Here is a 288,358-nt window from a genome sequence, read left to right as displayed (position 1 = left end):
GCCAAGAACTCTTTTTGCTTCTTAGCAGCACACGCTGATTTGAGGTCAAGCCAATGATTTTTGTCCCAGAGCTTTTTAGCTTTGGTTTGTACTTTTCTATAGACATCCCTGGCCTTCCTCACTCCTACTCTATTTTGGCTCTTTAGCTCGAGACTAAGTTTCTGGCGTGCTCTTCTACAAGTTTGATCATACCACCCCTGTTTTATGGGTGATTTTGCCACCTTTTTTTGGCCTGCTGGTTTTAGGAAAAAGCCCTGAATTTTGGAAAAAAACTCAGAGTGCGCCTCCTCCATAAATCTGGAGAAGTTGGGATCGGTACAATGTTCTTTCATAATGTTAATCTCAAAGACAACTAATTTCTTTAGGTCTTCTAACATTTCTGGCTTCTCTATCAATCTGCCCCACCTTACGTGGCGTTGGTTGTTTGTAGAGATAATATCCAAAGTAACAGCTCCCCTTTCCGGGCTTGGAGCTGGCACTCCCTGGTTGAATTGTATGATCAAGCATAGTGGATTATGGTCACTCTCTAATCTCGATGTGATGCTCATATCTACCAGCCTGTGCCAATCCCTCACGTCTACTAGGATATAATCTATTCGACTTTTTGCCCTTCCATTATCAAATGTGTGAACACCCCGTCGGTCAGACGGGGTGCGCCCATTAGCTGCTCTTAGGCCCCTTGCTAGGCACAAGCTCTTGATTTGAATTGCTACCTCAGACCATCTCTTGACCAATGGTATGTCCAGCTGTGGGATTCCCCATTTATTATCCTCTTCTAAGGACATTTCACCGTCCTCCGAGCCCAAAGGTTCGAAGGTCGTATTCATGTCTCCACCCACCAAGATAGAAAGATGAGATGGAAGGAGCTCAAAATCATTATCAAGTGCTGTTATTACCTCAGAGGTTTTTCCCCATGCCACTCCCCTAGCATATATGTTATAAATGGCCATCTCATGGCCATTAGCCCAGGTGATCTTAATTGATAGTATGTCACTATTATTGAGGGATCTTACCTGGATATTACAATGCAAGGATTGACGCACCCAGATAATCAATCCCCCTGATGGCCGCCCTTTGGGGTTATTTTTTGCTGGGACATAAAAATTTAGGAATCCATGCCGATAAACCGGGTTCACTGCCCAGGTTTCCTGGAACATGATTATATCATGGTGCCCTATGAACTTGCACCATTCTGGGGAGATCATTTTGTTAGAGATTCCAGCAAGGTTCCATGATAGGAGGTTTAGACTACTGTTATCTAGTATAGCTGTATCCTGGCACGATACTACATTTTGCCTACTGGGTACTAGCCCAGAATTAGATGATGAACTACGTGTCCTATAACTACTGGGATTATTAGAAGTAGGATCGGGGATGCCCTTGACACTACTTGGCTTTGTGCTTGTGAGGCCGGGCGAGTTGTAATCAACTACAGCTTCTGTCCCACAAAGTCAATCGCACTCATTGAGATCTGAAAGTGCTAAGTATCTATTTTCAAGGGACACACCCCAACTGTTTTTTGAACCAATCGTGTTTCCCTTTTTTCCCCACAGTATTCCATTTGGTTCTTAGGATAGTAGGATTCGAGATGTTACCTCGTCTGGCATAAAAGAAGTCTAATGTGAAAGGGATAATCTCAGCGGTTCGGCGTTGGGGAGGAAATATGTTCGACAGAATGTTTGGCAGAACTTCCGGATCTGTGAAGTGCAACACCACACAGTCCCCCCTAAATTTTTTATGGCCACCCCCGATCCATTCCACTCTCCTTGCCTTCACTATCTCTTCTGCCAACTGATGCATACCCCCGGGTGAGAATGACATATTATGAGATAACCAGTGCAGGGCCTTGCTTATTAGGGAGGGTGTATTTTCTTTTTGCCCAGGTTTCAAATGGGGGACGTTAGCCAAGACCAGCACTAAGGGGGAGGGCCTCCACAATTAGCTCTACTGGGCCCTTCTCTGTCCTGGAATCTCCAATCTTTTCCCTTGGGCCTATTCCTGGGGGTACCCCATTGACTAAATCCTGACCTCCTCCCCCCAGGTGACTAGTCATAGTTGGGAGGGAAGCTACATTCTCAGTTGTCCCCGAGCAGGGAACTGTTGGAGTCTTTTTGGTCTCTACTATAGATACTACTTGATTAGGGATATTTGCCACCTCTTCTAATGTCTTCTGTAAGAGCCCCCCTAATCTATGCACCTCCTCTGTAAGATGGTCAATTTTTGCCAGGAGAGGTTTTGTAATGGTCTTAATCTTGGTATCTAGTATATTTACTAATTTCTTAAGCTGGTCATCATCCAGGAGTGTTATTCTCCCCTTTTCATCATCTACATCCCTTTTGGGGAGTGGGGTATCTAGACTTTTTTTACTTGAGCGTAACCCACCCCGTTTGGGTTGGTCCTTGACCCCCCCTCTAGTGCCTCTAGGTGCTGGGACCGGCACCGGGGGCTCATCCTCTAAAAACACTAGCTCTTCTTCATGTGTACTCTCTGTGTCCGACTCTGCTAAGGCCACTATTAACTGTGTTAATGGATTGTTATCGTGCTGATCCTGCAAGAACACCTCGTTATCTGGCTCAGGTACATGCATGTTTTCTGCCATAGACAATGAAGGGCTCAAGCCCAATGAAGATCTTCTATCATTGTTAATTTTGGCAACCACCTGACCTAGATAGTTGTCGAGGGTGTTTACTGCTAGGGTTTTTTTTTACCTCGACATGCTACGCAACCGCAGTAGGTAACCGTTTCCCCAAAGAGACACAATAGATAATGAACAAAAGCGAAGGTAGAACAATGTGTGTGCTAGTGTTAGATAGCAGTACTCAAAGGGTTCCACAATAATAACTAATAGAAGGCAACTCACAGCTAGTATTTAGGGCAGCGTTCTTGGCCCAGTCCAGTCTCTACCAGTCTCGGACTGTCGCAGACTATCGCAGACTGTCCCGCCCTTGTCCCGGGCTTCTCCCGGGCTGCTCCCGCGTTGCGGGGTATAACAGTTCCTAATAACGGAAGGAGGTGGACAGGGGGCGGGGCAAACAGGGAGAGCGTCCAGGTGCAGGTAATGATCACACAGGGACTCCTGGGAAATGGAGTCCCTGTCCTGGCGCTCGCAGCCCTGCTGCTCTACTCCGTGATGATTTCCCCTGCGAGGTGGGCGATGCGGGACCTCCGCAGCGGGTACCGCGAGGTTCAGAGGTTCTGAGAATACAGGAAGGCAGCAGCCAAATGAGACTCTCCACAGCGTCCTTCTGTACGAAAGGTAGGGCTTCTCACAACAATGCAGGAGGCAGCAAGCACTTTTCCCTCGGCGGTCAGGGGGTGGGGCAAACAGGGAGAGCGTCCAGGTGCAGGTAATGATCACACAGGGACTCCTGGGAAATGGAGTCCCTGTCCTGGCGCTCGCAGCCCTGCTGCTCTACTCCGTGATGATTTCCCCTGCGAGGTGGGCGATGCGGGACCCGCGCAGCGGGTACTGCGAGGTGGGCGATGCGGGACCCGCGCAGCGGGTACCGCGAGGTTCAGAGGTTCTGAGGATACAGGAAGGCAGCAGCCAAATGAGACTCTCCACAGCATCCTTCTGTGCGAAAGGTAGGGCTTCTCACAGCAATGCAGGAGGCAGCAAGCACTTTTCACTCGGCGGTCAGGGGGCGGGGCAAACAGGGAGAGCGTCCAGGTGCAGGTAATGATCACACAGGGACTCCTGGGAAATGGAATCCCTGTCCTGGCGCTCGCAGCCCTGCTGCTCTACTCCGTGATGATTTCCCCTGCGAGGTGGGCGATGCGGGACCCGCGCAGCGGGTACCGTGAGGTTCAGAGGTTCTGAGGATACAGGAAGGCAGCAGCCAAATGAGACTCTCCACAGCGTCCTTCTGTGCGAAAGGTAGGGCTTCTCACCTACAGCATACATAAAAGGGGGAAAACACCTCCCAGGATTGTTTTTGTGCAGGAAGGTTCCCCTTGGAACATATGGTACCTTTTACATAATCAAAAGGGAAACTGGTGTTTGCCTAGAGTATAGTAATCCACGAATAAGTTCACTCGCACTCCACCTTGATTCATAGTTTCAACCAGGAATTGTGCCATTCTTCTGTGATAGAAGGTGATGCAAGACCAGAGAGGTATCTGTTTCCTACAAAAGTACAAGGGATCATTGTCCAGTGGGCAGGCTTTTATTCCCATTTGAAGCACAGCCCCTTGCCCTCAAAAGTTGGAAAGGTACAATAATCACAGCAAAACGAGAACATCGGAGGACCAGATGTAATGTCTCCCACTTCAAGGCTCTGTATGGCTGCTTCTGCGCTTGGTGGCAGGAGGAGCTCTTGTGGCTCTGTATCGTAGGGGCTAGGTGTTACAAGTTATGTGTCGTAACAGTACCTGGGCAGGAAGGGGCACCTTCCTGTACATAAGCAATCATTGGCCTTTTGCTGTTTTCATGCGTGCTGTGCAATGCAGCACACATGAAAACAGCAAAAACAAGGAGAAATTAAACATTTCTCCTTGTTGCGCCAGGGTAAGACAAGGTTTTCCCCGGTCTTAAATCTGGCGCTGCCTCCTATTTACGCCTCTCTTGTAAATAGGGGGCAGCCTCAGAATCAATGGGTGTTGCGGAGAAATGCCCACAGCAACACCCATTGCGCTCCTCTTTCACGCTAAGCATAGCGTGAAAGGGGGCCTTATTTACAAGGCATCGTTAAGTCACAATAAGTGGCTTAACGCTGCCTTGTAAATTAGGAAAAACCCCTATCGCCAAAGGAATGTCCTAAAAAGTGACATTCCCGTGGAGATAGAGGTTTGTAAATATGCCCCAAAGGGTCTCATTTACAAGGCCCCTGTGCCTCCGGAACATCATTTTTAGTGATGGTCCAGCAGCACAAACTGCAGGGCCATATCTACAAGGCCACGTAAAGCCACCCTGTGTGGCTTTTTATGGTCTTGTTGATACAGACGGAGGCAACGCAGCGCACGTTCTGTTGCATCACTCTGCAAAAGGGAGGTGTACCATGGGTGTTCCCATGTAACAACCATGGTATTTGACACATTCCCAGATTAACGAGATTTGATAAACCTGGGACTGCATCAAAAGCCTACACCTCCCCAGGGTGCCGTAGGGGGGAGGGGCACAAACATTATTTCTCCTTGTTTTTTCCTCTTTCTATGTATGCTGGAGAATGCACCATTGCGCAAGCGTGCCTGCTTTGGCACATGGCAGCCACTAGTGCGCCAGCACAGGGAGAAGGGACAGGAATGCACCGTATCTCATAGATACGGCGTATTCATGCCCTTTTTTTGACGTAGGACAATACAGCAGAAAGGCTTGCAGAGCTGCCCTACATCAAAAGATTGAAGATGGGGCCCTAAGTCCCAGAAAAGTGAGTTTTCAGATTAGGCAGCTTTCCAAGGAATCAATCCATAGTTCATCTCAGTCCTCCCAGAGAATAAAGCGCTGAGTACATTTGTGTCTCAGGTGGAATTGAGTCCAGCCGGTGTCTTCAGGGTAACCTTGGGACAAACAATACTTGATAGGTATCCAAGGATCCAAATGACCTCAAATCAGTGCCCCATAGAGAGTCAAGAACTTGGAACCCTCTAACCCGAGTAACCAGACAAACACTGGAGAGTGCACTGTTGTGACGCCAGCCAATAAATCAAAGACACTCCCCTTCTCAGGCAGACAAAACGGACGCTAATGAGCCTCTTTGTTCCAGCATTTATAATAAGGAGGCACTCACAAAGCTGTCTTCTGCTCTGGTAGACTGTCAACAGCATGTGTCTAGATGAGAACAGGAAGGCCCAGAGGGCTGGGTGGCTGGGCAGCCATTCCTTCCCACTAAGCCTGCTGCTCCATGTAGGCTGGACTCCACCTGCCTAGTCAGGGCTGCAGTCAGAAAATAGACAAGTCCAGACACCGCGTGAGCCAGCAGTTTACTCCACTTCTTGGGATTATCTGATATAAAGTTGTGAACTTGCACCATGTCTCAAGGAGGCCTTTCAGCTTCACATTTTACTCAACAGCAGTAAGATTACTAGGACATATAACTCCATACTGAGAAAAAGTGAAACTAGAAGTCTCAGCTTGCTTCGTGCTGTTGGCTGGATAATATGTACTGGCTGGATGTCTCTCTTAAAACACGGGCCAGTTGGCAGGTATGTAATGTTAATAAATATGGTGGAAAAGTTAACTTTGCTATCTAAAATGGAATGCTTGAGATCTTACACTTGCATCAAATGGAGCCACGACAGGTCATGTTCATCAGCAAGTACAGTACTAGTTCACAGAAACAAACCACCCAACATCTACTGTACAGGCATGGAATAACTAGGAGATCTGCCACATCCCACTGTCAAACGGAGGAGTCTAATCTAGTCTACCACTTCAGGTCCCAATTAGCTACAAACCATGACTGCTTCTTGACATGTCACAGAGACAATCACATATGGAATAATATTGACAAAATTCCGTCCCAGCTGCTCTTATTACTATCTCTGCTCCAACCCATTCCTGGTGAGGACAATACACTTTAAAATAAACAGTTAAGGATAGACAACCCAGTGCAGTAACCAGGTCAAAGGCCTGTGATCATAAGAAACACCATGGAGAGTCCTGCACAGCTATTCAAAGCTGCCAGCTTACTGAAAGCCATAAATTGAGTGCCTGTCTTTCACACTTCTTCAGTTTATTTATTTATTTTAGAGGTTTTATATCGCGCTGGCTAGACCCGAAGGTATCAGAGCGCTTTACATGAGCATCAGATCATAGTTACAGGTTACATTGTTACAAAGGTTACACAGTTATTAGAGCATGGCAACATAGTTACTTGTAAGGTCGAGCTAAACAATAAGCACAAATACGTAAGGGGAAAAGCAAGCAAGGGAAAAGATTCAGTGGAGGGGGAAGGAGCTGGGGAAGTAGACAGGTAATGAAGGCAGGAAAGAGGAGGGAAGGGTGAAGGACACCCCATGGAAAGAGGCGGGGAAGGTCGACTGGGACACAAACCGGTAGACGAGTCAAAGCAACATCCAAAGTCCAGTAAGCTGTATCCCAGGGGAAGTGGTATCACTTCCCTATCTCAGTTGCGGGAGGCTCCCTTTACGCAGTGGACTCTCTCAGAGGGGTCTCTGAGAATCCAAGGCCTACATACTGGATCCTTCCCCAAAAAGGGGAAAGGGAGTGCTTTGGCAAGGGGTGCCATACCAAACCTCAGCTGTGAGTGGCGCCCTTGGTGCAGTGGACTCTCTGAGCGGGTTTGCTGAGACTCCAGAGTATAAATATTGGATCTTTCCCCAACAAGGGGAGAAGGAGTGCTTAGTCAAAGGGCACAAAGGACAGGGGACTGGGCAGACTAGCAGGCAAGGTGAGAGATTCAGGGGAGAGTGGATAGGACCTAGGAGCTAGGGAGGTAGACAAAGAGAGAAAGAGTACTAAATGTGAACAAATTTAATTAATGAGTTATTGTATAGCGCTGGCTAGACCCGAAGGAATCATGGCGCTTTACATGAGGAACAATAAAGTTCAATTTACATCAGTTAAAAGTTACCTAAGTATCAAGAAAAGCATTTAAAGAACATAGGGGACAGGGTGAATGGAACAGGGAAGGATAAGGGGATAGGGTAAAGAGGTGGGAAGAAGATAGGACTTAGAGACGAGGGGAAAATCTGCCCAAGGTCCGGCTGGGTAGGTGACGGCAGGGGGGGGGAGTACACAACCCATCTCCTCTTTAGCTATATGGTAGCTCCGCCGGGCATAAGCCAAATCGTTAGGTCTCCACAGTCTGGGGTAAGTTCTGCAGATTCAAATCCTGATGTGTAGGCAGGTTAAGGAATAGGTTCAAGGTCTGGTCAATGTCCAATTGTTGTCCCAGGGAAGTAAAAACGTGTAGGGGACCACTATGGAAGCCATCATTGGGTCAGGCAGGGGACTGTACTGTACACTGGTACACTGGTGGCCATCCTAAGGTCAGGCATCTGGCAGTTAAAGTCAATATCCAGGACAGCAGCTGCCAGAGAATAACAAATCCAGCGTGCACACATCATCACACGCATAGACATGCACAAGCACACACAAATGTGAGCAAACACTCTCATATGCGCACTGACGCACACACACAAGCCCATAGACAGAAAACATCCAAGAACACAAGCATACATAAAATCCCATGCTCTAGTACAAAAACATCCAAATACATGCACACGCAAACACCATCACATGCACAGACATGTAAAAAGGTCAGGCTACCAACCAGAATAAAAGATCCTTAAGTATTGCCCGGCGTTGTCGCCTCTTAAACCCACAAGATATTAACCAATGAAGAGGCAGGCGCTGGAGACTGGAAGGCAGGAAACAAAGGTTTATTCTCTCCGGAGGAGAACACATCAGTTCAGACAGCAAGTATCGTCACGAGGTGCTCTACCCGCATCTCTGAGGCCTGGCCTCTTATACACAGTTTATGAATTTTATTGCAGGTAACACATTCTTGTAATGCTTTGAAGTATGAAAGGACATCCTCGGAATCTCCCCTTCAGGCCCGTTCCCACACGCATTTACAGTTGAAGTCCCCACCCCGGTCACAATAGGTGATGATTATCGCGCAGCTGGACATTCCGCCGATTCATGGAATGTGTGGGGTTGATCGGATATCATAGGGTGGGGGCTTTGACAATTCGAGGGTCCTTTAATTGGGGGAAGCTTCCTACTGTACGGGGGGGGGCAATAAACAGTATCCGCAGAGCTAGGTGGCGGCCTGGGAACGAGGAAGACAAACGGGCACACAGGAAAGGGGTTTGTATCAAAGGGCCTGGGACCAGGAAAGGAATGAAGGGAGGTGTCGCGCTGGGAACAGGATGGGGTTCTGAGGCAGAGCTGCGCTGAAGAGGGGTTTATGACCCAAGGCATGCGAGAGCGGGGGGTTTGTGAGGGCGAAGGGCTGTGCTGGGGGCCAGCGGCGTGCAGAGGGTGGTTCTGATCGAGGCACCTAAAATGGCGGGTGCGCACGACAAAAAGTGTGGCATCAGGGGAAAAGGCAAGATGGCGCAGATAATGTTTACCGAACCGTACTAATTTTCCACAGTCCTCCCTTTAACATATCTAGCCAACTTGCCTACTCAATGTCAATCTTCATCAAATTCCTAACCTCGACATCATATAATGCTCCCATGCGTTCGTTTCCAAAGTCCACAGTCTTAGGGCAAATACAGTTTGCACATAATGAACACAGGGGTGGCAGACATTGAATTCCTAAGCATAGACCGCATATTACAACTACAGGAATCAGGATAATGGTGAACAGTCTCCAGCCCCAGTTCTTAACAGTGTTCCAGAACCAACCACCAAGCGACCATTCTTCCTGATCCTGGTGGACTTCTGAAGAGAGTCTGTGAAGATGTTCGATGGCTTTGTACACTGAGGGTGAGTTGTCCGGTATGTATGTACAGCAGCTGGACCCAATAATGCGGCATGCTCCACCACGGTCTGCAAGAACCACATCCAGGACAAGGCGGTTCTGGAGGGCCACCAAGCGGACCGCTTGAAGTTCGGCGGTGTTGTTAGCAAAGATACCAGCTGTGATGTTCATTGTTGTCTTGAGTCAGATGTCGGATGGCACGGCTGTTTGCCATCGGGCCCCAGAGAGGAACAAGTCCCTTCATAGCATCGAGGAACTGCGCTCCTGTTGAGTCGGCTTGCTCAATGTCCTTGGCTCGTTTTTGTCTATGATGATTCGCTGGGGCCACATAAGTCGGAGGAAGGATGAAGGAGATGAAACAAGTGCCCCCCCAGCCTTTGGGGAGCCAGGTGTAGGCCTTTGTGCCGCAGACGAAATACATGTTTGGGGACGACACAAAGGAAGGTGGATCCGTGGAGTCCAAAGTTCTGGTAAAACGGCAAGCACTGCGGCCTACCAGCTGTGTCCCATGTCCTTCTATGCACATGTGGCCTGTGACGTTGATGACTGACAGGGCCACAGTCAGAGTGGCAGCCGTTTGTTTCCGCAGGTAGGAGAAGGTGGGTCTGGTTGGATTGTTGACCACCTGCATTTCAATTCGTTCTTTAGCAGGGATGTCCATGTGGATCGAGTCGTTGGAGGTCTGCGGGCAGAAGTGTGCCTTTGTTTTGTTTCGCCAGACCCCGTGGAAGAAATGCGTTATGGTTTTGATGGAGGTGGCATTGTCCTTATAGCTTTCTTGCAGGAGGATCAGCCAAGCAAGGCAGGAGCCATGAACTGAGAAGGGTGAAGGGATGAATGGTATCGAGTGTCCAGTGGCGTGGGGCAGCAACCCACAGATCCAACAGTTGGTGGCATTGGTGGCGAGATTGTGCTGGTGAAGGAGTTGTACGAAAGAGTTATTCCAAAACTCCTTCCGCCTCTCTCTGAGTTGAGGAGAGAGCGAAATCAGATAATGTTCCTTCATGGTGGTAGGCTGGGCAGTGGTCAGGAATGTTTCGTGAGCAGGTGCATTTTCTTCCACAATCCAGAGTGTGGTCATGAGGAGAAAGCAGAAAAGGATTGCGATGAAGAGTGCAATTGTCTTTGAGCTGTGGAGTCTGTCTGTTCTTGGGTTTCTGTAGTGGGTATTTCCTGTTGCCTCCATCATCTTCTTATTTGGCGCTTCCATCATCTTCTTATCTGGCGCTTCCATCATCTTCATCTTCAAGGTGCTCGGTAGTGGGCAGAACCACAGACTTAGTTTAGCTTCTCTCCAGGTAACGCTTGGTTGCTTTGGGTCACCGTTCTGAGATTTAACTTAGTTCGTGGTCTACTTAGCCGAAGCTCCCTCCTTTCGACGCAGGAAATACCCTTCTCTGGATGGCACAGTGGGATCAGAGAATTTTGAAAGTTCAAGTGCTCCGGTATCAGGATAGCAGGTTAGCGACGGTCGGTCTTTGTTCAGGAGCTCTTCTTGGTTGTCGATGTTTTCCGTCGTGGCCAGGGTCGAGGAGACCTTCTTACAGTGGTGTGCGTGCAGCCAAAGCCGTTTCCCCTCCACACGAAGAGCCGTCCGGGTGGTGATCAACACTTGCCAGGGGCCCGTCCACCGGGGTTCCAGACTCTTCGACCGCTGAAAGTTCCGGATCAGCACGAAATCTCCAGGTTGGATGGCGTGACCCGGACCCCTGGAAGCATCGGGGATGGCCTGCTGCACCTGCTGATGAATGACAGACAGAGTTTCAGTCAATTTATACAGATAATCAGACATTAGGACGTCCGGGACGTCATGAATGGAAGTTGGTTTCGGTGCAGACCAGACACTCATGGGTCGACCGAAAACAACTTCATAAGGTGTTAAGTGATGTCTGGTGGGGGTGGAACGCATCGATAGCAATGCCAGTGGGAGGGCGTCGGGCCATTTCAGACCCGTGGTAGCCACTATCTTGGCCAGTTTAAGCTTTAGTGTGGCATTGTGTCGCTCAACAAGTCCAGCAGACTGGGGGTGGAAGACTGCGTGAAATTTCTGCTTGATGCCCAACCCCTTTAAGATGAACTGAATGACTTCGGCTATGAAGTGGGGGCCATTATTGCTCCATAAAATACGACAAAGGCCGTAACGGGGGAAAAACTCCTTTAACTGTACTTTTGCAGTGGCCATAGCAGTGTTGTCACGGGTTGGGTATGCTTCCACCCATTTGCTAAAAGCGCACACCACGACAAGTACATATTTCAGGCCTTGGCACCTGTCTAGCTGGATGTAGTCCATCTGCAGGACTTCAAATGGGTGATTTGGGACCCCAAATCCCCCCCCCGGGGTACTACAGTTCCTTTCCCGGGGTTGTGTTGCAGGCATATCAAGCATTGTTGGACCAGACGTTTGGCGGAATCTGTGATTTTATCATTGTGCCAAACTCTGGAGACAAGTTCAATCATGGGGGCTGATCCTATGTGGGCAGGGGAGTGTGCCATAGCCAGTATGGGAATCAGGTACGAGTCAGGTAGCAACCATTTGTTTGTGTCTCTTGTCCGCCAGCAGCCTTCGTCATCTTTTAATCCCACCCGTGTCCATTCAGTCAGCTCGTGTTGTGTGCTAGCCGTTTGAATGTCTCTAATAGTGTCCCTAGCGTCAGTCCATTTTTCTGCTTGTGACCTGGTCACGTACATGTGTGTTGTCGTCCTATTTTCAGCTGTCGTTCGAGCCGTGATGTCGGCTAGCGCATTTCCCTGCCCAATGATGTCTGTCACCTTTTTGTGTGCCTGGCATTTGACGACTGCAAGCTTTTTGGGGAGAAGGACAGCTTCGATCAAGGCGGAGACTAGATCCCCGTGCAAAATGGGGGTGCCGTGTGAGGTCAAGAATCCCCTTTCCCTCCAAAGGAGCCCAAAATGGTGAACCACCCCGAAGGCATACTGGCTGTCGGTGTAAATGTTCGCTGTGGTTCCTGCTGCCAGAATGCAGGCTCGTGTCAGGGCAATCAGTTCCGCTGCCTGGGCAGATCGTTGCGTGATGCGGGCTGTCTCGACTACAGTTCGAGCCGTGGTGACTGCATAGGCAGCGGAAGTGGTGCCATCGGGGAGTTTGATGCAAGAACCGTCCACCCACAGCTCCCCGTCAGGGTCAGGGAAAGCCGTGTCTCTGAGGTCAACCCTGCTTCTAGTCTGTTCGTCCGTAAGAGTCACGCAGTCATGTACAGGGTGCACATTGGGATCGTTCTCTGGTAGGGGTAACAGAGTTGCCGGGTTCAGTGTGGTGCATCGTTTCAGGGCGATATGGGGTGCAAGCAAAGTCAGTTCGTATCCAGTCAGTCGTGCACTCGTCAGGTGTTGCGTCTTGGTTTGGTTCAGGAGGGTGTCAACTGCATGGGGTACCAGTACCGTGAGGGAATTCGAGAGTACGATCCCCTCACTCTGTCGGATAGAGATTGCAGCAGCAGCTACAGCTCAAAGGCAGGCAGGCAAGGCTCTGGCTACAGGGTCAAGAGTGGCAGAGAAGTAAGCGCACGGTCGTTGCTTTGGGCCAATGGCCTGGGTCAGGACAGATAAAGCGCACCCCTCCCTTTCGTGAGTGTAAAGGGAGAAGGGCTTTGTGTAATCAGGGGTACCTAGGACAGGGGCCGAACAAAGGGCATCTCGTAGTTCCGTGAAGGAGGTTTGACACTCAGGGGTCCAAGGGAGTGGGAAGGGGACATCTTTACCTAACAGAGAAAGCAGCGGTTTCACAACGAGGCTAAAGTTTGGTAACCACTGTCGGCAGAAGGAGGTGAGGCCTAGTAGGGAGCGAACCTGTTTCTGGGTCTTAGGGACAGGAGTTTCGAGAATGGTTTGGATTCGATCAGGAGTGAGTTTCCTTCCTTCTTTGGACAAAAGGTGGCCTAGGTAAGTGACCTGGGGTTGGCAGAATTGCAACTTCTTCTTGGAGACCTTGTGGCCATTTTCCGCAAGGAAGTGCAGGAGTTGAATGGTGGCTGTAACTGCTAATGGAGTGGTGTCGGCTGCCAAAAGGATGTCATCGACGTATTGCACTAACACCACTCCATCGGGTAACTGGACTTGATCCAGTTGTCTCTTGAGGGCCTGGCTGTAGATGCTAGGGCTTTCGGTGTAGCCCTGGGGTGCTCGGCAGAACCTATATGAGCGGGCCTTTAGGGTGAAGCCGAACAGATATCGGCTGTCTGGGTGGATGGGGATGGAAAAGAATGCGTTTTTGAGGTCAATGACAGTGAAGGTGGTGGCAGTAGAAGGAATCAACGTCAGGATGGTGGTGATGTCTGAGACCACAGGGTACTGGGGTACCACCACTTTGTTGATCTCTCGAAGGTCAATGATAAAACGGTATGCTTTCTCATCTCCCTCTCCCTGTTTCTTGATGATGGGCAAGATAGGGCTGTTGCAAACGTTGCTAACCACTTCCTCTACCACTCCTGCATCTATCAGTGACTGAATAATCTTTACCAATGCCTTCTCGCCCTCGGGCGATATCCGATATTGTGGAAGTTTTGGGAGTGTTGCGTCTGGTCGGACAGTAATGTGCACTGGGTCAATCAACATGCGCCCTACGTCCGAATCCGCCTTGGCCCATAGATACGGAGGCAGAGTGTCAAGCAGGGATGTGTCAGCGTCGGAGATGGAAAACATGCGTCGGGGAGGGCAATGTCTAAGCAGAACGGGGTTGTCGTAAAGGAAAACTCGAACTCCGTCTTGGGAACACCTGATCGTCGCTCGGAAGTGTTTCAATAAGTCAAGTCCCATAATGGCGTCAGGGCTATTGGAGGAAAGCAAAAACGTGGTGTCAGTGGTGCTGTTTTCTACGTCAAAGAGGATCGGGGCGGACAAAGGGTTAGTGGAGGGCGTTCCATCGAAACCTGTCGATGTTATAAGTGAGCCAGACAAGGGTGCCCCCGGAATCAGTCGTTTAGATAACGCACTACGTGTTGCGCCAGTGTCTACCAGAAATGGAGACTTGGTACCCAGGACCTTAGCAGTGACGTAAGGGCCTTGCTGGTCAACATAGAGCTCGACTGGATCCCTCCCTTGCCCTTGGCAGTCCTATGCAAAGTTGTGGGCGTCATCGTAGTCAGATTGCTGGTATTGGTTCTGTCTGGGTCGATCAAATGTATTTGGTCTGCCTGATCTATCGTTAGTCGTGTCATTAGGGGGCCCTCGCTGTTGTCCCTTATTTCTCGGTCCACTTGCTATGTCCTTGGGGGTCTTTGTTTCTGATTATTTCCAGAAGAACTGGGCACTGGGATTTCCAATGGCCAGTTCCTTTGCAGAAAGCGCACTGGTCCTCTCTAAGGTCTGTACGTCCACTGTGGGGAGTCAAAGTGCGGTCCTGGGGAAATGCAGCCTTAGGGGCGTTCGTCTGATAGTTTCCCCGGTATTGGTCTCGTCCTATAGTCACCCCTTGCAGTTGGGCCATCATCACCCTCTCTTTCAAGTCCTTCTTCTTTTTCTCTGTCGCCCTATCGTTTTCATTTTTCTGATGTTTATAATATTGGGCCATCTGGAGGATAGCCGTAGGTTTGGAGGCTGCCCAACTACTCTCGCTAGCCTGCAGTTTCTGGGAGACCTCTGATGACAGACCCTTGACATAATTCTGGACAAACAGATGGTGTCCGGTTGCAGTGGTCATGTCCTGGCCGCTGTAATCGGAGAACACCGTTTCAAACCGGGAGAAGTATTCCGATACATCCTCCTGGGGTTTCTGGCGACAGGCCGTTACTATCGACCAGTCCACTTTCTTTTCTGGAATCAGGGTTTTTAATTTCTGTACGATTTTATCTGGAAGGTCTAGAATGGATTTCAAAGGCTTTTGTCCAGGTCCTCGTTGTTTGTCAATGTTATCGAGTTGTGACCAGGTATGTCCGAACAGCTCAAGGTGGTCGACTTTCCGGATTTGCTTCCATACATCAGCTGGTAGACATAACCCAAAAAACAAGTCGATGTCAGCCAGGGTCATAATCGTTGAACCTAGGGCTGTACCCAATTCAGTATAGAAGGCAGTGGGGTTTTTACGTAGGTCAGGCAGAGATTTCCGGAATGTCAGAATCTCTTGTCGGTCCCATGGCTGGTAGACCCAGTTGTACACTACCCTTCCTTTTGCATCTTGGTGGTTTGCATCATCGTTAGTCCCTGCACCTCGTGGAGGAACCCAGTAAGGGGCAGCCTCTCATATTGGCATCATGGTGTTAGATTGCTCAGTTTGTGGTTCGGTCGCTACGGATGTCGTGGGTTTAGTTCCCGATTCTCGTTCAGTGAGGTGGCGGAAAACCTCAAGCGTACGCGTAAGGAGGTCCGTCACATCACACTCGCCCTCATCCCCGATATCGACCTTCCGGTACAGAGTCGTTAGGCTCTCGGGACCTTTGTCTCGATATCGGTCCTCGTATGCGTTCAAGACATGGTAACACAGTCGTACGGTGAAATGTCGTCTATGACTCCCTGTATACGAGTTAAACATATCCGTGATGTACCCTTCATCTTCCTTCCTTTCTACCAGTGTCCTTGCTATCTTGTCGATCCCTGTTCGCTCATCTTTGCTTAGTCTGTTTGTTCTTGCAGAATCAGCCCTTCGGGTCTCGGGGTCGCCTAACGTTGTCGTTTGCGTAGTATTTAATACAAGGGGTTCGGCCGGCCCAGAGGCCATGGGGGCCGAAGCTGTGGCGCTACCCTCGTTTGTACCTGGGGGTGGGGAGTGCTGTGCTAAGGGTTGGGAAGGGGCATATGGAGGGGGCATGTAGATGGTCGGAGGACCTAACAGCAGATCATCGTTGGCTCGTTGTCTCGAGGGCAGAGCATGGAGGACGTTCTAACCGGACACTGGCTTGATGTTTCCATTTCTAGTTTCTGTTTGGCTTTCTCTCTTTCCTTTATCTCTCCTTCTAGTTTCTGAGCAGCTAGGTGGGCTGCTTTTCGCAGCTCTTTTCCCAACCTACTCTCAGTTTTCTTTTTACGTTGTTCAGTTTCTTTGCGCCACATGCCGAAACTATCAAGCATAGTGGGCGTTGTCTTGTTTTTACCAAGGGCTGTTTCTAGCGCATTTATTTTGTCATCATCGAAGGATCCTATCAGTGGCCACTGACTTTCTCGGTCCTTTTTCGTATATCTATGCCACAGCTTGTTATAGGCTATAGCGGTCAATCCATGCTTCATGAACATGTCCTTATTTGGGGTGCCTTCCAGTGGAGCCGGATGGTTCATCTCTAATAAGCGGTCCGGGCTAAACAGGCTACCAATCAGTGGGGAGAAGACAGACATGACGGAGCACAACGGGGACAAAAGTCAGCACTGCCTATCTTATCACTGCGTGCAAAGACTAGACAGAATATTCCTATTCTACGTTGTTTGAAGGCAGTGAATACCTCATGAACCAATATCAAATAGTCAACGTCGGTCAAAACAATTCAGTGGGGAGAATAAGTAGGCCCGCAAAGGTCTGCGTTACCTACCCTTTCACTATCTGTAAAAAGGGGGGAGGGGGGGCTCTTTCCTGTTTGCAGACAGAGAATCTCCAGAAAACAGTCTGCGAACAATAGTTCAGTTTCAAGTAATTAATCAGTGGGGGAGAAAGATAGGCGCAACGGTTGCATTACCTATCCTCCACTGCTTGCAAAGGGAGAGCCTGTTGTTTCTCCGTTTGCAGACAGTGGATCTCCAAATAAATTAACAAAGAGTAATACTAGTATTTTCTAAACAATTCAAATAATCATTTCGCAATTCGTCGTGTTTACACGACCTTACCCGGACCGCATGGACAGTTTCTTGTCTTCCGAATCCAGCGCCCGATCGTCCTCTTTTCTTCGTAATCCTCGCGGCACTCCTGATGGTTCCCAGTCAGGACCGTAGATCACTCGAGAGAGGTCTGTTCGGAACCAGTGAAGTTCGGATGATCGGCTGTCAGACGAGGGTCTATCGGACAGGTGCACTCCCGATCGTTGCAGTCATTCACTCCGTCGTCAGGACCTCTCCCACTGGATCCACGAGTCACTGATGGGCCCCACGTTTGGGACGCCAATTGTAAAAAGGTCAGGCTACCAACCAGAATAAAAGATCCTTAAGTATTGCCCGGCGTTGTCGCCTCTTAAACCCACAAGATATTAACCAATGAAGAGGCAGGCGCTGGAGACTGGAAGGCAGGAAACAAAGGTTTATTCTCTCCGGAGGAGAACACATCAGTTCGGACAGCAAGTATCGTCACGAGGTGCTCTACCCGCATCTCTGAGGCCTGGCCTCTTATACACAGTTTATGAATTTTATTGCAGGTAACACATTCTTGTAATGCTTTGAAGTATGAAAGGACATCCTCGGAATCTCCCCTTCAGGCCCGTTCCCACACGCATTTACAGTTGAAGTCCCCACCCCGGTCACAATAGGTGATGATTATCGCGCAGCTGGACATTCCGCCGATTCACGGAATGTGTGGGGTTGATCGGATATCATAGGGTGGGGGCTTTGATCAATTCGAGGGTCCTTTAATTGGGGGAAGCTTCCTACTGTACGGGGGGGGCAATAAACAGTATCCGCAGAGCTAGGTGGCGGCCTGGGAACGAGGAAGACAAACGGGCACACAGGAAAGGGGTTTGTATCAAAGGGCCTGGGACCAGGAAAGGAATGCAGGGAGGTGTCGCGCTGGGAACAGGATGGGGTTCTGAGGCAGAGCTGCGCTGAAGAGGGGTTTATGACCCAAGGCATGCGAGAGCGGGGGGTTTGTGAGGGCAAAGGGCTGTGCTGGGGGCCAGCGGCGTGCAGAGGGTGGTTCTGATCGAGGCACCTAAAATGGCGGGTGCGCACGACAAAAAGTGTGGCATCAGGGGAAAAGGCAAGATGGCGCAGATAATGTTTACTGAACCGTACTAATTTTCCACAGACATGCCACAAACAGACACAGATGAGCTCACACTCTCAATCACGCAGACACACCCACACACACAAGCACACATACAGAAACTATCAAAAACACAAGCATACATACAATCACACAATCACATGCTCCAGAACAAAAATACCCAAGGACGTACACACAAATACATGCACACACACACACCATCACACGCACAGACATGCACAAGCACACACAAATGTGCGCACACACTCTCATACACGAACAGAGGGTGCATACAAGCACGCATACAGAAACATCCACACACACACATACAATCCCATGCTCTAATACAAAAACACTCAAATACATGCACACACCATCACACGCACAGACATAAGCACACATACAGAAACATCTGCACGCACAAACACAAGCACACATAGAATCACATGCTCTAATACAAAAACACCCAAATACATGTCCACACCATCACACGCACAGACAAGCACAAGTACACACAAATGTGAACATAGCCTTTCATACACGCACATGCGCACACACAAATACGTGCGTCCGCGCACACCCCCTCATACACGCACAGACGCACACACAAAAGCACTTCCTTGACACATTTCTCCAGGACTGCCGCAGCATTGATGCTAATATTGCTAGTCTCCCATGCATCATAGCTGTGGGGCACTGAAGTGGGCTCCGAGGTCTTTGCCCTGCCTTGCTGCCCATCACACGCTGCCTTTTGTCTGCCTGACTGGTTCCCCAGGAGCCTCCTCTCATTTCTGAGTGGGTGATCAGGTTTCCTGGGCTCCCCCACTGTAGTTCTTGCAGGCCACCCCCTGCCACAACTCCCCGGAGGCCTGGAGCTCCCGCAGCTCTGCTGCCGCTCCTCTCCGGTGGTCCTCCCTAATATGCTCTTCATCTGGTGCCTGCAGCTCAGTCCCTGCCACCCTGTTCAGGCAGAACGTCTGTACCGCTAATCCAAATCAGGCGCTGCTCTCTTTGCAGCCTTGCTGGTATGCTGCATGCGCCGCTTGAGGGCTCTCAGCTGTCTCTGTCCCCTTTCCACAGGCCCTCTCCACTAGGGCCGTTCCCCAGCAGGGTATCACCGCCGCAGGCCTCTCAGCTCATTGGTTATCACATACAAGAAGGAAAAACGTCCGACACAGGATCAAAAGAAAAATACAACACCCTTCCAACCACACTCCCTACACACAGGCAAGTGATTCAGCGCCTCACATAGGGGTAGTAAGTGCTGTATGTGTTTCAATACATTACACTATTGTGCTTTTACATTTCAAAAATGTAAGTCTGTCCTCTTCATTGCAAGTTACATATTAAGACCTCGTTTGACCCCATAACTAACTGTGCATTTATCTGTTGTGCATGTTGCAGTTAAACTCCATGCCTTCAGGAAAATATGGTGATGAAATGGGCCCTTAGCACTTAATTTTCTTGGCTCTGGTGGTCAGTGTCTGGGGGGATGGAAGCAGTTCTGGAGGAAGAAAAAGTATCACTCACAGGAGTCAATGTTCAGGTTGTGGGAGCACTGGTACTGGAGTTGAGCTAGCACACAGAGGTCCGTGCTCCAAGCATGCCAAACGTTATAGTCCAGTTTCTCTAAACTGATTGGTTGAAGTTGGGACTGTCAATTTGCAGGGCACCTTTGGGGCCTGTGACACCACCTAGAACTAGGAAGCCACCAAAAGGAACAGAAATATGAGGTTAGAGTCCAACATCAGGTGTTATTGTGTCAAGGATGATGGCTTCCAAGCTGGTTCAAAAGGTTCCAAGATCAGGATAGCCTGCCTCAGCCATGGGACACCAACAGACTAGGTCCAGAGACAGAAGTATTTTTAAATGCTTATTTTAGAGTTTGCAGTTGTCCCCTGAACCACTGCCCACTACCTCCGAAACCTTTCCCACAGTTCACAAAGGGAAGGGAGTTTCAAATGGGGTCTATCCCCTTTTGCGAATGAGTTACCAGACCAACTTTGGAGGTCGGTAACCTTTCAATGGTTTGCAAACAGACTATGGTCACATACCATTGATACACGGGGTATAGATTCGCTATTTGAAAGGGATGACCAAAACACAACCCTTACAAATACCGAATTGCTAGCCAGGCACAATGCCATTTTAGGAGTCAGAAAAACTTGATTGACTCATAAAATGCGATTGATACATAGCAAGCCTTTTCTTTGCTGTTGCAAGCTGCAAATCAGAGTGTCTGCGGCCGTAAAATAGGTTAGTACTTCTGGCACCCTTATTAAGTGAGCTAATACTTAATTTAGGTTTTTTAAACAGCTGTCTTCAATAGAAGTCTGGGATTCAAGTCACAAATTCTGAGATCATTTCACAAGTTTCTGATATATTGTAGCAGATCAGCGTGATCATGTGGGCTGAATTTACTCACACCTTAAGCAGGCAGCTGGTATTCTGGCACACCTTCTCTCCACATAAAAGATAGAAAAGGTGGTGGCGGGGAAATCTGCACGTAACTATGTGACTAGCATTTTTTAGTACATTCATTGTACTATCTGTGGCTGCAGAATCCATGAAGGGGGAGACATTGGAGGATGAGGAGTGTTGAATAATACAGGTAGGTCTGTGAATGGGGTGGTTGAAGTGTAGTGGATGTTAGTCCTGGAAAAAAGATCAGGTGCTACAACTGGGAAAGAAATTTGTGAGTGAAAGATGTCCACCAGGGTGAGCTCTTGATCAGTGTTGCAAACCATCTATAAAGATTAAAGAGGAGTTTTCACTTGAAAATAAAATTATTTTTCCTATTGATGCATCTGAACCTGAAGGGAGCTTAAGGAGGAGGGTTGTGAAATGTGGACTTCAGGAGCAACTCGAGCGAATATTAAAAAAGGGTATCATCAGTGATGAACATTAGTGGCCGCCAATGGGTAGAGATTTTAGGATTGCCTAATGGTGGGTGCAGAAGCTGAGCAAAGAAAATATGTGGTTCATGCCACATATTTTCTTTGCTCAGCTTCTGTTAACCAGACAGTCAACTCAAATGCAATGAGACCTCCTCCACCATATTGGTTCTGCAGGGTGTCGGCAGGATAGGCTTATCGCAAAAGTTGTAAAGATTGTCTACATATGATGGCATGCTCAAAAGTCTTTATTCTCAAAGATATGACTTACCTGAAGAGCAGGGAATCCAACAGCGGGCCTGATTCACAAATGTAAATGTTATATCCATGCCAGTGAAGTCTTGCTGATGAGCTTGTGAGTCTGCTCTCACATTCTATGGTGGAATGTGGAATGTAGGGTTTCCTGTGTTCGTGAGGGGGTGGGCAATGGTCTTGGTGGCTCGGAGGATGCAGGTTGTCTCCCTCCCTTCTTTATACTGCTCCTGAGAATAAATCTACTTGAGAACCACTATCCGTGTCTGAGTGCTTGCCTCTTACCACAGAAAATGTACACATTTGTATTCACAAAACGGCAATTTAATAGTAACTTGAGGACTGCGGAGACTCTGGGGTCGGGCAGGGAACTCATGCAAAAAGGTAGGATAGGACAGGCCTACCTTTTTATGTGTGGAGTTCTCTGACCCAACTGTGATGTCTACACAGTCATAAATCTACTGTTAATTTGCAGTTTTGTGAATACTGAAAAGGAGTAAACTCACACAAATGCATTGGTTTACCTTTGTAATCAGCCCCAGAATGTTTATGATATAAACCACCACACTTCTGGGCATTCTCCACACAACCTTATGAGGCAACATTCAACAGAACCATTGAACAGATATCCCACACAACTTAGCACCTTTCACAGAGACACAATGTACAACAGGTGCTGTCTTGATGACAAGATAGTTGTGATATTCACTATATGCCTGAGGTCAAACACAAGGCTGCTGGTTGCCTTTTGAGGATACTAATGAAACAGCATAACCCTTTTGCAGAAAGGGATCCTCAGAACATGGAAAGGGAACAGAGGTGAGGGTGGCCTTAAGGAATGAAGAATGGCTGAAAGGGAGGCAAACACGATCAGGATGTATTACAATATTTAGTGGAGTGTAAGGAAGTGGTTCCTTCAAAAACAAAATGAAGCAGGAGTGAGAGCTTTCCTGCGTAGGTGTGTAAAATAGAACTGTCAGAGTCAATGAGTGAAACTTATTGAAACTATGGACTTCCAGCCTTTGACTAGGTGGACAGCTATATCCTATGGCAGTGGTTCTTCTGCTGTGGTCCACGGACCCATAGGAGTTGCAACACTTACTTAAGGGGTCCATAGCTGCTTGAAAAATTAAACATTATGAGGCCTATTACGATGTCGGTCGGAGAACCTCCGACCTCAAGTCGGAGGCTTTCCGACTGACAATAACAATGTATGCGGTCGTAATTGAAACCTGCCGGTCATTCCGGCTAGATTCAAAGAGCCAGTCAGCCAGTCGGAGACCAGCCTGTAATCCCAATGGACAACATTTCTGCCATTGGAAACATCGTGGAGTTGAAATAGTATATTATACTATTCCAGATTCCAGCACCCCATCTACAACAATTCATTGTAACGACTTGCATTGTAATGGCATGCAATGTAACAACGCGTCGTTGTAACAAAATGCGTTGTAATGGCATGCGTAGAAAACGCATGCGTTGTAACAAGTGCTATTCCTCCGCCATTAGGATTACGATGCTTGGTTTCCCATAGGCTTTCCATGCCGGGCATTCCAACATGAAAAGCCTGTCGGAACGCGAGTTTGGGGGCTCCTAACAGGGCCCCCTTCTCTTTGCGGCCTCTGGTTGAGGGCTGAGGGTGCACCTATGGTGCCCCCCTGTTGACCCCTGCAATGTGTGGCAGGCACCGTGAGGTGCCTGCCACGTGGTTTAGGGATGAACACAATCACCCATTTCCCTATGGGAGCTTGTGCTACGGTCGGTTTACCGCCACAGCACAAGCTTCAATGGGAAATGGGAGTATGTGACCATACCATGTGCGGTCGTAAGTCTGCGGTCAGGACCACCGACCGGAGGTAGGTCGTCCCGATTTCTCAATGATGTCTGTCAGCATCATAATCAGAAAATATTTTTAGGACTGAGTTTTAAAAGTGCTGTTTGTCAAAAAGACCTATTGCTAAAAATATACTTAGAGTGGGTTTTGGTTCCTTCCCTTCAAACATTAGCTTTCTTCAACCAGCCACTTTCAGCCATTGGCTTGAAACTTTTATAATTACCTCTTGACTTAACCCAGGGAAGTAGTCCTTTCTCAACTAAAGCTTCAAGCTGTTTGGGTACATAATTCCTCCTCCACTCAAGGCTTGTGCTGACCCGCATTAGAGATTATTTTACAACTATATTGCTGTTTGCCCACTCCCTCTGTGTCCCTTATGTGTGCCTGACTCTAATATGCTAATTCTGCATGTATTAGCACATTAAATCCAGACCCACGGTGTTGTCAATTCTTGTCCTCTGTTAGAATACCCCTAGGATCCCAAGTCTGGTGATACTACAGTCAATGAAGCAGGAGCTAAGGTTGAGGCCCTTATTACGATGACAGTCAGTGGGACTGCCGATCGTCATTGTTTCGGGCAGGTCCCACCTCCGATTAGGATAGGACTGCTGTGCTGCTGCAGGTTGTGCTACTGCACAGGAAAAGGGCCCAAACACAAGCCGCAGTAGGAAAAGACACTTTGTGCGCATCCATGCACCGTGTGCCAGGTACCATGTGATGTCTGGCAAAGGGTGTATGGATGTGCAGGGGGCACTACACGTGTTTCCCAGGCCACTTAGCAATGGCCCACAGAGGACTGGGGCCATACTTGTGGACCCAAAGTCCATTTCCGTCAGTCTGTTCATGGCAGTGGGACTGCCATGAACAGGCATCTCCTAATCCCTACACTGGTGCCTGCGCAGGTGCGCCTCCACTTTAGGGTTAGGAATCCGACCACCGTCCCGACAGAATCTTTGATCCTGTGGGAGGTGGTGGTCCTACCCCGAGCCTCTGCAGTCTGACTGGCCGCATTGTAATGCAGCTGTCGGACCAGTGCCTTGAATACAATTAGATGCTCCAAGGGCAAGGTCTGAATGGGTCAAATGAAATTGCCTGTTATATGTTTAAACAATATCCATGATTCACAGACCGACTGCTCAAGATCACCTGATGGGAGAATCTCTGGACCATTAAATATTGTACCACTGAGCCAAGATATTTCTGTTTCCTTAACAAAGACCATGTTACCTTTTAGTATTTTGATAGAAAATTGAATTTCTTGATGTGGAAGCAGGACTTTTTTTATATACCCTGTTTAAAAAGTAATTATCTTAATTTTTAAACTGCAATGTTATCAGTATTGTTGGATTTGTATCTTGTATTGTTGTGCTTGCTGTTAAAACGTTTATCAAAAGAAACAATAAATGAATTTCATGGATACCAAACATATGGGACAAGGGAGAACTTCCAGGTCACCCAAGATGGTGCACACAAACTAGCTCAGCTTCGCTAGGCACCCGTTTCATATCCGGCCTGATGTGCCCTAATCACAAAGATCTTCATACTATCCACAGTGGGAAGACTGGCAGTAATTCTGTTTTAGAAGAGTGACAGAGGTGTGATGGGCCCATGCCATTGTCGAGCTTGGTTGGACCTGCACCTCGTGGCCTTGAAGAACTGCCTACACTGGCTCGGAATTATGGACGACTGCGGCTTGTCTAGAGGTAATTTAGCACCATAAACAAATTGGTTTCTAAATAATGCGTGCCTTATACCACCTGACTGGTCCTGTATTTTGGGGTCTTTGAGCATCACATGCCTTGAATAGAAGCAGCTGTATGCAGGACTAGTGTTGGAGACACATTTAGACCCTATTCAGACTTGCACTCCAACTTGCAGAATAGGTGACTTGGTTGATAGCAGGTGTTCTGATTTTTGGACTCTGTCCAGGAGGCAGCCCAGCACATACAGAAGCCTCTGAGAGGTTTAATAACAAATCTCTTTGGAAAGTAGGCGATACTGGCCCACGCTGCACTCTCTGAGACATTGCCTAATGGGGGCACGGAGATCACTTGATGATCCCTGCTCGCATACCACTGTAAGCTCCTCTGTCACCCTATTGCTTCTATGTCATTGATAAGCAGGTGAAAAGAAGATAATTCCAGGAAAGTAAGTTTAACTCTTTATTTTATGTAGAGGAAGATCAGCATACACGACCGGCTAGAGCATAAGCGCAGTACAACTGCCGCTCCAACCCTTCTACTATCCACATTCTAGATGGAACCCATGTCAGAGTGGCATGCGCCCACATTCAAAGATAAACCCATATTAAAGATACAGAACTATATATTTAATACACAGAACCCAACAGCAGGCCTTGCTGTAGTGCCTGCAGGTGGGAAAACTGAACTACTACATGGGAGTGGCTGGGTGGGTCTTGTGGGTGCAAGGGCAGAATTTTAGTCAGGGAAGGGAGCCAAAACTAGGACCAAGACCATTGGAGGTTCCAATAAGCCACAGTCACCTTGTCCCATGAAGCGCAAAAATACAATTGAGTCCACTGGCTGCTGTTAGGTCATGGTGGAATGTGCCCCAACGTAACCTTTGCAATTTTGGCCAACTGTAGATATGCCAGATATCTATGGAAACGTGTTCTAGCTGCAAACCTGTGGGCACTGAACACGACACAGTCGAAATTGAGGCAACGCTTTGTGGAATAGAGTGATGCCCCTCTGGGCTGTCTGTTCACACGGAGCCGGGTGCCGGATTCAAACGCTTCTGAAACGCCACAGAGAACGCACAAGTCCAGGCGGCGGCTGCCGCTTGAACAAGCGTCTACTAAGGGACTCATGCCCGCACAACAAAGCTCTTTTGACCTGCACATTGCATAACTGATCTGCGCCGGCACCCCTCCCAGTGATCGCCTTTGGCGCACCGTCGAGGGAGTGATCCGAACCCCCCGCCAATAAGTGACAACGACCCCCCAGTCCATGTCCTGAGGAGAACCCCTTAAATACAGTTGGGTTCGAAACGCGTCGACGTCTTTTCCTGCAAGATACCAATGTTCTAAGGCTCGATAGGAATGTAACTAATACATGTGCAAATTGCAGAGTTGTCTTCTTGTAATTCCTATTTGTTGTAGCACTTGGTGATAAATGCACTGTGTATCCTTTGCAGATGATAAACAAGTAGGCCAGTATCCCATTCCGTTAGACCACTTGTTCGTTCCATATCCAGGATTGGTGCCTCATAAATTATTCAACTCGAGGCATAGTACAGTTGTCTATGAAAAGTATATTGTTTTGTATTTCCTTGGTTGAAACCCCCATTGATTCGCATTGTTGTTTTCAATTTATGGAATGTATTGTTTGTAAAACTTGTTAAATGTTTCGTTGTGTCTTTTGACGCTACAAGAAATTTTCTAAATCTTTTTATAAAATAAAAAAAAGTAATTTAAGACACATGTCTGTTCAACCTGGTAATTAATTGAACTAGGTGGTGAATTAGTATCGAAACTCAAGCTGTCCGGCCACTTCGTTTGTTTATTTCCTCTGGACATGTTAGCACATAGTATGTGCTACATTAGTGAAAATATCTAAACAGTTTCATACAGTGTGATATCGTTGTTGACTCATAGTAGAAACAGTTATTATTGGACACAGTGGGTTGCAGATGGCAAGCTGACTGCCTGTGACGCCTCCTCTTGTGGCAAGTCAGCATAGATCCATAAACTGGTGGCCCTTCTGGGGTAGCACCTGCAGCACCTACTCCACCATTTCAAGGCAGGTCACAGGCAGCCGCTCTGGAACTAGGGTACCAGCAAATGTTTTTCCTTTCACAGCGTCTCTGTTGCTCGCATAGTTCTAAAAAACAGTGCCTTTTTAGGAAACCATTTTTTGCCGAAGGGGTGTTAATGTTTACCAATGACCAGTGAAATGTTCACATTTGCATATGAACGTCTATTTATACCATATCACCCACTGGGTCTTTTAAACCTCAAGAAAAAGGAGGAAAGTGAGAAACAAAGTTGTAGTTTGCATTTCACTAGCCTGTTAAGTGAACTATGACCCATCAGCCATTCCACACCTTTTAGCCAAAATCATACTGCATTGTGGGGATTGATTGACGGGGTGGAAACCCTACTCAAGCAACAACCACAATTCTTGTCAGGATGAACCACAAAAGTCACTAAATGAACCTGTGCTTAACCCTCTGGTAGTTTGGCAAAAAACAATCAGGCTTAACTTAAAGGCAATATGTACATTATTTATACAGCAAACAAATAGCAAGAAAGTGAAATCACAACACAAGAAATAGACCTCACCAATTTAGAAAAATAGAATATATTGTAATAAGCTATGTGACACTGAAAACAACAGAAAATCCAATTACTAGAACCAGAGTTATGAATTTTTAAAGGTTAAGGACAAAAATAGTACCTAAAAGATTAAAGTGCCAATCGCAAACATATAGTCACGCGAGTCTGGGTCAAAGTAAAAAAATATAGAAGTAATGGAACGTGAGTCGGATTCAAAAAGTGGATTGGGCCCATTCGGCACTTTCCTTCAGACTTAGAAGAAATTTAAAAGAAGAGTATTCTCAGAAGGTAGAGTTCAGTGGGACAAGGCTGCATGCCCTGTTGGAGGACGAGGCGTCGTTGGGGAGACGCTGGCCAAAGTCACTGTGAAAATGTCTATGTTCGGACTTAGTCACTTTTTAGGAAGTTGAAAATCTCTAGTGGGATGAGGCTGAAGGCTGTAGCTGACAAGAGTTGCACAAGCCCAGATACCCCTTTGGTGAAAGATCGCTGAAGAGGATACGCTGCTGTGGAGAAGAACGTAGTGGGAGCTGCTGCAAAGTCAGGCTGAAGGGCGATACACCTTGAATGGATAGACGAGAATGCTTGTTCTTGTCTCCTTAGGTTCTCAGAGCAGTTTTTAGCCAAAAAAGTCTTAAGTCCCTAGTTTTGAATTTTGCCTATCTGGGCACCTTTAACAACACCACCAAGGGTCCAGACTGGTGGGGCACCACTGTGTGGGGTAGGACTCACTCAGGCTGCTGGGCTAGGTGCGGGTTCAATATGGATGGTGCCTTTTCTGTCCCTGAGGCTCTGAGCAGGAGCCCAGCCAACTAGTCCTTGGAGCCACTCTGCTTGTCCTGGGTTAAGCAGTAGAAAACTGCGCAAACATCAGGACAGGTCTTTGAGGGTTCAAGGCAGAGTTCACGTAGCAAAGTCCTTCCAGGTTCAGCAAGGCAGTTTTCTGGAGTACCCAGCAGGCGCAGCAGTAGGCAGTCCTTGGAGAGTCCTTCTGCACGGCCAGAAAGTGAACTGAATTCTTTTAAAGTTCTTGAAGCTTCATGCTTTCTCTTCCCTGGCTAAAAGCTGGCTGCATGAACAATGCAAGGGTGCCAAGTCCTTTGTATGAAGGCTGAGCACAGTCAATCCAGCTCTGCTCCCTCCCATCCTGTCAAGTGATGACTGATTCAGGCACACCTAATCACTCTATAGTGTGGCTGTCGGGGGAAAATAAAGTCCAACCGCCAACTACATCCAGTCATGTGACCCAGTAACAGGAAGCAGGCACCAAATGCAAAATGCTTTCCTGTTCCCAATAAAAAATAAGCATTTATTAAATGTAATAAGGCAAACTCAAGCTATCCTAAGCAGGGGAAAGCCTCACAGTAGTGAAAAACGACCAGGACATGTAAAACTTAAAAGTATATTTCCAATCTTTTAATTACATTGCAGCCTTGCCTATCGGCTACCTAGGGCCTACCTTTCGGGTGACTTATTTGTAATAGAAGGGGAGTTTAAGGCTTGGCAATGCAGTTATATTGCCAAGTCGAATTGCAGTTTGGAACTGCATTCAGGATGCAATGGCAGATCTGGGACATGTTTTAAGAGGCCACTTAATTGGGTGGTACAATAAGTGCTGCAGGCCGACTAGTTGCATTGCATTTTCAGGCCCTGAGTTTATGTGTACTACTTTACAAGGGACTTATAAGTAAATGAAATATGCCGATCAATTTTAAGGCCAGTTTGACCATGTTGAAGGGAGATAGCACAAACACTTTTGGTAGGGTAGCAGTGGTAAAGTGCCCAAAGTTCTGGAGCCAACAAAGTGAATGTCAGCAAAAAGTTAAGTATAAAGGCAAAAGGTTTGGGGTAAGACCACCCTATGGCTACCTGGTTTTATAGTCATTTGAACATTGGAATGATGGGAGCTCCATTGAAGGCAATGGAGCAGCAGCAGCCTTTATAAACTAGTATAGCACCCTGCTCACAATATTTCAATGTATTAATAAACAGCATCTTCCTTTCTCTTTCCCCTGCCTTTTCAAAATACTTGGAGTTGGCAGGAGAAAGCGACAGGCAGAGGCTGTGCTGCAGGGCACACCGGAGCCTTTCCCTTCTTTCCTCCCTAGCTCAGAGTGACTGGAGACTCGGAGGGAGGAGTAATGCTGCTCAGCTCCTGGGTCTCCTTGGCTCAGCTGAACAAAAAGGAAGCAGTTGAGCCAAACTGGGGAGAACCAGGGGCTGACGTCAGCCCCCTTTCACAGCTCTTGCTGTGAATGTTCAACACCTGACAGCCATGGTCCTGTGCGTGCCTGTTTGATGTTGAACAATGACAGCAACGCCTGTGAATCAAAAGCATTGGAGCTTCGGAGATTTTAATTCCCTCGAGCTGTGATGCCTTTGTTTTTATAATTAGGACATGCTGCCCTCTAGGGGTGGAATGTTCTAAAATCCTTACAGCAGCTGGGCTATATCGGCCATTAAAGGCCTGCTCCCTTGTTAAAGGTTCTCGTCTTCGGCTCAGGTCTTTAACCATGGAGCAGGACTTTAATGGCCGGTATAACCCACTACAGCCAGCTATAAGGCTATAGTATATGGCTACCATGAATCTAGCCCTCCATATTCATTATACAGTGACATTGCTAAATCTAGACTAATGTCTGGCACCTGTGCTCAGAAGACAATAGCAGGCTAGGAACATGGAAAAATACTGAAATGCAATCAACAATCAATGATAGGAGGGAGGGCATCTTGTTGTAATTATAGTCCTTTGAGATTAAATGTGCTGTTCCTGGGAGATTTAATTATAGACAAGGTAGGGAGAATTTTTTATCCTCACAGATTTATTATTTTTCGCTTACCTTTCCAGATCTTTTTTAGCTCTGGCTTGAGAGTGCAGCTCACTGACAGAACTATAGTTACCAATTCTTTGACAAATATAAAGGATTTGCTTTTGCTCTGTCTGGGGTACTATTACTCTCTCAGTTCATGCTAGTGGGTGTTTGACGCGCCGTTCCACCTCCTAGGATTGCTTGCATTGTAATGCACGAAGGACTATGCTACATCTCAAAAATAAAATGAATCCTGACACATCAAATTAGTTACCTTGTGTATGCATTGTATACAGAAATGTTGTTTTTGTATTGCTTTTTCACTGCACCAGGCGTATTTAGGGGCATATTATCAAGGACAGCGTTAAAATTATCGCCGGTTTAGCGGCAGAAAACTGCAGCTAAAACGGCGATAATGGACTTGATAATATGCCCTGGAGAATTCCAATAGAAGCCCATGTTCACACCAAAAATTTTTAACGTCGTTCTTGATAATATGCCCCTTAGTGTTTTAGTCAGGGCTCATGTGTTTCACTGTCTTCTCTATTGGTCTTCTACTTCTTTGTCCTTCCTTTTTTAATTTCCACATGTTTATTTCCCTTTGTTTTTTTCCTTACATGTGTTTTCACATTGTTTTCTTCACCTATTTTACATAATCCTTGGCAAAAGCCAAAAGGTCTTGCTTTAATAAACTAACACATAAATCTCTGTGGGGGGTGAGAAATACAAAGATTGAATATAGAGCCTGGAATCCATTCAGGGGAAAATTGGCTCCTCCAGCTCTGGGTAGAGATGACCCATTCACATCAAGCGTTCTGCCCAGGTCTTCTATTTGGGACCTGCTTCTGGCACAACAATGTCACATGTGTCTGAGGTTGTGGGTCCAGTAAGTGCAATTTTGATGCAGCATAAGTGCCTCGCTGTTTCTTGATCACTGGTGTTAATGGTGTGATAGATTCCAGGGCCGACTTTAGCGCTGGTGGCTCACAGTACTACAATCTTTTTTGGTGCTCCCCAATGACTTCCTTCTCCAAGGATTCCCTCACTACCGCCTTCCAACAGTGCCCCTCATCTCTCCATAGCGCCTCTCTCACATACATTTCATCGCAGTGTAGAATGCCAGAGCACTTTACATCACACACAAACATTATAAAGCGACAATGAATCATACGTGTGTAAACCAGTCTATAATAAATGTTGCATAAAACAATGAGGATTACAAGGTGTAGGAATCACAGGTCATTCATAGTAGTAGGTAGTATATTTAAGAGTGCTTTGTTTGGAGAAGCTCAAACTCAGGATTTAAAATGTATCACAGTGCTCGGGGTTGGCGGTAGTAATAAGAATGTATTTCTAACCAAATTAATCCTTTTGATCAATGTTAGGACAATGAAGGACTGGGGAAAAAAACATAACGTTCTAACCTGTTTTATTCAGTTTGCATGCAGCTCTTTGATGACAGTGCATTCCTCACTGTGCTACATTAGGATTGTAACTTATGAACTACAAGTAACTAAAGGATCTCTGTGACAAAAGCAGCAACCCACTAGGCTATCCACATAAAATACAGTTCTGTGATCTGCATGACACATGATCTTTGCAGTAGGCATATTTCCCTTCTGCGCTACTTTATGATGAGTTAAAACTGCGACTATACATAACTATGATCTCACCTGAGTTAGCTTGACATTTTTGCCTAAAAAACTGCTGGTTACACAAGGAACTCTGCAACAGGTGCTTTTAAACTCAGATGTTTTTATACACACACCACCCCCCGAGCTCAAAGTCAAGTGCGGCTGCACCGGTCACACAGTCTTAAAGGCGTCCCTAATAGATTCCGTACACTGTCTAAATGCTAGCCTCCACTTCATAATCCTTCAACATCGTATTTATACTCCAAAATATGCTGCAGTGTATAGGGATGGATTGCTGCAACTAAAATTATATATTCAGTTATTGATGGTGTTCCTGCACCAATTTCAATTTTTGATTAAATTTGCAACAACTATGAATACAATCAGACAGCTTGGGTCTGAGCAAACAGACAAGATCTGTCACATATAAAGGATTATCACTGCAATATACAATGCTGCATTTTCTCTAATGGATTTGATCTACTACCTTCACTACGAAAACTGTCATTTGATACACTAATGTCAATTTCTAAATTCCTCCCACTGTTTGTTTTCCTTCTCCCCTTTTTTCTGTCTTTTCCTACACTATTTTTCTAGCTTTTCTCTCTCTCCTTCCAACTTTTTCTCAATTTTTCTGTCTACCCCACCACCACTTTTTCATTTATGATGACTCTTTTGTTGCCCCAGCCCCATTCTGAACAAGTTTGTGTCATGTGTAGTTGGAAAGTCACAACACTCTTGATAAGCTCTTGATCAGCTGGAAAATGCAGAGGACTCATAAGGTATCTACACATCTGTCAATGTGACACTGCTGCTAATTTATGCAATCTGCATTACCTGTTCTTCATTGGATGTAATTTGTTATTGTCTTCACCTATCTTGAATATGTTTGGTGGTAATTCAAATGGCAAGGGTTTCAGATTTTCAAAACCAAACCAGCACTGGCAAAGCCAATTGGTCTGACTTTTCCCAGAGCTACAGTTACCCCAAGTGATCCCTAGATGTCCTTTTTGAGTCAGAAGAAACAGTGTGAAGTCTTTAACAAGACTTCTGTCCTTCAGAACGTGTCCCTCTCGTGTGAGAAACTGCTTAACTAGTCTGTCCCATAGCTGCAATCAGTGGTGTAACGAAATTTGCAAAGTGCATGGAGGGCCCCCGGACTGAGTCAGGAGTTGTCAGGTCAAGGCCATGCCACCCTTGCACAGTGCCGGAGGGGGCCCCCTGGAGTTCAGCCCCCCCACCGCAGCAGCTAATGTTACGCCACTGGCTGCAATAACTCATGTTGTTACTAAATGACACTGTTGAGGAAGATGCAACTGCGTAAAATGGCCTTTACAATGATGAGGGTGTGTGGCTTCAATTTCAAAATGTACATATCCACATTTTCTACTTGAATAAACTGTGCTTGATTTCAATAGGACAAGTAGATATGCCATTGCCATTGCTGATATATGCTGATGAATTATTATCGCAACTTTCAATAAATGTCTTAATTACTATGGAACATCTGTAGCGACAACCTAGTATAAATAGGTACTAGTAAATAACTCAAGTGCCTTCTACCGTATTGTTTGGCACTATTTTATGTTGCAGTAAAATACCCACTGCCTTATACTACTTAGGCTGTGGTAGGAAGAAGGAAAATGCAGTTCAATAGACAAAGATATTTGGTGAAGGACTCTTCAGGTAGTTATAGTTAGGTCAGCGTTTCCATAGGAAATGCCTTCTTTGTTTTCCTAATAACTTTGGCACAGTTTGACAGATCTTCACGAAACTTTCTCTTTGTTGCCTGGTTTCTGCATGGACAGTTTCGGGGTGATCTGTGACGCGTAAGCCAAGAAAAAGCAGAGTTCCCAAAAGGCAAAATCCCCCTGCATTTTCTAAAGACTTTTTAAAGAAGAACTATAACAAAAACTGCTGAACTGAATTACACTTCATTTGGCAGGAATCTTGGTCCACTAAGCGTGCTTTTTGTGATTTGGTGTAAATCCGTTCAGTAGTTTTTGAAATATTAGTCGTAAAAAATATTTGTATACTTGGATGGTTGGGTTGGAGGGACATCGTTTCCCTCGTCTCCCGTTGTATTTTCCTACCTGCATTCCCTACCCCAGTTTACCATTCCCCCTCTACCTCTTCACTCCGCATAAAATGTGTGTACGCGCTAATAATTCTCACATTATTGTCTAATCTCATGTGTTTTTCTTTTCTCCTATATCTATATTTGTCTATGTAATTATGGACCCTGTAACTCTCTGATCCTCATGTAAAGTGCTCTGATACCTCTGGGTCTGGTCAACGCTATGTAAAACTTTGCAAATAATACCGCGGTGCCTGAGCAACTTTGGCTGATGCCCGGTGGAGGTGTCATATTCAGCTATAGAGGAGTTTGGCTCCGGTTCACCCCTCGGCTGGCACCTATCCAGCGGGACATCGGACATTGTTTTCCTCGCCTCCGGTTGTATTTTCCTACCTGCATTCCCTACCCCAGTTTACCATTCCCCCTCTACCTCTTCACTCCGCATAAGACGTGTACGCGCTAATAATTCTCACATTGTTTTTTGTTTCTTTTCTCCTATGTCTATACTTGTCTATGTAATTTTGGAACCTGTAACTCACTGATCCTCATGTAAAGTGCTCTGATATCTCTGGTTCTAGCCATCACTAAATAAAACTTTGCAAATAAATAAATATAGCGAGAGTCCCTCAAACACTATAAAAAAATGGTTCATTCTGATTTGTTCAGGGGGCTATTTTCCTTTGTACCTTCCGTCGCACAGGGGGCACACTCCTGCAGGAGTGAGAGATCTTACAGACTGCTAGCAACATGAAGAAAAAGGTGCTAGCAGCCCTTGCAGAACTCGGGCACATAGTCCCCTATCCAGCAACTTAAAAAAAAACATAAGGGCGTAGGGTATGAATGCCTCCCGGGACCAACTTTTTTAAAAAGGAGAGGGAACGGGAGAACCACTTCACCAGTCACTAAAGGCCCTGGGGACCCCATCCACCAGGACCAGGTACCTTAATTAGGGGAGGGGACACAAATATATGTTTAGGGCCTGTGGGATGGGGTCCATGAGGGTCACTATTGGCTCGGGGAGGGGGCCGCATGCCCACCTCCAAATACATTTTTTAACAGTCCTGGGGTATTTGGACCTGACTTGGCAGTTCGGGGTAGACTGTCCTACTGGAGTCCAAACTGGTGTGCAAAATAATGATGGACTGGAATGCTGCCCGATTAATTACTAGTGGCTTAGATTGACTCAAGCTTTCCATCCACTACTTTTTGTATACATTAACTTTCTAAAAGGGACATTTTCAGAACTATGACTTAAAATCTGACTGTACCATTAAACATGATTTTGAATTACAATCCCTTAGACGCCAAACATGATATTATTACCTGCTTCCAAACAAAAATTATCACTTTTTAAAATGTAATAAGATAACCTAATGTTAGCACTGTTTGATGAATCTTCAGAAACTTTCCAAAAAAGTGCTATCTAGTTTGTGCATGAAATGTTTTGACATTGTCTGTAAAGCGGGGACCTAAAAAAATGGGGATCCCAAAATGCAGAATCCCCATGCATTTTTCATAGACCTTTTTAGACACCACAAAAACTGCTGAAAAAAATCACACCAAATTTGACAGGAAGCTAGATTTTTGTCTGGAAAACAGACATCTTGTGATTTGGTGTAAATCCATTCAGTAGCAGCGATATTTCGCTCCAAAAATATTTGTATATCAGGATGGTTGGGTTAGAGGGACTGTTACGAGAGCGCCTCAAAACAAATTTTGAAAAATAGAGCCTTCGAGTTGGCCCGGGGGGGGTGGGAGGGGATTGCCCTTGGGCCACCTTGCTCCCCCAAGGCTCTGATTGACTGCCTGCAACATGAGGAAAAATGCTACAGGCAGCCATTATAGGACTCTGGCACTTTGATCGCTGTCCTGAGGTAAGGAAAAATATATATATATATAAGGGGGCAGGGCAGGGATATCCTTCCCCCCAGCTTTGAGGAGGACTCCCATAGGGAACCCCAGGGTCAAAATATATATATTTTTTAAATAAGTTGTGATACCGCAGGACTCCTGTGAGCCTCACAGGACTCCTGCAAGATTGTGACTAATTTTAAAAGCAAATAAACACCTGCCTGCGTTTACATTTTTGTATTATTTAGGGGCAGGAGGCATGTGGTCCCACTCCCTGAGCCATAAATGGGCCCCAGGGACTCCATCACCCAGGGCACGCAAACCCCACTCCCAAAACCTGTATCGGCCCAAGGGACCCCATACCCCAGGTCTCAACACATTAGTTTTAGTGGAGGGGCCGTGCTGCCCCCCTCCCCGAGCCTGCATGGGCCCCAAGGACACCATCGCCTGTGGCCAAATAATAACTAGTCAAGAAAGGGGCATGCAGCCCCACTCCCCAAGCCTTAAAGGCCAGTGGAACCCATCCCCTGGGGTCGGCTCTTCAACTGTGTCCTGGGGAGCCCGCCACCAGGATACAGTAGTTTCCCCTGTGTGCAGCAGTGTGGGCAGGGAAAGAAGTGTGCTCCCACCCAGCAGGAGCTTTGAAAATGCTCCCACTGGGTGGGAGCAAACTTCGGTTTCCCTGCCCACGCTCTTGCCTGCAGGGAAACTCTGATTGCTCCCTCCCTTATGTAGTATACATAAATAGTTCCTCCCGCTGGGTGGGAGCAATGCTGGGTTCCATGCGTGAGCCGGTTAGAGCTGTGGGGGTCCTGGAGTTCCTCCATGGCCCGCAAGGTTATGTTTTGTGGGTGCCCCTGGTGGACGGCAGGGCACCCACTTTTAATGATTTGGGCCACGGGGTGGGGACTCTGGGCCTCTTAAGGTTCAGAGAGGGGGGCTAAGTGCCACCTTCCCTATAAATAAGTTTTGGCCCTGGGGGTTGGGGCACCAGTGGCCCAATCGGGCTCAGGGAGGGTGATCATGCACCCCCTGATATCAATGTTTTTGGTCCTGGGGATGGGAACCCAAGGACCTCTTAAGGCTTGTGGTGGGGGCCACGTGCCCCCTACCCTAATAATATATTGTTCAGCCCTGGGGAAAGGGATCACAGGGACCAATAGTAGATTAGGGATTGGGGCCACACAACCCCCACCCCTTTTTTTAACAAAAGGCCCAGGAGATGGGGTCCCTGAGTTATAATTAGCTTACGGAGGGGGTCCTCACACCCCCACTCCTTTATTTAAAAAATAAAAAAAAGCTCCAGGGATGGGTTCACTGACCCTATAGAGGCTCTGGAAGGAGGGCCTCTTGTCCCCTCCCCTTTTTAAACAAAATCCCAGGAGGATGGGGTCCACAGGGCAAATATTGGGCAGGGTTGAAGTGCACCCTCCCCAGGGCCCATTGGGGCTTGGAGAGGGTGATCACACAGCCCACTTAATATAAATCTTTTTGTTCCCAGAAGATGGGGTCCCTTGGGCTTCTTAAGGCTCTGATCTATGACATGGGGTTGGGGTCCTCAGGCCCGTTTGGTCTCGGGTAGGGGGCCAACCACCCTCGCCTCAAATATAAATGTTTTTGGCCCCTGGGATGGGGTCCTCGTGACATCTACACGCTCACTGTGGTGCTGTTTGCTCTTCATATATATTGTCGACTCAGGAGAATTAGGTCTCCAGGACCAATACAGGCTTGTGGAGGAGGGCCAAATGGACCCCTTCAATTCTTTTAAATGTCCCCGGCGGAAGGGGTCCCTGGGGTCAATAGTGGTATGAGGTGGGGTCCACAAAAAAGAAGGCTCTGGGGATGGGTTCACAGACTAGGGGATGGGGGTCATGAGGCCCTTTCCCAATATTGTCCGGGGGATGGGGTTTCCAGAACTGAAATCGGCATGGGGAGAAGGGCTTTGTGCACCCACCTCCCCCAAAATAATATCAACAATTCTCCCCAGACCTCACCCACCCGGGGGCAAAAAACACAAGAGACTGCTTTCATTTTTTTTCTTTTTTCTTTTGCCAAGAATTTGCGGATCCTCAGCAAATTTGCAGCAATTCTTTATTTTTTTTAAACGTTTTTCATCTCCTTTGGGGTACCTGTGGGATCCCAACACTAGGCCTACCTGCTCCTTTGTGTTTTTTCTTACGTTTTCTTGGGACTCGGCCCACCACCCCTTCCTAGTTGAAGTGCATCAACCCCTTTGGTATCGCTTTGTTCGCCCAAAGTTGGCAGGGTATGCCCAGACGTTGGTCCCTTGTTCACTTTGCCACTGGATTCAAGCTAGCCTGGCTGATGAACGCTGATTAGCCAGAAACCGGTCCCAGGATGCTTGTTTCCGGTCCAGGGAAAACATGGCTCGGCAGTTCGGGCTGGACTTCTCCCACGAGGCACAGGGTCAGATTGATTTGCATATGGCCATGTCTAAACTGGGGTGGTGGAGTGAGCTATAGAATGATGATGGATTAAACCCAGATCAGTTGACTGGGGGTGAGTGTTTGATTTGCTCAAAAGCTCCGTCCATCATCCCCTTTGGTATCGCTTTGTTCGCCCTAAGTTGGCAGGGTATGCCCAGGCGTGGGTCCCTTGTTCACTTTGCCACTGGATTCAAGATAGCCTGGCTGATGACGGCTGATTAGCCAGTAACCGGTCCCAGGATGCTTGTTTCCGGTCCAGGGAAGACATGGCTTGGCAGTTCGGGCTGGACTGTTCCCATGAGGCACAGGATCAGACTGATTTGCATATGGCCATGTCTGAACTGGGGTGGTGGAGTGAGCTAAAGAATGATGATGGATTAAACCCAGATCAGTTGACTGGGGGTGAGTGTTTGATTTGCTCAAACTCTCCGTACATCATCGCCTTTGGTATTGCTTTGTTCGCCCAAAGTTGGCAGGGTATGCTCAGACGTGGGTCCCATGTTCACTTTAACAACTGGATTCAAGCTAGCGTGGCTGATGACGGCTGATTAGCCGGAAACTGGTCCCAGGATCTTGTTTCTGGTCCAGGGAAGACATGGCTTGGTAGTTCGGGCTGGACTGTTCCCATGAGCTGTGATGTATTCCTATAGGTTCTGTATCGATCCCCCTATTCCTGACCCTATTCTGGTTAACAAGTTAACTAGCAGCCATCCCATGAGGCAGAAAACCCCCATGATGCAGGAACCGTTATCTGATAAAGCCACACTACGGCACAGGAACGTGTTATCTGATTAGGTCATAACGCTTGCCATCTAATTAGACAAGCGATATTCCTCCAGCCCCTGATAAGGCATACGGAGTTCTCAAAACAAATCAAACCTATGACAGACCTGGGAAAAACCCTGCGGCCATTGTTTTGATTTCACCGAGAACTTCAGCAAAAGAATGTGCTAACGACCAGGTCGTATGACATCCTTATTGACGTATCTATGTCCATCCTTACGTCAATCTCGGCACCTTAAAGGTATAAATATTACCGATATTGCCCTATGCAAACACACGCGGTGGTGACGAGATCGGAGCAGCCAGACTTGCCGAAGCCCAGAGCAGAGCAGACCCCGCTGGCGCAGCCCCGCCTTTCCTGACGCGCTGAGAACGAGACGCTGCTTTCTCCTGCCGAGAAATCCAGCTCCGGCGCTTCCGGGTAGCCCTCGCAGGCAGTCTGGAATATCGAGACCAGAGACGAGAGATACCATCCCTCATTCATCCTAGATTCCAGGTACAGAACTGAATAACCCCTTGCAGAGAATTCTTTAGTCAGTCACTTGGCAAAACAAACTTAACTTAAACTGTAACTTTCTATTCCCGCCCACGTATTAGGCTCAGGTCAGGTACACGGGGTAGGCGTAGTTAGAAACGCCAGTTGAGTACGATTAGTCAAATGTAAATGTGTATGTATTCATTTTATTCATTTTAAACCTTCATATGGCTTAGAAACCATATCAATGTTTTTACAGTATTATTTTATACTTCTGCTTTTATTGTATGCACTTTACTTAACCATAAGTATTGCAATAATATCGATCCATTTCTCTTGTATGAGAAAAGAGACTGATCAATAAATAACATCTTTTATTGAACACGCCCGTCTCTTCCTTTTCTCTACAATCTGGTGAGACTAAGAATGCACGTACTGACTGAGTAAAATAAGTCGTCTTTTGTTTTCACACGACTCTAGAGATACACTCTTGATTAGGGGAGAGCAAAGTTGTCATGTTCTATGGTTGTCAGAAACTAAATCCCTTCTTGTCTATCCAGGGAGGTTCAACTCCTCCTTGCCTATTCGAGAAAGTTTCTAGTGAACTCTGAGCTAGCTGGCAAACCCAAAACTTTAAGTCTAATATCGACAGTAGTAGACCTAGTTAACGTCTGGTCTAGGCCTATACTATTGAAGGTATTATTCCAATGCGCAGAGCCTATTGGGATAATAGGAACTACACTACATGGCGCCCAACGCGTTTGGAAGGGCGATAAAACTAACGTAAGACATTTAGAGTAACTCAGTCGTGCTTTTTCACTCAGACCCCTTTTCCCATAATACTCCAAAGACGTCTGGAGTGGGTAAAAGGTAATATCCGCCAGACCTCGCAGGAGGAAACTCCTATGTATGGTTCTTGGTTTAGTCAACGTTGAAGGATACACTGTTCCAAAATATTGTGCATCTAATCTTTGTTTCCATAAGAAACCTGATCTGTAAACAAACTAAATAACGTTCCTGTCGGTAAAATGGGAGACAGTGATGACGAAAGAGAGACAGTTAGGATAGCAACTGAACTCGCAGCTGCTGATAATGCACTGCAAGACACAGACCCGGATATAATACTCATCCCGGTCATCAAGAGGAAATCTATAACTTTAAAACTTATAGAAAATGGACTGACACCTAGAGGTGGCACAGTCATATTCGTGATTGAGGCACACGAATATCGGCAGACAGAGGTATATTATTCATGGATACACTTTCCAGCAGCAAATGCTGTAACAAAGTACTTCCACTATTACAAAACAGAGGACCCTCCTAATGAGTACACTCCTTTCGAGGAGGTGGAAGTACCACTTAAATTTCAAGAGCATCTGCTCTTATTTAATGGCGCCCTAAAACATAATAATCACATCACCAGGCTCGGTCCATTAGGTAGACCAGGAGCAACGTGGCCGGTCCTAGCCGGATACACACCACATCCAGACATCAATGGGATGTCTCAAGCAGAGCTTTTAACACAGCTAAAACAATTAATAAAATTACATAGACAATTAGTCCAATATGTGATGCGGACTTCAACAATTCAACCAGCAATTAAAATTCCACAGCTGACCCCTCACCAGGGGAACACAAATAAAATTACACCACAGAACATACAATCCTGCCTAGGTAAAGTACCAGCTAAACGGGAACAAATACCATTCTGGTTAGCACAAAAAATCACCCAAATAGAGGCGGTGTTTCCAGACACCACCCCGTTAGAAAAACACAGGATTCTGACTATCTGTCTTCCAATGGGAATCGCACCACACGTGGAGGACTGTGACACTTGGGGTACAGTCTTTGCTTCCATTTACACAAAAACGCACGGTGTTCCATCCATTTCGGTAATACCAGATGTGCTAAAACAAATTCAAGATGAATACGGTCCAGAACCCGCTTTAACTCTTGGTATGAAATTACTAAAATACTTCAAGCAGGTCTCGGCTATATTATTAGCCAACATAAAGGGAGAAGCAGCAAACGTGGCGATCCGCCAGAGGTTAAAGGAGACAGATATAGCAGACCAACCAGCTGAAATTGCCAGAATTATAGAGAAATCCTATGAGGAACTAGGTAGAGATAGTTTAGGTGGAATACCAGTAAAACCACAATTGATTGAAAGTCCTGAAAAAATATTTTTTAATAATAATTCAACATCACAAAAAAAGAGCTGGGATGGAAACAAACAATCCAATCCTAAAGAAAAGAAATTCCAGTCCAGAGGAAGGTCTCCTCGGCGGAGAGAAAAATCTCCGAACCAAAGACACAGGTCACCCCAAAGTGACCCCTCTGGGAAAAGATATAACCTTAGAAATAGGGATAATATAAAGAAGCCTGATAGATATCAAGACATTGATACACGTCCCTCTCAATCTTTTCAGACTTCCTCGCAGAAATCGGAAAGAAGAGGACGATCAGAACAAAGAGAAGAGCACGCCAAGTCCAAAGACAAGGAACCTGCTCATCTAAAAAAGAAATTACAATTTCCAAAAAAGAAGGTAGCCAGTATCAAGGTAGTTAACAATGCCGAGAATACTGAGGACACAACTGAAAAACGGAGAATGGGCTCAGACAATGCTAGACAGCGCAGCAGAAGTGAGCATAGCTCGCAAAGTCCTTATGAATCATCTGGAGACAGTGGACACGAATGAATATCTTCAAGTGGAAACTGCAGACACCAGAGTTAGCAAACCTCACAAAATATATGAAATAACTTTACGTATAGAAGGGGATAAGACTAGAAAAATAAGGGGACTATTTTGGGATAATCTCTCCAAGGGCTATGACATCCTTCTAGCTGAAAAAGACTGGCCACCAGAGTTTGTCAGGGAGTGCCCTCATGGCGAAGAAATAATTATGCCTGCCTTCTCAAATCATATCCCAATTCATAAAAAATACACACTTGCCAGAAAGTGGGCAGTAGCTCAAGCTCCTGCTTTATATAAAAATCATGTAGGATGGGATGAGGACTCTCCTCCTCACAAAATCCAGTTAAAATCACAACCTACTGCACAAAGACAGTACCCAATTAAGCAAGAAGCTAAAAAACAGGTAAAAGAAATCCTAGATCAATTAGAATACCAGGGGGTGATTGAAACTTGCACCTCACAAATGAACAACCCTTTGTTTCCGGTCTCCAAACCAGACAATTCATATCGTCTAGTTTTGGATTATCGACACCTTAACTCATGTTGCAAAACTTTTGCAGTGCAAAACTCGCATAGTGCTGCACTAATGAATAACATAGTGCGCAAAAAATACAAAACAACATTAGACATCTCTAATGGATTCTTTTGTCAAAACATAGCACCAGAGAGCAGATATTTGTCTGCATTCTCAATAAATGGCACTCAAAAACAATTCTGTCGGTTAGCCCAGGGGTACAAGAATAGCCCAGGGGTATTCTCAGCGAGAGTAACAGGATTACTACAAACATATGATGACGAAGCATTATCTTATGTCGACGACATATACTTAACAGATGATGACTTGGATACTCACTTGAAGAGAGTGAACACCATAATACTTGGGTTCGCAGCAGAGGGTTACAAATTCAACTTTAAAAAATCCAGAATTGCCCATCTAACAGTCCTGTTCTTAGGATACGAATTATCAAGTGAATGCAATAGCCTGGCTGACAATTTCCTAGAGAAATGTGCCGTACTCCAAGCACCTAGAACACTAAAAAACCTACAGTCAATTCTAGGCTTCCTAAATTTCGGAAGAACATACATCGCAAATTACGCAGAAAGGGTCACACCCCTTTATGATCTAATAAAACCAGATTTTAAAAGAACCAATTGGACTCAAATACACACAGAAATTTTGAGATCCTTACAAACAGACATGTTAATCAAAACAAAATTAGAAACACGTGATAACACACGCAATCTAGTGATTCGAGTCATCCCAGGAAGATGCGGATTCACATACCTGACCTCTAATGAGGGAGAAAAGGTACCAATTGCATTCAAATCACACTTATACACTAAGGCTGAAATGAAATTTAGCCCAACGGAAAAAATTCTTACTGCAACACAGACAGCTATAGCAAAAGAACGAGCCCTGGCACAAGGTAAACGAATAATAATCGTGACACCAATACCAGCCCTAGAGGCTGTAACAAAAGCAAGCATTCCAAATGCTAAAGCGCTCCATCCGAGATGGATACAATGGGCTAATTCTCTTGCTGCAACAGACGTGGCATACGAATTTGATCCTAACTTAAAAACACAAGAATTTCTCCAATATGAATTTGAATGTCCTCCGCCGACCGAAATTCTGCCTCTAGAACATTACGGCTGTATAATATATACAGACGGATCAGCACAACCCGCAGTAGGGGGTAAACAAGCTTACAGTGCTGCGTGCGCGATTGTTAAAGGTCGCTGGCACGAAGGAAAATTCAAACCGGCTATCACTAAGACACAATCTCTAGGAGATTGTACAGCTCAGCGAGCTGAACTACTGGCGTTTAAGATGGCGCTTGAAAATACCGATCGAGAATTCCCCACACTCATAGTGTGCGATTCGTATTACTGCGTTCAGTCTTACAATGAATACTTGCAGATCTGGCTTCAGAATGGTTTTAAGGATGCAAAAGGAGGCACAATCAAGCATAAGATGCTCTGGGAACAAGTAGTTCTATTACAAAAAGAACTACCAAAGACTCACGTGATACATACGCTGAGTCATCAACGTGATGGCGTTCACGTTGAAGGGAATTCATTGGCTGATGAGGCCGCGAAGGCAGCTGTGCAAACGGCTTCCGTAGCTGCCATCACACGGTCAAAAACAAAAATAGACAGCGAAATATTACAGGCTGTCAGCGCTACAGAAAAGGATTCGATAGAAACACTCCCGAAAGGCTTTCCAGTAAAATACTCATACATAACTGATGCAAACAATGTTCCTTTTGCTCGAATCCCTGGAGTGGGGGATAGGGCAATTCCAAACATGGAACATAGGTTAGGACTGATAATAGCGGCACACGAAGGGCTTGCTTCTATACATGCTGGCGTCTCAGCCACAGTATCATTATTAAAACAGAGATACTGGTGGCCACAAATGAGAAGACAAACAAGGAACTATGTTTTAGAATGTGAAATATGTCAAAGAATGAAAGTATCAACGGTGAGACGTCCAGCGCAGACGCCCCTTCTAATCTCGGATAAACCATTAGCCTGTGTTTACCTAGACCACTGTGGTCCCTTACAAAGGGATGGTAACTATAAATACATCTTGGTTGCAGTGGACTCATGCACGAGATTCATATGGATGTGGCCCCAGCGAACGGCTGACGCCAGAACTGTTATAAAAGATTTGCGAGTCTTTATCGGCACATACGCAATTGGCATGCTGCATTCGGACCATGGTCCTGCTTTTAGCTCTAGGGCTTATAAGGAGGCCATGGTCAGCATGGGCGTTACATTGCGGTACTCTTGTCCATTTCACCCTGAGGGGAACGGAATTGTTGAAAGAAAAAACCGTGACATAAAGCAATCTATAACGGCAAAGGTATTAGGTTCGGGAACTGGGTGGGTCAAACATCTAATAAGTGTCCAACGTAGTCTAAATAACTTGCCAAGAAATTCTCTGAAGGGATTCAGTCCGTACGAATTATTATTTGGAACTAGGATGTTAGTCTTAGATCTCGACAGTCAGACTTCAGTGGTGAAGGAAAAATGCTTTGATATCAAAGATCGTTTGGCTGTTTTGCAGGACTTAAACGAAACAAGAAAAGACCTGAGCAACATAAAGTTGAAACAGCAGCCAACAACCACTGAAGAACCACCACCTGTCCCAGCAAGACCTGTCTGGATTCCAAAAGTCGGGGATCTAGTCAGAGAAAAGATCGCGGTAAAGAAGGAATTTGGGCCTTCTTACAGAAAAGCAGTTCCTGTCTTGTCTGTCAACGGGACAAGATCAGTTGTACTACCGCCGCTTGCTGGTAAAAAGGAGAACCGAGTTGTATCCATCGACCTGGTAAAACCACAACATGTGGCCGATAACAAATAGTAGGCCAAGTGGACTCCCGAGAAGTAGTAGAACACCAAGATTTGCTACTAACACAGAGGTTCAATCTAAGAGGCTAATCACATTCGAAACGCCTACAGAACTACAACAAGGACTATGCAACAATGCAATGGAACTTAGACCTCTGGAAACCCAAATAAAAACATTTAGCAGAGACACACCAATCTATAATGAAGTAACAAACGACTATGCAAGAAACAGTAATCCTGAAGCAATTGGAACAATAGACAGAACTGCATCCGGCTACTTCATAAACTTCGATGATTCCTCTGAAGGCTTCACTGAATCAAAAACACAGCCATCAACAAAAACCTTTAAAGCTAAAGTTAAAGTACTTTTGAAACAACTGAAAGAAACATATCTAATTTCTCCATGGATTGAATTTTGGGTGGGTTTTGGTGCATTTATCCTCATACTTTGGCTCATCATGGTACTAACTTTGGGACGCTTCATTGAGGGAAAATATGCTAAAATGGACACAGCAAGTCAGAAAATCAACTTGATCCTCAAACCACACACATCTTCACACGTCGAGAAAAGAGAACTTTCTTCAGTCAACTTCACAGCCAATCCTATACCGGGTGGGGTAGCATGGGACAAAACTGACTACGAAATTTATGGTCCGGTTGAAATCCTGAAATATCCACACCAAATTAAGATCTCATTGAGTGACTTTGTAAAACCAAGCTCATTTGCTGATGATTGGGACTTTGAAAGTATAAATAATATGATGTCTGACTTAGTAATGTCTGCTAAATTTACCAAACATGATTATTTGCAGGGTTCGACAAATTATGATAGTATGTACTGTTATAACCACTATGGTAACCATTTTCTACATAGATCTGCACAACCTAGAAATGTTTTAAATTATAATCAATGGGAACATTGTGCAACCCCTCCAAAAGGAAGCTCAAGAACCGTTTATGACAAATATTCATACTTTTCAGGTTTCAACACAAGTAATGCTGAAACATTTTATTTCAAATTGTCAAATAAGACAGGGACAAAGACCATGATAACAAACACGAAATTGATATATTCAGACTCATTCTTTGAACAAATGAATACTTTTGGTTTTGATTATTGGGACAAAAATGTTGAAGTAAAAAGTGTTTGGGGTACAAAAGAATGGCAAGTACAGGGTATAGAATCCTTGTTTAGAGCCTGCATGATCCCAGAACAAATTATATTTTTAAATGACACTGTTCAACAAACCACCTGTCTTGGCTTAGCCAAAATCAAAGACTTAAATACACCGTCTATTCCAAAACCAACAATTAACAGCAATAGCTCCACAGATGAAGAGATAGACGTTAATTATGTATTAAACCAAAACAGAACACATCCTGATTGGAAACAGTGGTTGATCTGGCCCACAGATACTAATAACTGTCAAAACAGATTCCTGAACAAAACACAGGGGTTTCAAAATGACCAGGCCAGACCCTAGATATTCCCAAAGACAACACCCAGGAATAATAACCACCTACAGTGTGGGCAAATTATGCCTTCAATGGCTACAGACTTCCACACTGGCAGAAATTAAGCAACACCTAACTTTACTTACTGATGGTGCTGACTTGCGTGATTTCATTATGGGACCGCGCAAACAGCGTCAGAAACGTTTCATAGCAGCCTCTGTATATGCAGCATACAACGAGGCCTGGAAGGTGACTCAAATTGAGACAGCAGAAAGAATACGGGAAATTGACCGTATTAATTTGGAATAATCACTTTCTGTAGTGGACAATGGGTTAATGACTCTGTCCTCCAGAATTTTTTCTCTGGACAGCATTGTGTCTTCAGCAATCGACATAATATCGCAAGACTTACTGTTGTTACAACACGGTCAGTCTCAATTGCGTTCTATTGTACAGCTTGGCTGGACGTTACAAAACCTGCGTTCAGGCTATGTGCCTTGGCGTTTAATCAACACAACGTCACTATTCAATATCTTTAACCTTACTGATAAACAAATCAGTATGGCCCAGAAGGGTGCTGATTATACAATCCTGAGCATTGAGAAACTCGAGAGATTACCAGTGACAATGTCAGAACGACCTGTCAGTGAATGGATAATACATGGGATAATTAATATTCCAATATCAACCTTCAGGTTTCAATACTGCCAAAAATATATACAGGCTGGCATGTACGAAAAATTGGGAAAGGGGTACATTAAAACAACATGGAACTTGCCCTATTCACATGCATGTGTCAGTAATAAAGGCCAGAAAGTGTTTCTTAGTGGCAATAATTGTGCAATGTCACTGAGCGGTACACTTCTGTGTAATGGAATTAGTTTGCATGGAGCCTGTGAAGGGAACTCAAATAACCTTTCATGTCACCAGCTAGGCGCACCTGCAACAGAGATAGAACCATTCTTTCAAAGACTCTATAATGGGGGTTACATTCTAATTGTAGATCGCAGATGCTGTAGTCTTATGCCCGGGACTCCTTATCTCGTAAATACGACTGCGAAGGTCAAGTGCTGTGGACGCTTATTGTTCCCCAGCTCCCTTCCAGACAGGGAGGCAAGGGCATGGCCCAACTTGAAAATTACTTCTATTCGAATAGATACTTTAAGCAGAATGAAAACAGTGCTTCTTCAGACGCCGACCAGACTCACGTCATCAAAAGAAACGTATGATCTCCTAGTCGCAAGGACGACTGCAGAGATTCACTCCTTATTATCAACTAATTCCCCCATACATTTCGCAGAAATCCTGAATGAAATCTTAAATATTTCTGATACCAGTGGAGTCTCAAAAGTATTTAAGACAGTATTTTCGATGGCATTAACACCATTCAAAGCCATACTGGGTATTTTTCCAGATTTCGTCCATTCGATTTTTGGCGGACTTCCCCTCATTTTGGGACTAATTGCAGGAATCCTATTCTTAGTCCTTATATTTCGTTATGGCAAACCATGTCACAGACAAAACACCTGCGACAAGGGAAGAAACAATCCTAGCCATTGGATACCGGGACCAGATATCAAAAATCCTGGGACTATCCCGGCTTAGAGACCTGAACATGACTTGGTTTCTTTCATTTCGACCAATGTGGCATCGATGTGTTTTACCTGTATTAAGGTGCTTGCTATGCGGAGAAGAATGCGTGTTAGACACCTGTCTGACTCTACAATCAGATGCGCCAATGGATGCAGAAACATTGTTGAGTCCAATAAAGGCTCATACTTTGTGCTGCCCTCAACGGCTACCAATCCTGATGACGGCATTCGTGGAAGCTTCACCTCTACGATTAAGGGGTAGTGAAGTTCAAGATGAAAGCAACATTGATCAGGTACGACCTTCTGTCAGCAATACTAATCAAAACGTCAATGGAGACAATCCTGCGCACAAATGCATGGTTACATCTTTTTCCGAGTTAGTGGAACTCTCCCAGGAAGCTGTTGACAACTTTTTCGAGAGTCTAAATGATATGATGTTCTCACCAGAGCAGAAATAGAGACTTTTGAGCAAGCTCGCACACGGCGTTCCCTGAATTTGGCCTTCGACTAGAATAGCAAAATACCATGAACAATTTTCCCTCCAGTTCACGGACAGCAATTTTTTTCAGCAGCCCCAAAATATTTTTACGAATTTTTCGGGACACTTATTTTCTGCTTAAAGTAAGAACTATTCTTAGAGAACTAAGATTTCTATTTTTAGATACTTTATAGACATTAGCTGCCCGCTGGTATGTTCATAATTATTTTATTCTGTGATGGAATGGTCTCAAAACTTTTTTCTGTATTAAGAGCCATTTCATGTGTAAATTCTCATATACAAATTAGTGATAATGTATAGATATGCGTGATTACTTTAGCATTATTCTACGGCTTGAGTGCATATATTACATGTGACTGTTTTTTCGTATATTTGATAATTTCAAAATGCATTTATGTATTTTGGGGTGGTAAGGTATACACGATACTCTACAGTATGTTTTACTATGCATAGATTCGTAAATATGTCCATAGTTAGCGTGGAGTGGGTGTGATGTATTCCTATAGGTTCTGTATCGATCCCCCTATTCCTGACCCTATTCTGGTTAACAAGTTAACTAGCAGCCATCCCATGAGGCAGAAAACCCCCATGATGCAGGAACCGTTATCTGATAAAGCCACACTACGGCACAGGAACGTGTTATCTGATTAGGTCATAACGCTTGCCATCTAATTAGACAAGCGATATTCCTCCAGCCCCTGATAAGGCATACGGAGTTCTCAAAACAAATCAAACCTATGACAGACCTGGGAAAACCCCTGCGGCCATTGTTTTGATTTCACCGAGAACTTCAGCAAAAGAATGTGCTAACGACCAGGTCGTATGACATCCTTATTGACGTATCTATGTCCATCCTTACGTCAATCTCGGCACCTTAAAGGTATAAATATTACCGATATTGCCCTATGCAAACACACGCGGTGGTGACGAGATCGGAGAAGCCAGACTTGCCGAAGCCCAGAGCAGAGCAGACCCCGCTGGCGCAGCCCCGCCTTTCCTGACGCGCTGAGAACGAGACGCTGCCTTCTCCTGCCGAGAAATCCAGCTCCGGCGCTTCCGGGTAGCCCTCGCAGGCAGCCTGGAATATCGAGACCAGAGACGAGAGATACCATCCCTCATTCATCCTAGATTCCAGGTACAGAACTGAATAACCCCTTGCAGAGAATTCTTTAGTCAGTCACTTGGCAAAACAAACTTAACTTAAACTGTAACTTTCTATTCCCGCCCACGTATTAGGCTCAGGTCAGGTACACGGGGTAGGCGTAGTTAGAAACACCAGTTGAGTACGATTAGTCAAATGTAAATGTGTATGTATTCATTTTATTCATTTTAAACCTTCATATGGCTTAGAAACCATATCAATGTTTTTACAGTATTATTTTATACTTCTGCTTTTATTGTATGCACTTTACTTAACCATAAGTATTGCAATAATATCGATCCATTTCTCTTGTATGAGAAAAGAGACTGATCAATAAATAACATCTTTTATTGAACACGCCCGTCTCTTCCTTTTCTCTACAATCTGGTGAGACTAAGAATGCACGTACTGACTGAGTAAAATAAGTTGTCTTTTGTTTTCACACGACTCTAGAGATACACTCTTGATTAGGGGAGAGCAAAGTTGTCATGTTCTATGGTTGTCAGAAACTAAATCCCTTCTTGTCTATCCAGGGAGGTTCAACTCCTCCTTGCCTATTCGAGAAAGTTTCTAGTGAACTCTGAGCTAGCTGGCAAACCCAAAACTTTAAGTCTAATATCGACAGTAGTAGACCTAGTTAACGTCTGGTCTAGGCCTATACTATTGAAGGTATTATTCCAATGCGCAGAGCCTATTGGGATAATAGGAACTACACTACAGAGCCACAGGGTCAGACTGATTTGCATATGGCCATGTCTGAACTGGGGTGGTGGAGTGAGCTAAAGAATGATGATGGAATAAACCCGGATCAGTTGACTGGGGGTGAGTGTTTAATTTGCTCATACGCTCCGTCCATCATCCCCATTGGTATCGCTTTGTTCGCCCTAAGTTGGCAGGGTATGCCCAGACGTGGGTCCCTTGTTCACTTTGCCACTGGATTCAAGCAAGCCTGGCTGATGACGGCTGATTAGCCAGAAACTGGTCTCAGGATGCTTGTTTCCGGTACAGGGAAGACATGGCTTGGCCATGTCTGAACTTGGCTGGTGGAGTGAGTTAAAGAATGATGATGGATTAAACTCAGATCAGTTGACTGGGGGTGAGTGTAGTGTTCGATTTGCTAAAACGATCCGTCCATCATCCCCTATGGTATCTCCTGGTTGAAGTGGGCATTGCTGCTTGCACATGGATTCATGTCTCCACTGCACTGCATCTGTTGTGGATCCCCGTCTCTAGATTTACATACAACTTTTTTCTTTAATAACTCCAAAACTACTGAACAGATTTACACCAAATTGCAAAAAGATCTCTTCCTGGACCAAGATCTAGCTTTCTGCCGACTTTAGTGTAGTTCCGTTCAGCGGTTTGGGATGTAGTTGTTTCTAAAATTCCTATGGGAAATTGCATGGGGGGTTAGGAACCCCCCTTTTTTCTCGGTTCCTTCTAGATGAATCACCCCAATGCTTTCCAGATACCAACTGAAGTAAGATGCAAACTAGTTCTGAAAATTTCGTGAAAATGTGTCTAACTGTGCCAAAGATATTAGTAAAACAAAAAATGTTCTGTCTATGGAAAGTAGGCCTTTACTATAACTACCTACTGGGGTACGCCTGTAGGATACACGTTTATATATATATATAAATAAATATATATATATAAATAAATATAAATATAAAATATATATATATATATATATATTTATATATAACCTGTTTAAGAGACTCAGTAAGAGAGGATACAAACCACAAACATTGGCGAAGGCAGAACAGAAATGCAAAACCATGAACAGGAAGGATCTTTTATTTGCCACTGAAGTGGAAAAGAAAGATAAACAATCCAAGCCCACATCTAACATCCCTAGGATGATAACGGGATACAACACTTACCATAACCATGTGAGGAGAATCTTACAGAAACATTGGCCATTAGTACGAAATGACCCAGTGATAGACATTTGAACGGTAATAAACCTCCTATTACATTTAGGAAGGCTAAATCGATGCGCAGCCAATTGGTCTGCAATGCACCGACATTGGTAAAACCTGTCACATGGCCGCCGATCCAAAAAGGGTTCAGACGGTGCACTAAGTGCAAAGCATGCAAACAGGGTACAAACACGAAAGAGGTCACAGTGCCATTCAGAAATAAAACTTATGTCATCAGGGGCGGCTACTCATGTAAGACCGAGTATGCCGTCTATGTACTGGTTTGTAGTTGTGGGAAGCGCTACGTGGGCAGTACAATCCATCAAGCCCACATCAGGATCCTACAGCATTTACGTGCCATCACTAACAATGACCCAACATACCCAGTGGCCAGGCACATTAACACACTGCATGAAGGGAATATCAAACACATCTCCTATTTTGTGATAGACAATGTCCCCAAGAATCCTAGAGGAGGGAATCGCAGACTGGCCTTAAGACGCCTGGAATCTAGATATATCATCCTGCTAGATTCAAAGATCCCCAATGGTCTTAACTCATACGAAGCATTAACAGTGCATTTATAATCCAGTGTCAGGCTACTCCCGTTCACAATCCCATTCCTTGAACATTTCTGCTTCATTACATGTGTAAATACTTTCTTTTTAGCTATATTATTTAAAATGATTTGTCTGATGCATGATCAAAATCAGTATGCCATGAATATATGTAAGAGACAAGGATACAAAGAGTCACGCAATTTGTGTGGTAACCAATTTAGGTGACATTTATAGGTTCATATATTGAATTTTGCGCTAACAGTGTCCAGATACATTGCTATGGTTCACTTACTCCACTGGGAGACGAGGTGTGTTCGAGGTGCCCGTATACCGATGGAATCTTTTCCTATTTTAATATATTGTATAAATCATGTTACCTTAGTAGACATAATGGCTTAATTTTATGCTTCATATTCTAGGCTTTTGATTTATTAGGTATAGGCATTTTAGATACTGTTAGTATAACCGTACATAGCCATATATGAATCCAACCTGGACTCCTAAAGATCAACATGTCGCCATGGATTGTTCGACAATATAACAATTAGAATGACACTACAACCCTTTGTATCTTTGACAGAATGTGTCGCTGAGATGTGCTGACTATTTTTGTTCTATTTACAACAATGCCGCTTATACAATGACTGTAATTGTTTAATCGTTTTTTTGATAACCCAAGTTAATTAACACATGAAATGTGGGAAAAAGGGTTATATAATGTAATTTACTCAATAACATTATTTATCGAGGATACACAGATTATAAGTAGCATTGCCAAAATGGTCAAAACACAACATGTTGTTTGAAGTATGTTTACATTTTTAAACTCTTCTATGTTCATCTCTGTTATTTTCATGACTCATGGTAACTATGGCAACTAACAACCAGTCAAGCCATAGCGTTGTTGAGATGTGTCAGTATGATTATATATGCCAGCTTCACTATTAGCAGAGTGAGTGAGCAAGGCGAAGGCTTCCGCCGAAACGCGTCTGTGCAGCATGTTGGAATAAATACCTTTCTTGAGTTGAATTCATGGTGTCAGTGCCTTCCTTACATCGCTTTAGAAATTGGATTGGTAAACAATACGAAGAATTCGTGTTCCTGGGAATCCTTACACTGACCCTCCTCGCTTTGGCTGCGCTGTGCCTCCGAAACATTTCTTTGGTTCAACTCTCGAGGAGAGAGAAACGCAGCGCCCCCCGAAACCAACAATTGTGAAAAGACTGAAGAAACTGTGCACGGACTGGTAACTGACTGGCCAAATCCCTGCGAAGGCTGGAGGGCAATTGCGGGTGTTCAGGTAAGACGGTGAAAGTCTGTGGTATCAGTGACAGGAATAACGCAAGGGTCTATGGCAGAGGTAGTCCCGATTTGTGAAACTACATGAAACGGGCAGTGAATTCCCCAAGCAACAGAATATTTCCTTAACTAAAACATGGCTGCGGAATGGGCGAGAGAGCGGGAGGAGGCCGCACTGGATGTATTTGTGGATGCAGATACAAGCACGTCGGCCAAAGGCAAGAAATCGGCTACAATAACAGTACCTGACAAAGACAATAGTACAAAAAACCTTTGTGCAGAACTAGAAAAGCTACGTAAAAAAGAAGTGGCAAAATGGTGGGAAATCAAGTCCCTACAGCGCTATCTCGATGTGGGGATGGTACCACATGGACTAAGAATATTAGTAGCCCCCACGTATGAGAAGCCAGACCCGGCCATGCTGCAAGATTGGGCCGACAACAATGCCCAAGCATCACAAAACATGCTTAAAATACTGATTAAATATGCGGCAAGTGACCGAGACAAGTTAATATCCAGAATCAAAGAAATCATAAAAGACCTAGATACAAGGGAAAATAAAGAAGAAATCGCCACTGCACTGAAAGAAATAAAGAATAGACTATTGAAACTTGAAGAAGAAATAAAAGAACGAAAGGCAGTAAAGTTCCAGCGAGATCGTAATGATTACATTAATGGACGAATTTACACCTTTGCTAGGAAATTCGACAACATAAAGAGGCAACAACTATCAGCGACGGCAAGCGGATTAGAAACAACACCCGCTACAAGCGGTACAGACCTAAGTACTTCAGTGGAATCTGACTTAGACAGCAACAGTTCCCTGGGAGCGACAGGCCCAATCCCAAATCCAGCACAAGAATTAGCTTATTTTCGTTTACAGCGCCTCAAATCCTTAAGGCCTCGGATAAACTCACGACAAGAGTGGAACAAAGGCAAACCCAACCAAGACAAAAACCAAAAAGCAGACGAAGAAAGGACAGACGCTGGGGGTGGCGGAGCCACAAAACAAACCAAGCCAAAATACAGAAAGAACAAAAAACGATAATGGATGACGAACTTAAGCATAATTTGGACAATACGGTTATCAATCTAACCGACCTGGAACTAACACCGAAAGAAACAAGAATTCTCTCGTTAGGACTAACATATTGTACTGCTACCAATTTTGACTATGCCCAAACTAGAATAGATATTCCAATTTACACGAAAATTAAAACTACCGAAATATTTTATAAACTGTACCAACAGAAAAACGAATGACAAGGAATCTGGCCCAGAAATTGGTAATATTCCATGTATCTCAGATATGGCAACCCTAGGTGACATGAATGCTCTAGAATATGAGGAATCACTAAGCCAATTGACACCGGGGGAGATAGCAAGCCAAGCAAACTTGAATACATACCAAACCATACAAACGCACTTTAAACCTAAATCTGTGTTTATGCCAATTTTGTTGAAAGATGGTCTAGATCTCTTTTCTGAAAATGTAACAAAGGAACTAAAAGAACTGTCACTTCTCAGTACAAGAATTTTTTGCACAAAAAATCATAACCAAAGACTAGAATACAAAGCCCTGATATCCAAAATTCAAGCCAGATCTGACATTGTAGTACGATGGTCTGACAAAGGTGGCAACATTGTACTGTGGCCGCTCAAGATGTACAATGAAGAAGCAATGGTACAATTGCAGGATCATGAATGCTACTGCAGAGTGAGCCCCACTTTGATTGTTGGAATACAAGAACGGTATCATGCTGAACTATACAGGTGGAGAAACATGGGCCTAATCAACAAGCTAGAATTTAACTTTTTGAAAAACGATTATCCCACCACACCCCAATTATACTTGATACCGAAGATACACAAAGACCCAACACGACCACCAGGGAGACCGATTATTTCGGCCATTGGCGGCCTGTTCGAGAATACCAGCACCTATGTGGACCATTTCCTTCAGCCTTTTGTAAAAGACTTACCAGCCTATATACAAGACAGTGGGGATTTTCTAAAACAACTGTATGATCTTAATTGGAATGATGAATATGTATTTATGACGTTGGATGTTCAATCATTATATACAAGCATTCGACACACAGTTGGTCTAAAAGCATTACAATACTACCTTAACAAAAGACCAATAGCATTGTACCAACATTCACTCATGATACTACAAATGGTGGAGTGGTGTTTAAACAACAACACATTCCTTTTTGATAAACTGCACTACAAACAACTACAGGGTTCAGCTATGGGTACTTGCTTCTCCCCCAGCTATGCGAATTTGCATATGGGTTGGTGGGAGGAGCAAGTACTGGCAACCACCCAGGCTATGATTTTGTCAGAACATGTAGTACTTTATAAACGCTACATAGACGACATTTTCATTCTATGGAGAGGGTCAATAGAGAGTGCAGAATCGTTCGCCAAAGATCTGAATGAGAATGCTCTAAACCTGAGATTCACATGCTCCACTAGTAAAGAGATGATCCAATTCTTAGATCTAGAACTCTATGTAGAGCATAACAAAATACAGACTAGAACATATAGAAAACATACAGCGGGTAATGCAGTGCTTCATGCACAAAGCTTTCACCCAGTCAAATTAAAAGAATCTATCCCCTATGCTGAATGTCTGCGCATGACCCGCAATTGCAGTACAGAAGCAGGCATGGAAAAGGCAAAAACTAACCTGTTTGAGAGACTCGGTAAGAGAGGATACAAACCACAAACATTGGCGAAGGCAGAACAGAAATGCAAAACCAAGAACAGGAAGGATCTTTTATTTGCCACTGAAGTGGAAAAGAAAGATAAACAATCCAAGCCCACATCTAACATCCCTAGGATGATAACGGGATACAACACTTACCATAACCATGTGAGGAGAATCTTGCAGAAACATTGGCCATTAGTACGAAATGACCCAGTGATAGGACATTTGAACGGTAATAAACCTTCTATTACATTTAGGAAGGCTAAATCGATGCGCAGCCAATTGGTCTGCAATGCACCGACATTGGTAAAACCTGTCACATGGCCGCCGATCCAAAAAGGGTTCAGAAAGTGCACTAAGTGCAAAGCATGCAAACAGGGTACAAACACGAAAGAGGTCACAGTGCCATTCAGAAATAAACCTTATGTCATCAGGGGCGGCTACTCATGTAAGACCGAGTATGCCGTCTATGTACTGGTTTGTAGTTGTGGGAAGCGCTACGTGGGCAGTACAATCCATCAAGCCCACATCAGGATCCTACAGCATTTACGTGCCATCACTAACAATGACCCAACATACCCAGTGGCCAGGCACATTAACACACTACATGAAGGGAATATCAAACACATCTCCTATTTTGTGATAGACAGTGTCCCCAAGAATCCTAGAGGAGGGAATCGCAGACTGGCCTTAAGACGCCTGGAATCTAGATATATCATCCTGCTAGATTCAAAGATCCCCAATGGTCTTAACTCATACGAAGCATTAACAGTGCATTTATGATCCAGTGTCGGGCTACTCCCGTTCACAATCCCATTCCTTGAACATTTCTGCTTCATTACATGTGTAAATACTTTCTTTTTAGCTATATTATTATTTAAAATTATTTTTCTGATGCATGATCAAAATCAGTATGCCATGAATATATGTAAGAGACAAGGATACAAAGAGTCACGCAATTTGTATGGTAACCAATTCAGGTGACATTTATAGGTTCATATATTGAATTTTACGCTAACAGTGTCCAGATACATTGCTATGGTTCACTTACTCCACTGGGAGACGAGGTTTGTTCGAGGTGAACGTATAGCGATGGAATCTTTTCCTATTTTAATATATTGTATAAATCATGTTACCTTAGTAGACATAATAGCTTAATTTTATGCTACATATTCTAGGCTTATGATTTATTAGGTATAGGCATTTTAGATACTGTTAGTATAACCGTACATAGCCATATATGAATCCAACCTGGACTCTTAAAGATCAACATGTCGCCATGGATTGTTCGACAGTATAATAATTAGAATGACACTACAACCCTTTGTATCTTTGACAGAATGTGTCTCTGAGATGTGCTGACTATTTTTGTTCTATTTACAACAATGCCGCTTATAAAATGACTGTAATTGTTTAATCGGTTTTTTGATAACCCTAAGTTAATTAACACATGAAATGTGGGAAAAAGTGTTATATAATGTAATTTACTAAATAACATTATTTATCGAAGATACACAGATTATAAGTAGCATTGCCAAAATGGTCAAAACACAACATGTTGTTTGAAGTATGTTTACATTTTTAAACTCTTCTATGTTCATCTCTGTTATTTTCATGACTCATGGTAACTATGGCAACTAACAACCAGTCAAGCCATAGCGTTGTTGAGATGTGTCAGTATGATTATATATGCCAGCTTCACTATTAGCAGAGTGAGTGAGCAAGGCGGAGGCTTCCGCCGAAACGCGTCTGTGCAGCATGTTGGAATAAATACCTTTCTTGAGTTGAATTCATGGTGTCAGTGCCTTCCTTACATCGCTTTGGAAATTGGATTGGTAAACAATATATATATATATATATATATATATATATATATATATATATGTATATATATATTACCTACTGGCGATAGCCAGTAGGTATATATAGTTAGGACCTAGCTACCATAGGAAATCCGCAACATTCTATTGGGAATAAATTTAGGCAGCTCCGCTCCGCTTCTTCCCTGGAAGATTTGGGGGGATTCGTCATGCGGGGGTCCGAGAAAAAAGGGGGGTCCCAAAACGTGTTTTCCCAATGTTAATTTCCATAGGACGAATAGACAAGGCTACAGCCCGAACCGCTGAATGGAATTACACCAAACTTTGCAAAATTGTAGGGACTGGTACGCAGAAGTGCCTTTTCTATATTTGGTGAAAATTGCTCCAGTGGTTTTTATGAAATTAACTTAAAAAAACACATATATATCTGGGCGGAGCCTAACCACACACCTCATCGTGAGATCTGATTGGCTTGTCAGCACTTCATCCAAGAAGTGTTGGCAGCCATCTTGGGACCAATATACATGATAGCATCTCATTAAAAAGCATTGTAGTTAATAGTTACATTATAAATCATTTGTTGATGGTACCATACTCATTTTAGGAATTGTGGTGTGTTCTAAGGTGATTTTACCATGTGAAAAGCCTTCTGCTGGGATATCATGAATCATGTTTGAAAGAAAACTATTATCTCATGCTTTTCCCACAGTGGTTTGGAAGGGGATCTATAAGCTAAACTGAAAGCATATTTTCTGTAAATTCACATTATCTTTCTCAGTCATGTGAGAATGAAGTCTGACATTCTCAGTAAAACATGTACATACAACAAGGACAGAGACTGTCAGTTGATTCCTTTGTGTTCTACTGCAGCCTCCTAGAGTGTTCTAAAGAACAACTAGAGCGCTAACAGTCCTACTTATTACAAAGGTATGGCACACCTGAAGCCATCTTGATTGGAATAAAGTGGTAACTCTTAAAACATTTAATTTAAAAAGGAACAAAATGAGGAGGTATATTTTGCCATAGAAAGTATGATTAGTTCTGCAGAAAGAAAAATTAGGGCACATTTTGAGTGACTTCTCAAATCCTCTTCTATTTCATTAAAACATTCTGACATGCAGTCTCCCAAGATGGCCACCAGAGACAAAAGAGCCCAAATGTAGCCCAAATATCACCCAGATGTAGCCCAAGTATAGCCCAATGACAGAATGTCCCAGAGTCTTCTAAAGAACAACTAGAGCGCTAACAGTCTTACTTATGACAAAAGTATGGCACACCAGAAGCCATCTTGATTGGAATGAAGTGGTAAGTCTGAAAACATTTAATTTAAAAAGGAACAAAATGAGGGGGCTCATTTTGCCATAGAAAGTATGATTAGTGCTTCAGAAAGAAAAATTAGGGCACATTTTGAGTGACTTCTCAAATCCTCTTCTATTTCATTAAAATAATTCTGACATGCAGACTGAACCATGCACTTTGAACACCAGCAGCAGACTTCCCTGGTGTGCAGTAGCTTTACTACAGTGATCTAATGAGCAACTAGAGTGCTAACATTCAGAATTTATGGCAAATGTGTGACACATCTGAATGCCTTCTTGATGGAACCAAAGTAAACAAGTATTGAAAATGCAATAGGTCTCGCCCTCGTTTAAGTTAAAGCCATTCTGTTTGTAATGAGGTGGCTTTTTAGCTTTGCTTTTATTAGTGTTTTTAAAACTTTCATGTAAATAACATGCATATGTATGCATATATGTATATGTATGCATGCATTTATATTTGTATTTATATAGCTATGCAGATTATATATGTATATATATGTATGTATATATATATATATATATAAACATACATATACATATATATAAATGCAAGAGGTAGAGAGGTAGAGGTAGAGAGGTAGAGGTAGAGAGGTAGAGACTAGTAGAGAGAGAAGTAGAGAGAGGTAGACAGGTAGAGAGTAGAGAGTGAGTAATAGAGAGTAGAGAGTGAGTAGTAGAGAGTAGTAGAGAGCAGTAGAGAGCGTAGCAGAGAGTGAGTAGTAGAGAGTAGTAGAGTGAATAGTAGAGTGAGTAGTAGAGAGTGAGTATTAGATAGTGAGTAGTAGAGAGTAGTAGAGAGTAAGTAGTAGAGTGAGTAGTAGAGAGCAGTAGAGAGTGAGTAGTAGAGAGTAGTAAAGAGTGAGTAGTAGAGAGTAGTAGAGAGTGAGTAGTAGAGAGTGAGTAGTAGAGAGTAGTAGAGAGTGAGTAGCAGAGAGAGAGAATAGTAGAGAGTAGTAGAGAGTGAGTAGTAGAGTGAGTAGTAGAGAGTAGAAGAGAGAGAGTAGTAGAGAGTGAGTAGTAAAGAGTAGTAGAGAGTGAGTAGTAGAGTGAGTAGTAGAGAGTGAGTAGTAGAGAGTAGTAGAGACAGAGTAGTAGAGAGTGAGTAGTAGAGAGTACTAGAGAGTGAGAAGTAGAGAGTGAGTAGTAGAGAGTAGCAGAGAGTGAGTAGTAAAGAGTGAGTAGTAGAGAGAGAGTAGTAGAGAGTGAGTAGTAGAGAGTAGAGAGTGAGTAGTAGAGAGTAGTAGATAGTGAGTATTAGGGAGTGAGTAGTAGAGAGAGAGTAGTAGAGAGTAGTAGAGTAGCAGAGAATGAGTAGTAGAGAGTGAGTATTAGAGAGTAGTGGAGTAGTAGAGAGTAAGTAGTAGAGAGTAGTGGAGAATATTCCAAAGTTTGGCACAGCACCACTTGCACAATAAGTCCAATCAAATCATATCACTTAGAGTCCTTATTGAAGCGCTGAATCTTGGTGTATATTCAAATGCTTTTATTTTCCTTAATTGTATGTACCACAGCCAGCCGACGCATTTCGTTCTGTACAACAGAACTTCTTCAGGGCGTTCTTATTTCCTTCAAGTTATGTCGGTATCCTGTTGTCATATAACTAGATATTTCTTCCAAACGTTAGATGAGACGTAAGTACATTCTTATTCAAAGTGACTAGGTATCAATTTTACCCACACAATTCGGGCAGACTTGAGTAATTTATAGCATCCTCAAAGTCAGTCTTTCAAAAATTCTGAAGTATAGGACATGATAATCGAAATCCAAATGTTTCTCAAGAAAAGTCATTTTCAATCGTTCGGAATATCGGCGTTTGGCCAGATATGACCCAGCGACCCCCATTATGCAAGGGGAATTAGTCCCCCCTCTGCAAACGCGCCAGTGGCCTGCGTTGCAGAGAGGTGTAAAAAGGGGCATAGCCTCATTACACCTCTTTGCAATGCAGCCCCCTGGCGCATACTGGAGGTTCCAGGTGGGCTAGTTGGCCCCCAGGGACCCCCAGTATGCAAGGGGAATTAGTTCCCCCTCTTCAAACATGCACGGGGGCTGCGTTGCAGAGAGGTGTAAAAAAGGGTGTGGCCTCATTACACCTCTCTGCAATGCAGCCCCCTAGCGCTTACTGGAGGCTCCTGGTGGGCTAGTTGGCCCCCAGGGACCCCCAGTATGCAAGGGGAATTAGTTCCCCCTCTGCAAATGCGCCAGGGGGCTGCGTTGCAGAGAGGTGTAACAAGGGGCATAGCCTCATTACACCTCTGCAATGCAGCCCCCTGGCGCATACTGGAGGTTCCAGGTGGGCTCATTGGCCCCCAGGGGCTCCCAGTATGCAAGGGGAATTAGTTCCCCCTCTTCAAACATGCACGGGGGCTGCGTTGCAGAGAGGTGTAAAAAGGGGCGTGGCTTCATTACACCTCTCTGCAATGCAGTCCTCTGGCGCATACTGGAGATTCCTGGTGGACTTTCAGGTCTTATATAGTTAGGAATTAGCATTAAAAAAAACTTTGAAATTCACTGAAAAAAGCATAGGTTTCAGGCCTTATATAGTTAGGAATTAGCATTTAAAAACCTTGCAAATTCACTGAAAAAACCATAGGTTTCAGGCCTTATATAGTTAGGAATTAGCATTTAAAAAACCTTTGAAATTCACTGAAAAAACCATAGGTTTCAGGCCTTTTTTTTAATTTATTTTTTTTAAGTTTTTATTGAGCAGAAAGAGGTTAAAATACAATTCATGAATGAGGAGTTTTAAACAATGGAATTAAAAACAGGTTTAGAAAAGATGCTTCTTCTATAGATTGAAATACACAAAGATAAAACATGATTAATGAGCGAATTAAAAAAGGGGGTAAAAATTTAAAATACACAAAACCCTAAAGCAGGCATTATTATATTCCTTATTTCACAGCATATTGATTAATTTTCAAGTACAGTCAGTATGCAGCGATCGCAAACTTTGATCATAAAGTGCAAGTGCAGTACAGTACAGTAAGTGTGGCAGGGAATGCTCAGACGTGAGTCCCTTGCTCACTTTGCCACTGGATTCAAGCAAGCCGGGCTGAATGCCAGAAACCGGTCCTCGGAAGCTTGTTTCCGGTCCAGAGAAGGCATGGCTTGGCAGTTCGGGCTGGACTGTTCCCATGAGGCACAGGGTCAGACTGATTTGCATATAGCCATGTCTGAACTGGGGTGGCAGAGTGGGCTAAAGAACGGTAAAGGATTAAACCCAGATCTTTTGACTGGGTGTTAGTGTTTAATTGGTTCAGATGCTCCGTCTATTACCACCCCTTTTTGTACCGCTTTTGGCCACCATAAGTGTGGCAGGGTATGCTCAGACGTGAGTCCCTTGCTCACTTTGCCACTGGATTCAAGCAAGCCGGGCTGAAGACGGCTGTAATGCCAGAAACCGGTCCTCGGAAGCTTGTTTCCGGTCCAGGGAAGGCATGGCTTGGCAGTTCGGGCTGGGCTGTTCCCATGAGGCACAGGGTCAGACTGATTTGCATATAGCCATGTCTGAACTGGGGTGGCAGAGTGGGCTAAAGAACGGTGATGGATTAAACCCAGATCTTTTGACTGGGTGTGAGTGTTTGATTGGTTCAGATGCTCCGTCCATCACCACCCCCTTTTGTACCGCTTTTGGCCGCCATAAGTGTGGCAGGGTATGCTCAGATGTGAGTCCCTTGCTCACTTTGCCATTGGATTCAAGCAAGCCGGGCTGAAGACGGCTGTAATGCCAGAAATCGGTCCTCGGAAGCTTGTTTCCGGTCCAGGGAAGGCATGGCTTGGCAGTTCGGGCTGGACTGTTCCCATGAGGCACAGGGTCAGACTGATTTGCATATAGCCATGTCTGAACTGGGGTGGCAAAGTGGGCTAAAGAACGGTGATGGATTAAACCCAGATCTTTTGACTGAGTGTGAGTGTTTGATTGGTTCAGATGCTCCGTCCATCACCACCCCCTTTTGTACCGCTTTTGGCCGCCATAAGTGTGGCATGGTATGCTCAGACGTGAGTCCCTTGCTCACTTTGCCACTGGATTCAAGCAAGCCGGGCAGAAGACGGCTGTAATGCTAGAAACCGGTCCTCGGAAGCTTGTTTCCGGTCCAGGGAAGGCATGGCTTGGCAGTTCGGGCTGGACTGTTCCCATGAGGCACAGGGTCAGACTGATTTGCATATAGCCATGTCTGAACTGGGGTGGCAGAGTGGGCTAAAGAACGGTGATGGATTAAACCCAGATCTTTTGACTGGGTGTGAGTGTTTGATTGGTTTAGATGCTCCGTCCATCACCACCCCCTTTTGTACCAGTACAGTACAGTCCAACATAATAGAGTCAATGTGCAAAATCCGCGAACTTAAGTGTAAAGTGCAAATGCAAAAAATAGTGCAATCCAACCAGGAATAAAGTGCTTGAGCAGAACAGTTTGCTTATTTAATTTAGTCTAACAACGTTTCATGCCTGCTTTTAAAATTATTTTAATCTAGTTTTAGTATTCAATCTAATTTTTAATTTATCCCCCCTTTTATCGTCTCCAAATTCTCGAAGTATTTCCATTTTCTTTCAAAACTTCTGACTGCTCCCACTCTACAGGCATAAGCTTTTTCAAAGTTCCGTGACCTCCTCATTTTGTTAAACCATTTTAAATGGGATGGAGGTTCCTTAGATTTCCAATTTTGGAGTATTAGGGAACGAGCAACTGTACATGAGATAAAAAAAAAAAATTCCTCGTTCTCATTGAGGGAACCTCTATCTTTGGATATACCAAAAAGGGCCAGTTCAGCTGAAGGTGTTAGTGCTTTCCCTATTGCCTCCTTGATGTCTATGAATATGGCCTCCCAAAAGGATTTTATATGAGGACAAGAGAAAAAGGTATGGAGCCAATCTCACTGGCCGGCGGCTAGGCATCTAAAACATTTATTCTCAGCCTCTGGGAACCTTTTTTCGAGTGCTTCCAGAGTCCAGTACGCTAACCAGTGAGACAAGTAGGCCATCCTTTTAAAATTAGCGGCTCGTAACGATTTATAGCCTAACAAACTTATAGTTTCCCAATCCTTGTGTGTTATATTACATTGGGTTTGGTTAAATATTTTCTCTAAATGGCTATCCACCGTATTTAGATGACCACCACAATGGAGCCTTTTGTACCAATTTCCTATGCCGGTAATTTTGGCCTCATAAAGGGATGTAACCAGCTCACCTACTGTGGAAAGATATCCACCAATAGTTTTTCTTAAAAAGTGGGAAATTTGTAGATATTCAAAAAAAGTTGGTTGCAAGGGAGTAGTTGTTCTAGCCTGGACTTCTTGCCAAAAAATTAGTCTGTTTTGGGTAAAGAAGTGTCTTAATTCCCGGAATCCCAACTTCTCCCAATTTAAAATTCGGCTACTACTAATTTGGAGGCCCAAACTGGAACACTCACATAGGCTTAAAAACTGGGAAACTGAGTAGTTCTGATTTTTCTTAAAAAAGGACTGTAATCTAGATAGATGCTCTTTTATGGTCTTATATCTTGTCCTTTTGGGGAGTTTTGTGGTCTTTAAAAATACCTGAGTTTGGGAATCAGACTCTTGTGGCATTTTTACTAAGAAGAAGCTGTCTCGTTTGTTTTTTAATCCTATCAAACCTGCCACCAAGTCCAGAAAGGCTGCCTCATAATATGTTTTTATGTGTGGAAGAGCAAGTCCCCCCTGATCAACTGTGAGTTGAATCACAGAAAGTTTTACTCTGGGGGTTTTACCCCCCCAAACAAAGCTTCTGATCATAGATTCGATGTCTTTAAAAAAAGTAGAATTCAGTTTAATAGGTATATTACTAAATAAAAATATTAATAAGGGTAGAATCGACATCTTGATCAGAGATACCCTACCAATCAAGGATAGAGGAATTAAAAGCCATTGGGAAAGAAGATTCTTTATTCTATTCTTCATCCTCACATAGTTAAGGAGATAAAGCTGTTGATAATCACAGGTCACATAGATGCCTAAGTATCTAATTGGGTCTCGACTTATGGCCTGGACATGCAAACAAGATGGAAGATGGCTAAGACTGGTGTTTAAGGCGAGGACCTCTGTTTTTTTGTATTGATTTTGTAGCCTCCTATTTGTTCATATGCTTTGAATTCTTTTAATATGCTTTCAATATTCTCCTTGTCTGGCTTTGCATAGAGGATAATATCATCGGCGAATAATTTAAGCTTTGCCATCCCAGTAATCGGGGGGAGGATATCAGGATTGTTTCTAATTTTGATAACCATGGGTTCAATAAAAAAGTAAAAAGGAGGGGGGATAAAGGACAGCCCTGTCTGGTCCCACGGTTAACTTGAATTGAGCCCGCTTTTTCATAATTTATTATAATCTGTGCAGAGGCACCTAGATAGATGTTCTGAAGCATTTTCATCACCTGTTCGGGGAACCCGAATTTATTAAGAGAGTAGAACAGGGTTGCCCAATTAACTAGGTCGAACGCTTTTTCAGCGTCGACCATGAGGATACAGACGGGGGTTGAATTTACAATTTCAGGCCTTATATAGTTAGGAATTAGCATTTAAAAAAAACCTTTAAAATTCACTCAAAAAACTATAAGTTTTAGGGGTGTTATAGTTAGCTGGACATGTCACTCATTCAAAACCATTGAAATTGCTCCTATATAGTTAGTTGTACTAACTATATTTCGCGCACCCGCAATCCACTGCTGATGATGTCACATATTACATCATTCATGACATGGTCAGTGACATCACTGATGACATCTCAAATGACATCACTGATGACATCATCCACGTGACAATCACATACACCTTTTCATACACTAGTAAAATCTTTCATCACTCTTTGTAAAATACAGAGTATCATATTTGAATCCATTGTTACAGCAATACAAGTCTCTAAAAACCCACTAAGTGATTCATAGATGTATACACACATCTAATCACTTACCTGTAGATTCACTCATACATGCTGTCAATGAACAATAGAACACTATCAAAAATACTTATACACCTAAATCGGCATTACACACCAGCACACATCCTATTCACATATGAAGTCATCCTACTCACTTATGCAAACAATGGATCATACTTACATATTTACTTAGCTACACACTTATAAAAACACAACTTCATCTATTCATTTAGATAGTAAGTCATACTTAGTGAATTATAAAATCATTATTACAAGTATAAAGTTATCCATACAGTCACTCACACAATCATTGAGTCTTATGTATACTTATTTATATACAACAACTGACACATACACTGCCTTTTATTTTTCTAATTTGTTGGACATGTACCATTGAGAAATATATTTGCTCATCACCACACCCATAAAGATATTCACTCACCCAAACAACTGTTAGAACATGTAGTTTTAACTTCATATATCTAGTGAATCAACTATTCACACATCTTTGGGCAGTCACACCCCCCCATCGAACCACACACACATTCACTCTCCCATACAAATACTCAGTTAACTAATCAATAACTAATATAGACTTTCACATAGCTAGTAACCAACTGGAGAACCAGTTTACACAACAACTGACAAAGTGATACAGATATTCAAACAGTTTAGTCACTATGCACTATATTTAGTGAGACACTATAAATTGGTCAAGTAAACAGTCAATTACACTGCTACTAAATCCTCCATCCAAATATTTATTTTTATATATCCACTCATTCTTCAATGCAAATAGCTATATATATAATGCATATTTAAATAACGAAGCAAACCACATTCACTGGATGATGTCATCAGTGATGTCATCAGTGATGTCATTTGAGATGTCATCAGTGATGTCACTGACCATGTCATGAATGATGTAATATGTGACATCATCAGCAGTGGATTGCGGGTGCGCGAAATATAGTTAGTACAAGATATACATATATATATATATAGATATATACAGAACACTAAAATAAAATAGGCTTTTTGAATGGCAGAGGGTTATAACCTCAGGCCAAAAGGCAAAAGGTAGAGCACAATACTGCTAATGATGTCGCATCAGATATACTGCTGGAATCTCACTGCCATGGGAACATGGAGATAGGCATCCATGAGATCCTGCTGAAAGCAAGAGAATGATCCATTGTAATGTTTCCATCTTGAATGGAATTTTTCACACATTTTTCATACATAATCCTGAATCCACCCGTCAGTTTCTGGTCCAGGAACACAATTCAATAAACGCTTTGTCTCCACTGCCCTCTTGGGACTGGAACAATAGTTTTCTTCAGGAGAAGGGAATGAATCCCGTACAGCAAGGCATCCCTTCTCAGCGAATCCTTGGAGGCAGCGTCTAAACAGTTGCTGATGATGGGGGGAGGGACACAAACTCAATCTGTTAACCTCTTTCCACACTGTTCAGCACCCACTTCTCTGAAGTTGTGTTGTGCACTTCCAATTCACCAGGAAATGATTGAGTTTCCCACCAACCTTTGGTACTTCGCCATTGGAACCACCGCAGTGGCATAGTCAGGAACTCTGTCTAGGATTTCCTGGATCCTGTTGGGATTTCTCCTGGAATTTCCCTTCGAATCCTTTCCCATGGAATTTCTGACCTCCCCCAGAAAACTATTGCCTCCAGAATGGTTGACGAAATGATTTTGAAGAGGAGAAGAATGTCTGTTTATTCTGCTGCTGCTCCCGAAATAGAAAGGAATTCTTCCTTTCCTTAAAGGCTCTATGAAGCTTGTCTTCCAGGACCTTTCCAAACAGTTGCAGTCTCATGAATGGCAACTTCAAAGCCATATATCTTTCAGCAGAATGAGTGTTCCAACCCATCAGCAATAGGTTGCATCTGGCTGCAATGGATGCTCCACAGGCCAAAGCAGATGCCCTGACTGAATCAATTGCAACATCAGAAAGGAACTCAGTTTGCCTTTCCAATGATTCCAACAGCTCTAGACATTGTTCACCTTCTTGCATTGTTTTTTTTTTTTTAATCTTTTTATTAACATGATATTCAAAGAAAAACATCAGGTGACTCCAGCAGTTTTACACTTGTCAATATAACTGTCCATACGTACAGAATATTAAATACAAAATAGAGATAATGGATCACTGGGATTTCGGCACCTCCAGTTCTGTAAGACATATCGGGGGCGTACAAATATCTCCACGGCCTCCCATACCTTTCCCCACTTCTCAGGGCAACCTCTAACAACATAGACTGACCGTTCCCTGAACATGCACCAATCCAAGTCTTCCGCCCATTTCGCAACCAGGGGTGGCCGTTTGGCTCCCCACAATTGTGCTATGTTTCGTTTCGCAATCATACATGCCAACGTCACCCATTGTTTCTGGTACACATTCAATCTGTGGGTTCCCAAACATTTAATATGCACCTGCGGGCCTCCGGTAGTAGCTCCTCCCCAAAGACATCTCGCAAAGCCTCATGGATCTTCACCCAGTAGACCTGCACCCTCGTACAGTGGCACAGGATATGCATAAAGGTGCCAAGTTCCCCGCAATCCCTCCGACGCTCTCCACTCGGCCCATGCGAACCAGACGCGGCCCGTGACATATGAACTATGCAAGATCTTCAATTGCACTAGTCTGAGCCTCATCTGTATCGCTACCACTTTCGGACAAGAGACCGCCTCCCTCCAATTCTCATCATCTAGCTCCAACCCCTCTTCACTCCAATGTGCTCTAATGGACGTCAACGGGTCCTCCATATTATTAACAAGCTTTTTATATATCAGAGAAATTGTCTTCTCTGGGAGATGCCCGTCCAACACCCGGTCTTCGAGAGGGGAAGCGTCGGGAAGCGTCGTGCCTCTAGGGATATGTGTAAGTAGAGCATGCCGTATCTGGAGGTAACGGTGGTGTTCATTATCATGAAGGCTGTACTGCTGCTTGAGAGAATCAAATGTGTGCACCGTGTCCTTTACCCATACATCTTTGATCTGCGTAATCCCAATAAGATCCCATTTGTCGAATCCCTTGGACTTCCACATACTCCCCAATTTCTCTGAACTCCATAGGGGGGTGGCAAGTGTGAGTTTCCCCTCCCACCCAAGATGTCTGTTGGCCATGCGCAGTTGGTCCTGTGAGGGGAAATCGGCGAGATCTGGCATAGAGAGCCCTGGTAAAGTCATTCCCCGGAACCTGCCAGCTATCCATAGTATGACCTGGATCCCCAGGGGGCCCGTACATTACTTTGTTCACTGCCGCCAGTTGGAAGGCCCAATAATATTTCCGTAGGTCCGGCAATCCTATCCCCCATCATACCAGGGAAGAGTGAGTTTAGTGATTGCTATTCGGGGTCTACCGTCCCATAGAAGCCACCTTTGAAGGCTCTCTATTTCCTTAAAATAGGATGCCGGTTCTGGGTCCATTGTGTTCTGGAGTGCACATAAGAATCGAGGAAGGTCCCTCATCTTAAAAAGCACCCTTCTTGCATTGTTGTGAACAAAGGCTCAAAGTCAGACAATAAAGATTGTACCACATAAGCTCCATGAATTCCAGAACGAATGGCTATATGTGACCAGCATAAGCCTTCTTCAAAGAAGTGTCAATTGTTTTGTCTTTAAAGATATTTTCTTCTGCCATTGACGGACGCCCCACCATATTGGCCACAAATAAATCCACATGAAGTGTCTCGGGAGTTTAGACTAAATGTCTTTCAAAGAGTACAGGTTTGACATGAAGCGGGGCACAGTAATGCATTCTGGACTCTTCCACTCATTCAACAGAATGTCCATAACAAAAAGATGAATGGGCAAGTCTTTACTAGTCTGCTTTCTAAATTGCAGTAAGAAAGTGTCTTTAGAGATGCTGACCACTTCCTCCTCTGGAAATCCAATGTTATCACTAAAATGGGCAAGAATACCAGGTAACATGTCTTTTGACATATATTTTCCTTAATGCTCCATTGCACCCACAGAAAGACTCATCTGAGGACTCGGAACTTAACATATCAGAATCCAGCTCCAGGCCACCTCCAAATTGAGATCCTAAGTTCTTCTTCTTCAAGGCAGACAGAGTCTTCAAAATAATGTTTTCAAGCCTCTCATGCTCACCCACTTTCTTCTTCTTAGGGGAAGGTGTTGGCACTGGATTGTCCACTGAAGTAGATGAAGGCGTTGGAGAACAGTGTATCCTTTTGCCTGCATGCTTCTCATGATCACCACCAATAGCTAGAGAGCCACACAACAACCGGCTCTCATGTAAATGCCAACCTCCATAACAATACTTATAACTTTAAAGTATTCTCAAAATCCCGCTCAAGGTGCATTTGCCTTGTATGCTGTATGATGTGTAACCATGCAGCTCAATCTACTTTTAATCAGCATGCACATGCAATTAGAGCTAGAAGATAACTCATGCTGTCAATCACCGAGCGATATTTGCTGGTATGCAGAAGAGAAAAAAACTGTTTCTAGAAGCACCAGCCTGCCACATTCCAAGCCGGCTCTCACTTTTATTCTTGCCACACCAACCAGCTATGCGCTGCTCAAGCAGACGGCTCATAATTTACTACCCCCATGTGCAGCGGGATCCAGAGCTCCATACAGTATGAGTGGTGCTTCAATTTAATAGTCCTGCATCCCCTCAAAAGCGGAGCAGTGCTCAGTATATTGCTAAACATGGCCGCCGAGACCTGCACTACAGGAGCTTGGTGGCCCACCACGCCCGAGTTGCTAAACACGTCCGCCGAGACTCACGCTGAAGGAGTTTGGCTGCCTGCAACATGCTAGTTATAAGCCCAGCCACTAAACATAAAGCAGAGCAGGGCTTCAGTAGTTCACTATACACGGCTGCCAAGACTCATGCCGCAGGAGCACTGCGCCTGCCACATGCTGGTCACAATCCATGACTCCGCTCACAAAAGGGAGCCAGCCTCAGTATGTCCGAATGAGGTCGCACACCGCTCGTCCCATCAGCGTGTGACCCCGGAGCATGATGGTCGATGTAGTCGGTATCAGCGGGTGCGCTTCTACCCGGGTCTTGAGTCTTCAAGGTATTCACTTGGTGTGCTTGCCATCCCTGGACACGTGTTTCGCGTTCATTAACGCTCATCAGCAGGGATTAGGCGTGTGCACGGGGTTGCTGCGTGGGCTGCCGAAAATATTCGTAGGTCCAGATACCTCTTAAGGCGAGCGGATGCGTTATCTCGAGGTCGTCACCTCCACCGGCTCAAGGGAGCCTGTATAAATAGTATGTCCGAATGAGGTCGCACACCGCTCGTCCCATCAGCGTGTGACCCCGGAGCATGATGGTCGATGTAGTCGGTATCAGCGGGTGCGCTTCTACCCAGGTCTTGAGTCTTCAAGGTATTCACTTGGTGTGCTTGCCATCCCTGGACACGTGTTTCGCATTCATTAACGCTCATCAGCAGGGATTAGGCGTGTGCACAGGGTTGCTGCGTGGGCTGCCGAAAATATTCGTAGGTCCAGATACCTCTTAAGGCGCGCGGATGCGCTATCTCGAGGTCGTCACCTCCACCGGCTCAAGGGAGCCTGTATAAATAGCATGTCCGAATGAGGTCGCACACCGCTCGTCCCATCAGCGTGTGACCCCGGAGCATGATGGTCGATGTAGTCGGTATCAGCGGGTGCGCTTCTACCCGGGTCATGAGCCTTCAAGGTATTCACTTGGTGTGCTTGCCATCCCTGGACACGTGTTTCGCGTTCATTAACGCTCATCAGCAGGGATTAGGCGTGTGCACGGGGTTGCTGCGTGGGCTGCCGAAAATATTCGTAGGTCCAGATACCTCTTAAGGCGCGCGGATGCGTTATCTCGAGGTCGTCACCTCCACCGGCTCAAGGGAGCCTGTATAAATAGTATGTCCGAATGAGGTCGCACACCGCTCGTCCCATCAGCGTGTGACCCCGGAGCATGATGGTCGATGTAGTCGGTATCAGCGGGTGCGCTTCTACCCGGGTCTTGAGCCTTCAAGGTATTCACTTGGTGTGCTTGCCATCCCTGGACACGTGTTTCGCGTTCATTAACGCTCATCAGCAGGGATTAGGCGTGTGCACGGGGTTGCTGCGTGGGCTGCCAAAAATATTCGTAGGTCCAGATACCTCTTAAGGCGCGCGGATGCGTTATCTCGAGGTCGTCACCTCCACCGGCTCAAGGGAGCCTGTATAAATAGTATGTCCGAATGAGGTCGCACACCGCTCGTCCCATCAGCATGTGACCCCGGAGCATGATGGTCGATGTAGTCGGTATCAGCGGGTGCGCTTCTACCCGGGTTTTGAGTCTTCAAGGTATTGACTTGGTGTGCTTGCCATCCCTGGACACGTGTTTCGCGTTCATTAACGCTCATCAGCAGGGATTAGGCGTGTGCACGGGGTTGCTGCGTGGGCTGCCGAAAATATTCGTAGGTCCAGATACCTCTTAAGGCGCGCGGATGCGTTATCTCAGGGGGCCAGCCTCAGTATTTTGATAAACGCGGCCACTGAGACTCACATTGTAGTAGCTCAGCAACCCACCGTATGCTGATTACAAGCCCTGACTCCGCTCATAGTGGAGCAGGGCTCAGGACTATAATCCATGTGGCTGCCGAGATTCACCTCAGTAATTTCAGCAGCCCAACACGTGGCAACCGTCATGCCAGCTTTGCCCTGCATGACTTACCTGTAGGAAAACCGGGTCAAAGGAGGCCACAAAATGCGTCCCAACCCTGCCGCTCCATCTTCACAGGTGCTCATCAGAGCCTGGCAGAGGGATTAACCGTGTGGCAGTTTGATGGATGCAAAATTCAAGCAGTCACCGCTAGTTCCCCGTATCCTGTAGTAGACAGGAAAGTAAACAGGAAGTGCTAAGGTAAGGCGAGTGTTATTATATCCCTAAGCTGGAGGGTGGGTGGGGTTAGCAAGCTTTTCCTGTTTTATTCCCTGTACATGAGTAGATACTACCTCATGCTGTTTATGACTGAGTGGAGGATGAGGGACGTAGAGGTAATGATGTTATGTAGTGTGTGAAACGATTCATGTTGTAACCCTTATTACACATTATCTCAGGATAGTAGTGGGTGTTTTCCTGCTAGAATACACATCCACAGCTTCCTTCCGCATCGTGACTCTGGAGTGTGATATCCTCAGAGGTTGAAGAGCTCCAGGTCAGGTTTGCTATCCTGATGATAGTGTTGCTCGAATAGGATTATACCTTAAATAAATAAAAAGACAAGAGGCGTTTGGCAAAACAGGAACAAGTTGGTTTAATTGAACGCAGCAGCTTGGAGAAAGTCAATGGAGGCGCGTCTGAAAACAGTCCCCCAGTACAGAAGTTTGGGCCGTACATACATACATTTTGTGGGTACAATAAAACACTTTTCCATTCCTTGAAAGGCATCTTAGTGATAAATAACCAGACAAACCATCAGATAAGTGGGAGACAGGTGGCTTTCGAACTCGAGGAAAGCAAGTGTGTGCCTGTTTAGATGTCCAGTGTGGTGAGCGTGTGATCACCTCGGGTGATCCGACAGCAATGATACAAGTTCGTTAGAACTTCATGAAAAATAATATGGCAGTCATTGATATAGTTTGTACTGACATTCTCAGTATTGTGCGTACAGTTGTCATAACATACATTGTTATTGTCTTTACGGATATTGACATTATTATGCGAGCCTAGATCATGGCATGCATCAACATTGTTTCTACTGGTATCAACACTGTTATGCATGCATAGATGTGGCATACATTGACACTGTTTCTACTGGTATCAACACTGTTATGCATGCATAGATATGGCATTCATTGACATTGTTTCTACTGGTATCAACGCTATTATGTGGGCATAGTTTATGGCATACATTGACATTGCATTTATTGGTATTGCTGTTGTCGGGCCAGCATATATCATGGTATACATTGACATCGTATTCACCCATACTAACAATTCCAATTTAAATTCAGGGGTACAAGTCTCGGAGTACAAAGAATAAACTTGGACTTAAAGAGCTACTCACATAGGGAGCTGTGAGCCTTGTGAGGTTTGAAAAGGCTGCATCATCCTCAGGTGGTGGGAGGGGGAATATTTTTTTTATCTACATTGATAAATGCCATCATTTTGGAACAGAGACGAGGTACCAAGGAAATTAAATTGAAGGCGTGTGTTAGTAACCTTCTCATTGATGTGTTTATCATTGAGGTTCTACTGCATCAGAATGCATACACTGAAGTGAAAACAGGCCTTCATGTTTCGTTCTTCCTGCAACATGTTCAAAAGTTCGCTTTTACGTTCTCAAGTGAACCTTTCTGCTCCTAAGAGCTCTTCTCCGCTTTTGTGGCTGCAGCTGTGACCCTAGTGACCTTTAGCCTTTAGCATAGCCACACACCATCTTTCTCATATTGAAGGGTTTTGGAGACAATTGATTCTGAATTTTTATCGGATTGTTTTCCCCTCCCCCATTCTTTCCTGTTTCTTTTTCTTGCTGTGGCAGCACGGGTCCATCCGCCTGCTCCCCCAAGGAACAGTCATTAAAATAACACCCCCAGAGGGATTGCCATATGAGGTTCACTGCCCGTCCAGCTGAGCTCCCTGCGCGGGCCTGCGCAAGAGGGAAGTGCAGTGGGGAAGCTGCGGGCCATGACCCGAGTGCAAGGAAGGACAAGGGCAAGCTGTACACTGCAATGGGTCTTTCTAACGACTGGCCGTGGTGTCACTGCACCTGCTGCAATATTGATAGCTAAGTCCATGGTGCCCTTCACATTATCAACAGGCAGCAGAGAGACACCAGGGCCCGACGTGAGGCATTTTCACAACTGGGAGCTTCGGGGCCCCCTGAGGCAATTTGAAGCGAGGCGTCCGACCCCCATCAGGACAGGAATGTTCTGAGCCTGATAGGAAGACTGCATCCTTAAGCAAGGGAGGAGGGTAAAGATAAGGCTGCTCCCCTGCTCAGAGGAGGGGGTCAGCGGGAAAAAGAATGGAACCCATCACAATGTTCCCAGATTAAACAGCTTCTAATAAGAAAATGTTTAGAAGACAAATGTGGATGTTGCATGAATGTGTGTCTCAACATGCAGATCTTTTCACATTTCACAGAGCCCTGATTTAGGTTAAACCTTTCACAGACAGGTGTTCGATGAATTTTAATGCATTTTATGACACTTTTTTACGTCATAAAGGCATTAAAAGGCCTACAAGAAACATAGGGGCTCATTTACAAAACCCAGTGCGATGCCGGAACGCCACTTTTAATGACGTTACGGCGGCGCACACTGCAGAGCCATGTCTACGAGGACAAGTTAATCCACCGTGCTCGATTTTCATGGCCTTGTAGATATGGTGTGAGGTAATGCACAACAAGTCGCTGCATTGCCTCGCACTGGAATGGGGAGGCGTGCCGTGGGGTGTTACGGAGGCGGGTGGGGGCTCCATCGTAACACCCATGGCATTTTACACATTTCCAGATTTACGATATGCTGTAAACTTTGAAATGCATCAAAAGCCTACACCTCCCCAGGGATGGTGTAAATGTTGTTTTTGTTTGGGAAAGTATCACTTCCCACAGTGCTTCATTTGTTAAATAATAAGTGCCAGGTCCCTGACCAGGAGGCCACTGCAGCTTGCACCACCCATTGCCCCTGTCATCACTGTAAAATCTACTACTAACCATCTTTCTCGCCTGCAAGTGCTACAGTTCAGTTTATTCTAGGCTCCCAAAGCTAAAGGAATGGCTGAGAGTGTCATCATTTTTAACGTATATTGTATTAATAAACAACTGTTGTCCTAATTGAAGTGTTGACAATTCAGTGCCGGTACCAAACACCGGAAACCAATTAAGTGCCAGTGCTGAGCACCGAAACCACCAGCTCAAATTAAGCACTGCTTACCCCTAGAGCAAGAAGGCTTGTGGCGCTGCCCTATGCAAAAAATGTGTAAATAAGAACTAGGTCAGTGTGTTACCGAATGTCACTTTTCATGACATTCCGGTGGCCCACTAGGCTTACCCATATCTATGAGGCCACGTAAAGCCACCCTGTGTGGCTTTTCATGGCCTCGTAGATATAGTGTGAGGCAATGCAGCACACTGCGATGACGAGGCATGCCATGTGCATTATGGTGGTTGTTCCCATGTAACACCAACGGCACTTGACACGTTCCCAGATTAACAACATGCTGTAAAACTGGGAATGTGTCAAAAGCCTACGCCTACCCAGGGGTGGCGTAAAGGTGTTTTTGTGTGGGGAGGATACCTTTCCCCACAAAAAGAATTGATTGCAACACAGATACCAAGGGTGCCTGCACTGGTGCATGGCAGCCATTTGTGCGCCAGCACTGTAAAAGAGAACAGTAATGCATCGTATCTCATAGATACAGCACATTCCTGCCCTTTTCTTTTGAAGTAGGGCAGCACAGCAGGAAGGCTTGCGGCGCTTCCCTACACCAAATATCGTAAATTAGGGCCAAAGTTTAGAAAACTGCAGAAAAATTACTTCCAATTCTGGGAATGGTCAGGTACCATAACTGCTGTAGAGTGTGTGTGTGTGGGTGGGAGGGGGCAGGGTGTGAAAAATTTCCATCATTTGATTTTGCGTAATTACATGAAATTTCGGAAAAATTAGGCAAAACTATGCGTCATTTCGTATAATGCAAATCTGTCATTTGTCACTATATTTTAGCCTTAGAAGGCGAATACGAAGACATACTTGTTCTAGTCTGTTCATGCAGGTGCTGGGCTTGCATACTCTTACATAAGCCGACGATGATGCTTATGATGGCTGAAATCATTCACGCCACTGATACTCTCTTACTGCCTAATGCAGTTTAAAATAAACACATTTGCATTCCATTATGGGAAAATGATATGTCAAATTCGTTCTGGGAATAGCTTTAGAAAGTGAAACATTAATCCTCTAATAAGTAGAGACAGGGTAGATGTGAGAAGCGTTCAAGTAAGTGGCCGGGATATGATACCCACAGAGGAGACGCAGGAGCACGGAAACACAACTCAGGAATCTGCTTTTAAAGAACACTAGCAAAACCAATGAGTGGAGAGTAAATTACTATTAGTCCCAGAATACAAGCATATGTTGGATGTCCTAACTGGACACTGAGCACATCAGAATGCTGATAATAATACTTTTAAAGAGGAGTTACTGTTTAACACCTACTATCCAACTTGAATTTCAATGTGCTGAAGTTGTTAGCCGCATCTGATTTTACAGTGGACTAATTGTATATACACTGCAGGGATCCTTGTTTGACCTTATAGGCAGTAGCGGCCGGCACGGATCGAGGGTGGTGTGGTGGGGGACGAGGGGGTGGGGGGTGATGGGATTATAAAGAAATATAAAAATCTTACTTAACCTGCTGTGTCGCTCCCTTGTCTCTCCTCCGAACAGGAAGCAGGTAGCCAGGCTCCTCTGACCAATCCCAATTGCAGTGTTGTGATTGGTCTGAGCACCGTGGTTTGGCACTCAACCAGGGACTGGGCATGTTCTCCACGCTTGCTGTAATGCAGCCTGCACGGAGAACATGCTAAGTGCGCAATGACTGTTTGGTTGACCCGAGATGGCCGGCCAGTCATTGCACACTTAGGAGGGTGCGACCACTCCTCCGCAGCAGAGCAGCCCCGCCCACCCTGTCACGTAAAGCTGCTGCAGAGGGTCAAAATAAAATGATAACAACATTACGTTATCATCTTATTTTTCCTTTCTTGCACTGCTTCAAAGTAGTAGGGCAGCCCTCCTCCGCCTTAGAAGAGGAGTCACCACTGCTCATAGGCACAGGTTCGAATCATAGCTAGGTAACCTGAGTAATACTGAGTTCAAGGACATCTTAATGATTTTGAGACCCCTGGGCAAAATGTATTTTGGGGCCCCCTGTTCGGAAAAGCTTTGAATTTATGATCCAATTTCAGCTCTTTCAAGCCCTCTGTGGCCAGGTCAATGACAGTGCACAGGCCCACTCATCAAAATTCTAAAAGTTTTTACATCTAATATTCGGGGATAGTGAAGTGTGTTTTCAATATTGTAACACAGCAACAGCTCACAAACGGTACTATAAATAATCTCTGTGGCCCCCTCCCATTTCTCCTATGTGAGGTTCCGTTTTGTTCTAAAATAAACTTTTTTATGGATGTTGCATGAACATAAACACAAAATTTCCCTTCAAAATGGCTGTAATAGATTCTCAGATATCATTCTATTTTAAAAAAAAATTAAAGGAAAAAAGCATTTAAAATAATTATGTCTAAGGATTATTCAAGGCCATCAGGGAAAGACTCTGCAAAACAGAGCTGGCTCTGTCGGGGGTCGGGGGGGACACCTGAAAGGCTGGGGCCCTGGGCCAGAGCCCACTTTGATTGTGCCTTAAAACGTCTCTGATTGAGTTGGGTAACAATCAGTACTTAATTTGTTTAAAAACAGTAAGTGTCAGGGTGCTTGTCAGCAGTCCACAGTACCTCTCACCACCCACTGTTCCTGCCAGTGCAGCCAATGACAGTCCCAACACAACTACTAACCATCACACTCCTACAAGTGTGGCAATCCAGACATATACCAGGTCATCTAGGCTATAGGAACGGCTTGGGCGGCAGGTATAAGCATTTCGATGCATGTTAAAGTAATAAACATCGATCACCAGGTAGGGAGGAGGGATAGATGTCCATTCTATTCCCCTAAAATAATCCAAATAATCAGTAAGAGAATGGACACTTGTAACTGCGTTACTATGGTTTTCTTAGACAACTCTCATAAACGCTATGTTAATCTCGGTTGCAGTTTATATCGTTTCTCCGCCCCACATATGCGTTATGGCATTATCATCGGGTTCTCTAAATTTGTGCTGTATGCCAGTCTCATGCCTGAGGCAACCTCTGGTGTAGCGCAGTAGTGTCAAGAGATATATATGGGTCCACAGAAAATATCTAAAAAACAAACCTACATCATAGGAAGTGTTTTATTTGTTGAAAGATGAGGTTTATTGTTAAAACAGTCGGGTATACACACAGATCGAGTTACTGGGTAGATCAATTGAAAACCAATTTAGAAGGACTTAATGATAATATACCATGGCACCAATTTGCATAGCATTATTAGTTCAAGCTTCTATCTAGCAATGAGGAATGAGTAGTCCTCTGTTTATGTCCATGATCCCTAGAATGAGTAGTCCTCTGTTTATGTCTATGACTCCTAGAATGAAGAAAAAGCCCATAGGAGCATATTATGATTTATTATATACCCTCCTCCACCCTCCCTTCCCTCCCCTCCCAAATAAGAAGTGCCTTTACTTCTAGCCCAGGGATAGTCTAACAGTGAACTACATGTTCAACTTACAATCTCTCTTCGAAACTGAGTAGTAAGTGAACACTCAGTTGTCCGTTTTTTATGTCGATCAATTTCGACTTAAGAAAATACAATCAGACCATTAAAATGCGTGTCCAAAGTACCTTTTAAATATGTATTCCCTTTAAATAAAGACAGCTTGAGGGATATCCAATATTCTAATTTAACGATTTGCCAAATAGTGATCTTAAATATCGTGGCGTAAAATCTAAATGACTATTACTACTTCGGTGGAATGTACATGAACCCCATGTTTAGAAGCTTTTTTGTAAGACTTAAAGACAGTTTCATGTAATAAACTAAAACACGAGAAGACACTAGTCCTTCCTTTACTGTTGTGCCCTGCGAGACACACAGTAAAAGAAGGCCCCGACCGAGACTTCCGCGTCCAGGGGCAGAACCAGCACAAGATGCGGAAGAACCTCCATTAGCGGGTGAGATTTAGAGCTGGTCCTGAGAGAGAAGACCGCGGGGTAAGATTACCTCTTAACCAGCGTATCCTTTCCTTGCAGCCTGGGACCATTATGTCAGTTTCCCCCTGAAGACACGCGGTGAAAATATAACAGAGGTAATGTTTGCCAAAACCGTAACCGTGCCTAATGCGAGCACTTAAGAGGGTGTGGTTAGCATTATCGGAGACCCCAACATCGAACTCTAATAGAGATTGACATCTCCCCACCCTACCATCATGACATTTCTTCCCATTACTATTACGAACTTAATTTTATCCTCCTAGCATATAGAATAAGATACCACCTTCCACAATAGCTCGAACACGATGGTCTCAATACAAGCCTGTTTTTGTGAATTTAATAAGCATAATTATGCATTTTTATCTCAAATCGAGAACTTAATATTACATGAATATCAATGTGCTGTATATATATAAGCACACCCCTTCTCTTTGTATATGTTTCTTTTATTACAGGTACATATTACCGCTCTAGAAACTAAGTGGTAACATAAAATCCACTGTGACTACTACACAAATCGTGGAGTACAGTTCTATTTTTGAGTTTGTTTGTCCTGACGAATGGCCGCTAGACCCGGCTGGGCGAGGAGGGGCAGAAACATGTTGATATTTTTTTGAATTTTTAAGTGGTATAATCAGCCCAAGTAACTCGATCTGTGTGTATACCCGACTGTTTTAACAATAAACCTCATCTTTCAACAAATAAAACACTTCCTATGATGTAAGTTTGTTTTTTAGATATTTTCTGTGGACCCATATATATCTCTGGACACTATTGAGCTACACCAGAGGTTGCCTCAGGCTTGAGGCTAAATCCAACCATTGATCATCCGTTTTGACATTCTCCATGTTCGTCGTATTTTTACAATAATATTACCATATTTTCATTCTCTTTCTTCACGGATGATCAATGGTTGGATTTGGAATCCAAAAACGCGCAGTGCGTCTGGGAGTGGAGCGTTGACTAGGCGCTCCCCACAGGATTCTACTTAAAAATGGTGCACTCAGGGCATGGCACTGCCCAGTTCCGCACACGAACTGACTAAGATGTTTAAAGATTTATGTATAGAGCAATGATTAAATAGAATAAATGCTGTGTGCATACCACCACTTTCATGTTTCAGGCTTGAGGCTGGCATACAGCACAAATTTAGATAACCCAATGATAATGCCATTACGCATATGTGGGGCGGAGAAACGATATAGAGCGCAACCGAGATTAACATAGCGTTTATGAGGGTTGTCTAAGAAAACCATTGTAACGCAGTAACAAGTGTCCATTCTCTTACTGATTATCTAAACTAATAAACATCCCTTGTTGAGCTGATCTCTAAATTATATTAAACAAACAGTACCACCGCTGGCAGACTGTCATAAGTGCAGGTGTTGAGAATTAAGTGCTGGTACCAATCAATGGAAACCACAGGCTCAAATTAAGCACTGGAATAAAACATGTTGTTGATCATCAAGATACCCTTACGAGTGACCATATTCTTTAATAATACATGTTATGTGCAGATTTCATTTTGCATTGGCAAGTCACTGCAAATACAATTGCAAGACATCAGTGCTGAATTGATATGTATTTAGTAGGAAACACTTGAGAGCAAAAAGCAAAAAAGGATATTACATCTGCTCCTCCCTGCCTAAAGAGTTACCCACATTTGTTTTTAGTTGTATTAATTATCTACATACGTTTGAGGAGCTCCTTTACATCTCTCTGAGCTTTGTTAAGAGTAGTACGTTGATAATTTGCACTTGAATATGACAAAGCTATATGGAACTATCAGTAGAAGCTTTCATGCATGGCTGGGAAACCAGCCAACTATGCATTTCCAAGTCTAATAGAAGCTTTTGTGGGATCTGGAACACACAGGTTATGCGGGGCCCCTCTCTAGTGTTATGGGTACTTGAGCTCTAGTGTAAATAAAATAGAAGTGGCGGCTGGTGTTACGAGCCTTATCATTATTATATTACAAATGTAGTCAAGACCTGTTTTTCTGATATATTAATACAATTATCAGTGGCACAATGGGTCCTGAAAAGAGAAGGGATGGGGGGGGGGGCACATGTGGGAATACCAGTATTAGGCAGAACAAAGACTGACAAGCCTGTGCCCCCAGACCTCAAGAGCCCATCTTGGGTTTGGTGCTGCAATGCGCTTGCTCCCCAGAAACAGACCCACCACCTTTGCTGAATTTAAAAAGAGAGCAAGTTACCATCGTGGTTACACAAACAGGCCTGCACTTTTAGGAATAATCCATTCCATGTGGTCACTTCACTTTCCGTGAAGTGCCTGGCTGCTAACTCAGGAAAGCTCTTGCTCAGAATCTGTTTGCACTTGTAAAGTTAAAATGTTGCTCTGTATCATTTCAGGGCAAAGGTGAGGAGAGGGGTTATATCTTTAAGTGAAGAACACACCAATGTAGTCAACTTTGATGTTTCCTTTAGTTGGTCCATTCCAAAGCCTGATGTCAACTGCTGAATACAATTAAGAAACTCTACTTGCTCCAAAAGAGCAGGCCATGGGTGAAAGTGCCTCGTTTTACTATCTGTCGCTCCCACGTCAGCCTGATGGGCAGACTCAACATTGGCAACGAGGCTGTTTTTCGCCCTCAATCATCTGATGTGCCTCGTGATGGCAGCCCTGCCTGAGCAAGAACTATGCCACCTGATGCAGCTTGGCACTGCTGCAGCATGGTTGCAGCGGACCTCTGCTGCCCCCTTCAATGATTCTTTGCCAACCGTGTTGACCACGTCGTTCATCGTTCAAGGCATGCTCTGCACCTAAAGACTGACTCTGTTAGATCTGGGGGTCTCTAGTTGGCAGAGGTAGGTACCAATGTCCAAATAGGGACCCTTGCTTCCAGTCAGGGTAAGGGGGATACACTCTTTGGATAACCCCTGCTCACCCCCCTTGGTAGCTTGGCACGAGCAGACAGGCTTATCAAAGGCAATGTGTAAAGTATTTGTACCAACACTCACAGTAACACAGTGAAATCACCACAAATGGACTCCCCACCAGTTTAGAAAAAAGAGTATCTTTATTTAAATTACACAAGACCAAAACGACAACAATCCAACATACACATTCAAGAATATGATTTTAAAAGAGTTCTTGGGTTTGCATCAAAAGAATCCACAGTTGCGCCAGTTTTAGCCCAAAGTTCCTGTAGATGTGACAAAAGTTCCTAGTGGCAACTGCAGCGTCGAAAAATAAGTGATGCGCCACTCCTGAGACCCTGGGGAGGCGATGCGAGAACCCCGCTGCACGCAGCTGGTGTGTTGCGACGAATCCGATCTGTATGGGGAGCGATGCGATACCTTGTATGGATTCCGGGGTGCAGGTTCTCCAGTAGAAGCGTCTCGCACAGGCACAAGGCGACGATCTTCGGGACGGCGACGATCTTCGACGCAGCGGTGATGCGCAGCGCAGCGTTGATCCTCTTCTGCCGCGGCCCATCGATGCGATGGCGTTGGAATCTGCGACGATGTTTGCAGCGGCGTGATGCGTTCCACAAGCAAGCGGTGCAATGGTTCTCACAGAGACGGCAGGCTCTGCGGCAATATTGGCAGCTACAGGAATCTTCCCGCACCGGGGCGATAGGCTCCTCAAGCGAATGATGCGTCGGTTCTTGCAGCGGCCACAGGCACTGTGACGATCTTCACGGCGACGGGAATTCCCTCGCACTGTTGACGATGCACTCTGCAAGCGAGTGAGCGATGCAAATTGTAGATCTTCTTCTTTTCTTCTTGTCCAGCTCCCCAAACAGCAGGCAACAACCTCCAGAGGCCCCACAAATGGATCATGTACTATAGGCAGGTCAGAACTCACACAGCAGAGTTTAGGGGGGAAGTTGGGGGTGAAGTCCTTTTGTGCCTGGGACTTCTTTACAGGAGGCCAGCTCTTCTCAGGCCCTTGGAGATCTCTTCAAGCAAGGGGACACTGCAACAGCAAAGTCCTTCCCCTCTCCTTGGCAGAATAGCAACTTCAGGTCAGCCCACAAACACACAGCAGGACAGTACTTCCTCTGTAGTCTTCCAGCTTTTCTCCTTGGCAGAGGTTCCTTCTTGATTCCAGGATGATCTAAAGGTCTGGGTTCTGGGTATCCCTTTTTATACCAATTTTCTCTTTGTTCTCTGAAGGCAGAGAAGCCTTTGCCTAGTCCAAACCAGTTCTGGTCAGTCCTGGAGCACTCTGTTTACATGACTCCTTCTTTCCTTTGAGAGAGGGGCGGGGTCGTCAGCCGCCCAGCAGGAGGTGGAGCCAGCATTGTGGAAGGCAGGCACAGCCCTATTCAGTCCCAGGTGCTATCCCCTCCTACCGCTCAAGATGCAGATGAAGCTATTCAGCCTAGTGCTGACTCGCCCAGTCTCCTGGAGCCACTCCAGCCCCTGTCACTCACAAACCAGACAAAAATCCCCCTTGAAGCCCCTTCAGACTCTCTGGAATCCACAAAGAGGTCTGCCTGTGCAAGTTCCCTGGAATCAGAGAACTCACACTCCACTGGATGTTGGCATAGCTCTGGAAAACAGGAACTTAAAATATGCTCTGCAACAAATGAATTACACAGCCCCCTACAAGCGTTAACCAAACCATCCTTCTCTTCACCATCCAGTGCCTTGCACACGTACCCCACACCACTCTCCTGAGACTGGCAAGGCTGTATCTGATTGTCTCTGTCACACAACCCACACTCTTCTGGGCGGTCTTCACACTCACACACCAAGGTTTCTACCCTGTCAGTAGAGTGTCCCTCCCACCACTAGGAATATGGTCCCCTGTGCCAGTCCGCCAATCTATTTCAGGGACACTGCACACCACTGGAGCTACCTCATAAACCTGAAACCCCTGGTGTATGTCAACCCCCTTCCTCACATTTCTGGGTGTTTGTACATCTCCCTCAGCACTAGATATCATAATATTGCTGCCACCATCTGAGCTGGACCCCATCTCCAACTCAGCAGAGCTCACTTCCTGAGCTAAACACTTTTCTACTTTCTGGGCTAAGGCCCACCGGATCTCAGCCTTCTTGATTTCCTGGTCTAATTCTCTGTTCTTTCGCTCAGCTGCAATGAACCACGCTCTTTTCTCTCCCTCACTGTCAGATAAGTCCTTCTCCTCAGAATCGTCTGTTAGTGTTGCTTCCCAAATTCTGGCCTCATAGGAATACAGGTGTGCCTCAAGATCCCTCCTTTGGACCCTCTCTCCATGGGCAGCCCCCTCTTCGCAAAAAAGCTTTTATCTCCTCCACTGTGTAGATATACAGGTGGAAAAATTTGACTTACATTTTGGCAAGACTTCACATGTGCAACACTAGCCAGAGTCTCAGTATCAAAAAAATACTTCCAGGAGGACACCAGAAAAACAAAACAAACAGTATGTGGTTGCGTAGTGGTCTGCACAAACTAGTGATGTACACTAATTACTGTGGGTCAAGTACAAATACAAGTTCAAATCCTCACCGCTGACCACCAATGTTAGATCTGGGGGTCTCTAGTTGGCAGAGGTAAGTACCAATGTCCAAATAGGGACCCTTGCTTCTAGTCAGGGTAAAGGAGATACACTCTTTGGATAACCCTTGCTCACTCCCCTTGGTAGCTTGGCATGAGCAGACTGGCTTATCAAAGGCAATGTGTTAAGTATTTGTACCAACACTCACAGAAACACAGTTTAGAAAAACAAGGTATCTTTATCTAAACTACACAAGACCAAAACGACAGAAATCCAACATACACAGTTCAAGAATATGATTTTAAAAGAGTTCTAGGGTTTGCGTCAAAATAATCCACAGTTGCGTCAGTTTTATCCCAAAGTGCCTGTAGATGCGACAAAAGTTCCTAGCGGCAACTGCATAATTGAAAAACAAGTTATGCGTCACTTCCGAACCCCTGGGGAGGCAATGCGACAACCCCGCTGCACGCAACGGGCGTGTTGCGACGAATCCAATCTGTATGGGGAGCGATACGATAACTTGTATGGATTCCGGGGTGTAGGTGCTCCGGTAGAAGCGTCTCGCACAGGCACGATGCAACGATCTTCGGAACGGTGACGATCTTCGATGCAGTGGCGCAGCGTTGATCCTCTTCTGCCGCGGCCCCTCGATGCGATGGCGTTGGACTCTTCGACGATGTTCGCAGCGATGTGATGTGGTCTGCCAGCGAGCTGTGCAACGGTTCTCACAGCGACGACAGGCTCTGCGATGATATTGGCAGCGTCAGGAATCTTCCTGCACTGGGCGATGCGCTCCACAAGCGAACAATGCGTTGCGATCTTCGCGGCAACAGGAATTCTCTTGCACTGTCGACGATGCGCTCCGCAAGCGAGCGATGCATGCAAATTGTAGATCTTCTTCTTTTCTTCTTGTCCAGCTCCCCAAAAAGCAGGCAACAACCTCCAGAGGTCCCACAAATGGATCAAGCTTTCTAGGCAGGTCAGAACTCACACAGCAGGGTTCAGGGGGAAGCTGAGGGTGAAGTCCTTTTGTGCCATGGACTTCTTAACAGGAGGCCTGCTCTTCTCAGGCCCTTGGAGATCAGGGGACACAGCAACAGCAAAGTCCTTCCCCTCTCCTTGGCAGAATAACAACTGCAGGTCAGCCCACAAACACACAGCAGGACAGTCCTTCCTCTTCGGTCTTCCAGCTTTTCTCCTTGGCAGAGGTTCCTTCTTGATTCCCGGATGATCTAAATTTCTGGGTTCTGGGTATCCCTTTTTATACCAATTCTCTCTTTGTTCTCTGAAGGCAGAGAGGCCTTTGCCTAGTCCAAACTAGTTCTGGTCAGTCCTGGAGCACTCTGTTTACATGACTTCTTCCTTCTTTCCTTTGAGAGAGAGGGGCAGGGTCGCCAGCCACCCAGCAGGAGGTGGAGCCAGCATTGTGGAAGGCAGGCACAGCCCTATTCAGGCCCAGGTGCTATAGCCTCCCACCACTCAAGATGCAGATGAAGCTATTCGGCCTCTTGCTGACTCACCCAACCTCCTGGAGCCACCCCAGCCCCTGTCACTCACAAACCAGACAGTCAATTCACAAACAGGCCAAGGCACACAGAAAGGTCAGACAAGAAAACAGCCACTTTCTAAAAGTGCTGTTTTCAAACACAGGATTTAAAACCATCCTTTCTAAAAGATGGGTTATTAAATTATGAGTTCAGGTATACCAGACTTTAATTTTCTGTCTTGCTCCTATGGGAAGATATGCAGGTAAACATTTTACACAGCATACCCCATTCTAGCCTATGGGCAAGATAGCCTTTCAATAGTGAAAAACGAAATTGGCAGTATCAGAACATGTTACCCACACTAGTACATGCTCTACCTTTCACATACACTGCACCCTGCCCAGGGGGGTACCTTGGGACTTCCATAGGGGTGTCCAATGCGTACAGAAAGAGAAGGGTTAGGCCTGGCCAGTGGGCACACTGGTCAGGTTAGCATGGCAGTTAGCAACTGCACACAGGCACTGTGGTGGCAGGCACCATTTTAGGGCTACTCATGTGGGTGGCACAATCAGTGCTGCCGGCCCACTAGTAGCGTTTGAATCACCAGCCCCGCACACTCATTACACTTTACTAGGGCCCTACTGATGAAACAAATCTTCCAATCATGGATAACCTATTATAATAGCAATTTATACAGTAAGCATATGCACTTTAGCACTGATCAGCAGTGGCAATGTGCCCAGAGTCCTATTGCCAACAACCACATGTCAGGAAAAACAAGGGAGGAAGAAGCAAAAAGCAAAAGGTTTGGGGATAACCCTGCAAAAAGGGCCATTTCCAACAGACTCCTTCCGGCAGCGCAAGGCGTGGGACATCAAGAGCATCACAGAAGACAACCAGAAGTTGCTTGTCCCTGCATAATTACGCCCCTGACAGAGCATCACTGTGAACTCTTGCTGTTACTCTGTGACCCTTGCTAAAACTGTGCCTGCACAACCATGCAGAGGCCTCAACAACCATGCGTGGTACTCTGGTGCATTCAAAAGGTGTACTCAAGTCGACCACACAGCGTCACTTGCTTATTGCACAAAGGTTGCAAAGTCCATCATTGAACGTTGTATTTGCGTAACAGAAAACAACCAGTGAGGGCTTCATCATCCTTTACAGTCCAGGAAATACCATCCAACCATTCGACATGCCCCCTCATCCTTTGCATCCATGTGGACAACATTGATAGCCTTCATTGAAAACTACCTAGTGGCAGAGCAGGAGACCAGCCTTGCGATAAAAAGGTTAATCATACTACACCTCATGTGTGAAGAAATCCATAAAATGTTCCTGATGCTTCCTAACCCTGATGACTATAATTAGGCAGTGACCAATCTCAAAGACCTGTTCAGTACCCAAGTAAACGCGACTACAAAAGGCTTTATACTACACCAAGTGAAACAAAGTCTTTAGAGCTGAACAGCACATCTATGCTTGCCCCAGCTGCCTCGCAAGCACGTGAGTTCACAAATCCTGAGAAAAACCTAAGGGTGCAAATATCCCAAGGCTGTCACTTGTCTCAACTATGAAAGGAGATCCTGCAACAGTCAAAGATGCTGCTACCCAATATGCTAACACTAGGGTGGTTACATGAAGGACGCCCAAGCTACTCACAATAAATCATTAATGGCAGACCACCCAATTAAGAAAGAACCGACTGAAGAAGGAGGCAAAGCAAATCCAGCAATAAGGGAGTTAATGACCAAGAAAGTAACAGACAATGTGGATATTCTGGTAATTCACAACATGAAGGCCCCCTGTGCCCCGCACAAGGAAATTAGAAATGCTCTATTTCTGGGAAGGCAAATCAATTGGTGGGTGTATTCACGTCTGTGGTTATAACCAAACTCTGACCCGACAAAACTAAAAAGTCAGTCAAGCAAATATATACCACCATGAAAACAGCACCACCTAATTAGTCAAATGAAAAAACATTTTCAGATCAAGAACATGCACAGTTGAAATGATCCTCAATGACACAACAACTGGAAGATCAAGATCTCAGCACCAACGTGACCTGACAATACATAGATACAAGACAATTAGGCAGATAGCCACTGCTGCAACCATGTCTGTGACATATCCTACACTGACTTCCAGTAAAAAAAATACAACCTCACTAATGCTGTCAACCGTGGCCCAAGACTACACATATGGTAGCTTGTCGCCACTAAGATTATCTGGCACGTTCATCAAATGAATAGGAAGCCTAAAAGGGAAGTATGTCAAATGATACATGCAATTTAATCAATCAATCAATCATGCCATTTGTATAGCGCACTACTCACCCGGGAGGGTCTCAAGGCGCTTGGGGGGAGGGGTATGCTACTGCTCGAACAGCCAGGTCTTGAGTTGTTTCCTGAAGGCGAGATGGTCCTGGGTCAGCCGAAGGTGGATGGGGAGGGAGTTCCAAGTCTTGGCAGCTAGGTAAGAGAAGGATCTTCCTCCGGCGGTGGCTCTTCGGATGCGTGGTACGGCTGCGAGGGCGAGGCTGGTGGACCGTAGCTGGCGGGTGGGCGTGTAGAAGGTCAGGCGGTCGTTGAGGTACTTGGGGCCCAGGTCGTGGAGAGACTTGTGTGCGTGGGTGAGGAGCCGGAACGTGATCCTCTTGTCGACGGGGAGCCAGTGCAGGTTCCTCAGGTGGCTGGAGATGTGGCTGCGTCGGGGGACATCCAGGATGAGTCGGGTTGAGGCGTTCTGGATGCGCTGGAGTCTTTTCTGTAGCTTGGCTGTGGTTCCGGCGTAGAGGGCATTTCCGTAGTCCAGTCGGCTGGTGACGAGTGCCTGGGTGACAGTCTTCCTGGTCTCGGTCGGGATCCAGCGGAAGATCCTGCGAAGCATACGCAGGGTGTTGAAGCACGATGAGGAGACGGCGTTGACTTGTCTGGTCATCGAGAGGGAGGGGTCCAGGATGAAGCCCAGGTTGCGTGCGTGGTCGGTTGGCTTGGGTGCGGTGCCCAGGGCTGGGGGCCACCAGGAGTTGTCCCAGGCGGAGGGCGAAGATCCCAGGATGAGGACTTCCGTCTTGTCCGAGTTCAGTTTCAGGCGGCTGTCCTTCATCCACTCGGCGACGTCTTTCATCCCTTCGTGTAGGCAGGTTCTGGCGGTGTCGGGGTCTCTGGTGAGGCAGAGGATCAGCTGGGTGTCGTTGGCGTAAGAGATGATGTTGAGGTTGTGCTGGCGTGCGATGGCTGCGAGAGGTTTCATGTAGATGTTGAAGAGGGTGGGGCTGAGTGAAGATCCTTGCGGGACACCGCAGATGACTTCGGTGGCCTCGGAGCGAAACGGGGGGAGGCGGACTCTTTGTGTTCTTCCGGCGAGGAACGAGATGATCCACTCCAGTGCCTTCTCTTGGATACCGATGTTGCTGAGGCGCTGGACTAGGGTGCGGTGGCAGACCGTGTCGAACGCAGCGGAGAGGTCCAGGAGGATGAGGGCCACTGTTTCCCCCTTGTCGAGCAGGGTCCGGATGTCGTCGGTGGCTGCGATGAGGGCGGTCTCGGTGCTGTGGTTGGCTCTGAAGCCGGACTGCGAGGGGGCGAGGGATCCGTTCGTCTCGAGGAAGGCGGTCAGCTCTCTGTTAACGATCTTCTCGATGACTTTAGCAGGAAAAGGGAGGAGCGAGATGGGATGGAAGTTTTTGAGATCGGTGGGGTCCGCTGTAGGTTTCTTCAGGAGGGCGCTGATCTCAGCGTGCTTCCAGCTCTCCGGGAAGGTGGCGGTGTTGAAGGAGGCGTTGATGATGTTCCGGAGTTGGGGTGCGATGGTGGAGTCGGCCTTGTTGAAGACGTGGTGTGGGCAGGGGTCGGTCGGTGATCCGGAGTGGATGGTGTTCATCGTGCGGGCTGTGTCTTCGGTGGTCACCGTGGTCCAGGTGCGAAGGGTGGCAGTGGGGGGCGTTGGTTCGACGGTTGGGTGCGTGGGTGGGGCGCCGAAGCTGTTGTGGATGTCGGCGATCTTGCGGTGGAAGAACGAGGCGAGGGAGTTGCAGAGGTCTTGTGACGGAGTGATGTCGTTGGTGCCGGTGCTGGGGTTGGAGAACTCCTTGACGATAGTGAAGAGCTCTTTGCTGTCGTGGGCGTTGTTGTCCTGTCGTTCCTTCAGGGATTTCTTCTTGGTGGTGCGGATGAGCTGGTGGTGCTTGCGGGTAGCGTGTTTGAGGGCGGTCATGTTGTCGGTGGTCCGATCGAGGAGCCAGGCTTTCTCGAGGGTGCGGCAGGTCTTCTTGGAGTCCTTGAGGTCGTCGGTGAACCAGGATGCCTTCTTGCTTCTGGGTCTGCTGGGAGGGTTCTTTAGTGGCGCGAGGTCGTCGGCGCAGGCGGTCAGCCACTGTGTGAAGTTGCGGGCTGCTTCGTTGGGGTCCGTTGTGTTGGCGGGTGGGCTCTGGCTGAGGGAGGTGGTGAGCTGGTCTGCGGTGATCTTGCTCCAATTCCTGTGAGGTACCTGTTGCGGGTGGTGGTGGGTCGTGGATATTTTGAAGCTGAAGTGGACGCAGCTGTGGTCGGTCCAGTGGAGTCCGGTGGCGTGGCTGAAGGTGATGTACTTGCTGGAAGAGAAGACGGGATCAAGCCCGGGTGGGTGGGGTGTTGACCAGTTGCTTGAGTCCGAGGTTGGCGAGGTTTTCCAGCAGGGCGGTGGTGTTGCGGTCCTTGTTGTTCTCCAGGTGGAAGTTGAGGTCCCCGAGGAGGATGTAGTCGGTGGAGGGGAGGGCGTGCGGGCTGATGAAGTCTGTGATGTCTTCGCTGAATTGTGTGTGTGGTCCCGGGGGTCTGTAGACGAGGGTGCCTCTGAGGGTAGTCTTAGGGTCGGTGTGAATCTGGAAGTGGAGATGTTCGGCTGCGGTGAAGGAGTCGTTGGCGTCGGTCGTGATGCGGATGGTGTTCCTGTGAACGATGGCGATGTCACCTCCGGTCTGGTTGATGCGGTCCCTCCTGATGATCTTGTACCCGTCCGGGATGGCGATGGCGATGTCGGGTGCAGAGGAGGCGTTCATCCAGGTTTCTGTGAGGAAGGCGACGTCCGGTGATGTAGCATCGAGGAGGTTCCAGAGTTCAACGGCGTGTCTGTGGACGGAGCGGGTGTTGATCAGGATGCACTTGAGGTGGTTGCTGCTGGTGTTTGTCTTGGCGGGTGCGGGGCAGGTTCGGAGGCAGGTGAACTTGCAGGTGCAGCAGGTGAAGGGTCTGTGGGTGCGTCTCGGGGTGGCTCGGCAGCAGGCGTGGGTCCGGCCGGCATTGAGTGCGTTGAGAGTGGCGGCGTCGTAGGTCAGTCGGGTCGTCTTGCCTCGGCGGGGAGGGCCAGGGGTCCTGGCGCTGGGCGCGGGCCAGGCGCGGACGGGCGCAGATGGGCTTACCTTTGGCGCACCTTCGGCGCTCAATCGGTGCTCCCGCTGCGCGCGTCCGCTGCGCGGTCGCTCTGGGGGCGTCATAAGTAAGGAGCCGGGAGGGAGGAGCAGCTGGGTGGCGGGAGCGGGGCGGCGAATGGAATCACAGGGGGGTGGGGCCGCAGGGAGGCAGCGGCGGGAAATTCCAAGAAGCAGCGGGCAGCGGGAAATTCCCAGGAGCAGCGGGAAATTCCCAGGAGCAACGGGAAATTCCCAGGAGCAGCGGGCAGCGAGCGAAGGAATCTGCAGACAGGAGGCGGCAAAGGCAGGCAGGAGCGGCAGCAGTGAGTGGGGCGACCAAGCCCTGTGGAGGGCTGAGCGGACATCCAGCCTGTTGCACTGAGACACAGGTGATTACCATTTCATGTAACAGACAAAGTCGAAAAAGAACTAGCAAAGTTGCAAAAGGATGAAAGAATTGAAGAAGTAGTCGGACCCACCCTATAGGGATCACTCCTAGTTGTAGCCCGGAACAATCTGGCAAAGTCATATTTGTTTGGACCAGAGAATTTCAAATACAACAATAGGATGCAAGTGCCACATCAACAGTTGATTACACCATAACAGAAATCAACGGTGCAAGATGTTTTTCAAAGAATGATTTAAAATCAGGCTACCACCAGTTCTGACTCTCTCAGGCATCTTATTACATAACAACCTTTTAAATGCACGTCGGCCTTCGACGTTTCCGACACCTAAACTTTCGCATATCCAGAATCACAAAAGTGTTCCAGAACTGTGTAATAGAAACGTTATCTGGACTTTGCGGAGTGCTCAAAGTAGGCAATGATATTCTAGAATAAGCCAAGACAATTGAGAAGCTGAGAGCTCTCCTCAATGAATCCAAAATAATGAGCTCCCTTACACTGTGATAAAAGTGAGTTCCTCACAACAAAATGAAGGGCCTAATTTATAAAAAGTGTTGCATCGCTGGACAAAAACAGAGATGCAACACTTTTCATAGCGCCACCCTAAAGACACCATGGATGCACTGTCTTTACACTGTGGTGTTCCATGTGGCAAGGATTGACCAGATACATCAGGAATCCTGACATATCTGGTGACGCAGTAATGACACATTGCTGGAGTGTGTCTGTAAACTCACGCAACTCCAGCAATGGTGTCATTACACATGGGCGAGTCCCATGGAAAAGGACCTGCATCACTCTTTACGCCTGCTTGAAGAAGGGGTATGGATTGTGACGCAGTCAAATTGTAGGAGTGGCAAAATTAAATCTCACAGATTTCACTGCGTCACTTCTACAAGGCCTTTTTACATGGAAACACCCACCTTGCATACATTATATGACACAGATATAATGTAGCTCAGGGCTTTACAAAGTGATGGATCTGCCTAGATATGTCACTTTGTATCTAGGGCGCAGTGTGGCGCATTTTTTACGCTGCAGCATCGTCCCAAAAAGGTGATGCAACGGCATCGTAAGCCCTCATAAATAAGGGCCTGAATTCTTTGGTTAACATTTTTCAACAGAAGCAATTTCACATGACCCCTAGAAGGTGGAAGACATCAAGACAGCCCCAAAGCCAAAAGATTTTTTACTGAAGCTTCCTAGGCACGGTGACGTTTTGCTGACTTTTTATATCAAATCTAACAACCTTCAACCTTCAAGAAGCTGCTGAGAGAAATTCTCAAATCAAAGTTCCATTGGAAATGCACAGACAAACAAGATCATACAGAGAATTCTACAAGCCTACCAAGCAAACAGAAGTATCCTTAGATGTCATCCAGAAGGGCAGCTGAGCTGTTTTTTTTTTACAATAACAAGAAAAAAACTGTTGCATATGCCTTTTGCATGCTTACAGACACACAGCCGTGCTACCTGGAAATTTGAAAATAAGCTATTGCTGTGCAGTGGGGATGTTGGCACTTCTACATTTACATGTATGAAAACCACTTCCACATACGCACTAACCACAAGCCCTTCTTTCTAGCACACACCCCGCCTCGCATTGAAAAATGGATTTGACAATTGCAAGAGTATTCATTTGACCTTAAATACAAATCAGACCAAATTAATCTTCCCACTGTCTGTCACATCACCATCAAGCAGCCACATCAGCCTAAGCTGAGCAAGCAAGAGGCATAGAGGAATATTTTAGACCAATTTTTGAGAAAACTGACTCACAACCACTCACCCGGGTTGAGATAGCCAAAGCTTCTCTAGTCCATGATTCCTTCAGTCAACTCAGAATAGTTATTCTTACCAACAACTGGTGGCACCTATTTAAGGAACAACAGCCTACCCAGCAGTCAACACCTGCTGGTTGTTATTGACAACAGCAGCAAGCATCCAGAGGTTGAACAGGTGTGATTCACAGCAGCGGAAGAAGTGAAAGTTAACTTAAAAGAATATTTTCAACCTATGGCATTCCCCAAGGGATTCTTGCAGACAGTGGCCCAACATTTTATTGACAATTACTGGAAAGCTACCTAAGCACCCTCTACATCAAGCATAGAATGATTACAGCTATGTAGCACCAAGCCAATGGCGAAGCTGAACATTCAATAAGTATGCTGAATAAAATAGAGGTAAGGAGTGACGTATGGCCTTTCACATGGGACTCGCCCATGTGTAATGATACATTGCTGGAGTTGCGTCATGCTTCCGACACACCCAGCAATGCTCCATTACTGCGCCACCAGATATGTCAGGATTCCTGAAGTATCTGTTCAATCCATGCAACATGGTGGGCCGTAGTGTAAATACGGCGCATCCATGGTGTTGCAAGGATGGTTTCATGAAAAGTGTTGCATCGCTATTTTTCTCCAGCGATGCACCACTTTTCATAAATGAGGCCCAAGAACTTTTAGCAACCGTCTTGTACCATCTAATAGATGTACTCCACAAGCAGTCACAGAGGAGTCCAGCCCTACAGCTGTCCACAGAAGTGGAGAGGACCAGAAATCATTGTCAATGCCAAGACTGACACAACAAACAAACAGTGAGTCTGAGTGTTGGTAGATGTGTGCCTGAGGGCATCCAAGGCAAATTCTGAAAACAATGAGGTGAACCCGTGGCAAGTATTACACCTCTGCAAAAAGAACAATTGATGGACAGAAAGCAGAACAATGTCATACATTCACACCGGTGCAGAGATCTGGGCCTAAATCCATTGTTCTTTTGCTCACCATGACATTCCAGTTTGGACCCAGCCATATGCAAATCAGTCTTGACCCTGCGCCAATGGGAATAGTCCAGCCCAAACTGCCAGACCAGGACCTCCCTGGACTGAACACAAGCATCCTAGGACCGGTTTCAGGCTTTCAGCCCTCATCAGCCACAACAGCTTGACTCCAGTTGCATGGAGAGGACGGGACCCACGTCTGGGCATTCCCGTCCCACTCGGGGTGACAAATGCAAAAAGAACAATTGATGGACAGAATGCAGAACAATGTCATGCATTCACCCCAGTGCAGAGATCTGGGCATAAATCCATCGTTTTTTTGCTCACCATGCCATTCCAGTTTGGACACAGCCATATGCACATCAGTCTTGACCTTGAGCCCAATGGGAACAGTCCAGCCCGAACTGCCAAGCCAGGTCCTCCCATGTCCAATCATGGCACAGCAAGGCTGGATGAACTGGAGAAACTTGGGTCTGCCTGCGACTGATCACACTGTGCTGATGAATTGCGTTAGTTTGTGTCCAACACTGAGGCTTTCATTTGTTTTTCCCAGTGCATTTGCTGCTGCAGTGCCAGTGAGCATAAGGCCACTGGCAACCGCTTTCCTAGAGCACCATCTCCTGGAAAAGCACCAACACTGGCACACATGCAGCTAGACCGTGGCAGGTGGGTTTAGAAAACATCAGGCCGGGGGGCGTGGTTTCGGCGCCGGACGAGATGGCTGCCTAGAGCGGGACCTCTGCTTCGCCGGGACGTCCTTCGTTGGATATCTGCATAACTCTGCCTTCCTCGTCGATGTAGGACGACGGAATACGGAATCGGAATGCTTGCTGCTCCTTCTGAGACCCGTTTCAAGTGCCGGTGAGCGCATTGCGCTATGTTAAAAGCCCGACCCGTTTCTCCTCAGAAACAGCACTCCGCCATTTTGCGCATTCTCCTCAGCTGCGCTGCATGCTACCGTGCACTCGGATAGTCGATGTCTGGGACTTCCTCCAGTGCTGGTATGCCTCTTTGTGCAGCGTTTTCTTGCCTTTTAGGCTTCTTTCAACAGTCTGCCTCCATGTATTGAGTTTTCAATAGCAAATCCCTGTGATGCCTCATATCGTTGTCTGCCTTGGTTTGCATGAGAATACTCAGAGACTTTCATGAAGACAGGGACTTTTCTCATTTGTCTCCCGTCACACCTCATGAGGTATTACCGGTGCAAGCTCCCTGCCTCACCACTAAGCATGGGCGTAAAATCCGTTCCGCTCGCGGATTTTGCGGATTTTCGGCAAATTCGCAATCCGCGAACTCTCGCGAACTTGCCGAAAATTCGTAAATCCGTGCGAAGCGGATTTTTTGCTTGGTTGCACTTGCCAACTAGAATACTATACAATTTCGCGGGAGTAAACACTTGCGAACACGTAGATGCGGCGGACAGCGACAATCTCGCAATTGCGAGATTGCAAAATTTGCAATTTCGCACAAGAAATCCACCAGCAGGCAGCATAAACCTTGAAAATTATGATTTTTAGCAGAATAACTCCTCAGGTTGACATTTGCCTGCACTTTTTTTGCAAGGAGTCCATTTTGGAGGGGGGGGGTGGGAGGAAGGAAGTGCCTCACAGTCTCCAACTTCCTGTTCCTGTCCAGCAGGCTCCTCCCAGTGCTTTCTTCATGTGCTGGTCACCTTGATTTGGATCTTGACCTGGAAGGATTACTTTTTGTGGATGCTGCTGGATATTTGGATTTTTGCAAAACTGAAAGCACTCAGCAGGTGCAAAAGTTTAATCTTATCATTAGTAACCATTCCCTGTAGTGCCTGGAAGGATTACTTTTTGTGGATGCTGCTGGATATTTGGTTTTTTGCAAAACTGAAAGCACTTAGCAGGTGCAAAAGTTCAATCTTATCATTAGTAACCATTCCCTGTAGTGCTTCCTGAGGGGCCCCTTCAGAGTTCAGTTGCCTACTTGCAACTATTCTATGACCCTGCTCTGACCCTCACAGCAGGCTCAGAGAATAGCTACAAGTATACAACAAAGGTCCTGTTAAAAAAATTACACTGCAACAGAAAGCAATTACAGATAAGGAAGCAGGTGCCAGCCTGGAAGTTCAAATTCAGTGACACATTAATCAGCCCCTAATTCATTCATGTCAGTTGAGGCAGGGCAAGTGTGCTTTTCCCCCCATAATCTACAGTGATGAATTAGAGGGTGGCATGGGTGAGCCAGAGAGTGGCATGGGTGAGCCTGAGGGTGGCAGTGGTGAAACAGAGGGTGGCATTGGTGCAACAGAGGGTGCTGTGATGAACCAGACGTAGAAACAACATGGTCGTGACCGTTGCTACCCGACAAGTAAGTTCGCGTTTGCGAACTGGTAAAAAACCCTTGCGAAATGGCAGAAACACTTGCGAACACAAAAAAAAAGGAATCCGCAAAATTCGCGAGAGTTCGCGGATTTTGCGGATTGCGAATCCGTAAATACGCAATTTTGCGGATTGCCAATTCGCAAAATCCGCCCATGCTTACTCACCACATTTATGTCTACAGAGCGGACCATCGCCATTTTATGCCCTTCTCTACGCAAGGTTTTCTGTGGCCTCCTCCTGTTGCCTTTGAATTGCTCCAAATGCTGGTGAGCCTCTTTACGCTGTATATTTCTCATTTTTGTGCCATAATAATATCAGCGGTCTACCATCTTCTATTGGAATAATGTTTGTTTCTTCAAGAGTGCGCTACAGCATCTATCTGCATGCCCTATATGCCACAACAAATGACTTTCTCTACCGACCTGACCTTATCCTGAAGCAATTTATTAGATGCCTTGCCTATTTCACTTAGTGGTGTGTTTGGCTGAGCCTTCCTGCTGACATGTTTAATGCCATTTAAGTCTTCATACTTCTGGATACCTTCTTTTGGCTTCTTTGTTCACACACTTCTCGCTCTTCATGCTGGAAGCTTCTTAAGAGTGTGGCAGTTCATGTGTTATATTGTTTGGCTTCTCGCTCATTTATAGCTCTACCCTGCTGCACTCTCTTCAGGTAAACGCATTTCACTGCCTACTCCACGCAGCCTTCAGGATCTTCATTTCCACTCTGTTCACATGGTCAGACTTCGTATACCACAGTTTCATTTTGCTCCTACCAAGTCTCCTTCACCGTCATCTTCTGCTCAACTGTGTGTCCCGGACCCAGCATCAATAATGGCCGGTTCGGCACCCCATCGTTTTTCACTCACACAGACTGTCTCAAATAAAACCTCACCTCCTGCAACCTCTTCCAAACGCCTTAAGCAAGACCCTTCCTCTCCTGACAAATCATCAACATCCTCTTCCACGGATCTGATTCTGGAAGAGATACGCGCGTTGCGTCCATTTATCAAAGAAACAAGTAAGGACATGCAACTATTGAAAGAGAAATGGTCAACCACGGATGCCCGAATTACTCTAGTTGAACAACAAGTTCCTGATATCCAATCTAATTCGCAGCGTATCTCTTCCTTAGAAAAAACTGTTCTCTCTCTCCAGCAACATACAGAGGATTTGGAAAATCGAAATAGGAGGAACAACCTTCGTATTTATGGTCTGCCGGAATCTTTGGAGGGAGACGATCCGGTGTCTTTCTTTACATCCTTCCTTCCAAAACTCTTAGACATGTTACCGTCTACTACCCTCAGTGTTCAAAGAGCCCACAGACTTGGTCCTTGCTCAGCTGTTTTAACAAAACCACGTGGAGTTATTATTCTTTTCCTGAAATTTACAGATTTACTTGCTGTCCTCTCAGCTGCCAGAGCCAAGCGTCAAGTCTACTGGTTGGTTCAGCGGGTATTCCTGGCTCAAGATGTCTCCAATGCTACCGCAGCACGACAGAAGGAATTTCTTTCTCTTAGCCCGTCTTTGCGCTCCCTTGGGGCAAGATACAGCTTGTTCCACCCCTGCATTTTTAAGGTCACCCATCAGAACAAAACTTGGACTTTTCAAGATCCTGGAGAGCTCGGAAAGTTTATTCTTCTGCAGAATGGTGGCGGCATGGACACTTCTTCCTCGTCAAATGGATGATTACATTGAACTGGTTTACGATGCTATATAATTGTCTTCATGTTTTCTCTCTTTGTTGATTTCTTCCTTCTCTTCTACCTCTCTTGTGATTGTTTGTACTTTATCTGATAGTTGCAGCTTTTTATTCACTCTTGTTCTCACCTTATGTAATACAGACTGTGGCGGCCTTTTGCTTGTATTTTATTTTATTTTGTTGTCCTGATGTTGCCACTAATTATTTTCTCCCCTTTCACAGATTTGTTTTTACTATCCCAATCATCCTGTGACTTCCCCTCTGTGGTTCTATGGTGTCTCGGTGCGGCTACATCCCTGCTCCTTGGCTAGTTCATCTTGTTGAGCGTCGCCATCCCCTCCTCTCCCTCTTGTATTTCCCCTTCAGGTATGTTGATTACAGTCTTCCTTATGGACTTGTACTGTCTCTTATGTCTATCTCTTCCCCTTTGCTTCTTTACCTCTCTTTTCCCTTTCCTAGCTCATCTTTTCCTTATCTTTCCTGTCTATCTCTTTTCCTCTTTTCTCTCTTTCTTTCTTTCATGCTCTACTTTGTTCATACTTACTATTCTTCTCTCGTCTTTTGAATTTGACATGTTTAACCAGTTTTACAATTTAGAGTTGTTTCATGGAATGTGAAAGGTTTTAATAATCCTATCAAGCGGCAGAGAGTACTCTCTCACCTGTCTTCTTACAATCCCGATATTGTCCTTCTTCAGGAAACCCACCTTACTGACCTGGAATCTTTGAAATTGAAAAGGAGTTGGGTTGGTACTGTTCTGTTTTCTCCATCGACTCAGAAAAAGAATGGGGTTGCTATTTTAATCCATAAAAGACTCAAATGTAAAGTTGTACTGGAAGAGAAGGATGCTGAGGGTCGTTGGGTTTTAGCTAAGTTACTTATCAATGCAATTCCTATTACTGTTTTTAATGTTTATGGTCCTACTAATTTTGATCCCTCCTTTTGGCCAATAATCACTAGCAAATGTATTCAACATCAGGATGATTTTTTCCTTTTAGGAGGCGACTGTAACCAGATAGTTGATCCTTTTTTGGATCGCAAATCCTCTGTCCGTTTTGTCCCACACAAGCCCCATAAACAGTTTTTGGATACCATCTCACAAGCACATCTTTCCGATTCTTGGAGACTCACTCACCCAGACACTCTAGATTTTTCTTTCTTCTCTCCCCCATGCTTCTTTTTCCCACCTAGATTATATTTTTCTATCTTCTTCCCTATCTCAAAACCTTTTGTCTTCCTCTATCGAACCTATCGTAATCTCAGACCATGCCCCCATTGTTACAGACTTTGACTTGCTTCCCCCTCTTCCTAAATCCTCTTGTTGGCGCTTTAACTCCTCCTTGTTAACAGACCCTAATTTTTCCTCTTCCTTCCGTTCCTTCATTAGTGAATTTTTCCAAATAAATTCTGACCCCCACATCTCCCCTCATGTCCTTTGGGACTCCTTCAAAGCTTCAGCTCGTGGTTTCATTATTGATTTCATTTCTAAGAAGAAGAAGCAATTTCTACAAAAGCGAAAGGATGCTTTAGCCCATATCAAGTCCTTGGAACATCAGTTTTATACCTCTTCTCCCAATCACATATCTTCTGAACTTCTTCAAGCCAAGATTGCATTCAATAAACTTACCACTGATTCGGCTTCTTCCATTCTTCTCCGCAGTAGTGCACGGTACTACGGAGGTCATAACAAATCTGGCAAACTCCTTGCCAATTACCTTAAATCTCGTAAAGAATGTACCTTTATTGAATCTATCTATTCCCCTACTAATACTCTCCTTCACACGGATAAGGAAATTCTTGATCAATTTCATTCCTTTTATAAAACTTTGTACACCCCAGAAACTCCCCCTACGCCGGCTCTTCTTCAGTCGTATTTTGACAATTTACCCAAGCCCAATACCTCCCAACTCAAATTCTCAGATATAGAAACAGATTTTTCCCTACAGGAACTCTCCATTGCGTTGTCTTCTCTTACTAAGGGCAAAACACCAGGCCCTAATGGCTTTCCGGTTGAATTTTATTTGCACTTTTCTGACCTCCTATTGCCCAAACTTCTCTTTCTTTTCCAATCGTTTTGCTCTTCTGGTCTTGCTCAAGGTTCTTTTCAAGATGCTACTATCTGCCTTATTCCCAAGGAAGGCCGTGACCCCAAGTTTTGTCAAAATTACCGACCAATCTCACTAGTTAATGTGGACTATAAACTTTTTGCCAAATTGCTCGCGCTACGTCTCGATCCCTTCATGCCACACCTCATTGGGAAAGAACAGTGCGGCTTTGTTAAGGGTCGTCTAACCTCTGACAACTCTAGACTTTTTCTCAATGTTCTCAATAAAGCCACTTCTCTCTCTATTCCCCTAGCAGCTATTTTGGTGGACGCTGAAAAAGCTTTTGATCGGGTTGACTGGTCTTTTTTACTTGCTTCCTTGAAATGGCATGGTTTTGGGCCCAAGTTTATTTCCTTTATTTCTTTGATAAACTCAATGCCTAAAGCCTCAGTTCTCGTTAATGGTCAACTCACCTCTTCCTTTACACTTCAACGTAGGGTTCGTCAGGGTTGCCCTCTATCCCCTCTCCTTTTTGTGTTAGCTCTTGAACCTTTACTCTCCTCTATTCGGAATAATCCCTCTATTTTTGGTTTCCCATTTGGAGATCACCAACTTAAACTCTCTGCTTATACGGATGACATTCTTTTATTTATCTCAGATCCGGAATCCTCTGTTCCTTCTTTATTGGCTGAATTTGAAAAGTTTTCTCTTGTTTCAGGCTATAAAATTAATTCTGATAAAACAGAAATCCTTCCTCTAACTAAATTTTGTCTTCCGCATTTTTTCTCTTCTACGGGCTTTGCGTGGAATAGTACTAAAATAAAATATCTCAGTGTTCTATTTTCTAATTCCATTTCATCCTCTGTCAAATTAAATATGTCCGCAGCTATTTCCAGAATAGAACATTTGTTTTCTTCTTGGAATCCTTTATTCCTTTCTTGGTGGGGTCGTCTTGACTCTGTTAAGATGATGGTGGCCCCAATTCTGATTTATTTGCTTTCTATACTTCCCGTTCATATTCCGGCTCTTTATTTCAATCGTATTGATTCTGTTTTGTCCAAATTTCTTTGGAAGGGGAAAAAAGCTCAGATATCCTTGTCTGCTCTCAGTAAAAACAAATCTAATGGAGGGTCAATTTTCCTGATTTTCGTCTATACCACAAATCCTTCTCTCTACGTCAAGCCTCCAGGTGGTTATCATCAGAACCTTCTCCTCTTTCCCCCCTCTGGCTTCGTATTGAACGCTCCCTATTATTGCCGTTCTCCTTTCAAGATGTACTTCGGTTCACTTCTAACTCCCCTTATACTGTTCCTCCACTGTTTTAGCATACTTTCTCTCTTTTTAAACCCTTGCTGTCCCCACTGAATATGTTCCGTGAGTCCTTCTTGCTTTCGCCCATTTGGTACAACTCGCTTATTCTAATAAAGAATAGACCTCTTGCTTGGTCTTCTTGGATATCGAAGGGTATTATTTGGGTCCATCAACTCTTTGACGGCTCATCACCATGTTCCTTCCCCCACTTTCAAAAGCAGTTTCGTTGCCCTAAATCGTTCTCCCACAAATATTGTCTTCTTATGGAAATTGTCTTAGACCGTTATTACTCTCTCCCGTCTTCCGATTCCCCTCTTCCTTCTTCCCCTCTTCTTGCCATACTTACCACTTTTCCTAAAGCTTCTCTTATTTAGCGTTTCTTTTCTGCTCCCAACCCTGTACGTCCCAAGACTAAATTGGAGCTCTCTTGGGAAACAGATCTTGGTTGCTCATGGCCTGTTCTTCTCTAAGTCTTCTCTAGGTCTTCAAAGTCTAAAACTTTGAAGACCTCTCGTTCTGCCTCTCTCACTCAATCCATCTTTTTCCTATATCATAGACTGTATCTTTCCCCCATATCGCTTTCTCGCTTTATTTTTTCCTCTAATTCTAACTGCTGGACATGTAATACACCTGGTGCTGATCTTTTACATCTTTCCTGTTTTTGTCCTTCGGTAGCTACTTTCTGGAAGCAGGTCTGGTCCCTCACTTCACGCATTTTTACACTCTCTGTCCCTTATTCCAATACCCTCATGTTTCTGGGGAGCGTCTCGGACTCCATAAATCTTCCATTACACTCACAGGGTCTTTTTGATCTCATGCTGGCTCTTGCGTTCCAACATATTGCTTCTAATTGGAAGTCTCTCACTAAAGTCTCCATTCGTTGTTGGTGGAATTCACTATGCAATTTCCACAGACTTGATGTTGCCTTTGCATCCTCTTGTAAACCCCCTCGCAATGTTGAACTCTAATGGTTACCCCTTACCTTATACTTGGATCAATCTGCCAAAAGGACCTATACTCCCTTTTCCTCCGAGAATTGTAAGCCTCCTTGAAGGATTAGTACTCTCGCTTGCAACATTATTTTCTAAAATTCACAGTTTAGTTATATTATAAGAAGTTATAGATATTGTGTATTCTTTTCTGTTAATGTGCATTTGCTTTATCTGCCATTTTATCTTTATATAAACATGACTTAGGATAGCATGGTTCTTATTTCCCCCTTCCTTTCCTTCCCCCCTTCCATCACCCCTAAAAAAAAAATGTTTAAAAATTAGAAATGCTTAGATTCCTTGTGTTGTCATCAGTAGCATGTAGATTTTTTCATATGCTTTTTTCTGCATTTCAGTTCCATTAATCTACTGATGTCACCTTATTGTTATATATCCTTTATTCTTAATAAAGCTTTCAAACTAAAAAAAAGAAAACATCAGGCCACCACCTAAAGCTGGAAATCAAAAATATAGCATCTGGGCAGGCTAGGGAAAATAGGAGCCTGTAAGTGCATTGTATACGAATAGCCAAGGAAGTAGCTGCCACCCTTAACTTGCCCTTTATTGCTCCTGGTTTGCTGTTTTCTACCTTTGTCTCAAGTATGAAGAAGGCAACAGAATATAAATAGGGCCTTGATGGGCCAGGTCATTTCACCCTCAGCCGTCATCCTATCACTGCACTTGACAAGACGGGCACTCTGAGGCAAGCCTCAAATCTATAGGATTGTGCTGCCCTTATTCCCCTGTGCCTGTATGTGTACCCCATCAGATATTCTGTGAGTAGAAGAAGCTAAGAGAGCCCTCTGCTGCTGTCTGCATTTTCTTAAAGGATTTTCACCCAGACAGACTGCTGCTGAGCTCTTCTTGTAGGCTCCTCTCATCTTGCTTCTATAGGACTGAAGGGTGCCTGAAGCGTACCAGAACATTTTTGTTTCGCAGTGGGCTGATGACCATTATGCTCCTCTCAAAATGAATTGTATACCACTGTAGAGATACTGCACCCCTGGTTGTCAACTAGAGTAACTAACATCTACATCTAGGGCCATCCAATTGGGATAATCTGTAAGATTTGAGGTGCTTGCTAGTCTGCCAAAGATTTCATGATTTGTGACCAACCATATTTCCGTTAAACACCTTGTGGTAGGGTACAGGCTGCTTTGCCACCCACCTTCTTGCTACTCATGTTCACGCCAGGACCAAACCACTTAGCCCTATACATCAGCCGAGCTGTATTCCATAACGCACTCTACCATCATTATGTGCCAACAGACACAGACGTTTGGGCTAGTAGTAGACAAATAGGGATCACTGAAATAATATCGAGGGACAGAATATCGACCAACAAAAATATAGTTGACAAAATATCGAGAGACAAAATATCGAGTTTCTATCTACAAACAGGTAAGTACAAAAATATCGAGTTAAAAATATCATTTACAAAAATATAGTTGTGAAAAATATCGACTTTAATAAAAACAATGTTTAATTACATTAATATAAAAAATTAATTACTAAAATATACTTAACAATACTTAAAATAACTTTTAATAATTAAATAATTAATGAAAGTAAAAAAATAATATTTTTTTAATCATATTTCTTAAAACATATATATATATAGTAACAAAATTTAATTAAATAATAGCCAATATTATTAACGTACAAATACAAAAGAGTAAAAATTACTATTCCCACTCCAGTGGGTGCAACAGTAGGGAAAGCATTGGATAGCGTAGGGGTTAAAATTACTATTCCCACTCCAAAGAGTGCAACAGTGGGTATATGACGTTACAACGCAACTTTTACAATGCACTACCATTACAACGTAAGTATTGGTAAGTATATAATACATTTTTTTATTTAAATTATTTAAAATTAATTTAATATAATTTAATTTAATTTCATTTCATTAAATTAATTTAATGTAAATTTAATTTTACTTTATTTTTACACTGTACCCCTGTACCCCAAAAACCCAAAACTGACCCTGAACCCTAAAAATACCCCTTTACCCAAAAACTAAAAACTGACCCTGAACCCTAAAAATAGCCCTTTACCCAAAAACTAAAAACTGACCCTGAACCCTAAAAATACCCCTTTACCCAAAAACTAAAAACTGACCCTGATCCCTAAAAATACCCCTTTACCCAAAAACTAAAAACTGACCCTGAACCCTAAAAATACCCCTTTACCCAAAAACTAAAAACTGACCCTGAACCCTAAAAATACCCCTTTACCCAAAAACCAAAAACTGACCCTGAACCCTAAAAATACCCCTTTAATTTAACATAATTAGCAATTGATCAATTAAATTAAATTAATTACCAATTAAATTTTAAATAATTAACAAATATTATTTAATTACCAATTAATTAAATATTACTACCAATTAATACATTTACATATTTAATTAATTATAATTAAATTAATTCCCACCCTATTCCCCTATAAACCCACAACCCGCTACAGGAAATAAATTATTTTAATTTACATAATTAGCAATTAATCAATTAAATTAAATTAATTACCAATTACATTTTTAATAATTAACAAATATTATTTAATTACCAATTAATTAATTATTACTACCAATTAATAAATGTACATATTTAATTAATTATAATTAAATTACTTCCCACCCTATTCCCCTATAAACCCACAACCCGCTACAGAATAAAATTACACAATAATTAAAAAAAATCATTAATAAAAAATAATTATAACATAAAATGACACTTTTCACACATATTATAACATAAAAAACACTATAAATAATTAAATATTATTTAAAAACGATATTTTTTACTATCTAGATTATATACTTGGATATTTTCACTTTCTATATTATTTACAGTCGATATTACTTCACTTACCTTAAAAACGATATTTTGGCTGTCTATATTCTGTCCTGTCGATATTTTGTCCAAACGATATTTCAAACTCGATATTCTGTCCAAACGATATTTTGGAGTCGATATTATGTCTGTGCACCGACAAATAGTGCAGTAATAGCCAAGGGACAGCTGCTGAGGTATTACCCCCTCATATGCCCTCCTCGTCCTAGCTCTTACATTAGTGAGGCAATTCCACCTCCAGACAGGCCATATAGAACGCTAGTCTATTTTTATGTTGGCTATATAAACCCCTCCTACCCCCGCCATTCATGTTTTTTTCTGTCTGACTGACGGTCTGTCGGAACGCGTGGTACGTAGCTTCTAGGCATTGTAAGTGGTATGTTTTGGTGTTTTGGCTTGTGAGGTCCTCACTAATGTAAGGACTGGGACGAGGAGGACATTTGAGGGGGTAATGTGTCGTTACTTACCGGTCATCTTCATTACCGCGATTATGGTACTCCTCATCTCAGTCCTGTTCCCTCCCTTCCTCCCTTCTGCTATGGTTGTGTCTGGTCTTGTTGCTAACAGGCACGGCGGTGGGTGGGAGGGGTTTCTATGCTTAAGATTAAATAAATAGCCTAGGTCTCTAGATGGCCTGTCGGGAGGCAGAATCACTTCACTAATGTGAGGACTGAGACGAGGAGGACTTTAATCGGGGTAATGAAGATGAACTGTAAGTAGCAACACATTTATGGCCTACAGTGGCACTGTCCTTATTGCTTAACTTATTGAGCAAATTTTGCGAGAATTACCCAGTTTGCTTCTGACGTGCTAGATTGTTTATTGCAGTGGGATATTGTCTATGCTATCTGGGTTATGTTGCTTCTTACCTTCAGTAACTCTAAATAATCAGTAAAGCAGTCCTTTATTTGTGCAAGGGATTGTTGGTGATGAGACTGGCACTCATTTTTAAGATAGTGATTTATCTTTCACCAGCACACTTTGAACCAGAGTGAGAGAGCTTAGCAGAAAAGGGAGAAGGTAGGTAAAATTGAAAGACTGGAAAAGAGTAACAAAGGGATAAAGCAGGGATAAATACAAGCTACAAGATTTAAAGAGAGAATAAGTGTATAGTGGTGGAAACATAGAGGCATAAGTTGGAATCAAGACTAGTCAGGTTTGGTATTCAGCACTCTGAGCATTCAGGACAGGCTTGTGAGAAAGCCTTTGGGTTCCTCCCCTACATGTATTTCCGTTTACAAATTTATGTTCTAGGGTGAGGAACATCACTCACATCCATTCAAGTACAACTGTGGGAATATCTGTAGATAATCTCCTGGAAGCACAGGTAGAACTCAGGTTGCCCACCCTCACGTGCCCAGTTCCTGCCAGAAAGCATTGCAGGTAGAAGCTTGCTGTTTGTGACAACAAACTGCAACTTAACACAATAGGCCTGATACAAAAAGGTAAGTTACACTTTTGAGTAAGTTTACACTGTGCAGTAAGTTTACAGATTTCAGTATTCACAAACTCCGAATGTAGATTTACTACAAAAGTGTAATTCACTCGACTCCACCCCCTTGCATGATGGGGTGGAATCAGAATAGTTCTAATTGTCAAGCATAAAGTTACTGCAAATACCTTACAACTGTATGTTACGTCTTGTGGAGACTATACAATCGGAACGGAGAACTCCGCACATAAAAACATATGGCCGGCGAAGGGGTAAACTACAAAGTACAGTTTGAGACTCAGGCCCAATGGGCCTGATTCACAAAGATAACTTACACTTTAGAGTAATTTACACTTTTGAGCAAGTTCACTACTTTTTGGCTATTCAGATGCGTAAAAGTGTAATTTACATGTCTCCACCAAATTAAAGAGCCTTGGGGCTAATCACAAATTGCAGGGACTATTCACAAAAGTAATTGACAATTTTCAGTAATTTACATGTGTAATTTAAGTTTACACTTTTGAGTAACTTTACTACTTTTGACTATTCACAAAATGCAAGTGCAAAATTACTCAAAAATGTTAGAGTAAATTACATTTGTAAATACTCAAAAGTGTAAGTTACCTTTGTGAACAGCCAATGTAGTCGGTGAATAGACCGCAGGCCCTTCAATTTGGTGCAGACTTGTAAATTACACTTGTGGAGCAAGGGGGCTTTGGGATTTTGGGATTAGCCAACTAATAGTAAATTTACTTAAGAGTGTAAATTACTCAAAAGCGTAAGTTATTTTTTTGCATTAGGCCCAATATTTTTAGAGTGTCTAAAGTCTGAACGCAGAACCGGGTCATTTGCAGGGAGATAGATTGTGTACCCTGTGAATTGCTTTCTCCTTTTCATTTGAACCCCTCACTCATTCTCAACCCCTGTCCTTCCCATGTGTACTCAGGCATCAGGTGGACTGGAAGATAGCCTCAGCCAGCCACCCTCCCGCCCCCCTTCCTCCCGACCCCCTTCCTCCCGACCCCCCGTGCAGCAGCAAACCTGTCAGGCAGACGTGAACTTGGCAGGTACCAGGGAAGCGATGCCTCGTTCAATGGCGTTGTCACAACAACCGTCAGTGGCGACGGCGAGTTCAGAGCCTGGCGCCACACGTGCATTTGGGAATATCAAACCGTGTTAATTAGATTCATGGTTGTAAGACCCGGGACCCCAGGGTTGGGTAAGGTGTAAGATGGAGAGCCCTGGGGCTGTACCTCTAGGGAGGCAGATGAGGTCAGTAGAGCGAAATTAAGAAGAAAGTGAACAGAGAAAAAAACGAAATGCTGTCAGATTTCACTGCAATCTCTATGAGATGTGTATCTCATTCCTTTAAGTCATTCTAGTGCTTACATTTTGCTTTCTTCAGGCTTTTTAATCCATGTGCATAACATGCAGTCTTATTTGATGACTTTATTTCATAAAAACAGTGGAGGGAAACACCAACATAAATGCAAAAGCTTTTGAGCGAACTGCATGATGTGCCGAATCTGCGTGGTTCTTCTAAACTGTGTGACATAAGAATGTCGTTCATTGTTTGTGTTGTTTCACTGCTCTTGCCTTGTAGCTTCAGGGTGTGCTGCAGTGCTAGGTTTCCAGCTCTCCCACGGGCGAGCAATTGGTGCAACTCAAAAAGACGGGGTCCCCTTGCTGTTCTCTGAGTCTCCCATATCCTATAAATATTCATTAGCCTTCTATTAAATAGGTGCATCCCCCATCCCCCCCCACCCCACCCCCCTCAAGGGTTGGAGGCTCCCTATGCCGCCGGGGCTGCCGGGGCCTGCGGTATGCCTGCCTGTGACTGTGGAGCTTTGGTCCACAATCTTTGTGTTTGCATCACTCTCTGATCCTCTTACCCCTGGTCATGTGTCCATTTCTACATCTCTTCTCATCTCCTTCTAGGCCAGCCATTAAAGTTCTACCTCAGGCATTCTGTTTGGGCCTCCAGGTAAAAGATGGGGAGGTTGACAACAGTGTCTAATGGCCTCTTGCTTTTTTGGGTTTGGAAGGGCTAGAAGCCAGAACCACTGCTGCCCTCCCACTTAGGTCCTACCCTCTCTCCCCAGTCATCCAGTATGTTTTTAGGTGGGCGGGCCAGTTTCCCAGGCCTGGCACACTTCTTAGGATCATTACCCATAGAGCCTTACTACATACACTAAGAGCTCCTGATTGCTAAACATGTGTCTTGCTAACGATTGCAACCACTGCCCTTAGGCAGCTCCCAAAGTCTCCTCTCAAATATGTTGGTTTTTGGAAGTTGCACATGCCATTAGGTTGCATCTCCCCGCTCATAAGAGGGGAAGATAGCTTCCCAATATGAGTGGTGCTCTTTGGAATCTGTACCGTCCATTGATTTGCACCTCCATTGCTCTTGGGTGGATCCCATAGTCTCCAAATGTTTTTTGATGTTTTTGGAAGCAGCACCTTCCAGTGATTACATCTCTCTTATACTCGATGTTTTTTTAGAAGTGCTGCCTTCTGCCAGTGAGTTGCACCTCTTCCACTCTTGACTCATAGCCTCTTGATATGATTGGTGGTATAAAAGCTGAGTCTTCCAGTGGGTAGTCCTCTGTGTAGATGGAAACCCATCTTCTATTATGTTGCGCTGACACGGCACTTGGTTATATGTCATAGACTCTTAATGGAACTGCAGGTTGATTGAAGTCACACACCCAACTGGGTAGACCCCTGTTAGGTTTAGAGGCCTTGGAAGCTCCACCTGCTAGAGGGTTGTACAACAGTTTCTCTGGAGTTGACTGCATAGACTCTTAATATAACCGATGACGTTAGACGCATTGCCTTTCAAGTTGCACATCTGCTGTTCCCGGGTGGATTACATAGTCTTTTAATGCAATAGGCGGAATTTCGAAACTGCACTTCCCTGTGTGCTGCAACCCACCACACCTGGATAAACTTCATATGCCACTTAAATAATTGGTAGTTCTTGGAAGCGACTTTGTTAACTTTGGGGATTCTAGAAATGATGTCTTCCAGCTGAGTTTTATCTCTGCCTGTTGTGGGTGTTTCAAACATATTCTAAATGTAGATGGTCTTTGGAAAGTTGCGCCTTCCAGTGAATCAATTATGTGCTGTTCTATTTTAGACCACTTAGATATGTGTTATTTTTGGGAGGTGCCCATATCCGCACCCTCTAGTGTGTCAAGTTTCCACCTCTGCATTAGCAAGATGTGATCGAATGGCCAGAGCTGCTGACTTTGGAATGGGGGAACCAGGTTAGAGTCCTGGCATTGACTCGATCGACATCTTGTGATTCCAGGAAATTGCTCAACCTCCCTGTGCCTACAAAAATGAATCTGACCTTGTGTTATACAATGTGGTGGTCATGTAAAGTGTTCCAACGCCCTCGGGACTAGTTTGTGTTATATAAAACTGCAAAAAGAAAGCTTTTCAGGAGAGAATTGAACCAAGCAGTGGCCCAGACCCACAATGTTGCTCTTTGCTCGCTTCTCTGAAGGCTTATTTCTCACCTCCTGCTCCCCGCCATTCTCCACCCAGTCTCTCTCCTTTCACCTCATTCCTTAGTATTCTTCCAGTTATCTTCCCCACCTTTAACCTCTGTCTCCACTCGAACCCCTTTAACTAGTTTTCGAATTCCAACCAACCTCTCCCTCGCTCTTCTTTATCTGCCCATCAGCCTTCCTCCTGTTTTAAGATCATTCTTTTGCATCCATATTCTTCCCTCTCCCCAGATCCAGATCCTGAAGCCACTCCCAATCCCACCTCCTCCTCCCTCCCACTTTCACCCATCAACACCTACTTCTCTCCACCTGCCTGCCTCTTTCCCCTCTCCTCTATCTCCTTGTTTAGATTGTTTAATCAACCAAGAGATGAAGGCCCTTCTCTGCCTCTTCTCCTCGTTCTTATTCCCTGAATGTTGCTAATGCTCTCACCTCTATCCCTTGTTTCAACTCTCTTTCAAACCTGGCTTTTTTCGATCCTCCCCTCCCTGCTTCTTCTGTTTCAACCAGACATTGAAGGCCTTTTTCACCTACTAATTGTCCTCACTGTCCCTTCTCAAGTCTTCCAAATCTTCGCTTCACCTCCTGGAGCCCTTAAAAGGCTCTCATCCTTTCTCTTACATGCGTATTGCGCTCCTTCCAACTCCCATACCAGTGATCGTCATCCAGTTTCCCCTTGTAACATCTTTTCTTGCGAGGTCAGTGAACAAAATCCAACTGAATAGCCAAACCTTGTTGTCAAACAACACCACAGACCGCCTATTCAACACTGACACCTGGTTGGGAGATGATGCGCCGTAATACTTCATGAGGCCATTCCGTCTTGTTGCAATATCTTCATAAGAACCTGTCCCAAGCAGACATGCACATGAGAAGCAACCGCCTTCAAGAACTCTTTACCAAAACCCAACTTCCAAGGCTTAACTGATGGAGAATGAACATCAGTACTCATCCCAGGCTGCTGGTGCTCATTTGTACAGACTCAACCAACAGCTTAACTTGATGCCAATATTTACCTCAGCATCAGCCTCACCAGCCTCTGCATTGTAGTAGACATGCTGTACGGCTCTATAACCCAGACTTCCCTCAGAATAAAATCCCACCTGTCGAATCACAAAGCCTTCAGCTACCACCAAATGCAGGGGACATTTTCGCTTTCAAAAAATCTCCTGTGTGTATTTCTGAGGATTCTTCAAGGTGTAGGACATCCTCATGTTCAACTTTTATGTGATTTACGGGCAAGTGACTTTGTGAAATTTCGCAAACAAATATAAAGAGTCTGTACCCCCGAATTAGCATGGCTGATGGCAGTAGATCGAGCACCATTACGGTGGTATTGGGGCAGAGAAAGTGGTCTGTAGGTGGTCAGAAAAGGGCATGGGGGTGAGAGAGCGCAAATCGAGAAAAAATTAGAAGTGCACCATATTTACAAGCACGTTGCATTAGTTTAGTAGTGAAAATACATAAGAGTGTCGAATTTATAGAGTGAAAATACATAAGAGTGTTTAATTAAAATAGAATGCATATATCAGAGTGAAAAGCTAATGTAGAAGTGTGTAGAGATGTTAGAATAATGTTGAAATCCCATGTTATGTGGCTGTTGTAGAGGGGAGTGTAATACTGCTAAACGTAGAAATGTGTAGGCCACATGGCAGTTCACAGAGAATGAAAGGTGCTGTTATACTTTCACATGATATGGATTTTAATGTTGTTGTAATTCAAAGTATTATTGATCATAGAACTGAAATATATGTTTTATAGAAGTGTTTCATATAACCATTGTGTGTAATGAGTTAGAATACTGTTTAGACTAAGAAATTAAAGGTTTATAGAGTGCACAGGCCCGTTTCATGTCATTCTAATAGGTCTGAATAGATAAGTTCATTTCTTTTGATCTGCATGTGTTAGTTAGAGGAATGTCATGTTAAGCTTAAATTGCAGAGACTGCTCGATGGTTTACGACTTAGAAGATATGGTGGAGGCTGGAATTTGGGGCCCACTGTACAAGAGTCTGTTTGCAGGTGCGAGGAGGTTCCAATCAAGAGAGTGATGAATAGAGTTTTGTTCAGGGAGCCAGGCACAGGCCTGGAGGAGGCTTCAGGAATTTCCTGGGGGGTACCGTCCTGCCGGAGAAGAGCCTGAGAAGCAAGGTCAACGCTAACGATGGGCCCAGAGGAGTATCAGCATGGAAAATGCCAGAACTGACACCACGTGAGGGGCGTCTCTAAAGGGTGTTTCTATTGTAAATGTGATTTCTGTATTAGGGACAGCACCCCTGGGTGGAGTTAGGGCAGATGGTCTGAGGAACCTAAGAGAGCGGATGGGTAGGCAGATAGGATAACTGCGAGACACCGATTTACAACGAATACTAAGGGAAGTGAGTGATCTTTTTTGGAAGTCACCACGGCTGACACCTTTTTAGGTTAAGATTTTACTAAGTAGGGATGTCACTTAGTCTAGTGTAGGGACAGTCTAATCTGGATTTTCTTCCTTTCTGTAAATGACTCATAAGCTAAAGCTTGTGTCTATTCTTGCAACTCTGATGATTTTTGAATTGGTTTTGGTGATATTCTTCTGCCGACTAAGAGCATTTAGAAAATTTATGTTTGTATTGATACCAGTATATCTTTGGAACCTTATTTTGAGATGTTTGTATCTCCAGTTAACTTTGGCTTTATAATAAACTTTTAAAACTTATTCATAGTAAGTGGTTCTTTAGAGTGGTGTAAGTCCTTAACTGATTGACCTAGTAGTGGATTGCCTTTTACTCTATGACAGGTATCAACGGTTCAGTCGACCTGAGTTGGGATCTAGACCTATAGAAATAGATCAGAAATCCCGCCATAACAGTTGGTAGCAGACAAGGATGGTTACCTTCTAGAGGAAGGTGATCTAGACTAGGTTAAGATTACCCCAAGGTCCCTAGAGATCGAGAGATGAGGAGCGGAAGAGTCGCCTGCCGAAGAAGGTGCTGACGGTGCGAGAGAAAAGCAGCAGGGTCGGACGAGAGTGAGTATAACAAGGGTCATGCGTTGACAGATTGCGGTGTTTTGTGTTGTATCTGTATTGTAATGTCATGCGGAGTTGAACGCCTGTAGAGTGAGTGAGAGAGGGTTGTGAGCGCGCGCAACCTGGCTGGGGGAAAATCTTAAGTTCGGGGAAGAGCTTAAGTGGTTCGGGTGTATCGAACATCCAGAGTAGTTGTCGACCAGAGTAAAGGGGGTCATGAGGTACCATTGATCGCCCGCAGGACCGAGATAGGGGGAACGCAAGAGAGAGTGTGTGGGTAACGGACGCAGGTCGAAAGTTACCGTGTGTAAGTAACCTATCAGTTAAGGCAATTGTCTGGACGTACACGGAAAGACATTTCGTCAGTTAAGGTGACAATTACAGTTAGACTGTGGGCGTACAGTCAAGGAAAGTGATCGCTTGGTCGGAAGTAATCATTTTTCAGAGTATGAATGGGACGCATGCATGACCGGGAGACGAGCGGAGAAAGGAGGGGAACTGCTGCGAAGGGGGACGAGTGACGTCAGCGAGAGCCGCGCTGAGATAGGCCGGTTGGTGTGAAGCCGCGCTGTGATAGGCCGGTACGAGTGACGTCAGCGAGAGCCGCGCTGTGATAGGCCAGTTGGTGTGAAGCCGTGCTGAGATAGGCCGGTTGGTGTGACGTCAGCGAAAGCCACGCTGTGATAGGCCAGTTAGCGAGAACCGCGCTGGGATTGGTGGATTGTCATCAGGAAGTAAACGAACGCGGAGAAAATAGAAATTTTGTAGAATTTGAACATGAAGTGTTTTAAATGTTTGAGAGCGATCTTTAAGAGAAAAAGAAGAGAATCTTATTACGGGGAAGAGGCACCGCCAGAGGGTACACCAGCTCACTATATGGCAACGAATGTTGGGTTGCATACTATACTGTGGCTTGATACTTGGAGTAAGATTACAGAAGGGAATGAGGAACTGACTTTTCCGAAATACGGAACGTTTAGACTAGAAGTGTTGCATCAGCTGAAAGCAGTTATGTCCTCATTGAGACCTTTGCCTAGACCAACACAGTTTGAGGCCCTTAATGCGTGGATTATGGCGGCGCACGACAGGAATCAGAACAGACGCCAGGAAAGGGTAAGGCGATCAGTAAGGGCAGTGCAAGATGCCAAATGGGATGCGGAAGCCAAGAAATGGAGGGTACAGACGATTGAAGTGGATAAGTTGTACCCAGTGAGAGAGGTTACAGGAGAAAAGAGACCCATAGAAGAGGATGACGAGAGCGAGTCAGAGGATGGCCTAATAAATAGGTTGTTGATAGATAGACCGCCTCCGGACAATAGGGAGATAGAAGGTACCGAGCTCCCAAGGGAAGATAGGGTTGACATAGAAGAGAACAGGCCACTCCCTATAACGAATTGGGTACCTACCAAAGGTGAGGAGACACCTCAACATAGTCCTGTACAGAGAATAGTCGGAAGGGTTGTGGTGCAGAAGATGCCAGCAACAGAGAGGGTTGAGTCTTATGGATTGCCAGATGCTCTTCAAGTACCCGTTACCATAGGTCCTATAGTGTCGGTTTATCACCCAGAGAAAGGGAGAGAGGAAGAACAGGTACGGCTAGACAGAGAAAGAGTTGAGATGGAAAGGAGGAATAACATGACAAACGCCTGGAGGAAATTGCCAGGACCGATAACGTGGAGCACCCGATTGGATTCAGCAGTGGATCCCGTAGCAGAGCAGGGGGGTCAGAGAGGACCGATGGACCTGAGGGGACCACGGCCGAAATCCTATAAAGAGTTGAGGGCTGACTTGAAGGAATGGGATAGGTCCACAGAAGCACAGAGCAACAGGTCAAGAGCAGAAGCTGGATGGGGAAGTCGAGGCAACGGGACATTATCTCACTGCGGGGCTAGCGAAAGCAGTCAGGAGTGGGACGGTAAAAGTCAGGAGAGTAGAGGAGTTACACGTCATATTGACGGTGGAAATGGGCAGGAGCAAAAAGGTAGAAGTGCGGAGTGTGGAGAGACGTCTCGTCTCATTCAAAGTGAGGGAGACCAAAGGACACAAGAGTACAGGGATAGGTTTAAGTGCACTCTCCACGCACCTGATGATAACGTACAGTACTGGAATTGTGGGAACATGGGGAACCGCGAAGGATCTTGCCATGCGTCGAGTGATCAGAGATCACAGGCAAATTGCGAAGGCATGGGGAATAATGGAATGTCTTACCATGCACCTAGAGAAACCAGGCAGAACGGGAAAGGTGGGACTATGGGAAATAGAGAAGTGTTTCACTATACACCCAGAGAGGATGGAACTGCATGGGACCTGGAGAGATGGGAGCATGGGAGGACTCCCCATAACACGCCTGAGCCCAGACGTAGGACTCAGAGCTGTGATGGGAGAGATGTAAATGGACTCTCTAGAGATAGCATACTGAAAGCTGTGATAAAAGCCAAAAGACTCGATGTGACCAGCTTAAAATCTGACCTGGACGAGATAATAGACGGTGTGTTGCCTTTAGAAAGGATTGACATGTACGAAAAAGATGAGCTGCTGTTTATAGCAAAAGATATTACTCAAAAGGCAAGAGCAACTCATGAGAAACTGTCTGAACTGGCAGACAAGTATATGGTAGATTTGTCCAGAACAAAGGCATTGCAGGGTAACCATAGGTTGCATTATTCAGATCAAGACTTAGATGAGAGGAGGACAACTGGATTAAAAACACACATAAGGGAACTGATCACAGGAATAAGAGCATGGAGAGATCTGGACAAATGGGAAGAGAGGTGGTCCAAAAAGGGAACTGTTAGGCGGAGCGCGAATGTGATGTCTCCGGAGGGAAGGCTACTGCAGATGGAGGCATTCCCTTTGCGAGAAATAGCGAATGGGAGTTATGTACACGTGCCCTGGAGTAGGGGAGATTTGGCTGCATTTACCAACTCATTTCCGAAGTTAAGGGAAAATCCCGTAGAGTGGTACAAGCAGGTAGAGAGGTTTGTCAAGATTTCAAAAGTATTGTGGATTGATTTGAACACCTTATTTGACATTGTGGTCCCAGAAGACTTGTGGATAGCATGCAAGGTTAGTGTCGAATGGCCAACTGCAGAACCAGAAAGGGATGCTCGTACTAATGGACCGTCAGTAACCGTAATGTTAAAATATGATAGGGTGATGACATGGCTGAAGGAGAAGGTGCCACCACAAGATATAGATTGGGTAAAAATAGACCGAACAAGACAGGAACCCAAGGAGACAGTTCATGAGTTTTATGAGCGATTGCTGAAAACGTTCAAACAATACAGTGGATTAGATGTAATGGATCCCAAAGATATAGGACAGTTTGTATCAAAGTTCGTTTTGGGGTTGAGACCTGATATTTGTTTGATGATTCAGCAACATTTAATTTGTTGGCAAAACAAACCATTGGATGAAATTTTGAGATACGCAAGGTATTGCAGTGATGAAATAGATTCCAAAGCAAAGAAACTAAAGGAGAAACTGATGATGGTACAGATGCAGTCGGCTGGAAAGGGTGGACAGCAGCAACAGGGAACAGGGACAATGGGACGGAAACCAAATAGTCAGAATAAGGACAGCGAGGAAAACTCAAGACCTAGAATAGACATTGCTACATTGAAAAAAACGACAAAGTGTCACCAGTGTCACCAGGTGGGACATTGGAAACGCGAGTGTCCCTATAACCCTGAAAACGGAGAGCTAGAAGTAGAGGAGGAGGAAGTTCGAGAAGTTCCAGTTCAAGGGGTGACAGTGCCAAAGAGTAAGGTGGCCAAAGGGGGGACTTCGGCTCCACGAGCTCAGTTCCCGCAGCCACCAAAAATTACGACAGGGGGAAAGATCTATAGACAAATGCCTCTTTTTATAGACGAAGAAGAGTGTTACTACGTTGATCCATTGACAGGACGACATGTAAGTAGAGAGGAGGACTGTACCCTCGGGGCAGTTCTAGAGGTGGATCAAAGAGGACCGTTTGTTGAGGCTGAAGTGGCAGGGTGTCCTACGACATTCTTAGTAGATACCGGAGCTACTCGATCAACTTTGAGATCGGCAGTGGTTCCAGATCTACCAATGTCGGGGGAAACAATTCAAGTGGTAGGAGTCGCAAATAGGAGAATGACTAACCCTTTGACGGAACCAGTGCTAGTGAGAATAGGAAACTACACCGATGAACATCAGTTTGTAGTATGTGATTCTAGTCCTGTGTGTCTGTTAGGAAGAGACTTATTGTGCAAACTGAACTGCACAATATACTGCACACCTCAGGGAGTGGATGTACAGACTACAGACGATGATGCTACCTTTAAAGTTGCAAATTCGAGAGTATGCGTAGAACTGTATCCTACCCTGACTGTGGAGGACCTTCCTCGGGACTTACGAGATACAGTGTCATCAGAGGTATGGGATTTTACTGGAGAAGAGATAGGATTGATCAAAGGAGTAGAACCAGTGAAGATCATGGTAAAACCAAATGTTGAATATCCAAGAACGCCTCAATACAAATTGACCCCGGAGACGATTGCAGGAATAAAACCCGTAATCGACTCTATGATTCAACAGGGAATACTGAAGGAAATCGTGGGTAGTCCATGCAACTCCCCGATTATGGGCTTGCAGAAACCTACTGGGAAATTTAGAATAGTGCAAGATCTTCGAAAGATTAATAACATAGTTGTTTCATGTTGTCCAGTGGTACCGAATCCATCAGTGATATTGTTTCAGATACCATTCCAAGCTGCGTGGTTCACCGTGATAGATCTTTGTCAGGCTTTCTTTTCAATTCCATTAGATGAGGAAAGCCAGTATCTTTTCGCTTTTAAGCTGGAAAATCGTGTCCTAACATGGTGTCGTATCCCCCAGGGGTATACAGAAAGCCCATCAATTTTCAACCAGCTATTGAAGAAAAATCTTGAAAGTCTAGTACTGCCACAGAACTCGGTTCTGGTCCAGTACATAGACGACCTACTTGTTGCATCAGGAACGGAAGAAGCTTGTAAGATAGATACCATCGCCTTGCTGAACCATTTAGCTGAAAATGGGCATAAGGTATCTCCGAGCAAATTGCAGTACTGTCTGACAGAAGTACAGTACTTGGGTCACCGGATAGAAAAAGGAAAGCGCAAGGTGTCACCAGATAGGATAGAGGCGATAATGAAGATGAACGCGCCTACGACACAGAGAGAAGTCAGGATGTTCCTAGGAATGGTTGGTTATTGCCGACAGTGGATAGCTAACTTTTCCCTGAAAGCAAAACTCTTACAAAAACTGACGCACAAGGAGGTGACTGATCCGGTACCATGGGACAAGGATTGTCTGATGTCGTTCCTACAGCTGAGAGAGGACTTGTGCCGTGCTCCAGCTTTGGGGATGCCTGATTACGAAAAACCATTTTCACTTTACTGCTGCGAAAGAGAGGGTTGTGCTTTGTCAATTTTAGTACAAACTCATGGAAATGCCCGTAGACCAGTTGCATACTTTTCGGCTACTTTAGATCCGGTAGCCGCAGCGTTGCCCGGATGTCTCAAATCCGTTGCTGCAACAGGTGTCAGCATCGAACGGTGTGAAAATATCGTCATGGGACACCAATTAGTGGTGTATGTACCTCATTCTGTAGAACTGTTAATGACCAGGACCAAGACACAGCACTTAACCAATAATAGGCTCACGCGCTACGAGCAAGTTATTCTTGCTGCGGAGAACGTGACCATTAAGAGGTGCTCTATTTTGAATCCTGCTACATTGATGCCACTTCCTAATGATATAGAAGGCGAAGAATGTGAAGATCACGATTGCCTTGATGTGACTGAACTATGCACCAAGCCAAGACCAGATATTGTGGATGAGCCGCTGACTGACCCTGATGAAATTTTCTTTGTTGATGGCTCATGTTTAAGAGACGATACTGGTCGGTTGAGAGCAGCTTATGCTGTTTGCACCATTACTGGAGTTGTGGAAGCCGCTTGCCTGGAAGGAGTACACTCCGCTCAGGTAGCCGAAATCATTGCATTGACACGTGCCTGTTTAGCAGGTAGCAAAATTAGAGTCACCATTTATACCGATAGCCAATATGGTTTCGGTGTGGTTCATGATTTTGGGCAATTGTGGTCTCAGAGAGGTTACATGACCTCCTCTGGTTCGCCTATTCGAAATGGGGAATTTGTGCGACTGTTGTTAGAAGCATTACAAGGTCCAGCAGCAATTGCGATCGTTAAATGTGTAGCCCACACCAAAAATACAGATTTTGTGTCGCAAGGTAATCGATATGCAGACGAAGTTGCTCGCTACTGCGCGGAGCAAGGATATTCTTTCACGGAAGTGAAAGTAGGTGGGACTCAGGAAAAGACAGAGTTAAACATGATGCTAGAAACAGTTGATACTTGGGATGATTTAAAAGACATGCAAGAGAAAGCACCTGATTCTGAGAAAAAGGTATGGGAAACAGCAGGTTGTGTGAAAAGTGAAATGGATTTGTGGGTTTCAGCAGATGGAAGGGCAGTATTACCTGATGAATTAGTGAGTCCAATGGCACGACAGATACATGGTCCAATACACTTAGGAAGGGATGCCATGCTGAGGTTATTTAGGCAGACTTGGTATAATCCTAGGTTTAGGATTGCAGCAGAAGCAGTGTGTCAAAGATGTGTCACCTGCCAGCAATTGAACGTAGGGAAAAGAACACCAGTTACAATGAGTCACATTGGGAGGTCTGGGGGGCCTTTCAACAGAATGCAATTAGATTTTATTGAGATGCCAAAAATCAACCGCCTCAGGTATGTTCTGGTGGTTGTATGCACATTTTCCAGATGGGTCGAAGCATACCCAACACGCAGGTGCGATACACTCACAGTAGCAAAGTTATTGCTTAGAGAGTTGATCCCGCACTTTGGGGTGCCGACCTCCTTGGAATCAGACAGAGGAACTCATTTCAACAGCGAAGTTGTGAAGATGCTTTGCTCTGCATTAAACATTGATCAGAAGTTGCACTGTAGCTATCGACCAGAGGCTTCAGGTATCGTGGAGCAGATAAACGGAACTCTAAAGTCCCGAATAGCCAAAGTATGTTCATCGACGTCCTTAAGCTGTCCTGATGCTTTGCCCTTGGTACTCATGAGTATGCGTAGCACACCAGACAGGAGGACAGGTCTCTCTCCACATGAGGATTTAATGGGGAGGGCAATGAGACTTCCGTCTGTTCCAACTACAGCTTTGTTGAATATTACAGATGACCTGATCTTGGATTATTGCAAGGGACTTTCTGATGTCATTCATTCTGTGTCTCTTCAGGTGCAGGCTGCTGAGGTTCCATCTTCAAGAGACCTATGTCACGACTTGTGCCCTGGTGACTGGGTCCTTGTGAAGAAACACGTCCGGAAGAACTGCCTAGACGTGCGTTGGAAGGGGCCCTACCAAATAATCCTGATAACGAATACTGCTGTAAAGTGTGGAGGGCTGCCAAACTGGATTCATGCTTCCCATACTCAAAGAGTTCCAGCACCCTTAGAAGAAACAGCTCCTCTCACAGATGAAAATCCAGCTGTGGATGGTGAACCACTAGAGGGGATCAGTCAAGCTATGGGGGTGTCTGAAGAAGTTGGGAGTGCTACAGATACAGAAGAAGAAAGACAGGATGACAGTGAAACTGAAGTTGCCACCGAAGGAGAAAGTTGCTGTGAATACGGCTCAGACACAGATCAAGACAAGAGTGATCAAGAACCGAGTGTGAGGACAAGAGATAGGAGAACAAGGCGTGGAGAAGCTAGTTGGCCTGAAAGAAAGAAGAGGCCGAGCTTGAAGCCAACTCCAGAGAGAACTCTTGCTCCTATATCTGAAGACTCGGATCTGGACGAAGGTGCACAAAGACAGGAACAGGAAGGTCCGAGAAGATCGAGGAGGGTGCGAGTGCCCTGCAGAAGATACGCTACTCCTGAGTGGACCTACCTAGCAGCAGATGTCCAGTGCACGGAGATCCGGGAGGGTGAGGGAAGTGACATTGACCAGTACTGACCCAATCATAACATTGGAAGTAGTGTTGTTGATACCCGGAGTGGAGGTCGAAGGGTTGCTGACACTCACTATCCCTAATCCTCCTTATCTGAGCAGGATAAGAGAACTGGTTTTAAACAGAATAGAATTTCTGACTTTTTGTTCAATGAGGCCAACACCCGAGGAGATCATTTTTCGTTTGGAAATATTAGAATACGTGATTAGAGCCGCTGGAACACGTATCATTCCAGATTGTTAAAGACTTTGTAAATAAACAGATTGAAAGATGACCTAGCTCCAAGTGGAAGAAGAAGAAATTTAGGGACTTCCCATTTAGTGGACGGAGAAGGGCTAGGGTTGTCTGTTGCTATAGAACTCAAAGACTGATCTTGCGGAAGGGATTATCAGCTTCCAGGTGTGGTTCGGAAAGGCTGAATAAGCAAAGAAAAGAGACTTTGTATTGTGAAAGAAAATCAGAACTACACTGTCTTGAGATCATGGAGGCCGGCAACCCAAACCGCAGGACAAAATGCATAGTAGGCACACTTTTAGTGGGAGTAATTTTCCTTATAGTTTTAGTAGTTACTATATCATATGTAGTGGGACATGAAAATGAAGAGAAGGCAACAAAGGAAGCAAAAATTGTACCGATACAGAAACCTACTACTGCTGGTCAAAGGGGGGACAATACAGAGAAAGATAAAGCTTTACTAGCAGCAGAGACTCGTAGGTTGCATATGGATGAATCACAGGGAAATTTCAAATCAAATGCATATGCTAAATTGCTTTATGAATATATTGATGCTATGGAGGCAAAAGATTGCTACGTGTGTATGCAATTGCCAGCCTCTGTAGACGAAGGTATTAGATATCATCATCTTCCATTGACTTATGGAATCACATGTAGTTTGTTGCTCAGTATATTTTATGAACGTGATGGTTTTGAATATTATTTTTCAAATTTTGATGCTGTTTTACCAGAAGTTCCAAATTACAAGCACATGAACAAGTGGGATTATTATAGGAGTGAAGATAGACTAAAGACATTTTTCATTCCTTGGAAAATGTTAGATATTGCACATGCCCGAAGAAATAATTTGACTTGTAAAGTGTCAGAAATTGAGAAAAGGTTTATCGGACAGGTGGATGATCGGTATAGGAGACAGAAGATCTTAAAGGCTTCAGGCCAATGGAAAACAGATTGGACCGAGGAAGAAAGGTCACACCAAAGAAAGGGTAGTAATGGTCCAATAGCTTTAGATCGAGAGAAAAAAGGGAAACTGTGTATATATGGGGTAAAACCTATGATGAGAATGTGTTTGTGGGAGAAGTAAATTGTGAACATGCTTTCCAATTAGAATATTATACCAAGGATTTCTTGAAGGGAATGCAGGTGATCCCGAATGTATATTTTGTTTGTGGAAGAAACGCATATGTGAAACTACCGGATAATTGGTATGGATCATGTTATTTAGCAATTGTCTTCCCCAAAATATACCATGCTAAGGATCTAGAAATTATAGAGGGAAGAACTCAAGCTAGAGGAAGAAGGGATGTAAGCGATGAGGAGGTAGTATTTGGTGCTATGTTTCCTCTTTTAGGGATAGTACTGAATGATGTCAAGATTAGAAGATTGGCAACAGTTGTAGATAGGTTGTCTGCCAGTACTGCTAGATCATTAATGCTGGTGGAGGGAGAGATGCAATCGATAAGGGCAATGGTTCTTCAGAACCGACTTGCTCTAGACGTTCTGTTAGCCAAAGAGGGAGAAGTCTGTAAGGCTTTGAAGGTTCAGGAATGTTGTACTTACATTCCAGACAATTCAAAACCTCTAGAAAAGTATATACGGAACATCACTGAAATTCATCATGAGATTGAGGATTTGACACAGGTAAATGTGTGGGAAAAAGTAGGTCATGGAATGGGTAAAGTTGGAGGTTGGTTTGCCAACCTAGTAAAGGGTTTCATTTGGTACATACTGAAACCTATCATCATAATAGTGATTTGTATAATCGCTTTGTGGGGAATGGTGCGGCTGTACCAATGGTATAGATCAAATAGGTTGCAGAGATCCATGAGAGAGCAGGAGAGGAGATTAGCTGCGATGCAGGATAATCAGTACAGGAGTCTGAGGGCTCTAGAGATGATGAAACGAGAGAGTACTACAACGAGTTCAGTTTGATTTAGTTCATACCTCAGGGATGGTGTTGTGATGGTGATGACTACTAAAAGTCATCAAAGGGGGGAATTGAGAGAGCGGAAATCGAGAAAAAATTAGAAGTGCACCATATTTACAAGCACGTTGCATTAGTTTAGTAGTGAAAATACATAAGAGTGTCGAATTTATAGAGTGAAAATACATAAGAGTGTTTAATTAAAATAGAATGCATATATCAGAGTGAAAAGCTAATGTAGAAGTGTGTAGAGATGTTAGAATAATGTTGAAATCCCATGTTATGTGGCTGTTGTAGAGGGGAGTGTAATACTGCTAAACGTAGAAATGTGAAATTATATATAAATTGTGATAGTTGCAGACAATAACGCAATCGTATTTTTCAAATATATAACACAAACGCTTTCCAAAAAGAGGTGAAGTCCAGATCTTCAAAGTTATATTGGAAAAACTTTTATTCGAAAGACTTAGGATTTCAGGAAATTGCTAGCTGCCAACGCGTTTCGTCACACACGTGACTTCTTCAGGGCTAGAAGCAATTATACATAAGACAAATGTGGAAAGGGTGTGTGCAACTTCCTGTGTTTTCAAATGATAATTTTTATGTATATATCATATTTGTTTGTACTCATTGTTTTATCATGTAAATATTTTCTATGTGTAATTCTTTGTCTTATGTATAATTGCTTCTAGCCCTGAAGAAGTCACTTGTGTGACGAAACGCGTTGGCAGCTAGCAATTTCCTGAAATCTTAAGTCTTTCGAATAAAAGTTTTTCCAATATAACTTTGAAGATCTGGACTTCACCTCTTTTTGGAAAGCGTTTGTGTTATATATTTGAAAAATACGATTGCGTTATTGTCTGCAACTATCACAATTTATATATAATTTCCCATGTGCGGGTCACTGTATTTTCTAAGTATATGTGATGATTTGTATCATCATTTAGAGGGTGTTTAGGGGTCACGCCCCCGACCTATACGCACAGGGTTTGAGAAATTTGACAACAGACTATACACAGGGGAATAGTGTGCAGGCAGAAAATAGCTCTGATCTCAGTCTTGTTGTGTTGTTTGTAAACGTAGAAATGTGTAGGCCACATGGCAGTTCACAGAGAATGAAAGGTGCTGTTATACTTTCACATGATATGGATTTTAATGTTGTTGTAATTCAAAGTATTATTAATCATAGAACTGAAATATATGTTTTATAGAAGCGTTTCATATAACCATTGTGTGTAATGAGTTAGAATACTGTTTAGACTAAGAAATTAAAGGTTTATAGAGTGCACAGGCCCGTTTCATGTAATTCTAATAGGCCTGAATAGATAAGTTCATTTCTTTTGATCTGCATGTGTTAGTTAGAGGAATGTCATGTTAAGCTTAAATTGCAGAGACTGCTCGATGGTTTACGACTTAGAAGATATGGTGGAGGCCGGAATTTGGGGCCCACTGTATAAGAGTCTGTTTGCAGGTGCGAGGAGGTTCCAATCAAGAGAGTGATGAATAGAGTTTTGTTCAGGGAGCCAGGCACAGGCCTGGAGGAGGCTTCAGGAATTTCCTGGGGGGTACCGTCCTGCCAGAGAAGAGCCTGAGAAGCAAGGTCAACGCTAACGATGGGCCCAGAGGAGTATCAGCATGGAAAATGCCAGAACTGACACCACGTGAGGGGCGTCTCTAAAGGGCGTTTCTATTGTAAATGTGATTTCTGTATTAGGGACAGCACCCCTGGGTGGAGTTAGGGCAGATGGTCTGAGGAACCTAAGAGAGCGGATGGGTAGGCAGATAGGATAACTGCGAGACACCGATTTACAACGAAGACTAAGGGAAGTGAGTGATCTTCTTTGGAAGTCACCACGGCTGACACCTTTTTAGGTTAAGATTTTACTAAGTAGGGATGTCACTTAGTCTAGTGTAGGGACAGTCTAATCTGCATTTTCTTCCTTTCTGTAAATGACTCATAAGCTACAGCTTGTGTCTATTCTTGCAACTCTGATGATTTTTGAATTGGTTTTGGTGATATTCTTCTGCCGACTAAGAGCATTTAGAAAATGTATGTTTGTATTGATACCAGTATATCTTTGGAACCTTATTTTGAGATGTTTGTATCTCCAGTTAACTTTGGCTTTATAATAAACTTTTAAAACTTATTCATAGTAAGTGGTTCTTTAGAGTGGTGTAAGTCCTTAACTGATTGACCTAGTAGTGGATTGCCTTTTACTCTATGACAGGTATCAACGGTTCAGTCGACCTGAGTTGGGATCTAGACCTATAGAAATAGATCAGAAATCCCGCCGTAACAGGGGCGGGGGGGGAGCCATAGATGCAAGCTGTCCAGTTTTTGCAGGGACATTCCCAGCAAGTTGGAGACTGTTCCGGGCAATATTGTATCAGAAACTGTTCCTCTTTATTACACACAGGTAAGCAAAGAAGAAATTTCTATTTGCAGCAGCCCTGTGCTGCACAGTGTCCCGGTAATGGTGTTGGCAACTATGACAGAACAGGTGCAGACTTAAGAGAGGCAAGTGTTCCTGCAGCAGAGTGAAGGGATACAACCTGGCTCCATAGTTGGGGTACGAAGCCCTCCACCAAGTATTGTTATCCTGGGCCTTACCAAAGCCTTACCTGTTGAAGAACTGAGGGGCATATTACCAAGGGTGGCGATATTGAATTATCACCGCTTTAGCAGCCGTTTTCGGCCGCTAAACGACGATAATTCCATTGCCTATTACCAAGCTGTCGCTAACACCAGTTAGCGACAGCTTGTAGGCGATAGCGAGCGGTTTGGGGCCCGCTTTGCATGTCAGCGATATTTATCGCTAATGACATGCAAAGTAGGCGTACCCAACCGGTTAGCGACTGAAAGCAGTTGCTAACCTCGCTATCGCCTATTACCAAGAAAGGCGAAGCAATGGAAATATTTGCGCTAAGCGCGAATATCGCCAAACGCTAACGCCTGCAAATACCAGTTCTTAGCCATGTTATCCAATGGGAGGTGGATAACATGGCTAACAGCATTTGCACGCTAATGCATGAACACCGCTGGTTTTCCAGCGACATTCACACTAACGCCTGCAATATTATCGCTATTGAGATAAACGTTGGTAATAGGACGTTATCTCAGCGATAATATTGAGCGAAGCGCGGCGTTAAAAAAACTAACGCTAAGCTCAGTTAGCGATAAATATCGCTAACTGTTGGTAATATGCCCCTGACTTTGGCTAACTGAAAGATAGCAACTATGGGGCAGATTAATAGCCCCTTGCGCAACTTTTGCGTCACTTTTAAAATGGGAAAAGTGACGCAAAAGTGGCGCAAGGGGCTTGTAAATCTGCACCTATGGTTTGGAACACACAAACCTGTCATTACGTCACGACGCACGTTGCTCCAACCCTGCGGGTCAGTCGAGGTCAGAGACAGCCAGTGCAGATGGCAACATAGTATTTTTCAGTTTACCTCACCTCACCTGGGACGACCTGCACACAAAAACATACAATTAAAGGAAGGCAATGAGATTTTCCAAAACCTTTGGTGAGCTTGCTTACTCTAAGCCCCAGAGGAATGATGAAACGTGCATGACCTAGTTTCTTCTAAGGGAGCTCTGTGAGATTCCGACTTTAATGCTGGTGACAAATTGAAAGGCCTTGAGTGAGACTTTAATGGCTCCATTGAAATGAGCCGCGCGCTTCTTTCATGCCACGAGCAGGATAAAAAGCAGCGTCAAGCCGAAGCCAAAACGAGGCCGTTTTTCCCTCCAGACGAGAGAGGGATGTGATTGTTCCGCTCCTGTTCCGCTATTGGCGCGCAGCCAAAGCCGGGAGACACGATTTATCACAGCTGGACTCGGTCATAACATCGCGTCCTCATGAGGAGACTGGAGCAGCCATTTTGTTAGTGTTCCGCTGCTATCTCCACCAATCCGGCCTTAGAATAAGAATAGGTAATTCGTCATACCTGGCTGCCTCGGACGAAAAGTGATGTTTTCTTTCCCCCAGATTCATCAAAGTCCCGTTTTGCGAGTCCTTAATAGCGATTTTTAAAGACTCGCAAAACAGGATGCATGTAGAAATCGCAATATTTTTTTGCGATTTCTACTGCTTCCTTATTTGCGATTCGGTGATTGCTAATCGCAAATAAGGAATGGCTTTCCCATTCATTCCTATGGGCCTAAAGGACATGTGTGTGTAAAATACAACTTAGAAAAATGCACTGAAGTGCATTTTTCTAGGTTTTCGCTATTTACCTTGTAGTTAGACTTCGCGGTAAATAGCGCCCCCAGATTGCGAATTCGCAATTTTAAAATGGTTCATGAATTGCATTTAAGGAATCTCAAATTGAGATTCCTTAAATGCAATTATTCGCAATTTAGCGATTTCTACAATTGCGATTTTTGCATTTAGGATGAAGAATCCCAAATGCAAAAATAGCGCTCGCAAAGGGCCAGATTCTCAGAATCTGGCCCTTTGCGAGCCGATTTCGGTCTTGATGAATCTGGCTGTTAATGTTTAACGATCTCCAGTTCTCCAAATTTGCCTTTTGAGGCTGACGCCTGATCTAAAAGCACATCTACTAGACCACAAACAGCATGACAATAAGTATTTTTTGCAACACAATATAACTTAACATTGGCATTAATTATGAACTCTGCACAATATTGAAATACTAGATATTAAAGTAAAATTGAGTGAAAAACAGAATGAGCAACGTGGACCCTTATGTTTAACTAAATCCCTAATACAGATTTTTCAGAGAGTGTGCTACCTGTTTGTACAAAATGATTAGAGGCATAAGAGCTATATATAAAACCATAATATCCTACATAACCCTACATACAGCTCAGGACAAATATGTGCCATGCATTTAATAGGTGACGCATGTAGGAGCTCTACACCCAGTGCTTTGAATGGGCTGATACTTTCCGGTACTGAGTATCGGCCCTTTTATATTTTGACAGGGAGAGTTTTGGCACTTCTCAAGAGTGGCGTAATACTTTTACTTGGAGAGTACGGCACTTCTCAGAAACAAGATGGTACTCTGGTACAGAGTACAACCTGCACTTCTACTTTTCCATTTCAAGCACTGACTACACCCATTGGGTAAAGGGACTTGGGCTGATTCCTGCCTCCTCCTCGTCATCTGTCGTAGCCTGAGCTGCGGCTTTGAGGGTGCCTATCACCAAGTGATGCATATACATACTATGTACAGCGGCCCTGTGATGGGCACTGGTCGGTAAGTGATCTTGAGCAAAACATTTCTCTGTCCTCTGAGTGAGCCACGAAGCGTCTCCACAGAAGGGATCGAAGTTGCACGTGGTCCCAAACGTTCCAGGATTCAAACCGCACGGTGACGAAAAAATAATGTATTGTTCAATTTTTAAAGGAATATTAAATGTTGACCCTTAGCTCAGGGATGAGAACATCTGCACCTGAAAGGCAATCTTTGCAATCGCCTTCACTTGAATGATAACCTTTGAGCGCCTCCAAGAAAAGAAGGCAGAAAACAAACAAAAATGGTATGTGTTTTAAACGGGAAACAACCTTTACAACGCAGTCATTACATCGCAACATCCTTTACAACGCACGTCACTACAACGCAGGCATTACAACGCATACCATTACAACACATGACACTACATCGCATGTCACTACAACGCAGGCTTTACAACGCATACCAGTATAACGCATAGTATCCCGACACTATCCAACACTTACCCTACTGTTGCACTCCCTGGAGTTAGAATAGTAAATTTTACCCCTACACTATCCAACACCTATCCTACTGTTGCACCCCCTGGAGTTAAAATAGTAATTTTTACCCCTATACTATCCAATAATTACCTTAAATGCAATGTAATGGTATGCATTGTAATGGTATGCATTGTAAAGGTAGTATGCGAAGTAATTGAATGCGTTGTAAAGGTAATTTCTAAAAATGCGATGTAGTGTCATGCGATGTAATGGAATGCGTTGTAAAGGATGTTGCGATGTAAAAACTGTGTTGTAAAGGCATGCGTTGTAAATGTATGCGTTGTAACATCATACATTCGTTTTAAACAGTTGCATGTCCATCAGCCAGTTCCTGACTTTTCTCCCAAAAGCATGTTGCATTCAGAGGCTTGTGTCATTTTGGATATCACTAATTAATATTACTCTTACTCTCCAGCTTTATTCTGTGATCCCGTGGTCCACTTCTGTGCCCAGTGATGTAGCAGAACATCCCATCCTTACAAATCGGATATCATGTAAAGAGCATGAAAGTACTGGTGATGCCTGCCTAGGTTCCTGCAATATAGACTTTAAGGGCTCCCGTAAAATACTGATAGGCTTCTAAGACTCCAGACCCAGTCAGCTAAGCAGCAAACACATGACCCTGTGAAACTAGCAGTGAAAACTCTCCATGGGCTTCTAGTGGAGTCAAGGATCAAATCCAGAATTCCTTGTATCAGATCATTCAATCAGCTTCAAGTATCAAAAATATGGAGGGTGACCCATAGGAGTACATTATCCCATAATCTGGAGTGCCTTAATCCTGATCCTCAACGAAAGACCACAATGAGCTGCACTTCATGAAAGTGCTGAAAATTGATTAATTTAACGTGGATTATGCAAAGACTATGCAAACATTAGTGCAGTGCATGATGAATAACAGATTGAGACGTTCACGTTGTATTCAGTTGGATACTAAAGTGGCCAGTCAGCGACAAGCAGAGCTTTGCACAACTCCACAATAACAAAATGGCTATAAATAATATTATTAAGATCCTTAGGTCCATATGTGGTAGTTTTTTTCTCAGGCCACTGGTCACCGACCCTGTACTGGGTCAATTTTACAGTATACTGCACAGCAGGCCCCACTCCCCTTTCAGTAAAATTACTTCCCTTTCTTCTATCTTTAACCCTATGTTGGAGGTGACAGAGATTTGATACTAACTAGCAGTGAATTTTGGGGTCATCAAAAGCAATCTCTGAGATGAACCTCTCAGTTCGGGAAGGGGGCGGGGTTGGCGGTCGATTAAACAAGGTGGACGACTTTCTAGAATTGGTTGAACTCTTATCTCGTGAACATGCAGCAGCAGCTGTCTTTCTGTGAGCCTCTGAGAATGATTGACAATGTAGGCTGCCCTCTGCTGCTTTCCAATTCAATCCCTTTTGTTAATTGAATTGGAAGTGGACCTATGGGCTGGGGTCTCCCCATCCCACTGGCTCTGTGTCACTAATAAATCTTTGGCAAAGGCTGGACGTCTACCCACACTTCCTATAGCATCTGCCTAAATGTCTGTTGTTCTGCCAGCTGTCCACACCTCATTTCATAGATCCCAAATTCTCCTTCTTTGAAGCCATATCCCTGAAACCTAACCATACCTTAGCTCTTCTATCTCATCTATTCATCCCACCAGTCATTTGTCTGAACTGACATAGCATCCACTGATGATCACACCTAACTCATATTTATTTAATTTACCACAAAGATAAGTAAAAGGAGTAAATGATTTCCTTGGGAGCACAATATGAATCCTAATAACCAAGGTAACCAATTACAACTGAATAACTCACTAATCCTCGGTCCCGAAGTAGCATGTTAGTTGTATTAAAAGATTTCAGCGCATCGTCAGGAGTAGTTCGAGCTATGCACATGCAATTACAAGATACAACAATTAAATATAAATACTGACTTTAAAATCAGATCGTGCATTGACTGTCTCATGGAGGTGGGGTCTGAGGTTACTGTTCACATGAGATAGAGCCACTTGGCACCCATGTTTTAAAATTGCAGAAAGTGGTCTAGTCCATTTCGAAAATGGTGTCTCTCATGCAGCATCAAATGTTAATTCTTCAAGTATGATTTGGAGTATGCTCTCTCCTTTGAGGCATTGTCAATGTCATTCACTTTGGCTTTGTTCCAAACATTGGTAACATACACCCCAGGCATCTTGGGAGTGGCAGCTTTCCTAACAAGAAGTATGGCTGACAGAGGCAGGAGGGACAACTGAGATTCTGTCAAGCAAACAGAAAAGGTACCATATATGTAGCTGTAGTGAAAGCTTTCTTTCATTGCAGAACAGCTACAAGTAAACACAGGAACATCATACACACTTCCCTCTCTCTCAGGACAGATATATGTGGGACAGCAGAAGTGGAAGTGTTCCTCATTGGTGCTGCTTGCAGCTGTAAAGCAGCATTTCTTCCCTCCCTTCAATATTATCCTTGTTGAACAGGAATGACAAGACATGAGATGCCATGGCACAGTGGTGCACAACTTTCTTGTGGCTGACTATATTTAGGAGCTCTTGACACTTAACATGTTCTCCAAGCTGAGGTTGGTTCCTGACCTGCTTGCTTCTCTCACAATCTGAAGAATTCTCTTCCTCTGAAATGGATTTCCTGATTTAGTTACAGAATTTATACCAACAATGTTTCCTCCTGTACCTGAATACCAGGGGCCAGTTTTACTATACGTTTGTGCAGGTGCACTTGCAACGGAAAGCAGCACTATGTGACACAAACTGATAGTGCTAGCCAACTTTTTTGAGCAAAATAAATTTTGAGCTCATTGAATCGCACACAGCTATCCATATAGCATCAAATATCTGACAGTGAATGCAAAGGGGACGTCTTGGGGCAGGAAGAGCATAAAGACACATAGGATCTGGTGCCGGCGGGATCCACTAAAGTAACCAATCTACCTTTGCATAAAATCATAGCGTTGAATGAAACCAGTTACAAACAATAGGTAGGCGAAATATAACATGGCTTTCCAATTCATAACCTGTAATTTTTATTAAATAACACCTGTTTATGCAGCGTACATTGGGCGACTGTCAGCACCTAGAAATGTGGATTGGAAGGTGTGCCTGAAGCAAAAATGACCTGCATCTTAGTGGTGTGCTAAAATGTCATTTTGTGCATGAACACATCCGGCAACTTCATTGGTGCATGACTCTGCACAATTTGTATTACCATTCACACAACACAGTGCTGCAGATTTACAAACAGCACCACCTTTTTTCCTGTCATATTTTCCAGTTGGCTTAGTATTTAACTATCACCATTCATCTTTGTAAATTAACCAGCCATGATTATGGTCTCATCAGATCATGTAATTGCTGATCCAGGTGCAGTGCCAAGTCAGAGATTGCATTGACCTGAGTAGGAAAAGGAAGCACTGAGGCTACAATGTCTGCATTACATTACAGTTTGGATTCTTCCTCAAAATGTGATGCCCTCCTTCAATACATAGAAACCACGGTTCCTGTCTCTCAGTTAAGTTTCCAGAGGCGTTTATCAATGGTTGTTAATTGATCAACATTAGTTTATTAACACCAGCTCACTTTTACTCCTGTGACACTGACTTTTAACTCTGTGGACAGAAATGTTTCTCACTAAACTCTATGGGCTGATTCACAAAGGGCCACAGAGCTCAAGGTGGAGGGCCCGCAGTGCTTAATTTGAGCCGGGGCTTTCCGGTGCTAAGCACCGGCATTTAATTTGTTTCCGGTGCTCAACACCTGTACTTAATTATCAAGACCATACTTGGAACCGTCCACCACATGATGGTCTGCTTATCTAATTTATAGATGAGCAGAACAACGGTAGTTTAGGAATACATATACATTAAAATTGCTAATAATACCTGCTTCCCCAGCCATTCTTTTAGCTTTGGGGACCTGGAATGATCTGAACTGTCGCAGTTACATGTGCGAGAGATGGTTAGTAGTTGTTTTTGCAGCGACGATAAGGGCGATGCGTGGTGCAAGCCGCAGTAGTTTTCTGGTCAGAGCCCTGGCACTCAATATTTTACAAATTAAGCACTGCCCGCAACTGTGACAGGACCTTGGCAATGGGTAACTGTAGCACAGAGGTCCCGCGCCGACTGCGGGGCCGCCACAACGAGTGCAGAGGCCCTTTGTAAATCGGGCCCTATATCTATGATAGTGACTGAAGGCTTGTGACATAAATTAGATTGTTATATTCTAACTCCTCCCATCGATGACATGCAATCTGCTCTGTGTCCTCCCTGCACCAAATTGAATCTTATTCTCTTGTCTTGCTGACTCGGCGAATGTTGCTAGCTAAGGCTTCCATATGCCTACAGCGTGTCTTAGATGCCTTGGAGAAATATCCTGCTCATAAACGGCTTGAGCCTCTACTGCGGTAATCATTTTGCATATAATAATCAGTAGATAAGGTTGCAGGTGAGACATACCGTTCACTGTCTATAAACTCCAGCTATTTTATAATGGTGCCTACAGGCAGGGTTGGATTGGGATTAAAAATCGGGAGGGGCCGCTAAAAAAAGTGACCCACATTTGCATATTGCCTTTCCGCAAAACACAGCTTCGGCGTAATTTTATTTAAAAAAAAAAGGGGGGTGTAAAAAAAAAAAAGCACTGATTAGTTTACACTGGTAAAACACACCTGAAAACAAGTGAGGCCACTTCTGCTCAGGCCCCCTGCCCCCGCTCACTATGCAAACATTAATGGGCCGGCCCAGCGAGAGAAAGGGAGCGACAGCTCTGCCCGTTGTCCTCAAACAGAGCCTCTATCTCTTTCACCTCATGCTCCGTTCATATCCGGAGGGGTCGAGGAGTGTAATAGTTCTCCTTCTGTGGGATTCCCACTAATGGAAGTAATGGGGAGTATGGGGGTATACACCTTGACATTCGGTGTGTGCGTATCATGCATTTGCGAGCAATTGCCACTTGTAAGGGATGTGTACACGTTGGCTTGTTTCCCGACATCAGCAGTCTCCGGGTGGCCGGGAGAGGTATCCGACCATCGTTAGTAAATGTCTCCTCTATGTTGCGCTCTGCTGTCCAATGGGACAGCCACTGAATTTGAGCGGCCAGAAAATAGGCCTCAAAGGAGGGGGCCCCCAAACCCCCCCTGTGTTATAGGCAAGTAGAGGGTTTGTAAGGCTACTCTCTGTCTACCGCCCCCCCCCCATAGCAATGTGTCTAGGTCTTGAAAAAAGGAGCGAGGCGGTATCACCGGGATATTGGTAAAGGCTTAGAGCAGCCTGGGCACTATACCATATTTGCTAAGCCTACACACCCTATGGAAGCCAAGGGAAGGGTCTTCCAGAAGGCCACTGCCGCTCAAAGTCCTGCTAAGGTTTTGCGGTGGTTCCCCTTGTAGAGGACTTCAGGCGAGTGATATAGTCTCACTCCTAGGTATTGGGGTGCCGTAGCACTCCAACTGAGTGTCTGGGGTCCTATCGTGATCTCCGAAGGACCAAGGTGAGAACTGAGAGGAAAGATCGTCGATTTTCCCGAATTAAATTTAAGTCCGGTGACCTCTGCGAAGGTGTGTAGTATTGTCCATATTGTCGTGCGATCACTTGTGACATCCTGCACATAGATCAAAAGGTTAATGGCGTATAACGATATGCCTTGAACCGTGCCCGCAATTGGGATACCCCAGACGTCACCCTCGTGTCGCAGGCGAATGGCCAAAGGCTCCACTGCCAAGGCGAAAAGTAGGGGGGACAAGGGGCACCCCTGTCTCGTCCCCCGCTCCACAGCAAGTGGGGCCAAAATTTACTTTCCTATCTTCACCCTAGTGGTAAGGCCCTTATAGAGAAGTTGCGTGTATGCCATTAGGGTCTGGCCAACACCTATTTTTCGGAGGGTTGCAAGTAAAGAGGGCCACGTGAGTGTATCAAATGCCTTTTCAAGGTCTAAAATGAGGCATGCGGCTTGTGGGAAGTGATCTCGTACTCTATCCCGTATAAGGAAGAGTCTACGTATGTGCTGTGATACGTTGGGCCTGGGAAGAAAGCCATTTTGGTTTGGGTGGATCAATTGGGGGAGGACCTGGATGTAGCGGTCTGCTAATTTTTTCCCTAGAATTTTACAATCCGCGTTAAGTAAAGTTATAGGCCTGTATAAGGACGAGAGTGTGGGATCTCTGTTCGGTTTGTGGAATGTTACCAGGGTAGATTCCCTGAGCGAGCTGGGAAGTTCGCCTCTCTTCAATGCATCGTCGTACATGGTCACGAGGTGTGGCAACAACTGCCCTAAAAAAACGGTATAGTACTCGAGGGGAAAGCCATCCATTCCCAGTGCTTTACGGTGTGCCAACGCCCTGATCGCAAGAGTGATGTCCGGGGCGGTTACCTTTGTGTCTAGTGCCTTTCCGTCTGTCGGTGGAATGCCGGGCAAGGGAGTGAATTGGAGGAATTGGGTTAATGTCAGGTGTGATAACTGTGGCGGGGCGCGATAGATGCCTGTGTAATAGTCGTAAAAGATGCGTAGTACATCTACTTGTGATTGTTTAATGGTACCAGACTCGTCCCGTAATGCTATAATGGGTGGCATGTCCGTGTCTTGTTTCACGAGCCGGGCAAGAAGTGTACCTGCCCTATTTCCCTCTCTATGTACAAGGGCAGCAGACGCTCTTAAATTGTATTTGCGAAGGTCATCCATGGTTTCCGCATATGTTGTTTTTGCAGTCGCCACCTGTGCAGGGGTAGCCTCCCCGTATCTAGTTTTTCATAAGTTCCTCTAATCGCAGTTCCTCGGTTCCTAGTGACTGTTCTAGCACCTGCCGAACCCCTACTATGTGCTGAATACAGTGCCCCATGCCTCGACTTTGAATGATATGGATGAGGCTGTGTTCGCTGTGGGGATGTACTGTTTCTGTGATGTACTGTTTCTTTAAGCACACAGGTTTCTCCACGAGCACAATGACGCTCGTGGAGTTTCCTGTGTTCTAATGCCTGGAACTCCCGGACGGCAGTTGCTGCCGGGAGAGCTGTTGACTGGACCGTAATAAAGGATTGTACCTTTACAACCATCTTGCTGCATCTTCTTTTCACTGGCGACGATGGTCCAGTACTCCACCTCTCTCAAGAGTTGCCTGTAACTCAATTTGAAAGACGAGGCAACCGCGACGTTAAGTAAGGGTGAAAGCCCGCTTCCAGGAAGGAAAGACTTCAAAGCGGAACGACGTCGATCTGGTATTATCATTGGGACGTGAGTTTGTTGACTTTTGTGTGCTGTCACCTTTCAACTGGTGTTAATTAAACTTGAAGCGCATTACTGCTGTTTGAAACGCTTAGCGCGAGCGCTGCTTCTGGACATTAAGTGCGAGTCTCTTTGACGCGTCAACATTCTTCCCCTTGACGTGCGCTACCACGGCAACCCAAAGCGCATTGTGACACGCATCATCTCTGCTGGGCCTGAAATACCATCTGTGATGCACATTGCCACAGCAAATCAAAGCGGATTCCAACACGCATTGCAGCCTGCATTATGATGTCATTCTTCAGCACTTAACAAGGGAAAACATTTCTTCAGTTCTTAACAAGAGAAGCATTTGCACAACAAACATTCTCACAAAATTGACCATTAAATACCATAAGAAATTTGTAGACTTTAGCTACACAAAGTAATTGTTTGATTTTGAGGCAGCAGCTCCCCACGCAAATGGAAAAGGTAGCCTCGCCACCTCCCTTTTTGCAGTCTCCAGGTCCTCCTCCCATGCCCTGGAAACAATGGAAAGCTACATTTGACGCTTACATTGAAGCCATCGATGGTGATACCTTCACATCAAAAAAGAAGAAAGCGCTATTAGTCTATAATTTGGGACCTGAAGGAAGGTCCATTCTGGAAACCTTACCACTCGAAGAAGTGAGAATATCCATTTCAAGTGATGATGGCGATGCGCAAATATTAGACGAGTATGCTTCTCTTGTCAAGACATTGGACAAAAGATTTAGTCCTAAACGGAACACTGTATTGGAGCGTCACAAGTTTTTGCAACGTGCACAGTTACCCGGAGAGTCCATCGATGATTTCGTTGCAGCCTTGAGGATCCTGGCAGTTAACTGCAACTACAGAGAATTTAGAGATGAAATCATTAGGGATCAGCTCATTGAACGCACTCATGATAGGAAAGTGCGTGAAAAACTCTTATCATCTGGTGACCCTGATTTAGAAACTGCTTTGACTCTGGCCAAATCTGTTGAGCATTCCCAATTTTGTTTAAAAGAAATGAGTACTCCTGCATCACCTCTAGCAACTCCAACAGAATCTTCTGACATCAATGCCATCACCACTAAAACAGCAATCAGAACTTCAGAACGGAGGACATCAAATCCAAATCGTTCTCAAGTTCCTTCTTTTTCCAGTTCCAACAAGCCTAGGAATGATGCGCAAAGATTATCCTGTTATCGATGTGGGAGTAGATCTCATTTAGGAAATTTCAAATTTTGCTTTGCAATTAATCAAACTTGTTTTAAATGTGGCAAGAAGGGTCATTTAGCACGTATGTGTAAGGCAACCGGGGTGCAGAAAGGTTCTTCACAAATGGTGAAGAGTATTGATGAACGCTTATATGTAGATGATGAGGACGAACATTATGAGTTATTGATGTTGTCTTCTTCTCCCATGAATGCTGATGGTGTTGTTGAGATAGCGACTATGGATGGATCTCGAAGACGAAAATCCCCTGTTTGTTCCATTAGTGTGAATGGCGTGCCGATCAAATTTCTAGCAGATTCGGGTTCTCCTTTTTCCATAGTTAATGTTAAGGATTTAGACATGCTAGAAAATATTCTTTTATCCAAATCTTTTATTAAAATGTTTGCATATGGGGGCAAAAGAGTAGAAGTATTAGGAAAGTTTAGAGGAGAAATTGAGTTTAAAGGAGATTCTACATCCTCCATCATTTATGTTGTAAAAGAGGGTACCAATCTGTTGGGTTGGCATGAACAGGGTGAGCTTAGCATGATCCTTGATCCCAATCATCAAGACATGGTTTTATCAAGACGTGAGGCCAAGCAGTATTATGCCTCTTTGCCTGATCTTGAGCCTGTACATTCCCTAAGTGTTTCTAGTGAAAGTGAATGGGTGCATGAGTTTCCAGAGGTTTTCTGCGACAAATTGGGCAAACTCAAAGGTTTTCAGCACCAGATTATTTTGAAAGAGGGAGTTAAAGCAGTTGCACACAAAGTTCGCAAAGTACCTCTAAGTATGCGAAATGAGTTAAAAGCTGAACTGGAGAGATTGTGTCTCTTAGGTGTAATTGAACCTATAGAAACATCAGAATGGTTATCTCCTATAGTTTTGGCACGCAAGGCTGATAAGTCCCTTAGGATGTGTGTGGATTTGCGTGACTTGAATGCCTGCATTTGGATTGATCGGCAACCATTACCTAATATTAATGAGATGCTATCTACATTGGAGGGTGCCAGGTATTTCACTACCCTAGACATTTTTTCAGCATATCACGAAGTTGTATTAAGCAAGGATTCAAGACACCTTACGTCTTTTGTAACTCCGGAGGGTGCTTTCCGTTATTTGAGAATGCCGTTCGGACTGGCGTCGGCTTCCGCAGTCTTTCACGCCTTATGGGCAATCTTTTCAAAAATACTGCGGGAGTCGTCTTCTTTCAAGATGACATTCTCATTTATGGCAAGTCTGTGAGTGAACACAATAGCAGAGTAAGAACGGCTTTGGGAATTTTAAAGGATTTTGGGTTAACATTAAGAAAAGACAAATGCAGATTTCTCAGGGATAGTGTGGATTATTTGGGTCATCACATCTCAGCCAAAGGGGTGGAACCCAAAATGAAATTGTTAGATGCCATTCAGAATGCACCGGAACCATCCAACAAGGATCAACTACGTTCCTTTTTAGGACTGGTTGAGTATTACGCCAAATTTGTTCGGAATTTTTCTGACAGGACTGTGTCTCTAAGAAATGTATTGAAAAAGAATGTCAAATACGTTTGGTCACAAGAATGTGCCAATGATTTTACCTTACTGAAAAATGCTATTGTACAAGCACGTCCCCTCAAGCTTTTTAATATTAATGATCAGAATATTGTAATTACTGATGCCAGCAATGTGGGTCTTGGCGCAGTTCTTTCACAGAAAAGGATGGATGGTAAGGTAGAAGTAATTGCTTTTGCTTCCAGAACCTTACGTGGAGCTGAAAGCACGTATTCTACCATCGAGAAAGAGGCATTAGCTTTATGGTGGGGCGTACAACATTTCAGGAATTTCCTCTGGGGTAATCACGTAACACTCAAAACTGACCATAAGCCTCTTGTTGATCTTTTTACTATGAAAGGTGGTGGGAGGGCTTCTCCTCGCATTGCTAAATGGCAATACAGGCTTAGTGAGTTTGATTATCATCTGGAATATGTTCCTGGAATTAGAAACAATGTGGCTGATTGTTTGTCCAGATTGCCTCTTCCTCACGATAAGTTGGAGCAGAGTGATGAAGATTTAGAGATGGTGTGTGCAGTGAGTTCTGTGTCGGAGGTTGGCATCACGCTGTCGGAAACTGAGTGGAAGTTAGCGGTGACTGAGGATAAGAATTTGTGTTGTGTAATGGATTACCTGATCAACGGTTGGCCCGATGACAAGTCCCTCTCTTCAAATTTAGTGCCTTTCAGGAGAGTTCGTGATGAATTGTCTTTAATTGATGGTGTTTTACGTAGGGCTGGTTTACTGGTGGTTCCAGAAGCTCTTTGCGAAAAGGTTTTAGAGTTGGCTCATGTTGGTCACTTGGGCATTCGGGCTATGAAAAGGAGGGTGCGTGAAGATTTTTGGTGGCCTGGAGTAGACAAAGCGATTGAACACTGTGTTCGTGATTGTGGTGCTTGTGTCCTTAGTGATAAGTCTCAAGTTACTAGTCCTTCTCCTGTGACTCCTGTACAAGTTAAGGAGCTGCCTTGGCATAAATTGGCGTTTGATGTTGCGGGTCCATTTTACAATCTTGGAGTAACTCCAAAGTATGCACTAGTTTTAATTGACTACATGTCAAAATGGCTGGAGGTTAAATTTGTTGAGTGCATAAATTCTACTACTGTTATTGAATTCTTCAAAAATGTGTTTTTGCGGGAGGGTTTGCCAGAAGAATTGGTATCAGACAATGGCACTCAATTGGTGTCGAGTGAAATGCAAAGTTTCTTAAAATCTCTTGGGATCAAGCATATTCTCACCTCTTTATATCACCCTTCAAGTAATGGATTAGTTGAAAGGTTGAACCGCGTGATCAAGGATCAGTTGCAGTTAGCCAACGTCAATGGTTTGAATTGGAAGAAGGTCATTTCCGACATGTTGTGGGCATTGAGAGTCACTCCTCATTCTAGCACAGGGGTCTCACCTTTTACTTTACTCAGAGGTAGGGTAGCTGGTTCAGAATTAAACAAGGATTGGATGGCGAGGAAAGACATTGACGGTCTCAAGCTCGCTGGGGTGGCTGATGTTAGGGCTTGTACCCAAGCCAAATATGCTCAAGGGAGTTGTAGATCATCTCCTGTGCGCTCGGGGGACTGGGTCAGGATCAAAAAACCTGTACTTTTGCGTAAAGGGTTGGCTCGGTTTTCTCCTCCTGTTCTGGTCAAGGAAGTGAAGGATCATGTGGTTGTTCTGGAGAATGGTAAAATTTGGAACAAGTCTCGTATTTCCATTGTTCCTAAGCACAAAGTGGAGTTTGTGAAAAGCAAATTTGGTTTGAAATCTAACGTTTTACCCACCTTTGACTCAGGTTTACTGCCTGCTAGTACCGTTCCTCCAGTTCTGCCCGCTCATGACTCCGGTTCTGTTTCTAATGACATGTTAACTAAACGATTTTCCACCAGATGTAAAGTTGTTCCTGGAAAGTTTCGAGATTTCGTAACTTATTGAATCAATGCTTTTATTTATTCATTTTAGGGAAGGGGTGGGTTAGTTGTTATTATTTAATTTTGTATCATTTTTTTTTGTTGTTATTATCATTAATTGAGGGAAGGGGGATGTGTGGGGATGTACTGTTTCTGTGATGTACTGTTTCTTTAAGCACACAGGTTTCTCCACGAGCACAATGACGCTCGTGGAGTTTCCTGTGTTCTAATGCCTGGAACTCCCGGACGGCAGTTGCTGCCGGGAGAGCTGTTGACTGGACCGTAATAAAGGATTGTACCTTTACAACCATCTTGCTGCATCTTCTTTTCTGAGGCTGTGTTCGCGTTTAGTAAAAAATATTCATTGATGTGTTCGCTGTGTGTATGACAGAATGCCTGGTCCGTGAGGCATTCACGGGGCAATTTCCATGTGGGCACCCCAGGGATGCGGTGGCCTCCATCTAAAGATCACAGTGTGTGCATCATGATCGGACAAAACTCTGCCTAGGTAGTCAGTGTGTTGTATTTGAGGGAGTAGGGCCGCTGAGCAGAGGAATCTATCAACACGCACCCTGAGGTTGTGTGGGATGGAGTAGAATGAGTATATCTTAGTGTTTGGATTCTTTTCTCGCCATACATCTACTCATGACCATTGGGTAACCCTTTTTTGAGATCTGTATAACCCAGTGTCTAGGGTGCAATTATAGTCCTCTCCAAGTAACCACGGTATTGCAGTGTAGTGTGCTACTACCCCAGTGAGGCGGGTCCAGTACTGCTCTTGTTCCACATTGGCAGCATAAATGCTTCCAATTAGTATCTGTTTACCCTCGAGGTTGTGAGAAGTTGGCCTGATATATAGTGCTCACTATTCTAGTGATCACTTTGTATCATACCAAACAACCTTTATTGATGATTGGTTGTAAGTCAACATTTTAGACCAGCTATCCTAGTAGCATGGACACGAGCAGTCTTCAGGCTAAACTCTAGAGGGCGTGTTAAGCCAGCTGTTTCACCGTCACATATACCCCTTGAACACCAAGTGAAAGGACACCACACAAGTTGTTATGAAAATAAAGGATATTTATTTATAACAAGTCTACCCTGAGCTCTTTATGAGTCAGGGAGCTAAGCACAATACAAAACTCTTACGAAAATACTATAAGTTGCACAATTTACACAAATGCCCGAGGGGCACGAAAAACCATATACTCTAAAAGTGGAATGCGAAATACTAGCAGGTAAGTAACAAGATCCAGAGGCTTCAGGATCGCTAGGGATATACTACTGAACCTTCAGATTACGAGCAGGAGGCCTAGGGAGATCGGGTGCAGAGTGTGCACTCTCACGCGGGATGCGGGAAGAAGTCTATGGGTGCTAGCTTTCGTAAAGTTAGTGTTATCGGACGAATCCGACTAGGTAGACTAAAAACGACAAAGGATCTGGACACTTGGATAGTGAACCTGTGCTGGAGTACCGAGATACTCAAGTTACCTAGCCCAGGGGCCGCGGCTGCATAGGGTTCAAGTGACGTCGGGAATCCTCGTTGAAGTCTATGGAGCCTGAAAGAAGAAGTTGCTGGCAGGCGACCGCGACCAGTGATGAAGTTCGATGGGATCCAAGCCTGGATCGGAGTTGAAGATGACCTGAAAGCAGAGGGGACTCAGTTCTTGATCACTAGCCAGTGATCAGATGGGCACCAGGATGGCACCGGATGAAATCACCTCGACCAGGTGAGTGGGCGACGCTGGGCTCTGCAGTCTCTCGGATCAGGAAGCGTTGTCGGCGACCAGGATGGAGGGGCGAGCTGTCCCACGAGGGTGTCTGCTGTCGGCGCTGCTGAAACCAGGATTGGAGCAACAAGCCTTGGCAAAGTCAAGCACACGCGGTGGACTCAAGATTGCGTCTGGAGTGGACCAGGAGGGTCCAGGGGGCTCCTCTGTTGGAGGGGAGCAAGGGCCAGTCTGGAGCAACCAGACCAGCGGTGGAAGTGTCGTGGATCGTCGTCAGGAGGGCCACAAGCCAGCAGGCAAGTAGCCGGACAATGCGGTGAGCAGCAAAGAGCAGAAGGGCCCCACGCAGATCTCGTGGAGGCTGGGGGGCTGGACTTCGGTGCTGGAGCTGCTCAGGGTTAGGGCTTCTCAAACCCTAGTGCACTTACTCGAGGGTCTCTCGGGGGTCGTGCTGGTGATGCGTCGTGCAGGTCTTGAAGATGGCCGGTCCCACGGGTCTCGTCACACCCACGAATCTCAGCTGGGCTGGATGATGTAGGTAGAGGTCAGAGATGGCGGGAAGACCGGGTCTCGTCGAGCTGGGCAGTCTTGATCCGGAGGATGGACTTACAGCAAACCGCAAGAGCTTCGATGGTGCCTGCTGGTGCAGGGTGGCTACTCCTTAGCCACAAGGGAGAGTCTTCAGAAGAGTCAAGAGTTCCTTTCGTGGAAAGTAGTTTCAAGATTCAGAATGATCTAATTTGGGAAGGGGACCTGATCCTACCTTTATTTTAAGAAAAGGGGCTGGCCCATGACTAGGTCCTGCCCTATGGGTGGGACCAGGAGGGGGGTGGTTACACCCCTCTCCTTTGTCCGGTCTCTCCCCAGCTCAGGGGCTGGGGTGCCCCAGGAACTGGTTTGAGCCGGCCTATGCACAGTGAGCACCGGGGTGCCACTTTGCAGTCACCTTCCTTTCAGCCCTGCCTACCTGGGATACACAAAATCCTGTCTGGGATGGTGCTAGCACCGCCCCTGACAGGAAACCCTTTGTCCAGGCCTCCGTTGCTGGAAGGACTCCCAGCAGCAGGAGGGCAGACTGGTGTCTCGGTGGCAGCATCCATTTTGTGGAGCTGAGGCTATGTCTGACTTTAACCGGGGTTCGCAGTTACATACATGTCGTGTCCCTCTAGAAGGGTGGAATGCTAACCCCGTCGCCAGAATTGGCGAGGGGTTAGTATTCCAATTCGTATGACACCTTACTCGACATGTTTTGATAAAGCTATACCAAAGTTAGCATTTAACCGCGAGGATTATAATGCACTTAAGAGTATATGGTATAGCGTTATCATGGAACAGCTATTTGGACTTGGTTCCGCAAGCTGCAAACGGGCTCAGATCATGCCAGAGCACCATTTCACATAATTCCAAGCACTCTGCCTTCAGGATCGATAAGGCCTGCCATAGGAGTGACTGATAGGAATATATGTGTCCATTTTAGGGTTAGATATAGGCATACTATATCTAAAGCAAAGGGTGTTTACACCACCTTGCCCCAGCTGTCGTGCAGCCAGTTGTGTCTGTTTGAGTGGCCAGCCAGGGGTGGCATAATACATGCTGCAGCCCCTGGTAGGCCCTGGGTACACCTATGCCCTGGATACCTAAGGTATGCTGTACAGGGACTGATAAGGTGGCCCAGTACCAATTGGTAAAATGCACCTAAGGTACATGGTTGTAATTTAGAGAGAGAACAGCTGGGCTGTGGGTCTGATTAGCAGGCCCACAGCCAGGGAAAGTCGTAAATCAGTGAAGCAATAAGCAAAAATCTGGGGTGGCCATGGGATTGCAGACCCCACTCTCCTACAGAGGTGACCTGCTAACAGAGAGTATAGGCCCTCCTTATCAACTACCCTGGACTGTTCTTTGAAGGAGATCCCAGGCCTAATCCAAATTAGGGTTCCCCTGGCAAATGCTGAGTATGTTATGGCGCATATAATACCACACCATTTTTTGCATAGGCGATCCATCTCTGTCCCTGTACAGTGTGTCTCCTGGAGGAGTACTATCTGCGCCTGCTGTCTTTTCATATAGGCATAAATTGCATATTGTTTGTTTGCCATGTGCATATCCCTGACATTCAATGTTACGACTGTCAGGTCTGTGTTAGGGATCGTAGCCGTCATAGTGCCTGATGTCTGGGTGTTGTTTTACGAAGTGGAGCGCCCTCTTCTTCTCTCGTGTTCCCCCTACCTCTGGTAACCCTATCAGCATTCTGCATATCGCGTATTCGGTTCTCCGGAAATGTGTGTGGGAAATATAACAGGGGGAAAGTAAAGTGAACCAAGAGGAAACTATCCCAACTAAAAGGACCTATCGCTCAGGGCGGTCCAAACTGCACAACATGTGCTAACTTTAGTTTGTTTCATGGGGTACATGATCCTCAGCCTCCACCAGCCACTGTCGCTACAGCAGCCCAATCATTGTCAATGTTATCCTGGTGCCCAACTATATCTACGACAATCATTGCCGTGCGGTGTAGTCTGATGTGGCGGTGGGCCGTCTGGCTCCCCAGACGCGGGACTGACCACCTTAGTCATGATGTGTCAACTCTACAAGAGTAGGAAGTTCGTAGATCTCAAAAGACTCCCTCCATTTTCTTCAGGGTATGGCATTACGGTACGGGAAGTTCAAATCAAAGTGTCTGCCATTTGGGGGGTCACTATTGGCGGGTCATGGAGCCATCCCCTGGGGTGTTCCCATCGCTGCCCTCCTCTTCTGATGTGAATATGTGCGGGCCCCTCTCGCCATCCAGGCTGTCCCCTGGGAGCCCCACCTCCGCAGCCCCTTGAAGTGCTTTTTGGCGTTCTGCGGTAATTTGGGTGAGATCCGGACAGTTCTTACTGGAGGAATCTGAGCGTGAGTTGAGTTGGGTGAGTGTGACTTTTTTCTGCTGGCGCCGTTGGTGGCCCTGTGGTCGATTGTTCTGTGACTTTCTGGGATTGATCATGTTCGTCAGGTGTTGTTCAACCCACTCTGGCCGCTGCGGGATCTGAGAAAAAATGCGTAGTTCCATCGTGAATGATCTTAAGTCTACTTCAACAAAAGGTAGCAAGGGGTCAAACACAAACTAAGTTTAATCCCTACATAGTGACTGAACGGGGAAAGTGAAGTGCTAGGCACTCCTTTTTTAGCTTTAGGATTGAAGTGAACCTTAATAAATAATTTTTTCACTTCCTTACCTAATTTTACAGTTCCTTTCACATTTTCACCTAGCACTTCACTTTGCACTCTGTTCAGCACTGCTTTTCAGTCACCATAATACATTCAGCGTTCCCCTTATACTGGACACCACAGGTAGGATTAGGCTTCCAACATCTGCCAGTCCACTGTGGGTCCCAGGATTTACCTCTGAGGGTGAAGGATCCCAGATGATGAAGGGCGGATCCGAGTGGTGACTGATGGGAATCTTCTCTTAAGAGATAGGAGACCCCCTGTGTGACTCGCATTACACACACTAGTAGTTCTGTTCCTTTCTCCGTTCAGTCACTATGTAGGGATTAAACTTAGTTTGTGTTTGACCCCTTGCTACCTTTTGTTGAAGTAACTGTTCCTAGGGATAGTAGTATTGTTGGGTCGTTAAACCATCCCTTAGACCCTCTTCCTCCTGGTTTATTGAATGATCTTAAGTCTAGCCAGGAACAGGAGTGCATATTGGACATTCTTCTGGCGCAGGATGCGCTTGACCACCAGAAAGGTGGACCTTTGACCTGCATGTCCTCCACTCTAGCGGCCCGAAGGATAGTGTCTCTGTCCTGGTAATGGCGCAATTTCAGAAGAAACGGTCTCGGAGGCGACTCCGGTGGTGGTTTCCAGGCAAGTACTCTGTGTGCTCGTTCAATGGAGAAGAAAGGGGTCAGTTATCCCGCTAGGGTGAATGTCGCAATCCACATCACGATGTAGCTGAGAGGATTGGTTCCCTACACTTCTTCCAGTAGGTTGATAATGCGAATGTTGCTCCTCCGGGATCGCCCCTCTAAATCATCCATTCTGTCCTCTAGAATCTTCATTCGTGATTGCAGGTTTTTCAGAGAGTCTTGTTGTTGCTGTATTTGCGGTTCTAGAGTTTGCAGCGTTGTTTCCCTTTTTTTTTACCTTGTCCACCAGTTTCCTGTGGTCATCCCGGAGCAGGTTGAAATCCGTGTCCAGTTCTCCGAAATTGTGTTCCATGGACACTCTCGAGTGTTCAATCGCCGCTAGGACTTTGTCAAGTTTGGCCGACATTGAGTCTGAGCTTGCAGTTTCCCTTCCCGGTTGTGTGGGTTGCGTTGTCGGGGACGGTGCCCTTGGGGGTGCACAACCTCCGTTGTCGTCCCATACTGGTTACGTCCTCCGCTGACCGCCCCAGAGATCACCCGTGACACTCCCCTTGTGTGACGACCTCATTGATGTTCCCTGGTTTTAGCACCTCACGCTGATGTTATCATCAAGGTGCCCCTTGCAGCGCGGTGTAGTGCGGTCTGGGTGCTGTCGCAGCGCTCCGCGATGCGGGCGGGCCGTCCCCGTCTGGGAGGGCCTCCTCTTGTGCTGGGGATCCGGCTATTTAGGGGTCTGCAAGCGGCCTCCACGACGCTCTCACCTGCCCTCTTCCGGACTAGTTCTCCGCCTGCATGGCCACCAGATCTCCTGTGGGGATCGCTGACAGGATCGGGGACAGCAACAGGCGGGCCACACCTCCGCTTCCAGCCCGGTCTCAGGAGCATTCAGGACGCACCAGACGCCACCATTTTGCATTCTGGGCTGTAAACCTCGCCGTGGGCTCTTACACTCCCATCCGTGTTTTCCCGGTTGCGCTGTCGGGGCTGGCAGACGCCCCTCACCTGGGCTGTGCTGGGGTTTGCCGCGTTGAATGACAAGTTTAGGGCATATTTGCGGTGGAAAAACTCGGGCTGCCTTGCAGAGCACTAGAGGAATGCTGCCGCCATCTTGGCCTGCTTGGCCACGCCCCCATGATAGCCTCAATATTTGATGAACAAGTTGCCTAACTATCCTGGAGTTGTGTAGGTCCAGGAGAACTGGCTTGGCAGACTAATCTGTCCATCATACTCAAATATAACATTAATCGGACACAATGTCCATCATACTACACTTGGCCCCTGGGGGAACTGGTGAAACCCATAGGAACTAAACCACTCTTAATTCTTCAGTAGACCCCGGGTGAGACACTTAGTCCATCATATCCCAAAGAATCAAATTCCAAAACAGTCCTAATGAGACTAAAATGTTCATCTACTCCAATCGACTGGCGATAGGATATTAATCTTATTGACAACACACTGTGAGTTTCATGGAAAATCACTGTCTTTTTACTCTCCTGTGACATCATGGTGGGATGCCACTAGCCAGAATGTGTATCCAATGCAACAATATTGACTGTGCGACTTCAAGGGAGGTCTAGGATAATGACATACTCCTTCATAACCAAAGTCAAGCCCATGAGACTTAACAGTATTCCAATACTGCTGTTATGAATATAGTTGTCTCTTTAAGCCTGAGGAGACAACATTTTCCTTGAAAATCGTTCATGGAAAGAACATCAAGCCTCATTTACTTGCCATCGGTCACTTTCCGAAAGTCCCTGAAGACCTGGATATTCGACTAATCAACTGGACCCTGCCAGTGCCTGGATACCCTCATGGGTGACAAGAAGCGTTCTACAAATCTACTCATTAATTGAATGATTAATTGATTTATCAGCCCTTCTATAAATACCTTTTGAGAGCTTTAGGTCAAATTACCTTTATGGTTTACAGATGCCTTATTGAGCGCCATTCTGTTTCATTCCACTCTGAAGTGGATGGAATTCTCATCATATGTGCAGTTTTGACGTAAGGGTCCCTAGTGGGGCAGTATGGCACCCATATTTCCACAGCAGGTGATCCTACAATATGACAGCGGTAATTCCTCTGTCGGAGAATTCTCATGTGACAATTACATTAATCGTGTTCTCCCTGCATTTTGGAGGATTGAATGTTACCCCCTTCTTAAAATCAAGGAATTATTCAGCAGAGGACTCTTCAATGCTCATCTCAAACAGCTTCTCTTGTTTCTCTCCATTGACAGAGCCATTCTCTTCCCTTTCATTTCTTGACAGCTTTATTGTGTGTATCTGCTGCGTGTAATCGACAGTGTGTAGCTTCTATTTTGTGTAATCCTGCACAGATGTTATTTAAAAGGTGGTATTTAAATGGAATAATCATAGTATTGTGAGGAATGCAGTACAGCCCTTCTTTTCAATACATATCCCACAATGTTGCTGTATATTACAGCAGACACTATTGTGCTATGTACAGAGCAGACACTATAATTATGAATCATATCACAAGCCCTTCTGCAAATGCAGAAAACACAAGGACATGCAACGCCTACCACTTCCAATGCGCCATCCTCTGTACATGACTGATTCACAGAGGCCGGCAACAAAAAGTGAGAAATCTGCTCCTGGGGAGATAACTATTTTACTCTTATTTCTAAAATATTTTAATTAAATTCAATACAGAGATTTAACTAGCCAATGACCAATAAGTCCCCCAAGTGCTGGTATAATGGACTATTTGGGAATTTTCAAAGAATCCCGCTAGTCATCCTGGAAAACAAAGGCAGTCGTAGCTTTTCAAAATTACTGCAAATTTCCAAACAATATGTGGAAAGTTAGTATGAGTAAATGATGCCTTGTAGCTTTCAATTTTCTCCGTGGGAAAATGTTTACCTTGTGTACATAGTCTTCCAAATATGCGGATGGTTTCTACTCTTTCCCAGCCTAGTAAAGCTCTCTCCTGCTTTCACTTGAATGAATTTGTGCAAGTTTCCAGCGAGGGAATTAGGACGTGGAATTTACCACTGCAAATTCCTTTTATGCACATATGACTCCCCATAAGTAATTGGGCCAGTATTGTCTAATTGGCATCCATGATCTACCAGCAGTTATAGACCCCAGAGCTGGTTCTTAAGAGTGTCACTTCCAAAGCAGGAAGTGCTTAGGACCCCCGGGGCTTGCTGGGAAGGGGAGGGGCCGAACGTCACCAAGTGAATTACATTTGTCTCGCACACCGAGCAAATTCTGAACCTCAGATATGTAGATATTTAGAATTATGTTAAATGTATTAGTCTTTTTTTTGCATGGAACTTACACTATATTGGGAGAAGAGCAGAACAGCAGTCATTTAAACAGCAAAGTGTTGAAATAGCAAACTGGAAATCTTTATCAAATATAATGTGCTAGTGAGTTATAGAACTGTCTGCTGAAATTATGTGGTAGGGGAGGACCAAATTATATGGCAGGATTAACTAAATTATGCAGCAAGAAAAGACAAATCATGCTTCTAATGTGGCACATTTTGTGATAGTATAACTTAATATTGGTGTCATTTTTACAAGTTAATACTGTGAAATATTTCTTCTCACTAGTACCAGTATAATATCAAAATACATTATAAGAACATTTGAATTGAGCCTTCCACTGTGCAGCAAAACACGTAGCTGAGATTTTAGTACCCTTTGATCAGTTTGAGCTAAAAACAATGGTTTTTGTTAAAACGGGTAAGTTATTCAGTAGAAGATGTATTATGTGGCAAAAATGTTAAATTCATAAATGATCATGCAGAAAATGCCCCAGAATCGCATAATTCCAGTAGCCCTGAGAAGAGGTATGCCCGATGCTGTCGCAGCGTTCAAGTGAAGTCAAATAATTGAAAATCCTCAATACATGATCTTAAATTAGCATCCTATGTTAAATTCAGTATCAGCCTCAACAGACTCTTGCTCAAACCAATGCTGTATGGGTGTGCAGAAACCGGATTATACAGATTCTTTTTTTTTTGTTGCAGTTTTTATATAGCCTGAACTTGACTCGCAGTATTGGAGTGCTTTACATGAGCATAAATTACATTACACAAGCACACATTCATTTATTTGTAGACAGGAGATCAAGTGATATGCCCAGAATCACAGGATACTGAGCCAACGCCGAGATTCGATGGTTCCGCAGTTCCAAAGTAGGCAGCTCTGGCCGTTGCGCCACATACTCTCTCATCCTACCTCTTTAATATGAATTCTGCCCTCTACCATAAAATTGCTGAGCACTTTGAAAATGAATTTAGCAATTTTCTTGTCATTTTCTGTCACCTTGACTTTCCCTTCAGCCTTGTCGTCTGTGTGCCTGCCTGGCTCTCTCCGTACCCTGTCTGTCACGAGGGTGGAGGCCTCTCCCTTCATCTCTGCTACCTTGTGTTCTGCTGCTCTAGAGAGGTCCCCGTGCAAATAACCCCCTTTGACATTTGCTAACTATTCTCCCTTTCTACTTTGTTTTCCTTTATCTTGGCAATGTGGATATATATCTTGGAAGAGCTTTTTCAGCTCATTCTAAATGGCGAAGAGTGGGTGGTTCCATTGTTGTCTCGAGTGGTGGACCCATCTTTCCCTCTGGTATTTTGAAGGTCAAAACTTAGGGGCAGATTTACAAGCCCCTTGTGCCTCTTTTATGCCGCCGTTGCGTCACTTTTGTGACACAGCGGCGGCGCAAAGCCAGCGCCATGCTGTGGGGTATTTACAACGTGACGCATCTGGGAGATGCGTCACGTTGTAAAGCCCTGCGCCACATGTAGGCTGGGGGGCGGGGCATTCTGGCACAGGAACGCCTCCTAAAAGTGGCTGAGTGAAATCTACAAGATTTCACTTAGTCACTCTTAAGGCCATGCTGCGTCAAAACCCTGCGCCTGCTTGGAGGAGGCGTATGGATTGACGCAGCATGTTAGGGATAGGGCACCCCCGAGCCTTGCTGGAGCTGCGTCGCACTTATGATGCAACACCTGCAATGCGCTGCCTTTCCGACCGGGGATGCGTAACGCATCTGCCCATTCGCTGCGGTGTGCCGCATTGTAAATGCGGCGCAACAGTTGTAGCGCACGGGTGGGCAGATGCGGCGCAACTCTTCTGGCGCATCTCTGCTGATTAGCAAAGATGTGCCAGAAGTCTTAAATCTACCCCTTCATTTTTCCAACGATGAGGGTGCCTACGTTATAACATACAAATAGCGACACGTCATCACTACGGTGCACACTAATGGGTTAAAAGTAACGTAGCAGAAATGAACACTAGGATGCAAAATAGTGCAAAATATGTATCGTTACACACGAGAACAAAAATGCAAACATTTATATTCACTTTCCATTCAGTTTTCTACATGTACATCTGGATCATGTGACCGAGTTTATTAAATTCTGTGCCTAAAAGTGGAGGGCATTTCATTTTTTGAAAGTCTAAATAGTTCAAAGCTGAAACATATGGGACTAAATAAATGAATCAGTCAAGCAGGGCTGTGACCCGGACTGAAAACGTTTCAAATTCGCTGATAGCCCCAAGACAAGTAGATACACCTATGAGCCTTGGTCAGTCTGAGAAGATTAAATATGCAAACAGACCTGCTTAATATTGAATTCCAATCGCTATGAAATGTAAAGCACCTGTAGCCAAACCCCAAAAATTACTTTCTCAAGATTGACTTCCTTTAAAGGAGAAGCAGTGTGTGGGTGCCCGCTCTAAAGGGATGGCACAGGACAGAGGACGTGCAATGCCCAATGTTAAGCAACCAGGAGCCTAAAAATGGCACAAAAAGATGCGCTGCTATCAAGCGAGATCTTGGATCCTGAACATGGTGGTAGCAGGAGGATGGTTGTTTCACCTTGATACGTGAAGGCACTTCTTTCGAGTGTCTGCAGACTTGTCCCACTGCCTCTCTCTATATAAGCAATGCATTTTTATGCAAAGTCTTGTGCTGTAGAGAGTTAGAGGAAGGACCCGGGTAGGTATGGCTATAAAGGGAGAGCAGCTGGGGCTTGCACTTTTGATTTTGATTTATATCACAAAGCTTGCTCTTGTGATCTATTTTAGGTAAGGTAGGTCATCTGAACCACCTCTAGTGCAGAGCAGAGCCTGGCCCTTGAGTCATATTTGTGACCTGAGTACCAGAAGATCTTCTGACAAAGAACAGTTGCTAGGTGTACATGCACATCTACATTCCCTATGATACTTGAGACATGTGAGAGAACATAGATCATAAATTAGGCCCCTCCTGGAGTGCTTAGCAGCAACTTGTAGTTGAAGCCCTGCCAACTGTGGGCTGTGCAGGTAAGAGTGGGTGGTGAGGCTGGGTTGGGGGGATTCGACAGATGACCAGCTGGAAGGCACACCTCAGATGCTTAGCAAGAGAGCCTGGAACTCTTCTAGCTCTGACTTCCAGAGTGTTTGGCCTTATCCAGAGATATTTCATGACACTGGGTCTTGCACATCTAAGTAGCGACAGCCTCATCTCACCTCTTCTTTTGCTTGACCTGTCATTCGTCAGGGATATGATAAGTTGTACATTGGTGTGTGGAGGAGACAAGACAGCAGGTGCACCCAGAAGGTCATTTAGAGGTTTAGGTGGAAGTCAGAACCTCATGCAAGCATTTTCTTTAATTATTGTTTTTGTTTATTTATTTGTAAGTTTTCTCCTTTATGTTACTTCAGAGCAGTTTTGACTAAATATGGCAGCTTCGATCAATATATGGTGGGGATTTAAAGTTTGATAGTTGAGGTACAACCTTATCCTTAGCCAGGATCCCTTTGGTGCATGTATGCAGTCGAAGGCAAGCTTGAAAACTTTGCTCTTCAGTAATTTTCAGCCTGATGTTATTCAAGTGACTAAGCACAGGGCCAGATTTCTATAGCTCTCACACAAAGCAAAGCGCAGCATGCAGTAATGGTGATCAGTTTTGGAGTGCAAAAGGATTTTGCTCAGAAAGTCTAGGCCTGTGCTAAATAGCAATGTGTTGCCTAGCATGAACCACTTAGAATGGATGCAGTGAGAGAATTATGAGTCGAGAACTGCAGAAACCCCTTTGGAGTCCACACAAACCCACGCTTATGAAAGTCATGTGCGAGAGCTTGGGCCCAAACCTTCAGTTACTCACAGAGAACCCATCTTTAGGTTGCATGAGAGGCAGAGGGAGAAAGGTATCACAAGTTAACATATTATTACAGCACAACCAATATGGCAGCACAGGAATCCACTCGACAACTTTATCTCAGTTTACTGAGTTTTAATTATAAATTTAGAAATGAGTCAATATAAATCAGTCGCAGCATAATCATATAGGAATACAGAAATGTCAAAATAAGTCCAAATCTCCTGGAGAGATGTACCCTATGTAGTACAAAGCAAATAACGAACTCTAAAGTGAGGATGCAAACAATCCCAAAAAATGATTGTCCATTAAATGTCATCAGATGATTTTCTTTAAGAAACATGATCAACCTATCTTTCCCTAGACTATTCTAAAGTGGCACCCCTAAGCTAAGGAACATTCGGTAGGGGTACATCTAAGAAAGGAAAAAAATGAGGTGACAGTCGTCGGAGTCTTCAGTAGAAGTACTCCAGCAATGGGTCTCGAAGCATAAAGCCACTCAAACAACAGCATTGGTCTGTTCTCCATAAAAAAAACAAAGAAGGACTCTTTCCCTCACTAAGTACAGCACATAATATCAACTGCAGACAAGTTGACACTCCCACGTGACTTCTTCTTTGGTAATTTTCCATAGCTCTGGCACAAATGGATACTTTCACCACCTTTCCCACATCAATAAGTTGTGATCTTCTCTCGCCGTAGGTCATTCCTCTCCTTTCCCATGAAATCCCTTCTCCTTGCTTGTTACAGCAATTCCCTCTGTCGACTCCTTCTTCTCATACCTTACTATCTATTAAAACAAGACTCCTTTATTCTAACTAATGAGGCGTATCCACACCTGCAGTGGAAAATAAATGAGACAAAGCATTCCACAGCGAAGGCTAAATGCGGTCAAAACGTGAGATTGCAAGCAAGCTTGCGCTGAAACACAGAATGTTAGGCTATAATGAAATGACACATGAATTTCGGCTAAAATTCACATTAGACCTCAATTTAACTGTCGACTTTGGTTAGTGCACTAGATTACAAATACGTGCACATTTCTACTAAAAAAAAAATGCAGCTTCTCATATAGATGAATATAATGCAACAAATTATGAAAGTGTGATTGTGACTGCACCTACACATGATTCATGCTGGTTATACTTATGAATGTCAAATACTAGTTTGCACACATCCTAGTTAATAATCTCACAATGAGACATTGTGTGTTAATTTCTCCTGTCACATCAACATATTCAAGGATTACATAACTTTTTAATCACATTCTATGCACGAATATTTCGTTGTGGAATGCTATAAATATGCAATATCCCACGCCCATTATTATGATTAATTACAGTGAATATCTCTGAGGGCTGACTACCTATGATTAAAACGCACTCCTATGTTATCTCAGCTGGGATCAAGATTACACTTCCTCACATGCAAAGTACCAAGGGGCAGATTTATGAAGGCCTTGCGCCGCCGGTGCGTCACTTTTTCCCATGTTAAAAATGACGCACCGGCGGCGCAAGGCCTTCATAAATCTGCTCCCAAGTGCTAGCGTTGGGTGACCGACCAGCACCAAAAGAAAAGAGGTGCAAACAATCATCTAAAGTTATAGGTGTAGGGCCGGACTAAGAACACTAAACAGCACTGGCAACTTTATCACACTAGCCACCCGGGGGGAGGGGGCCGGGGGTGGGCGAGGGAGCAAGTGTGGATCCTAAACCGGTCTCCAGCACTGCTGCTTTTGTTACTGGGGGTCGATTTTGCAGCACCGCTGCTAAAACCTCTCCCAGTAACAAAACCGGCCCCCACCACTCCAAAATCGTCCTCCCCCTCCCAGCCTCCCGGGTAAACGCCCGATGCCCAGTATGGCCAGTCCAGCCCCATATAGGTGGCAACATCACTCGAGTTTTCAACTCTTAAGATGCACAACAATTGCAAAAGATATACATATTAAGTGATTTACCCTTTGGTGGTCTTCCGTGTAAAAATAACTGTATAGAATGCCTCGTGCACCTGAGCCAAGCATGCCACCTTTCCATAGCCATTGCACCCTGGCACAATGTTACGTTGTATTTAACTTCACAAGAGCGCTGCATTATTAATGCTTTTTATAGAGCGCTATGACAGAATTTACCAGGGCTGCCTTTGTTTCCCAATCTGGCCTTGAAATAGCCTGACAGTTCTGGATGCTAAAAGGATGCTTCAGCCCCAAGAGGAGAACAAAGGCAGGTGTCACAATGCAGGTTGTCAGAAACCATTCGTTTTATCGTGTGCATTTATCCTCTCAAGCTGCCACTAACAATCCCACTAAACACAGTGGGTATTACAGATTGTCAGCCAGGCGCACTGCTACCAGTTAATCCTGATTAGATATAAGAATTAACAAATCAAATGGGTTTGACTTCTTTAGGTGCGTGCATTATGTAATATATGCATGGGGGTTGGGAAGTGTGTGCACGTCTATTTGTGTGAGTTTTTTGATGAATGATATGCATATGAGTGGTTACATTTGTGGGTGCATACATGATTTGAATGTTGTATAAAAGGGTGTGTCGACACTATTGTCTTGTCACCCGGTGGGTGGTGGCATGTCTATCTGTCCTTTAACCCGCAATAGGGCCACACATACACACATGCATTTCTCCATCCAGTCGTGGATCTAGAGAAACCTCTGCTCACACACACACAGAGCTCTACCTTGTCCCAGGTTTTTTTTTATCTGGGGCCCAGTACATCCAATAGTTGCAGTGCTGTAGCGTGTGGTTGGTTGAGGTTGTCTGTGGTGGTCCTGGGACACAGGTATTACTGCACTTCTTTTGATTAACTAAACACTCTTTTTGTACTCTTTACTCTTCAAAGATTGCTAGATCTTGCAGTACAGAAGTACTCTAAGAGGCTGAATTAGTTTGTGGCACGGTTATCACAGAGAACTATACTTATAAAAAAGAATATATCTCTCTGTCCTTTTTGCAGACACCACCAAGCCCAGGACAAGGGGAAGTCCATAGATGGTCATAGCCATGTCTGGTAGGCAAACATCCTCAACCGGGGTAAGCAGTCACCTACCAGCTCTGGGCTCTGGGGACAGCGCTGTCCATCCACACAGGCTGGTTTTAGTCAGCCTTCAGTTCTCAAAGAAAGCCCTGCTCTGGCATGATGTGAATGTGGACTGTCACAGCTGCCTTGTGACTCCGTCCTGTTGGAGAGCACAACGGATACAGCAGCTAGACACCCAGTCATGCACACACAAACACACCATTCATATAAATCCAGCAACCTAGACAAGGGGGAATTCAGAAAAATAATACAGCAGATACCCATCCAAACGTACACATAACCACAACATTCATGTCAACCCAACAACCTAGACTGAGAAGACAGGAGAAAAGAACTTTAGGAATGTGGTGCTGAGTTGAACTTACACGAGTTGGTCAGTGCAACCTCTCACCATGGGAACAGTTAAAAAGGCATTCCAGGCTCTGCAGAGTCTGCAGAGTGGATAATGGTCTCCCTTCACTGCAGGAAGGGTACACTCTGGGTGTAACATCTTGTTATGCTATGTTAGGTCAATTTGCATGATGCAGCTTATCAACTGCTAACGCGGGATTTCTGGTCTATTGTTGTTAATCCAGATCCCAACTCAGGTCGACTAAATCGTTGGTACCTGTCATTGAGTAAAAGGCAATCCACTATTAGGTTAATCAAGAAAGAACTTATGCTACTCTAAAGAACCACTTACCACTGGAAAAGGTTTAAAAGTTTATTATAAAGCCAAAGCTATCTGGAGGTACAAACACCTCAAAATGAGATTCAAAAGGTATACAGGAATCAATACAAACAAAAATTCTCTAAATGCTCTTAGTCGGCAGAAGGATATCACTAAAACAAATTCAAAAAGCATTAAAGTTGCCAACATGGACACAAGCTGTAGCTTGTGCGTCATTTACAGAAAGGAAAAGTTCAGGTTTGACTGTCCCTACACTAGACTAAGTGACATCCCTACTTAACAAGATCTTTTCCTAAAAAGGTGTCAGCCGTGGTGTCTTCCAAAGAAGATCACACACTTCCCTTAGTCTTTGTCTCAAAGTTGAAATCCTGCAGTTCCCTATCTGTCTACCCATCCGCTCTCTTAGGTTCCTCAGATCGTCTGCTCTAACTCCACCCCGGGGTGCTGTCCCTAATACAAAATCACATTTCCAATAGGAACGCCCCTGGAGACGCCTCTCACGTGGTGTAGATTCTGGCGGCAAATTCCATGCTGGTACTCCTCGGGACCCTTCGTTAAAGTTGACCTTGCTTCCCAGGCTTCTCTCCGGCAAGACGGTACCCCCTAGAAATTCCTGAAGACTCCAACAGGCCGGTGCCTGGCGTCTCTTGAACAAAGCCTATTCATCTTTTTCTGATTAAGCCCCCTCGCACCTGCAAAAAGACACTTTTTCTATATAGGCCCCAAATTCCGGCCTCCACCATATCTTGAAGTCGTAAACTATGTAACAGGATTTACAGTTAGTGTCTAGCACGACTTTTCTCTAACGAGCACATACAGATCAAAGAAGTAACTTTATCTATTCAGGCCTGCTAAAATTACATGAAACGGGCCTCTGCCATATGTACATTTAATTTCTTTGTTTAAACAGTATTCTAACTAACACACATTACTATAATATAACACATCTATTTAAAACATTTCAATTCTATGATTAATAATACTTTGCAGTAAAATGACATTAGAATCCAAGTTACTTAAAAGTGTAGCAGCATCTTTCGTTTCTTGTGAAATGCCATGTGGCCTACACATTTCCATGGTTTGTAGAATTACATTTCTTTTTCACACAGCCTCATAACGTGAGACTCCAACATCATTCTAACATTTCTACAAATCTCTACATTAGTTTTTTCACACTGATACATGTATCCCTACTCTAATTAAACACTTATATATATATCTCTTCACCCTATAGGTTTGACACTCTTGTGTATTCTATTCTAAACTAATACAACATGCTTGTAAATATGGTGCACTTCTACAATTTTCAGATTTGTGCTCTCTCAATCCCCCCTTTGATGACTTTCAGTAGTCATCATCATCACAACACCCTCTCTAAGGTATAGAGTATCAAACTGAAGTCGTTGCAATATTCCCTCTTTTCATCTCCTCTAGAGCCCTCAGACTCCGGTACTGATTCTCCTGCATCGCAGCTAATCTCCTCCCCTGCTCTCGCATGGATCTCTGCAACCTGTTTGCTCTATACCATTTGTACAGTCTCACCAACCCCCACAAAGCGATTACACAAATCACTATTATGATGATAGGTTTCAATATGTACCAGATGATATTCTTTCCCAGGTTGGCAAACCAACCTCCAACTTTACCCATTCCTTGACCTACTTTTTCCCATACTGTTACCTTTGTCAAATCCTCTATCTCATGGTGTATTTCAGTAATGTTTCGAATGTACTTTTCTAGAGGTTTTGAATTGTCTGGAATGTAAGTGCAACATTCCTGGACCTTCAAAGCCTTACAGACTCCTCCCTCTTTGGCCAACAGAACGTCTAGAGCAAGTCGGTTCTGAAGAACCATTGCCTTTATCGATTGCATCTCTCCCTCCACCAGCATTAAAGATCTAGCAGTACTGGCGGATAGTCTATCTACAACTGTTGCCAATCTTCTTATCTTAACATCATTTAGTGCTATCCCCAAAATAGGAAACATAGCACCAAATACATCTCCAACTACCTCCTCAGCGCTTACATCCCTTCTCCTTCTAGTTTGTTTCCCTCTCTTTTTGGTTTCTAAGTCCTCAGCATGGTATATTTTGGGGAAGATAATTGCTAAGTAACATGATCCATACCAATTATCTGGTAGTTTCACGTATGCATTTCTTCCACAAACAAAATACACATTCGGGATCACTTGCATTTCCTTTAGGAAATCTTTGGAGTAATACTCTAATTGGAAAGCATGTTCACAACTGACTTCTCCCACAAACACATTCTCATAATATGTCTGACTTCTGTGTATACACAGCTTTCCCCTTTTCTCTCGGTCTAAAGCTACTGGACCATTGCTACCTTTTCTTTGGTGTGCCCTTTCTTCCTCGGTCCAATCTGTTTTCCATTGACCTGAAGATTTTAAAATCTTTTGTCTTCTGTATCGATCATCCACCTGCCCTATAAACTTTTTCTCAATTTCTGACACTTTACAAGTCAAATTATTTCTTCGGGCATGTGAAGTATCTAATGTCTTCCATGGAAGGAAACATTTCTGTAACCTGTCTTCACTCTTGTAATAATCCCATTTATTGAGGTGCTTATAATTTGGCACCTCTGGCAATATCGAGTCAAAGTTCGAGAAGTAATACTCAAACCCATCCCTTTCATAAAATATGCTCAGCAACAAACTACACGTGATTCCATAAGTCAATGGAAGATGATGATACCTGATGCCCTCATCTACAGAGGCTGGCAACTGCATACAGACATAGCAGTTCTTCGCCTCCATGACATCAATGTATTCATAAAGCAATTTGGCATAATCATTCGTTTTAAAATTCCCCTGTGATTCATCTGCATGTAATCTTTTTATTTCAGCATCTAACAAAGCTTTCTCCTTCGCAGTGTTTTCCCCCTGTTTGCCAGGCGTAGGAGGCTTCTGTGTTGATGCACTTTTTGCTTCTTTTTCTGCTTTCACATCATTTTCATGTCCCACTATATATGATACAGTAACCACTAAAACTATAAGAGAAATCACTACCACTAAAAGTGTGCCTACTATGCATTTTGCCCTGCGGTTCGGGTTGCCAGCCTCCATGGTCTCAAGACAGTATAGCTCTGTTTTCTTTCACAGTACAAAGTCTCTTTTCTTTGCTTCTCCAATCTTTCGAACCACACCTGGAAGCTGAAAATCCCCTCCGCAAAACAGTCTCTGAGTTCTGTAGCAATAGACAACCTTAGCCCTTCTCCATCCTCTAACTTGGAATCCCTAATTTCGTCGTCTTCTTCTTGACGCTAGGTTATCTCTCAATCTGTATTTACAAAGTTCTTTGCAAAGTCTTTAGTAATCCGAAATTATGCGTGTTCCAAGAACTCCCACCACTTGTTCGAATATTTCCAAACGAAGAAGGATTCCCTCAAGTATTGGACACCTGGAACAGCAACACGGAAATTCAACTGTCTCTAGGATCAATTTTCTTATTCAGCTCAGGAGAGGAGGATAGACGATGTTGAGTGTCAGCAGCCCTTCGACCTCCACTCCTGGTATCAGCAACTCTACTTCCACAGTTATAATTGGGTCAGTTCTGGTCAGGGTCACTTTCCTCACCCTCCCAGTTCTGCGTCCCTCGGACATCTGTAGCGAGGTAGGTCCACTCAGGAGTAGCGTATCTTCTGCAAGGCACCCGCACCCTCCTTGATCTCCTCGGACCTTCCTGTTCTTGTCCTTGTGCACTTTCTTCTGGATCTGAGTCTTCGGATATAGGAGCAAGAGTTTCCTCTCGAGCTGGCTTCAAGCTTGGCCTCCTTTTTCTTTCAGGCCAGGTAGCTGCTCCACGCCTTGTTCTCCTATTTCTTGTCCGTTCACTCAGTTCTGAATCACTCTGAACTTGTTCTGTGTCTGAGTTGTTTTCACAGCAGCTTTCTCCTTCAGTGGCAACTTCAGTTTCACTGCCGTTCTGTCTTTCTTCTTCTTCTGGATCAGTGACACTCCCCACTTCTTCAGACACCCCCACAGCTTGACTGATCCCCTCTTGTGATTCTTCCTCCACAACTGGATTTTCGTCTGTGAGAGGAGCTGTTTCTTCTAGAGGTGCTGGAACTCTTCGAGTATGGGAAGCGTGGATCCAATTTGGCAGCCCTCCGCACTTCACGGCAGTCTTCGTCGTTAAGATGATCTGGTAAGGTCCTTTCCAGCGCACGTCTAAGCAGTTCTTCCGGACGTGCTTCTTCACCACTATCCAGTCACTTGGACACAGGTCGTGGCATTGATCTCTTGAGGATGGAACTTCTGCGGCCTGTACCTGAAGAGACACAGAATGAATGGCGTCAGACAACCCCTTGCAATAATCCAGGATCAGGTCATCTGTGATATTCAACAATGCGGTTGTTGGGACAGTTGGAAGTCTCATTGCCCTCCCCATCAGCACCTCGTGTGGAGAGAGACCTGTCCTCCTGTCGGGTGTGCTACGCATGCTCATAAGGACCAAAGGAAGAGCATCAGGCCAACTTAAGGAAGTTGATGAACATACTTTAGCAATTCGACATTTCAACGTCCCATTTATCTGCTCCACGATACCTGAAGCCTCTGGTCGATAGCTACAATGCAATTTCTGATCAATGGTCAATGCAGAGCAAAGCATCTTCACAACTTCGCTGTTAAAATGTGTTCCTCTGTCCGATTCCAGAGAGGCAGGCACCCCGAAGCGCGGTATCAACTCTTTGCTACTGTGAGTCTATCGCATCTACGTGTAGGGTATGCTTCAACCCATCTGGAAAATATGCATACTACCACCAGAACATACCTAAGGCGGTTGACTTTTGGCATTTCAATAAAATCCAATTGCATTCTGTTGAAGGGCCCTCCAGACCTCCCAATGTGACTCAGTGTAACTGGTGTTCTTTTCCCTATATTCAACTGCTGGCAAGTAACGCATCGCTTACACACTGCTTCTGCTGCAATCCTAAATTTTGGGCAATACCAAGTCTGCCTGAACACCCTCAACATGGCATCTCTTCCCAAATGCACTGGACCATGTATCTGTCGTGCCATTGGACTCGCTAACTCCTCGGGTAAAAATGCCCTTCCATCTGCTGAAACCCAAAAGTCCATTTCACTTCTCACACAACCTGCTGTTTCCCATGCCTGCTTCTCAGATTCAGGTGCATTGTCTTGCATTTGTTTCAAATCTTCCCAAGTATCAACAGTTTCTAACATCATGCTTAGTTCTGTCTTTTCCTGAGCCCCACCTACTTCCACCTCCGTGAAAGTATAACCATGCTCCGCACAATAGCGGGCAACTTCGTCTGCATATCTATTTCCCTGTGACACAAAATCTGTATTTTTCGTATGGGCTACACATTTCACAACCGCAATTGCGGCAGGACCCTGTAATGCTTCTAACAGCAGTCGTACAACTTCTCCGTTTCTGATTGGCGAACCAGAGGAGGTCATGTAACCCCTCTGAGACCACAATTGCCCGAAATCATGAACTACACCGAAACCATATTGGCTATCAGTATATATGGTGACTCTAATTTTGCTACCTGCTATACAGGCACGGGTCAATGCAATGATTTCTGCTACCTGAGCGGAGTGTACTCCTTCCAGGCAAGCTGCTTCCACAACTCCAGTAATGGTGCAAACAGCATAAGCTGCTCTCAACCGACCAGTATCATCTCTTAAACATGAACCATCGACAAAGTAAATTTCATCGGGGTCGATCAATGGTTCATCCACAATATCTGGTCTCGGCTTCGTGCATAGTTCAGTCACATCAAGGCAATCGTGATCTTCACAGTCTTCGCTTTCAATGTCATTAGGAAGTGGCATCAGTGTAGCAGGATTCAAGACAGAGCACCTCTTAAGGGTCACGTTCTCTGCAGCAAGAATAACTTGCTCATAGCGCGTGAGTCTACTGTTAGTCAAGTGCTGGGTCTTGGTCCTGGTCATTAACAGTTCCACAGAATGAGGTACATACACCACTAACTGGTGTCCCATCACAATGCTTTCACAACGCTCAATGCTGACACCTGTTGCAGCAACGGATTTGAGACATCCGGGCAACGCTGCGGCTACTGGATCTAAGGTAGCCGAAAAGTAAGCAACTGGTCTACGGGCATTTCCATGGACTTGCACTAAAACTGACAAAGCACAGCCCTCCCTTTCACAGCAATAGAGGGAAAATGGCTTCTCATAATCCGGCATCCCCAGAGCAGGAGCACGACACAAGTCATCTCTCAGCTGTAGGAACGCCATCAAGCACTCATTGTCCCATGGTACCGGATCGCTCACCTCCTTGTGCGTCAGTTTCTGTAAGGGTTTTGCTTTCAGTGAAAAGTTAGCTATCCACTGTCGGCAATAACCAACCATTCCTAGAAACATCCTGACTTCTCTCTATGTTGTAGGTGAGTTCATCTTCATGATTGCTTCTATTCTATCTGGTGACACCTTGCGCTTTCCTTTTTCTATCCGGTGACCCAAGTACTGTACTTCCGTCAGACAGTACTGCAATTTGCTCGGGGACACCTTGTGTCCATTTTCAGCTAAATGGTTCAGCAAGGCGATGGTGTCTTCTTTGCAAGCTTCTTGTGTCCCTGACGCAACAAGTAGGTCGTCTATGTACTGGACCAGAACCGAGTTCTGTGGCAGCACTAGACTTTCAAGGTTCCTTTTCAACAGCTGATTGAAAATTAAAGGGGTATCTGTGAACCCTTGTGGGATTCTACACCATGTTAAGACGCGATTCTCCATTTTAAAAGCAAAAAGATACTGGCTTTCTTCGTCTAATGGGATTGAAAAGAAAGCCTGACAAAGATCTATCACTGTGAACCACTCTGCTTGGAATGGTATCTGAAACAGTATCACTGATGGATTCGGTACCACTGGACAACATGAAACAACAATGTTATTATTTTTCGAAGATCCTGTACTATTCTAAATTTCCCACTAGGTTTCTGCAAACCCATAATCGGGGAGTTGCATGGACTTCCCACGATTTCCTTCAGTATTCCCTGTTGAATCATAGAGTCGATCACAGGTTTTATTCCTGCAATCGTCTCTTGGGACAGCTTGTACTGTGGCGTTCTGGGATAATCGACATTTGGTTTCACTATGATCTTCACTGGCTCTACCCCTTTGACCAATCCTATCTCTTCTCCTGTAAAATCCCATACTTTTGATGATACTGCCTCGCGTAAGTCCCAAGGAAGGTCCTCCACAGTCAGAGTAGGATACAGTTCTATGCATGTTCTTGAGTTCACAATTTTGAAGGTAGCGTCATCATCTGTCGTCTCTACCTCTACTCCCTGAGGTGTGCAGTATATGGTACAGTTCAATTTGCACAATAAGTCCCTTCCTAACAGACACACAGGACTAGAATCACACACCACAAACTGGTGTTCATTCATGTAGTTTCCGATTTTCACTGACACTGGTTCCGTCAGAGGGCTAGTCATCCTCTTGTTTGCGACTCCTACCACCTGAATTGTTTCCCCCGACATTGGTAGATCCGGAACCACTGCTGATCTCAAAGTTGATCGGGTAGCTCCGGTATCCACCAAGAATGTTGTGGGACATCCTGCCACTTCAGCCTCAACAAATGGTCCTCTTTGATCCACTTCCAGAACTGCCCCGAGGGTACAGTCCTCTTCTTTGCTTACACGTTGTCCCGTCAAGGGATCAACGTAGTAACACTCTTCTTTACCTGTGAACAAAGGCATTTGTCTATAGACCTTCGCTCCAGTCGTAATCTTTGGTGGCTGAGGGAACTGGGCTCGTGGAGCCGAAGTCCCCCCTTTGGCCGCATTACTTCTTGACACTGTCACCCTTTGAACTGGAGCCTCCTGAACTTCCTCCTCTACTTCTATCTCTCCATTCTCAGGGTTATAGGGACACTCGCGTCTCCAATGTCCCACCTGGTGACACTGATGACACTTTGTCGTTTTCTTCAACGTAGCAAGGTCTATTCGAGGTCTCGGGTTGTCCTCGCTGTCTCTATTCTGTCCGTTTGGTTTTCGTCCCATTGTCCCTGTCCCCAGTTGGCGCTGTCCACCCTTTCCAGCTGTCTGCATCTGCACTACCATCAATTTTTCCTTTAATTTCTTTGCTTTGGACTCTATCTCATCACTACAGTATCTTGCGTATCTTAAAATCTCATCCAATGGTTTGTTTTGCCAACAAATTAAATGCTGCTGAATCATCAGACAAATATCAGGTCTCAACCCCAAAACAAACTTTGATACAAATTGTCCTATATCCTTGGGGTCCATTACATCTAGTCCACTGTATTGTTTGAATGCTTTCAGCAATCACTCATAATACTCATGGACTGTCTCCTTTGGTTCTTGTCTTGTTCGGGCTATTTTTACCCAATCTATGTCTTGTGGTGGCACCTTTTCCTTCAGCCATGTCATTACCCTATCGTATTTCAACATTACAATTTCAGACGGTCCATTTGTAGCAGCATTCCTTTCTGGTTCTACCGTTGGCCACTCGACACTAGTCTTGCATGCTGTCCACAAATCTCCTGGCACCACAATGTCAAACAAGGTGTTCAAATCAATCCACAATACCTTCGAGATCTTCACAAACCTTTCTACCTGCTTGTACCACTCAACCGGATTGTCCCTTAACTTCGGAAAAGAGTTGGTAAATGCAGCCAAATCTCCTCTACTCCAGGGCACATGTACATAGTTCCCATTCGATATTTCTCTCAAAGGATATGCCTCCATCTGCATTACCCTTCCTTCCGGAGACATCACACTCGTGCTCCGTCTGACAGTACCCCTTTTGGACCACCTCTCTTCCCATTTGTCCAGATCTCTCCACGCTCTTATTCCTGTTATCAGCTCCCATACGTGTGTTTTTAATCCTGTAGTTCTCTTCTCATCTAAGTCTTGGTCTGAATACTGCAACCTATGGTTACTCTGTAATGTCTTTGTTCTGGACAAGTCTACCATATACTTCTCTGCCAGTTCAGACAGTTTCTCATGAATTGCCCTTGCCTTTCGGGTAATATCCTTTGCTATAAACAGTAACTCATCTTGTTCGTACAGGTCAATCCTTTCTAAGGCCAACGTCCCATCTATTATCTCGTCCAGATCATTTTTTAAACTAGTGACATCAAGTCTTCTGGCCTTTACTGCAGCTTTCAGTATGCTAGCTCTAGGGGGTCCATTCACATCTCTCCCATCCCAGCTCCGAGTCCTACGTCTAGGTTCAGGCGAGTTACGGGGAGTCCTCCCATGTTCCCATCTCTCCAGGTCCCATGCAGTTCCATCCTCCCTGGGTGTATGGTGAAACACTTTCCCATTTCTCATAATCCCATCCTGCAAGGTTTCCCTAGATGCATGGTAAGACATTCCGTTATTCCCCCTTTCTTCATCATTTGCCGGTGGTCCCTGATCTCTCGACCCATGGCAAGATCCTTCACTGTTCCCCATGCTCCCACGACTCCAGTGCTGTACATTATCATTAGGTGCATGGTGAGTACATCTAAACCTATCCCTGTATTCTTGTGTCCTTCGGTCTCCCTCACTTGTAATGAGACGGGACATCTCCCCACATTCTGTACTTCTCTCCCTTCTCTCCTGCCCATTTCCACCTTCTATATGACGTATAACTCCTCTACTCTCCGGGCTGTTACCATCCCACTCCTGACTGCTTGCGCTAGCCCCGCAGTGAGACAATGTTCCGTTGCCTCGACTCCCCCACTCAGCCCCTGTTCTCGACCTGTGGGCTGGTGCTTCTGTGGACCCATCCCATTCTCTCAAGTCAGCTCTCAGCTCCTTAAAGGATTTCGGCCGTGGTCCCCTCAGGTCCATCGGTCCTCTCTGACCCCCCTGTTCTTCTGCGGGACCCACTGCTGAATCAAATGGGGTGCTCCACGTCACTGGTCCTGGTAATTGCCTCCAGGCATTTGTCATGTTATTTCTCCTTTCCATTTCAACTCTTTCTCTGTCTAGCCGTATCTGTTCTTCCTCTCTGTCCCTCTCGGGGTTGTAAATCGATACTATATGACCTATGGTAACGGGTACTCGTAGAGCGTCTGGCAACCCATAAGACTCAACCCTCTCAGTTTCCGGTACCTTCTGCACCACAAACCTTCCGACTACACTCTGTACTGTACTAGGTTGAGGTGTCTCCTCACCTTTGGTAGGTGTCCACTCCGATATAGGGAGTGGTCTATACCCCTCTATGGCAGCCCCAGCTCCCCTTGGGAGTTCGTTACTTTCTGTCTCCCCAACGTTCGGAGGCGGTCTATCTATTAGCAATCTATTTATCAAGTTGTCCTCCGACTCGCTCTCCTCATCCTCTTCCATGAGCCTCTTTTCTCCTGCCACCTCTCTCACTGGGTACAACTTGTCCACCTCAATAGCCTGTACCCTCCATCTCTTGGCGTCTGCATCCCATTGGGCACCTCGCACTGCCCTTACTGATCGCTTCAACCTTTCTTGGCGCCTGTTCAGATTTCTATCGTGTGCCGCCCTAATCCACTCATTAAGGGCCTCAAACTGTGTTGGTCTAGGCGAAGGATTTAATGAGGACATAATTGCTTTCAGCCGATGTAAAGCCTCTAACCTAAACGTTCCATACTTAGGAAACGTCAGTTCCTCATTCCCTTCCGAAATCTTGCTCCATTCACTTATCCATAGTATGGTATGCAAGCCAACATTCGTTGCCATATAGTAAGCTGGTGTACCCTCTGGCGGTGCCTCTTCCCCGTAATAAGAGTTCCTTCTTTTTCTCTTAAAAATCCCTCTCAAACATTTAAAACACTTCATGTTCAAAACCTACAGAATTTCTATTTTCTCCGCTTTTGTTTACTTCCTAATGACAATCCACCAATCTCAGCACGGTTCTCGCTAACTGCCCTATCACAACGCGGCTTTTCACTGACGTCACACCAACCGCCCTATCACGGCACGGCTTCTCACTAACCGGCCTATCTCAGCGCGGCTCTCGCTGACGTCACTCGTCCCCCTTCGCAGCAGTTCCCCTCCTTACTCAGCTCGTCTCCGCGGTCATGCATGCATCCCATTCATACTCCGAAAAATGATTACTTCCGTCCAAGCGATCACTTTTCTTTGACTGTACGTCCACAGTCTATCTGTAATTGTCACCTTAACTGGCGAACATCGACTCCCTCCCTATTGGTCCCTCATCTCCCCCTCATACTGCCTCTGCCTATCTCCTCAATACTCGCTCGGCAGGCAAACACCAACTTGACCTGTTTAACCTTCTTACTACAGATTCTCCAGATTTTCTGTTCCTTACGGAAACATGGTTTTCGGAGGCTTCCCTTCCCGACATCCTTGCCATCCTTCCCCATTCTTATTATGTCCTCCGGGCCGATCGCCCTGCAGACAAGATCGGGGGGGGTGTTGCCATGATTGTCCGTTCCACTATTCAATTTCAGCTTCTCCCCCAAGCACCCATTGTTGGAGTGGACTTCTTAGTCGCCCGCTCCTCCAATCTGCCTGCACCTCTCACTATTGTCCTTGTCTATCGTCCTCCCCTGAACATGCCGTTATTTGTGGCCTCCCTGCAGGAACTCCTCGCCACGTTGGTGGTGAATAACTCCTCTGTTCTCCTGATGGGGGATTTTAACTACTGGCCTGGCGACCCCAGAGAGGACCCAGCATCCAAGGACTTCACGGCCACTCTCCTCTGCCTCAACTTGAAGTCCCATGTCTTGGTCCCTACCCACAATCTTGGACACATCTTGGACCAAGTTTGGTCATCTCAGGACATAGTTTCCTCTCCCAGCATCCTCCCTTGCACATGGTCTGATCACTCTCTCATTTCCTTTTCTATTACTACTGGTCCCCCTCACAAGCCCTTTCGTCCCAAGAATGTCTACACCCGTAGTTGGAATCATGTTGACTTGGCCTCTCTCTCTCACTCCCTTGCTTCTTCTTCCCCAGACCTCACTGACATCTCCCTTGACTCTCAGGCTGTTGCAGTTGGTAATTGGCTTTCCTCCGCATGCGATCTAGTAGCCCCCCTTAAGTTAGTCAAGTCTATTCGCCCTCATGAGGCTCACCGTTGGTTTAGCCCGGAGCTTAAGACCCTCAAATTGGAGCTTAGACGCTCAGAGCGCCTTTGGCGCCGTGACTACTGCCCTGATCACAAGGCCAAATACAAACTACTTCTCAGGGAGTATAAGAAGGCCATCTTGACCACCAAGACCAAATACTTTTCCGAACAAGTGGCGCTCTCGGCTAACAAATCCAAAGAAATCTTCTCTTTGGTTAAGAACTTGGCCACCTCTGATCGTGCTTGCCCTCACTTCACTCCCTCCCAGGCCCTTTGCTCTTCCCTTAACAACTTCTTTATTGAGAAGATTGTTAATATTAAATCTAACATCCTGGTCACTCCTTTTATTCCTCTTCACTCTGCCCCCTCTGCGCCTAAATCTTCTTTTTCTTCTTTCCCTCCCCTCTCCTTGGACGCTTTTCTAGCTCTGCTCACTAAAATCAAGTCTGGCTCCCCCACTGACTGTGCCCCTGCCCGCATTCTCAAAACCCTTTCTTCCTCTTGCCCTGATACCCCTCTCTCTCTTCTTAATGCTTCTCTTTCCACCGGATTGGTCCCTTCTTCATTTAAATCAGCTATTGTTTCTCCTATCCTTAAAAAACCTGGCCTCGATTCTTCTCTTCCCTCTAACTTCAGACCTATCTCTCTTCTTCCCTATCTTGCTAAAATTCTTGAATCTTATGTTACTTCTTGTCTTTCTGCTTATGTTGAACGGAACCTGCTACTGGCATCCCACCAAGCTGGTTTCCGCTCAGGTCACTCGACCGAAACCGTGGTGTTAGCCGTCCTTGACGAGCTTAAAGCCAAGGCTGATGTCAACTCTCCCCAAGCTTTGATCCTCCTCGATTTGTCCGCTGCGTTTGACACGGTCGACCATAACATCCTTTTGGACCGTGTCAGCGCAGCGGGCATACGAGGCACTGTCCTCTCCTGGATCACCTCCTTTCTGACAGGTCGTTCTCAAGCTGTTCACCTTCCCGGCTTTTCTGCTTCCTCCCTCCCGGTGCCCTGTGGGGTCCCCCAAGGTTCCTCCCTTTCTCCCCTTCTTTTCAATCTCTACATTCACCCTCTTATCTCTTCCCTTCTTGAGCTGGGGGTCTCTGTGTATAACTACGCCGACGACCTCCAGCTCGTCTTTGACCTTTCCTCCTCTTCTCACGCCTTATCCTTTTTTCACTCCACCATGGTTTTTATCTCTGGGTGGATGAGCGCCAACCACCTCAAGCTCAATCCAGATAAGACTGAGCTTGTCCTGATTGGCGGCTCATCCAGCACCTGGTCCTCTGCTTTCTGGCCTCCCATCCTTGGCCCTTCCCCCACCCCCGTTCCTTCCGTTAAAACTCTGGGCATCAAGGTCAGACAGGACCTGTCCATGCATGGCCAGGTCAGTGCCGTGGTGTCCTCCTGTTTTCTTTCCCTCCGGATGATCCGGAAAATCTCTCGTTTCTTTTCTCTTGACTCCCTTAAAATTATTATTTCTGCTCTCATCACTTCCCGCCTTGATTATGGCAATAGCTTGTTCGCTGGCATTCCTGCCTATGAAACCCGCCGCCTACAAGCTATCCAGAATCAGGCTGCCCGTCTTATCTTTCACTTGCCCAAATCCCATCACATCACTCCCGTCCTCAAATCCCTTCACTGGTTGCCCATCTTGCAGAGATCCCTGTTCAAATTGGGGTGCCTTGTTTATCGGGCCCTTGATCACTCTGGACCGGCTTTCATCAATTCTCTGATTTCCCTTCACACCCCTGCCCGCACTCTCCGTTCATCATCTTCTGCCCTCCTCACTGTTCCCCGCTTCCGCAAATCCCGCACTGGTGGAACCCGCTTTTCTGTTCTTGCTCCCCGGTTCTGGAACTCCCTTCCTCTTTCTATGCGTTCGATTCCTATCTTTTCTCATTTTCGTAAAGCGCTAAAAACTTTCCTCTTTGTCCAGGCCTACCCCCGCTAATCCTCCTGGCCCTGTCTGTCCGGTTCTTAGAGCTCCCAGCGCCAGGAAGCCGTTTGGCCATCGCGCGCTTTACAAATATTTTCATTCATTCATTCATTCAACTGACGAAATGTCTTTCCGTTTACGTCCAGACAATCGCCTTCTCTGATAGGTTACTTACACACAGTAACTTTCGACCAGCGTCCGTTACCCACACACTCACTCTTACACTCCCCCTATCTCGGTCCTGCGGCGGTCAATGGTACCTCATGACCTCCTTACTCTGGTCGACAATTACTCTGGATGTTCGATACACCCGAACCACTTAAGCTCTACCCCGAACTTAAGATTTTACCAGGTTGCGCGCGCTCACAACCTTCTCACAATCACACTACAGGCATTCAACTCCGCATGACATTACAATACAAATACAACACAAAACACCGCAATCTGTCCACGCATGACCCTTTTTATACTCACTCTCGTCCGATGCTGCTGCTTTTCTCTCTCCGTCCGCACCTTCTTCGGCAGGCCACCTCGATCTCTAGGGACCTTGGGGTAAACTAACCTAGTCTAGATCACCTTCCTCAAGAAGGTAACCATCCTCACTCTGCTACCAACTGCTAACGCGGGATTTCTGGTCTATTGTTGTTAATCCAGATCCCAACTCAGGTCGACTAAATCGTTGGTACCTGTCCTTGAGTAAAAGGCAATCCACTATTAGGTTAATCAAGAAAGAACTTATGCCACTCTAAAGAACCACTTACCACTGGAAAAGGTTTAAAAGTTTATTATAAAGCCAAAGCTATCTGGAGGTACAAACACCTCAAAATGAGATTCAAAAGGTATACAGGAATCAATACAAACAAAAATTCTCTAAATGCTCTTAGTCCGCAGAAGGATATCACTAAAACAAATTCAAAAAGCATTAAAGTTGCCAACATGGACACAAGCTGTAGCTTGTGCGTCATTTACAGAAAGGAAAAGTTCAGGTTAGACTGTCCCTACACTAGACTAAGTGACATCCCTACTTAACAAGATCTTTTCCTAAAAAGGTGTCAGCCGTGGTGTCTTCCAAAGAAGATCACACACTTCCCTTAGTCTTTGTCTCAAAGTTGAAATCCTGCAGTTCCCTATCTGTCTACCCATCCGCTCTCTTAGGTTCCTCAGATCGTTTGCTCTAACTCCACCCCGGGGTGCTGTCCCTAATACAAAATCACATTTCCAATAGGAACGCCCCTGGAGACGCCTCTCACGTGGTGTAGATTCTGGCGGCAAATTCCATGCTGGTACTCCTCGGGACCCTTCGTTAAAGTTGACCTTGCTTCCCAGGCTTCTCTCCGGCAAGACGGTACCCCCTAGAAATTCCTGAAGACTCCTACAGGCCGGTGCCTGGCGTCTCTTGAACAAAGCCTATTCATCTTTTTCTGATTAAGCCCCCTCGCACCTGCAAAAAGACACTTTTTCTATATAGGCCCCAAATTCCGGCCTCCACCATATCTTGAAGTCGTAAACTATGTAACAGGATTTACAGTTAGTGTCTAGCACGACTTTTCTCTAACGAGCACATACAGATCAAAGAAGCAACTTTATCTATTCAGGCCTGCTAAAATTACATGAAACGGGCCTCAGCCATATGCACATTTAATTTCTTTGTTTAAACAGTATTCTAACTAACACACATTACTATAATATAACACATCTATTTAAAACATTTCAATTCTATGATTAATAATACTTTGCAGTAAAATGACATTAGAATCCAAGTTACTTAAAAGTGTAGCAGCATCTTTCGTTTCTTGTGAAATGCCATGTGGCCTACACATTTCCATGGTTTGTAGAATTACATTTCTTTTTCACACAGCCTCATAACGTGAGACTCCAACATCATTCTAACATTTCTACAAATCTCTACATTAGTTTTTTCACACTGATACATGTATCCCTACTCTAATTAAACACTTATATATATATATCTCTTCACCCTATAGGTTTGACACTCTTGTGTATTCTATTCTAAACTAATACAACGTGCTTGTAAATATGGTGCACTTCTACAATTTTCAGATTTGTGCTCTCTCACACCCGTGAGGGTATTCAGGCACTGGAGCAAGAACATAGGTCGGGGATCTCCTAGTTGAACAGCTAGGTCTTCAGTTTCTTTCAGAAGTTGAGTAGTGAAATGGGGAAGGAGAAGGAGTGCCCTCCTGCCTTGCTACTGTAGATGCGAGGGACACGTGCGAGGGTGAGTGAGGCTGAGCGTAGCTGTGTGGTTGGATGGCGGAGTTGGTCATTGAGGAGGGCTTTGTAGATGGGGACAAGCAGCTTCAATTGGCGTCATTTCTGGATAGGTAGCCAGTATAGTTCTCTGATGTAGGGATTGATGTGAGCGCTTCTGAGGACATCTAGGGTGAGTCTGGCGGCGGTGTTTTGGATGGTCTGAAATCTTTGAGTGAGCTGGTTGGAGATGCTGATTGAATGTCCTGATGTAGTCCAGTCTGCTAGTTATGAGGGGCCTAAGTGACAGTCTGTCGCGTGTACCTGGGAGTCATTTGAAGATCTTGCGAAGCATTCTGAGAAAGAGAAAGCAAGAAGAGGCGACTGCATTCATCTTTGCATCAAAACCACATGCTTAGATTAAGGAGAGAAAATCTTTAAAAGTAGTAGACCTTTCTCCCTTTCTAACGTTTTCTTAGGCTCCCTATCACCTCAATGCCCCAATCACCTTCCAATTTTAAATGAATACATTTATTACTAGCAATAGTCTTACATTTATTAACCTCAAATTAGAAACAAGCAGACAAAGTCACCTTTAGAGCCGGGTGAAATGCTGTATGTTTCCATTACAGACTTGATCCTAATTGTGTCACGCCTATATCTTTATCTATTAAAAGGGATCTTTTGTGGCTCCCTTTGACTACCTACTTAACCTCGGTTGCTTCATCTATTGTTCCACTTGTCAACACCTCGGATGAAGTCCAGAAACCACCATAAATGCACTGTGTTGTCTTTTTCTTTCTTCAAATAACAAATCATTATTAACTCTTACTTATGTATTTTATATCTTAGTATGTTATTTAACCTTAGACGTTTGTATGCTTACAGTGACTGTTTCCATATGTTATTTTACTTCTAGTGTTATAAAGTTATGATACATTCTTCTTCCCTTGTTTTTCTCCCCTCCCCCCTTCCCCTTCCTTCACTCCTCTACTTTACACAGCATGTATCATGATAGCTATCGTACTTTGGTTTTTATCTTTTTCTTTATAATATTTATATGTAATTGAGATATATTATACTTATTATACATGCTGTTTTTTCTTCTATTATCTTTTTTGCTTAATAAATTAAAAATAAAAAAAAAAAGATTAAGGAGAAAAGGCAAAACATTGAGTACCTTGAGTGGGCTCACAGAAGTTGATGTTACTGGAGAAGAACTCGCAAGCCAGAAAGTCTAAAATGGGCAGGAAGTAATAACTTTCCAAGTAAAGTAGAAATTTTCTCTTCCCTTCCAAATACAATAGAATTACTGTCTTGTGTTTAGTGTCTAATGTTACTGTACTGTAAGCCAGCAGGATGGCTAATGAGTTAATCCTTTGCCACAGGCATCTGAATTTTCTCTCTTCTGGCAAGGTCGACTCATACTTCAATTCTATGTTTTGTAAAACTCTTAAAGATTTATATTCATATTTGTGGTAACAGATGAGGCCTGTAGGCAGTTGGGTTATTAGATGAGTGGGGAAAGTACCTACCCGAAGTGATAATCAAAATCCTTGTCAGGGTGAACCCTCAAGGTCACTAAATTAACCTGAGCTCAAACCCCTGTTAGCTATGGCACAGAATAGACAGGCTTAACTTAGGGCAATGTGTAAAGTATTTATGCAGTACTAAGACAGTAAAACAGTCAAAATGCAAACTAATAAGTATACCAAATCAAAGTAGAAAAATAAAGTAACATTTAATAAGCAAAATGACAGAAAAATTCAATAAACGGAACTCGTGATATGAATTTAAAACAAATGTATGTAAAAACTGAGCCAAGAGTAAAGAACACCATTGATAGTCAATGGTAGCTATAGAACAGGACCTAGGCATACTTTGGGATTAAACGTGATGGAGTGTGGGTTGGACACACTAACCAGGTGTGTCCTGGTCAAAGATTTTACCCTTCTGATTTTAGACCTTTAAGTCCCCATCCACAACAGGAGTACACTTCTAAATCCCCCTAGAATCTCAGGGGAGGCACTTTGGACTCACAGGCTGTCAGGCAAATGCTACAGCATATTCCAGTCTAGATTAAGCTCAGCTGGGCAGTGGCAGGAAAAAGGCCTCTTGTTGTGTTGCTTTAGCTCTAACAAGAGGTCAGCATTTTGACGCTTGGAGTCCACTTCTTTGTCCTGGGCACAAGAGGGAGAGCAGATCCAGTCTTCTAGGCACTTCTGAAGCCTCAGACAGTAGGCTCAGTCCTCTTCTGATCTTCCATAGGTTCCAGTGCATGAAGCAGGCGCATGGATATGCCACATTTAAGCTTGTAACAAGCTAGTGGGTGGGAATGAAGCCTCAGGAAGCCTTAATGGGGAAAATGTCTTTGGCTCTAACTCAACCCACTTTAGGCATTTTTAAGATGGGCGAGGGCTTCAGCCACACTAAACCTGGGCTCTGAGAGCTGGGGGTGTTTGTGGGGAGTATACTATGCTAATTCTTGTGTCTTCCTACATCTAACACTAAAATCCAGTTTGAGTCAGGTCCTGTACCCACAAAAACCTCAGAGACGGAAGTGTGGTAGAACAAAAGCTTGGTTTTCAGCAACCAACAGTGGATACATGGCATGTATTCCTAAAGTGCATTTCCACCCAAGGGTATCTTGGTGCTGAATAACAGATTGTTGTTGGCTAGTACCACGTGTTGAGTAGACATATTAGACATAGCCGAGCTGAGTTTCAGGTTGTTTATTAAGTCCATAATAAGAGTAGTTACAGAGCCTGAGGGTACTACACAGATGTTTACTGGTACCCAACTCATTTTCCCGACCTCAGAAGGATAAAAGACTGAGTGGACCAACCAGGATTTTAACCTGTGACCATGAGGACCGAACACAAGTCACCTACAGTGGACACATTAGTCCACTAAGCCACCAGACCCAGCTTATTGTTTTGGAATCCTGTTTTCTTCCCTTGAAGTTTGTCTCAAATGTTATATGTAAACCCAGCAGATTTGTCATACAGGCTTTGAATGGAGCCTCTCTGGCAGTGGGGAGAGGCAGAAGAAGAGCACTGCCCAATCTAACATTTGCCTGTGACAGGCAAGGCCTCTTTGTAGTGTGAGGTGTCATATAAAAAACCCTAGCACACATGTCAAGCAGGATGTGACGTTTAAGCAGGATTTGACACTTTAATGTCAAAAAGGATCTTCAAAGCCCCACCTGAGGGGGGCTTTGAAGAACCTGTCAGGTCAGGTTCGGATGAGTCATCTCTTTCCATGCAGGTTTGCCTATTGTTTTCTGCTAGGAACAAGTTCACACTCCATTCACTCCTATTCAAATAGTAATTTCTGGCTCACAGAAGTGGGAGAGCAAAGTATAGATTTTTCCTTCTGGGACTTCAGGCAGGGCGACGGTAAGTTTTTAAATGTCCCCGTTCCAAAATATTTATTACAACTCCCAATTCACCAGTAAATTAGGCTTATGAAAATATTTCAAAAAGTCAAAAAATTACATTTGTAGCTGTTCCCTAGCCTGGGACATTTCATTGCTTTTCTAGAAAAGAACCAACACAGCTACCGTGAAAATAGCGTTTATGACATTTTCACAGCAAGGACATGTTCAACATTAAACTTTTACATGGCCTATTTTTAAATACCATACACCCTGCCTTATGTGCAATGAGGTGTACTTAGAGAAGACCATTTTCCAACACGACCAAGGATATGTTTTGTCAGTTCTGCCTTGCATCAACAATAGACATTTTTCCAATACCCAAAGAAGGTCTGTGGTAGTACTTCCAAAGAGATGCAAGCATCTGGCTCAGTAATCCCTCCCGTCAAGGGAGTGAAATGATTCTAATGCCCCATAGCCTGCCTTCCACTCAATAACACAGCACTAAGGCCACACACAGAATTTGTGAACTGTCAATTACCTAGCTGCACTGCAGTTTAGTGTACATATCAGACTCACAGTGGAGACCTCAACTTCCCTAGCAATTTCGGAGGAGGTGGGGATCCAGTGGATGCCTGCCCATTGTTTATCGACAGAGCTAAGCTCTCATGTAGCTGCATGGAGGTGCCACGTGGCATCCAGAGGAGAGCTATAGGCCCTCTACGCCCATGCCCATCAGTGTCAGTCATTTTAAGTTCACAGTGTCCCAAATTTAAAGGATGCCCGTGGAAGAAATCCCTGCCGGGTGTTGGGTATCTACTGCACAAGTTTGATTGCTAGACACAACCACCAGGTATCACAACAGATAATGTACGTGCAACTGGTCACAATTTAAACAACACCCTACCATAATGCTAATCATGAAAATGACAATATCAAGAACATAAATAATGCTTGTGTGACATGAGAAAACAAAGCACAAGTGTTAGGCGATGTACATACATTTATTATACATTTATACAAAAGGTTCATACAGTATTAAAATACATCATATTGTCCATAAGAAAATTGTTAAAAATGTTCATGAGAACATGAGTCGACGCGGCGTTTCGGTTAAAAAACCTTCCTCGGGACAGTTTCTATAAAGAAACACAGTATTAATATTATACTAATATTAATACTGTGTTTCTTTATAGAAACTGTCCTGAGGAAGGTTTTTTAACCGAAACGCCGCGTCGACTGTATTAATATTATACTAATATTAATACTGTGTTTCTTTATAGAAACTGTCCTGAGGAAGGTTTTTTAACCGAAACGCCGCGTCGACTCATGTTCTCATGAACATTTTTAACAATTTTCTTATGGACAATATGATGTATTTTAATACTGTATGAACCTTTTGTATAAATGTATAATAAATGTATGTACATCGCCTAACACTTGTGCTTTGTTTTCTCATGTCACACAAGCATTATTTATGTTCTTGATATTGTCATTTTCATGATTAGCATTATGGTAGGGCATTGTTTAAATTGTGACCAGTTGCACGTACATTATCTGTTGTGATACCTGGTGGTTGTGTCTAGCAATCAAACTTGTGCAGTAGATACCCAACACCCGGCAGGGATTTCTTCCACGGGCATCCTTTAAATTTGGGACACTGTGAATTTTTTCCTGTCATTTCCCCTGGTCCCTAATCGTACCTTAGGGGGCCTCCTATACCTTTTTGAGTCATTTTAAGTTACCAGCATGGGGCAGCACACAGAAACAATGCAGCTGTATTAGTTCCCTGTACCAGACATTGTGTACCTGTACTAGTTAGAGTCATTGCAAGTGAGTGTAATGCAAATTCACCCTCTCCAAGTACAGTTGCAGCTTTATTTAGCAGATGCAGCCTTACTATGCCCAGAATTAGCCTCAAGTGCCCATCCTATAAGCAGGCACGGTCTTAGATTGCCACTGCAGGGTACAGCATGTAGGTCCAGGAGGGAACCTACATTTTTAGACGCAGTCCCCCACTGATGACAGTCCAGGCTCATCCTCCATGTACAGCCCCATGTGAGAAAGCACTGTTTCTCACTAAAACTAAAATAGCATTTAGGGAAATTTACAAAAAAGTCACGCAACGCAGTCCCCCGTGAGGCTGCGCTGCGTTGCGCGACAGGGAGGGAGCAGGAAAGTACCATATCTTTAGAGATATGGCTCTCTGCTCCACTTTCCCTAGCGCCGGCGCTGATTTCAGTGGCCGTGTTCCATGCACACACCTTAGTGCCATAGCACTAGAGTGTGTGCATAAGTCTAGTGATGGAGCGAGTTTCAGAATAATATTTTGTTCTGACTCTCAAAGTTAAACTTCCATAATAAATAACCGTACTAATTGATTTGTGGTGAATTATTAACCAACCTAGATTAAAATGCATTTACATGACACGAGGGACTAATACATGTGCTCTTATGTTGCACTTGCAAGTACGTTGAAAATAATAAATTAACCTTGTCTATTGTCTTTGTCAGTATTAAATTTGACTGTTTAACTAATGGCATGTGCTTATTTGTGTGTCTATGTTATGTAATTTCGTCTTTATGTGGCATCAGTTTGTGGAGAATTATGTGGCTTGTGCTTAAGCTAGGTAACATTAATTAATGGGTTCATATTTAGCAAAGGGGGTGGGTAACAGAATGGGTCTCAATTCTCTAAATTAATTAATGTCTTGTGTTTCTTTGAATACTAGTTTCCATGGGAGAGGCCTAATGCCTAGCGTTTTAAAGATGGTGTTTAGAATCCTGTCCAGAGTGGAGCCCTGCACGTATTCAGAAGTGGAAACTTTACCACATCGACAGTTGTCAAAGAAATATAATGAATAGTTTTCTGTGCAAGACGTGCTCTGAATGTGACAAAATCAAGGACAGGATGCGGCAAATCTGCCAAGTTAAGGAAGTATAGGACTGATACTAAAAGAATGTTGCGTTTCCGAGGAAGCTCAGAGACATGTATTTTGTTGGACAATGAAGTCAAAGAAAAGGCTCGGTTTTGGGATGGGAACGTGACGAGCTGACATGGACTGACATTTGTCAGCCAATAAGGACTCTGGATGGCAAAAGAAAGAATACATTTTAGTGAGATTTGCTAGGCAGAAAAGGTATAAAACATGGCCCCTTTGACAGGAGGGCGCCTCTTGCTTTCCGATTCCAGAAGGGCGTGTCGTGCTGATGAACTTTCTTGGCGCACGTAAGGATAATAGGCCTAAATGATTTTTCCCTTTCAGGTGTAGCAAAGAATAGTTAGGGAAATAGTTTGAGGGATTGGAAACTGTTATTTTGCCTTAAACATGCTTAATGATTTGCTTTAAAATACTTGACATGATTTTCCTCCTTTCGAATGAAGGGAGGGAGTGTGTTCCAGAGGGATGGTCCAAGGTGGGCGAAGGATCTGCCTCCCATTTTTGCCAGTTTAAATCTTGGTACGCAAAAGTTGGCAGCAGATTGCGAGCGAAGATTACGCTTGGGGGTATAGGGGTGAGCCAGAGCTAGGAGGTATTTGGGAGCAGTACCTGCCTTGATTCTGAACATGTAGTTCAGGGCTTTGAAACGGATTCTGCTTTCAATCCTGAGCCAGTGGAGTTCGCGACGGTAGCTCGAGACTCCAGAATTTTTTGGGATTCTGTGCAGTAGTCGAACTGCAGCGTTCTGGACAAGTTGTAGTCGACTGACTACCGCCTTATTTGAGCCAAGGTACAGAATGTTGCCGTAGTCAAGCCGAGATGTAATGAGGGCATTGACTACGGTCTTTTGAGTGGAAGAGGGCAACATCCAAATAATTTTCCTCAGCCATTTTATGATGGTAAGGCAAAGGCCAACAACTTTGTTGGCCTGCTGGCTCATGGAGAGGGAGCTATCCTTTGAAGATTAAAATTAATAAATTAGATTTTGATTCGACAAGCTGGTCTTGTTTATTCATGGTCTAGTTACTATCAGCTGATCCATTTACCTTAGTGACTTAATTAATATGTTATTTGCATAAAAACCATGGTAAGAGTTGATAAACTGCAGCTGTATATAAAGGTGTAAATAGTTTGTGAATATGTTCTTATTAATTAGGTCACATGATTCAGTTGCCCAAAAATGGTCTCATTAGTTTATGGGCCTTGTGAGTGATTTATGATTAATGGTGAGTATCATGATATTGGGTAGCGTTGTTTAAACAGTTTTTCTATAGGGGCGCTGGATCACTAGCATAGGCTTTGCACAGGAATGGTGCCCTTCTTGTACAAAATACAATGCCTAGACACAATGGAACGTTTTTCCCACTTTGTATACATGCTCCACAGTGCAGCATGCATTCAAAGTCAGAAAAGAACAGGGAATAAAATAATTTCTCCTGTTAGTGTCTCCTTTGAAGGGGCGTTAACTTTTGGCGCAAAACCATGTCTACAAATCTTTGTAAATATGGTTTTGCATCCAAAGGTATGAGTGGTGGCATGGCAATGCCCATTTTACAACCACGTAACGCCCCCTCGCCGCTAAGTAATGTAACGCGGCACAAAAGGGGGTGGTGATGGACGGAGCATCTGAACCAATCAAACACTCACACCCAGTCAACAGATCTGGGTTTAATCCATCACCTTTCTTTAGCCCACTCTGCCACCCCAGTTCAGACATGGCCATATGCAAATCAGTCTGACCCTGTGCCTCATGGGAACAGTCCAGCCCGAACTGCCAAGCCATGCCTTCCCTGGACCAGAAACAAGCTTCCTAGGACCGGTTTCTGCCATTACTGCCGTCTTCAGCCAGGCTTGCTTGAATCCAGTGGCAAAGTGAGCAAGAGACTCACGTCTGAGCATACCCTGCCAACTTATGGCAAACGAAGCGGTACAAAAGGGGGTGGTGATGGACGGAGCATATGAACCAATCAAACACTCACACCCAGTCAACAGATCTGGGTTTAATCCATCACCGTTCTTTAGCCCACTCTGTCACCCCAGTTCAGCCATGGCCATATGCAAATCAGTCTGACCCTGTGCCTCATGGGAACAGTCCAGCCCGAACTGCTAAGCCATGCCTTCCCTGGACCGGAAACAAGCTTCCTAGGACCGGTTTCTGGCATTACAGCCATCTTCAGCCATGCTTGCTTGAATCCAGTGGCAAAGTGAGCAAGGGACTCACGTCTGAGCATACCCTGCCAACTTAAGGCGAACAAAGCGGTACAAAAGGGGGTGGTGATGGACGGAGCATCTGAACCAATCAAACGCTCACACCCAGTCAACAGATCTGGGTTTAATCCATCACCGTTCTTTAGCCCACTCTGCCACCACAGTTCAGACATGGCCATATGCAAATCAGTCTGACCCTGTGCCTCATGGGAACAGTCCAGCCCGAACTGCCAAGCATGCCTTCCCTGGACTGGAAACAAGCTTCCTAGGCTAAGTAATGTAAAGCAGTGCTTCGCACTACTTTGAGGGTGCTTTCCCGCGCAAATCAAGTTTTGCATTGGAAAGCAAATAGCAAAACACATTTTTTGCGCTGGTTAGCATCACTGTGACGCTAACCCAGCGCAAAATGTTTGTAAATCTCCCCCTTAGTGTCTGCAAATGCAACGTAAGCACCAACACTCACATATTTCACACAATCTTATGAAGATATCAATATTCTCCCCAAACTCTACTTTTCCCTAGAAACATATGATGTTTGTCATACACACCCATCTGGTCAGCCATGTTTAATTGTATCCCTAAAGTTGCGCTTTCATGAGTTATGCTTCTGTTTATATAGATCTACCAACTTTGCTCAAATTATCAAACGTTCATGTCCTCTATGTCAACTAAAAATCATTCTTATCGACCCGGAGTGTAGTATTAGGCTCACACACCACTCTCCAGCCCTGCCCCCTTAATAGCCTGAGTTTTGCTGCTGAGAGGCTAGAGTTAGGACATGGCATGAGAACTTGAAAGTACCTTCTGTTCCTGTAGCTCCCCTGTGACCTCTGAAACAAGATGACAGGAGCAGAGTGAGAAGGGACCAAGAGGCAAGATAAGGGCAGCAGCTGCTACTAGTAGTGACCTCCAAATGACATTCATGTTATTTTTGTGGGTAGGACAAATGAAAGGGCCAGTGTACAAAAGTACTTCAATCACCCTACCTCTTCAAAGCCCTCTCTCTTACTTATTTAGTGCTCATTGAATGATTACATTTAGGGATGATTGAGAAGGGAAGGAGTGAACATGTGCCCTATTAGAATAACAACAAGCATTGGCAAGACCAATAGGTATTGCCTGTTTGAGAGCTATTGGCTTTACCATGTCTTTTAGCTGTTTGTAAAGCAGCATGGCAGCTGTGCTTCTGTGTGGCATGGCTAAAAGTTATTTAAAAAGTGCAATTACTTTTATTTAACCTTCTCTTGTCAAAGCGCTTTTTTAAAATAACTTTTTTAGTGCCCTACAACAGGTCTTACAAGTGCTAACGAGCTCCAATTAGAGTAAAACACGTGTCAGGGGTTGCTTTTTTATTATTAGAACTCTATCAATGTATATGTTCCAAAATAGGAACCTCAGTTTCAGGACAATCTTTGTGACCTGGAGTTACGGTCTTGTCCAAGCTTCACTGAACGGTGCCTAAACCATAGTCCTAGAACAGAATCCTCAGTTCCTGCACCAGTCAGTGAAGTTTATATGAGACCAATGCACCATGCTGAAAAGCTTGACCTGGAATCACAGTTCCCATTTTGGAATTGTGATAAAAAAAAAAAATTAGTCGTAGATCAGACTCTACAGTGAACTGTAGTTGCTCGGGCTGTGAGGAAGTACCTGCCTGGGTACCTAAATCCCCAGGTTATAGGCGTCAGGAGCAGGGGCGGCTGGTGACATTTGAAAGTGGTGAGGCGCAAATACTGCACTGTGGCGAGTGCGCGCAGCGAGCGAGGCCCAACCACCTTTGGGGGATTCTGGGGTTCTCCCACGAGAACATTTTGAAAAAAGAGTGGGCAAATGGTGCATTCTTAAGCACATTTGAGAAAGAGGTATCTTGGCCAATACATCTCTGGGAGTAGCCAGACAAGTCTCTTTGCACTTGCACAGATACATCTCTCACCCTGCATTCGCATAGGCACAGTCACCCTGCACTCATAGACCCATTACTCACCCTTCCCTGACACATCACTAAGCCAGCATTCACCCATCCACATCACTCACTCTGGACTCACACAGGCACACTGCTCAACCTGCACTCACACAGACATCCCTCACCCTGGACTCACACAGGCACACTGCTCACCCTGCGCTTACACAGACATCACCAACCCTGCACTGTCACAGACATCACTCACTCTGGACTCACACAGGCACACTGCTCACCCTGCGCTCACACAGACATCACCGACCCTGCACTGTCACAGACATCACTCACACAGGCACACTGCTGACCCTGCGCTCACACAAACATCACTCACCCTGGACTCACACAGGCACACTGCTCACCCTGCACTCACACAGACATCACTCACCCTTCAATGCACTGCACTCAATAGGTTTCATGTCTTTCAGCCTGTCTAGGCCCGACATTGCCTGGTGACAGACTCCAGTACATAACACCACGTCAGCTGGGGCCTTTGAGCAGCTGGGGGTGCTCAGCACAGACCCAAGAATGCAAGCAGCCCCCCCACAGTCACTGGTGTTATTGTAGGCTGATCGTCACTGCAACAGCCTACACTGCAAAGGAAAGTGGGACCGTGCTGGCATTCAGCCACTTTTTCCTGTTCCTTGGTATCTGGCCTTTTTCTTGAGCTCATCACTTTAGTCCCTTTGCCCACCCTTGCGTTGTATCCAAAAGCCTCAATAACATGTGGGAGTGACAGTGAGTGTTGAGGCCTGTAGTCTCTCACACACAGACTCAACTAAGCACTGATCTTCCCTCGGTGCCTGGAAGCGGTCTCCTAAACAGTGGTTACACGCCTTATCTTCATCTTCTTTAACAAACTGACAAATCAATGCAGTACTCGCGAGGGGGATGGTGGGGGAGTTGCAGGGGGAGGGGGTCGCGGTGTGGGGTGCGCCAAGGGAGAATAACATTAAGAAAACTTACCTGACCGCCTCTGCTCCTGGTCCGCGTTGGCCCCTCATCTTTAAACAGTAACAGGAAAAGGAACAGCAGCACCGAGTGGCAACCCCTAAGCCAATCTGCAGCGCCAGGGCACAGTTACTCCTCGCCCGCAGCACACCCATTAGGAGACCGAGGGGCTCCTAATGGGCATGCGCTAACAAGTTAAAACACAAGTGCGCATGAGTGGGCACGGTGCGAAAATTCGCCCTCCGTCCCCACTCATGCGCACTTGTGTTGTGCTGCTGCCTGCTGTCCCCATGTCTCACAATGCATGTCAGTTAACATGACGCCAGACCGCCCAGGGGGTGGGAGGTCTGACGTCATGCTGGCTGGCATGCATTGTCAGTTCTCCCTCGGCGACGGTCTTTGAACTTAAGTAAACTATTCACTTTACTTAAGTTCAGAAACGTCGGAGGTGCGGGCGGCTGCGGGCGGGGGGGCTACGCCACCATGCCCTAATGGACGCACCACGCCTGGTCAGGAGTCTGCAAATCTTGATTAGGATCACTGCATTCTACAACTCTTTCAAAATTATGAATTTTTTTTATTTTCACCAATGGGGTATAGGGGCATTGAGGGTCCCCCCATTTTGGCCTGAGGTCAGGGTGTTGATACCCTTTCCCTTTATGTGTCTTTTTATTTTATCTTCTGGTACATGCAGTCCTGACCTGCATCTTGAAATGGCCACTACAAGTGATAGTTTTGTCTTAAAGCATCAAATCCCATCACTCAGATCTTCAGTATCCACCGAGGAACTGCGGATTCGAAAGGATCAATGGGAAAAAAGGCTACTTCATCCAGTTTGATTTGTGAATTAGTGAAGGATTTAGGAATTTCAAATGGCACATATAATGGCACATATATACAAAAATGTTAAGTCTTTAGGACTCACTCTGCAACTTTTTAACGCTTATGTCTCCAAAACAACTTAATTAAATCACAGAGAACGAAGCACACGTTCTGATAAAAGTTCTACTTTCACAGCAGATTTGGTGTAAACTCTAACTTCCGCCACCATCATGCACAGTCTTATCATCAATTATGTATTTTCACACGTTGTAGTGACGTTATCAATTATGTCATAGAACATGTCATGAGTGATGTAATATGTGGTGAAATTAGCAGTGCATGGCGTGAGCAAGGGCTATACTTGCCCTAGGGCATTAGTTATAGTTACTAGAGATAACTACAAATGGGGAATTTTAGTGTGTTTTTTGAGTTTAAAAGGTTACGTCATGACCGAAATTTTCACCTAACTTTAACATCAACTGTGATTTAACCTTTAATTTTTCAGTGAATATCTAGTTTTTTTTAATGTAAAGTAATAATTTATTGCCATACGTAAAGCTATCCTCCACCCCGGCCAGGCCCTGCAACCACACACTCGCGGTCTCGCAGACTCTGCTTCCAACCCCCTACAGGCAGCCAAGCTCCTTCCAGGTCTTCAGCCGGGGGAGTGGATCACACGGCGCCCTCCGCAAGCCACTATTGATCCCAGGCACCCCATCCCCGGATGTTTTGGTCTTTAAAAAGTGGAGGGGGTGCACATGGCCTCCCTCCCGTACCCTCAGGTGGCTCCGGGGACCCCATCCAATTGGGCCTTCTTTTTTAATAAAGGGGAGCGGGATGCATGGCCTCCCTCCGCAGGCCACTAGTGGCTCCGGTACTCAAACCCAGGGGTCTTTCTTCAAAATTAAAAGGAAGGTGTGTGGCCTATATCTACAAGCCACTTTTGGCCCAGGAAACCATCCCCAAAAATATATTTTTAGGGGGACATGGCACGCCCTCTCCCTGAGCCCAAATCGACCCTGTGGAACCCATACCCTGGGGCATAACTTTAATTATGGCAAAGGAGGGCACATTGCCCCCCTTCCTGAGCCTTAAGAGGCCCTTGGGACCCCATCCTTTGGGGCCAAACTTAATTTATAGGGCGGGGGCATTTGCCCCCCACCTCCAGCCTTAAGAAGCACCAGGAACTAATCACCCAGGGTTAAATATGTTTCTACTAGGGGAGGGGGCTGCCTGGCCCCTCTGACCCTATCCCCCGGGGCGAAACACAACGTTGGGGACCATAGTGGAAGCTCAGCATTGCTCCCGCCTGGTGGGAGCAGCTACTTCTGCATGCTTACTCCAGGTGGGAGCAAACACAGTTTACCAGCCTGCAAGCGCACAGGCAGGGAAACAGAAGTGTGCTCCCACCGATTTTCAAAGTTCAGACTGGGTGGAAGCACATTTATTCCCCTGCTCGTGTTCCTGTGGGCAGGGAAAAGTACTTTGTTCTGGGGGTGGGCTCCAATGGGCAAAGTTTTGGAATCACCCTCGTAAATGGAGTCCCCCGGGCCTCTTAAGGCTCAGGGAGAGGGTGCACCCCTAGTTCATATTTGGCACCAGGGACATGGAAACCCTGGAGCCCATTTGGGCTGATTGAGGGGTGTGGGTTATACAGCCCCTCCCCTATTATCATTTATTTCATCCCTGGGGAATGGGGTAATCACGGCCTCTTAAGGCTTGGGGAGGGGTAACCACACACATCCCTTCCCTAAATAATATACATGGCCCAAAGGATGGAGTCCCTGGGTCACATTTGTGGCTCTGGAATATTAATATATGAAATTAAAAGCAAACTAGCATTTAATTTGTTTTGTTAATACTCGCAATCCCGGGAAGGAGTCATGCTAGTGCCGCTGGAATACCGGAAGACCGTTGCGGGATGGGCAGTTGCAGCACACAAACAAAAGAGGGCAGGTGGGAGAGTCGGGGCAACACAATGACAATGGAGGGTAAATGGGTAGGGCAGTGGCTGCAAGTTGACAATGGAAGACCGGTTGGAGGGGTGGGACAGCTCACGGATGTTAGACCTGGCATAATTGGTGTGGCTTTCCCCTGTATATTCTTAGTCTCTTGTGTTTTTGCTGTGTGTTGGACTTCCTTTTCCTGTTCTAGATGCTTTGGACACTTTGCCACTGCTGTTCAGTGCCAAAGTGCAAGTGCTCCCTTTGTAAATTGTTGTTATGGATTGGTGATTCCATGATTAGCATATTTGATTTACTAGTCACTCCCTAGTACAGTGCACTGTGTGTGCCCAGGGCCTGCAAATCAAATGCTGCTAGTGGGCTGCAGCACTGATTGGGCCTCCCACATACACAGCCTGTAAATGTAACTCAGGCCTGCCACTGCAGCGCCTGTGTGCAGTCTGGTACTGCCATGTAGACCTGGCAAGTGCACCCACTTGCCAGGCCCTAACCTTCCCTTTTCCTACATGTTAGCCACCCTTAAATAGGCCCAGAGTACCCCGGCGGGCAGGGTGCAATGTATGTGAAAGGTAGGACATGCCCTGGTAGTGAAATACTGCCAATTTCGTTATTCACATAAGCAAGGCTACCTGTTCTCATACACCAGAATGGGGAGTTTGCTTATAACATCTTATAAACATAACTACCCTTGCAAACAAGGTAGGAAAATAAAGTTTAGTATGCCTGAACTCAGAATGTTAAAATGCATCTTTTAGTGAGAGGGATTTTTACATTATGTGTTTGAAAATACCACTTTTATAAAGTAGGTATTTTCTTGCTTAGCCATCCAAGTGAGCCTCTGCTAGGATGAGTATTGAATGTCTGGCTTTAGAGTGACAGGGGCTAGGGAGGTGCAGTGGCTCCAGAGAGTCTGGATGAGTCAGAGCTGGGTGAAATAGATCGGGGCTGCATTTAGAGTAAGGGGAGGAGAATTCCTTTCACCTGAATGGGCCTGGTCTGCATTCCACATTGCTGTCTCCACCTCCTGCCAGAAAACTGCAGTAGAGAGGACAGAACTGGTTTTGACTTCTCTGCCATCAGAGAACAAAGGGGCATATTACCAAGCAGGGCGATAGGCAATTATCGCCGCTTTAGCGGACGTTTTCGGCCGCTAAGCGGCGATAATTCTTTCGCTCTATTAGCAAGCTGTTGCTAACAGCAGTTAGCGACAGCTTTAGGAGATAGCGAGCGGTTTGGGTTCCGCTTTGCATGTCAGCGATATTTATCGCTAATGACATGCAAAGTGGGCGTACCCAACCTGTTAGCGACTGAAAGCAGTCGATAACGTCTCTATCGCCTATTAGCAAGGCAGGCGTAGCGATGGAAATATTCCCGCTATCGCCAAAAACTACCGCCTGCTCTGACCAGTTCTTAGCCATGTTATCCAATGGGAGGTGGATAACATGGCTAAGAGCATTTTTTCGCTAATGCGTGAATATCGCTGTATTCTCAGTGATATTCACGTTATCGCCGGAAAATGTATCGCTTTGGAGATAAACGTTGCTAATAGCACGTTATCTCAGCGATAATTTCCGGTGATGCGTAGCGATAACAAATTTGTTGCTAAGCCTAGTTAGCAATAAATATCGCTAATCGTTGGTAATATGCCCCAAAGGATTTTGCTGTATACATTTTGGGGCCCAGACCCCAGAACTTTAGATCACTTCTGGGAAATCAAGAGGAACCTTTGCCAAGGAGAAGAGTTGGAGAAACTGAGGAGGAGTACTTCCACTGTGCAGTTTGCTGTCTGGGGTTGGCCTGCAGTGGCTACTTTCAGCCAAGGAAAGGAAAAAGGACTTAGCTGTTTGCTGTGTCCCCTGCTAGAGGACTATCTCAAAGGGCTTGAAGAAGAGCTTGCCTCCTGTTCTGAGGTCTCAGGGACACAAAGACTTCACCCCCAGCTCCCTGAACTTCCTTGCTGGGAGTTCTGACCTGCCAAAAGGTGCCTGTATCTGGGTTTCTGGAGGTTGTTCTGGCTGTTGGGAACTGGAAAAGCAATCCCTACTGTTGCACGCTTTGGAATGGGAATAGTAATTTTTTCCCCTTTGATATCCAACACTTTCCCTACTTTTGCTTTCACTGGAGTGGGAATAGTAATTTTTACCCCTCCGCTATCTAACACTATCCCTATTGTTAGACTCACTGGAGTTGGAATAGTATATTTAATTATTTTGCTATACAACACTTTCCCTACTGATTGTACTGGGAAATTTAAGTTTAAATATTATTTAATAGTTTAATGTTTTAATTTATTATATAATCTTTTTTTATATTTTAATATATTAAAATATATATGTTATTTTATATAATTTTAAAGTTTCAAAATAAATTAACGATAAAAGTGTATTAATTATTTTATAGTAAATATATATATATGTGTGTAAATGATTATCTTTTTTAATTAAGTTTCTTTGTTATATTTTGTTAAAACATATATTAAAAGCAATTCATTTTGTTAAAATTAATATTGCTATTTAATATATGTATTATTTAATCCTATATATATATTTAAATCTATATATTTTACATCAATATTTTTTATTTCGCTATTTTGTAATTACCTGTGTAGGCATGGGGGTCAATATTTTTGTAGTCTATATATTTTTTTCGATATTTTGAACGTCAATATTTTTGTCATCGATATTCTATCAGTGAACCGGCTCAATTCAGTCACCAGGACTGATGCACACCCCATCCCCAGGGCTGATGAGCTCATCGATCGGTTGGGAGCTGCCAAGTACTTCAGTACGTTTGACTTAACGTCTGGATACTGGCAGATTGCCTTAACTGATGGGGCCAAGCAGAGGTCAGCATTTTCAACACCAGAGGGGCACTACCAATTCTGGGTAATGCCCCTTGGGTTGAAGAATGCCCCTGTCACCTTTCAGAGGTTGGTCAACCAGGTGTTGGGTGGACTGGAGGATTTCAGTGCCACTTACTTGGAGGATATCGCAATGTTCAGTGCCACTTGGGAGGAACCTCTCCACCACCTCTGGGAAGCGTTGAAGGCGCTGCAAAGGGCAGGTCTCACGATCCAGGCAAGCAAGTTCCAGACCAGGCAGGGTCAGTGGTGTACTTGGGACACCAGGTAGGGAGCGGCCAGGTGGCACCCATACAGCCCAAGATTGATACCATTCTGGATTGGGAACCCCCCAAGACCCAGACAGAAGTGAGAGCCTTCTTAGGTCTAACTGTATTAACGGAGATTCATCAAGTGTTATGGCCCTATTGTTGCCCCCTTGAAAGAGCTGACTTCCAGGAAGCAGGCCAGGAAAGTGAACTGGACTGACACTTGCCACAAAGCTTTTGATGCCCTGAAATCAGCCATGTGCACGGCACCCATGCTTAAGGCACCCAACTTCTCACAGGAATTTGTGGTGCAGACAGATGCTTCAGAGCATGGTGTGGGGGCTGTGCTCTCACAGCGAAATGAGAAGGGCTTAGACCAACCTGTAAGCCTTCATTAGTAGGAGGTTACTTCCATGGGAACTGAGGTGGAGTGTGATTGAGGCTTTATCTGTGGTCTGGAGGCTATAGAAGCTGAGGCCCTACTTGTTTGGGATTCATTTCCGGGTTCAGACCGACCACAGGCCCCTCAGATTTGTCATCCATATGAGGGGTGAAAACCCAAAGTGGTTGAAGGGAGGGGTAGGAGCAACACACATAGAACAGAGAATGGGGGAAGGGGCACCATTGAGGGTAGGTGAGAGGGACAGGGGCTGCAAGCTGACAGTGGAGGGAAGACAGAAGGGGCAGGGCACCATACAAACATTGAAGGGCAGACGGGATGGGCAGGGGCAGCACACAGACAGTGGAAGGCATGCAGGAGGGGCAAGGGCAGCAAGCTGACCACAGAGGGAAGGTGGGATGGGCAGGGAAAGCACATGGGCAATGGAAGTTGGCCAGAGGGCAGTTGCAGGAAGCTGTCCATAAAGGATGGGTGGGAGGGCAGGGACAGCACATGGACAACAGCGGGCTGCTGGAAGTGACAAGGGCAGCACACAGACAACGGAGGGCCAGTAAGAGGGGCAGGGGCAGCATGTTGACCACAGCCAGCAGGTGGGAGGGGCAGCACACAGATAAAAAAAGGCCGGCGAGAGGGGCAGAATACAGACAATGGAGGGAAGGTGTGAGGGGCAGGGGCAGCAAGGTGACCATGGAGGATAGGCAGGAGGGGTAGGGATACTGTACAGATAACAGAGGGCATGTGGGAGGGACAGAGGCAGAACAAGGACAACAGGAGGCAGGTGAGCGAGACTAGGGAAGCAAGCTGATCACAGAGGGTAGGTGGTAGTGGCAGGGGCAGCACATGGAAAGTTGAGGGCAAAGGGAAGGGGTACAGGGTGGCACATGGACAATGAAGTGCAAGCGAGTACAGCAGGTGCAGCAAACTAACCACGGAAGGCAGGTGGGATGGGTAGCACATGGACCAAAGAGGGCAGATGGGAGGGACAGGGGCAGTACACGAACAATGAATGCCATGTGAGTTGGGCTGGGGCAGCAAGGTGACCAAAAAAAGCAGGCAAGAGGGACAGAGAAAGCACACGGACAACTGAGGCTAGTCAGGAGGGGAGGCGCAGGAATGTGACTACAGAGGGCAGGCAGGAGAGAAAGGGGAAGCACATGAACAATGGAGCACGGGCGGGAGGCACCTGGGCTGGAGAACTGTCCATGGAGGGCAGGCGGGAAGGACAGGGCAGCACACAGAAAACAGAGGGCAGGAGGGAGGGCATGGGCAGCAAACAGAAAATGTAAGGCAGGTGGGAGGGGTAAGGGCAGCAAGCCTGACAATGGATGGTAGGGAGGGCAATGCCAACAAGCTGTCAATAGAGAATAAGTGGGAGGGGCTCAGTCAGCACTCTGGCAACGGAAGAGACGAAGGAGGGGCAGCAGCATAAGAACAATAGAGGTTTGGTGGATTGGGCAGACGAGAGGAGTAGGGGCAACAAGTGGGGCAGCAGTTGACGATGGAAGGCAGGCAGGGAAGGCAGGGGCAGCACATGGAGAAAGAAGTGTAAACAACAGGGTAGGGGTAGCAAGCTGACAATGGCGGGCAGGTGGGAGACGCAGTGGAGGTACACTGACAATGAGGGGCAGGCAGATGGGGCAGCAGGATGTCCATGGAGGGCAGGCTGGAGGGGTACGGACAACACACATACAGTAGAGAGTAGGCAGGTGTGGCAGAGACAGCAAGCTGACCATGGAGTTCTGTCAGGGGAGTGGCAGGGAGATCACATGGAAAATAAAGGGCAGGCAGAAGTGGGGATGCAGATGGGCAGTTGAGGGTAGGCAGGAGGGGCAGGGCCAGCAAGCTGATCAAAGGGGGCAAGCAGGAGAGGCAGTAGCAACATATGGATAGCAGGGCTTGGGAGGAAGGGGAAGGCAGCTAACCTCATCTGACAGAATTGTAAGTCAACATCTTAACATATATGCATTAGCCACCTAGCTCCTATGCACAGCCCTTCATTGTTTGTTAAAATGCCTTACACACAATTCTCAATTGAACAGAACATATAATCTGGGGGCATATTTACTAATCTTTCGTGCAGTGCGGGCCAGCATATAAAGTTACTGCGCTGCATTGGGTGTAAAAGTAAGAGAACAGAAGTGCTCCATATTTACAAAGATAAGGAGCAGCTCTACTGTCTCCTTGCACTGGCGCACTGTGTGCAGTCTAGTGCCACGCAGGCACCCTTGCACCATAGTGGAAGGGTGCCTGCGTTATGGGCATGACGGTTTTGTGCAGCAAGGGATACCTTCCTACACATAAACAATCCTTCGAGTCATTTTCCTCTTTCTACGTGTGATACAGAAAGCATCACACATAGAAAGAGGAAGTAACAAGAAGAAATAATGATATTTCTCCTTGTTACACCTTGCAGGGAAGGCGCTGCATTTTGGCACATTCCCGTGTTTCCTAGCTTTAGTAAATCTGGGCGTGTGCCAAAATCCAATTGTGGATGCATGGGAATGCCCATGCTCCACCCATGGAATGCCTGCAGGATGCAATGTAACTCAGTGTAACTTATTACAGCGCAAAGGGCTGTCTTGTGTTACTTTTTCTATACAAAGGTGGGGAAGCTGGGATTCTTATCTAGATTTTTACCTTATCCATCTCCAGAATCCCAGGTCAGGTCGATCAAATCTTTTTTACCTGCTAGAAGTGTAGAGGGAAGATTTCTTCAAATTCAAATAGACACACCTCTAACACGCCCTGCTGAGCAGGTGTCGGTCCATGGATTTTTCCAGCATGGCACGTATCCATCTAAGTCTGTTGAGGTGTCCTTGGGTCCCAGGCACCTTCTCAGCTCAATGTTGCACCCCCACATTCCTGGGTCCTCCTCTGCACTCGTGCCTATCATCCTAACTCCTAAAACAATGGCTCAGTCTACCTAACAATCTCCATGTCTTTGCACCTGCAAAATGAAATATGTGAGAAGCAGCCCTGCACACATTCGAAGTTACATTTCAATATTTGCTGAGACAGCCTTTCCCAAGGAAGGAAAAAAATAATTTCACGTTCAAGTAAGGCTAACTAAAGAAATTACAATTAGGCCTCTACTGGCTTCTTCGTATCCCAGGCCTTTACACGTTGAATGCATTTCTAATTCTACATCATAAGCAGTACATTCGAAATTATTATAAAGCATTATTACATTTCGATCCTAAACCCGAAATCCTACTCATGCATTACAATTTATCTCCGTACACGTGCAACTTCTAATATGACACGCCTATTCTAATGCAGCATATCACAAAACAAACAGCATTTCTACGTTATATAGGCATCACTCTTCTGTTAAAGCCCTACATTAATCTGCAAATGTTAAGAATACATTTCTATTTACTACACCTATCCCCGACCTACTGTTACATTTTAAGCCACACATTCTAGTAAGACCCTCTAGATATGCGGGTGCTGACTACTTGTGGTTATGATGCACCCCTACAAATTTTAAAATTTCATGGCGCTCTCTCAAAGGCATGCAAGGCAGCAAAAATCGCCCCTTGCGTGGCTTAGGAAATCCAGTTATGGGCTTGTGTTACCTTGCGACGACTTGTGTCATGCAAGAATAATGAAACTCCTTAGTAAACCTCGGCCTTTGTGTGCGAGTTATCATTTTCATATTTGCTGTACAACTTATTGATTGCAGTCCTAACCATAGAGACAAATTGTGTTTTTCGGTTTTAGTTTGCAACCGCAACTCCATTTTAATTGTGATTTTTCAATGAGTTCTACGTTTTTTAAAAATATATTAAGGCAATATAGCCAAAGGTAATCAAAGATAGGCAGGCAGGCAGGCATGCAGGCAGGCAGGCAGGCAGACAGACAGACAGACAGACAGACAGACAGACAGACAGACAGACAGACAGACAGACAGACAGACAGACAGATAGATAGATAGATAGATAGATAGATAGATAGATAGATAGATAGATAGATAGATAGATAGATAGATAGATAGATAGATAGATAGATAGATAGATAGATAGATAGATACATACATACATACATACATACATACATACATACCATGGCGTTTTTCATGTTCAAATGTAGTTTTAAAAACAGGATCCAAGGTCTTATATTCGTGCAGGAGAATAAAATAACACTGAAGAGGCCTCATGAGCTGTTTCTGTGTGTAAAGTAATTATAACATACAATCTGTGAGGCAGTAAACAGTGGTTTTCTCATGTCAAGTTCGCTCATCTGTGTTATAAGCTAAAATTCGACCTTTACATTGTAGTAATCAATATGTGAAGGTGCATTTTTTAGTACAATTTTTAGTACAATTGCTCTAATGTAACGTGTTAATGGGCCACATTTATTTCACTGCCATGGCATAAATATATGAGCAGAAGCGCCGACGACACACAGCTGATCCTCTTCCAACTTCCAAGAAGGGATAAAAGCTGTCACCACCTGAATGAAGAACCGCTGCCTTAAGCTCAACTCAGACAAGACAGAAGTCCTCATCCTGGGATCCACGCTCTCTACATGGAATGATACTTGGTGGACCTCTGCGCTAGGAACTCTCCCTACCCTGACAGACCACGCACAAAACCTCAGCATCAAACTAGACGCATCACTCACTATGGACCCCCAGATCAACTCAGTATCCTCAGCCTGTTCTAATACCCTCCGCCTGCTGCGAAAGACCTTCAGATGAATCCCCACCAAATCCAGAAAGACTGTCACTCACATGCTCATCAACAGCAGACTTGACTAGGGCACTCTATGCCGGCGTTAACCAGAAAAACATTTGCAAGCTCCAGAATGTCCTCAACCACCCCCGGCACAGCCACATTGCTCAACACCTCCACAAACTCCACTGGCTCCCGGCAGACAGAGGAATAACCTTCAAACTCCTCACCCATGCCTTCAAGGCCCTCTACAATGCCGTACCAGCATACCTGAACAGCCGCCTCTCCTTCCACGCACCCAAAAGTCTTCTCCTCTCCACCCAGCTTGCCCTGGCCACCGTCCCACGGATCCGCAAGACCAGAACTGGAGAAAAGTCCTTCTCCTTGCTGCCAAGACCTGGAACACACTAACCAAATCCCCTCCACCCCCCCACCTCAGACTATTTCCCACGCTACCCCAGTTCAGCAAGGACCTCAAGATCTGGTTCTTCCAAATGAGCCCCGCACTTAAACGGATCTGCTCCCCCCCAGCGCCTTGAGACCCTCACAGGTGAGTAGATGCAATTTACCAACCCTTGATTGAATGATTAATTGAAGCACAGAGTGTAACATGCTAATTACTACAAATATTGAATGTCAAAGGCCAATGGCACATAAGAACTGTGCTTACCTTCCCACCCTCGAATAATAATGATAATTGATATTACACACACCATATCTGCATACATAGTTCATGCCATGCTGTTTTGTTTCCAAGTGCATTCGTTATTAACACACATATCTCAGCATAACCAGAATGCAGGGGATAAAATTTGTGATGTGAATAAAAAAAAAAAAATCTTGTGACTATGACCAAGTTGTTTGATTCTGTAAAATTAGCCTACAATGGAGTCTGGAAGACAATAAATATTTTTTCAAAATATATTTATTACATTCTAGTAAAAATAAGTGTGGCCCACGAGAATGTTATCTGTAGCAAAACTCGTTGACATCGTCAAAACATTAGCTTATTTGCCAGTCACACTAGACATTTCCAACACCAAAGACAGGCGTGAGAAATTCTCCAAATTCTTCGACAGTAAAATAAACGATGATTGAGCTCTCACTTACCACATAAATTATGGACTGCTGAAATTTTAACTTGCAAAACTTCAGAAGAATGGTTATCCTTCAAGGAAACAACTCAAATAGACTTGATGATCACCATAAATGCTATCCTCGAGCCAAGAAATCACTTTACGGACCATATCCAGCCGATAAAAACAGTCAAAGACATCAATTCTGTCCATCAGGTGATCAACTCTTATGTGACACAAGGAGTAGTCCCTGACTGGCTTAAAAGTAGACAGGTTACCGCATGTCTCGAAAGAGGCGCAGACAGTACTGCCCTGAGGAACTCACCATGGAGACCAGCTTCCAGGGGAATGTGGACTTCACTGGACGAGGACTTGGACTCTTACGAACCCCCGTGAACAGAGCTGGAGAAGGGCGCATGCCCTCATGCATACCCCCACAAGCCCAGAAGACACCCACGAAGGAAGTAATCTTCTTGTATACTATCTCCTCTTCTCTCTCCTTTATTCTCTATCTTTTCCCTTTTCACCCACTCTTATTCTTTTAGCAAGACAGTGGATAAGGGGACAGCCAAACATATATACAATGTACCTGTATCCTCGACAAGGACAGCCAGTTTGGGCTGCCACCCTGTAACGATAAAGCAATGTTAACTGTATGTGTAAAAAATCAATAAAATACGTTGAAATAAAAAAAAAAGAAAAACTTGACTCAGTTCCAGAAGATCTAACAATTTCTGGCCCATCTCAGAGCTTCCTTTCACAGTAAAAGTTCTGGAGAGTTGTGTGGTAGAGCAAAGGAAAGCCTTTATAGAATACAACAACCTACTAGATAATCTCAATCAGGTTGTACATCTGTCTGCAGCACGGTTATGGCTAGGCTATAAATACTGGCTCGTGCGCCACTCATTTTAGGCAAATGTAAACTATGTCTTCTTGTACTTGTCCGCCTCTGACACACTCTGCCATGCATCCCTGCTAACAACCTTGGAAAACAGATGGGAGATGTGGCACAGTTCTAATATGGGTTGAGCCATATGTTGACAGGCACTTACAGCAATAAAACTGCAGAAGCTCTTTTGGACACCATGCCTCTACAGCAACAAGTCCCACAAGGCTCTATCCTTTCTCCGATTCTGTTTAACTTTTACAGTCAACCCCTTACTGCTCTCCTCACTGATTCAAACATTCGTTGTCACTCATTCACCGATGGTATGCAGCTGTACATGAACTTATCCTGTAAGTAATAACGGCCCATACTAATAATATAAAAAAGTCAAGTCATGAATGACGCTATGTTCTATTAAATTAAACATCCAAAAAACGGAATTCCTACTAATATTGCCTCAATACAGTAGCACTTCTGGGCATGTGTGACTTGACACAGAACAAATGGACCTGGCCTGGCAGTTCGGGCGTGACTGTTCCCATGGGAATCAGGGTCAAGACTGATTTGCATATGGCTGGGTCCAACTGGAATGGCGTGATGAGCAAATAGACAATGGATTTAGGCCCAGATCTCTCTACTGAGGGGGGAGGGTTTGACATTGTGCAGCATTCCATCCATCATTTATTCTTTTAACATTTGTTACCCTAAGTGGGATGGGTATGCCCAGACGTGGGTCCCGTGCTGACCAGGCCCCTTTGAGTGAAGCTATCCTGGTTGGTGAGGGGTGATACCCTGAAACCGGTCATAGGATGCTTGTTTCTGGTCCAGAGAGGACCTGGCTTGGCAGTTCGGGCTGGACTGTTCTCATGGGGAGCAGGGTCAAGATTGATTTACATATGGCTAGGTCCAAACTGGAAGGGCATGTTGAGCAAAAAACACAATGGACTTTGACCCAGATCTCTGTACCAGGCATGAGTGTTTGACATTGTTCAGCATTCCGTCCTTCATTTGTTCTTTTTGCACAATGATGTCAGGTTCAACAAGATGGAAAACAAAACAAGCAAGATAGGTGGAGGAAAGAAATGAGAAGAACAGAGACAGACAAACATAGATAGAGAAAGAGCAAGTGAGAGGTAGGGGAAGAAAGATAAAGAGAGTGGAAGATAAAGGGCATGAGAGGGATAGAGAAAAAGAGAGAAGAGATGAAGGAAAGATACGAAATCAAAAGTGAGAGAAGAGAGAGTTGAATAGGCTGGCCTGAAAATAAGATTGAGGGTTAAATCAAGAGAAGGTGAGAGAGTATAAAAAAACAGGGAGAGGATATAATGATAAGGAGAAGGGGAAGGGCAATGAACAAAGGAAGGGGTGAAGAGAGAGTCAAAGACAGACACAGAGAAACAAGACAATAAGGCAAGAATGGAAAAGAGGTAAAAGACTAGAAGACTGAACAGAGATAGAGGAGGGAGAGAGAGTTAGAACAATGGAGTCTAAAAGCAGACTATGAGGCACAATCTAGGTGCGAAAACATTCCCCAACTGGCGACAGACATGCCAAGAAAAGAGAGAGAAATAGAGAGAGAAGTGAGGAAAGAGAGTGAGGGAGACATGGCAAGGGAGCGAGACCACGTTTTTTAAATTGCAAATATAAATTACACCGGGCACCTCCGCAGAGAGTCGTAAATAGGCCTGAAAGCATTTCCTTCTACTTATTTTATAAGTGCAATAAACTTTTAGCAGCTCTAAGTATCAGCAGCACATGCAATATTTATGGGATGCTTACTTTGGAGAAGCAGAGTATTCAGGGGGGTGTCATCAGGAGGCAGAGGAGACAAGCGAGGGGGGACCCCGCGGGGGGCGGTGGAGGAGAGAGTGCTTTTCCTTTCATCCCAGAGAGATGATTAACCTGCCCCAGTCGATGTGCTTATATTTGCAGCCCTTTGCATTTGTGCCAGGAAAGGAATCCCAACTCTGGCCTGCTGCCCTTGAGATGGGCATCCCTTCTAATAAATATTTAAGGCTATTTGCAAACTAGCAATGTGTGAACCTAGCAAAGTGTGTCCATCAGGAGGTTCTGGAAGAAGGTTCCCCTGATAGACACATCTGCAACATGGGGCACTCCCAGCTCTCCCTTAAGTTTTAGCTCTCATTGCCACCACCAGCTGAAGGCCAGGGGTAACATCAAACACAAAACCGTGCAAATGTGTGAAATTTAAAAGGTCATAAAACCTGCTTTGTTAGAGTTACTCCCACTTTTTCAGGAGTGTCAAAATCTGTGCGAACTTGAAGCATCAGGGGGATTTGGCACATTTTATTGTAACCAAATTATAAAGGAGGCTGGCAGGTGGTTAGGGCAGATCACTGCACTGTCTGACACACTAGGTAATGTGCATTACAAGCATTTCTTGGACACGCTTGCTAAGTGCATCATGTTTACATTTTCATGGAAAACGGGCTGAGCACTCAAGGTGTACTCTTGGTGGGACCTGTGTACTAGACCACTAGAGACAGACAACGCAATAAATATAGATCCTTATTTATGAATCCCTGCACCACTTTTGCGCTGCCGTGGCGTCACTTTTAGTGACACAGCGGCGGCGTAAATAATGTGCCATGTTGCACCATATTTATGAAGTGACGCACGTAGGCAGACGCGTCACTTTGTAAACCCCTGCGCTACATTATACCTGCATCAGGTATAATTTTTGCAGGGTGGGCGTTCCCCCGCAAGAAAGGGTCGTAGGAATGGCGCAGTGAAATCTATAGGATTTCACTGCGCCACTTCTAGGAGGAGAATGCATCAAAACCTTACGCCTGCCTCATGGCAGGCGCAAGGGTGATGCAGGCCCTTTCACATGGGGCTTGCCCCATGTGAAAGGATCACTGCTGGAGTTGCATCACCCTTCCGACATATATCGAGCAATGCGCCACTTTTGCGCCGACCGATATGTCAGTAATACTGACGTATCTGTCATTCCTTGCGACATGATGCATCATACAGTAAATATGATGCATCAATGCATTCACGCATCTCATAAATAAGGACCCATAGTGTTCTTTCAGTATTGTTTGAGAAATACATATTTTTTAAATTCTTATTAAGGTAAATAACATAGTAAAAAGAGCCCCCAAAGTATTTGTAGTATTTAAAAATGAAGCACTAATGCGGGGGGCCCTCGGATCTCTCTTATGGATACAAGAAAGAGGCAGAGTGGCAGCATCAGCATCACAGATGTCGCCTCAGCAGTGTCTGGTATGCACGAGCAGGGCAGAGTGCCCAGCACAATGTCAGCACGGTGCTGTTGACATGGCTGGTAAAGTGTCTCAGTGGCCTGCACTACTGACACATGAAGTGATCTCCAGCCCATGAGTTTGAATTCCAGCAAGGCTGACTCAGCCTTCCATCCTTCTGACGCAGATAGATTGAGTATCATTTTTATTAGGTACTAGTAGAACTTCTTAGTAAGAGCACTTACAAATAGCTAAGACGTGGAAAGAAGCACTGCACAGAAAGAGTTATTATTAAGTTTAGGTAGTTTGTTGCATCTGCTGGTTTGGGAGTGTCTTTAGGTGAGTCTACGGGCAGCACTCAGTTGCCTGTCCTGATTGCATGTGTAGTGGGGCCTCGTGGGTCATGGCATATCCTGCGATAAGTAGAATGGTAGAGTATGGTCTATGATGTAATAGAACAGGGAGGCTAGATGCTGCCATCTTTTCAGGGACACACGTGCTGTGGGGTGTTCTAGCCATCAGAACAGGTGGTTTGGTGACTGCAACAAATTGTTTAATGCTGAACGAGGTCCTGGAGTGAGCAGAGACAGAGGGTGTCTGTACTCAGGGCAGTCAGAGTCACAGTTTTTGGAGCCTCAAAGGGACGTGGGAAATTTGCAAGGTTCATACATGCAAACATTTTAGAAGAGAAAAGTGGGAGATTTATAAAAAAATAATCGGGAAAAATTAATTTTCCCCTTTGACTTCTAATGAGGCCTGAATAGGTTTATTGTCATGTATGGGACTGCCAAGTGTGCTGCTGCATGATCGGATATTAGCAGGGCTACTGGATTTGTGCTGCCTCTGCAATTTTCGCATAATTTAAGATTTGCCACATTTGCCACATAATCCATACTTTGCTGTTTAATATGCAGATTTTAACCCCCCAAAATTGTTTCTAAGTCAAACGGTTCGGAAGTTACTAACAACTCAGCGGCACGTGTTGCCACGCAGAGGAAGGCCTTTTGCAAAGGTTGACTGGTTACCTTTCTGTTACTTGTTGCTAAATTTGGGTATTAGACTGGTACTGAAGAGGTATGCTTATTGCCCAGACAGTGTTAACATGTGTAAAAAGTACAAAATAATGAAGTAATAATATTAATAAATGTGCCGTATTACTTTGCATAATTTGCTTTTTCTTGCTGCATAATTTACTCAGTACTGCCGCAAAATTTGTCGCTCTCCTACTGCATAATTCCAGTGTCCCTGGATATTAGAAATACAAGTTCATGCTTTTTTTCTTACCTGTCAGGAGCACGGAGAAAGCGGTATGGCAGAGAGAGCTTCATAACAGTGTTGTGCACTGGCCTGCAGGAGCAAGGTATTGGCAGTGCATACTCCGAGTCACACAAGACCAGCCCGTCAGCTGAAGCCCGCAGAGGAATTGGGATTTTGCTTGCAAGAATCAGGAGGCAGGAACCTAGCCTTGAAATCGGTAGTCTCCTGCCTGAATCGGGAGGGTTGGCATGCATGCATGAAGGTTACCTCAAGCTGGAAGTGATCAAGGGCACAGTGACTGGTGCCGTAGAGAGACACAGTGCAGATACAGGGTAACAGTGTGCTGGAAGCAGGGAAGGAAATCAACCTGGGTGTCACACGTAGGCAGTGCATATTAGAAGGCCATATTTATTTATTGACTACAAGATGTGGGTGGCACCGCCTTGCAGGGCGCTTTGCAGCAGCGGTGCCTCCCCTCTGGTTTCTTGTACTCTTCATTCGCTCACCTGCCATCTGGCTGGCACACATGATCTTGGCTTCTAGCAGGGGAGGTGGAGTAAGGAAGAGGTATACTACATGATTTTGGGTTGAGGTTGGGCAATAGTAACAGGTCTTTGGTCTTCCCACGTCTTACAGGTGGGTCACAGGTATAGTCTGTTCTGAATAAGGTGGGCTCTCAGTACACACATTTGTCTCAGACATGAGCAAGTGACGAAGCCCTGTGCCTTCCTTTGCATAAGTGTTAGCTTTTCACAGGGCACATGCAGACCTGCTGGAGTTTGATCAAGCATTGCTCCATGGCAACGTTTCTGGATAAGGTACACAGCCCCCTGAATGACACTGGCCTGAGCAGGGAGGATGAGGGAAAGAGGCAGCAGCACCAACATGCATGTGAGGAAAGAGGACCAGGAAGCTCACCTTTATTGGGCCAACCAATTATCTTAAAGCTACAAGTCAGGAGAGACACCAGGACAGTATCTTTCACACCTATGCATCTGTGGGCAATCTTAACATGGAAATCTCATACTAAGAAGGTAGGGGCAGTGTCCCATCAATGCCTGGTTCTGCATATTCATCAGGAAGGAACAGAAGGCAAACCCTACACCAGAAGAAGACCTGGATCCATGCATGCCCCTAGTATGCACATCAAAATCCCTGTATCCATCTGGGCTGCCCCAAAAATGCTGCAGATTAAGAAGGAGCTGAAGACTCATCTCTTTAAAAGACACTACATCAGGATGAGCTAACAGTCTAAGTCAATAACCAATTTGGTCTTCCAATGACTGCATCTATGCCAATGATCCAATACAGTGCTCCACTACCTTTGGGTAGGTTCGCACTATACAAGTACCTCATTCATACATACATAGATACAGGCCTGATGCACTAAATCTTTTAATTAGCTGGTCCCATCCCTCAGACGTGGTTGCGTAAGCCTGATAGCATTCTAAGGATAGAAAGAGGTACACCTGAAGTAGGCCCCCTTACTCACGCGGAGTTATTCATTGTGTAGCACCTGTCAGCAGACCTTCCCACAAAACCACTCAGCATGAACACCTGACAAGTCAGCCAGAAATGATGTAACAGGGCTCAGGGCAGCACAGGAGTACTGTGCCAAGGACCTCCTGCCCTACAGTGCATGCTTCATGTAGCAGCAGCACTAGCAGCGCTACTGCTGCTGTTGAGCATCTGCTGATGTTAAGTTCTCACTCCATCTGTCTCCTGTAGCCTTTCTCCAAGGCCACTTGTACAGGCCCTGTGATGCTTCAAACAATCCCATTGGTTGCTGTTGGTGTGTATCTTTTGCATAGTTCTTGCCCTGGCTGTTGATCAAGGTGACATGGTTCATAGCATGTCCCCAGTCTGAACTGCACCAGGCTTTTCCAGCGTGGTTCAGAGTACAGCTGATAGCCATCCTTGCTGACAAGACTACATTGGCAAGGACAGTGTTAGTCTCAGTACTGGAATTAAGGGGCAGCAAGAAGGCAGTTATTAACTACATGAACTTCTCAGCTGGGCTGATCTGTTGATGTAACTAATGGTCCTTACTGCATAACCATGTTTTATATGACAGTAGACAAACCCAAAATGACTACTAACTCAGGCATTTATCAAGGTCTGTGCATAAGGACAAATAAAGAGTAGCTTGCGTCTTATTGTACTTTGCCCGGGTGCGGAACCAACTGAGGACCAACTGAGGGCGGTCCTCTCATCCAGGATGAGCTCATCCTTGGGATTTTGCACCTCCACTAGTGTGTCTCCAGAATCAGCAGTGTTTATCGTTGTGACTGACTTTGAAAAGACTCTTTAGGAGATCCATGGAACCAACACAGCTCCTTAAGTGCTGGGATCAGCTCTTCTTTTAAGTAAGTGGGAGCCCAGATTAGCAGCTGCTATAATTGACTCACATTAGGATATGTGATAATGCAGTGCAGTACTCAAGGATGCTTGTGGGTTTTTTGCCTCGTTCCTCTGGGATTATGAAGATGATGGTGTTAAGGCGTTGAGCTTAAGTGTATTATCAGATTTCAACCTCATGGACCACATCCGTCCAAAGCGCGCAGTAGGACACGCTGCAGAGAGCTTCACAGGTAGAGTCCAGGAGGTATCGCTGTGGTACACTACACAACATAAATGCATCATTGTAGGGACAAGGGCCAGCATGAGGACCCTCCCAAAAAGCATGGGCCTACTACTACAACATTTGTGGGATTAGCAGGATGTAGTTAGAACTACCAAGCGGAAGGTGACGAACATAGCATTTAGGGTTGCATTGACGTGCTCCTACAAGGGTCACTTCCAGTGCTTCCCTTTTCCCCAGACAGAGGGCGCTTGTTGCAGCCGGGCTATTATTTTGGTGAAGTAATCCACACCTGGTAAATATAGGTACCACTGGGTGCAGTATTCCCTATGCACAGTATTCCCCCATATTTGCAAGTTCCACACCCAAGGATGGGGGAATACGAAGTAATACTGTATGTTTCCTCCCATTCTTAGGTGTGATAATCAGAATGCTGCAGTTTTTCCATACACAGATTCCACCAAGATTTTCCTTGCGAAAATAAACTGGGGAAAATCCTACCTGCTTTCCCCCAGTCCTGGGGGCCTGCACGGACCTGTGTATGTGACCGCATAGGGAAGCAGGGCGGCATGATCATAACAAGAGCATAGACATTGAACAGAGAAATCCAAGAATTAATGACCTTAAGGGGTACAGATCTTTAATAGGGCTGGGCGTAGTTTGCGAAGTAGCGCTTCGCGAAGCTATGCAAAGTGCACTTCGCACTACGTGAACTGAGTAGTAGCATGTTTGCACTGTGCAAGATGCCGTTTTCAATGATTGCACAGTGCGGACAAGCATCCGGCACTGTGCAATCATTGAAAACGGCATCTTGCACAGTGCGAGCAGTAGTTTTCTGCCGCTCGAGGAGATTTTTACTCGAGCGGCAGCTTTCTCAACGTGGACTGGGTAGTATCTCATTACGAGCGGTCGCGAGCATACGCGACCACTCGCAATGAGAAACCAGACCTCCCGGCGTTGAGAATCTCGCAGGGAGGTTTATTTTCCACGCTCCTGATCGGCAACTTGATGTTGCTGATCGCAAACAAGGAAAAAGTCTCGCTAGGATGTAATTTTGCTTGCTCGCGGTCACCAACTTGACGTTGAGAGCCGCGAGCAAGCAAAAAATGACCGCTGCACTACGCTACGCATGTTCGCACTGTGCTACATGCAGTTCACGTAGTGTGAAGTTGCGCAAACTTCGCAAACTACGCGAGCATATCATAGGGAGCGTAGCGTAGTGCCTTGCCCAGGCCTAATCTTTAACAAGTCTCCCCTCTTCTGAGAGCAACCACCAGCAAACAATGGGGAAAGTGAACAGGATGAGCTACAGATATAAATCCCTGCAGGGAATCATGTCCCTCCATGAGTAGATATGTACAAGTGATGCTCCAGATGAAGAATACCCAACTAACATGGATATTTTAGTAATACCTAAGATATGGATTAGCAAATACTGGAGAAATGATGTCAAGGCAAGTTCAGCCTCCATGCAAAATCAAATGATACTGACACTCTCAGGGCCTTATTTATGAGGCCTTACGCCGCCGTTCTGTCACTTTTCTGTGATGAAGCGGCGGCGTAAACAATGAGCCACACTATGCCATATTTATGAAGTGACGCATCTAGGCAGATGAGTCACTTTCTAAGCCCCTGCGCTACATTCTACCTGCGTCAAGTATAATAGATGCGGGTGCGGTATTCCCCTCTGCAAAAAAGGCTCGTAAAAGTGGCGCAGTGAAATCTGTGACATTTCACTTTGCCACTTCTATGAGTTCACTGCGTCAAATCCTTATGCCTGCTTGATAGAAAGCGTAAGGACTGATGTATGCCCTTTTACATTGGGCTTTCCCTTGTGTAATGACACATTGTTGGAGTTGCATCTGTTTTGCGACACACTCCAGAAATGTGTCATTACTGCACCAACAAATACATCAGGATTCCTGACGTATTTGGCCAATCCTTGCGACATGGAGTGCTCTACTGTAAATACGGTGCATCCATGGTGTTGAAAGGAGGACGCACTGAAAAGTGTTGCATTGCTGTATTCAACCAGCGATGCGACACTAACCATAAATGAGACCCTCAATACGTGGCGGCCAAATATAAGACTCAGACAGATGTAATTCAGGTGACGAGGTTAGAGGGGCAAATGGTGAAATGAATGACTCAGAGAGCCAGATAACAATTTTGCAAAGATAGAAAGATGCAGCAAAACCTGCACGTGCAGCCGGTATCTGAAGCAGACCTGTGCTTCACATTTAACTGAGCCAGTTTTCCTGGTTCCACCCATGACTCCATGACCCTGAGGAATAGTTGCATGACATACACCATGGAGATACAGCACCTGCTAAGAAGGTGGCTACTTGGTCATTACTTCAGAACCGGCTCCCCTATGTTTATTTTACTGAAACAAAAAAAGGTGATTGACATGCAATGACAGAGACAGCCAAGGGTAGTACATTCTGCATCAGAAGTGTCTGAGCACTAGTGTGTTAAATGACATTCATCACACTATCATACCATTAAATTAGATGTGTCTTCATCAGTTTTCAAAATTCTCTTGAGCATGTTGATGTGTGTCTTCAGCACTACTGCTGGCAAATATCCATATGTGCACCTCATGTGGATATCTCTCGATGTGATGGCTCTTGACATGTTTATGAGATCCATCTATGAGAAAGAAGCAAGTTCACAATAGGGCCCACATCAGCACGTGCACCAACTGGCTGTGCATTTGGACTGTGGCAAGGATGTGGTAGGGATGTGTTTGGTACCTGCACTATACTTTTGCTGCCTTGATGTACAAACCAGATAAAACATGTGACCCACTGCTAATTTGTTGCATGATTTCAAGTTGTATCAAGGCGAGGTTTGCCAATGCCAGAGGGGATAAAGGGAACACATGGCACAAGAGAAGATGTTCAGTAGCCAGAAGTGGGATATTTCTCAGATTGTCCACATCGCCAAGGTGTTGGTGGCATCAGAGATATCATCATTGCTAATTGCTTCTGAACTGATTTACAAGATATCTATTGGAGGCATATGTATGAAAATCAGTTTTTGCGATTCTCAAATAGCGATTTTTTGAGAATCGCTATTTGAGAATTGCAAAATGGGATGTATTTAAAGATTTGCAACTTTTTTGCGATTTTTTAGTATTCCTTAATTGCGATTAGCAAATTGCGAAATCTCAATTAAAGAATACCTTCCCATTCATTCCTATGGGCCAGGAGGCCCATAGGAATGAATGGGAAGTCATTCTCAATTTGTGATTCGCAATTTGCTAATCGCAAATTGAGAATAATTTCAAGGGTGCAAGCGTGTCCTAAGGACACCCTGATGCACCCCTGAAATGAGCATGTGTGCGCATATGGCGCACGTACATGCCCTAAGGACATGTATGTGTGGCGCACGTACATGCCCTAAGGACATGTATGTGCGCCACATGGCACCTTGAAAAATGCCAAAAAGTGCATTTTTGAAAGAAATCACAAATTACCACCAACTTGAAGTTGGTGGTAATTTGCGATTTCTTAAGGAGAAATCGCACAACTTGGGTGCTTGTTAAATAGCATTTAAGGAATCACAATTTGCGAATCCTTAAATGCTTACGCAAAATTAAGGAATCGCAAATTTTGCGATTCCTTAAAGTTGCGATGAGAAAAAAGCTCATACATCGCGTTTAGCGATTTTTTATTCGCAAATGCCATTTTTTTGCGAATCGCGGCGTTTGCGAATAAAAAATCGTTTGATACATATGCACCTTGGTGCTGAATAACAAATGTTTATTTTTACCGAAACCAATGCTACTCTCTTTGATGGAAGGCTAAGTGGACCTGCCAGGATTTGAAACTGTGTGCATGAGGTCACACACATTAGTCCCAGCTAAGGGTCTTGTAAGGTTCAACTGAAGAACTATGGAGGTCTTTAAGGATTTCCTTTGTACTCCTAGCTAATAGGCAGTGGGTATGCCAGAAGGGAAATTATATGACACCATAACTTTACATGAAGGTAGGTGGCATCTTCAGGTGTAGAACATGGCTACATGCACTGGGCAGTGCCTGAAAATGCAGAAAACAAACCTGAGGTCCAGAAGGCAGTATACATTCTCTATCTTAATGTACGTGGAAAAGTATCAGGACATCTATAAACGCGATAATGATTAGATTCTGAAGTAGTAGGCTGTTTCATTACCTGAAGACCCATGTAGAAGAGGTTTGTTGCAGGATAGAAAATGGTTTACTAGGCAGTGCAATATAGCAATATCTAAATAGACCCGGAAACAAGTTTTTATTTCTTGTGGGTTGTATGACCTGTTCTAATGCAGGTCCCCTTCTCTTCTTTATTTTTTGGAAGTGGTTGGTTTGAGTGTGAACCTCAGTGACGTACTTGTGTCTGATCAACATCACTGCATTGATTGTATTGTGTAATGATGCATGTTCACGCATAGTGAAAGATGAACTCCTTGAATTCGTTATTGGAGGCTTGTCTCAACTTCTCATTCTAAAATTGAAAACCTTGTCATCCTACTGTCCTGCATGTCGAACAAATGAATAAGACACGTCAAAGGTCAAAAAAACTAAAGTGGTGATCTAAAAAAATATGTAAGGATTGTTTTGATTATTTTGAGTCTTGCTTATGTATCAAGGCTTACTCTGTCTCCATTTGGTCTTTGCATGAACTGACGACCAAGGCCTTAACCGGAACACTGTGTACCACAAAAAGTCCATAAAGCCAAAAGCCATACTTCAAATCAATGTTTAGAAAGCAATGGAAATCACCATGATGGATGGAATTTTATCAGTTTACCAATTACCTTTTGCATGCAGTGTCCTTGCTTATAAAACTGCATTGAAGGGCTCAGGCCTTATTAGGAGTCTGAAGAACGGGATACTCTGTCAAGATATGTTGGATATCCCATCTGCCACCTAACGAATGTCATAAGCTATAATGCACTTGCAATATGGTGGACATCTCACTTGTTTCTGACAGAGTATCCTGCTTGTCAAACTTTAAACACAGATCTTAGGGGCATATTATCAAGGGGGTTTATCTTCGCTTTTTTGGCTTTAAAAGCCAAGAAAGCGGAGATAAAATTACCTCCCTATTACCTAGCTGTCGCTAACACCAGTTAGCGACAGCTAGTAGGAGATAGTGACCATCTTGGGCCCCACTTTGCATGTCAGTGATATTTATCACTAATGACATGCAAAGTGGGCGTGCCAAGATGTTGTCGCTAACATCGCTATCTCCTATTACCAACTTTTGGAGATATTCGCGCTAAGCGCGAATATCTCCAAAAGCTAACACCTGCCCTGAGCAGTTCTTAGTAATGTTATCCAATGGGAGGTGGATAACATGGCTAAGAGCATTAGCTCGGTAATGCATGAATACTTTCAGCGATATTCATGCATTGCGGCCGATTTTTATCGCATTTGCGATAAACCTTGGTAATACCAAGGTTTATCTGCGATAAAAATCGCCGCAGCTCAGCGGTAAAATTTTGTCTCTAAGCAAGCAATAGCGATAATTATCGCTATTGCTTGGTAATATGCCCCTTAGTTTCTTCATTTGACAGAGTCTTGAGTGAGATTGGCCTATGGGCAAAGTAAGTTGAACAGAGCTCTGCAGTCTAAAGAGTGGAGTTCTTGGTGGTGAAGATGTCAGTGGTAATACATTATCTGACTTCATGTACAGGACTGTAATTCCTGTCATTTAGTGATAACCTACTCACCTATGTTTCAGTAATGTGTCAACCTGAATGTAGTGAGCATCTTCTTTAGTTGGTGGTTCTATATGTCTAAACTTTGATGTAAGTAATGTTCTATGATGGGTACAATAGAAGCGTATAACACAGGATCTTTTGAAATACTTAAATGCCACAACATTATTTTGGTATTGGTTTCATGCATTTCAGTTTTTTACCAATAATCAGAGACTAGTACCAGTTAGATGTGGGAAAATGACAGGTTTTGGGACAGCGGTGGATGTCAATTGAGGCTGAGTACCTGAATGTATAAGAATGGGAACAGAATAAATAGGCATAGGACAAGGAGGGTGTGTGAAGTTGGGTGATTTTAGAAGTAGGTCAAAATCAGGGAGATGGAGAATGCAATGTTTTTTTAGTCAACAGTATAGGTCTGGTCAGTGGAAGTGGACAGACAGTACCGTTCAGCAAAGTCTGATGATGCATCTGCCAAACTGTGTGGCCAACAAAGGTGGGACGGAATGTTAGTGATATCATTTAGCATAGTCCTATGGTATGGTATGCAGAATGTGTGGGAATGGTCACAGTCACTGATTTTATCCGGGAGACTGTCTACTGTCCCTTAGGTTTGTCTTAGCATAGAGATCTGTCAGTTGTCAATAAACGTGTTCTGAATTGTGAAAAACCCTGATTTATCATAGAGAACCACAGGTCTCATACAACAGGCCAAATATCAAGAAAGGCTAAACTGGAAGCTTTGTCTTTTTTTCCAATTGAGTTTATTGAAAATTCCTTTGTGATATAGGCTGCCATTTTTAAATATGGTGCCCATGCTCTTGGAACTGAGACTTATTAACAGATGTATTCTTGACATGCCGTATGTTTTCGGTATTACACTGAACTATAAACAAAGAAAGGCAGACTAAGGCTTTGAGCATACTGTTTGGTCTGTTCAGGAGCATCCCTAGGGCTTGGCAATGCCCTGCACTCCTGACAGTGTGTCAGACCTAGTACAGATTATTCCACCTCTCCTGTACCAGTGGCTTCACTGCTTTGCACTTAGAGGCGTTTCCATGAACTCCCAGCACTGGAAAAAATTTACATTTCCTGGCATCACTCTACCTTCATTTGGTAAGTACTGCCTATTCAGGATCCACCCACTGCAAGGGAAATCATCAAAGCAGAGAGCCTTGTTTGTGTATGGCTTTATTGGCCAAAAATTGTTCAGACATAGGGGCATATTCTCAAGGATTTATCGCTGAGTTATCCGCACTTTATCGCAGCCAAAGTGGCAATAAATGTATCGCCCATTCACAAGCTGGTGCAAGCAGCCAATAACACCAGTTTCCCTGCGATAGCAGCCGCAAAAAACATCGCCACAGATGACCCCGGCAACTATCGGTAATGAGATGCAGAGTAGGCTTGCCCGTGCAAAAAGCAGCAACAACACCACTCCGCAACATTCTCAACGACTAGCCAATAAGATCACAAAACAGGCGATAAGGCGCGTTAGCAGCAGGAAATTAACAACTTCTCAGACCTGGTGTAAAGTTGAATGACAACCTGCACCAGAACAGGGAGCCCAGCCCAGAGCCACATCTGAAGAAAAACAGATGCCATGGAGAAACTGCTCATGCAGCTCAGAGCCCTAAGAGGGCCACAACACCCACCGCCACCACACCCAACAAACAACTGCCAGCGTCAGAGGAGTCTCACTACCAGCTCCATCAAAGTTCATCACAACTGTCTTGGATGCCATCATCAGCTCGATACCCCAGCACCTTCACTTCCACTATACTGCGCAGCACATCTTACTGTGGTAACCTGGGCTAGCCATGTACATGAGCCTACAATGGCATGGCACCCCATACACACAATAGCAGATTGTGGGTAGAGGTGGGAACCAGGCATGTGCGTAGGGGCCGAGTGACCCATGAATAAGAAGGTACACAATGCCAAGTGTGGTGTGGATGTGCTGAACAGACTGCAGTGTGCAGACCACAGACATATCGACATACACTGCTGCTGTTTGGCTTGTATTGGACAGTGGATGCGACCATGTTACCCCAGCCAGTGGGGAAGATTGCGGAAATGTAGCTTATTACGTGTTCCCTGTAAGCGTGATTGGAGTGGGCTGGCTCGGCGTATGCCAGTCTAGCGTATGGGTGTGAATATAAAGCGCATAGCTCTGGGCGTGGTTCTCTTCCGGAATGCCTGTGTCTGTCAGGGCGGCACCTCTCACCCCGATATGAGGCCGTCGCCATGAGCAGTGTTGCCTGCGATCCTGTGCGCCTGCTGCACCCCGGGTTGCTGGTCCCTGAAACCGTCGTGCCAGTCCCTGTGCAACCAGGCCTCACTGCTCACCTGCCAACACTGGTGTGTGTCAAAAAGGGCGTACTACATGCCGTGCAAGCTCCAAGCCAGAGGCCCGCAACCTTGGCAGCCTCATCAGATCATCACGGACTCCGCGACACAGGCCTGCTGTACTCCATTCTCGTTGACGTACTCCTCCGCTGCCTCCGGCCTACGCTATGGTTAAGTTGGTCACACATTCGGAACTGAGTCTTGATATCCTGATGGCCGAGCACATATGTTCATAGGTTGTTTGATATCACTGTACTCCTTCGATGTGGTGCCACCAAGTCTGTGTATAGCATTCCAACCACACGTGCCTGTGGTCCCTCGCTGACTACTGCCTTCGGCCACACTGCGGTCGAGTTGGTCACACATGTGGAACTGAGTCTTGATCTCTCAATGGCAGAGCACCTTTGACATCCATGAGGACCCGCTCAGCTCGCGGGCCCTACCTCAGTGCAACGCAAGTCACCGTCCCGTGGTGTTGTGCCTGTGCTGGACACAGTGCATCCGGGGACACTAACTCTGTGCAGCTCAAGTCATGGACCCTGTCAGATTAAATATTGGATAGCCTCTGGGTCGATGGACTGGGGGTCATCAACGCCATGTGTCTGTGGCCCTGCACTGTCTGCTGCCTCCAGCCTCCAGCCTCAACTGCGGTCCACCTGGGCTCACACATCAAATCGAGTCCTGACCTGCCCGGACGTCGCATCACCGCAGGATGCACACGCCACCACCGCCAGGACCACCTCCAAACAACAAGTGTCAGAGTCGGAAGAGTGTTACTGCCAGACTATCAGAGTTGCTCACCCCTGTTGTGGGTGCCATCATCAGCTTGATACCCTGCTCAGCACTTCAGGTGCCATTAACTCAGTGCACTGCAACTCACAGACCCTTCTGATTGCATATTGGGTAACCTTTGGACTTGCTCCGGCTACCACCATGATACTTCGCAGTTGTTTCTGCTATGCTTGTGTTTTGTGTTTCCACTTTAATTGTGATCACTGTTCAAGTTGTTGCCAGCACCAACAACTCCATGAGGACTGGCTTACACTCACCCCACACACATCCAGCACAGGCGTCACTGTACATGTGACCTTGGATATAAAGATACCGGGCACACGTGCCCAAAGCCAGTTCCACAAACTATCTGAGTGTGTCCGTGTGGTCATAATGTATGCAGGAGGGCCCAAGGCCCTACAAAATGACATTGTGCTGTGTACAGCCGATGCAAACATATCACAGCAGGCAGGGGGTAAGACCTTGGACTTGTGACTTTGTCGTCCCTCACTCAGTACTTAAGAGGAGTGGACTGGGGCGGCGTACGCAAGTCCAGTGTGGGGGTGTGAATGATTATCCCGGGGTACTGGGCATGATTCAGTACAGGAAATGTGCTGATGTATGTGTCTCTGTCAGAATGTGGGTCTCCGTTGGGGAATGTAAGTGGTCCCTGATCGGACTAAAACACCCACGTATGTGATCTAGTTCCGGTTCCATGAGGTCGAACCCCACACGCACCTGTTTGGCCGCCTCCTTCTGGCAGTCTGACACCTGTCCTTGGAATGCAATGTGTGCTTCAGGGGGTGCTGTGAGCCAGCCGTGGTGGTGGATGCTTCCAGCTGTGTGGTCTGAGCAGGGGGTGGGGTCTCCTCGATGCAGCTGGGCTGCCCTGCTCCTGGAGGTGGATTGCCTAAGATGTCCATGTACTGTTGTAGGGCGTCAGTGTCAAGGTGTGGAGGTCCTCTTCAGCATCACTGATGAGTTGTCTGGTCTGCTCTGCTGGAGGTGTTGGTTGTCCCTCTGCAATGTGAAGGGGAGATGCATTAGACATAGTGTAGACATGTATGTTGTCGTATTGTTCACGTTTACATACAGACTGCATGACAATGTACATTGTGACTGTTTTATAGGAGCCGACTATTTGGTGGGGGACAGTGGACATTTGGACTACATGACGGATGTGAGATTGTACATGTACATTTCCATTTCACAGTTTCCTGTTATGTCAGGTGTGATTGGCCAGTTTTAACGCACAAGCGGACCCAGTTGTGTCCTTTGTTCTGCAGTGTAAGTGTTGCGCTTTCTCCCACATTGTCGTCAATGTGGATGTGCTGTTTTTGCTATGTGTGTGTGTTGCAGTGTGCCACGTGAATCAAGGACATGATCCAGGCTCATTGTGGGTCTGCAGTGTGCTACACATGAATGTGCATGTGTGCCATTGTGCCCATCTACACCCGTCCCCCCAGTCCCTGGTCGTTACTCACCCTGTCGATGTGGTGTCAGGTAATATGGAGCTGTGTCTGGACTCCCAACTCCTTGCACCGTCTCCATACTCATGACTGTGGCCATCATTTTCTCTAGCTCCTCCTGTGGCGCAGGAGTCCCACCTCCAGTCGCCATGGCTGCCTTCTTGTTGGCAGGGGCATCCTGCTTGGTGTGGCTTTTCACATCATGCCAGGGCCACTTGACCTCCTCCATTGCCGTCCGCGACACTCCGACTGCATTCACGTTATCCACGATGGACTGGCATGTTTCCGTTTGTGTTGCCAATGACACAGTGGAGGTGACAAACAGTTGTTGTTAGTGTTCTATCTCCTCCGTGACGAATATCCATTTTTCCTGCGGACTGAACCCCGTCTTCTTCTTTCTCTTCTCCTTGGCCTTCCTCGAGCCTGGGGTTCCTTGCAGGTGGTCTGTGGGGCTTGTGGGGTTCGCGTTGGCCTCTGCACTCAGTCCAGTTGCATCCATGGTGCTACACAGTTTTTTTTTGTTCTGCTTTTATGGTGCATTTTCCCGCATGTCGCATGGGAATTGCAGGCCTGTCGCTGGTTATCGCAGATTTTTGTGTCGTGAACGGCCTCATCGCTACTATTTGCGTGTTCGTGTTTTGCGTTTTTTTGGCTTTGTGTTCATTTTGAAGCGGTCATTTGACGATCGCATGATACCGCCGTGTTGAGAATACAACGTTAACACATCGTTATTTTCCCACAATAGACTACGATGTGAAAAGTTGCGTTAAGCTAATTTTGCAATAATTATCACACGTTCTTGAGAATATCCCCCAAAGTGTTATTTCTGCCTCAAAACTCATTTTATTTTCCTAAATCAAAAAGTATACTTTCCCACTTTGCAACTTCTAAGATCGTCATGCATTATCTTTCCACTAGGACATTAAAGATAAATTCAGCTAATTTAAAGGCAACTTTTAATCTTGTTACCATTGTGTTGGAACTTTCAGTTCGTGAACCCTTCCCTTGGCTACGATTTTATATAATTGTTCCTGCTCCTTGGGATTCATGGTTCTTTATGAGAAACCTAGAAAGGCACACTAAAGAGGGAACTTTAGGGAGGTGGGGATCAGAATGTAATCTTCTTGGTGGAGAACTGAGAGCGAATAGAGCACCCCAAAGATTGGGTATCTCATTAAGAGTAGTGAGAGATGAATTTGGAAGGATAGATTTTTTTTTCTCATTTTAGTCTCTGTTGTGGAACTGCATCTGGGAAGAGCGCTGCCCTGGTCTGGTTGATTCTTCTGGTGAGTGGGAAGGCAGGATGCTTGCTCCGCTGGGAGCATAGGCCCAGCAAGGGGCTTGGCTTTGGGTGATATGTGGCATGTGGCACACATGGCAATCTGGAAGTTTCTCCAAGATTCCTGAAGGAAACAAGTGTTAGTATACTGGCTTATCCTTTCAGGAAGAGCAGGTGCAATTTAATGGGTGGAATCACTCAACAGGAAACAAATATTGTGTTATGTCTAAACGTGCACAAGGGAAAACACTCCAAAACACCAGCGACAGGGGGAGCAAGGCAAGCATTATGGTTCACTTGTCCAGAGAATGCTTGCAAGCTGAGGCCTAATGGAATCAGGGGGAGATGGGAAACTGGCATGAAATCATAGCGCGCCATAAGGTGCCACAAGAGTAGCTTAACATGAGCCCTGCATGCAAGGCCCACTACACAGAGGGAGCATGAGGAGGTTGTGGCAGCTATCATGGGAAAGGCACCCGCAAAGCGTGATAAAATGGCTTTCTGGTTTGCTCGCAAATACCAACCAGTTAGAAGCAGTACATCCATGTACTACCCCTCAAGATAAACACAGAATACTGACTATGTGTCTTCCTCTTTGGATGGTCCCTCCGGTAGAGGAGTGTAACTCCTGGGTGAGCATCTTTGCATGCATTTATAACAGTCCCCCCTGATGTACTCAGAGAAGTACAACTCAAACACGGAGCTGCACCAGCTCTGGATTTAGATATGAAGTTAAAGGGGAACGTTTCTTCAGTCTCCTCTATTATTCTAAACAACATACAGGGATAAGCTTCAGTTTTGACTATACAAAAGAGACTGGAAGCAGTTCTGGTTCAAGCCTATGAACGGGAACTGCCAACAATAATCGTAGAAGTTTACACCTTTGTAGGCCGACATACCTTAGGTACTTAACCTCATAAACCACACTTAACACCTAAAAATGACATTGATAGAAGCTTTAGAGACCACGAAAAAAATTAAAAACCTGGCCAGTATCAGTGTTCCGACAGCTGTTCTTCACTCTGTTTCAGGAGACTGAAGTTAAAAGGACAGAAAGGGGGAGCCGATACAACTATAGAAGAAAAGAGAAGTACAATAGGAAAAGTCAATGAGGTGGCAAGGGTGATGTCAGCATAAAGAGGGAAGAGAAAGGATTGGACTCTAAAACCCCATTCAAAAATAAGAAAGTTGCCGAACTTTCTAAATAACATGCAAATCCAGTTACGAGCCCTACTGCGAAAAAGGACTTGAGATCACTTCTAGACAGCGCTGTGGAAGCTACGATAGTATTCAGATGCCTCAGAGATTTCTGGATGCAAATCCAACTCATGACTTTATACTGATCAAGACTCCAGATCCTCCTGATACGGTTTAATACCTTATCATACAAATTGAAGAAGACATCCCTCGTATAATCAAAGCAATCTTCTGGACCCAATTATTGGATGATTATGGCAACTTTCTAGTAGAAGAAGACTGACCTCCAGCCTTCATTAGGGAAGCACCCCGCGGAAAGGAAGTTATAAGGGTAGCCATTCTCTCCCGTAGTACCTGAGGATATCAGGGAAATTCATGCTAGTGAATGGGTGTTGCAACAAGCTCCAGCCTTACATAGGACCTGAGCAAGATCAGATGAACATTATAGTCCACATATTATTCCCTTACGCAGTGAACTTCAACGACAAGCACAATACCCATTAAAACCAGGAGCAAAATATAGTATCAACGCGATTTTTGATCAATTGCAGTATCAATGCATATTAAAGCCTTGTCATTCACCCATGTACACACCCCTCTTTCCCGTCTCTAAGCCAGACTGTTCCTACAGAATAGTCTTAAACTATAGAAATCTAAACTCGTAATCCTGAACATATTCAGTACAAAATTACCACAGCACAGGTTTAATGACAAACCTTGTGAGGAAAAAATGGAAAACAACCCTAGATATTTCCAATGGGGTTTTCAATCTAAGTATAACGCCTGAGAGTGAATATCTAACTGCTTTCAGTTTTGATGGAGTGCAGTTTTCATTGGGGTGATTGCTTATTAGCTATAAGAATTGTCCTGGCTTGTTTTCAGAGTGAATCATGAAGATTTGACAAACAGAACCCAAGGTATTGTCATACATTGATATTTACTTAACTGACGATGACTTGAATCTATGCCTTACAGAGTAGTGACCATGTTAACAATGCATGGTTACGAGGTTAATTTAAAAAAAATCAAAGGTCGCCTACCTGACGGTGACCTTTTTTGGATGTGAATTATCCAGCCAGGGCAAGGGATTACCTCAAGACTACCTCAAGAAGTGTGCTACCTTGTAGCCTCCCGGACACACTGAAAAATGTGCAATCCCTTTTTATTTATTTTTTTTGAGTTTAAGAGATTTTTATTAAGTTTTAAAACAGATACAAAACATAGCCATTTGACAATATCTGGAAATAAAACATAAGATATAACAAGAGGCATAAAATGCATATGAAATATAAACAGGACTGTGAGAGGGGGAAAGAAAAAAGAAAAGAAAAGAAAAGAAGGAATAAGAAAAGGGTAAAGAAAGGGAGAGAGAAGAAACAGAAGAAGAAAAAGCGGATCAGGGGCAGAGGGAAAATATGTAAGTGAAAAAAGGAATAAGGAAATCAATTGTGATGTTTAGAAGAAAGGTAAGTAACAAAAGGAAGCCATAGGATATCAGACTTAATGTTCAAAGAAATGGAAGTAGTGGAGGCAATAGCAATCCTATGTTCATCACATATGAAATTCCACCAAGTAGATATAGATATTTTGGAGTTGTCTTTCCAGCAATATAAAATCACTTTGAATGCAATGGCAATGAAGAGATCAAGCAACTTAGCTTCAGATTGAACAATATCTACATCTTCCGATATAGATCCCAAAAATACATTCACAAACGTTAAAGAGGAAGAACAATGAAACATTCGCATACATATATCCCAAATAGAATTCCAAAAGGAGAAAACAGGAGGGCACTCATATAATTGGTGTTTAAGTGTACCTGTTTCGGAAGAACAAGACCAACATAAAGAAGGAGATGAAGGTGAAAACTTGGAAATACTTACAGGTGTAAGAACAACTCTATGATAAATAAAATAAAGGGACTGGGTAATACGTGCAGCAATAGAAACTTTAGATAGTTTGGACCAAAGATTATCCCAAACATCAACAGGTAACGAAACATCCAAATGATTCTTCCAAGCAATCTCAGTTGATGATTTGGGTCGGTCAGAAACATTGGATAACAATATTTTATATACAAGGGCAGCTTTAGGTTGCTGAAGAAAAAACAGGGGATAAAGTGGAGATGAGGGAGAGAAAGAAGGTAAGGTATCGAGTGAGGAGAGAGTGGATAGGTGGGATTGTATAACAGTAGTTATGTGGATGTATTCAGGGAGACAGAAGGTGGGCAAGTGATATACATTTTGCATCTCAAGGAAAGGAAGAATACTGTTATTAGAAAAAAATTGATATACAAAGAAAATGCCCTTCTCCTACCAATATTTGAAGTAAAAAGACTTGCCTTTGTATTTGAGAAACTTATTGTACCACACAGTGGATGCTAAGAAACACTGGAGAGGAGACAAATCTTTAAAAAATGTGTCTTGCAACAATGTTTGAGAATATTTTAGAACTGGATGTTTGGATAAAAAGGAACAATTGGACATAAAGACAGTGTGTTGAAACGAAAACTCTTTCATCAAGGAGCGTTCAAATACAACCCATCTGGGTATTGGGGAATCAAGAAAGTCATAGGCTAAAGAAAAGGATTGTTTAAGGACAAAGGCTGAGTGGTATGTTTTGAAGTGGGGAAAACGAACACCTCCTTCGTTCTTGGGACGGATTAGTTTTTGCACAGCAATACGGGGATGTTTATCATTCCACAAAAATTTAGAGCAAAGAGAATTTAAGTGGACAAAATATGAATTAGGTATTTTTATGGGGAGCATAGATACAGTGTAAAGATTTTGACAGTATCTAGTCTACCCCACCATGAGAGGAACAGGGGAGACCAACTTTGAAAGAGAGATTGGATTTTCTTAATAAGGGAGTCAAAAGTAAATTTAAGTGTGTCAACAAGGGAGGAGGAAAACCAAATGCCAAGGTATTTTATTTTAGAGGGACACCAAGCAAAATCCGTAGATTGAAACATGTACTGGTAACAGGTAGGATTTAGGTGTAAAACTTCAGTCTTGGATAAGTTAAGTTTGTACCCTGAGATGGATGAATACAAACGAACTTCATCCATGAACGGAGGGAGGGACGTGATTGGGTCAGCCATATAAACTAAGATGTCATCTGCGTAGGCAGAAATTTTCGTTTCAATGGAGGCCAATTTAAAACCCTTAACAGTAGGATTATTACGAATTCGCTCCAAAAAAGGTTCAAGGCATAGGATAAATAATAACGGGGAGAGAGGGCAGCCTTGTCCTGTACCCCTGGATAAGGGAAAAAATCTAGAAAACTGGTTATTGACAAAAATACTAGCACGAGGAGAAGAATAAAGGAGTTTGACCAAGGAAATAAAAGAAGGGCCAAATCCAAACCATTGCAAAGTACAAAACATAAATTGCCAGTTGATGCGATCGAAGGCTTTCTCTGCATCCAAAGACAAGGCTGCTAGCGGAGTTTTAAAGGTTTTGCTGTGCGAAATAATAGCAGAGAACATACGGGCATTATCAGCGGCCAATCTACCTTTTACAAAGCCAACCTGATCTGTCTTGATCAAAAGTGGGATAAGGGAGTCAAGACGAGAAGCAAGGATTTTGGCAAAAATTTTGCAATCGTAATTAATCAGGGAAATCGGGCGATAGTTTTTACATTGGTAATGATCCTTATCGGGTTTGGGAATAATAACAATTAGAGCGTCTAAGAAAGACCCGGAGGCCCTAGCATTGGAAATAAAAGAAATAAAGAGTTGGAGTCATTTGGATACAAAGATGGCATGAAATGTAGAGTAAAACTCGACAGGTAATCCATCAGGGCCCGGAGCCTTGGATTTTTTAAGGGCGTTAATAGCCTGAAGCACTTCTTGAGGGGAGATGGCTCTTTCTAAGTGGGCAAATTCATCCGGGAGTGATGGCGGAGCAGGGAGACCATCAAAGAAAGAGGTTAAGTTGACATCAGAAGGATGTGTGTCATCAGTATAAAGAGCGTGGTAATAATTATGAAAAACTTCCGCAATGTCTTCATCAGAGGAAACCAATTTATTGGAAGAATCATTAAAAATAGGGCCAACTGTTTTGCGTTCAGATTTAATCTTAAGATAATTTGCCAACATTTTACCCGCTTTATTTTGGCCCCCATGGTATTTAGATTTGACTTTCAGTAAGGTATTGCATGCCTCGACAGTAGCGATTTTATTTAGATCAGACTTTGCCTTGATGAGATTCTGAAGGGCAGCAGGGGATTTAGAAGAAAAATAAGAATGTTCAAGCCGCTTAATATTTTTCAGTTGGTCTTCATATTTGTTTCTGTTTGCCTTCTTCTTTTTAGCGACATAGGAAATAATGAATGCTCGAAGAGCAGCTTTGAAAGCATCCCAATTATTAGATTATTAGGGATAGAGGTGTCAGATGGGTCATTAAACGTGAAAAACTCATTGATAAAAACTGTGACTTCTTTTATAAAGGCAGTATCGGACAGCAGAAAAGTATTGAATTTCCACCGGCTAAATTTAGAGGACGCTAGGGTAAGGTCAAGTACCGCAGACACAGGGGCATGGTCAGAAATAAAAATAGAACCAATATCGGATTTGTGAATGGAGGGAAGGAGAGATTAACTAACCATAATATAGTCTATCCTTGAACGGGTACGGTGAACATTCAAAAAAAGGTATACTCCAGGGAGTCAGGATTGCAAGTTTTCCATACATCATAAAAGGGACGTGAGGCAATGGCAGATTGGAAACACTTATGAGACTTATCAGGGTGAAAGTTGCTTGATGAGAGTCTATCAGAAAATGGATCTAACCATTGATTGAAATCACCAGCAAGAACAATATTTGGACAAACAATAGTGGAGAGAAGGATTTTAATATCATTCCAAAATTTGGGATCTGACCGAACTGGGCCATAAATGTTCAATAGGACCAAAGTCTTGTTTTGGATCACAACCTGAGCCATTACCCAACGTCCCTCAGCATCATTTTGAGAGGATACAATTTGAACCGATAAACCCTTATGGAACAAAATAGCAACACCCCCTTTTTTGTCAACAGCTGTAGAAAACACCACTTGACCCACCCAATTCCTTTTTAACTTCAAAGATTCAACAGTTGTACAATGCGTCTCTTGTAGGAAAACAACTTGTGAATAAGTTTAGATAGATGAGACAATACCTTTTGACGCTTGACAGGGTGACCGAGACCTCGGACGTTCCACGATACAAAATTACACATGATGGAATGGGAGGAAGAGGATATACACTGGGGGTAGACACATTGCAGGAGAACAACTACAAGAAAGAATACAGCAAAAAAATACGTTACATGAGAACAAAAAAACCAATACATACATAAAGAGATGATAATATACTCCCGAAATCATTGTGACCAACAACAAAAAACATAAAACCCAGAGGAAAGAAAACCAAGATTGTCTTGGAAAGGGAGTAGAAAAGAGTGCACAAGAAAGAAAGAGAGGGAAGAGAAGGAGAAGGCTAGTTGAGAAGATAAAAGAGAGAAGAGGAACAATAGATGAGAAATAAGAAGACAGATCAAGGCAAGAAAGCCAGGTCTGAAAAGAGAGAGAAAACCAATACAATGAAAGAACTCCCAACAAATTTATAATACTGAGGTATAATGCGCCTAGAGTAAGAAAAAATAACAACATGAAGAACGAAAATAGAAGAAGAGATCGTACAGAAATAGAGTAACATAGGAGAGAGGAGAACAAGCAAGAAAGCCAGAAAGGGAAAAAGAAAAGAAGAAAAAGTAAGGAAGAATAGAAGGATAGTAAGATAAATGTGATCAGTTCAAGGCAAGAGAGCCTGAGCTGAGGAGAAGAGAGAAACCGAAGTGGCAGGAGCGTAGATACGCCGAAGAGGAAGCGAACCCCACGAGCAACACAGAAGCTAAAAAGGGAAATTGAAACCTCAAGAAAACATTACAAACAGAGGGAAAAAGAAGAGTAGAGGAGAAATATAGAAAACAAAACTTGAAAAAACTGTCCAGACCGGAAAGTGACAAAAAGGAAAAAATATATATATATATTAATCATTAGTGTCCATGCCAGAAGAAGATAAATGCTGCAAAAATGACTGGAGTTTCTGTGGATCATCAAATGAGCGAGTACGACCATTGTGAGTGATTTTGCAAAAACATGGATGTAAGATGCCATACTGGATGTTCAATTGTCTCATCTGAGGACGAAGGTTCAAGAATTCTTTACGTCGAGCATTCGTTGCATTGGAGAGATCCTGAGAGATAAAAATATTGTGACCAGACCATACAAGACGCCTTTTAAGTTTAGCAGCCTTCAACACAGTCATTAATTCGGTAAATTCGAGAAACAGCATGATAATACCACAGGGTTTAGAAGCATTAGGTTGAAGTCGACCTAAACGATGGGCCCTCTGGATATTAAGAGGCTGCGACGTAGGCTGGAGTTCTAGAAGATCCAACAGGAATTTCTGCAAAAAAGATACTAAGTCCGGCCCCTCAACATTTTCAGGAAGACCATAAAGGCGCAGATTATTCCTCCGATTACGATTTTCAAGGTCCTCAGTGTGAAGTTTTAATTTATGAATCTCTAGTTCCAATGAGGGGATCTTGGATAAAACATCTTGAATATCGCTTATACGCTGTTCCAGTTCTAGAACCTTACCATCCATCACAGCCAATTTTGCTTCGATTTGATTAAGTTTGGTATTAGTAGCCGACATAAATGGTTGAAGACCACGAACTTCTTCCAAAATAGAATCCAGAATGGGATTCGGAGATGAAGTGGGAGACGGTGGGTCATTTTTTGGTCTCTTAACTTTAGTTCCAGTGACAGAATGCTTCGAGTTGCCTGACTCATGAGACATGTTGAAAACTTCAGATGAGGTTATAGGCACAGTCACTCTAATTCAAAAGATGCAGAGTATGTAAGTAGACGTAAGTAGGTAATGAGTACAAAAAGAACAGGAGGCAAACAGAGACGGAAGGGTGGAAGACCGTGTAGTAAAATTCTGAATGCCTAATTGAAAATATGAAGACGTGCCACAAGGGGTTATATAGATTCCATAGCAAATTGAAAGAGTAGGCAGAAAGCAGTACCAGTCAAAATATATTCAAAGTCATTTGTGAGGAAAATTGAATGGCAGGAAGTTCAAAGATGTAGAAAAAAGCATGCATGCCAAAATTTATGTGAATGACTGGTGCAACTTTAATTAGAGTGCGGAGGAGGCAGCGAAGGAAAAATTTGCCACTTAAAGAAGATTTGTAATAATCACGTTTTACACCACATCGCCAGAAAAAGATGAAAAGTGGACACGTGATAGGTGACAAGCACTCTAAATTGATAATGACAGCAACAGCCACCAGACAAGGTGAGCTTATTTGATAGTACCAGAAAAACAAACAACCTTGCAGGAGCTTCAAAAGATAGAAAAACGGGCAGTCATGCTATCTCACAAAATGGTGGCCGTAATTGCACAGTATGAAGAAAAAAGCAGTTGAGGAAAAAAAAGAATTGCCATCAGAAAAATAAAACCTTAACATCACGTTTTATACCACATTAAAGCCAAAGATGTGAAAGTGGATACGCGGAAAACAGGATGCAGGGGGAGCTTGAGATGCCGGCAATAGAAGCTTGCAGCGTGAAGAGAAGGACGCGGGCACAGCGGCACAAAATGGTGGCCGCCCGCGTCCGAGAATGAAGAAAATTACAGGCACAGAAATTGGGTGTGTTCAAGCTCAGCCCAAGTCCGTCATAGTCACCATCTGCTTCCCGGCATCTTCCGACGTCTGGGACTGTAAGCGGAGACCTCTACAAGGCAGGCTGAGGTCCAAGGGAAGCACTGACAGCTCGCAGCATCGCGGAGCTCAGAAGGGAAGCGCCATCACTCGCCGGCGCCTAAGCCACGCCCCGTGCAATCCCTTTTTGGGTTTCTTAACTTTGGACGTACTTATTTGCCTCACTACAGAGAGAGAGAGAAAGAGAATCCTCTGTATGGCCTGATTTTTCCTCTAAACAGTGGCTGAGCACACATACGGATGGTATGCAACCTTTACAATGCAACTTTTACTACGCAGTGCTGTTACAACGCATGTATTACAACGAAAACCATTACAACGCATTACACTGGGGAGCGCTCTAGGATAAGGAATAGTTTTAATTTACTGTCCAACACCTTCCCTAGTGTCCACGGGGACTGGAGTTGGAATAGTAAATTAAACTATTCACTATCCAGCACCCCCAAGTGTAATGCGTTTTAAAGGTTTGCGTTGTAATACTTGCGTTGTAACAGCATGCGTGGTAAAAGCATGCGTTGTAACGTCATACATCCCATACGGATATCTTGCATGCTCTACAGGCAGGCATTCGCAAGACTAAATATTTGCAAATGAGGGTCAATAAAACCCGTCTAGTTATTAGAGACATATCCAGTCACTATGATGATGCCTACGTGACCTACAATGAAGGACAGACCGTCCCTGATGCCTGCAAGTCTCACTTGTATTTTGCTGGCTAAAGTACGATTTGCTTCCATTGAAAAAATCCTGACAGGTTTGCAAACACCTATTTTGAAAGCAAGCCCTTTGGCGCAGAAAACTCCTATCATTATTGTTTCCCCTGTACCAGCACTAGAGGCAGCCACAAATGTAAGCATTCCTAATGCTCGAGCCCTATACCCAAGATGAGTACAGTGGGAATCTTCTTTAAGTGCAGTGGATGTAAAGTTTCAGCATGATCCAGCTCTTCGTACACAAGTTTTTCTTCAATATGAACAAGATACTGTTCTGACTTCATTCACTTTACCTGTGGGGTCTTACCACAGCATCTTCTACACAGATGGCTCTTCCCAACCTGTGGTAGGAACCAAATATAAGTACTCTGCGGCCTGCACAGCAGTGCAAGGTGTAGTGAAGGATGATGAATTCATACAACAATGTTGATTTGAAACACTGGCGGTTGAATGGATTTCAGGATTCAAAGTGAAAGCCTATAAAAAATAAACAGCTATGAGGAAAGGTAGTTGTCTGATAAGACAAGCTTCTATCGGTCCATGTGAGGCACATTTTGAGCCATCAGCTAAGTGGTATTCATTCTAATGGGGAAAACACATAAGGTGATGGACGGAATGTTGCACATTGGCAAAACATTCACCCCCAGTCACAGACCTGGGTTTAATCCATTGTTATTTTGCTCACCACGCCACCCCAGTTCAGACATGGCCAAATGCAAATCAGTCTTGACCCTGTGCCTCATTGGAACAGTCCAGCCTGAACTGCCAAGCCATGTCTTCCCTGGACCGGAATCAAGCATCCTAGGACCGGTTTCTGGCTATCAGCCATCATCAGCCAGGATAGCTTGATTCAAGTGGCCTGGAAAGCAAGGGACTCACGTCTGAGCATACACGTCCCACTCGGGTTGAGAAATGCAAAAACAACAATTGATGGACGGAATGTTGCACAATGGCAAAACATTCACCCCCAGTCACAGATCTGGGTTTAATCCATCGTTTTTTTGCTCGCCAGACCACCCCAGTTCAGACATGGCCATATGCAAATCAGTCTTGACCCTGTGCCTCATGGGAACAGTCCAGCCTGAACTGCCAAGCCATGTCTTCCCTGGGCCGGAATCAAGCATCCTAGGACCGGTTTCTGGCTGAAGAACCGGGTTATTTAAGACCCGGCGGCGCCAGGGGAAACGCCCAAAGTCTCCGGGTCCACCTGTCTTAGAATACAGAGACACGGGGTACTTCTTGGTGACGTCAAAGATCAAATTTATTAGATGCAGCCAGTAACAGAGATCCTAGAAGTACAACACGGTGTATGTTCTCAGGAGACTGCTCAAATTTACAAAGCAAGCCATCCCTTTTTATACAAAAAATTGTGCTTCAGGCAAACATTCCTTATTTACAGTTTGACCACATATGTGTTTCCACGACAAAAGCAGGAGCATGATGACAAGCCCATTTTTCAGTTTGTCCAGCCCAACATCAATCATTGGTTAAACTTAACATTTTTCATCAGACAGGTCGATCGGACCCATAATAAAAACGGGCACATCCCCATCGTAAATAGGCCATAAAGAAGGAACAGAAACAGATGAGACGCAAGATAGAAAGGTGTGTGCGTGTATCATAAACTCAGCAATGTCCTGCTCTTTGATCTCTATCTCGATCAGCTAAAGGGCAAGAACTGGTTTGGCAAGGTCAGCTTCAGGCAGCAGGGTCAGTTCATTTTAGGTCAAACAGGAGTCAGCACAAACTCAAGCTAAGTTGCACGTGTCCCAGAAACTTGTTCAGCCATAGTCATGGGCCTTTGTGAGGGCAACCATAAAATGGCTGCCATGCACAAAATGGAACCCAAGGGTTTCAGAACGAAATCGTCAAATACACAGTGGATCCATCAGTGTAGCATGACGGAAACACTCATGCTTGCTGAGCTCACTGTTTACGGTTTGCTGTTACCAAATTCGTAACAGAACCACGACCATTATGACCCAGGGTCAGAATTCACGGAACCTCAGCTCCTCCTTTTGCCCTTACATAGGCAATAACCTAAACTCACGTCAATCTGAATCCAGGTCTATACTCATCAGATCATCAAGAGTTGCTGTAGCATCATCCTAGTACTTAGTAACTCTCTCTGGACAGGTCTCCTCGAACACGAAGTAGCACAAAGGCCACATATAGCAGGAGCACACTGTACGCAAAGACAGAACAGGAGAAGGATAGCTAATACCATCGGAATGATCATCAGAATCTTCCATCCCCAAGTGGATAACAATCCCCAAAACCATCCCATCAACGACCAATCTCCTTCGTCCACATGCACAGACTCGGAGATCTTATGTAGCTTGGAAATGGCTTGGTATACTGTCGGAGCGTTGTCTGGAATAAAAACGCAGCAGCTCGATTGAATCAATTTACATACCCCTCCTCTATCTGCAAGTATGACATCTAACGCAACCCTGTTCTGAAGAGTCATAAGGAGATCCGACTGGAGCTCAGCAGTCAAATTACTAAGGGCACCGGCAGTTTCAACTATGGTGGACTCAACCACTCTCGTCAATTGCCCTATGTTCCTGCTGTTAACCATAGGTCCCCAAAATGGCAGAAAACCCTTCAGAAAATCTCCCAATTCTTGTCCTGCAGTATCTTCCATACTGAAGACACCTCTAACAATTCTCGTCTTGTGGTAATCTGCCGCTGCTGTATAGGTAGGGGGCAAGAGGAACGAGACAAAACATGTGCCCAAGAAATCAGGGGGCAACCATGTGTATGATCTATCATAACAGATGAAATAGGTACCCTTAGCTGCTAGGAACGATGGGGAAGTCTGGGACGTAAAAACATACGTCTCAGTGCAGATACTCTTCCCTAACTGAGCTCTCGGATTCTGCCATTACCTTGCAGACAGTAATGACCCTGATGGGGTACAATCCAAATCGGAGAGGATCTTTTCGCTTGCTGGTTCTTACTCAGACTAGCTCCATATCCGGTCACGTTCCATCCAATATACGCTAGTGTCTCATCTCTCGGGATAGTCTCGTAGGAACTAGCTCCTTTAATCATATCGACTATTCCCTTAACTAGAGCACTATTCTTTGGATTGTCTTTCACAGAACGTAGGGGGTAGACTGCACGAGCATAGATGAACATCGTTCTGTATGCCCACATGGAACCATTATAGCTGAATGGCAGGACCAGATAAGGAATACCTTTATCTGTAGTATGGGGCATAAGGCCACACACCCAACATTTTGTCGTGTTCACTACTAGCTGGTGTTGGTGCAGAAGCTGAACAAAAGAGTTATTAACGAATTCCAATCTCCTAATGGACTCATGTTCAGGCAGAAGATGAAAAGAATGCGAAGAAACAGTAGAAGAAGGTATGGGTTGTGTAGTGGGTGCAAACGTCACTTGAAAAGAGAATATAATATATCCCATCAAGAACATCATCAAGCTAAGTAACATGAAAAGACATAATATCAAAAAACACTTTCTACTCATAATTCGGCACATTTTGCTCTTAAAACTAATTTCTTCAACAGGTCTCTCCATCTCGAAAAACTCCATCCTCTAACCGTGCTGCTCGCGGCGGTTGAGTGTTCCGCGCTAAGGAATGCGTCTGTCAGTCCGGGGAACGCCCTAGGACCAACCAGAACCGTCGACCTTATGTCTTCGGCTTGCACTCCCAAGTCTTTACACCGCGACCCTACAGCTGAACCCGGATGGCGGTTCGAAAAACAAAAATCGGCCAAAACAGTTTCTCAGAGGGGAGAGCTGAATTTCAAAAATAGTAAAAAGGAAAATTTCATATTTTTTTTGTCCCATGACTCTTGGTCGTAAATTATAACGGCCTTTGTCGGGCAATGTCTGGTCACGGAATAAAAGTTCAGGCTCAATAGTGTCCAGTCGAACTGACGGTGGAACAGCTTCTTGCAGAAGATTGTCGCTTTCACGCTCAGAACTCGTCCCAATTAAACATGCATCGCTAAAAGGCAGAAAACGAGGCACAGTGTCAGTTTCTGAATCAGGAAAACCCTCCTTGACCCACCGGTTGTACGGCAGAGGCAAAGGAACCCTCTTACAATGTACGCCGTGGATCCAGTTCTTCTTCCCTTGCACTCGTACTGCAGATCGTGTAGACAAGAGCACCAAGTAGGGACCGGTCCAGCGGGTCTGATCGTTTTTTGTCCGCTGAAAGTTCTTCACGAAAACCCAGGAGCCAGGATCGATGGCGTGTCCTGAATCTTCAGAAGCCTGAGGCAATGTGTCATGAACCTGTTGGTGTAAGACACGCAATTTAGCCGTCAATTCGTACAGATAGTCAAGCAATACAGGGTGTTCAATCTCGCTGAATTTTGTCGGCCTCGGCACTCCCCATATGTTTGCCAGGCGACCAAAAACTATTTCATAGGGACTAAGTCCCACTCGAGAATGCATAGTCATCCTTGTTGACAGAAGTGCTAATGGCAAAGCATCAGGCCATTTAAGACCAGAGCTCGCCTGTATCTTGGCCAATTTCAACTTAAGGGTGCCATTATAGCACTCAACTAAACCAGCTGATTGGCGGTGATTTGCAGCATGGAATTTCTGACGAATTCCTAAACCATCACATACTCTCTTCATCACTTGACCCACAAATTCACTCCCATTGTCACGCCAGACCATTCTCGGCAAACCGTACCTAGGGAAAAACTCCTTAACAAGGGCTTTAGCTGTGGACAAGGCAGTATTATCTTTCAGGGGATATGCTTCTACCCATCTTGAAAAGGCACAAAGAACCATGAGTACATATTTCAAACTGTTGCACCTCTCCATGTGGATGAAATCTAGCTGCAAAACCTCGAACGGATACGTCAGAGGCGCAAAATGACCAGCTGGATTTGGAGTTCCCTTGCCAGGATTGTACATCAGACAAACCATACAATTTTTGACCACATTCTCTGCACACTTAGGAATTCCAGCATTTTGCCATACTGGAGCCAACAATTTACAAATTCCTTTTGTACTGATATGAGCCATCCCATGCGCCATTGTAACCACTGCAAGCACGTACGCATCGGGTAACAACCATCGCTGATGCTCTGACAACTCAACCCAACAACCATTCGGATCCAATTTACCTGTACTCTCTCTCCATACGCTCAACTCTTTCTCTGTAGCTTCAGCTTGAATTGACTTCACACTCTCTATCGTATCTTCACACATTCCTCTATCCGGAACCCATCTCGCCGGACCCGCAACATACATTCGACTCATCACATCCCTTGCAACTTCATCTGCAAACGCATTACCACGACCAACGTCATCGGTAACCTTCTTATGTGCACTGCATTTCACGATCGCAACTTGCAACGGCAAAGTAAGTGACTCAAGGAGTTCATTTACCAACTGACCACGCTGAATCTTAGTTCCATGCGAAGTCAAAAACCCACGCTCTTTCCACAATCGTCCAAAACTATGAGCCACACCAAACGCATACGGGCTATCAGTGTACACAGTCACTCGTTTCCCTTTTGACAATACACACGCTCTTGTCAATGCAATCAGCTCTGCTGGTTGAGCTGAGTTATGTGGGATACGTGTAGCTTCAACAATCGTATGCAAAGTCGTAACAGCATATGCCGCAGTCGTATCACCATTCGGGAGCTTGAAGCACGAACCATCTACCCAGAAGGTACCATCACACTTTGAAAGAGGAGTGTCCCTAAGGTCTATTCTCCCTTTCGTTTCCTCCTCTGTCCTAAGAAAACAATCATGCTGTTCAGAAACATCTGTCTCCACTGAAATCGGCAACAACGTAGCTGGATTCAACGTGTTGCATCTCTTTATATGCACATGGCTCGCTAAGAGTGTCAACTCATAACCTGAAAATCGAGCACTAGTTAAGTGCTGTGTGTTGGTCCTGTTCAACAATGTATCCACTGCATGTGGAACCATTACAATCAACGTACTATCCATCACCAAGCCAGCAGACTGTCGAATAGAAACAGCTGCTGCCGCTGTGGCTCTCAAACAACTCGGCAACGCTCTAGCTACCGGATCCAACGTCGACGAGAAATACGCGCATGGACGCTGCTTGTCCCCAAAAGATTGTGTCAACACTGACAATGCACATTCCTCTCTCTCGTGCACATGCAACGTAAATGGCTTGCTATAGTCTGGGGTACCCAACACAGGAGCTGAACACAATGCATCACGTAATTCCGGAAAACTTTTCTGACAATCGTCAGACCACGGGAGAGGATTCGGTGTATCTTTACAAGTCAATGCCAACAGAAGTTTGGCCAGCAGAGAAAAATTCGGTATCCATTGTCTGCAATATGACGTGATACCCAAGAAAGCACGCACTTCTCTCTGTGTTTTTGGTACAGTCATTCGCGCAATCGCTTGAATCCGTTCTGGGGTCAACCTTCTTCCCTCCTTTGACAAGAGATGACCTAAGTAGGGCACCTTTTGGCAACAATACTGTAACTTGGAAGGTGACACTTTATGATGCAAGTCCGACAAATGTCGCAACAAAGAAAGAATAGCTTCTTTACAAATTTTCTCACCATCAGCGGCCACTAACAGATCGTCCACATACTGAATAAGAGGAGCACCAGCAGGCAACACAAGAGTATCAAGTTGACCTTTCAAAGCCTGGCTATAGATAGAAGGACTCTCACAATAGCCTTGAGGAGCTCTTTTAAACCGGAAGCTTCGGCCTCCTAAAGAGAAGCCAAAAATATCTCTACTCTCCTCAGCAATTGGAATACTGAAGAAAGCATTTTTCAAGTCGATGACTGAAAACCAAGTAGCTGAAGCAGGAATCAAAGTCAACAAAGCAGTAATATCCGGGACAACTGGAAACTGTGGCACGACGATTTTGTTAACCTCTCTAAGATCGATCACAAACCTGTAAATGGGTGGCTGAGAAATGTCAGTGCGTTTCAAGACAGGCAAAACAGGACTGTTGCACACATTACCTCTCGTCTCTTCAATCACATCTTTCTCAATTAGATCATAGATGATCACTAACACCGCTCTTTCACCATCACTAGAAATCCGATATTGGGGAATACGTGGCAATTTAACATTTGCTTTAAGTGTTACAACGTAAGGTGGAATCTCCAAAAGACCCACATCATTAGGACCAGTAGCCCAAAGAGTATCAGGGAGAGAAGACAATTCGGCCGGGAGTCGGTCTTTCGACAAATACATCGGAGAGATCACTCTCTTACCTAATGTAAGTTGTACTCCCGAAGGAGAACATTGTAGGGTTGCATAGAATCTTTTCAATAGATCCAATCCCAACAAGTTCTCACCACAACCTGTCGTCAAAATAAGGGGTGCTTCCAATTCACAAGGTCCAACAGAAAGAGACAAAGGACTAGAAATCGGGTTTCTAACTGGGGCGCCAGAAAATCCTACTGAAACATTTGTCAAGCCAGACAAAGGTGCGCCAGGGAGTTTAGAGAGCATAATAGAACTCTTCACAGCACCAGTATCGAACAGAAAAGGCTCTGACACACCTGATGTAATCACTTCAACATAAGGTCCTCTCTGATCTACTGGAACTGAAAAAACTCCCTCTCTTTGTCTATGGCTGTCCTAGCAATCATTACCGTCCATATTCTCACCTTCGACATAGTAGTCGTCAGCATAGTACTGAGTCGTCCTACCAGACGCACCATTTTGCTGATCAAAACAATTCATTGAATTTTGTGGAGGAAAGGAACGCGCATTCTGGGGGAACACACCACGTCCCCTACCTCTAGAAGCTTGCTGAACACCTCGACCTCTCACACCAGGAACACCATTCACGTGCTGTAACAGAACCGGGCAACTATTTTTAAAATGGCCCTCTTCTTTACAATATGCTCACTGATTAGGGCCTATAGGAAAACGCGGTTGAGGAGGCTCAAACCTTTGCAAGTTTCTCTGAAACTGCTGAGGCTGCTGATAATCACGTTGGCTACTACGAGGTGGATACGCTTGCTGCAAAAGAACGTTTGTTTTCAACTCTTTAGTCTTCTTGTCTGCTCTATCCTTCTCATCCTTATCCCTATTTTCGTAGTACTGTGCAGTAGCCAATATCTGTGCTGATGAGGAAACAGCCCAGGAACTCTCTGAATCCTTCAATTTAGTACACAACTCGGGAAGTAAGTTATGCACAAACTTATCAACAAACAACCGTTGACCACCTTCCGTACTCATGTCTTGACCACTATGGTCAATAAACGTCTCTTCAAACCTAGTGAAGAAATCAGATACACTTTCATCTTTCTTCTGCTTACATGCAGACAATTTGTCCCAGTTTACTCGCATAGCAGGCATTAAAGTCTTCATATAAGTAACGATCCTACCAGGAAGTTCTGCAACTAGAGGCTCAGGTTAAGCACCACCAACTTGTCTACCATCCGCAGCACCAATATTAACCCAGGTATCACCTAACTCCTGCGCATGATCCGTGTGACGAATCAATCCCCATAAAGGCTGTGGAACCACATTTCCAAACAACATGTCTATATCGGCTAGATTCATATTACATGAGTCTGCAGTCTGTGATAATTCCTTATAATATCCTACAGGATTTTTACGGGGGTCAGGCAAAGTCTGCTTGAGAGCCAAAACTTCAGCTCGCTTCCACGGAACATGTACCCAAACACATTGAAAATGAGCCGGTACGGCATCAATGTTATGAGCGGCATCAGCCTGAACTGCTTCCTTCCATACAGGAGGAACTTCTCTCATAGGATACTGTCTCACTTTCCTCCTAACAGAAGGGTCAGGCTCAAACAACGACCCAGAAGGGGACTCGTCCTGAACGAAAGCAGTGTCACTACCGCTCTTTCGACGTCGAGACCCATAATCGTGCCTTTCGCGAATTCGGACCGTACACGGAACAACTCAGACGGAGTCTGTCCCAAATCACCATCTTCCCATTCTTCACGAAGGAAAATGCACATCTTATCAAAAACATATCTCTGTTACGCTGCTTCCCATTGACGGAAGACAGCCATAACAGACTCTACATCGTATCTTAAAGAACGAGTGACCCATTTAGGCTCCAAATGATCCAATACTTCCCTCTCTTGGGAGTCAGGCAGTTGGCTACGCAACTGCTTACGCTCTGAAACGGGGGTCGTGCTTAATGACCCAAAGAAAGGAGACAAAAGACTAGTAACAGTATCCGTCATTCTCTGTCGAACAGAAGGAGAAGTCGACAGGACAGGAGATAAAGCAGACTGAGATGAAGCTAATGCAGGAGTAGTAGCAGAGGAGGCAGCGAGAACAGGCGGAAAAGTCATAGAAATTAAAGACGGAGTAGGTAACAAAGTCGGCGGCCCTTGAGAAGGCTGCGCCAGAGGAAGAGGAGCCAAATGAAGAGGAGCTGGCAGCTGTGCAATAACCGGAGGCAAAGCAACCGGAGGTTGCGCAACTAAAGGTTGCAGAGGTGCTGTAGCACTCTGCACATAAGGGGGTGGCGACCTCAACAAATGGAACATCAAAGGATCCTTCTCAAGTTCCTTCATCGCATCTTGCTGATGAGGTGGCAAAGCTGGATAACACTTATCAATCGCCATTTTGCGTTGCCTGTGCAACTGCTCACTCGCTTGTTCTTCTTCATTATCTTTAAACTGTATAGCAGCTTGCATTATCGAAATACCCTTCTCTCTTTTATTTCTCTTCGCTAATTTAATTTCTTTCTGTTTGGCTTCCTTTCGCCAGAGGCGGAAAGAGTCAAACATCGCCGGCCGGGCTTTCTTCTTGAAGAGTTTAACTTCTAAATTATCTAAAATCTCCGTGTCATAACTACCATATTGGGGCCACTTTAGGACACCGTCCTTTCTAGTGTAGCGAATCCACACTTCATTATACGTGATGGGGCCCACACCATGTTTCAAATAGAGCTCATAGGTTGGAGTTCCAATCGGAGGTACCGGACACGAATCCTCCAATCGGGAATCCCTATTACAACCACAACAAAATAACTTTCCAAGTCTGCTAAGACCAGGCATCTTCGCTCACTAGTCTAGCTTCAAACTTCAAGGGAATATCAAACACGATAGTCTCGTGAATACACGAGACCCTCGGTTTTGGAGCTTGCAAGTCCCAAATCAAAGATCTCACGGGATACCCAAAAACTAAGGACTGGGAGACGCTCCACTCATACTTAACTGAGGTATCGATGACGTCGCCAGAAGACCCGTCTATCGTCTCGCTTTACAAATCATCAAAGGGCTCCAAGACAGGGCGACAGTCAGGGCAGCAGTCCTTCGTAGCCGTCGTCGGAAAGCGGGGAACCTCGCAGCAAAGACTTTCGGACCACGACGACATACAGGGGTCGATGAAGTGGCAGGCTTTCCTCCAGAATTTTCACACGAAGCTCCTCACGATCTTCAGGCTTGGACTGGTACCGCTGAAGTCGCCCCGCGTAGGGCGCCAAATGAAGAACCGGGTTATTTAAGACCCGGCGGCGCCAGGGGAAACGCCCAAAGTCTCCGGGTCCACCTGTCTTAGAATACAGAGACACGGGGTACTTCTTGGTGACGTCAAAGATCAAATTTATTAGCTGCAGCCAGTAACAGAGATCCTAGAAGTACAACACGGTGTATGTTCTCAGGAGACTGCTCAAATTTACAAAGCAAGCCATCCCTTTTTATACAAATAATTGTGCTTCAGGCAAACATTCCTTATTTACAGTTTGGCCAATCATATGTTTCCACGACAAAATAAGGAGCATGATGACAAGCCCATTTTTCAGTTTGTCCAGCCCAACATCAATCATTGGTTAAACTTAACATTTTTCATCAGACAGGTCGATCGGACCCATAATAAAAACGGGCACATCCCCATCGTAAATAGGCCATAAAGAAGGAACAGAAACAGATGAGACGCAAGATAGAAAGGCGTGTGCGTGTATCATAAACTCAGCAATGTCCTGCTCTTTGATCTCTATCTCGATCAGCTAAAGGGAAAGAACTGGTTTGGCAAGGTCAGCTTCAGGCAGCAGGGTCAGTTTATTTTAGGTCAAACAGGAGTCAGCACAAACTCAAGCTAAGTTGCACGTGTCCCAGAAACTTGTTCAGCCATAGTCATGGGCCTATGTGAGGGCAACCATAAAATGGCTGCCATGCACAAAATGGAACCCAAGGGTTTCAGAACGAAATCGTCAAATACACAGTGAATCCATCAGTGTAGCATGACGGAAACACTCATGCTTGCTGAGCTCACTGTTTACGGTTCGCTGTTACCAAATTCGTTACAGAACCACGACCATTATGACCCAGGGTCAGAATTCATGGAACCTCATGGCTATCAGCCATCATCAGCCAGGATAGCTTGATTCCAGTGGCCTGGAAAACACGGGACTCACGTCTGAGCATACACGTCCCACTCGGGGTGACAAATGCAAAAACAACAATGCCTCATGGGAACAGTCCAACCCAAACTGCCAAGCCATGTCTTCCCTGGTCCGGAATCAAGCATCCTCGGACCGGTTTCTGGCTATCAGCCGTCATCAGCCAAGATAGCTTGACTCCAGTGGCATAGTGAGCATTGGACCCACGTCTGGGCATACCCTTCCCACATAGTGCGAACAGCAAAACACACAAGGTGATGGACGGAATGGTGCACATTGGCAAACAATTCACCCCCAGTCACAGATCTGGGTTTAATCCATCGTTATTTTGCTCACCACGCCACCTCAGTTCAGACATTGTAAAGGGAACTGTGCAGCTGACCAAGTGGCAAAAGCTGCAATTCAGACTGTCAGAGTAGAGGTCCTAACCAGATCTCAAACGAAGATCGACACAGATATTTTAACAGCCATAAAATCAACCAAGCAAGCTGGGAAACCTCCTGCAGAATTTCCTTCCAAATACTCCAACACCCTCAATTCAGATAACATTCAGGTAGTTACAATACCAGAAGTGGAAGACAAAGTAGTACCTAATTATTTAGCTAGAATAGAATTGATCAAAGAAGCACATGAGGGGTTGGTCTCTGCACCCTCGGGGGAAAAATACAACTGTAGCAATGCTACAACAACGGTACTGGTGGCCTAATTTATATAAACAAACTAGGGACTGTGTAACACAATGTAATATTTCTCAGCAGATAAAACCCTCCATGGTCAAAAGAACCTCACCAGATGCCCTCATGATCTCAAATATGCCTAACAGGTGATATATTTGGAACACATCAGTCCTTTAAATTAAGCTAACTAATATAAGTACATATTGGTAGGTATTGATTTGTGTTCTTGATTTCAATGGCTTTACCACAGAGAAATGCAAATGTTTCAGCAGTCATAAAAGATTGGCAGTCCCTAGTGTTAATTGGGCCAGTTCATTCATTTAATTGAGATAACGGTTCTGCATTTGCCTCCAAGGCTTAGAGGGATTCTGCTGTATTTTTTCTCTGTGGTTTGCTTCCTTACTGCCGGCCTACTATGTAATGTAATGGCTTTCTGTTTTTTACTGTATGTATGTAAAGCACTCTGATACCTACGGGTCAAGCTAGCGCTATATAACACTTTTAAAATAAATGTCTGCTCCGGGAGTTTGTCTGCAATTTAGAAACCTGTTCAAAACTGTATCAAATAGTGTTGTAGAATGGGCCAATGGCATGCTTTAACATGCGATGACTGCTAGGTTGTTAAATTCAGGTCTTAGTTGGTATCATAATCTGCATAGAGTTCAGAAAGCATTGAATAACTTGCCTAGACCTGTATTGGCTCCTATGAATGTGCCTGGCTTGGGTAATTCTGGGAATGTGGCTGACCAAGATGAATTTGACTTTGAGAAACATTTGAATGTTTTACAGAGTATCGAAGAAGTCAGAGACAAGCTGTCAAACACAAACCACTTTGACACCCTCACCTCTGAAGAGAAGGTTATTAAAAGTAGGTTCCCAAAGTTTGGGGCCTAGTTTAGGAGAAAATACATGACAAGCAAGCCTTTGAACCATCCTACAGATCACCCACCACTGTTCTTGGGGTAAAATGCAACAGAACTGTTATCCTGCCTCGTCTGCGTGGCTCAAGAAGAAAGTGTCTGTGGACCACATTAGAAAGCACTTTGTGCCCAGACCTTCACAGCTGGCCTCTGCAGACACCTAGAAGGATTTAGAGTAGTGACTCACAGTCTCTCTCTACTACCCCCTCAACAAAGCAGTAACATTCCTATCTCAAGTTCCCTGCCGGGGATATTTGAGCTTAACACTCTACGCAGACCACTGAGTGCAACAAACACAGCTAATACTGCTGATATAACAGTGGCTACTGTCCAACGTAATTCCATGGTCTACTAAAAAATTCCACCTGATGTTAAGACATTAGGACTGATACCCTTTCGACGCTCCCGAGAGACCAACAATGCTGAAAATTACTCTAGATTTTTCTCAGAAGATTTTTCAACCCTTTCTACAGTTCCTAATTGCCAGAGACTGTTTTGTGATTTTCAGTGGTTTCATGACAGGTATATTATTCCTCCATGGTCCTGTGCCTGGATTGCTTTAGGGACATTTCTTCTCATCTTGTGGTTAACAATGATTTTCTTTGTTCTAACGATACTTAACGGACATTTTGTCCCAGCAAGGACAATTGCATCACCTGGGGTTCATAAACTACAGCCCCATTCGTTATTCCACAGAACCTGAAGAGGTTTCTATGCTCCAAAAATTGCAGCTTATCCTGTGCCCAATGTCAAAGCTGGGGAAAAGGTTACATATCAGATTATGGGACCTACTAATACATTGCAATTGCCTTATTTGATAAAGATTTCAATGAATGATGTTATAATACCCATTTTTTTTTATGTGCTGCATTCTGTGAATTAGAGAGAGCAGAAATGTTCCATGTTAACAAAGATATGGAGCATTTCTGTTTTTTCATTGTGCTGCTGCACTGTGTGCTGTTTAGCACCAATGTAGTCACCCTTGCAACATAGTGCAAGGGTGCCTGCGTTACGTACATAGGGCCTCATTTATGAGAAGTGTTGCATCGCTGGGTGAAAACATCAATGCCACACTTCTCAGTGCACCTTCCTTGCGACATGATGGCTGCGTTCTATTTACTGTATGATGCATCATGTCACAAGGAATGACAGATATGTCAGTATTACTGACGTATCTGTAGGCGCAAAAGTGGCGCATTGCTGGAGTTGTGTTGGAAGCGTGACGCAACTCCAGCAATGCTCTTTTCACATGGGGCAAGCCCCATGTGAAAGGGCCTGCATCGCCCTTATGCCTGCCATGAGGCAGGCGTAAGATATTTACACATTGGCGCCCTAGACGTGGTGCAGTGAAATCTTATAGCTTTCACTGCACCACTCCTACAACCCTTTCTTGCGGGGGAACGCCCACCCTGCAAAGATTATACCTGATGCAGATATAATGTAGCGCAGGGGTTTACGAAGTGACGCTTCTGCCTAGATGAGTCACTTCAGAAATATGGCGCAACATGGCACATTATTTATGCTGCCACAGCATCACAAAAAGTGACGCAATGGCGGCGTAAATGTGACGCAGGCCTTCATAAATAAGGCCCAGAATTATTTTATTTGTTTAGAAAGGGAGCCGTTTCTGCACAAAAAGAATGTTTATAGGCATGTTCCTCTTTGTACGTATGCTGCAAAATGGGGCACACATGGAAAGAGGAAGTGAGGAGTAGAAATAAAGAAATTTCTCCTTGTTATGCCAGCCTTTAACAGATGCATCATTGTGGAACAATCTCAGGTTTATGAGTCTTTGTAAATCGGGGCTTGCCTCAAAATACATGGGTGGTCGCATGGCAACGCCCATGCTCCACCCATGTAACGCCTATTCAATGCAAAGCATAGATGTGCCTTGCATTGATTTGTATTTACTAACCCACGCAAAGCCAGGCAAAATGATTTTGCATCTGGAATGCACTACAAAGGGACACAACCTATACGCAAAATCATTGTAAATGGTCAAGTCAGGACAACAGAGATGCCCTTCTACAGACTTAAGAATACTGTCCGTACAGACCAGGGGCGACATTTCTACTCAGCTAATCATTTGCCTCTAAAATACCCTACGAGTGATCTGAAAGCACAGCAGCTAGAAACACATAAGGTATAGTACCAGGACATGTGCCTAATGCTTCTCATGGCTTGCTGTGAAGTTAATGGCAGAGCATTCTTTTGTGTCCTTCTGTTTCCATCATTCACTAAGTGGTCGCTCTATTTGCTGGTACAACAAAGCAATCACATATTTTCTGCTGCATAGAACTGTTCACAGAGTTCTTTTTTAAAACCCTTGCTATGTAGCAATAGTTGCCGTGGTGGAGCAAAGGTGACACTGGTCCTTGTGCCGACGAACTGCTGTTGAGTAGTAAAATGCATCAATAATCAGCATTCAGAGGGCATGTGAGGGCCCCAGACCGTGGTGTCACTACACCTGCTGGACCCCCGATAGCTACCCCACAGGACATTTTTTGAAAACGCCATAATTTAGCAATAGGACTTATTTATCAATCAATACTAAACTGCAACTCTTCTGAAATAAGAGGTCTCTTAGTAATCTTGCCCGGTACATCAGGGCCGGCGCTAGGCATGGGCAGTGTGGGCAGCTGCCCAGGGCCTCGCACTCAGCCCACAAGCATGGGGCCCCGCACCAGTGCAACACACCACCAAACCTTGTGCCCCTGCCGATCCCATTGAAAAAAGGTGTCTGTTTGCAATTGGGTTTACAGGAGGGGGAACCTTCATGGACCTCTCAGGGATGGTTTCAAGAGGTCTATTAGAGGGGGACACTTCCTCTTGTGCGAGTTGCAAGGAAACACATTTTGCTGGTGTGCCCTGCAATTAAGCCTCCTGTCTGGCTGCCCATTGAGAGACACAGTGGGACACCCATTGTCAGCACTTTATCGTCTGCACAGTTTTAACTCTTAGCCCCTAAGCAATTCTCACACCTTCAGCCTGAAATGGGCTGTAAGAGAGGTGCTTGTAGGTGGCAGAGAGGGGAACTGTGGCCCAGGAGGAGTCTGCACATAGCAGCTTCTAGAGCCCTGAATGTGTTACGTTTGCAAATGAGAGGGGTCCCACAAGTTCAGTTTCGGCCTGGGGCCCCAAAAATCCTCGAACAGGCCCTGCGGTCTATAAACTATTTGATGGAGCGACCCCCCACACCCCTTCTGTACGCTATCAGCTTGTCTAATAACTCTTTATAATGGGACGTGTTGTGTGACTGTAAGGCTGTGTCCCACGCAGAGCCCATACCACATCCTTGCATCAGGACCAGTACATCCATTCGGCAAGGTACAAGAGAAGCTGTGGAGAAACACCACTAGTTGAAAGAATACAAGCAAAGGGCCGTAAGACTGCTTCATCAGTGAATGGAGTTGCCTCAGTTCAAAGGGACATCTTGACTGGAGCACCGAGCATCCTTGCCCTGCTCCTGCCCGTCATTGATGAAGTGCATATGGTCACCTTGCACCCCCCTTGTTCTCTTCCGCCTCCTGATGAAAAGCATCACCCAAAAGCGCCTCCAAAAACGTTTTAGATAGAAAAGTTATATGCCTCCTTTGCTAAAGTTTCTAAAAAAATTAAATAGGCGATGCATAATAATAAAATAAATAAGCAGAGTTTGAAAACTTTGAAGAAAAATATTATTTTCATTGTCCTGCAGCTGAAAAGTGCCATTGCCGGTTGTAGCCTCAAGGTCCGCACCCACACATTTATTCTTCTTCATCCGAATTGTGTCATTAACTAATTGCATTGACAGATGGTGCATTAACATGCCAGGCTGCAGAACCACTGGTATGTAATAACGTAATGGGTATTTGGAACGCGTGGAGGGTTGGTGGCGGGGAGGGGGAGGATGGGGGGGACAAAGAGGCAGTGACATAAGATTTCTGTAATAAGGAAGGGGCGGGGGTGGCGGGAGAGAATTTGTAATCAATGACGTTATCTTTCCTGATATAGCAGATGAGAAATCAAGGAATGAGACAAGCTCTCTGACTCCTCCTAGATAAATTCTTGTATTCCTGCCCTTGAGAGAAAAAAATGAATAATGCATGGCACTGGCCATAACATCACATGCTACAAGTGAGCCTATTATAAGCCATTTTCTACTGAGGTACAGTTGCCTTGTTGACTTCACTTGGAAGCACCTAGACACATCTGCCTAGATCTATAAGGCCATCAGTGCAGTATATTTGTCCTAAAACCATATTTATACATTTGCAGTCATACCAGGGTGCACAGACTCCACCAGAAATCCGAAGAAATGGAAATATTCTGCTATTGAGACAAAACTCCTCACTGTTAGCTCGTTGAGGCCCTTTTAAGCTTAAGCTTATAGTGTGCAGACACTCCCAGTGTGCATGATGCAGAAATCCAAAGTTGCAAACAAAGGAAAAAAACAGGAATTAAAGCTAGTTTTGCCTAAATGGAGGAAAAACGACCTCCATAGAGGGATATGCCACAATCAAGTTTATCTGCGATTTTAAGAAATGTAAATTCTGTAAAAAGAAAGAGACTTTCATCAAAGGTTGCAAAAGTAAAACAAAGATGATATAAACTAAAGAAAAACAAAGATGATTCCAAGTAAAAAAAATGATCAAAGCACGATCAGGCAATAACAAGCACTGGCAAAGCCAATAGGTCTCGACGATCCCAGACCTATCGGTGTTGTGAATGTTATTGTTTTTTGACCACATATATGGAACATGCCTTTACAGCAGAGTCGTCCGAGTACATATGCTGCTGGACTGCAACTGATGCTTGTTGTAAACTGGGTTTAACTGATCGTACAGAGGAGAAGTGCTTCACACAGCAATAACTGTAATAAAAGGCAGGGAGATGGGTGGGGAACAGCCAAACACAATTGAGGGTAGGAGTGGATGGAGGGAGGGTAGAAAAGAAACAGATGAATGGGCACAGGCTTGAAAGGGAAAAGCGGAAACACGGATAAGGGAGATGGCAAAACTGGCATCACAGCTGTGACTGAGTCTCCCAGCTTGCTTGCAACTCTGCCTTGAATGTGCAGCCTGGGGCTACAAACTTCTTTGAATCTCTGTAAAGGCTAGGGCTCATAGAGAGCTGCTCGAGTGGAAGAGTAAAGCTATTTACAGAAAATCACTGCTAATAATCTGCTGTAAACTTATGCCGTGATAAAACAAAAACGAGATGAAAAGAGGCAATTACACCCCACATCAGTGAAGACACTGAGAACATGCACTAGGAAGCATATCTGGACACAGCCACAGCTAGAGCTTTTGCCGCCCAGAGCGGTTCCTGATATTGCCCCCCAGTGACAGCCGGTGTGGGTAAGAGCAGGGGAGGGGTGGAGAGTCGACAGACAACTAATAACATTTTTTTTAAAGAAAACTTACCTTACGCTCGCCACCGCCCCTCAATAAAGTGGTGTCCGGGGCGGACCACCCCCTCCCAGCTACTCCATTGTCTGGACAAATAAAAAAAACTTTTACATAATGCCACATGGGCACGCGGTTTCCTTGGAAACCCGCTCTGTGCAAATGCTAAAGTGCTGGAGGAGTTTTGGAAAGTTTAATCACTGGAACCAAACTTTGCTAGCGGATGGTTACAACAACAAACGTAACATGAGAACATTGACACATTTCTATTCAGGTATCTGTGTGTACTTTGTTAAATTTAGCTTGCCATGTCATTTTGTGCAGAAAGTACTGTTTGTGATTTAACCACTATTTAACCCTTCCGTGCTGATGACAGAACCGCTCCGTCATCAGCCGCGGTGGCGCTGTGCTGATGACGGAGCGGTTCCGTCATGGCCCGCCAGACGCGCCTGCGCGGCGCTGATTTCGCGCCTGCGCGGCGCGTTCTATTAAGCGGGCGGGGCCATGACGGAACCGCTCCATCATGAGCACAGCTCAACCGCGGCTGGTGACGGAGCGGTTCCGTCACCAGCATCGGCAGAGGAGTTACAGATAGAAGCACCAAGGATAAGGGCGACGGCCTAAAAACACAAGTACTCCCTTGGAGTGTTTGAAAACAAAGAAAAAAATAGTTCCGAAAACCGGGAGCAGTGGAAGGAGACATGAACTTGGACCATGCGCTATGGGGCTGACTAAAACAAGAAGAGGGTATGACGCTGCCACATGCCATGACGAATAGCATCAAAGAAAACAAGAGCAATGCTGAACTTTAGCAATGGTATGAGATGGGCAGCTGCAAGCCCACTGATAGAACACAATGTCTTTGAGACAACGCATGGGCTGTCTAGCCGAGACCTAAATATCGAGCAATTCCTATTATGGCAGATACAGGAAGAAAACACAGTTTGGTGAAAAAAGTGCTCATAATAGACAGACCTGCTAATCAACAACTAACTCGAACATACTATACACACTGTGGGCCCGATTCACAGAATGAATTTAAGACTCAATCCTAAACTTACTACTATTTTGGTATTCACAGAATGCACTTACTACTTTTGGCATTAACAGAATGAACTTACTACTTTTGGTATTCACAGAAGTTAGGATTTTGTCTTAAGTCTGTTTTAAGTCTGTCTTAAGACAAACGTAAGACAAAATCCTAACTTCTGTGAATACCAAAAGTAGTAAGTTCATTCTGTGAATGCCAAAAGTAGTAAGTGCATTCTGTGAATACCAAAATAGAAGTATGTTTAGGATTGAGTCTTAAGTTCATTCTGTGAATCGGGCCCAGTGACAGTCATTTTAAAAGTCACCTTTCATCTTATGTGAACATTTTTGCCTGACATGATACAAAATTGTATTTTGAGGAACTCGCATACAAAGAAACCTCGGGGCAGATTTACAAGCCCCTTGTGTCATTTTTGCGTCACATTTCCCATGTTAAAAGTGAACCAAAAATGGTGCAAGGGGCTTGTAAATCTGCCCCCACATCTGCAGCAACACTCACATATTCACATGGAAAACCATTGGCGGAAATTAGTAGCTGGTACATTTTAGAGAATGAGGTTGTGATATGTGAATGAAAAGCATTCAACTCAGCATCTGCGGCAATCCATCTTTATTGCAGTAAACTGGGCACCCCTTGCAGCATGGTTCACATTTTGGTAGTGAACCTCACTACCATGTGCTTGAAAGAACTTAAAGATATGTAAGATGATATATATTGAATATATGTAGCTGGAGAGAACAAGAATGCTAAAAAAGCGATACAAAAAACAAAAGCGTAAACTGTCCTCACAATCATGTGCTAGGTACAGAAAATGCTTCTTTTTCATGGCACATTTTAGGTCAGAGATATGTAGTTAGCTCTGAATAGATCCTGTGATCGCCTCTTTCAATTTAAAGGGGCAGCATTTAAAAACAGGCCAGGCGTGGATCCTCCTAGAAATGGAAAGATAATAAGGTATTTTACTTTTGAAGTAAGCATACATACCTCTTGGTGCCGCAAGTGTAAATATCGGAAGGGGAAAGTGCACACAACGAATCAAAAAGTAAAAACATTGGTTTAAAAATACTTCCTGGAACTGGCTGTGCTGCCACGTCTCCAACATATATATCACTTTTGTTTTAGTCTTTCATTGACGGTTGGATCGATAGCTTTGGCCAGTTGATTTCATTTTAGTAAAAATAGTGCAAGTTGAGGTCACAGATTCGTGTCCATCAATGCCTGTTATCTGACCGAGGTCAGTATAGTACCAACAACAAAGACAGATGTCCTTCGGAAAACAAAATCTTTTTAAAGCAGATGTACTCGGCGAATGATCTTCTTGGGACAGCAATGCAGCCAGCAAGCAAAGGTGATAACATTCCAATTTAAAGATGATGTCACGTTCATCTTGTCACTGCATCAGAGAAACTGAGGGCCTTATTTATGAGACCTTGCGACAGTTTTGCGCTTCTGTTGCGTTACTGTTTGTGGCACATAAGCAGCGTAAAACATGCCTCCTGTTGCGCCCTATTTGCAAAGTGACGTATCTAAGCAGATGCGTCACTTTGTAAACCCCCGCGCTACATTATATCTGTGTCAGGTATAATGTATGCAGAGTGGGCGTTTCCACGTAAGTAGGCCTCGTAGAAGTGACACAGTGAAATCTAGTAGATTTCACTGCGTCACTTCTAGGGTGCAAATGCGTCAATATCTTACCTCACAGCAGTCGTAAGACTGATGCAGGGATACATTGCTGGACTTGAGTCACTTTTGTGACATACTCCAGGAATGCGTCATTTTTGCGCCTACAGATACGTCAGAAATACTGCATATCTGTAACTCCTTGCCACATGATGCGTCGTACTGTAAATATGATGCATCCATCATGTCGCAAGGACAGTGCACTGTGCTTTCAAGCAACGATGCGTCACTTCTCATAAATGTGGCCCACAGTTTGGCGCCCACTTCTGGACAAACATGCAGCTCTCGTCTGTACAGATGCCTTTGGATCGACCAGGATTTCCAAATCCCCTTCTCCACCTCCAGAATGTATCTCAGATTTCATCCTTTGCACCAAAGAGAACAGGACTGCTGAGAAAGGGGGTGGAGGAAGGGAGATGGTGGAGAACTGATGAATACTGTTGCAAGAGCATGACAGGAAATTGCGAAAGGAAGCTGCAAAGAACATTAATAATTAGAGAACTCATTTGAAGTTAGACTCCTGAGTCCTAATGCAGGCTCGTTGAAATAGGTCAGAATTAAAAGTGAATGGAACATTAGACCACACGCCCTGGCACTGACATGAACTTTTTTGTGTGGCAAAAGTGCACACTGTGAGGAAGCCTTGTGCTCATGGGCTGTGTGTACACATGTATACAGGTATGTTATACACGGGCGGGGAAAAGGGGAGGGAGGGTTGAGAAGAAAGAGACTGGGCAGATGAGCATCATGGATAAGGGAGACGACCTAAAACACGAGAACTCAGATGGAGTACATCAAAAAAAAGAAAACAAGCATTTGCAATGCAATAGGTCTAGCATTTAAGAGGCTTTGAGCTATTGGCATTGTAAATGACAATGCCTTTTATTTATGTGTTGTTTTTCAAACAGATAAATAAAATGCATTGTCATAAACAATGCCAATAGCTTAAACTCTCTCAAATGCGAGACCGATTGCATTGCAAATGCGTTCAGCGCCAATGCTATAAAGATTTTTCCTTTTCTTTTTTAAAGCGACAGTAGTCAGGACAAAGCTATTTGAGAAAACAGTGCTCAGAGGCTGTAATTAAAGTCTGCCAAGTAACAACACACATAATAGGGGATGTCCTCATGGGAGGTTACAAAATAGGACAAGACGATACTACGAAGGGATTACTAAGCCTATTGACCTATAAAAAGCCACAGTTTACAGTAGACAATGACACAAGCAAATACAAAATATGGGCGAAGAGTGAGCTTAGCTTCAAGTCCATACATGAATACAGCATGAACCGCAGAGCAGTGTATGCGCTGCCCAGGGTTGACCCAAAAATAGCTCAGAAAACCAGGAGCAGTGGAAAGAGACATGTACTTGCTCAATCCGAAATAGGATGGCCAAACACAAGAAGAGGGTATGACACCAGCATGCCTTGACCAATGGCATCAAAGAAAATGAGAGTGATGCTAAACTTTACCAATGGTTAGAGATGGGCGGCTGCAGCCCATAGATAGAACACAACATGTTTTTTACCCCTTCGCATACTCCGCGGCTGGACGGCCGCGTATAAATTGTCGCTCCAAGGTTGTCCACCTTTGCGTAGCACACGAGCAGCAGCTTGATTTATGCATGGGTAAGGATGGAGATCCACTTGTAGATGCCGCTCCGTAATGGATCTGCCCGATGCGTTTCGAAGCTCCATATGCTCCTCTTCAGGGGCTTTAACGGAAGCGGTGTGCGCAACCGCTGACCCACTTCTCCATTTTCCATATTACACACCCACCAATGGGAGGCTCAAATGAGACTGTGCATTCTGGGAAGTGTGGTGCGGAAAGCACATAATCAAGTCCTGTATGGACTCCGCAAGTGGGCCCGTCCCCGATCCCATGTACGGCTGCTGTTTCACTTCCGTGACCCCCAAGGATGACGGGGTGGTGCATACTCCGCGGCTGGACTGCCGCGTATAAATTGTCGCTCCAAGGTTGTCCACCTTTGAGTAGCACACGAGCAGCAGCTTGATTTATGTATAGGTAAGGACGGGGATCCACTTGTAGATGCCGCTCCGTAATGGATCTGCCCGACACGTTTCGAAGCTCCATATGCTTCTCTTCAGGGGCTTTAAAGGAAGCGGTGTGCGCAACCGCTGACCCACTTCTCCATTTTCCATATTACACACCCACCAATGGGAGGCTCAAGTGAAACTGTGCATTCTGGGAAGTGTAGTGCGGAAAGCACATAATCAAGTCCTGTATGGACTCCGCAAGTGGGCCCCTCCTCGATCCCATGTACGGCTGCTGTTTCACTTCCGTGACCCCCAAGGATGACGGGGTGGTGCATACTCCGCGGCTGGACGGCCGCGTGTAAATTGTCGCTCCAAGGTTGTCCACCTTTGAGTAGCACACGAGCAGCAGCTTGATTTATGTATGGGTAAGGACAGGGATCCACTTGTAGATGCCGCACCGTAATTGATCTGCCCGACGCGTTTCGAAGCTCCATATGCTTGTCTTCAGGGGCTTTAACCGAAGCGGTGTGCGCAACCGCTGACCCACTTCTCCATTTTCCATATTACACACCCACCAATGGGAGGCTCAAATGAGACTGTGCATTCTGGGAAGTGTGGTGCGGAAAGCACGTCCAGCCGCGGAGTGTGCACAACCCCGGTACCCTGGGGGTCACTAAAGTGAAGCAGCAGTCGTACTTGGAATCGAGGACGGGCCCACTTGTGGAGTCCATACAGGACTTGATTGTGTGCTTCCCGGACCACACTTCCCAGAATGCACAGTCTCATTTGAGCCTCCCATCGGTGGGTGTGTTATATATAAAATGGGGAAGTGGGTCGGCGGTTGCACACACCGATTCCGTTAAAGCCCCTGAAGAGAAGCATATGGAGCTTCGAAACGCGTCAGGCAGATCCCGTACGGAGCGGCGTCTATGAGTGGATCCCCGTCCTCACCTATACATAAACCAAGCTGCTGTTCGCGTGCTACTCAAAGGTGGACACCTTCGAGCATTGATTTACACGCGGCCGTCCAGCCGCGGAGTATGCACCACCCCGGTACCCTGGGGGTCACTAAAGTGAAGAAGCAGTCGTACTTGGAATCGAGGACGGGCCCACTTGTGGAGTCCATACAGGACTTGATTGTGTGCTTCCCGGACCACACTTCGCAGAATGCACAGTCTCATTTGAGCCTCCCATCGGTGGGTGTGTTATATATAAAATGGGGTGGGTCAGCGGTTGCACACAGCGCTTCCGTTAAAGCCCCTGAAGAGAAGCATATGGAGCTTCGAAACGTGTCGGGCAGATCCCGTACGGAGCGGCGTCTATGAGTGGATCCCCGTCCTCACCTATACATAAACCAAGCTGCTGTTCGCGTGCTACTCAAAAGTGGACACCTTCGAGCATTGATTTATATGCGGCCGTCCAGCCGCGGAGTATGCACCACCCCGGTACCCTGGGGGTCACTAAAGTGAAGCAGTAGTAGTACTTGGAATCGAGGACGGGCCCACTTGTGGAGTCCATACAGGACTTGATTGTGTGCTTCCCGGACCACACTTCCCAGGATGCACAGTCTCATTTGAGCCTCCCATCGGTGGGTGTGTTATATATATCAAATGGGGAAGTGGGTAGGCAGTTGCGCATACCGCTTCCATTAAAGCCCCTGAAGAGAAGCACATGGAGCTTCGAAACGCGTCGAGCAGATCCCGTACGGAGCAGCGTCTACGACTGGATCCCCTTCCTCACCTTTACATAAACCAAGCTGCTGTTCGCGTGCTACTCAAAGGTGGACAACTTCGAGCATTGATTTATACGCAGCCGTCCAGCCACGGAGTATGCACCACCCCGGTACCCTGGGGGTCACTAAAGTGAAGCAGCATTCATACTTGGAATCGAGGACGGGCCCACTTGTGGAGTCCATACAGGACTTGATTGTGTGCTTCCCAGACCACACTTCCCAGAATGCACAGTCTCATTTGAGCCTACCATCGGTGGGTGTGTTATATATAAAATGGGAAAGTGGGTCGGCGGTTGCGCACACCGCTTCCGCTAAAGCCCATGAAGAGAAGCATAAGGAGCTTCGAAATGCGTCAGGCAGATCCCGTACGGAGCGGCATCTACGAGTGGATCCCCGTCCTCACCTATACATAAATCAAGCTGCTGTTCGCGTGCTACTCAAACGTGGACACCTTCGAGCGTTGATTTATACACGGCCGTCCATCCGCAGAGCATGCACCACCCCGGTACCCTGGGGGTCACTAAAGTGAAGCAGCAGTCGTACTTGGAATCGAGGACGGGCCCACTTGTGGAGTCTATACAGGACTTGATTGTGTGCTTCCCGGACCACACTTCCCAGAATGCACAATCTCATTTAAGCCTCCCATCGGTGGGTGTGTTATATATAAAATGGGGAAGTGGGTCGGCGGTTGCGCACACCGTTTCCGTTAAAGCACCTGAAGAGAAGCATATGGAGCTTCAAAACGCGACGCGCAGATCCCGTACGAAGCGGCGTCTACGAGTGGATCCCCGTCCTCACCTATACATAAACCAAGATGCTGTTCGCGTGCTACTCAAAGGTGGACACCTTCGAGCATCGATTTATAAGCGGCTGTCAGCCGCGGAGTATGCACCACCCCGGTACCCTGGGGGTCACTAAAGTGAAGCAGCAGTCGTACTTGGAATCGAGGACGGGCCCTCTTGTGGAGTCCATACAGGACTTGATTGTGTGCTTCCCAGACCACACTTCCCAGAATGCACATTCTCATTTGAGCCTCCCATCGGTGGGTGTGTTATAAATAAAATGGGGAAGTGGGTCGGCGGTTGCGCACAACGCTTCCGCTAAAGCCCCTGAAGAGAAGCATATGGAGCTTCGAAACGCGTCGGGCAGATCCCGTACGGAGCGGCGTCTACGAGTGGATCCCTGTCCTCACCTATACATAAACCAAGCTGCTGTTCGCGTGCTACTCAAAGGTGGACACCTTCGAGCATTGATTTATACACGGCCGTCCAGCCGCAGAGCATGCTCCACCCCGGTACCCTGGGGGTCACTAAAGTGAAGCAGCAGTCGTACTTGGAATCGAGGACGGGCCCACTTGTGGAGTCTATACAGGACTTGATGGTGTGCTTCCCAGACCACACTTCGCAGAATGCACAGTCTCATTTGAGCCTCCCATCGGTGGGAGTGTTATATATAAAATGGGGAAGTGGGTCGGCGGTTGCGCACACCGCTTCCGTTAAAGCCCCTGAAGAGAAGCATATGGAGCTTCGAAACGTGTCGGGCAGATCCCGAATGGAGCAACGTCTACGAGTGGATCTCTGTCCTTACCTATACATAAACCAAGCTGCTGTTCGCATGCTACTCAAAGGTGGACACCTTCGAGCATTGATTTATACGCGGCCGTCCAGCCGCGGAGTATGCACCACCCCGCAACCCTGGGGGTCACTAAAGTAAAGCAGCAGTCGTACTTGGAATCGAGGACGGGCCCACTTGTGGAGTCCATACAGGACTTGATTGTGTACTTCCCGGACCACACTTCTCAGAATGCACAGTCTCATTTGAGCCCCCCATCGGTGGGTGTGTTATAAATAAAATGGGGAAGTAGGTCGGCGGTTGCGCACACCGCTTCCGTTAAAGCCCCTGAAGAGAAGCATATGGAGCTTCGAAACGCGTCGGGCAGATACCGTACGGAGCGGCGTCTACGAGTGGATCCCCGTCCTCACCTATACATAAACCAAGCTGCTGTTCGCGCGCTACTCAAAGGTGGACACCTTCGAGCATTGATTTATACGTGGCCGTCCAGCCGCGGAGTATGCACCACCCCGGTACTCTGGGGGTCACTAAAGTGAAGCAGCAGTAGTACTTGGAATCGAGGACGGGCCCACTTGTGGAGTCCATACAGGAGTTGATTGTGTGCTTCCCGGACCACACTTCCCAGTATGCACAGTCTCATTTGAGCCTCCCATCGGTGGGTGTGATATATATAATATGGAGAAGTGGGTCGGCGGTTGCGCACACCGCTTTCGTTAAAGCCCCTGAAGAGAAGCATATGGAGCTTCGAAACGCGTCGGGCAGATCCCGTACGGAGTGGCGTCTACGAGTGGATTCCTGTACTCATCTATACATAAACCAAGCTGCTGTTTGCGTGCTACTCAAAGGTGGACACCTTCGAGTATCGATTTATACGCGGCCGTCCAGCCGCGGAGTATGCACCACCCCGGTACCCTGGGGGTCACTAAAGTGAAGCAGCAGTCGTACTTGGAATCGAGGACGGGCCCACTTGTGGAGTGCATACAGGACTTGATTGTGTGCTTCCCGGACCACACTTCCCAGAATGCATAGTCTCATTTGAGCCTCCGATCGGTGGGTGTGTTATATATAAAATGGGGAAGTGGGTCGGCGGTTGCGCACACCGCTTCCGCTAAAGCCCCTGAAGAGAAGCATATGGAGCTTCGAAACGCGTCGGGCAGATCCCGTACGGAGCTGCGTCCACGAGTGGATCCCCGTCCTCACCTATACATAAACCAAGCTGCTTTTCGCGTGCTACTCAAAAGTGGACACCTTCGAGCATTGATTTATACGCGGCCGTCCTGCCGCGGAGCATGCACCACCCTGGTACCCTGGGGGTCAAGCAGAAGTCATACTTGGAATCGAGGACGGGCCCACTTGTGGAGTCCATACAAGACTTGATTGTGTGCTTCCCAGACCACACTTCCCAGAATGCACAGTCTCATTTGAGCCTCCAATCGGTGGGTGTGTTATATATAAAATGGGGAAGTGGGTCGGCGGTTGCGCACAACGCTTCCGCTAAAGCCCCTGAAGAGAAGCATATGGAGCTTCGAAACGCGTCGGGCAGATACCGTACGGAGCGGCGTCTACGAGTGGATCCCTGTCCTCACCTATACATAAACCAAGCTGCTGTTCGCGTGCTACTCAAAGGTGGACACCTTCAAGCATTGATTTATACGCGGCCGTCCAGCCGCAGAGTATGCACCACCCCGCAACCCTGGGGGTCACTAAAGTAAAGCAGCAGTCTTACTTGGAATCGAGGACAGGCCCACTTGTGGAGTCCATACAGGACTTGATTGTGTGCTTCCCGGACCACACATCCCAGAATGCACAGTCTCATTTGAGCCTCCCATCGGTGGGTGTGTTATATATAAAATGGGGAAGCGGGTCGGCGGTTGCGCATACCGCTTCCGCTAAAGCCCCTGAAGAGAAGCATATTGAGCTTCGAAACGCGTCGGGCAGATCCCGTACGGAGCTGCGTCCACGAGTGGATCCCCGTCCTCACCTATACATAAACCAAGCTGCTGTTCGCGTGCTACTCAAAGGTGGACACCTTTGAGCATTGATTTATACGCGGCCGTCCAGCCGCGGAGCATGCACCACCCCGGTACCCTGGGGGTTAGTGAAGCAGAAGTCGTACTTGGAATCGAGGACGGGCCCACTTGTGGAGTCCATACAGGACTTGATTGTGTGCTTCCCGGACCACACCTCCCAGAATGCACAGTCTCATTTGAGCCTCCCATCGGTGGGTGTGTTATATATAAAATGGGGAAGTGGGTCGGCGGTTGCGCACACCGCTTCCGCTAAAGCCCCTGAAGAGAAGCATATGGAGCTACGAAACGCGTCGGGCAGATCCCGTACGGAGCGGCGTCTACGAGTGGATCCCCATCCTCACCTATACATAAACCAAGCTGCTGTTCGCGTGCTACTCAAAGGTGGACACCTTCGAGCATTGATTTATACGCGGCCTTCCAGCCGCGGCGCATGCACCACCCCGGTACCCTGGGGGTCACTAAAGTGAAGCAGCAGTCGTACTTGGAATCGAGGACGGGCCCATTTGTGGAGTCTATACAGGACTTGATTGTGTGCTTCCCGGACCACACTTCCCAGAATGCACAATCTCATTTGAGCCTCCCATCAGTGGTTGTGTTATATATAAAATGGGGGAGTGGGTCGGCGGTTGCGCACACCGCTTCCGTTAAAGCCCCTGAAGAGAAGCATATGGAGCTTCGAAACGCGTCGGGCAGATCCCGTACGGAGCGGCATCTACGAGTGGATCCCCGTCCTCACCTATACATAAACCAAGCTGCTGTTCGCGTGCTACTCAAAGGTGGACACCTTCGAGCATCGATTTATACTCGGCCTTCCAGCCGCGGAGTATGCACCACCCCGCAACCCTGGGGGTCACTAAAGTAAAGCAGCAGTCGTACTTGGAATCGAGGACGGGCCCACTTGTGGAGTCCATACAGGACTTGATTGTGTACTTCCCGGACCACACTTCTCAGAATGCACAGTCTCATTTGAGCCTCCCATCGGTGGGTGTGTTATAAATAAAATGGGGAAGTAGGTCGGCGGTTGCGCACACCGCTTCCGTTAAAGCCCCTGAAGAGAAGCATATGGAGCTTCGAAACGCGTCGGGCAGATACCGTACGGAGCGGCGTCTACGAGTGGATCCCCGTCCTCACCTATACATAAACCAAGCTGCTGTTCGCGCGCTACTCAAAGGTGGACACCTTCGAGCATTGATTTATACGTGGCCGTCCAGCCGCGGAGTATGCACCACCCCGGTACTCTGGGGGTCACTAAAGTGAAGCAGCAGTAGTACTTGGAATCGAGGACGGGCCCACTTGTGGAGTCCATACAGGAGTTGATTGTGTGCTTCCCGGACCACACTTCCCAGAATGCACAGTCTCATTTGAGCCTCCCATCGGTGGGTGTGATATATATAATATGGAGAAGTGGGTCGGCGGTTGCGCACACCGCTTCCGTTAAAGCCCCTGAAGAGAAGCATATGGAGCTTCGAAACGCGTTGGGCAGATCCCGTACGGAGTGGCGTCTACAAGTGGATTCCTGTACTCATCTATACATAAACCAAGCTGCTGTTTGCGTGCTACTCAAAGGTGGACACCTTCGAGTATCGATTTATACGCGGCCGTCCAGCCGCGGAGTATGCACCACCCCGGTACCCTGGGGGTCACTAAAGTGAAGCAGCAGTCGTACTTGGAATCGAGGACGGGCCCACTTGTGGAGTGCATACAGGACTTGATTGTGTGCTTCCCGGACCACACTTCCCAGAATGCATAGTCTCATTTGAGCCTCCGATCGGTGGGTGTGTTATATATAAAATGGGGAAGTGGGTCGGCGGTTGCGCACACCGCTTCCGCTAAAGCCCCTGAAGAGAAGCATATGGAGCTTCGAAACGCGTCGGGCAGATCCCGTACGGAGCTGCGTCCACGAGTGGATCCCCGTCCTCACCTATACATAAACCAAGCTGCTTTTCGCGTGCTACTCAAAAGTGGACACCTTCGAGCATTGATTTATACGCGGCCGTCCAGCCGCGGAGCATGCACCACCCTGGTACCCTGGGGGTCAAGCAGAAGTCGTACTTGGAATCGAGGACGGGCCCACTTGTGGAGTCCATACAAGACTTGATTGTGTGCTTCCCAGACCACACTTCCCAGAATGCACAGTCTCATTTGAGCCTCCAATCGGTGGGTGTGTTATATATAAAATGGGGAAGTGGGTCGGCGGTTGCGCATACCGCTTCCGCTAAAGCCCCTGAAGAGAAGCATATGGAGCTTCGAAACGCGTCGGGCAGATACCGTACGGAGCGGCGTCTACGAGTGGATCCCTGTCCTCACCTATACATAAACCAAGCTGCTGTTCGCGTGCTACTCAAAGGTGGACACCTTCAAGCATTGATTTATACGCGGCCGTCCAGCCGCAGAGTATGCACCACCCCGCAACCCTGGGGGTCACTAAAGTAAAGCAGCAGTCGTACTTGGAATCGAGGACAGGCCCACTTGTGGAGTCCATACAGGACTTGATTGTGTGCTTCCCGGACCACACATCCCAGAATGCACAGTCTCATTTGAGCCTCCCATCGGTGGGTGTGTTATATATAAAATGGGGAAGCGGATCGGCGGTTGCGCATACCGCTTCCGCTAAAGCCCCTGAAGAGAAGCATATTGAGCTTCGAAACGCGTCGGGCAGATCCCGTACGGAGCTGCGTCCACGAGTGGATCCCCGTCCTCACCTATACATAAACCAAGCTGCTGTTCGCGTGCTACTCAAAGGTGGACACCTTTGAGCATTGATTTATACGCGGCCGTCCAGCCGCGGAGCATGCACCACCCCGGTACCCTGGGGGTTAGTGATGCAGAAGTCGTACTTGGAATCGAGGACGGGCCCACTTGTGGAGTCCATACAGGAGTTGATTGTGTGATTCCCGGACCACACTTCCCAGAATGCACAGTCTCATTTTAGCCTCCAATCGGTGGGTGTGTTATATATAAAATGGGGAAGAGGGTCGGCGGTTGCGCACACCGCTTCCGTTAAAGCCCCTGAAGAGAAGCATATGGAGCTTCAAAACGCGTCGGGCAGATCCCGTACGGAGCGGCGTCTACGAGTGGATCCCCGTCCTCACCTATACATAAACCAAGCTGCTGTTCGCGTGCTACTCAAAGGTGGGCACCTTCGAGCATTGATATATATATATATATATATATATATATATATATTGTAGCTCCGAAACACCAAGTACGCGAGTCACTCTGAGGGCGGGTGCTAGATAACGCGATGGTGTTCGCGTAAGTAAATGAAGGCTCCAATTTTCCAAAGATACCCAGCCGGGTTTACAGGAAATTATATTAACACAAACAATGGACTAAAGCATGTAAGTATATGCTGCGCGCCATCTTAGAACGCGTACATTCAATTTCTGTATCTCACGTTGACAATGTCTATAGAATGTACGCGTTCTAAGATGGCGCGCAGCATATACTTACATGCTTTAGTCCATTGTTTGTGTTAATATAATTCATGAACATAGATAAGGGTGTCATCTATGGCGCTCTGATGTTAACACTGACGAAGGGATTTCATTCCCGAAACGCGTCTGCTTTTTTGAATAAACCGTTCTGCTAAAAAATATCTGTTGCTGCCTTTGAGAGTGCTGGTTTTTTCCTGTAAACCCGGCTGGGTATCTTTGAAAAATTGGAGCCTTCATATATATATATATATATATATATATATTTTATTTCTATATCATTTTAAAGTTGAAAAATTAAATAAAGATTATAGTTAATAAATTATTTTAAAGTAAATATATGGATATGTATACATTTTGTGTGTTTATATTTTTTCAAATTAAGTTTATTTGTTATATTTAGTTAAAAATGTATATTAAATGTAATTAATTTTGTTTATATTTACTGTTTATCATTTTATTATATATATTTTTTAATCTATATTTTTTACATCTATATTTTTTACCTCGATATTTTTGATTCGATATTTTTCTACTTACCTGTTATGGTATTGGAGTTGATATTTTTTTCCGATATTTTTTTCTCGATATTTAGATCATCGATGTTTGTTACATCGATATTCTATCAGTGAACCAAACAATTTAGCCTGTGAAGTGCCTTGTGACTAAGTGGACCATTTAGGTTGACTCCGTTTCTCTAGCACCCCCAATTTAAAAGAGAAAAACCTACATTTGAATGACAATTGGAATCCCCTTGAATTAGTGATCGCCTTTTCAATATCATGGAAAGTAATTCCGCATCAACTGCTTCACTTTTACTCCAACATTTATCAGGAATGGGAACCTATGGTTTGCTCTTTCATGTTGATATGAGGTTCTCAAACTCTTGGGAATACTGTTGTAGTAGAAGCCTCCTAGTAGCCAGCAGAAATTAAATAGACTTCTACTATAAGTTCTTAGCATGCTTGTTACATATCCTGAGGTGGGGCTGCACCGAAAGATATATATGCATCATCCGTAAAACACATCTCAGATCTGCAGGTTTCTATAAAGATGCACTTTGGCCAATGTTTGACTGGATTTTCTGCCAGTGTGGCACTGCATGAAGGGCCAGCCTCCAAGGGACAATTTATGAATTTGTTTTTTTTTTACCAAACAGCCCACACATTGGTCCTTTCAAGCTGGGAATCTGAGAGAAAAGCCAGTTCAGCACTGGTTTCTGTCCAATGAGCTTGTACACATGACTCAGGAACTCAGCAGCTGTATTGATTTTTAAGTAAATCTTCATTTATGCCATAGGCAAGGTTTTTCACAGCAATGTGTGTGCATGCAGGAGCATTGGTAAAGCACAAGACTATCTAGGAGGCAACAAAGCGAGCGCTGGATGATGGAGCAGGGTACCACTCACGGTCGTCTACAGAGGGAAGCGAACATTTACATCACATTCTCAAAGCTGAGGCAAACATTTCAAAGGTGATCCACAAATCTTTGTTGTACTTTAAGACAAAGTGGCTGAGTCACAGTAGGGATGTGCAAATTTGACACAGTCAGATGACTCACAATTTAAAATGTATTGCAACGTTGCAAAAAGTGTAGAGTGAGCAAAAAAATTAGTGGTTTCAGGGATCCTTCAAGGTGGTGCGGGGTGAAGCGTCCACTGACATCAGATCTGTGGTTTAGGGTGCAATCTGCAGAAACCAATGTCTGTCCAGGAGCCAGAAGCTGCCATATGTAAATACTGAGCAGGTCATACAGTATTTCTTGCTCAATATATACACAAAATGCGTCTTTGTGACCATTTTTGGTGGGTGGATGCATTTCGCTCTACAAAGTCCTGAGTGACACCAGCAACAGCCAGCCACATTCAGTAGAGCGGCTTATCTTCGGCTTGTCCACGCTCTTCCTGTGCTTCAATGATAAGATTTTAATTATCAAAAGTGCCATAATGGTGTAATATGTGGCAGTTTACATAGTAGTCATAATGCAAAATGCCAAATATACACGAGATTGCACAGAAGTAAATTAATTTTTCCCCAGGCTTATCTGGTACTTGCATTTTCGCTATTCCCCTTATAAATGTAGGAAGACAAGTTATTAATCGCATATTCGTGCCAGACAAGGGACAACCTGAGAGCTCTTGCGTAACTTTCACCTCACAAAATTCACTTCTAGGACGAAAGAACAGTGGTGTGTTGCATTACTTGATATAAAGACTTGTTTGTAAACAGCAGATCACAGGTTTCAGTCTCAAGATATCTCAACAACCTGAGGATTTGCTGCTTAGAGGCACGAAAAAACAACAGAATCTAAGTTGCATGCAATTTATTTTAGCTAGGTGGGCTAACACACTTTGTGCATATATTTGTGTGTAATCTGCAGGTTAAAGGTTTAAACCAAGGCCTTTGATGACTCAGTAATTCATCACACAAGTGAATAACGAAAGCACTCTAGGAGACAATTTTGTGATCAGCATATAACCCATTCATATTACCAATCCTTGCTTATAGCACTGAGGGCCAGATGTACTTAGAATCAATTCACAAAAAGTGAACCTACAAATGTTTTCCTTGTACCATTAGGTTGGTTCACAAAATCACAATTTAGAGTGCGTCATAATTCGTAGTACTCAAAGTATTTATTAAATGCAGCCCGTTTTCAATACAGCAAACAGTCCTACATTTAAAAAAAAATCTTTTTTTAACACGGGTAAGAATTGCCAGTAGTCCCTTGGACCACTGCCCACTCCCAAAGAAACTTTTTTTTTTACATTCAAAAAGAGGAAGGGGTCTCAGGGAGACCCCATCTCCTTTGAAATGGCTTACCACCTCTTTTCAGGATTCAATAAACTGATAATTGGTTTGCAACCAAAATAGTGGTTCCAAATCATTAATACATAGCATTCCAAATTGAAATTTGGAAGTGACCTCCTAAATAAGCCCCTCCCAAACCAGGAATTTATATGAATTTCTAAACCCATTTTGCGATTTGGTAACTCTTACTGAATTGCAAAATGGGTTTAGTATATTACCGAATGTAAAGTGAGTTTAGTATATACTAGGCGATGCGTTGAGCACAAGGTTAGTGTTTTTCGTTTTTGTAATGTTATTTTCCCCCATCGTCATCTGTCGACTCCCCCCAACTTACCTCCCCACCTCACTGCGCTTACCTGCACCGGCCGCTCCTGGTACTAATTTCTCACAGTGACAAAAAACTGGCACTCTTTCAGATTTGCAAATATCCTGCCCATGCACATTAATGAGGCAGGATTACCTTCCACAATCTCAATGGAACCTGGGCAATATATATAAACACAACAAACAGTAGTTCTTTCTGGTTTGTTAAGCATGAAAGTACTTTTTAAGGAACACGTAAAGAAAACATAAATTGTGCCTAAGCTGAAGTGATCATTTGACAGAGGTTCAAACTGCTCAATAGATGCAAAAAAGATGTTGCCTGAGATTCAAATATTTATCATAATTATTTGTAATGACACAAATGTATACAAGGTGCTAAGTACACAAAGAAATGAAGATACAGCCCAGTGCTCATGTTGTGAACACTATGGCAGTTCCTCTTCAGACTTTTCATTTCCATCATGTTGTTCTTTCAGACTCTACTATTTCCATTCTGTCTTATTCAGATCCTTCCATTTCTTTCATAGAAAATGTGAAGTTTTAAAAAAAATGTAGAAATGCTAGAAATGTCTGCACCTTATGCACCTACTTTATCTATTTGTATATCCATTTGTTGCCATGATTGTTTTGCCTAATTGCTGACTTAGAATCTGACAGTTCCATCTTTGTTTTGAAAATTTAAAATAAGATTAATAATCAGAACCTATAAAAATGTAAAAACCCAGGTATCAGACTATATTTTAGACAAGGACTTCGCACCCGAGCTATTGAAGAAGAGGCCATGCCAGTTTGCAGCATAAATGTTAGACGGAGATGGCAGCAAGTAGTCACTGTCTATGCTCTAGCCTCGAACAAGCTGCAATGAGAAATTGCTAGCTTGCTATTTCATACTGGAAACACACCTATTGAAGAACTGGGTTTTTTAGAACCCAGCGGCGCCAGGGGAAACGCCCGATGTCTCCGAGTTCTCCTGTCTTGGCATACAGAGACACGGGGTACTTCTTGGTGACGTCAAAGATCAAATTTATTAGCTGCAGCCAGTAACAGAGATCCTAGAAGTACAACATGGTGTATGTTCTCAGGAGACTGCTCAACTTTACAAAGCAAGCCATCCCTTTTATACAAAAAATTGTGCTTCAGGCAAACATCTCTTATTTACAGTTTGACCACTCACATGTTTCCACGACAAAAGCATTGCATGATGACAAGCCCATTTTTCAGTTTGTCCAGCCCAAAATTAATCATCAAACAAACCCATAATAAACATTCTTCTTTTGAACAAGTTGGACACAAACCCATAATAAAAGACCTCAACCCAAATCGTAAATAGGCCATAAAAGAAGGAACAGAAACAGATGAGAAGCAAGATAGAAGGGTGTGTGCGTGTACCATAAACTCAGCAATGTCCTGCTCTTTGATCTCTATCTCGATCTGCTAAAGGGCAAGAACTGGTTTGGCAAGGTCAGCTTCAGGCAGCAGGGTCAGTTCACTTCAGGTCAAACAGGAGTCAGCACAAACTCAAGCTAAGGTGTACGTGTCCCAGAGACTTGTTCGGCCACAGTCATAGGCCTATGTGAGGGCAACCACAAAATGGCTGCCATGCACAAAATGGAACCCAAGGGTTTCAGAACGAAATCGTCAAATACATAGTGAATCCATCAACGTAACATGACGGAAACACTAATGCTTGCTGAGCTCACTGTTTACGGTTCGCTGTTACCAAAATCGTAACAGAACCACGACCATTACGACCCAGGGTCAGAATTCACGGAACCTCAGACCCTCCTTTTGCCCTTACATAGGCAATGACCTAAACTCACGTCAATCTGAATCCAGGTCTATACTCATCAGATCATCAAGATGTTGCTGTAGCATCATCCTATTACTTAGCACGTCTCTTGATACAGGTATCCTTTCACACAAGGTAGCACAATGGCCACATATAGCAGGAGCACACTGTACACAAAGACAGAACATGAAAAGAATGGCTAAGACCATCCCAATGATCATCAGAATCTTCCATCCCCAGGTGGATAACAATCCCCAAAACCATCCCATAAATGACCAATCTCCTTCGTCCACATGTATAGACTCTGAGATCTTATGTAGCTTGGAAATGGCTTGGTACACTGTCGGAGCGTTGTCTGGAATAAAAACGCAGCAGCTCGATTGAATCAATTTACATACCCCTCCTCTATCTGCAAGTATGACATCTAACGCAACCCTGTTCTGAAGAGTCATAAGGCGATCCGACTGGAGCTCAGCAGTCAAGTTACTAAGGGCACCGGCAGTTTCAACTATGGTGGACTCAACCACTCTCGTCAATTGCCGTATGTTCCTGCTGTTAACCATAGGTCCCCAAAACGGCAGAAAACCCTTCAAGAAATCACCTAATTCTTGTCCTGCAGTATCTTCCTTACTGAAGACACCTCTAACAACTCTCGTCTTGTGGTAATCTGCCGCAGCTGTATAAGTAGGAGGCAACAGGAACGAGACAAAACATGTGCCCGAGAAATCAGGGGGCAACCATGTGTATGCTCTATCGTAACAGACGAAATAGGTACCCTTAGCTGTTAGGAACGATGGGGAAGTCTGGGACGCAAAAAACATATGTCTCAGTGCAGATACTCTTCCCTAACTGAGCTCTCGGATTCTTGCCATTACCTTGCAGACAAAAATGACCCTGTTGGGATACAATCCAAATCGGAGAGGATCTTTTCGCTCGCTGGTTCTCACTCAGACTAGCTCCATATCCGGTCACGTTCCATCCAATATACGCTAGTGTCTCATCTTTCAGGATTGTCTCATAGGAACTAGCTCCTCTAATCATATCGACTATTTCCTTAACTAGAGCACTATTCTTTGAATTGTCTTTCACAGAACGTAGGGGGTAGACTTCACGAGCATAGATGAACATCGTTCTGTATGCCCACACGGAACCATTATAGCTAAATGGCAGGACCAGGTAAAGGAATACCTTTATCGGTAGTATGGGGCATAAGACCACACACCCAACAGTTAGTCGTGTTCACTACTAGCTGGTGTTGGTGCAGAAGCTGAACAAAGGAGTTATTAACGAATTCCAATCTCCTAATGGACTCATGTTCAGGCAGAAGATGAAAAGAATGCGAAGAAACAGTAGAAGAAGGTATGGGTTGTGTAGTGGGTGCAAACGTCACTTGAAAAGAGAATATAATATATCCCATCAAGAACATCATCAAGCTAAGTAACATAAAAAGACATAATATCAAAAAACACTTTCTACTCATAATTCGGCACATTTTGCTCTTAAAACTAATTTCTTCAACAGGTCTCTCCATCTCGAAAAACTCCATCCTCTAACCGTGCTGCTCGTGGCGGTTGAGTCTTCCGTGCTAAGGAATGCGTCTGTCAGTCCAGGGAACGCCCTAGAACCAACCAGAACCGTCGACCTTATGTCTTCGGCTTGCACTCCCAAGTCTTTACACCGTGATCCTACAGCTGAACCCGGATGGCGGTTCGAAAAACAAAAATCGGTCAAAACTGTTTCTCAGATGGGAGAGCTGAATTTCAAAAAATAGCAAAGAAAAGAATTTTTACTTTATTAGTCCCATGACTCTTGGTCGCAAATTATAACGGCCTTTTCCAGGCAATGTCTGATCACGGAACAAAAGTTCAGGCTCAGTAGTGTCCAGTCGAACTGACGGTGGCACAGCTTCTTGCAGAAGATCGTCACTTTCACGCTCAGAACTCGTCCAAATTAAACGTGCATCGCTAAAAGGCAGAAAACGAGGCACGGTGTCAGTTTCTGAATCAGGAATGCCCTCCTGGACCCACCGGTCGTACGGCAGAGGCAAAGGAACCCTCTTACAACGTACGCCGTGGATCCAGTTTTTCTTCCCTTGCACTCGTACTGCAGATCGCGTAGACAATAGCACCAAGTAGGGACCGGTCCAGCGGGGCTGATCGTTCTTTGTCCACTGGAAGTTCTTCACTAAGACCCAGCAGCCAGGATCAATGGCATGTTCAGGATCTTCAGAAGCCTGAGGCAATGTATCATGAACCTGTTGGTGTAAGACACGCAATTTAGCCGTCAAATCATACAGATAGTCAAGCAGTACAGGGTGTTCGATCTCGCTAAATTTAGTCGGCCTCGGCACTCCCCATATGTTTGCCGGGTGACCAAAAACTATCTCGTAAGGACTAAGTCCCACTCGAGAATGTACAGTCATCCTTGTTGATAGAAGTGCTTATGGCAAAGCATCAGGCCATTTAAGACCAGAGCTCACTTGTATCTTGGCCAATTTCAACTTGAGGGTGCCATTATAGCACTCCACTAGACCAGCTGATTGGGGGTGATTTGCAGCGTGAAACTTCTGTCGAATTTCCAAACCATCACATACTCTCTTCATCACTTGACCCACAAATTCACTCCCATTGTCACTCCAGACCATTCTCGGCAAACCGTATCTAGGGAAAAACTCCTTAACAAGAGCTTTAGCTGTGGACAAGGCAGTATTATCTTTCAGGGGATATGCTTCTACCCATCTTGAAAAGGCACAAACAATCACGAGTACATATTTCAGATTGTTGCATCTCTCCATGTGGATAAAATCTAACTGCAAGACCTCAAACGGATACGTCGGAGCCGCAAAATGACCAGCTGGAGTTGGAGTTCCCTTACCAGGATTGTACATCAGACAAACCATACAATTTTTGACCACATTCTCTGCACACTTAGGAATTCCAGCATTTTGCCATACTGGAGCCAACAACTTACAAATCCCTTTCACACTGATATGAGCCATTCCATGCGCCATTGTAACCACTGCAAGCACGTACGCATCGAGTAACAACCATCGCTGATGCTCTGACAACTCAACCCAACAACCATTCGAATCCAATTTACCCGTACCCTCTCTCCATACGCTCATTTCTTTCTCTGTAGCTTCAGCTTGAATTGACTTCACACTCTCTATCGTATCTTCACACATTCCTCTATCCGGAACCCATCTCGCCAGACCCGCAACATACATTCGACTCATCACATCCCTTGCCACATCTTTCGCAACTTCATCCGCAAATGCATTACCACGACCAACATCATCGGTAACCTTCTTATGTGCACTGCATTTCACGATCGCAACTTGCAACGGCAAAGTAAGTGACTCAAGGAGTTCATTTACCAACTGACCATGCTGAACCTTAGCTCCATGCGAAGTCAGAAACCCACGCTCTTTCCACAATCGTCCAAAACTATGAGCCACATCAAACGCATACTGGCTATCAGTGTACACAGTCACTCGTTTCCCTTTCGACAACACACACGCTCTTGTCAATGCAATCAACTCTGCTGCTTGAGCTGAGTTATGTGGGATACGTGTAGCTTCAACAATCTTATGCAAAGTCGTAACAGCATATGCCGCAGTCGTATCACCATTCGGAAGCTTGAAGCACGAACCATCTACCCATAAGGTACCATCACACTTTGAAAGAGGAGTGTCCCTAAGGTCTATCCTCCCTTTCGTTTCCTCCTCTGTCTTAAGAAAGCAATCATGCTGTTCAGAAACATCTGTCTCCACTGAAATCGGCAACAACGTAGCTGGATTCAACGTGTTGCATCTCTTTATATGCACATGATTTGCTAAGAGTGTCAACTCATAACCTGACAATCGAGCACTAGTTAAGTGCTGTGTCTTTGTCCTGTTCAACAATGTATCCACTGCATGTGGAGCCATTACAATCAATGTATTATCCATCACCAAACCAGCAGACTGTCGAATAGAGACAGCCGCTGCCGCTGTGGCTCTCAAACAACTCGGCAACGCTCTAGCTACCGGATCCAAAGTCGACGAGAAATACGCACATGGACGTTGCTTATCGCCAAACTGCTGTGTCAAAACTGACAATGCACATCCCTCTCTCTCGTGGACATACAGTGTGAAAGACTTACTGTAGTCGGGGGTACCCAACACAGGAGCCGAACACAACGCATCGCGCAATTCAGAAAAACTCTTCTGGCATTCGTCAGTCCAAGGAATAGGATTGGGAGTATCCTTAACAGTAAGAGCTATCAAAGGTTTCGCAAGAAGCGAAAAATTTGGAATCCACTGTCTACAATACGACGTAATACCCAGGAAAGCACGCACTTCTCTCTGTGTGGTTGGCACACTCATTTTCGCAATCGCAAGAATTCTTTCTGGGGTCAATCTTCTTCCCTCCTTCGATAAGAGAGGACCTAAGTAGGTCACTTCTTGTCGACAATACTGCAGCTTCGAAAGAGACACTTTATGATGGAAGTCAGACAAATGACGCAACAACGACAAAGTAGCTTCTTTACAAATCTCTTCATTGTCAGCAGCAACTAACAAAACGTCGACATACTGAACAAGAGCAGCACCATCAGGTAAGACAATCGTATCAAGCTGTGTTTTCAAAGCCTGACTATAGATTGATGGACCCTCACAATAGCCTTGAGGAGCGCGCTTGAACCGGAAGCTTTGACCTCCTAAAGAGAAGCTGAAAATATCTCTACTCTCCTCGGCAATCGGGATGCTGAAGAAAGCATTCTTCAAATCAATCACCGAAAACCAAGTGGCTGAAGCTGGAATCATGGTCAGTAAGGCAGTAATATCTGGAACAACAGGAAATTTCGGAACTACAATCTTATTCACCTGGCGAAGATCGATCACGAACCTATATACAGGCGGTTGTGAAGAATCAGTTAGTTACAGAACAGGCAAAACCGGACTATTGCACACATTACCTCTCGTTTCTTCAATCACATCTTTCTCAATGAGGTCATAAATGATCGCTAGCAACGCTCTTTCACCATCACTAGAGATCCTATATTGGGGAATACGTGGCATTCGAACATTTGCTTTCAGCGTCACAACATATGGCGGTATCTCCAAAAGACCCACATCATTAGGACCGGTAGCCCAAAGAATATCAGGAAGAGAAGACAATTCGGCTGGGAGTCGGTCTTTCGACAAATACATCGGAGAGATCACTCTCTTACCTAATGTAAGTTGTACTCCCGAAGGAGAACATTGTAGTGTCGCATACAATCTTTTCAATACATCCAATCCTAACAAATTCTCACCACAACCTGTCGTCAAAATAAGGGGTGCTTCGAATTCACAAGGTCCAACAGAAAGAGACAAAGGACTAGAAATCGGGTTTCTAACTGGGGCGCCAGAAAATCCTACTGAAACATTCGTCAAGCCAGACAAAGGTGCGCCAGGGAGTTTAGAGTGCATAATAGAACTCTTCGCAGCACCAGTATCCAACAGAAAAGGCTCTGACACACCTGATGTAATCACTTCAACATAAGGTCCACTCTGATCTACTGGAACTGAAACAACTCCCTCTCTTTGTCTATGGCTGTCCTAGCAATCATTACCGTCCATATTCTCACCTTCGACATAATAGTCGTCAGCATAGTACTGAGTCGTCCTACCAGACGCACCCTTTGCTGATCAAAACAATTCATTGAATTTTGTGGAGGAAAGGAACGCGCATTCTGGGGGAACACACTACGTCCCCTACCTCTAGAAGCTTGCTGAACACCTCGACCTCTCACACCAGAAACACCATTCGTGCGCTGTAAAAGAACCGGGCAACTATTTTTAAAATGGCCCTCTTCTTTACAATATGCACACTGATTAGGGCCTATAGGAAAACGCGGTTAAGGAGGCTCAAAACTTTGCGAGTTTCTCTGAAACTGCTGAGTTGCTGGTAATCACGTTGGCTACTACGAGGCGGATACGCTTGCTGCAAAAGAACCTTTGTCTTAAATTCTTTAGTCTTCTTGTCTGCTCTATCCTTCTCATCCTTATCCCTATTTTCGTAGTACTGTGCAGTAGCCAATATCTGTGCTGATGAGGAAACAGCCCAAGAACTCTCTGAATCCTTCAATTTAGTACACAACTCGGGAAGCAAGTTATGCACAAACTTATCAACAAACAACCATTGACCACCTTCCGTACTCATGTCTTGACCACAATGGTCAATAAACGTCTCTTCAAACCTAGTGAAGAAATCAAACACACTTTCATCTTTCTTCTGTCTACACGCAGACAATTTGTCCCAGTTTACTCGCATAGCAGGCATTAAAGTCTTCATATAAGTAACGATCCTACCAGGAAGCAAGTAAAGGCTCAGGTTTAGCACCACCAACTTGTCGACCATCCGCAGCACCTATATTAAACCAGGTATCACCTAACTCTTGCGCATGATCCGTGTGATGAATCAATCCCCCATAAAGGCTGTGGAACCACATTTCCAAACAACATGTCTATATCAGCTAGATTCATAATTTATGAGTCTGCAGTCTGTGAAAATTCCTTATAATATCCTGCAGGATTTTTACGGGGGTCAGGCAAAGTCTGCTTAAGAGCCAAAACTTCAGCTCGCTTCCACGGAACATGTACCCAAACGCGTTGAAAATGGGCTGGTGCAGTTAAAATACCAGCATTAACATCGGCCTGAACGGCCTCTTTCCACACCGGAGGAACCTCTCTCATTGGATATTGTCGCACTTTCCGCCTAACAGAAGGATCAGGCTCAAACAACGACTGAGAAGGAGACTCGCTCCTAAACGACAACAATGTCGCAACTGCCCTCTCAACATCGAGACCCACTATAGTTCCCTTCGCAAACTCGGACTGTACACGGAACAACTCAGACGGAGTCTGTCCCAAATCACCATCTTCCCATTCGTCGCGAAGGAAAGTACACATTTCATTAAAAACATACCTCTGCTTCGGTGCTTCCCATTGACGGAAGACATCCATAACAGATTCTAAATCATATCTCAAAGTATTAGTAACCCATTTACGTGCCAAATGATCCAGTACTGTCCGCTCATCGGGACCAGTCAATTGGCTACGTAATTGTTTACGCTCTGAAACAGGGGTCATACCTAGTGACCCAAAGAGAGGAGAAAGGAGACCAGTAACGGTATCACTCATCCTCTGTCGAACAGAAGGAGAAGTTGACAGAAGGACAGGAGACAAGGCAGACTGAGAGGAAACCAATATAGGAGCAGTAGCAGAAGAAGTAGCAAGAACAGGAGACAAAGTCGTAAGAATTGGAGACGGAGCAGGTAGCAAAGTCGGCGGCCCTTGAGAAGGCTGCGCCAGAGGAATAGGAGCCAACTGAAGAGGAGCTGGCGGCTGTGCAATAACAGGAGGCAAAGCAACCGGAGGTTGCGGAGGTGCTGTAGCACTCTGCACATAAGGGGGTGGCGACCTCAACAAATGGGACAACAATGGATCCTTCTCAAGTTCCTTCGCTGATGAGGTGGCAAGACTGGATAACACTTATCAATCGCCATTTTACGTTGCCTGTGCAACTGCTCACTCGCTTGTTCTTCTTCGTTATCTGTAAACTGTATAGCAGCTTGCATTATCGAAATACCCTTCTCTCTTTTATTTCTCTTCGCTAATTTAATTTCTTTCTGTTTGGCTTCCTTTCGCCAGAGGCGGAAAGAGTCAAACAACGCCGGCCGGGCTTTCTTCTTGAAGAGTTTAACTTCTAAATTATCTAAAATCTCCGTGTCATAACTACCATATTGGGGCCACTTTAGGACACCGTCCTTTCTAGTGTAGCGAATTCACACTTCATTATACGTGATGGGGCCCACACCATGTTTCAAATAGAGCTCAGAGGTTGGAGTTCCAATCGGAGGAACCGGACACGAATCCTCCAATCGGGAATCCCTATTACAACCACAACGAAATAACTTTCCAAGCCTGCTAAGACCAGGCATCTTCGCTCACTAGTCTAGCTTCAAACTTCAAGGGAATATCGAATAAGATAGTCTCGTTAATACACGAGTCCCTTGGCTTTGGAGCTTGCAAGTCCCAAATCAAAGATCCCAAGGGATACCCAAAAACTAAGGACTGGGAGACGCTCCACTCATACTTAACTGAAGTATCGATCACGTCACCAGAAGACCCGTCTATCGTCTCGCTTTACAAATCGTCTAAGGGCTCCAAAACAGGGCAACAGTCAGGGCAGTAGTCCTTCGTAGCCGTCGGAAAGCGGGGAACCTCGCAGCAAAGACTTTCGGACCACGACGACATACAGGGGTCGATGAAGTGGCAGGCCTTCCTCCAGAATTTTCACACGAAGCTCCTCACGATCTTCAGGCTTGGACCGGTACCGCTGAAGTCGCCCCACGTTGGGCGCCAATTGAAGAACTGGGTTTTTTAGAACCCAGCGGCTCCAGGGGAAACGCCTGATGCATCCGAGTTCTCCTGTCTTGGCATACAGAGACACGGGGTACTTCTTGGTGACGTCAAAGATCAAATGTATTAGCTGCAGCCAGTAACAGAGATCCTAGAAGTACAACATGGTGTATGTTCTCAGGAGACTGCTCAACTTTACAAAGCAAGCCATCCCTTTTATACAAAAAATTGTGCTTCAGGCAAACTTCTCTTATTTACAGTTTGACCACTCACATGTTTCCACGACAAAAGCATTGCATGATGACAAGCCCATTTTTCAGTTTGTCCTGCCCAAAATTAATCATCAAACAAACCCATAATAAACATTCTTCTTTTGAACAAGTTGGACACAAACCCATAATAAAAGACCTCAACCCAAATCGTAAATAGGCCATAAAAGAAGGAACAGAAACAGATGAGTAGCAAGATAGAAGGGTGTGTGCCATAAACTCAGCAATGTCCTGCTCTTTGATCTCTATCTCGATCAGCTAAAGGGCAAGAACTGGTTTGGCAAGGTCAGCTTCAGGCAGCAGGGTCAGTTCACTTCAGGTCAAACAGGAGTCAGCACAAACTCAAGCTAAGGTGTACGTGTCCCAGAGACTTGTTCGGCCACAGTCATAGGCCTATGTGAGGGCAACTACAAAATGGCTGCCATGCACAAAATGGAACCCAAGGGTTTCAGAACGAAATCGTCAAATACACAGTGAATCCATCAATGTAACATGACGGAAACACTCATGCTTGCTGAGCTCACTGTTTACGGTTCGCTGTTACCAAAATCGTAACAGAACCACGACCATTACGACCCAGGGTCAGAATTCACGGAACCTCACTATGCTGTGTGAACCATCTCAGAAGCTAAAGAACAGGCTTGCTGTTTTTCATACTTATAAAACATCTAATACAATCCTATCTAATCAATACTGGAATGCGACATCAGAAATCTGTATCTGTAAATATGCTCCAGAGCTGCAAAACCTCTTAAGACTACTGCACACAATCTTCATACGTGCATCACATCTAACACCACATGCACACACTAAGGAAAATATGGGCAGGCGAGAGGGTAAACATCAATGCACTAGACAGAGAGCATACATAATCTCCATAGGTCCACCGCATCTAACACCACATACATGCACATAAAGTACAGAAAATGCCACATCTTACAGGAGGTACTCTACTTCCTTCCCAACCTGCCTTGCAAACCATATGCATGCCACACTAATGCACAAAATGAAGAAATTTAGATAACCGCACATGCATGTAACTAACAGCACATTAGAAATTAAATAAATACCGTAACATACATATTATTGTGTATGAAAACACCACAAACAGCCTCATCTTCCTTCACTAACTGTGATACAATAAATACATGCATTTTTAAAGAGGGACTTACAGCACTACCAAAATTAGAATCAAAATATTAACCTAAAACATAAAGCACTCTTGATCCCCAGAGATGTAGAATCCCCTTTGTAAATTGTTAACGTAAATCTAGATTCATTTTAAGTTGCACAAGAACACATCATATCCACAGCTAAATTCCCATTGCAGATTGCACAACATTTCAGTCACACTGCTCTTTCCTAGCAAAATATGAAATACAATGCACATATATTGTCAGAGGCACAGCACTTTGGATGTTGCAAAACTAGTCAGAACACAAATCCTGTATCTGTTTCCTTTTTGTTTATAGGCAGCCCTGTTTCTCTTTCTGCTCATCCAGAGACCTCCCATTCTGGTAGTCCTTTCCATCCCAAGATATGCCTTGGACCTCACAATGAGCTCAGCTCACGTTCATTCCCCACGGTGACTGAACTGTAGGAACTCTGGCCCAGGTGTCTCCACGGCCCTCGTACAGTCTCTTGCTAGACAAAGGTGCACATTTTCCAGATAGTTTTTAAAAAATACCAATGGTTGTGCCAGAAATCATTGACGTTACCAGAATGTACTTGCAAGACCAAAGTACCTCTAACGCAGAGCTTCCCACATATTTTAAAACCATGACCATATTTTTAGAATGACCAACTTTTGTGACACCCCTAGCTTCTAATGGACATGATGCGGGCAATTCTTTGATGTCACTAAAACATTGTGTGGTAGCACATTTTCCATTTAAATGACCACCAAATTTGCACAGAAATAGTTTTACAGGTAAAACTATATTGTGCATAAATTATAATATGTGGAAATCGTTATTCTGTGAATGTTATAATTTGTGCATCACCTGTCCTATTAAAATCTGTTTCCAGCACACTTCAGAATCACAAACAATTTGCTTTATTTTTGCTTTCCTAACTGGGAAATGCATGCAGTTTATTTCCAGGTACTTAAATTTTGTTGATTGTTCCAAAAAAACCAGCATCCTACAACTGTTCCTTTCACAGTCCTTGGACTCCAGCAAGATTGTCACATAATTCACTTTACTTTTCTATCTCTGACTGCAAAGTAGAAGCCCTTTGTAAACACCAATCCCATGTTAAAAAACACACAAGCAAGAATTTGTGAGAAGACATAGCCTCAACTTCGACCACTGTATTTAAAGCAGCAAATATGACAAAATAAACTCAGAATTTAAAGGCATCTTTATTTTGTGCTTGTACTTTCACAATCCACCAGAAAGCGAGCTACAGTTTGGGAAATACAGCTCTAAAGGCCTGTACATTTCCAAAAAGAAGCAGAAACACACTACAGACACCCCAGTGATTATTAGAGTCAACGGCATGCAGAACCCTTTGATTCCAGGGTTCACTAATGAGGGCACTTAATATAACAAAGCTCTAGGTTTGAGTCTTGGCGTTGGCTCAACATCCTGTGATTCTGGGCAAAAATCTTATTCTCCCCGGGCCTACCAAAAATGTATGTGTCCTTGTGTAACATAGCTGGTGCTCATGTAAAGTGCTCCAATACCTTCTGGTCAAGTTTGTGCTTTATAAAACTGCAATATTCCAGTATTGATTCCGAGTCCAATTTTTTCAAACAATTCATAGCATTCCATCTTAATTCTAGTGGCAAAATAAAAAACCTTGGATGTCTCTTACTACATTACAATGCCGTAAAGAAGTGGGTGAAGTTAATTTTCGCAACTTTCTCAACTGCATTCTTTTTTAATCATTTCAAATATTTTAATATTAATGGCCTTACTGATTCTCCCCCTTTACCGACTGATTTTGAGTTGTTCTTTCCCCATCCCTTCTCAGATAATTTATTTTTTAACATTTACTCAAAAGCCTTCATCCCTTTCCCTTCCTATATTTATACACTTCCATAAAATGGTATTTCCAATTTCAAATATGCATTCCACATACTTCTAACCCCTTCATTATGCCATGATAAATGTAGTTATGTTATGTTATGTTAATATCATTTATTTTGCGCACAGATGCTCCAGCTAAGGAGCGTCCTGGCGCAGGGAAATGGTGAACATAACACAACGCTAAAAGGAACAGAAAAGTGAGAAAAAAAGAATTAAAACAAATGAGTTTTCACGGCCCTACGAAATGCTTAAAGATCCTCTAACAGGCGGATTTCTAAAGGGAGAGAGTTCCAGAGAGCCACAGCTCTCACTCGAAAAGAACGACCGCCCATCGGCTAAGCCTGAAACGCGGGACAACCGCAAGGGATTGCCCAAGAGATCTAAGGGAGCGAGTCGGGACATAGGCGGATACGAAATTATTGAGAATCTCAGGTGTCGACCCTCTTAAGATTTTGAAAACAAGGCTAAGGGCCTTAAAATGAATTCGGCTTTTGATCGGTAGCCAATGTAGGGACCGCAGAATATTCGAAGTGGGACAGAACCTTGGCAGACCCACCACTGCTCTCGCAGCCGCGTTCTGTACGCGCTATAAGCTAACGATCTCAGATTGGTTTACTCCCAGCAGGAGCGAGCTGGCATAGTCCACTTGGGAGATGATTGTCGCTTGAATAACCAACTGTCTTGTTGGAGCATCAAAAAATTTGAGCACCGGCCTTAGCCCATGCAGGACTCCAAAACAGCATGCCGCTACTCTCTTAGTATGGGTAGTGAAGCAGAGGGTGTGATCTAACCACACTCCCAGGTTTCTAAGTTCCATCACAGGTGTAGGGGCCGGCCCTAACTCAAGAGGCCACCAGCTGTCCCCCCAGCGATCCGCTCCCTTCCCAACGATCATCACCTCAGTTTTCTTCGCGTTCAGCTGGAGACAGTTGTTATTCATCCAGCTGGCCACCTCTCTCAGTCCGTTTCGGAACCTGGGGGCATCCTGTTCGACATCCCCGCTGATCGTAACCGCTAGCTGCATGTCGTCGGCATAAGAGACCATGGTTAGGCCCCACTGCCTGGCGACATCAGCCAGCGGCCGCACGTACAGATTGAAAAGCGTGGGACTCAGCGAGGAGCCCTGAGGAACCCCCAGGTCCAACTGATGGTATTTGGACTGAAAAGGAGGGGTAGTAAGCTTAATGGTGGAACCATTTTGGAAGTCCTGGAGAGACAAGCGACTTTTATGAGTTACGCAATTTAATTTATGTATTCCTTTTCAACAGGCACAAATGTATTTTTATTTGTCCCTTGCTCACAAATATTCATTACTACAGGCTACACGAACTTTTACCGTTAACTTGACCAAACGTGCAGGGGCCATTTTGTATTCCCTGGCTTCCATTTTGTATGAACATGCTGCCTCGTGGTCAGCATGCCCTTTTGTCCTTTCTCTGTACCAATGACCATTTACCTTGCCCAGCAACAGGCTATTTTTAGCATTGGTCAAGCTCACGCATGCGCATTCGAACACTGAATGGTCACCTCTCAGGAATGTTCCCCAAAACTGACCAGTGGTACTAAACTCCTCCCACATGTTGACTGTGTCCCAAAAATGCCCTTACATGTACCTAAAACTGTGAAAAGAATATACCGCCTACCTTTTTATTACTGTTAAACTGTATAAAAGAGGTTGCACACCAATGTTCGGTGTGATACTTCTTGCATTACCGAAGGGTGTTGTAGGAATGTACCACCACCCCATGGGGTCTTAATAAATTTGCCTTTTGCATTTCCAGTTTCCGTGCCAACTTCTATTCTAGGGTGTTTGCGGGTTTTTGCAGAGTATGCAGACCTGAATGAACCCGATACCACACACTTAGAAAGCCTGTCTTCCACATCACAATTAGAATTACCCCAGATGTACCTATTTCACAACACATTACAATCTCTTCTTTAGCATCTATACTTTACAGGGCCCTTAAAGCACCTACTCTGGCAAGAGACGAGACACAAATGTAATTACAATGGGAACGTGACTTTGATGTTTCTTGATCAACTCAGTTTCAGTTTCATAAAGCTTTATTCGGAGCATAGAAAACATGTCCATAAAAGCACACACAGTAATAAATACATAACATTTGATCAGTAATAAAAACAAAAGCACATAATACATGATTATCCAGAAGGGGATGGAATAAATAATTAAAATAAATTAAAAACACATGCTTTTCCTAGCACCAATTGCTTTAAGCAGAAAAGTAGCCGTAAAAAAGCAAATGTCCGGGTGGTGCAAATTAAAAAGCAGTTTCATAGAGTCGTTGATTGTTCTTACTCCAAATCTTTTCAACATGGGCTTTAAGAAAATTTTCCGCAGTTCACCATACAGTTGACACGATAAGAGAAAGTGCATAGTGCTTTGCTCAGCATTATTATCACAAGCACAAGGTCCGGATGGGCGCATTTTTACATTGGGACACGCTACTAGATAATGTACTGTTCCCATCCTCATCCTGGTCAGCACAAACTGGTGCGAAACTCTTTTCACCTGTGTCAGGTACGGTTGGAGTCCAATGAAGTCATTCAGACGGTTATACAACATACAGGTAGAGAGATTCGATTCCTCCAAAGCACGTCTCTCTGCACAATAATTCAAGAAGGTGATTTTCAAATTGGACTTAGAAATTTCAGAGGCACAATATCGATCATTGGACACATTAAACCCAAAAACCTTCTGGAAGCTATCAATCGTATATTTGATCCGAGGGATCTTTAGATGCTGATCCAAAGTATGGCAATCATTGATGATGGCTCTATTCAAAGAGGTACCATCATTCAGCCATACCGTGCACCACGCAAGGGTGAAACAAACCTGGATAGAGATTTACCAGGCAACACAAGGCCACCTTGCATAACCCTGCATTGCCTGGTAACTGTAGTAATGCATGGAAGCGCAAGTCACTGCCTTACGGTACTCTGCCCTGGTAAGGCTTTCTTTGGCTGAAAAGTGGGTGTTCCACGCATCCACCCATGGTTTTTCTTTCCTTCTGTTGACCTCTCGTGCCTCTGGTGTCCCAAATTGCTGTTATCTTTTCCTTCTATTGACCCCCTGTGCCCGCTTCCCGCCGCTGCGTCCTTCTGCCATCGCGCAGACCCCCTGTGTGCTGCTGCCGCCTCTCTCCAAGTTGTCCGCCGCTCACCGCCGCGGACCGGTTTGTACTCCTCTGCTGTACTTTGTTTCCCTTCTGTTGACCCCCTTGTGCCCCTTGTCCCCCATTGCTGTGTTTTTCTTTCCTTCTGTTGACCCCTCGTGCCCCTTGTCCCCCATTGCTTTGTTTTTCTTTCCTTCTGTTGACCCCTCGTGCCTCTGGTCTCCCAAATTGCTGTTTTATTTTCCTTCTATTGACCCCCTGTGCCCGCTTTCCTTACTGCTGCGTCCCCTGCAGCCCCGCCCCCTGGTTTCCCATTTGCTGCCCCGCTCCCGCATCCAAGCTGCTCCTCCCTCCCACATCTCCTCATATAGAGGACGCGCAGCGGCCGTGCCTCTGGCGCTCCGAAGGCGCGCCTAAGGCAAGCCCGTCTGCGCCCGTCCGCGCCTGTCCGCGCCTGGACTGTGCCCAGCACCAGAACCCCTGGCCCCTGCCGAAGCCAAGTGACCCGACTAAAATACGACATCGCCACACTCCATGCACTCAACACCGGCCGAATGCTTGCCGGCTACCGTGCCTCCCCGAAGCGCACCCACAGTCCCTTCACCTGCCAAGCCAGAAAATTCAGCTGCCTCCGGACCCGTACCCCACCCTCCGGGCCAGGCAACAACAACAACCACCTCAAGTGCATCCTGCTTAACACCTGCTCCGTCCACAAGCACGCAGTTGAACTCTGGGACCTCCTTGATACAACAGCGCTGGACGTCGCCTTCCTCACGGAAAACTGGATGAACGCCTGCTCAGCCCCCGACATCGCCATAGCCATCACGAACGGCTACAAGATCACCCGGAAGGACCACATCAACCAAACCGGAGGAGGAATCGCCATCATCTACAGGAACACCATCAGCATCACAACCAACTCGGAAGACACCCTCACTGCAGCCGAACACCTACATTTCCAGATCCACACCGACCCCAAAACTACCCTCGAGGAACGCTCATCTACAGACCCCCGGCCCCACACACACAATTCAGTGAAGCCATCGCCGACTTCATCATCCCACACGCCCTCGCCTCGCCAGACTACATCCTCCTTGGGGACCTGAACTTCCACCTGGAGAACAACAACGACAGCAACACCACCACCCTGCTCGAAGACCTCGACAACCTCGAACTCAAGCAACTGGTGAACACCCCCACCCACTACGCCGGCCACACGCTCGACCCCATCTTCTCTGCCAGCGGCCACATCACCTTCAGCCATTCCACCGGACTTCACTGGACTGACCAAAGCTGCATCCATTTCACCTTCAAGAAGACGACATCCCACCACCACCCGCAACAGATACCCGCAGATGCTGGAGCAAAGTAACCACCGACCAGCTAACCACAGCACTGAGCCAGAACCCACCAACTGACACAACTGACACCAACGCCACAGCCCACAACCTCACACAGTGGATCTCTAACTACGCTGACGCCCTTGCACCACTGAAGAACCCTCCAGGCAAGCCCGGCAACAAGCCCGGCAACAAGAAAACCACATGGTTCACCAACGACCTCAAAGACTCAAAGAAATCCTGCCGAACCCTCGAGAAAGCCTGGTGCCACGAACAGACGTCAGCCCTCAAAAAAGCCACGCGCAAACACCACCAGCTGATCCGCACCACCAAAAGGACATCTTTCAAACAGCGGCTGGACAACAACATACACAACAGCAAGGAACTCTTCAGCATCGTAAAAGAGCTCTCCAACGAGGAATGCATTCATCCTGGACTCATCCCTCACGATGACCAAGCAAGTCAACGCCATCTCATCCACATGCTTCAACACCCTGCGCATGCTCCGAAAGATCGTCCGGTGGATCCCCACCGGAACCAGAAAGGCGGTCACCCAGGCCCTCGTCACCAGCCGACTGGACTACGGGAATGCCCTCTACGCTGGAACCATGGGCAAACTGCAGAAAAGACTCCAGCGCATACAGAACGCACCCGCACGACTCATCCTCGACATCCCTAGGCACAGCCACATCTCCGCTCACCTGAGAGACCTGCACTGGCTCCCCGTCAACAAGAGGATCATGTTCAGGCTCCTCACCAACGCACACAAATCTCTCCACGACATGGGCCCCGAATACCTCAACAACCGCCTCACGTTCTACACGCCAACCCGCCAGCTTCACTCTGCCAGCCTCGCCCTCGCCACCATCCCACGGATTCGCAGAGCCACCACCGGAGGAAGATCATTCTCCTACCTGGCTGGCAAGACGTGGAACTCCCTCCCCGCCCACCTACGACTGACACCTCACCTTCAGGAGACACTTCAAAACCTGGCTATTCGTGCAGTAGCAGTAATCCAACCCCCCCCCCCCCCCCCCCCTCCCCTCCCTCAGCGCCTTGAGACCCTCTGGGGTGAGTAGCGCGCTCTATAAATGTACAGATTGATTGATTGATTGATTGATTAATTTTGGAGCATTCCCTGATTTAACATGAGTGGTAGATCTGGGAATGTGTTAAAATGCTACACAGGAAAGGCATAATGATGAGAAATATCTACATTTCTCCTCATTGCATCCACTTTCTACATGTACTGCATGCTGCAGCACACATAGAAATCGGAAGACGTTTCAGAGAATTGTTTTTGTGCAGGAAGGTGTCCTTCTCTGCACAAAATCAATCCTGCCCGCAACGCAGGCACCCTTGCACCATGGCACTAGGTTGCCTGCATTGTTACTAGGCTGCATATAGGGGCTAATTTACAAGCCCCTTGCGCCGCCGGTGCGTCACTTTTAATATTGGAAAAAGTGACGTACCAGCGGTGCAAGGGGCTTGTAAATAAGCCTCGTAGTGCACCAGCACAGAGAGAGAGAGCAGGAATGTGCAATCCATTTAAAAAAGTGGCACATACCTGCCCTGTCCCTGCCAGACAACGCGGCACAGCATGGTGTCTTGCTGTGCTGTGTTGTGTGACATTTTGATAGATATGCCCCTCAGCGTAAGAGATAATAGCACATTTTTATTTGGAAATCCATCCACGTGTCAACAGCAACTTTCCTACATGAATCACTTTCAAAACACATTGAAGATTGCCATCATTGAATGACCCCACATTGGCCACCACTCAATAATGTTGAACTGACTCATGCAAAGCGCCTGGAAGGGGAATTTAGGAGCTCTTTAGGACCAGTTAAACAGCTCCTGCCAGAACATCTCAGTGCTCAACAGCTTGCAGAAGCAACTGTGAAAACGGTTTGCTTATTGTCGGATGCACGCATCACAGGCGGCGCTTCTTATATGTACATTTACCATATAGAAATATTTTATTTGCTTCACTTAAAGTGTGCTACCCCTTCCATAAATTATGTTACATCATTGTCTCTCTGTATCATCTGCCTCAGTCGCATCTACTACCCTCACCTTTTCTCTTTTAATTTCCCTTGCACCAACAGGCATGTACTGTTTTCATTTGATGATGCTGATAAATTAGTTTGATTTCCAACATTTATTGTGAAACCAAAATAAGAGAGAGTACTAATATTTTAAGTTATTGTTTATAGTTATCTAATGCTATTGTCTATAAGTTACAGACACAAGGAACACATTAGGACAGACATGTTTTCCAATTAAACTGAAAACATGCCAACACATTAAACCTTTGAAAGACTTGCGCTTGTTCCCTTGATTTCTACAGAGACTTTACAGGTAATTATAGCAACCACCTCCAGGCCCCTTGCAATAATTAGCAACACCCGCCCTGCATTTTTGGCGCTGAATAATTATGTCAGCGTTGACGCTTCGTGGCTTTCATTAGTCATTTGACAGAGATCTCCATTAATTCCGCGGCACAGCTGGTTAGCTTTGTTGCAGTTGCAGTGTTTAGCTTTATTGCACCTGATCACGTGATGAATGATTGGCTGTTCATAGTTATACATCAACGAGACAATGGGATACTGGATTAACTCTGTGGATATTTGACAAAATACAGGAAGTCTCTGGTTACCACCTCAGTCTACACCTGGGGGCGATGTGGGTTTGAAGTGGGCAAGAGGGTAATACAATGTCATCAGGAACAGTATGACGTCACACTGGGCCTTTTTATATTAACCTAGAGCATTACTGTTAGCTGACAGTCCTTGTCTACCTCAGTTAGACCCACAGAACAAAGGTACTAGATAACAGCGTCTGTACAAAGCAAACACTGGGCTAGAATGTGATGCCGCTGAGGACGTAAGCTCATCTGGTAATCATCTGGTAATCTCAAGTATTGCATAAATTTGTTGCTCACTTCCACCAGCTTGGCAACGGCATAGAAATTATGTGTAGCAGTTTGATAGCAACATTGGAGTTATGCTCTTGTGGCGTCAGGAAACAACTTGTATAACAGCAGCAGCCTAAAGATCTTGGTAACTGTAGACTGCACTTTTCACTGTTTATGACCTGACTGCATTGACTGCCACTAAAACAGAATACTTTAATCATATCAGTTGGTATGGTCAGAATTCCCCTGACTTTCTGACTGATCATTCTGACTTAAATGTGGGGCTCAGCAGAGCTACGGCCTTGTTTTTAAGACAATGTGGGGCATATTCTCAAGGATTTTTTGCAGAGTTATCAGCACTTTATCGCAGCCAAAGTGGCGATAAATTTATCGCCCCATTCACAAGCTGGTGCTAACAGCCCATATCACCAGTTTACCCCCGATAGCATCCGCAAAAAACATCGCCACAGATGACCCTGGCAACTATCACTAATGAGATGCAGAGTAGGCGTTCCCGTGCAAAAAGACGCAACAACACCACTCCACAAAATTCATAACGACCAGCCAGATCGGCGCTAAGAACCCACAAAGGCGATAAGGCACGCTAGGAGCAGGAAGTTAACATCTGCTCTGATCTGGTTTAAAGTCGGACGACAACCTTGAAGAAAAGTGAGCCCAGGCCAGAGCCACACCTTAAGAACAACAGATGCCATGGAGCCAAGAATCATGCAGCTCGGACACCCAAGAGTGTATCGGGGGACAGTGGAAGGTGATAATGCAGAGGACAGTACCAAGCAGAAACCGGCCATATGGCGGAGATGAATGCTACTGTGTCCTTCTTACCATGAAGGCAGGTTAACCTGCATCTTTGTCCACTGCTGTTTCATGTGCCTCACATGTGGGTGGTGGTGTTCTGTCTCCAGCACTGTGTTGCAGTTACACCTCCGGGGCCGGAGGTGGAAAGTCTGCCGCTCTGTGTGGCAATGACACTTCAGGGGGGGAGATGTGGATGTAGTGGTAGCAGCAGCATGCATCAGCGCCAGGCCTTGTGGCAGCAATGCCATGAGGATGGTCTTGAGGTCACTGAGCAACCCAGCTACCTCTCACTGGTGTGCAGCCATGGCAGCCGCTCTCTCCGCCTGCATCCGCTCCATGGTCTTCATTAACCTCCGCATGTGTCCCAATGCACCTGTGACATCGCTAGAGCCACTCTGACTGGACAGTTGTTCTTCTCTTTGAGTCAGGACTCCAGCAATGTCAGCCATGTTCTGTTGGAGAGCATGGAGCGGACTGTGGGTGTCCGTTAGGGACTGTGAGTAGTCCCTGATGGGACTTAGACACCCACGTATAGCATCTAGTTTGGCTGCCATGTGGTTGAACCCCATCCGCACCTGTTCAGCCAGCTTCTCCTGGCACCAGAACACACTGTATTGGAAGGCCATGTGTTCTTCATGGGGGTCCTGGGAGGCAGCCGTGGTGGTGGGTGCTGTCTGGTGTGTGGTCTGTGCAGTGAGTGGGGTCTCATCGATGCAGCTGGGCTGCCCTGCTCCTGGAGGTGGGGTGCGGAGGCTGTCAATTAACTCTTGGAGGGCGTCAATGTCGTAGGTGTGGTGGTCGTCTTCATCATCAGAGAAAAGTTTCGGGCTGCTCTGCAGGAGGTGTCGATTGACCCTCTGCAATGTGAAGGGGAGATGTAGTTTAACATTGTGTTCAGATGTATGTTGTTGTATTGTACATGTTTACATACAGACTGCATAACAGTGTACATTGTGGCTGTTTGGGAGGAGCTGCCAGTGGACATTTCGACAACATCACAGATGTGTGTTTGTACTTGTACATTATCAACTCACATTTCCCTGCAATGCCAAATGGTATTGGCCAGTTTCTACACATATGTGGCACCAGTTGTGTCCTCTGTTCTGTTGTGGACGTGTTGCGGTTTGTACCACATCATTGTCAATGTTGATGCGCTCTGAATGTTGTGTGTGTGTGTGCTGCATTTTGGAGGAGTTGCCCCTGCAGCTCTGATTGTGCTGCCCCTTCTCCCTTACATGTGGTGTGCCTTTCACTTCTGTGCTTATACATTGCTGAGATGTTGCATACTTGGGTACATTGGTCTCTTGGTGGGAGTTGGGGGTCTGGGGCATGGTTTGTCTGCAGATATGCTCTACTTGATTGTGCTTGTGTGCCATTGTGCCCATCTTCCCGGTCCCCACAGTCCCTGGTCAATACTCACCCTGGTGCTGTTGGGTCCGTACAAGTTGAGCAGTGTCTGGTCCCACAACCCCTGCCACCGTGCCCCACTGATGACTGTGGACACCATTTCCTCCATATCGTCAAGCTCCTCCTGTGGCGCTGGACTCCCACCTCCAGTCTGCATTGCTGCCTTCCGGTTGTTCGCGAATTTCTGCTTGTTTTTTCTCTTCACATCATTCCAGCGCCTCTTGACCCCTTCCATTGTCCTCTTCAGTACTCCGACTGCATTCACATTGTCCACGATGGACTGCCATATTCCATTTTTGTTGCCAATGACACAGCGGAGGTGACGAACAGTAGTTGATGGTGTTCTACCACCTCCGTTATCAGGATCCTGTTTTCCGGCGGACTGAACTGCTTCTTCCTACTCTTCTTGTCCTTGCCCTTCCCTGACCCTGAGGTCCCAGGCTGGTCCTCCGTGGGGGGGGGGGCTTGTGGGGTTCTGGTTGTCCTCTGTACTTGCTCCGGCTTCGCTGTTGTTTGGCTTTTGTTTGCATGTTTTTTCTACTTTTGTGTGCTAATTGCAAGCCTGTTCGCTAGTTTTCGCTGATTTTTGTATCGCGTTTGGCCTCATTGCAATTCATTTGAGTGTGTATTTTGCATTTTTGCGGCGTCGCGTTGACTTTAACGCGGACATTTGACGTGTTATCGTGAGCTTATCGCATGGTACCGCCATGTTGAGAATACCACGTTAACACAGCGTTATTTTCCTATGATAGACTGCTATGTGAAGAGTTGTTTTAATCTAATTTTGCGGTAATTATCACACATTCTTAAGAACATCCCCCTGTGCTGACTAAAGCCCCTATACTTAACTCTGAAAGTCAATGCATGACCTGTAAACAGCACCACAAGCAAACAGGTAGATGCAGCCATTGCTACCTGTTTCCGAGCTGTGTAGTCTGCAACTCATGCACTAATTAAGGGAATATCTGTTTTTTATGTATGAGGTGTAGAAAGTGCATGTCTTAGAAATAAGCACTCTGGTTCTGCACCACCGCACACATTCATGAGATGGTAGCAGATTTTTAAACATACCAGAACCTCTTGGGCAAAAGCCCCTATAAATGTGAGGAAGCTCTTTCCCATTTTCCACTATAGAAACACACTTACTTCTGCGCTAGACCCACCCTGGGCTAAGTACTACACTACGCTCGCGTCGGTTGCGAAGTTTGTGCTACTTCGCACTACGTGAATTGCACGTAGCACAGTGCAAACATGCGTAGCGTAGCCGTCATTTTTGGCTTGCTCGCAGTCCTCAATGTCAAGTTGGCGACTGCGAGCGAGCAAAGTGACATCCCGGTGAGGCTTTTTCCTCATTCGCGATCAGCAACATCAAGTTGCCAATCGCGAGCGTGGAAAATAAACCTCCCGGCGAGATTCTCAACGCAGGGAGGTCAGGTTTCTAATTGCAAGTAGTCGCACTTGCTCGCGATGAGAAACTACCAGTCCGCGTTGAGAAAGCTGCCGCTAAAGAAGAAATCTACTCGAGCGGTAGAAAACGACCGCTTGCACTGTGCAAGATGCGGTTGCACTGATTGCACAGTGCAAACAAGCATCCGGCACTGTGCAATCAGTGCGAACAGCATTTTGCACAGTACACTACGCAGCTCGCGTAGCTCGCATAGTGAGAAGTGGACTTTGCATAGCTATGCATAACGCTAATACGTGAACTACGCCCAGGGTTACTCTAGGCAGTTCTGCATGTGTTTAAGGTCGGTAATCCACATGCAAATAGTTAATGAAAATATGAGTTTCTGGATCTACATTCTACAGATTGCCATCTTACAATGCTCACTTGTCTT

Source organism: Lissotriton helveticus, chromosome 8 (genome assembly GCF_964261635.1).
Source record: "Lissotriton helveticus chromosome 8, aLisHel1.1, whole genome shotgun sequence".
In the NCBI taxonomy this organism is placed as follows: domain Eukaryota; kingdom Metazoa; phylum Chordata; class Amphibia; order Caudata; family Salamandridae; genus Lissotriton; species Lissotriton helveticus.
Note: the sequence above shows the minus strand (reverse complement) of the source record.